Consider the following 288,358-nt stretch of genomic DNA (forward strand, 5'->3'; position numbering starts at 1 on the left):
CTATCGTATCCTGTCTCCAAAGGTTATCTAGAAGAAATAGCTCTTTAGCGAATAAGATCGGCTTTGTAAATCTTGTATTGTATCTTTCTTTATATGTGTCTGTATTTCGGTGTACTATTCTATGCTTGTGTGTCTAATTATGTTTGAATTTGTATTTACCAGTGTTATGTAATAGAAATCATTTAACATTTTAACGCTAATGTAGCAACCATAATGAATTAAAACATATATGTTACACAAAATAGCTTTTGAAATAACAAGATAAGTTTCGGTACAAAAATTAACGGTCAAAAATTATAATTGCAGATTATTATTTGTATAATTTATTGAACATTTAATAATTTAAGTAATCAAGTGTTTTCGATAAAACATTAAGAGGCTGTGGATTTAATACATTTTAATAATATTAAATAAATTAACCTTATGAGGGTAGTTTGCAACTGGCGGTACATTGAGTACTAATATAGATGGTTATTGTTAAATATATAACTTGTCTGGCGATCGTATGCCAAAAATAAAAGAAGAAAAAGAAGAAGATATAACTTGTGGCATTAAAGAGTAGATTTAGAGATTGTGGGTAGTATTTATAAAAGTACAGATAGCGTAAAAGGATATTTTTTTTCTTATTAATTAAATACACGAGTATTATAAAAACATTCTGCATTAAACTACTTAATGTGTGGATTAATTTTTTAGTTTTGTAATCTTTGATTACTGAAAAACTTGTGCAAGTAAATAGAAATTACTTAAAGTGGAGTAAAAATAATAAATTAATAATACACATAGCTTAATACCAGTTTTATTATTTAATTTAAAACGTTAAACGCCGCCTTGATTTTTTAGTTTTTCTGTTTGGGCGATGGGGAGCACCGTGTAGTCGACACACAATTTTTCCGTTGATGTCGCGGGGGTACCACATGACCCCGGGCCAGAGTCAACTTAAAAAATATGTCTTAGAAAAATATGTCATATAGTGTAAAGAAAAATAAGTAAGAATGGGTAGTACAATGAAAACTTATCATAATTTTTTTTGTAAATAGGGACTTTTAAACTGACCCCATGGGCTGAACAAGTGAGGTGACAAACTGGTGTCCCCCATGGCGTTCAACGTGTTAATAAAGAATTACAATAGATTTAAATTTAGTTACCGTTTTTATTTTCATAAATTGCGAAACAGAAATGACGAAGAGAAGAAAAAAAGAGATGACACAGCACGATATCTGTAAATCTATTCTTTATTATCATAATAATTATTACAAACTGCGATAATCCCTACATAAGGTACTAAACAATTAGAAAAACAATATGTATATTGAGAAACGTGTATTTTTAAGATAATATGTATTAAAAGTAACATGTCGATTCTTGTTCATAAATATTAAATTATAATAATTACTAAGCGGCCATTTTTGAAATGACGTCACCTATATAACAATGTTTATACAATGAAAAGTAACAGTGTAACATAATTTCGTGACGATACGTATTTTTATTAGAAACTAGCGGAACCCACAGACGTGGTCCTAACTTGCGAACTGTCGAACGAGTTTAAATAATCAATACATTTTCTAAATTTTTTTTGTAACAAATTTAATTTTTTTTTGTTTTTTGTTTGCAATAACCTTCTACAAGGTATTATAGAAAAATTAAAAAAAATGGTTACAGTTGGTTTAGCCGTTTCAAGTTTTGGAAATTTACTACATACACTAGCCGTGCCACGCGGTTTCACACGCGTTAACTTGAAGAAAAAAAATAGCCATAAGGTTAATATAAATAAGGTTTTAACTATAGAAATAAGGTTTTAACCTTCCTCGGTAAATAGAATATCCAACACAAAAATAATTTTTCGATTCGAATCAGTACTTTCTGAGATTATCGTGTTTATAGCTTTATAATGTTAAGTATAGAATTATAGATATTACTAATAAAAGTTATATAATATATAATGTACATAATTATATAAAACGAAAATTGAACCTGAAAACAAGTAGAAAATTCCGGTAAAAAGGTAATTAAGTGGTAACTTGATTTTAGTTTATTTGTTTATACAATAATTAGCTTGTATTCTAAATTGATTATTGTTTCAAGAATGATTTTAACTGCAATATGTAGAAATATTGTATTCTTGTTAGGACTGCTTGTATGATGTGCCAATTTTATACATTTACAGAACCACTCTAGTATTGAAGCGTACATTTTAAGAAAATAAATACGTATTGATTAATTCATTATTCTAAAAATAAAAGAAAACAGTTGAATTGGGATGTTGAAAACTTGACTATTTTTAGTAATTAGAAGTTATTATAGACATTAAAAAATGTGACTGTTGAAATTTGTATTTGAAAATGATTTTTTTATGTAGATTGGTAGAAACGCTAGATAATATAAATAAAACAGTCAGTGTACATATAAAATAGTATATTTCTATTAGCTACTAGCTGACCCGGCAAATGTAGTTCATATTTTTTCTTGCATAAGTATATCTATTGATTTCTTTTATACAAAACATGTCCGAACAATAAGTAATAGAAATAAAAATCTAGTATCATGCAATGGTTTGTAAGTTATCCGTACATGCATTTGAACAATTCATTTTAATTTGTAAGTATAGATAATTTCTCTCCTTTATAACTAAATATGAATATTAATCTGATTTCAAAACTCCAATTTTTTCTTTTTAACATATGCTATTGTTCTGATAACATTATTATTGTTTCATAATTGTATTTTAAAACTTTGTATTTTATCTATTTAAATGAGTATTTTTTACAGTTTTAAATTATGTTATGTATTTTTTTTTAATTTGGTTAAAAAGCGCAGATTTTAAAGGATGAGTGTGGTTTAAATACAAGCAAACAAGAGTTAGCAATTGTTAAAGACTCCTACAACTTGATCTCTCTATTTTTTAGTTTGTTATAAATTTTATTTTATATTATAATATTTTTGTTTTAAATCACAGTAACTAGAGGCAGCTAAGTATAGTGTTTTATTATATAAATTATTGAAAAGTTATCTGTTATCAACGTTCGAAATGTCAAAGTAATTTGTAAGTGTACATAATTAAGTAATAAGAAGAAATTGTTACAAAGGTTTGTTTTATTTTAACCCTATATAAATTGCGTCAGTCACGTGTACTAAATCAATGTTCAATTAACAAGTGTTTGTAAAACTATAGCAAAATACACGACAGAAATAAAATGTACGAGTAAAGGTGAAAAAAATATTTAATTTAGAAAAATATTGCATAGCTTTTTTTTACAACTAAGTTGTCAAACAAGCGCTCGCCTGATGGTAAGCGATTACCGTAGCTTATAGACGTCTGCAACACCAGAAGCATCGAAAGCGCGTTGCCGACCTTATCCCCCATTCCCCCCAGGAGCTCTGGTCACCTTACCAACAGGAACACAACACTGCTTGAAAACAGTATTATTTAGCTGTGGTCTTCTGTAAGGTCGAGATCACGGTCGAGACCTCAGTCGGGCGGCTTCATATTTTGAGCAGGAAATTGCTTGCTGTGCCCTACCTCGGTTAAACCACTTCCTCCACTCCAGCCTAACCACTCCCCACGACTAATTAAAGTAGTACATAAGAACGCCTATCTGAAGGACTTATTTCAACTGGTCATTAACTTAAACCGTTTTTTAAGTCTCGACACTTAATAGTTAAGGCAGTAAGACACCATGGTAAAGATAATCTGTAGGTACCTAATAAATAGACTTATAAATATGACATGCAGACTGACTCCCCAGGGGTTCTGGTAATTTATTATTATACTCTTTGGGCTCCGGCCATCTTAACCACCACAAAAATACTTATTCTGTAAGGTTCCTTCCTTGGGTTGCTCCAGATAGGATTTATCCTGCTGGACCATATCTTAAAAAAAAATTGAAAAAATAAACCTTCCTAGACTATATAATTAGTAATTTATTGCATAAAAACCAACAAAAACAAGTCACTGAGTACCAACTCGATGACGACTCTTGGCAACACTATTTTTTTCGTACTTAGGTATTTTTGTTTATTATATGCCTTTGCGTACAGGGCACGGGAATGGATTTGAGGCGTGACGGTCAAAAGGTTAAATGTGACCACATGAAAAATATCGGCTATCGATTAAATTAAAATCATTAAAATCGGCACACCCAGTAAAAAGTGCGAAAATGCGGATTTTCGAGAGTTTCCTTCGATTTATCTGAGATCCCATCATCAGATACTGGTTTCAAGTACATTTCTTAGTCATTTTCATTTCATAGTACCAAACTCAAACAGGGATATCTCCTTTCCAACAAAAAAAGAATTATCTAAATCGGTTCATAAACGACGGAGTTATCCCCGAACATACATAAATATATCGATAAATATATTTAGGTCGAGTTGAGGAACCTCCTCCTTTTTTTGAAGTCTGTTAAAAATAAATCTGCAGTCAAAATTAATTGAAAATAATAAATAGATCATTTAATGTTTTAATTCTTACGTTTAATTTATCCTTAAATTTCAGTTTAATAATTTTACTTAGCACAAGACGCGGTGGGACAATCATAAAGACAGGTCAGTCGATCCTGGTTGTTATCATAGAAACCTGATAACGACCTATCCCACCCCTGCCTGTAAAATAATGATATTTGTAATTTAAAAAAATACTAATCGATATATTTTCAATAGCTCAATTCAACTACGTTATCCTTTAAAAATTGCTTACCTTAAATTATTTAATTAAAAATGAATAAAGTCGTTGAAAAAAAAAGTTATAGTTGTTTAAACTATTTATATTTATATAACAATTAAGGAAAGTGGAGCTGTTCCAAACTGTACTTGAGCAATTATAAATGTAACTTGAGCAGTTTTTTAACACTGAGCAATTTAAAATATTGTATATGTTGCAGTCAGAACTCTTAACCAGTCAAAAGTACTATTGACTAGCGAAATCAGTCAAAAGTACTTTTGACTGGACAAGTTGGTCAAAAGTGGTTTTGACTAAAAATTATTGGTTATTAGTACTTTTGACTGCAAATTCGTGGTTAAAAATACTTTTGACTGACGCTCTCCGTCAAAAGTATTTTTAACTGCAAAAAAGCGTCAGTCAAAAGCACTATTAACTCATTAGATGTGAATAAATTTAGTCAAATGATCCTGATAAACCATAATAAATTTATGCCCGCGATCTTCTTGCGACTGCATGTCAATCAGATCGACTTGGCAGCGGCTGTTCATTTCAGTGTGCAGGATCGGTTTCTTAACCTTTTTTTTTACGTGCGGAAAATCCATCATGGAGCGCGCATCCAGCGCGGGGGCGCCAGAGGGTTATGTCAGATTCCTACTGACTAAAAACCACCACGTGTTAGCAGTCATCCGCCTGGATGGGGCGAGATGGGGTCGCGCTAGCATTCGCCATCTCGCCTCAGCGGTAGGCCCGGACAGAGCCTCCGGGCCCCGGCATAATGGTGGGGTGGCCTCGCTCACAACAAGGCCACTCCTCAGACGTATGAGGTCGTGTCGTCCGGCCGGCCGAAGTCCCCCGACTATCGGCCGCCGACCCCACTATTACGGAGGGGGGAGGAGGTGGGAAAACCGCCTTCTCCTTGCCCCCGTACGTCTGCGCCGAAGTGGGCCAGCAGAGGCGTCTTCCTCTCTGGCCCACTCCGCGGTCTCCTTCTGCGTCAATCGGTTTCTAAACCTGACCCATCCTTTTCTTGCTTTTCTTTCTTTGGCATACTTCGCACATCGATAAATATATATTAATCATTTCTTTTGTAATATTAGCGTACTTTTTTGCCGTTTCATTCTTAAGTCTATCGCGACCACCATGCCCTATAGAAATATGAGCAGCATCAATAATGTCGTAGATTTCCTCAGCCGGCAAAAATATTTGACAGGTTCTGTGTTTGTAACTCATTTTTTTATACCACAAACTTCAATGTTTTAAAGCGTTGTAGTCTACTGTACTGTAATGGTGTTTCCTTTTCATTAAATTTCGCGCCTTCCACATCCATTGCAAACTTTTTAAATTTTTCTTTTGTCATCACATTGAAATGACTATCTTTCATATCTTCCATCGCTAAAATTCTTTGCAAAAAGCCTTCTTTCTTTTCGTAGTCAATCATTTTTGTTCTAATATCAGCACGTTCCTCACTAATAATGAGTAATATAAAAGTTTATATGTGCGTTTGTCGTTATTTTTATCGACCACCTTAACGTTTTAAGAGTTTTGACTGATACAACCAGTCAAAACCACTTTTGACGGAATCATTTAGTCAAAAGTACTTTTATCCAGCTCCATTGGGCAAAAGTACTTTTAACTGTTATTTTAGTCAAAAATAATATTGACTAAAGCAAACGATCAAAAGTACTTCTGACTGATTTTGGTAGTCAATAGTGCTTTTGACTGGTTAAGAGTTTTAACTGCAACATATACATCAAAAGATATAGGAGTTTGAAAGTATTGTTAAATGATATTTTTTCAAAGACTAATGAATTTTAACTAAATAATTTAAGGTGAGCAATTTTAAAGGATAACGTAGTTGAATTGAGCTGTTGAAAATATATCGATATAATTTTTTTTATTACATGTAGGTATCATTATTTTGCAGGTTGGTGTGGAGTAGGTCTGATAACGATCGTTACTTGTAGTTAAGCTCGGACTAAGTGATTCTTAGTCCGAGACGTTAAGATTATACAGACACAGAACGTCAAGTACAAAAAAAGCGTAAGAGGTAGAACAGTATTTTTTAATATATATTTCACATCACGTTAACTCATATCGTCTATATAGTATATGTAAGTAAAAAAGATAAGACAATTAGCCAAATTCGCAAACTTTTACGTCGACTCCGTGGCGCAACGGTAGCGCGTCTGACTCCAGATCAGAAGGTTGCGTGTTCAAATCACGTCGGGGTCAAACACAATAACTTTTTTTCTTTACAGTATATTATTTTTACTCCTAATGAACTTAAATGTAACCGTAACAATTAAAGCGATTAAAAAAATAACTTTATTTTAACACGCGTATATTTATATAAGACTAGCTTCTGTGCGCGACTTCGTCCGCATGGAACAGAGGCGCCCGCAATACTTGATCATTATTTTGCTGCGATGTTATTTAAAAACTGCGGTATCTCCTGTGATACTCATTGAAATCGAATTATGTAAAAGGCTATTTAGTTTCAAATTAAATACTTGTGTTTAATAACGTATTTATTTAGATACTAGCGACCCGCTCCGGCTTCGCACGGGTATAAAACATAATTATAGCCTATGACATTCACTGAAAAAATGATTAAAATCGATCCAGTAGTTTTGATTTATTCATTACTGCCCGTGGCCCGCACGCGTTAACTTAGAGTAAAAGCCGGCCGGAACCGCCGCAAACGCTGCGTACCGCGATTTTTAAATCTGTAATATCTTCGAAAATATTCATTTAAATCATATGCTGTAAAGGGCCATATAGATCTATATTAAATAAAAAATATATTTAATGTATTTAATTGGATAAGGATTAATGCTGTATTGGTTAAAATCGCTTCGAAAATTAGCCATTATTTGTCGTAAAAAGTAAATGACAAAAAATGTTATTGTGGGATATCCATAAGAGATAGGTATATACCATCGCGGAGTTTTCTGTAGACCTTTTTAATGTGTACAATACTTAGTACATTATTTTGATAAATCTCGTAGGGTTCAGCCTGCGTTTGCAATTTAAGCGAAAAAAAAATTATTATTTACGACATAACATTAGAAAACTCAAAAATAACAGTATTTCTCCACTATTTAATGGATGTTATTATACATATAAACGTTCCTCTTGAATCAATCTATCTATTAAAAAGATCCGCATCAAAATCCGTTGCGAAGTTTTAAAGATTTAAGCGTACATACATGTGCAGGGACAGAGAAAGCGACTTTGTTTTATACTATGTAGTGAAGAATTAATATCATCATGTTGATAAAAACATCTTCGTAAATAATGCATTATTTTGGAACAAACTTGGTTTTTTTTTTTTTTTTTGACAAGTCATATACATCCACGGGCTTATAAACCTATGTCCTTTTTTATTCGAAATACATGCAATTTTTATTTTTATTTTTTTTTGTATTTCAAGGTAGGTTCAAGGAACAAACTTGGTTAGCATAAAAAAGGTCATAGTGAGCCAACCTTAAAAGATAGATATATGCTGTCGTGGGCTTTTTTTTAGAACTTTTAAAGAGGATCAATTCTGTCATACATGATTTTTGCGAAACTTTAACTGTTTTCACAGCGCACGCAGCGGAAGCTCTTAAAAGGAAAAAAGAAGCCCCGATTTTAAAACATTATCCATATTGGTGCTCCGCTCCTTTTGGTTTTAGCGTGATGATATTATATAACCTATAACCTTCCTCAATAAATGGGCTATCTAACACTGAAAGAATTTTTCAAATCGGACCAGTAGTTTCTGAGATTAGCGCGTTCAAACAAACAAACTCTTCAGCTTTATAATATTAGTATAGATTAAGGACCGGTTTCACCGCGCAAATGAGTTACGATTTGACTTTAACAGCAAGAGGTAGAATAGGCTATTAAGACCTGTTTAGAGATTAGATTAGATTTAGAGTTTTAGAGTCACATTTACGAATAGAAATGCCTCATAAATATATCAGTTCGACGATAAAAAATAATTATATATCAAAAAGCTTTATCTGTTTGATACCGACATTCTTCAAATAGCGTTATCCATAACATAATTAAAACAGGGGATGTTAATTATATAATAATACTACTAAATAGTTTTATTATATTTTTATTTTATAAGTTTGACAATTATAACATTATTTGGGCGTTTTGCCATTTCGTACAATCATTCAGTAATCTCCTCGTACTTTTTAAATAAAACTTGTCAATGTTTACTCCTTTTTGTTTATAAATTATCAATAATTATTTCAAATGAAAAAAAAATGTACGAAATAATCAGTTTTTCTATAATTTCATAACTAAACAAATACCTACATATCTTAGAAGCCCGATCGAGATTATTCACTCGTCTTAAAATCGAAAATATATTTAATTCAGTAACGACACGAAAACAACTTTATATAATAATAATTTTACAACTATCATACAAGTTATTTGTACAGATATATTTCGATTAACGAGCAAAAGATACACTAAAGCCTTGTTCCTAAATTAAAAAAAAAAAACTGTCCGTTTTGATCTCTAACAGTTAAATTTCCATGACGTGTTTTAAATTTAACGGTTAGTAAGCAAAAACGAGTCGTTTTCTGGATATAGGAACCGGGCATAAAAGGCAATGATGGCAAGTCGATGAGATAAGACAATGGGATTTATATTGGTGTTATCTTTTTACAACCTTTAGCGATGATTTGAAGTTATATTTAAAATTACTAGCTATAAGTTATATTTTAAGTTTAAATCACACAAAAATGTTAGGTACTTTATTGCACAGACACAATAATAATTATATACATATGAAAAAAAATCATATGGTTAATATCCAGTTAACTGGAGACAACCATCTGCAAATTTAAATATTAAACAAACATTTTTCAGATGCTTCAACTGAGCTTCGGTACTAATTAAATTATTTCAAACCAAGTCAAATTTAATGTAAATGTTATAAAAATAATTTGAAGTTTATTCTTATTGAAAATAGCCTATTTCAAACGAGTTACAACTAAGTATCGGTAAAGTCATAAAGTTAAAGGCACTAATTTGTAAAGGTATGTGGCACCTCTTGCAGCTTTTGCTAAGCTTGCTTTGCTGCGCAGTTTAATCAGCGCTCAAGATCCGTGCCGATAACTATACTTTCAAATTTCATTGTGAAAAAAAAAACGATTGGAAAGCTATGGAAATTATCTCCCGGAGTATAAGATTTTGTATATCGTTCAATTGTTCAATCCAAAAAAAAAACGTTGGTAAGGATTCTGATATAATTGTAACGTCTTTCTAGTCCCCTACGACCAGACTAATGAATTATGGCAGAAATACAAATTGCATATTTGCTTTAAAAAAAAAGTTATGTTTAATTTGTCAAAAGTAACAAATGTTACATGTAACTTAATAATTTGATAGGACAGGTACCTTTAATGTTATAATATTTAACATTTACATAAAATTATTATTTCTATTTTGATTTTTATATCGAATAATCGTTACTTACCCATATAATAAGTAGGAAGTAAATAAATAATCGTTTTTTTTTTGATATTTTAACATTCTGTAATTTAAACAATATAAATAATATATACAATTAATGTAATATATGAAAATAAATGTAGCAATAATATATTTATACAAATAACAAAAAGAAAATTAAAAACGAATAAAGCAATAAATTTTATTTGAAAACACGTGACAAAGTATTCGATCTTACAATTATCACACATTACTTGTAAGCGATGAACTTTGTGCGTTAAAATATCTTTTACGAACAAAAACTTCATGTTAATTTTTTAGCTGCAAACGAAATTTAAAAAAAAAAATATAACAGCGGCGTGAGACACACGTTAATTACAAAAATATTATAAATACATTTAATTATAATAATTTCACATTTACAACCGTATTTTCGAGAGCATCTTATTAAACAAATAATAATCAAAGATCACTTCTTTAATGAATTTTATTCATATCCCGTGTACGACGAAAAGGGAGAAATATTGCATATTTTGTAACTATATTAAATATTTGACAGCTATTCATTAATCTGTGCAACAACTATCTTAACGACGCAGGCAACTCGAAAATTTTAAATCTTAACTTTATATCAAAATACAATATTAGGTTCCAAAAAAACTTTTCAAGTGACATTCGACTCAGTTTTATATTTCATCTAATTATAAAACGGCGATATTTAAAAAAAAAATCAAGACTTAATTAATAAATTAATACTAACAGTCTAAACTAACCCTTTGAAAAATATTTACTACGAGTACGCACGCACGTGTACGTCAGAAGCCCTCTCGGCTTATCACAGATCCAACGTTATTATCTTGAAATTTATAAAATCAACTATTTGGTAATCGTGAGAGATCTACAAAATTGTATATTCGTCTCGGTAACAGGGACATGTGTGTGCGATTTTCTGTCAAATATTTCTTTACAAAACCGCGTTGAATGAAAAATATCGAATAAAATATATGAATATAATATATAATTTATATATATATTTTTTGCCACAAATCGACGCAGCCACGGAAACCTAACGAGAGTAAAACTATTTTCTTATCGATGAGATTACACGTAGAACTCGAGACGACGGTTTCGTTAACTAACATCATTTTTTACATACAAATGTTTGAAATCATGTCAAATAACTATAACTATAATTTCAAATAGTTTATAGTGCCGCATAATTTCCGTAGCTGCGTCAAAATCGACAGGCGAATACGAGTCAGCTCATCATTCCAAACTTAGTCGATTATTACAACGAACATTCACCGAATCCGATCACTTTTGCTTCTCGCTATGACACGCACGCGCACGTCCGCGGGTCCGACGTCACGGGCGGGGACGTAGCGGAGTCCGAGGCGAGCGCAGCCGGCGCGCTCACATGTTCTGCCAGGCGGTGGTGACCAGCATGTTGGTGTCGAGGCCGCGCGCGATGCGCTCGTGGATGCCGTGGCTGAGCCACAGCGCGCGCAGCTGCTCGTAGCGCGCGGGGCACAGGCGCAGCGGGTTGCCGCGCCGCAGGCCCTGGAGGGGGGAGGGGGGTTGAACATAGCGATAACGTACTGTGTTGTTTACGTGATTGTCAACTGTAGGGTTTTGTTACAATTAACAATGTTTCCGATACCATAGCGTAGCAGCGCCGGCGGTAGAGCAGTGTACCTGGTCGGTCTCGCCGTAGGTGTCGAGGTAGGGCGCGGGCAGCATGGCCCCGCGCGCGGGCGCCGCCAGCAGCAGCAGCTCGCACTCGCGCACGCGCAGGAAGGCGCCGGCGGTAGAGCAGTGTACCTGGTCGGTCTCGCCGTAGGTGTCGAGGTAGGGCGCGGGCAGCATGGCCCCGCGCGCGGGCGCCGCCAGCAGCAGCAGCTCGCACTCGCGCACGCGCAGGAAGGCGCCGGCGGTAGAGCAGTGTACCTGGTCGGTCTCGCCGTAGGTGTCGAGGTAGGGCGCGGGCAGCATGGCCCCGCGCGCGGGCGCCGCCAGCAGCAGCAGCTCGCACTCGCGCACGCGCAGGAAGGCGCCGGCGGTAGAGCAGTGTACCTGGTCGGTCTCGCCGTAGGTGTCGAGGTAGGGCGCGGGCAGCATGGCCCCGCGCGCGGGCGCCGCCAGCAGCAGCAGCTCGCACTCGCGCACGCGCAGGAAGGCGCCGGCGGTAGAGCAGTGTACCTGGTCGGTCTCGCCGTAGGTGTCGAGGTAGGGCGCGGGCAGCATGGCCCCGCGCGCGGGCGCCGCCAGCAGCAGCAGCTCGCACTCGCGCACGCGCAGGAAGGCGCCGGCGGTAGAGCAGTGTACCTGGTCGGTCTCGCCGTAGGTGTCGAGGTAGGGCGCGGGCAGCATGGCCCCGCGCGCGGGCGCCGCCAGCAGCAGCAGCTCGCACTCGCGCACGCGCAGGAAGGCGCCGGCGGTAGAGCAGTGTACCTGGTCGGTCTCGCCGTAGGTGTCGAGGTAGGGCGCGGGCAGCATGGCCCCGCGCGCGGGCGCCGCCAGCAGCAGCAGCTCGCACTCGCGCACGCGCAGGAAGGCGCCGGCGGTAGAGCAGTGTACCTGGTCGGTCTCGCCGTAGGTGTCGAGGTAGGGCGCGGGCAGCATGGCCCCGCGCGCGGGCGCCGCCAGCAGCAGCAGCTCGCACTCGCGCACGCGCAGGAAGGCGCCGGCGGTAGAGCAGTGTACCTGGTCGGTCTCGCCGTAGGTGTCGAGGTAGGGCGCGGGCAGCATGGCCCCGCGCGCGGGCGCCGCCAGCAGCAGCAGCTCGCACTCGCGCACGCGCAGGAAGGCGCCGGCGGTAGAGCAGTGTACCTGGTCGGTCTCGCCGTAGGTGTCGAGGTAGGGCGCGGGCAGCATGGCCCCGCGCGCGGGCGCCGCCAGCAGCAGCAGCTCGCACTCGCGCACGCGCAGGAAGGCGCCGGCGGTAGAGCAGTGTACCTGGTCGGTCTCGCCGTAGGTGTCGAGGTAGGGCGCGGGCAGCATGGCCCCGCGCGCGGGCGCCGCCAGCAGCAGCAGCTCGCACTCGCGCACGCGCAGGAAGGCGCCGGCGGTAGAGCAGTGTACCTGGTCGGTCTCGCCGTAGGTGTCGAGGTAGGGCGCGGGCAGCATGGCCCCGCGCGCGGGCGCCGCCAGCAGCAGCAGCTCGCACTCGCGCACGCGCAGGAAGGCGCCGGCGGTAGAGCAGTGTACCTGGTCGGTCTCGCCGTAGGTGTCGAGGTAGGGCGCGGGCAGCATGGCCCCGCGCGCGGGCGCCGCCAGCAGCAGCAGCTCGCACTCGCGCACGCGCAGGAAGGCGCCGGCGGTAGAGCAGTGTACCTGGTCGGTCTCGCCGTAGGTGTCGAGGTAGGGCGCGGGCAGCATGGCCCCGCGCGCGGGCGCCGCCAGCAGCAGCAGCTCGCACTCGCGCACGCGCAGGAAGGCGCCGGCGGTAGAGCAGTGTACCTGGTCGGTCTCGCCGTAGGTGTCGAGGTAGGGCGCGGGCAGCATGGCCCCGCGCGCGGGCGCCGCCAGCAGCAGCAGCTCGCACTCGCGCACGCGCAGGAAGGCGCCGGCGGTAGAGCAGTGTACCTGGTCGGTCTCGCCGTAGGTGTCGAGGTAGGGCGCGGGCAGCATGGCCCCGCGCGCGGGCGCCGCCAGCAGCAGCAGCTCGCACTCGCGCACGCGCAGGAAGGCGCCGGCGGTAGAGCAGTGTACCTGGTCGGTCTCGCCGTAGGTGTCGAGGTAGGGCGCGGGCAGCATGGCCCCGCGCGCGGGCGCCGCCAGCAGCAGCAGCTCGCACTCGCGCACGCGCAGGAAGGCGCCGGCGGTAGAGCAGTGTACCTGGTCGGTCTCGCCGTAGGTGTCGAGGTAGGGCGCGGGCAGCATGGCCCCGCGCGCGGGCGCCGCCAGCAGCAGCAGCTCGCACTCGCGCACGCGCAGGAAGGCGCCGGCGGTAGAGCAGTGTACCTGGTCGGTCTCGCCGTAGGTGTCGAGGTAGGGCGCGGGCAGCATGGCCCCGCGCGCGGGCGCCGCCAGCAGCAGCAGCTCGCACTCGCGCACGCGCAGGAAGGCGCCGGCGGTAGAGCAGTGTACCTGGTCGGTCTCGCCGTAGGTGTCGAGGTAGGGCGCGGGCAGCATGGCCCCGCGCGCGGGCGCCGCCAGCAGCAGCAGCTCGCACTCGCGCACGCGCAGGAAGGCGCCGGCGCCGGCTCCGCAGCTCAGCGCGTGCGCCACCACGGCGCCCACCAGCTCCTTGCCGCCGCTGCGGCCGCTCTGTCGAGTCGAGTTTCGCGCCATTTTTAAAGGTATTCCGAAGTCAAACGAAGGAAACATCAATGAATTGATACTCGACTAAATGTTTGAATCGAGATCTGTTTTCGAGAACCCATATAAGTAATATTGATGTCTACTAGTACGTTAATTGTAAATTATAAGTTTTCCTAAATTACTTTAAGAATCAGCGAAATATTATTGGCACAAAAAACAGTAGCGCATTTAACGTCTAAATAAATACCTTATTTAAATCCTAAGGAATATCCTCTTTCCAACAAAAAAAGAATGATCAAATCGGTACATCCAGTAGAAAGTTATGCGGTATAATACAACGTAGGTCGACGAAAAAAGCGTCAAGTAAAAACGCATTATTAGGTATAACTCGAAAAGTAGTTGTTATCGATTAAAAGAAAATTTGTCAAAATCGCTCCACCCAATCAAAAGTTCTGAAGTAAGAAAAAAAATAAAATACAGTCGAATTGAGAACCTCCTCCTTTTTTGGAAGTCGGTTAAAACAAAAATGTGATCTAAATCTTGATCCTTGTGGAACCTCAATTTAGCCCACTACAAAATAACGTCTTACCCCCGTTTTATAATGAAGTACATAGTCACCGGTAATAAGCGACGAGGAGAAGAACTTTAGTTGGAGCACCTTTCTTACATAATTTATACAACAATTATTTATGAGCGACACTGTCAAATGCTTTTGTTAAGTCATAGAATTATCAAGAGTAAGATAAATATGTTTGAGAAGTTACATTTTGCTCATAGTACCATTCCTAGTTATAAAGTATTTATAAAAAATAATAATAATTTAATAGCACAGAATTTTGTTAACAATATTAATGATCAATTTTACATAAATATATCTATAAAACGTAACTATAGCAGAAAAGTGTCCAGTAAAAAGTATTGTTAGCACGTCATAGTTACCTTGCGTATCTCAATCTGGCAGCAGTAACTCTGCGAGCACAGTATCTGCCCGCAGACGAGGCACATGGTCGGGTTCTTACTATCTTCTCTTTCAGAATTTGGGCATGAAAACTCAGAAACGACATTCATTAACTCTGAAAAGTCGTCTGGTAATGTAATAAGTCGCGGAGGTTCACTGGGCTCTAAGACTACTTTGGGAGTTAGTTCGCCGTTAAACCAGTCGCTCGAAAGTTCCGACCAAGCGAGGGCTTTCTTTCTAGCCAACGGGTTGTCAATGAGATCTTTAAACGTACTAGGCAGGTCTAGATATCCGCACATCGTATCCCAAGTGTCTCCTGCGACGGCCGTCAGTTCAGTGGGCGGCTGAATATCACTCAAGAAGTGGTAGAACAGACAGCAGCACCTTAAAAAGTTATGGCACTGTCCCTTTATACTTTCCCAGACTTCATTCGCACTTAAATTTTCCGTTTCGAGTTTTCCTCTTCGAAGTTCCTTCATAAACGGTAATAGGTTCTCAAAATCTGGTTTCATAGTCTGTTCGGCGCCGTCCATTGATTCACTGGTGCAGGACGTGACGTCAATGGCTATCATTGCTCTGGTTAGAGTCGCTCTAAAAGCTTCTAATGTTATTTGTCTCGCTAAGTGGGTCGGTCGAGCAGGACCTGCGGTTTTGCAAAATAAGGACGGAGCGGCTAGGACTAGGGCGACTAGAGTTCCGAACACTTCATGTGTCAGGGGTGAGGTTTTTTCCAGGGTAGCTAATGTGCTCAGAGCGTGATGAGAGATGTGTCTGGGTGAGGGCCAAGTACTAGGTACGATGGCAGCGAGACGTATGAGCGCTTGTAACGCATCTCGATGTCTAGAAGGCAAATCGCCGAGCAGTGGTCGATGTTCAGCTTGAAGTACTGCGTTGGTACTCATGATTGTGTACGAGGTCGCACGGTACAAAGCCGCCACGGACACCATGCCACCTGACTCTGACAGTCCACAAATTCCTGGGAGCATCTAAAGACCAAAAACAAAAAATAATAATTTGTTAGATTAAAGATAACTTCAAATAAGTTGTGCAAAAGAGTCATTGTAAATTGGAAAAAGATATAAATTAGCAATATTTGTAATTTTGTAAAAAAAATTCTAGGAATTTTTAAGTTCATTTTGGTAAAGTACGGACGCGGAGCACGGAGAATTTCGTACATTGACCCCTCGTCTTTTGTCTTTGTCGCTCGCTTATAAACATATTTTCGTTGCGCTCATACAGGTGTAGTGACAGCCGTATTCACAGATTGTCAACCTTTTTACTTTTTTTTCCAAATTTAAGTCACAAGATTCATCGTTTTTCATTTTTAATTTTATTCAAAAGTTAACATTACTTATATTAAATGCGAAAGTGTGTTTATTTGTGTCATTTGTCACACAGCAACAGATCTAAGATTTTTTTGCATATACAAAGTATAGCCACCAAATTGTACACATAGTAATTATATATACTGAATGATTAAACAAAAAAATATTTTATTCTGTGACTAGACCGATCCACGGACAGACAGCGTAGATTTAGTGTAGTGTGCAAAAAACGAGTTCTAAGACATCCCAAATTCTAAACTCTACCGATTTTTTAAAGCTTCGTACTTTATATAAAAATTTTGAGAACCACTGGCAGTAGGCAAAAAGGTCATTGTACGAAATTCTTCGTGCTCCGCGTCCGTACTATAGTAGTCGTTCGTTTAGTTAGTCAAATAGATATTAGGTCAAAACTTATATCGAGCTTAACTAAACCACTGTTTTGGTTAAATTTTACCAATTTATAAAACACTATTATTTATTATATAACTGTACCGTATTTGAAGTTGAGAGTCGTCCAGCAGCTAATATCTTTTGTAGAGTTATATTTTAATGGAATCTACCCAGCTTTTGCTTAATTGCACCGATTTTATAAATTTATAACTATTTAAAACCAATCAAATTTTAGATAATCAATGTTTTTAAATAGCTAGAACTTTTTTTGTCTGAATTTCGATTTATTTCAAACTTTCAGGAAAGTTGCTTTATTCTGTCCCCCAAGAAGCCCTGAAAATTTGAACTAGGGAATCGAGCTCGTATTTGAGTAATACATTTTTTATATTGTCAAAATTGCATTGGAGCAGCGTGGCGGATGAAGCTCGGACGAGGATCCTACTCGGAGCAAGAGGCCTTGCCAGCAGTGGGGGCGAGGCCCAGCAGCCCACCTTGGCGAAGTCCTCGAGCAGCGCCTGCGTGTCGCGGTGCAGCGGCGGCGGCGGCGCGCCGAAGTGCGCCAGCAGCTCGGGCGGCAGCAGCGTCTCGGCGTGCGTGGACACGTACACCTCCGCCTCGTCCGCCGACTCGTCCTCCGACGACGACGCGGCGCCCACGCTGCGCGCGCGCGCGCGGCAGTGCATGTCCTCGCAGTACTCCGAGCACACGTGCACGGGCTCCGAGCACACCTGCGCGCAAACCTCTATCACACCACTGCGACACCCCCTACCACCCTTGGCGATATGTACTGACGTTTCGACTATAAAAATCACGTGTTTTTTTTTTTTTTTGGTATACAGTATATTGAAATTTTCAGAATATTATCCTTAAATACCACCTGTATTAATCTGATGGAATTTTGGCAAACTAAGCATCGTGATACAAATTTCCAGAAAGAAATCAAGGTTGCAGGTTTGTTGATTGTTTGGTTTAGAAATCGCGCGTTAAACGAAAAATAAACACACGTGATATCTCATTACAGCTTCGAGTCCCCCGTGATTAATGGATGACCCCAAACATAATTTATAAAACCATTCTCCTATTCTCTTTAACGAATCATATATCACATTTTAATTTTATACATATTAAATTTAAGTTCAAATTATACACACACAATCTGACATAACGAATCGAGTCGACCAGTCCATCTAGTCACACTATATGCCCATTCACTTGTGATCTAATTTGATTGTCCGTACCTGGTGTTTCAGCTTCAGTATGAGGTCGACGGCGTCACTGAAGACGGTCTCGCTGAGAGGCGGTGGAGGACGCGAGGGTAACGCCGGCGCCGGTATCAATGGCAGCGCCGTGTTACACAGTCGTTCGCACAGCGGGCACAAATACTCTTTCTTTTCTACGTCGAACGCGGCCGGCTGCCGGATGCGGTAGGGTCTGCCGACGAGAGATATAAATCATTTTTATAAGTGTCATGCGACGATTGAAAATGATAGGCATGAAGACCATTTTTTCTTTTGGGTTACTTGAATTTATTGACATATGGTACAGCTGGAAATGTTTTGCTTATAATTTTTTAGCGGCCTAACTGGGAACGTAATTTAACCTTACAGAAGATCACAAGTAAATAAAGTAGTTCCTGTGGTATGGCAATTAAAGCTCCAGGGGACGATAACGCGCTAGTATTAATTAGCGCTAATTGCTCATGGCCTTAAAGGAGCCCAAAGGCTCTAATATCTGCAGTTTGCTGTCACCTTCTCAGTACAAATCAAATTTGTTTCTTAGCTCGGGTACTACCTCAGAGGGGCCTACCTCAGCTTCTCCCGGTCGAGCACGCCGTCCACGTACTTGCGCCAGCAGCGCGCGTGCAGCGCGTGGCCGCAGCACGACACGTGCGGCTGCGCGCCCAGGCCGGCGGGCGGCCAGGCGCAGCGCCACGGCTCACCGCCGGCGCCGCACCGGCTCAGCACGCTGGAGTGCTGCGCGAACGCTACCAGCACCAGCGGTTCCGACGTCGCCTCCACGCGCGCCTGAGGAGAGATTACAGTGCTGTAGATCGACACGAGCGAGGGCGAGGAATCTTTCGAGAGACAGAACTAGAGGTATGGTATGGTATGGTTAATACGGGCTGGTTTCCGCAACTCGACGACTTTACGCCTATTTTGGGTGTGTGAGAGTAATCCGAATCACTCTTGCCACCCAAGATCCTCCAGAAACTTTAGAAGTCTTTTTGGTTCCTTGAAGATCTCCGGAAGTGTCTTCAGGGTGCCAAGATGTTGTGCCCGGTAAGCCGTTACACCTGGACAGTAAAGAAGTACATGCGTAGCCGTTTCTTCTGCTGCAAGCTCTGCACAGGGGACTATCGGTAATGCCCATATTAAATAGGCGTTTGTTATACGGACCGTGTCCAGTCAGTACCGCTGTTATTTGTCTCAGTTGGCGTCTGTCCAGATTTATTAGAATTCTTGCCAATTTGACATCAATTTCTGGCAGCGCCAACTTGGCTTGCCTACAGTCCGCAACTTCGGACCATAGTGTGATGTGTTTGCGTTTCATGCGTTGTCGAATTTGGCCTTTGAGCCAGGAAGAAGGTAACGATATGATCGGTTCGGCCCCTATAGCCGTCATACTTGACCCCCTTCTTGCTAGCTCATCTGCCCTGTCGTTACCGCGTGTGTTGTTGTGAACTTTGATCCATTGCAGTGTGATATCATTATTTTCACCTACTTGCATCAGGGTGTTATGGCATTCATAGATTTGTGGCGACATCTATCGCGCGAAATACGAACGACTACAAACTACGTAATTAGTGAAAACTGACGTATGCTACATCGCACTATCAGAAATTTCAAAGTGATAAAGTATATATACAAGATCCCGACAACAACCGTCGGGCCGGTAGCCCACCAGACACAACACCCGTCTGGTTGGAGGATCCTCCCTTTTCTTCACACTCCCAAAGATTATAGCTGAGGTGGTTGAGTTACTATCTAGTGCCTGTAATACTGACATGCTGTATGATAATATACGGATATGGGAATCCTTTACGTTCCTTCTCCCGATTGTTCTGGCTGCCTCAAGTATACCCAAGTACTCTGCTTGAAACACTGTGTTATAGGTACCAATGGGTAGTGATATAATAATATTTAGGTCTTCGGAGAAGATACCGCTTCCTGACCCTGTTTTCGTTTTAGAGTCATCCGTGAAGATACTCAGGTCTCGCCCATTTGAGGCTACACGTGAATCTTCCAGCTGTATTTTGTATTTTTTATCAAAAATATATTTGATCTGTATTCCGTCATTTGGTGCTTCCATGAACGGAATGTCTTTGGCTATGTCTTCCAGAATCTTTATGTGTGGTATGCCTGTTGAACACAGTAGTTTGTGAGTCTTTAGTCTTACTGCAGTAATTGTAGCTTCTTGTTGGATAAATAGGTGAAGTGGCAGAATGTTTAGCATGGCCTCCATTGCTGTTGTTGGTGTGATTCTCATGCTGCCCGTGATTGCCATGCACATCAACCTCTGCCAGCTTTGTAGCTTGGATTGCGTTGTGGTGAGGAGTATTCTGTGCCACCACACCACAGCTCCATAGCTGATCATGGGTCTAATGACCGCAGTGTAGAGCCATAGGGTCAGTTTGGGTGTAAGTCCACAACTCTTGCCAATCATCTTGCGGCATTGCCAGAAGATGATGCTGGCTTTGTTTAATTTATTTTCTATGTGTTTGGACCAGCTTAGCTTAGATGCTGGCTTTGTTTAATTTATTTTCTATGTGTTTGGACCAGCTTAGCTTATTATCTAGTATTACACCTAAATACTTTACCTCTGTGGTTAGATTCAGGGTTGAGTTAAGGTGTTTAGGTAGAGTGTAATTTCCCAAGTCTCGTTTGTTCGTGAACATCACTAATTCTGTTTTGTTCGGGTTCATGGATAGGTTATGCTCCTCGCACCATCTTTCTACTAATAGCAGGGCTGTCTGAGTTAGTTCACAGAGTGTACCTGTGAAATTGCCCGCCACGAGTATAACCAGGTCGTCTGCATAGCCTATTGTACAATATCTGTTGTCGTTTAGCAAGGATATTAGATCGTTAACTACAAGGTTCCATAGCAAGGGTGATAACACCCCTCCTTCGGGACATCCTTTAGCAACGATAGCGCCTTGTTTGTTGTCATTGTCTACTCTTACGATCCTGTTTGCCAGCATGTTTCTGATCCAAGTAATTATAGTTGGGTTTTATTTTGTGGCAGTTTAGTGCTGTAACTATGGTGTTGAAATTTGTTTTATCAAAGGCCCCTTCGATGTCAATAAAGGTGCCTAGACAAGATTCCTTGATTATAAGTGCTTCTTCGATCTTGCCTACTACAGTATGTAAGGCTGATTCTGTAGATTTACCTGCACTATAGGCATGTTGATTCTTATGTAGGGGTACTTTTGGTAGGACGTTATCTCTCGACGACTGATTGGCCTATAGGACTTTGCGTCTGAGTAGTCTGCTTTACCGGGTTTAGGTATAAAGATAACCTTTACTTCCCTCCATTATTTCGGCACATAGCCAAAAGCCAGGCAGGCTTGAAAGATTGTGTTAAGTGTGTGATTTAATCTTATGTCTCCCCATTTGAGAAAAGCAGGGTATACACCATCTGGTCCTGGCGTTTTGAATGGCTGGAAGCTCCTGATTGCCCACGCTATTCTCTTTGGTTGTATTACCTCACTTGAGCACTTCCAGGCGCTGTCTGATGTGGTGAGGTTTGTATCTTGCCAGCTAGTTGTGGTAACCATAGTGCAGTCAGGGAAGTGTAGGTATTGCCTGTTTTCTTTAGCGACGCCAGTTCTCGTTGTGGTTCCCCAGTAAGGATTTTGCGGATTCTACTGGCCTGCACAAACGACTCGATCGCTTCGCAGAACTTTCGCCATGCTCGAGTTTTCCAATATCTGATTCGCTTCTTGTACAAGGCCTTTACATTTCTGTAGTGATCTCAATCCTGGTTGTTATATGTGTTCATAGCTCTATTGTTAACCTAACCTTAGCTCTGAGGCGTTTTAGCTCTGGGCCCCACCATGATTTTTTGTCGGTTGGGTTATCCGGAGGGTAGATTAGTGGGCATGTTGCTTCATAGCATTTTGTTAACAAAGATGTTAGTTTCTCCACTAAGAACTAGAGGTATCTCCGAGATCTATTCGTGTTAAACGTCAGTAGATCTCCGTTCCTCGTCCTTCGTTAGCCGTCGGACGCATCACTTGTTGTATCATCGGACGCATCACTGTTTTATACTAGAGGACCTAATGGGTTTAGGGACTAATTATAGCCTACGTTTCCAATGTAACACAGTTTTTCTTACGAAACAAGTATCTTTCTACTACCTTTTCCCCTCTGACTACAACGATAACATCAAAACTCCAACAAATCTTCTTTTAAAATTCGTTGAACGACCTAAAACCTAATATTTTTAAATGACATTCATTTTCATTCCATTTAAAGTACCAACGAAATATTTGTCACTAATAGATGATAGACAAGTGGATATGATAAAACAATTGACTATGGCTTTCAAAAGTTCCTACAATTTTTTTAGGATCACAAATTGAATGATACAATAAAAAAGTTTATATGTGTAGCAATTTGAAAGGCGTCTAATGTTTATTCTTATTACAGTGAACACCGCATGCAATTTTGACATGTTCAGCTTAAACTAATCACAGAAAATTACAAACTATTTAACCAATCCATGAATAATATTCTTGGCCGTAGCCATTGAAAATATCAAAGTTTGGGCATAAACCATTATAGGATGACAGAATTCTATACAGAACGGAGTGATGTCCACTATTAGTACGAAAATGTGGTAACTGAAAAGTATACATATTTGACAGACGAAAAACCAGAACGTGGGATCTTGAAATAAAATTTATTTAAAAAGTTTGGACAGATCATTAAACCATGTATAATTTTGTATAAGGTCAAAATATCCGACGGTGACGAATTCGTCCTGCCTGTGTTAACATACGAAGCCTACACGTGGACACTGACGAAGGGACTGGTCCACATGTTTAAAGTCGCTCAACGTGCGATGGAACGGACTATGCTTGGGGTTTCTCTCAAAGATAGGATTAGAAATGAGACTATCCGCGAAAGAACGAAAGTAACCGACATAGTCCACAGAATTAGCAAGTTGAAGTTGCAGTGGTCTGGTCACTTGTGTCGCAGGACCGATAGCCGTTGAAGCAGACTTGTCCCTGAGTGGAGACCGCGTTTCGGCAAACGCATTATGGGACGTCCTCTGGCTCGATGGACCGACGATCTACGTAAGATTGCCGATGTAGGCTAGATAAGGATTGCAGGAAAAACGGGATGTCTGGCGCGAACTTGGGGAGGCCTACGTCTAGCAGTGGACTGCAATAGGTTAAACTGACTGACTTACCGCTGCATGAAGCCTTTTATTGGCCGACATAAGTGCTCAGTCACATATACAGGATGCTTCTTGTCCGCATAACCAAGATGCTCAGCGTGCAATTTTTCACTTTCGTGTCACCGGTTAAATTGCTTAACAGCAGCGAGAACTTCATCCCTAACGCGAGGGCTCACAAGTTTTGCCACAATCGCACGGGGTCTCTTTGATGCCTGGTTGATTTTAGGCACCTTATGGATATTCATGATCTCGCTGTTTTATCCAAAGATCTCGATATAATATTTACCAATTGCTTGATGACTGTCAGCAAGTTCTGATTCTTGTTCTCCGGAACAAACTGAATTCAACATTGCAAGCTCTGGACTGTTGTTCCATTGTATTGAACTGGCTGTTAATGGAATCAAGTTTTTAAGTTATCATTCATTTGTGACTTTTTGCCTCGTACTGATTACATATAGTACTGACATTAGACTTGAGCTCTTCGATTACAACGTTGATAGCTTTGTTTTTCAGAGTTATCCAGTTGTTCCTGAGACAGAATTATAGCTGTTGCTTTCTTTAATCTTTTGTCAAATTAGGATTTGAAATCTTCCATTGCTGCATATTCAGTCGGAGGAGATGAACTTGCTTGCGAGTTTACAGATATATGGTCCCCACGTTTTTCAATTCCCTTGCATTCTGGAAATTACCAGTTCGATCTCGCTTGTTTCGACTCTTTATGGAAATTCTCAGCCGTTATTCCTAGGCATTGACAGTGATAATTGCCGATACATAGGGAGCACACCTTAGTATCCTGACTTCCATTTATTCCTTTTATGCAAAAAGAAAGCTATTTTCATGTAGAATCTGGCGGTTTTACTACTTGTAAGCGACGCAATATTATTTATGATCATGTACAATATAATCTGTAATGTGTTACAAATATGTATGTTGGTAATATTATAAATAATAGTGTTAGGTATATTGTAAGGTATATTGTAGTCGTCCAGTAACCGTCGCTGCGATCGGCACGTTTAAATTAAGTCATTTGTAAAAGATTCCATCTATCCTCAATAAATATATCTTCATCCACGAGTGTTTTCTATCCGTCCAAGATCGACCTCCTATACTAGTAAAATAAAATAATAACAACACCGTACTATTTAAATGCTGTGGTTCTATTCTCATAAAATTTGAGGATTACCCGACCGACAAATTATTTTGCTACTACCTAACATATATTTTACTCCTGCAGAAAAGTAATAGCAATACTTACGACTGCATAATAGTGCTAACTTAGTATTAAGAGTTTACTTTCTATATATTATTATTTCTATTTATTTTGTTAGTCGAGAAATAAGACACCTCCAATATGTCCGCATCAAATTCCAACTTAAAATGTAAAGTTTAAGTGTTCAAATCTAGAGTTAAGTTTATTGGTCTGAAAATTAGTTGATACTCTATAAAAAACTGACGTCTTCCTGGCACATAATGCAGACCCTGGGCGGCTCACTGACACCACCGCCCCAGACGCCCAACGCGGCGCCGCGATACAAAGGTAGTAAATCTTGTTTCTTTTCTTCTTCCGTCGCCTGTAAAAGATTTTATTTACACTTTTTGTCAATTAAAATAGTAATGCAGTGTAATGTACTGGACATAGCCTTTTTTGTTATGATGAAAATGGTTAGCATGGCAGCTAAAATAATTCGCACAGCTGTTAAATTGACTACACTACTATTTTTTCTAAGTTGAAAGTATAAAATAGATACTAAACACTACTTTTAAGAAGTCACTCTGTAAAATTTTATGGAATCACCTCAGTCGTAGTCTCTTGGAACAGTGTAGCATTGTTGGATATGAAGTTGTTCATTTGAGCCTTCATTTGTGCCATCACTTTCGCGCGTCTTTCTGCCGCTAGCTTTGCACGACGAGCTTTCTCAGCATCTGAGTAAAAATATATAAAATCAATATTAAATATAGGTATCATCTATCCATCATAAAAAATGTGGAATCATAAACGAGAATCTTTTATTTTGTAGCTGATTGTTTCTTATTCTTTCGCACTAAAATTATTGTGAATGAACTTCATTACAGCCTATACAGTCCACTGCTGGACATAGGCCTCCACAAGTTTACGCCAAAAATAACGTGAACTCATGTGTGTTGCCCATAGTCACCACGCTAGGCAGGCGGGTTGGTGACCGCAGAGCTGGCTTTGTCGCACCGAAGACGCTGCTGCCCGTCTTCGGCCTGTGTATTTCAAAGCTAGCAGTTGGAAGGTTACCCCGCCACCGGTCGGCTTTTTAAGTTCCAATGTAGTAGTGGAACTGTGTTATCCCTTAGTCGCCTCTTACGACATCCACGGGAAGAGCGGGGGTGGTTATATTCTTTAGTACCGTAGCCACACAGTACAATTGTGAATGAACTTAATGTGTTCATAAGTTAAGACGATCGCTTAACAGCTTTTTTACCCAAAAATTTCACCAGTGTTTTTGTAAAACCATTTTAACTAAAAACTCGGACTTTATTGGTTGATTGTATATCAGGTATATATAATAATTAAGCCAGTAATAGTTAGAGGTTTAAACATACCAGCTGTATTGTCCACTGGTGGTTTCACGTCCTCGTCTGTCTCCATATTTTCTATGTCTCCAAAGCCTTCGTCGTTCTGTCCGAGTAGCAGACTGTAATAAGAATAATATTTTGGGGTGTGTTTATTCCCAGTTGTTCCACAGTCGTTTAACACTGGGTTTGGTTATGAGAATACCAATATGCTATATATATTTATCAGTAGTACACGAAAAGACACAATAAAAAAAATAGAAAAAAATACTGCAGTTCGGCTAAGCACGAATAGTATACATGTATTATATACCTAACCGACAATGTTTGACGACCATAACGACTGGATACAGGAAAAAATCCTAGCGGGTATTTAATGTGCCGGGCACATATCGTATGCCGCACTGACCGCATGCGCTGCAGTAGCCAGCCCGCCAGCAAGGTGGCACCTGAAGGAGCTGATACACAACGAGCGGGCACGTGCCGCGCGCCGTACTGACCGCATGCGCTGCAGCAGCCAGCGCGCCAGCAGGGGGGCACCTGGAGGAGCTGACACACAACGAGCGGGCGCCTGTCGCGCGCCGTACTGACCGCATGCGCTGCAGCAGCCAGCGCGCCAGCAGGGGGGCACCTGGAGGAGCTGACACACAACGAGCGGGCGCCTGTCGCGCGCCGTACTGACCGCATGCGCTGCAGCAGCCAGCGCGCCAGCAGGGGGGCACCTGGAGGAGCTGACACACAACGAGCGGGCGCCTGTCGCGCGCCGTACTGACCGCATGCGCTGCAGCAGCCAGCGCGCCAGCAGGGGGGCACCTGGAGGAGCTGACACACAACGAGCGGGCGCCTGTCGCGCGCCGTACTGACCGCATGCGCTGCAGCAGCCAGCGCGCCAGCAGGGGGGCACCTGGAGGAGCTGACACACAACGAGCGGGCGCCTGTCGCGCGCCGTACTGACCGCATGCGCTGCAGCAGCCAGCGCGCCAGCAGGGGGGCACCTGGAGGAGCTGACACACAACGAGCGGGCGCCTGTCGCGCGCCGTACTGACCGCATGCGCTGCAGCAGCCAGCGCGCCAGCAGGGGGGCACCTGGAGGAGCTGACACACAACGAGCGGGCGCCTGTCGCGCGCCGTACTGACCGCATGCGCTGCAGCAGCCAGCGCGCCAGCAGGGGGGCACCTGGAGGAGCTGACACACAACGAGCGGGCGCCTGTCGCGCGCCGTACTGACCGCATGCGCTGCAGCAGCCAGCGCGCCAGCAGGGGGGCACCTGGAGGAGCTGACACACAACGAGCGGGCGCCTGTCGCGCGCCGTACTGACCGCATGCGCTGCAGCAGCCAGCGCGCCAGCAGGGGGGCACCTGGAGGAGCTGACACACAACGAGCGGGCACGTGCCGCGCGCCGTACTGACCGCATGCGCTGCAGCAGCCAGCGCGCCAGCAGGGGGGCACCTGGAGGAGCTGACACACAACGAGCGGGCGCCTGTCGCGCGCCGTACTGACCGCATGCGCTGCAGCAGCCAGCGCGCCAGCAGGGGGGCACCTGGAGGAGCTGACACACAACGAGCGGGCGCCTGTCGCGCGCCGTACTGACCGCATGCGCTGCAGCAGCCAGCGCGCCAGCAGGGGGGCACCTGGAGGAGCTGACACACAACGAGCGGGCGCCTGTCGCGCGCCGTACTGACCGCATGCGCTGCAGCAGCCAGCGCGCCAGCAGGGGGGCACCTGGAGGAGCTGACACACAACGAGCGGGCACGTGCCGCGCGCCGTACTGACCGCATGCGCTGCAGCAGCCAGCGCGCCAGCAGGGGGGCACCTGGAGGAGCTGACACACAACGAGCGGGCGCCTGTCGCGCGCCGTACTGACCGCATGCGCTGCAGCAGCCAGCGCGCCAGCAGGGGGGCACCTGGAGGAGCTGACACACAACGAGCGGGCGCCTGTCGCGCGCCGTACTGACCGCATGCGCTGCAGCAGCCAGCGCGCCAGCAGGGGGGCACCTGGAGGAGCTGACACACAACGAGCGGGCGCCTGTCGCGCGCCGTACTGACCGCATGCGCTGCAGCAGCCAGCGCGCCAGCAGGGGGGCACCTGGAGGAGCTGACACACAACGAGCGGGCGCCTGTCGCGCGCCGTACTGACCGCATGCGCTGCAGCAGCCAGCGCGCCAGCAGGGGGGCACCTGGAGGAGCTGACACACAACGAGCGGGCGCCTGTCGCGCGCCGTACTGACCGCATGCGCTGCAGCAGCCAGCGCGCCAGCAGGGGGGCACCTGGAGGAGCTGACACACAACGAGCGGGCGCCTGTCGCGCGCCGTACTGACCGCATGCGCTGCAGCAGCCAGCGCGCCAGCAGGGGGGCACCTGGAGGAGCTGACACACAACGAGCGGGCGCCTGTCGCGCGCCGTACTGACCGCATGCGCTGCAGCAGCCAGCGCGCCAGCAGGGGGGCACCTGGAGGAGCTGACACACAACGAGCGGGCGCCTGTCGCGCGCCGTACTGACCGCATGCGCTGCAGCAGCCAGCGCGCCAGCAGGGGGGCACCTGGAGGAGCTGACACACAACGAGCGGGCGCCTGTCGCGCGCCGTACTGACCGCATGCGCTGCAGCAGCCAGCGCGCCAGCAGGGGGGCACCTGGAGGAGCTGACACACAACGAGCGGGCGCCTGTCGCGCGCCGTACTGACCGCATGCGCTGCAGCAGCCAGCGCGCCAGCAGGGGGGCACCTGGAGGAGCTGACACACAACGAGCGGGCGCCTGTCGCGCGCCGTACTGACCGCATGCGCTGCAGCAGCCAGCGCGCCAGCAGGGGGGCACCTGGAGGAGCTGACACACAACGAGCGGGCACGTGCCGCGCGCCGTACTGACCGCATGCGCTGCAGCAGCCAGCGCGCCAGCAGGGGGGCACCTGGAGGAGCTGACACACAACGAGCGGGCGCCTGTCGCGCGCCGTACTGACCGCATGCGCTGCAGCAGCCAGCGCGCCAGCAGGGGGGCACCTGGAGGAGCTGACACACAACGAGCGGGCGCCTGTCGCGCGCCGTACTGACCGCATGCGCTGCAGCAGCCAGCGCGCCAGCAGGGGGGCACCTGGAGGAGCTGACACACAACGAGCGGGCGCCTGTCGCGCGCCGTACTGACCGCATGCGCTGCAGCAGCCAGCGCGCCAGCAGGGGGGCACCTGGAGGAGCTGACACACAACGAGCGGGCGCCTGTCGCGCGCCGTACTGACCGCATGCGCTGCAGCAGCCAGCGCGCCAGCAGGGGGGCACCTGGAGGAGCTGACACACAACGAGCGGGCGCCTGTCGCGCGCCGTACTGACCGCATGCGCTGCAGCAGCCAGCGCGCCAGCAGGGGGGCACCTGGAGGAGCTGACACACAACGAGCGGGCGCCTGTCGCGCGCCGTACTGACCGCATGCGCTGCAGCAGCCAGCGCGCCAGCAGGGGGGCACCTGGAGGAGCTGACACACAACGAGCGGGCGCCTGTCGCGCGCCGTACTGACCGCATGCGCTGCAGCAGCCAGCGCGCCAGCAGGGGGGCACCTGGAGGAGCTGACACACAACGAGCGGGCGCCTGTCGCGCGCCGTACTGACCGCATGCGCTGCAGCAGCCAGCGCGCCAGCAGGGGGGCACCTGGAGGAGCTGACACACAACGAGCGGGCGCCTGTCGCGCGCCGTACTGACCGCATGCGCTGCAGCAGCCAGCGCGCCAGCAGGGGGGCACCTGGAGGAGCTGACACACAACGAGCGGGCGCCTGTCGCGCGCCGTACTGACCGCATGCGCTGCAGCAGCCAGCGCGCCAGCAGGGGGGCACCTGGAGGAGCTGACACACAACGAGCGGGCGCCTGTCGCGCGCCGTACTGACCGCATGCGCTGCAGCAGCCAGCGCGCCAGCAGGGGGGCACCTGGAGGAGCTGACACACAACGAGCGGGCGCCTGTCGCGCGCCGTACTGACCGCATGCGCTGCAGCAGCCAGCGCGCCAGCAGGGGGGCACCTGGAGGAGCTGACACACAACGAGCGGGCGCCTGTCGCGCGCCGTACTGACCGCATGCGCTGCAGCAGCCAGCGCGCCAGCAGGGGGGCACCTGGAGGAGCTGACACACAACGAGCGGGCGCCTGTCGCGCGCCGTACTGACCGCATGCGCTGCAGCAGCCAGCGCGCCAGCAGGGGGGCACCTGGAGGAGCTGACACACAACGAGCGGGCGCCTGTCGCGCGCCGTACTGACCGCATGCGCTGCAGCAGCCAGCGCGCCAGCAGGGGGGCACCTGGAGGAGCTGACACACAACGAGCGGGCGCCTGTCGCGCGCCGTACTGACCGCATGCGCTGCAGCAGCCAGCGCGCCAGCAGGGGGGCACCTGGAGGAGCTGACACACAACGAGCGGGCGCCTGTCGCGCGCCGTACTGACCGCATGCGCTGCAGCAGCCAGCGCGCCAGCAGGGGGGCACCTGGAGGAGCTGACACACAACGAGCGGGCGCCTGTCGCGCGCCGTACTGACCGCATGCGCTGCAGCAGCCAGCGCGCCAGCAGGGGGGCACCTGGAGGAGCTGACACACAACGAGCGGGCGCCTGTCGCGCGCCGTACTGACCGCATGCGCTGCAGCAGCCAGCGCGCCAGCAGGGGGGCACCTGGAGGAGCTGACACACAACGAGCGGGCGCCTGTCGCGCGCCGTACTGACCGCATGCGCTGCAGCAGCCAGCGCGCCAGCAGGGGGGCACCTGGAGGAGCTGACACACAACGAGCGGGCGCCTGTCGCGCGCCGTACTGACCGCATGCGCTGCAGCAGCCAGCGCGCCAGCGCGCGGTGCGCGTCCACGCGCGGGCAGACGGCGAGGCGCCGCAGCAGCGCCAGCAGCCCGCTCCGCGCCGCGCTCTCGGCGAACGCCAGGAACTCGTAGTGGCCGCTCTCCTCGTCGCGCAGCGCGTAGCCGATCAAGTGAAGCGCCTGATGGCGACGTAAAACTATTATTCAATATACGGCAGCGTCGTAGCGTGGGTAGAGAGAGTCTGGGGGGCCCGGGCGGCATACAAATAGAGTTGGCGTCAGGTGCCAAGACTTTTTTACAACTTTCAATCACGCCCGTTTTGCTACGTGCCCACCAGTATTGCGACTCGCGAGTATGAAAAAGAGTGCACGCAAGTGAATTCGAGAGCTGTCGACTACTACCACTAAGAACTTTAACACATTCGCTGACACAGTGTCTTCGCACATATGCAGGCCGTCTTATAGCCTCGGCAATCAATTGCTAACACATTGTAAACTCAGTATCGAATGGGTTAAGGCGGCAACACGCTAGGCGTATCATGAGAGCTTTCACAGCAGTTGAAAACCGGGGCGGATTATTCATACAACCTACCAGTGTAGAATCTTCATGCTACGAGCTGTAGGGTTTTAAGAGATCCGTAAAAATCTACTAATTTAATATTCAGTGAAAAAAAGTCGTTCAATTCGTTTCCTATTAGATTATCAGGATAAATCACCTTATGCACTTGCGGCTCAGAGAAGGACCTCGCGCGCAAGTCTAGCGCCCTCTCCAGCACGCACCGCAGCACGTGCAGCGCGGCGTCACACTGCAGCAGGTTGGCGAGCAGTCTGAAGGGGGGAGCCAGCTTCGGGAGGGGGGGAGGAGGGCAGCACTCCGGCAAACCTGTTGAAGACAAACTTACAAATATATCTATACTTTTTTTTCATATCGCTTGGTAAACAAGTGTACTATGCGTCTAATAGTAAGCAGAAATATTAGCCAATAGATGCCTGCAGTTGGGAGTATCGCAGGCGCGTCACCAACCCTACTTTATATACAACTATAATACTTCTTTAGTCGGATGGCTCTATATTTCGTGCAAGATGTTTCCTGCTGTGCCCTACTGCAGTTATATTAGATTTTTAGTCCCATATATTATAGCAAAAGCTTTTTTGAGATGATACAGATATTTGTCCACGCCAGTTTGAGTGTTTAACATTTATTATTATTATATAAAATTTGATAAAACAAACAATGACTACAATTTCATGCGACAGTTCTCAAGATATAAAAACGCCTATCAGGTAGGCTATATAATTTTTACCAGCAGCTTTCCGCCTGTTTCTTTGTTCCTCCTCACTCCTAGACAGCTCCTCTCTGGTGTAGTGGTAGAAGAAAGTGTCGTACTCGTCGTACAAGTGCGGCTTCAATTTGTACACGCCGCGATTGTTACCACCCGTCGGCTTCACGAAGTCTGCCACTTCGTGGATCACCGCTTCGAGTCCTGTCTCGTGCAACTGATCCTCGGGAAGGGAGCTGAAAGAAATGTTTATATGTGTTTGTTGATTATCTGTGGCTTTTGTGAATTAAATACTTGGAATAAAATTTATGCGCATGTAACCCATAGATCAAGTAAAAAAAGGTAGATAACGCACCTAGAACAGAAAACTGAAGCCACTTTTTTAAAGATGTGTGAGTGAGTGAAGTGTTGACACCTTTTTAAAAAGTCCCTAAAATTTATATTAAACAATTAATTTAATATAGGTAAAATGGGTATGTGAAAATAAAAACCTGTTTATAGTTTTAAATAAATTTACTAAAAATAAAACAAAAAAACGGTAGAATAATAAAAAAATATATTTGTAAGATAATCGTATGAATGGACACTTCCTATCCCCTCTGTTTATCTCTTTTCAGTTTGCAGTCGGTTTTTTTTTTTAACTATTTTTCTTAAACCTAGAATCCTTTATGTTGTATAAGTTTTTTTAAATTTTTGTCGCTTAGAACTCAGAGTCATCGTCATTGTTTGCATTTTACTAATATGATATAGTCTTATGTTCAAATATTTTTCAATCACTAATCGTATTAAATTGACTTTATGCGCATGGCCAGCATAATCGTGGTCATTTTCTCAGTCTTACAGCCGCTACCCATTCACCTCTTATTAAAATATTCGTTGGAAACCTAAAACCATGAAATTTGATAATAAAATATGGGTACCTAGTTTACTCAAAAATTGTAAAAAGTTAAAACATAAAACAAACGAGTAAATAATTCATAAATATATTTTGATTTTTTTATTTTCAATTTATGTAACATAAAATAACACGAGAAAAAAAACAATAACTATGTCTACTTTTTACTTAATTATTTTTCTGATTGCGTACAATTTACTTACCCACATTTTGGGGTATTGAAAAAAAGAACTACTGGCAACACTCTCGTGGTACGTCATTTCGTGACATTGAAATTATAAGTTCCGAATAACCTCAATATTATTTTGGAATAACAATAAATTTAAAGTTTTATATGAACTTACGTGTGAAACGATATTCTTTCAGATTTTTTGTTTACTTTGGTATTGTTTTTGCACCATTTAATCTCACAAGACGGCATTTTATAAGCAAAGTTACTGTATGAAGCCTCGTGACATACTAACGAAAATGAGCGTAGTTTGCTGCATATGTGTGCGTGAGCGCGTGTATTTACTTGAAGGAGCCGAGTTTTGTGGCTTCACTAACAACAAAGGCCGCGCATTATCTACTTTTTTTTACTATATCTATGATGTAACCTAAATAATTTTTGGCACAATCTTGTACACTTAACTGGATATAATTGTGTTTGTTACGAATAAATATAAAACAATGAATACCGGTTGAGTTCCGAGTGAGGCATAGGTTTGACACATAGCATCTGTATGATTTCTTTCTTGGTTCTGTCCTCGTCGGTCACCTCGCCTACTCCGGGCACGTATCGGGAACCCACAACTGTTAAGGAGATATTATTTCATTAATTTACTAATTTATATTAAAATAATTATGAAAGGAGTTTAACAATCTATAAATAATATGTAATTTGAATTATAATACATAGGGCGTTCGACTTATAACCATGTTCCTTCAAACGTAGGGTTTCTGTAGGTGTAATAGATTATGTTCGACGTGAAACAAAATTCCTAGCCCTTTTTTAAATTTTACTTCGTCAGAAAATACAAGTTATTAGATTTAATTCCACATTTATATCATCTATCTATGTCCATATATATATCTATACTAGCTGACTCCACAACGTTGTTTTGCCATGTATTTTATGTACCCTTCTTAATCCCCCCCCTTATAACTTAGGGGTATGAAAAATAAATGTTAGCCGATTCTCAGACCTACCCAATATGCACACAAAATTTTATAAAATGGGTCCAAACATTTCGGAAGAGTATTTTAACTAACATTATGACACGAGAATTTTATGTATAAGATATATTTTTATTTCATATTCATATACATATATCATTTTAAATAGAATCGATGCCTGTTCCCCAGCTAATATGAAGTCTAAAATTATATGCCTACTTGTTATGAGCAGACTCAGGAACTCTTCGACCATGCTGATGGTATGTCTTAGGGTATCATCCTCTATGGTCTTCTTCTCGAAATCAGCCGCTGCCCATTCGAGAAGGTTGAACTTGTTTAGAACGTGTATTATGAACTCATTACTTTCGATTAGTGATGCACCGATCTGAAACGAAAATAAGAACAGATAGAGACATAATAGACAAATATTTGTTTTCGGAGGACTTTTTATAGATACACTATAAAATCGTAATCCATATCCTCCTAAGCATGTATGTAAATCCGCATCTTTGACATTTTCCTTCTTTATTAAGTATTCAGAATATGCGGTAACAATATTTTTTATTTAATTTAATTTAAATTAAAACAAGAATCATTAAAATGGGTATACCCAGTGAAAAAACATGCGGTATAATACAACGTAGATCGACGAAAAAATAGTCAAGTTAAAATAGTCAACACATTATTAGATATAACTCAAAAAGTTTGAGGTATCATACATTAAAAAAAAATACAATCGAATTAAGAGCCTCCTCCATTTTCAGAAGTCGGTTAAAAAGTAGTGACCTGCAGCATGACGACGTCGCGGTCGAACATCTCGGCGCGGCACTTGACGTTGTGGTAGAAGTACAGCTGGTTGAGCAGCGCGAACCCGTTGCGGCGCCACATGCCCGCGTGCACCTGCGCGATCATGGCCATCGTGCGCAGCACCGGCTCTGGGGGACGCTCTCAGGGTTACGGGCCGTGTCATGTATAGGATTGACTTTATTTACATGTGGGTGTCGTAAGAGGCGACTAAGGGATAACAAGGTTCCATTACCACCTTGGAACTTAAGAAGCCGACCGATGGCGGGATAACCACCCAACTGCTGGCTTTAAAATACACAGACCAAAGACGGGCAGCAGCGTTTTCGGTGCGACAAAGCCAGCCCTGCGGTCACCAACCCGCCAGCCCAGCGTGGTGACTATGGGCAAAACACATAGAACACACCAGGAGATATCCTGCTCAAAATCTGGGGAAGTACCTCAACGTTAAACAAGATAACAGCCAAAAAATTGTAATCTCGTGCAGTACCGTATTCCTGTGGTGAGTAAGGTGGCTAGAGCTCCTGGATAGGGTTGCCGAAGCAACCCCTGGATCAGCAACGCGTTTGCGATTGTTCTTGTGCTTTAAGCGTTTACGAGCTACGGTAACCGCTCACTACCTCACTTATTTCCCACACTGGAATTATAAAACAAAGTAAATACCGATGAGTTCCTCTGGCGAGGGTCTGGGCGCGTCGGGGCGGTCAAACTCCCGGCTGTGGTAGGACAGGCCGTGCCGGTGCAGCTGCAGGTGCAGGCCGGCCAGGAACCGGGACAGAGGCCGGTGCACCGACACCGGCTCGCGGGACACGTCGTACGGGATCACCGACGCGCTCTGGCCGCCCAGCTCTGTGGACGTGGGTTGAATACACTGTGTGAGGCAAACGAATTGGAATATCGATGTAGACTAGTACAGGTCTCCGTGGTCCATTTAATTGAGTGATGGAGTAGTTCAGAGAGTTACATTGTGTTAGTAGTGTGATCTATTAATGCAACACAAATTCGATAATTCACACACAACTAGAATACGGCAGCGTAGCTGTGTAAGCGAGCGCTGTAAGTTTAGGCAAAATGGAATCGGCGAGCTGACATGTCGCGAGCACGCACTGCACACTTGTCTCATTAGTCGCGTGCGATGCGTGTCATAGCCGAACATGCAGCTAGTGTCACGCCTACCCACACGCACACGCGTGCACGCGGCACGTGTCACGTTCACACACACACCTGCATGCGGCTCATGTCACCCTCACACACGCGCTCGCGGCTCGTGCCACGCCCACACACTAACGCTCGCGGCTCGTGCCACGCCCACACACTAACGCTCGCGGCTCGTGCCACGCCCACACACACGCGCTCGCGGCTCGTGCCACGCCCACACACTAACGCTCGCGGCTCGTGCCACGCCCACACACACGTGCTCGGGCTCGTGCCACGCCCACACACGCGCTCGGGCTCGTGCCACGCCCACACACTAACGCTCGTAGCTCGTGCCACGCCCACACACACGCGCTCGGGCTAGTGCCACGCCCACACACGCGCTCGGGCTAGTGCCACGCCCACACACTAACGCTCGCGGCTCGTGCCACGCCCACACACACGCGCTCGGGCTAGTGCCACGCCCACACACTAACGCTCGCGGCTCGTGCCACGCCCACACACACACTCACCCCTCAGCTCGTGCGCGCGCGCGGCGCACGTGTCCGCGTGCCGGCGCAGCGCCATGCGGTAGGCGGTGGCGGCGAGGGAGCGCTCTGCGCTGCACCACTCAAGGGCCAGAGTGATGCTGTGAGCCAGCTTCACGTGTAGGTTGAAAGCGGACTCCCACTCGGGTTCGTACTCCATGTGCTGCCCGACCTGGGGGGGGGGGATTTTACATTCGAGCTTTAAGTGTTACAGAAGGGAAACTTTTACTTTCGAGCTTTAAGAGCGGTGTGTAATCGATGGTGGTATGAAGATATTGATAGCTACATATGATGATACCGAGAAGTTTTGAAACTGTATCAAACAAATGGGAGCCGTTTTGGATATCGATAGCATGACAGTGACATCCATACTGCATCTATGAGATCCATTCTTCTGCCTACTTTAAAATCATATTGAATATAAATTTAATGTTAGATCGACTTTCATTGGGTTTTGGTTTACCACATTAAACTATCCTCACATGTCATCTCTCACTCAACAATAAAAATTCTCAATATTTATTATATTACAGTGCTAGAAAGAATATGATGTCGCATGAATCTAACCGTCTAATAATAATAATAATAATATACAGCACCACTCACTTGTCTCACAACGGAATCCATGCCCTGCATCATCACTAGCAAATTGAGCATCAGTGACAAACCGTGCAGGAAGCCCTTTCGAAGATCATCGTCAAAAGTTGTCGGCACAGACCCCAAGAGGTACTTAACATCATAAAGTACGAACTGAGCACGTTTGAAACCCGTCGAAACGTGGTTTCTGTCGAATTCGAGACGACCCTGCGGAGTGAATTCAGAAAAATTTAACATTTTTAAAAACATTCTGACACAGAATATGGTTTAGTAGCTTTTGTAACATGTTTTGAAGGAATATGATATAATATATTTATCTGTTTATTTATTCATTATTGCACACAATAATTAACATGTAGATGAAATAACAGAAAACCATAGTAATAAACAAGAGGTGGACTTATCGCATAAGCGCGATCTCTTCCAGGCGACTATAGGTATAGGATAGACACAAATTTACTGTAAAACTAGGTCGGCAAACAATGGTAAGCGATTACCGTAGCTTATAGACGTCTGCAACTCCAGAAGCATCGCAAACGCGTTGCCGACCCTACCTAGGAGCTCTAGCTAATATATTCACAGAACACAATACTTGAGAGCACTATTTAGCTGTGATCTTCTGCAAGGTTAAGGTACTTCACCAGTCGGACTGCTCTAGATTTTGTACAGGATATTTCCTTCAGTACGTCAATAATTAGTTAGACTTGTTCGGGTACAGCTAGGTGGGGGGGGGGGGTACCTCGGCATTGCAGCGGCGCGTGCACTCGCTCACGAAGGTGTTCATGACCACGAAGAGCGCGTCGTGCTGCGCGATGAGGTGGTGCGCCAGCGTGGGCGTGGTGTACAGCTGCACCGACAGCGAGGAGATCGAGAACGAGTGGTCGTGGTCGTCTCGGATGAAGTCCTTGAGGATCGAACCTGCGGAAGGGCATCGGTTACTTGTGGCATTTTACTTTCATAAAAAAAAACAAGAGATTGTGTGTTACACTAAGGAGACAAGAATGATTTATATAATATTACTAGCTGCCCGGACAAACTACGTTCTATCAATAGTTAATAGTAAAAACTAAATAAATGTAACATTTTCCGAGTGTTGACATTATTTTTTTTTTTAGTATTAAAACCTTCCATGGACCGTAAAAAACATACAAAAAAATATATTAGCAGACTTAGTCAAGCCATTCTGGAGTTATGCGCTCAGCAAGATTCATTTTTATTTATATATAACGAAGATAGATAACTACAAAATAAGAAAGATTCTCTATTCGATCGTTTTTGTTCAGTAGCTGTACCGATTTTGATGATCCTTTTTTTAATCAAAAGCTGGAACTTATCATGTGGTCTCAATTAAGTACGATCAAACGGACGAATGCTTTGAGTTATTAGCGATATTAGGGATAATAATGCATAATTGACTTTTTTTATAGACTGTCTACGTTTGTATTATTTATCTTGTATTGAAGTCGGTTTTTTTTTACTTTGGCAGCAATCACAATTATCAGCTCGACAATTCTAACGATTGAGTTTCGTATCAGACAGTGGGACTGACCATAGTTCTTGGTGAAGAGGACGGCCATGGCGCGCTTGGTGGAGTAGTCCATGAGCGTGGTGGCGATGAGTAGGCGGTGCCAGGCCGCGCGCGCCGCCTTCCACATGCGGCAGTCGTTCTGCATGACGCCGGCCGCCACGCCCGGCGGGCCCGCCCCCTCCGCCAGCGCCACCTGGCTCACGACCAGGCGCAGGCTCTGCTCCTGGCTCACGAAGTTCTGCAGCCTGAGGCACGACTGCTCTTACTATGTGGCCGGACTTCGTACTTACACCGTAGGGCTCACAGAGACCGAGAGGATTCTTCTCTGCAGAATCGGTGCTAGCTTCACATTTTAATTATAACTAATTAATTGAAATCGACTAATAATGACCAGGACAGTTTTCTGTTCAAAAACATAGTTAAAAAAAAAACCAAATTGGATCTCGCGAATGATCTGTAGCGAAAAGTGGGCCTAGCGAAAGTTTTGCGCTAATCATCTGTTTAAACATTTATCGAAGCACAAAATGAGTAGATTAAACAAGGGAGCCATCAGGTGTCACTCACCACGTGAGCAGCTTCATCGCGAAGATCTGGTGCGCCACGACGTGCGCGTGCATCACGAGCACCTTCAGCGCGGGCCCGTGCCGGGACGTGAACCTTTCGAACATGGACCGCCGGCTGAACAAACGGGCTCACACGACACGACACGTGGCACACAGTGCGTGTCACGTCGCGAGACACGCGAGGCGTGCCATGTGTCACGTGTCATGTGCGTCATTTAAACGTGACCGTGACAGAAAAGCGGTCATAATTCTTACGATATCACCTTAAATAGTATGTGTTGTCACGATCACGAGCGGTTAATAGTAAAAAATGTATTTTAATCACATACTAAGACAATTTAAAATTATAGTAATTTAAGCAATATCTCTTAAATAATTAGAATGACATTTATACAACATTCTGGCATTAAGAAAACTATTATCTATTCTTTAGCGACATTGTTCACTTTTTTTACTATACTCTTGAAGATTTTATGCCAATTTTCAAATATTAATTATCTGTGGTATATTGGTGGCCCCCACTCTCCTCTCCCCAGTCAAAGACAAAGCAAATAATCTTACATCTCGATGTCCGTCTTGAGCTTATCGCACAGTTGGAAGGAGTTACACTTGACGAGCGCGCGCCCCTCGCGGTCGATGAGACTGACCAGCTCCACCGAGTCGCGGTGGCTGCATTTCATTACGCGGTTCAGGGTCGTTATCACCTATTAAAAAGTAAGTATAATATAAACTTCTGAAAAGAATTAAATTGAGGTGGGGCACAGCAGGAAATATCCCGCTCAAATTCTGGAGCAGCCCGACCGAGGAAGTACCTCGACCTTACAACGGCTAAATAATAATGCTCTCAAGTAGAATTGTATTCCTGTGGTGAGAAAAGTGGCCAGCGCTCCTAGAAAGGGTCGAGGGAGGATCTGCAACGAACTTCTCATGCTTCTAGTGTTGCAGGCGTCTATAGGCTACGGTAATTACCGTACGGCAATTGGCGTCAAATGGGCCGAACGGTTGTTTGCCGACTTAGTCGCTTTTTTTTTATGTCACTAGGTCGGCAAACAAGCGTACGGCTCACCTGATGGTAAGCGATTACCGTAGCTTATAGACACCTGCAACACCAGAAGCATCGCAAGCGCGTTGCCGACCCAATCCCCAATCCCCCTAAGAGCTCTGGTCACCTTACTCACCAACAGGAACACAATACTGCTTGAAAACAGTATTATTTTGCTGTGATCTTCTGTAAGGTCGAGGTACTACCCCAGTCGGGCTGCTACATATTTTGAGCAGGAAATTCCTGCTGTGCCCTACCTCAGTGATAAGTCGTTTAATAAATAAATAAAAAACACACGGTCATCTTTTTTAAATGTTGCAGCAGCATTAAGTCCCTGTGTTTAGATAACAGCCAACTAAAGCAATGTATGGTAAACTATTACAGTACACAAATTGGCTACTTATTATAATTCAAATTATTTCTAATAATATTTTTTTGGGAAGTATTGTCAATACTTATTGATGTGATTTTTTTGATATAATATTAAAAATTGTTTAGAATATCCTATGTGAATTTTGTAGTTTCCGTAGTGTAGCGGTTATCCTATGTGAATTATAACGTGTATACAGTACTTTACCTGTTCGAAAGTATGAGTTTCATCGTTGTACAGAACAGTACAGTAACAATCCGGTTGATCTAGAATTTGCAGTAAATCTTTTTCAGTATCTTTTAATCTGTAAGAATATAAATAAATTATATTAATACATTTATAGATTTAACAAAATAATTTATGTCTAGTTCTTAGTGGACAAAAAAACACGAGTGTCCTTTAGACCACACGACTGAAGTAAACCTTACGAAACGTAACTCTCTCTCTTTCTATCTTTACTAACTTATATATCTCTCTCAACTTCGGTTCGCCTCACCCCATCACACTTTTCGTAACGCTCTCGTCACGCATTCACCAGCATGCGTAAATAAATTTTACTTCAAAAAGCACCGTCCAATAAGGAAAATGGATTATATAAGCGAGAGAGCGTCATCGGATGTCTAGCAAGGCGGGTATAATAAATAGTCTTGAGTTGGACACTCCGCGCCACAGTGAGATAATGTGACCAATAAATGCGCATTATAGAGGTAACTAAAAAAACACTCGTCAGACTCGACTGTCGACAAGACTCGTCAGTCGATCAAATTTAAATGAGATCACATGACAAGCACCACCTTTCGATTAAAAAAAGAATCATCGAAATCGGTCCACTCAGTAAGAAGTTATGAGGTAAGACACAAAAAAAAATACAGTTGAATGGATTCTCAATTTGACTGTTTTTTTTTTAAATGTTAATCCTTAAGCTTGTTACTGAGTGTACTGATTTTGATGATTCTTTAATATTTGAAAGCTGGCGCTTGTCGTGTGGTCCTATTTAAATTTGAGTAATATCGGACAAGTAGTTTTTGAATTATCGCAAAAAATGTATTGTACTCTACTTGACTATGCAAATTGATGTAGTTTTCTTTAATCAAACAATTATTTCATGCACATCTTTTTTATTATTTATCACGCTCACCACAGCAATCTGTCGTGGACATTTGGCTGTTTCTACGTCTGAGCTATGTCTGGTCATTATTTTCATTTAAGCAGGAGAACTTATCCACGAACCACTCAGTAATCTTTGTTAAAAAAAAAATGCCGCCACACACGTCTAAACTAATAATTAACAAACTTACATCAAGTCACTGGGCAGTCCGGGCGCGTGGTCGAGCGTGAGTAGACGGAAGCAGTAGGACAAACACACGGATGCTACGATCTTCATTCGCTCCAGCACTTCCGGACTGATGCTGGCTTGAGCCTGCTCCTCGTTCTCCGGAGCCTGGTAAATGTACACTTTGTAAAATGATGATTTCAGTGATTTTAAAGACTATTTGAACTAAGGCATTATTTTGAAATTGTCATAAATACTCATTAAAACTATCAATATTAGGGGGGAATTGGTAACAGGGAAGACCCTCAACAAATAAAAAAAAAAGTTGAACCAACAGTCCGCCTCGAGCGTTGCAAGAGTGTTGCTGACCCTATCTCCAACCCTCCCCAGGTGCTCTGGCTCCGCAGGTGCTCATTTCATTTCATTTCATTACCTACTATGAGTAGCGATCACTATCAAGTGTACATTATAACAACCGGTACCGACAGTTTAACGTGCTCTCCGAGGCACGGTGGGGAGACCCACAAGGACTAAGAACCAGACCAGAAATAAATATTTGTATAAATATCCACTCTGAGAGGGAATCGCACCCGCGAACGTCGGTGTTTAGGCACCGTCGACACGGTTCACGCATCATTACACCAGAGCAGTTGACGGTTCTAGCATAGAAGTACACTATTACTCACCGCGTGTAGTTCACAGAAGGGGTCCTTCTTCCACGCCTCCGTGTCCCCGCAGTCACAGCAGCCCCCTCCCCCGGACTGGCCCATCTTGTACTTGTGGTGCCTGTGAGCTGACACCTTGAAACACTCCACGCATAGGACGCACGTATTATCCATGCCTGAAAGAGAAATTATTAACTTTTACAATTGTAACAAAATGAGCTGCAGATCGTTATGTGCCTGTGGATAATTTGGTAAAGCTTTAGATTAGGTAAAACCGAATTTCGGGACCGTGGGGGGATGGGGGGGGAGAGGGTGGGGAACGCTACCCCTGGTACCACTGTCACACCTCGGAACCCCATGGTTATGGAGATATCCATGGTTAAAGTTTTGAGGTTAGAAGAAGAATTTCGAAAGTTAGAGGAACGCTTGGCTCCGGCGCTGCGGGAAGTGCAGCCCTTCCGCCCTTGCGTGCGAAAGCTGTAACGTTATACGTACATTATTTATGGTAGTAATTAAAATATGTTTAAATTTAATATTTTAATACGTGAAATGATTTTTCTTTAAAAAAAAAAAATTAGTTTATTATAATTAAATGAAATGAAAATCTACAGTAATTTATGATACACTATTTTATCATAAATTATTTATTTTTTTTTTCTACAAACAAGTTATATAAATTCATCAACCGGCATTTAAATATTCGCGCGGGCAACATTTTATCTTTTTTTCAAAAATTCAAATGAATCTTTTGTCTCGGCTTATAAAAACGGCAGTACTGGTCGCCGCCGCGTCATTCATTTTTGGAAATTTGTCTCAAGAAATAGTTAACGCACATCGTGGCTAATATATATTTAAGCATCGTAACCATATTTTATAAAATTGTGTGATCCTTGCTTAGCGTTGTCTCGATTTAACAAATATTATAGTGTCAGTGTTTATCGCCCCCAAACTGGGTAAGTGGTATATTTATATAGCAGGCAATTTATGTAGTTGATGCAAGTAATCATGCCTATTGTAAAATGTAATATTAGTATTCAGTAGCATAAATCTCATTTGAATTATTTTCTTACATTTCATCATCTTTCAAGTCTACCCTCATTTTTAATATTTTTTATTATAATTGTATATTGAAATATAAGTCAACCTACTTTTAAAAAAATAATTATCTCCGCTTCTGGCTTTATGATTCCACGGCACTACTGCTACAATTTAGGTGCTTTCTTTTGTAACGCAGTGCCGTGGATGTTTGCAAATTGTGCTGGAACGCTTATTTTTATATTTTGATGGCGCGTTCCAGGGTTCGACGATTGGGTCACCGATTTCGACGTTTGGCTCACCAATTACGACGTTCAAACCAATTTCTACGTTTCCACCTAACCCCGACGACGAGAGTGCACTCCGCCGGGTCTTGAACTACCCGTTCCTGCCGCCCCCGGTCGCAAGCGGAATCCTGCCACGCGACTCCCGGGAATATCACCTGCACGGCGAACCAGGAGAGTACCTGAGCCGAACTGCATTTGGAGCTTGTGTGAATTGGGTGCTCGACCCCGCCCATATACGTACATTTTTTATTTTCTACCTCACCGGGTTAATTAATTTAATAAATTTTTTTAGTTCATGGTACCCTGGTTTTATTTACATCTCTAATAGACCAGGGGAACCGTGACAAAGCACGCTCACTCATGCTCCGTTCCGCAGCGGAGGCTGGTCGCCGAAGGCGACCAGCCTCAGCCGCTCCTCTACGCATTCGTTCGCGCGCTTTCGCACGGCGGGCGAGGGCTGCCCTCCCTCCGCGCCTCCGCGGCACAAAAAAAACACTCTAGGGGTAGGACAGACCAAGACCACGTGGACAGTGGGGTGCTACGATTCGGTTTTGGGTATTTTTCGAATTTCTAAACCTATATTCTAGCACGCAATGTTACTAATTTTATTAGAATATTATGTCTGACGCGTTATTTTGTTTAAAAGTGTCGATTTGTCAGTCGTTAAGCGTCAGTTCGTATCATTTGTTGATCTTGCAATCGAGATAGTTTTTACGTAAATTTGTTCGAAAATAAAATGTGAAAGTTGGTGAATGGAGCATATGAGTGCACTTCCCGCTGCACCGGAGTTAAGGTGGAGTCAGACACGGAGCTCTAAGGTATTGTAATATCTCTGAATCACGTAAAGTTAACCCCAAAACTTCAAACACGATATCTTCGAAACCACGGGGTTTACGCGAAACGCACACTACGGGGGGCTAAAAAACCCACCCTCCCCACCACCCTTTACCCTCCCACCCCCATTTCACCCCATAAATTGAAGGCCACTTAACTAACAAATGACCAATTCTTCTTCTAACCTCAAAACTTTAACCATCGATATCTCCATAACCATGGGGTTCCGAGGTGTGATAGTGGTACCAGGGGTAGTGTTCCCCACCCTCCCCTCCCCCATCCCCCCACGGTCCCGAAATTCGGTTTTACCTAATCTAGATCTTAGCCGATAAATTTTGTTGAGTTGGAAGAGAACTTTAATTTGAAGAACTTGAAAGTGGAAGGTTGAGATTTAATCCGTCAAATAATGAGCATTATGAGCTGTTTTTGACAGAAAACAGACAAGAAAATTTAATGTCCTCGTTGTCGCACAATAAGACAAACATTTAGACTGGGATCAAAATTTGCTCTTAATGGAATCGGTGGTATTAGTGTTTTCGTTACTACGCACCACTAATATACAATAATAATATAACTAAAAATAAATAACGCCTCACACTCAACGGCCCCCACTACAATTTACTCCAGTCGTAGTCGAGAGTCCAGAAACAAACAATACACGGGCACAAACTTCCCATCACAGCAAACATCTGTATGGCCTATACAAATTTACCACTTTCCCCAAACCCTAAACTAAATAAATATAACAGTGACGTCACTCACCACACTCCCTACAACTGTACGCCGGCTCGCCCTGTTTGAACACACGGCCACATAACGTTGACCGTCGGGGCGGCGGCGGTTGAGAACTGTCTTCTACTCCCCAGACAAACTGCTCCAGAGGCTGTATTAGTAGCTTGAACGCCATCTCCTCATCGAAAGACCAATCTGGAAAGACATGTATTTATTAGCAAGTGTGTAATTAAAAAAATTAGCATTTTTTAAAATTGGGACACAGTTTTCCAAACTTTTAAATGGCTGTCCCTTTTTGCGACATGTATGAACGTCTATATAAATAATAGTTTCCTGCTTAATAATTTGCCTATACATTTTTTTTGACGTGACAACGTCTAATAAATCGGTGAACGCCGGCAACATGCACGAAAAATGGTGACTAATTTTAGCGTTACGCTCATCGTCCCATTACGTTAAGTGGTTGTCAATTCGATTGGCCTATACGTCTGAGGAGATGTTTTGTTATGACGTTGTCACGTTAAACTATCGTCCGTAAACCAATTTTACAGAAAACTATTTTTTTCTGAAATATTTACATGTCAGTCACTTGTGGACTAATTACCTTGACTCTTTCTAATTTTCTTTTCACGTTAAATTTTAGTGGAATCTAGACTTACCTAAACAAGTCCTATTGGGTTGTGGCGAATATATCCTGGGCACGATAAGCCGCCAGTGGTCCTGAAAGTGTGACGGAGCGAGGACCCCGGCAGCCATCTTCGCTCTCCAAAGTTCCACGACGGCGTCGGCGAGCGCCGGCATCGTGAATCTGTCAATGCTATAGTTCAAAACGAACATTAAAATTGTTATTATTATATACTTTATTGCACTAAAAAAAGAATATACAGAAAATTACATCTATAGTTGATAGCAAATGTGGACTTATCCCTAGAAGAGATCCCTTCCAATCAACCAATGGTCATGAGAAAGTGTCATATAGCGGGGGAGACAATGCAAGTAATAACAGCGTAGAAAAAATAGCTAAATACATAGATACATACATATGTAGACATATATACATATATACTAGCCTCCAAAAAAATCGACCCACCCGTTAATTTTTGCCAGCTATGTTGTTATCTTAAGTATGCGACGATATAGTTGAATGGTTTTGCTTGTTCCTTATAAATTAAAATATTAGTACCCACTTGACATTAGCTTTAGAGGGATTAAAGTGTTTAAGTGGGTAGTTGTAACATTTTGAAAGCACTGATAAGAAAATGTTCATTTGGGCATAAGGTGCATTGTTAGTTTAGTTTATTTCGAACTTTTAACGTGTAGACATCTCGGTTTTGTGTATCGTATTGATTAAGCCTGTTAAAATTTGTTGGAGTAAGCATTTCTTAACATCAAACCATAAAATATGGATACTATTGAAGCGGAAGCTGCTCAAGCCACAGCTCTCATTCGTGAGAGGTTAAGTCAGAGAAATGTGGCAAGAGGATTAAACGTGAGTCGATCAGTAGTGTGTAGGGCATATAAACGATTCTTAGAGACTGGGGGGTATTGCCGGAGACCAGGATCTGGAAGAGAACGTTTCATAAACCCAAACTAAAACTCACTGCATCTCACCGGCAAGCGAGGTTAGAATTTGCTAGGCAGAACCTTAATTGGACATTAGACCATATATCTTGTAGGGTCTGATGGACGTCGTAACGTTATGCGAAGGCCATGGGAACGTTATGCTCATTGTCGCATTCGAGAAACAGTCCGATTTAGTAGAGGCTCTACAATGTTCTGGGGAGGCATATCTTTGACGGCACGTACTGCGTAGTGTTGCCCAAATTCAGTCTTGGTCTTGCAGTCTTGGTCTTGTTCTTGCGTTTTTGCAAGACCAAGACCAAGAACAAGACCGCGTATTTTTAGCAAGACCAAGACCAAGACTGACCGTGCAAGACTTGAGCAAGAACAAGACATAGCCTGCAAGACTCTTGCGTCTTGCAGCTAGGACTTAGCGCTATTTCACTGAGTAGTTAGGTGTAACAGTTCGGTGTATAGGTAGGTACGCTTAGGAATTCTATGAGACGCAAAAAACTGTATCAAAGAATATGAAAAACTGGACCTATGCGCATTACGACTAATACCATAAACATAGCGAATAAAAAAATATCTATTAAAATCAAACTGAGTGCATGCATAGTTATGTTTTAACCATCGGCACTTTGATAATGCGGCATCAAAGGTTTTGTACTTACTTCTCAAAGAAATTTGCCGCTTTTCGGAAGTACATGGTTATGATACACGCGCCGGCGGCTTCTTTTGAAATCTAAAACAATCGTTGCCGCCACGCCGAAATCATAACATTTGACACTATTTGATTGCCGCCATAGGGCGTAGGTATACTCATGCAAAATAATTTCGAATTTTAAGAGTACCTACAGGTGTTCCAAAGAATAAATAAGTTTCAGAGTGCTTAGAATGAAAATGAATACATTATACTGATCACGCAAGTAGTATTATGATTAGGATAAAATGGTAAGGATAGGTAGTAGATGTCATATTAATTCATTCTAGTAAGTATATATTATAATATTGATTACTTATATGGTTTTAAACTAATTACTTAGGTACTATTATTGTACATTTAGTCATTATATTTCTTAAGTTTTTACAAGAAAGAATAGCAAAAAGTGTTCAAATATCACCCGTTTAATAAATATTGTAGCCACTTTTAAATATACTTGAAACGTGTAAAAAAAATCTACAAAACTAATAAAATAATATAAAAAGCGTAGGTACTTACCTACTAATAAAATAAAAAGCCTGCGATAAGAGTTTTGTATTACTTACCAGCCCGAATATCTCTGAGAGAGATGATGAGAGTAAGTATTTACTAGCTGTGCCCGCGACTTCGTCCACGAGGAATAGTAACTTTGGAGGTATAGTGACGTTCAGGACTTATTTATTTATTTTAAAACTTCTGTCATCAAACATACAAACGAACTCTTCAGCTTTATAATATTAGTATAGATGTACGCCAAAACATTCACTTATATGTAAAGAATAGTGATTGGCACTAATTCTTTACATATATTTTATTCACGCGTCGCGTCTGTACAAGTAGGTAATATTTAGTGTGTGTTTGTACGCCGCACGCGGCATTGTTTGATTTGCGGCGGCATCCTTTTCATAGAGCCGGCACGTGGCGAGGCGGCGCGGTAGAAAGCAAGGAAACGTACTATAAATAAAGGAATTATTTTAATTCCAGTCATTTCCAATTGAGCTGTGCTTCGAGTCTAACTTAATAATTGTTTTTACTAATTCTCGTTGTTTTCTAAAAACGTATCACGTGTACAATTTAATATGAGTGACGAAGATTCAAATTATTCTAGTCCGAGTAACGAGAGTTTGAGTCACAGATCTAAAAGACCCAAAAGCAAATTTGAGGAGTTTTTCGAAATAATTCATGCATCCCAAACTGCCTTCTGTAAATTGTGCCAACATAAAAAGATTGAAATAAAAATGAAAAACAGAAACACTTCAGGCTTAAGGAAACATCTAATATCTTTCCACAAAAAGGAATCAGAAATATTTCTTCCTGTTAAACCAAAATTAAGTGGAGATATCACAAGCTTTTTAGTAACCGCTGGAAGAAGTGGACAGGTAAGAATATTTTTTTAACAGTTAAAAGAATTTTAACTCTGCGTAGCTATTCATGCGATACTTTCAAAAACGCCATTAACTTACGTAAGTATTTTTGAGTTAGTGGTGTTTTCATCTAGGGGTGCGACATATTAAGTATGTAATTATCGTCTTAAATATTTTTTATAAACACCCATATTTTCATTTAATCGGCCAGTAACAACTAAGTACTTTATTTTGGTAAATTACAGTACAGTGCAACCTTAATATAATAAATATCAATTTAACGATTTTCTCGATTTAACAACAACAAACCTCCTCCTCTTATACGCTCAAACCTAGTATGTTTTAAATAATAACACAAGATTTATTGTTTTGTTTCAGTCGGAAAACAGCAGTGACAACATCACGACAGCTACAGTTGATTGGGTGGTGAAAAAATATCTTCCCTTCTCATTTTTCGATGACGAAGCTACACAAGTATATTTTCGATGTATTTGCCCTAATATGGTGTTTTCTAAAAGGTCTACACTTAGAAGGAAAGTCAAAGAGCGATTTGAAGAGCTCCAATTGAATCTCAAGGAACGACTTCAACAATTATCATCTAAAATGTCTTTTACCATTGATGGGTGGACGTCAATTGCTGGTAGGAGTTACTACGGGGTTACGGGGATTTGGTTTAAAAGTGAGAGCGGGCATTGACATATTGTGCAGTTCTGTCACCGAATTAAATGATTTTCAAATCACAGCTAATGAATGGCAGGTACTCGAAAAATTACATAAATTTCTAATAAACTTTAAACTTTTAAGTACAAAACTTGGTGGAGACAAATATGTTACATTACCGCTAGTCATTGTATCATTCAATCTCTTGCTAGATAAAATTGAATCCATGGTAAAACAGTTAGATGAGAAACCTAATCGATCTGAAGTGGATGAAAGGCTCATTCTAGCTTTCCAAGCAGCTCGAGACAAAATGCTTAAACATTACAAGAAGAGCAACTGGATTTATTGTACTTCTTTAATTTTAGACCCAAGGCATAAGGCTCAGACTTTTGACCTGACAATGTGGGGGAAGCAACTTAAAACAGAAAGTCTGCGCAAGTTCAATGAACTTTATGAAGAATATAAAAGTCTACACTCACTGAACAAATCTCTGGAATTACCAGAAAAAGAAAATAAAGTATGTGATGAAGATGAAGACGTAATAGACTTTGATAAACTCTATGAATGTCCCTCGACGTCATCTGGATCTTGTCTTCAAAGCTTAGTGATAGACGAGTTGGAGGAGTACCTGAGAAAACCAAGAACTGCCAGCTCGGAAGACATTTTAGATTGGTGGAGGACGCATGAGACAGAGTATCCGATTTTATCGAAAATGGCCCGTGATTTTCTCTCAATACCTGCACCTTCAGTACCTGCTGAGAGGTTATTTTCTAAAGCATCATTAGTAATTAGAAAACATAGAAATAGGTTAAGTGATGAGTCAGCCAGATGGTTACTTTGTATTAATTCTTGGTCAAAAAAAATGATATAAAGTATCATAACCTAATGATAAAGCTGTTGATTTGTGTTGTATTTTATTTTTTATTCAAATAAATGATAAATCGTAAAACTCTTTTATTAAATTTCTTATAAGTTGAGGGTTCAATCTCTTTCTAGACAGATAAGTATTGTTCTTTAAAATACAGTCAAGTTATTGTAATTAATTTGTTTTTTTACATGTTTTAGCAAATGTAAGCTTATAAATCATTATAATCATTATTTATCATCATTAAGAAACAGTTACTTCCATGGAAAACGACATATAGGTCAGTTGATTTTTCGAATTTCTTATCAAATCTTCAGTTATTTATTAATCTGCTTGATCTTTACTATGGCTATGTTAATTCAAGCTCACAATGTTCCAATTCTAATACGTTTTTCTAAGATTTAAAGTAAACTTTAATAAATAGTAATAGACTAATAGGTAATTGCAAGACTTGCAAGACTCTTGCTGCAAGACCAAGACCAAGACCAAGACTGGGAGCGCAAGACCAAGACCAAGACCAAGACCAGGTGTATTGGCGCAAGACCAAGACCAAGACTGGCTAAGTCTCGTCTTGTTCTTGCATTTGGGCAACACTAGTACTGCGCAGGTTTTCTTTCGTAATCGTACTGTTAATGCTGAAAATTACATATCAGATATTCTAGAACCTCATGTTATGCCTTTTGGACCTCCTCCTCCCTCCTTGGACACGTTGGAGACAATTTCCAACTTATGCACGATAACGCAAGACCTCACGTCGTTAGAATTGTGTCTGAATACCTTCGGGAGGTTGGAATTCCAATTATAGCATGGCCAGCGAATAGTCCGGACTTAAACCCAATAGAGCAGCTCTGAGACCAGCTCAAACAAAAAGTTACAGCCCGAAATCCAGTTCCAGACACATTAGATCAACTGGAAGCCGCTTTAACGGAAGAATGGGAGCGGACCTCACAAGATGACATCAAAAACCTTATTCAATCACTTAATAGGCGTATGCGGGCAGTGATATTGACTTGAGAAATAACGTGCTCCTTTAATTTACGTTTGAAGGAAACAAGGGAAGGACTATTTTGGACGCTTTCTGGGAGTTTGTTCCACAGTAAAGAGTACCGCAAATGTATTTAGTTTGAATTTGGTATTGCACTTTGTTACATCCAGCTTTGTTATAATGCCAGGGCGCCTGGAACGATTAAGAGAGGGTAGGAAGTGAAAAAGGATCGAAGATAAGAAGGAGAGTTTGGATCACGTAGGATGTTAAAGAGAGTAGATAGGATATGCATATCACGGCAAAGGCTGATTGTTTTTCATTTCATCTGTTAGAACTTTTTTTTAACTAACTTTTATATGTTTGGGGATTTTTAAAATAAGTTGAGTATAAATGGAAAAATAGAATCGGTTTATATAACTATATATTTCTTATTTGAACTGTCTGCAACTCGTGACCCTAGCTGCCTTTACCGCGTCACCGGTGATGGTGCTGTGTACTGAGATACAGTCGAAAACTAAAGTTAGAGTTCAAAATGGACGTTCGTCCTGAAGGTGTCTCCTAGTGATATCGCATCCTACTTACGAACGTTAGAGTATTATATTCTTAAAATTTTAAAAGTCCATGAAAACAATACACTATCATAAGTTTCGCCTTTCTATCCGCGAATATCGACGCAAATATTCGAGTAACGAGCGAGTTAAATCGCGATGTCTCGGTTTAAGAACAAAACACGTAAAACAATCAGACGCGATAATTTCCGAGTGCGGTCACCAACACACTGTTCGCCCAGATTGGCATCAGGCCGACCCGTTCAACCATCAATTGAGATCTATGATCTAATTATATAAAAAATTACACGAGGAAGTGTTATGAGCACTAGATATTGATGACGTCATTTGTCGCACAAATGACATACCACTCATTATCATATACTCGATTCGATATCAACGCGGTTGTGATTTATTGCTCGTCGAGAGACAGGTGGAGTAATTTGAATGAAACAATTATTTAATATCGCTAGTAATTAATAAATAATTAAAATTTGTAACAAATAATAACACACACGCGAATCTAGATAAGTGTGACATGAACGATAACGAGTAATTTCTTTAATCTACGCTTCAGCCTGTAATATCCTACTGCTGCACAATCACCCAAACCACGAAAAACATCTATATGGCCAATACAAATGTTTTGAGTAATATTTGATAACGCGTATTCACTTGACTCTTTTTTCGTCTACCTACGTTGTATTACTTATCAATGTACATTATTGAAGTCGTTTTTTTTTTTTTTTCATTTGCGAGCAAATACAATTATACCTATATAAATAGACACACAATAAATCGATCGAATCATTTTGGTGGTGTGCGACGAAAACACCGTAACACGTCATGTTTAAAAATTACAATAAAAAGAAAATATCATTCGCGACCTTCGTAACAGTAAGTCAAGGTAAGGAATAACATCTTCGAAAACGCTAATGCATCAAAATATTTTTAACTTCAGTCACAAAGAAAATACACTGTCCTCATATCTTTGATGATGATTCAGCCTGTAGCATCCCACTGCTGGGCATAGGACTATTTCTCCATATAGAAGAAAGATCGGAGCTTAATCCAGCAAGCTCCGATTCCAGTTGGTGGATATATTCCCATTTATGAGTAACGATCGCTATCAGATGTCTATGATAACAACCGGGACGGACAGCTCACGACAGACATATGTTCAACACTTTTCATTTATTTCGGAACCGACCACCTGCAGGTTTTTTAATAATATATTTCAACAGCCTACATACAGGAACAGAGCCTCGTATATTATATAAACGAAGATTTAAATTAAACTCTAAAGTTATAGTCATAAAGTCGATGTTCTAAAGTTTTAAAACCTCGTAATTACCTCTATTTTTATCGCACGGTCACTGACTCGCGCAAGCAACAAGCAACAAAAGACGGATTTACGTTCTTATGATAACATAGATAAGGTTTACAATCGTTTCAAAGTGCGACGTTTGTGTTTCAAGAGATAGGAGGAATTAATTCTTTGAACTTTCAATAAAAAAATATCGTTTTGAAGGACATTTTTAAGCATAATATCAGTCATTGATTTTTAATTAAGTTATGACTGTCGAGATATAAGAAAAAAAAGTACTGATTTTTTTTTTCATATACAGGGTTACAGGAAAAGTCGACCTAGATCCGTTAAGGGCGTGTAGTACACACCATTTCTGAATGATTTCACTATGGAACCCCCCATCCTAAACTTAACCGTTTTCGAGATATACGAGTTTTAATTTTTTTTAAGAAAATGCCCAATTTTTCGGCTATTGAATTGAATATTTTGAATTTTTTTGACTCTTATGATTATTTTTTTGGTTTTTTACATGAAGAATGAGATGCTTAATGACCTCAATGACTAAAATTGCACCTAAGTTAACTAAATAGGTCGTTGTAGACGATCGAATCTTAAGAAAATAAGTACAAATTATAAAAAAATATTTTTCTTTTCTGGATATCTCAAAAAATTATTACAGCACTTGCTCTGCAGATGTGCTTAAAAACATCTACATTTTATCAGCTATCCAACGAGGTATAACACTCTAGGGTATTTATTAACCTCAAAGGTGAAACTTAGTTTCTAAGGCTACATGGCAGTCAGAATAAATAGCGCTAATTTAATCTAATTAATTTGACTTAAGTTCAGCATCATCATCATTACAGATCGTCGGTGATTGTAGTAAGCTAAATGAAACAATAAATCAGTTCAAAATAACATTTATTAACCTAATGTTTTTGAAGTTCATGTTCTACGTGTCCACCTCTATTTCGCACACATTTTCTCATTCTTTCACGTAGTCTACTTTTCACTACACCAGTGGTTAATGTTCTTCTTATGTCGTTAGCAGCATTAATTATCCTTTCTTTGAGAACTTCCACTAACGATATGGGGTTGGGCTCACTGTAAACGAGGCTCTTCATGTGCCCCCATACATAAAAATCCATGGGGGTCAGGTCGGGACATCTGGCTGGCCAGGGTACAGGCCCACCTCGTCCAATCCATTTGTTAGGATAGTTAGTGTCCAACCATTCCCTAACGCTTTTTCTGAAATGAGCAGGGCAGCCATCATGTTGAAACCACATGTCCCGCAGTAATTGTAATGGGAGATCATCTAGTAGGTAACCTAAGTCACCTCTTAAGAAATTTTCATAAGTTTCACCATTTAGATCTTGTTTTTGCACATTATTTTTCTCACTCTCACCTGCATAAATCTTAAGTTGTCTCGCTCACACGCACTGGATTAACTTGAAGGACAATAGCCGAGGGACCCGTTAGACCTACTACCTGAACCTTTTCAACTATGTTTTTTTCTATGAGTTTAAATACAACCCTAGGTTGTTATACCTCGTTGGATAGCTGATAAAATGTAGATGTTTTTAAGCACATCTGCAGAGCAAGTGCTATAATAATTTTTTGAGATATTCAGAAAAGAAAAATATTTTTTTATAATTTGTACTTATTTTCTTAAGATTCGATCGTCTACAACGACCTATTTAGTTAACTTAGGTGCAATTTTAGTCATTGAGGTCATTAAGCATCTCATTCTTCATGTAAAAAACCAAAAAAATAATCATAAGAGTCAAAAAAATTCAAAATATTCAATTCAATAGCCGAAAAATTGGGCATTTTCATAAAAAAAATTAAAACTCGTATATCTCGAAAACGGTTAAGTTTAGGATGGGGGGTTCCATAGTGAAATCATTCAGAAATGGTGTGTACTACACGCCCTTAACGGATCTAGGTCGACTTTTCCTGTAACCCTGTATATGTGTATTTTTTTATATCAATGGCCTTAAATCGTTTTAAGGAGTTAACTACGATAAAAAGAACTATTTATGTTTTGCTGATTATTTGAGAAATCTATATTACGATTCGTGACCTTCACATTAACTCTAATTCAATCATTAATATAATTTTATTATTAACTAGTTGGCCTGGCGAACTTCGTACCGCCTTTTTTATTTATTTTTTGTGAATATAATAATTATTTATATCGAAATAAAATATAGCCTATCTTTCAAGTTGAATCAAACTGCACACGGTGTGCAAATTTGATTAAAATAGGTTAAGTAGTTTAGGAGTCCATCGCAGATAAACAACGTGACGCGTAATTTATAAATATATTAAGATAAGATATAATAATCAAGTAACATAAATAAACATTGCAATAACGATTCAAAATACTCTCAGAGACTACTTAAGGAAAAAGGGAATTTTGATTTAATTAAAATAATAAGGGGCTATATCCAAATTGTAACGTATACATAATAATTAAAAAAAAAAAAAATTAACACTCTTTTCATCTTTCTTCCATTTCATGAAAACAAATATTTAAGAATAACGCCAATTAGCTGACCTAAAACTTTTTTTTTAGATCTCTACAACTCGGTCGAACGCACTATAAAAGATTTGAATAGCAGTAGAAATCATCAGATTAAAACAGAAAAAGGCCGATATTAAATTTGTTATTTAAATTGCAGCTTTAATCGTTCAAGTCGAAATTAAAATTTACATTTCAAGCGAAAAATTTCCAATTATTAAAACAGGAGGCAGTTACAAAAGCTAATAAAATAAAATTTAGACGACGCGTTAGCGCAATGGATACAGCACTGGCTTATCGCTGTTGCGTTGGCGGTTGCGGGTTCGATCACCGCATAGGGCATACATTAGTATTGGCTATTAAGTTTTGCCGTGGTCTGGGCGTTTATGTTAGGCGGCGAACAATATTTGTAAAAATACAAATATCTATCTTGAACGGAATTCGAACCGGCGCCATTACAACGATTATACCTCTGACCGATTGTCAAGAATAAGAATACATTAAAATTGTAAAGCATATAATCTACACAGGAAACTGGCGTCGTCCCATTATAGAGAGTACCAACTTGGGTCAATTCACACTGAACGTGCTCCAGTGCACTAACCGCAACTACTCTTTTAAGACAATGAAATATATAAAGAGTCATCAGACTACGCGAATAAACGCGACGTTTTACTTTAAGATTGATCGCGAAACTTGCCCTATGACGCTGCCTTTAATACACCCAAACACATAAACAAGTCTAACCTATCTAATTAATAATAGTCAAAATTAAAGATATAATGGAAGAAAAAGTATTATTACTTTTTTATTACAAAGGTGATAAAAGGGTAGTAAGCGGATCTTCTGTTAGGTAAGGTTTTGTACTCCAATCGGGTAGCTCAAAATTTTGAGCGCGATATTTCCTGCTGTGCCCGATCTTAATAAAATGTCAGTTCTGTTCAGTCTTCGGCCTGTGTATTTGAAAGCCAGCAGTTGGATGGTCCCGCCATCGGTCGGCTTTATAAGTTCCAAGGTGGTAGTGGAACTGTGATGTGTGTGTGAAGTGACAACCCTTAGTCGGTCGTTTTTTTGCTATTTATAAAATCCTTTGCTAACAGAATAAGCAACACAAAACAAAGTCGCAGATATAAGTTAAATTATAAAATTCTATAACGACGTTCACCGCACCGAAACGCGTTCGTTGTGAAGATATTTTTAAACCTTATAAATGATACTGAAAAGCGTTGAACGCGACCTTGTTGGAAATAAAAAAGCCTACTCCGAAAAGTGTAATTTTTTTGCAATCATTTTAATAATGTTTTATAATAAGTAGGTATGCGTTTTTAATAATAAAACGTCCGATTCAATATCTGCAGTGTTGATGAAACAGTCGAAACGGTCGAAACACTTTATGTGGAGTTTCGTCAACCTGGAGTTCATATGAAAATGGAGAACAGCTATTTTTTAGATTTTTACATATTTTGTTTGTATCTGCCTCGACGGCATGAGTTATATTGTTTTAGTCATTTTTATTTATCTTTTGTATAAACATATTTCAAAGTGTATAAAAAATGAAATGTAGAAATAATATGAGTAAAACGTGAAGTAATAAAGACTTATCAGCTGGCTAACGCTTACTGGTGCAACAGCTACGTTACACGCTACTTACTTACTGCGTAAATATTTCTAACAAAAACAAACTTATCTTTTACATTATCAAATAACATAAAAAAATAAATAAATTGTAAACAAAGTACATTTCTAAGCAAGCTGACGTCATCACGGCAGAAATTAGTCATTTTTTTTCCAATATTACAAATTTTCTCCATTTTTAGACAAATAAATAAATCAAAAATTATTTTATTTGTGTAAACAATAAAAACACTCACGAAACGAAACATTTTAAAATTAATTAAAGTTAAAATGAAGCTACCATCAATTCAGAAGATAGAAACTGCAGAGAAGAATTATCATAAAGAAACTCCGCAGTTACTTTTTAATTTATAATTAAACGATAGTTTTTTTTTAGCAGAATGTAGAACAAGCGCATTGAGCCTACTTCATCTCAACTAATAAATTTGAACTTTTTGATTTATATATATGAAAAAAAATATATTAGATTAATAGTTTGATAGTAATATATATATATATATATATATATATATATATATCAGTAACTTCTATCTGTCAGATAGTTATACGTCAGATAACTTTATCAGAAACAAGTAAAACTGTCCCTTTAAGCGTATGGATAACCAACACTCGTGTAATGGGATTACAATTGAAGTTAATATTGAAAGCGTGCCTCGCGTTATTCTTATATGGTCTCATTTTAACGTAGGTACATAATGTCGATACTACTTTTATTTTCTCTTCTAACAAAACCTTTACATGTTATGCACAAAAAAATTTTTTGTAGGTACGCGTATTGCATGGGTAATTTTGGAACGATCCCTATTATATATAAAAATCGCTGAAATGTATATACTCGCATAACTTCCGTACGACTACATAAAATTGGATATATTTTTTAGGTGTTCGTTATAATCAGAACAGCGGCTTTATATATATATATAAAAAAAAAAAAAAAAACGATACATTCACAGAAGAAAAATGGCGGTGCGAAATTCGCCGGAACAAGTAATATACGAGTACCTATGTGTAAAAATCTCTGGTCACCACAGTGTTTATTCTCCACTCTCCTCTCCTCAGAACTCCTCCGGAACGGCTCGACCGATTTTTATGTTTTTTTAACTAGTTTAATAAAAAAAAAAGTTCTACCTTTCTTTACGATCATCTTTTCGTTGAGCCTCACATTTATTGATCACCAAATCATCATCATCATATTTTTTACAACACAAGTTCAGTAACGCTTTTAATAACATTATCAAATCATTTTAAAACTAAACTTTCAATCATAAACGAATTCACCATTTTCAAAACTAAATAAAATAATAAACTAAAAAAATAATTGTGCAATCCTGCATATTAATAATAGTACATCACATAAATACACTATAATAAAAAAAAAAAATTAAAAAAAACGGAAGTTCGAAACATGTGTCCACACACAAGATCTTACAGAATATAAAACAATTTGGAACTGTCTGCTGTGTACACAGCGCTCATGAGGCATGTGTAATATTTATTTCTATTAATATATGTCGATATCAATAACAATTGAACAGGAAAATATGAAAACAGATAAGATAGACAAGGTCGGTGAAATAAAATATATTAGCTTGATGCTCGTGATTGCGGGGTGATTGGAAGTTAAACCATCAGTCGTCTTAAGGCAGACATGACAATTTATTGTTGCGGCACTTGTTCCGCAATATTTTTTACAACCATAGATATTTTTGTGGTTTTAAAGTCACTCAAGATACAGATTACATATAATTAACTAGCTGACCCCGCAAACGTTTCTTTGCCATATATATTATTAACCCGCTAAATCCCCCCCCCCTTATAACTTAGGGGTATGAAAAATAGATGTTGGCCGATTCTCAGACCTACCAGATATGCCCACAAAATTTTATTAAAATCGATCGAGCCGTTTCGGAGGAGTTCAATGTTTAACACCATGACACGAGAATTTTATATATTAGATTTTATAGGCAACTTTAGGTAGAAACCGACTGGTACACAGTTATTTTTAGGAAATGTTTAGAGTCAATACAAGCGAGAAGAAAATGAAACTACGTGTTATTAAGCATGGCTTCCTTCCGTTTAGAGCCATATTAGAGATACATGGCGGCATACCACGATAGAAATTATACGTGAAAAAAAATAAGCTGTCGTAAGTACAGCTCATTTTTTTTCACGATGAGGTAGGGCACAGCAGGAATTTCCTGCTCAAAATATGGAGCAGCCCGACTGGGGTAGTACCTCGACCTTACAGAAGATCACAGCAAAATAATAGTGTTTTCAAGCAGTATTGTGTTCCTGTTGGTGAGTAAGGTGACCAGAGCTCCTGGGGGGATTGGGGATTGGGTCGGCAACGCGCTTGCGATGCTTCTGGTGTTGCAGGTGTCTATAAGCTACGGTAATCGCTTACCATCAGGTGAGCCGTACGCTTGTTTGCCGACCTAGTGACATAAAAAAAAAAAAAAAAAAAAAAAAAACTTTAAAATTAACAAATAAAAAAAATTGTTGACAAGACATGGGAAATTTGGCTATAAATAATCGACTTAACTATAAAACTTGGTAACTCGGTCATTGACACGACACTAATGTACACACGACGATAATTTTATAAATAATATTTCATATTTTTTATTTTATTTTTTTACTAAAGCGTTAGAGCAAGTAAGTTGTATATTTAGGTTATAATATTGATTCTGATGTTTCAGTTAAAAGGAGGGACGCCAGTTGAGCAGAAGTTTACGATAAGGTACTTTAACACCTGAACTCAAAGTAGATAATATTTCTTTTTGACGGATGTTTTTTGTGGGTATAGTTTAGAAATGATATGTAGCATATGAGGTTTAATTGAATATCTTGTACACACCCTGGGTTTGCCTATACATCGGTCACAGTAACAACTGTTGGGCTTGCGCGGTCGCTGGTTCGATCCTTGCACATAGCAAATATTTCAGTAAGCCATACAGGTGTTACGCGTTCTGGATGTTTGTGCTTGTTTATTACGCAAAAATAATCCTAATAAGCGGAATAAATCCTAGTAAGCGGTCATTGAACACGAGGCCTTTATCTTTATGTAGGTATGTAAAACAAATCGCCGAAATGTTTGAACGCATAGCTTCCAAACGACTGACTGCTCCTAATTTGATAATTCTTTTTTATGTTCGCTATTGTCAAGATAAGATTTCTATATAGGTATAAAGATTTACATAACATTGATATGTTCACGAAAATAAAATTCGGCGGGAAAAGTTAGCCGGGACAAATTGTTTATTTTTTAAATACCATGCACGATTTAACCAATGTACAGTCAATTGGGCGACTGATGGACTCCGAATCATTGTGTTTGCTTGCAAACGAAAACCGACTTCAATTACATCGTCAAGTAATATAAAATAGTCAAGTAAATATCCTTTATTAAGGATAACTCAAAAAGTACTTGTCAGATTTCAATAAAGTAAATGAAACTACATGACAAGCACCACCTTTTGATTAAAAAATGAATAATCCAAATCGGTCCATCCAGTAAAAAGTTCTGAGGTAACCCATAAAAAAACACAGTCGAATCCTACTTTTTTGAAGTCGGTTCACAAATAACTTTCATAATATAAACATATTTACCGAGCTGCCGGTATCATGTCCGCGGCGTCATCCTCCATGGACTCTTCGCCGACCGCGAGGTCCACCTGCATCGGCGGCGGTGTACCCATCTCCGCTTAACTCTCACGCCTTGTATCTGAAACAATAATAAAATATTTAGGGCCTGTTCCACCGGTTGTGGATAGTTTTTTCTACTACTACTACTACTACTACAAAACGTACAAAATTTGGAGCTCAAAGTTGGGAGTACAAAGTACCTCAACCTTAAAGAAGATCACATTTACAGCTAAATAATAAATAGTATTGTGTTCCTGTGGTGAGTATGGTAGCCAAAGCTCCGTCAGGTTGGAGAAAAGATCGACATCGCGTTGACAATGTTCCTTGTGTTATCGGGCCATAAACGGACTGTGAAAAATCGGCAATCATAATATATGAAACAGTCGCCAAGAGTCTGTTTCTGCGGTTGTGGTTAACGCTATATGAACGACGGTATCCAACATATAATTTTTTTGACATATCATTCTTGCAATATATATCTAAAAATTAATCTTAAAATTGTAGTATATTAAGTGAGGAAAAACAGGTCTTGATAGCGTCCTGCTATTGAAATCTATTCGTAACCTATGTATAGAATAAGTCTCTTAATCCGAAATCGGTGATACAGGCCCTTACGCTTCAGCCTGTAATATCCCACTACTGGGCATAGGCCTCTTTCCCCATGTAGGAGAAGGATCAGAGCTTAATCCACCACGCTGTTCCAATGTGGGTTGGCGGATATATTCCCTACTACGAGTAACAATCGCTATCAGGTGTACATGATAACAACCGGGACCGACGGCTTAACGTGCTCTCCGAGGCACGGTGGGGAGACCCACAAGGACTGCACAAACACCTAGACCACGGCAAACACCTGTATGGCCAATACAAATGTTTGTCATGTGCGGGGATCGAACCCACAACCGCCAGCGCAACAGGTACAATCCATGGCTGTAACCGTTGCGCCAACGCGTGTCATACAGGCCCTTAGTAAATTAAATTCACATCTGATATATCATTTCTTTTTGTCACGATATTACATTTAAATCGAATGTAAATTCTGCAGAGACACCGTCAGGAACTCCACAGTTACTCTTTTAAACATAATCAATAAATTACGAGGCTTCCCTAACTTTTCAATAAACGTGAAAGTACAGACATATGAATCAGCGATGTAGTTACCCTTCATATACCAAAACAAGAAGAACAAGGAAACCTTCAATAAAATACCGAACATTATCAATTCAACATTTCCACAAACCGACACAATACGATTCGACTCGAAACGATTCATTGTAGACAGCTGTAAATTATTACTGGAGACAAAATATTAATAAAGATGGAATAAATAATATAATCGATTCATATCACGTGTACGGCTTGATTTGATTTTCTATTTTATCTTGTCTTACTACTAGTAGAAACTTTCTAGTCCTTGAAAAATCTTTATTAGTTTATATTTATAGCTAGGTACTATTATTAAAATGAAAAGTTTGTTGGTTTGTTTAAACACGCTAATCTCAGGAGCTACATGTACGAAATGTCACAAAAGCGAGGCTGGTCGGTAGATATACAAACCTACAACGTACAACAAAATTTACAACAATTCAAAAACAAATCGCTGAAATGTATGTACTTGCATACGTACTGAACGACTGCATACTATTTTTTTTTTTTTGTGTTCGCTATTGCCAGGAGAAGGTTTATATAAAAGAAATAAAAAGAAATAAAAAAATAAAATAAAAGTGTGCTTTAGACCACCGAAGTTAAACTTCTTTAGCTCCATCTAACTTACGACTTCCTATTCCGTGCGCCTCGCCCGATCAAACTTTTCGTAACGCTCTCGTCAAGTATTCACTAGCTAACTCCCCAAGTTACGCGTGCGTAAATAAGTTTTACTTAAAAAAATGATATAATCATAAAAAAAAAATATAGCGGTACGAAGATCGCCGGGTCAATTTATGAACTATAAAAATAAATATAAAAAAAATTAAAAAGGGAAAAACACAAAATAAATCCTTTAGCATTGACTTTGTACGTATGTGAGACAATGGTCACTTGAGGAAACACTTTAAGTAATATTCGTTCCGATGGCTATTAATGTCGGAAAATGAGGAAATCCTTGACCTTCGCGCTAGGAACTACATTTTACAATAAGCCTACTTTCTACCAATCGCGTCATTTTGCTCGCAGCGTCCGCGGATATTGAGAGTGCACTAAAAGTATTGTTTTTGTTTTTAAAATGTCGGCGTCGGTGTCCCTTAGACGGGTCATAATGACAGAATTTATTGAATAATTGTGTTTGCAGGCAAACGAAAAAAAACCGACTTCAATTATATCGACAAGTAATACAACGTAGGTAGACGAAAAAATAGTCAAGTAAATACGTATTATCAAACATTTACTCCAAAAGTTGTAATCAGATCTCGATGAAATTTAAATGTGGACCACATGATAAACATCGGCTTTCGATTAAATTAAAAATCATTAAAATCGGTACACCCAGTAAAAAGTTATGCGGATTTTCGAGAGTTTCCCTCGATTTCTCTGGGATCCCATCATAAGATCCTGGTTTCCTTATCATGGTACCAAACTAGGCATATCTCCTTTCCAACAAAAACGAATTATCAAAATCGGTTCATAAACGACGGAGTTATCCCCGAACATACATTAAAAAAAAAAAAAAAAGATATATATATATATATACCGTATAGTATAGTATATATATATATATATATATATACGGTCGAATTGAGTAACCCCCCTTTTTTTGAAGTCGGCTAAAAATATAAAAATTCAGAATGTTTGTGGTAAACGGACGAAAACTATAAAATTAAACAGCTCGGCTATTTTACACCTACTATTTTTACTTTTATTTTTTTTATATTTATAACATAGGTCCTCATGGTCGTCTCTTCCTACAGTAAGCTATGTAATGTTTGTGCTATAGGTAACTGTCGACTGATATAGATACATTTTTTTTTTATAAATAAATATAAATAATACTTAGAAATGAATAAATACATTTATAATTAATGTCATTAACGACACCGTGCATGATCGATTGACCATTGACATATACTTATTATAGATGAGGTACAACTAATAATAAAAACCGTTCACATAGAATTATAGACCATTGCAGACCAGTATATGGCATCAAACAGTAGCAGCTTTAAGAATTAATGTTTCTTTTTCGGAATCAGAATCCTTTTTTTTCTCAAAAAAAAAAAGTACCTCCACGTCCTTACAGCCCGGTCGGTCGAAAACTGAAGAGCCGGAGTGACGCTAGTCAGTGGGGAAATATTTCAACTGACGCGAAAAACTGATCAGTTTAACTGACGCCAAAAACTGATCAGTTAAACTGACGCGAAAAACTGATCGTCAATGGCCAGCTTTACGTTCGCGTCACCGCGCGTTAGACGCTTTTTGGATGGGTGAAATCTGGTGCGTTCGCGCCACCGACATGCTTCTGTCTGTATCCGTAGCTATACAGCTGACGTATTGTGCAACATTATACACATAATTTAAATTCAAACATTATGAAACTTCAAATGTTAATACTAAATGTTCTAAGTTTTCACTTCTATCGGTAGTCTCTATAGCTGCCTTTTTTTTAATTAAAATTTAATTGGCAGTGTTAAACTGCACGAAATTTTACTGCTATTGTTTTATTTATATTAAATATTTTACATTTTATAAACTATCTGTGTATGGAATGAATTAAAACTTAAATTGAAGTACTTTATTTTCGATGATTCTATATAAATAGAAATAGACTCAAGGCTGGACTAATTCGGCTTATCTATATAAAAATCTCGTATCTCGATGTTTGTCCGGGCCAATCTCCGGAACTACCGCACTGATTTTAATTAAGTTTCGCACAGATATGTATCTTTGTCCATTTGTTTTAAATGTTATTATACAATGCACTCCTTGACCTTTTACCATAAAGCATTAAATAAATAAATATGTACCAAATATTTTATGTCTGATGTTTTTGTAATTGTAAATAATAATAATTGTTAAAAAATATGTTAAAATATGACTATTGAAATTTTTCTCTATGCACTAAAACTATCCTACTAATAATCTCCAATATCGAGAAAGAGGCCTATGCCCAGCAGATGGATGTTACAAGCTGAATCGATACTAATTTTTTAATAATCAAATACATATTATAAAAACACTAGCTGACCCCGCAAACGTTGTTTTGCCATATATTTTATTAACCTTCCCCCCCCCATAGCTTAGGGGTATGAAAAATAGATGTTGTTCGATTCTCAGACCTACCCGATATGCACACAAAATTTCATGAAAATCGGTCAAGTTGTTTCGGAGGAGTTTAACTACAAACACCGCGACACGAGAATTTTATATATTAGATAACAGGTCACTGTCTGTTCATGGAAGAGATATGAGAAAAAATATTATTGGAACCTTTATGAACGCAAATACCACCTGAAACGATGATTCTTAGAATTTTTGTCTGTTTGTCTGCTTGTCTGTGTGTTTGTGCACGATAATCTTAGATACGGTTTATTGAAATTTAGATGTGGTTTTCACTAATATATTGTGGCAAACTTCACTTAACATTTAGTGTTTGTTTCATGTCAATCGGTTCTTAAATAATAAAGTTGTGCCAATTTAAAGAATCACGTTGAACGTGTAAAACCCAAAAAGGCGGACGAAGTCGCAGGCCCGGCTAGTAAAAATATGTTCACAATCCTTCACAAATACTTACTTTTTTCCTACCGGATTATTCAAAACGTTATATCTCTCAAACAGCTTGGCAACCCTACTTCGTGTGCTTTCAACACAGTGACGTACGAACTATTATTATATACACAAACATTTGTAATATTATTAAATTGTAAAGAGACTTAAGAATTTCATCTTCACTATACCACGTGAAGGGACCACATTCGTAATACGAAAATCTTACGGTTACGTTATTACAACGGATATGACTAATTTTATATTAAAAAACTGCTTTTATTTTAAGAGTAACCGCGGAGTTTCTTGCCGATTCTACTCTACAGAATCTACATTCTGAATCTGTGGTAGCTTTACTTTAACTAAAATTAATTAACTACGCATAATATTATTTTATGAAACAACGATTCAAAGGTGATTTTGAAGCCTACTTCATCATCAGTCTATTACAGTCCACAGCTGAACGTAAGCCCCCCCCCCCCCCCCCCAGGGTACGCCACAAGACCCGATCTCCCGCTTTAGCCATCCAGTCACTACCAGCTACATACTACGCTTCAAGTCGTTCGTGAAGCCTATTGAAATAAAGTAATTTTTAATTTTAACACATTACCAACTATGGCAAAGCCAAAAGGAAGGTTGTATTTTTAGCGGTCTATTTATGTACCTATGTATGTTCATCTGTTCCCTCATATCTCCCAAACTACTAGTCATATTTAGACAAATGAGGTATCATTAGAAGCGTCTTAATTGTCCGCTAATTATAGGCTATACGATGCCATATTATATTGAACGTTTTAACTGAGGTAGGGCACAGCGGGAATTCCCTGCTCAAAATATGGAGCAGCCCGACTGGGGAAGTACCTCAACCTTACAGAAGATCACAGCTAAATAATACTGTTTTCAAACAGTATTGTGTTCCTGTTGGTTAGTAAGGTGACCAGAGCTCGATGCGATGCTTCTGGTGTTGCAGGCGTCTATAAGTTACGGTAACCGCTTACCATCCGGTGAGCCGTATGCTTGTTTATCGACCTAGTGATATGAAAAAAAAAAATTGTACGTGTCGCCCCCTAAACACGAGACATAAAGTGATGTAATATTTTTTTTTTGTAGTAGTCGAGAATTGGTTTCTAACTTTTTCCTAGTTGACCATTTTCGGTTTTATCAACAGCTTTCGTGTGACCTATATTTAACAGAACGCATCACATACAATATATGTGATTGTGTGATCTTATATTCTACTAATATGATAAATGTGAAACTGTGAGGATGGACGGATATCTGTTAATCTTTCAAAAAAATTTTTTTTAACTGATTTCAATGAAACCGGGTAATTAAACTGAGGTAGGGCACAGCAGGAAATTTCCTGCTCAAAATATGGAGCAGCCCGACGGGGGAAGTACTTCGACCTTACAGAAGATCACAGCTAAGTAATACTGTTTTCAAGCAGTGTTGTGTTCCTGTTGGTGAGTAAGATGACCAGAGCTCCTGGAGGGAATTGGGGATAGGCTCGGCAACGCGCTTAGGATGCTCCTGGTGTTCCAAACGTCTATGAGCTATGATAATCGCTTACCATCAGGTGAGCCGTACGCTTGTTTGCCGGCCTAGTTATATATATAAAAAAAACTTAGTTCCAAATCAAGAGTGACATACCTATAGGTCATTTCAACTTTTTATTCGGACATTCCCACGAGATCAGTAATTACGAGGGTGAAACCACAAGACATAGTATATGTATAGAATACGTATTTACAACACTATGTAAGTAAATATTCATTTTTATTAATTTATGTATGGCAATATTTCTTTTGTTACCTTTTTACTATTTTTTTTAAATTAGTAAGTTTCGAGCGAATGTGAACCGAATACAGTAGGTCAAGTGTCGTCGTCTCGTTATCATGTAAAGAACTAGCCGAGCGACAGAAAGAGTGTTCCGGGACAAAGCAATGTAATTATAAAATTAAAATCGACCAGCCCGGCGAAACCGACGAACTTTGTACTGCCATTTTTATTTACTAGCTGTGCGAACGACTTCATCCGCGTGGAATAAAAAAAAATGTTTGATATTTTCACAGCTCCAAGGGAGAGGAGACCGAGTATTTGATATGAATTTCAGCTTGATACCTCAAAGCGTTCTTGAGAAAAATGGTCTTGACAGGCGGACAACAAAATGATCCTATAAAGGGTTATAGGAGCTATATAGGGGGTTTTTTCCTTTTGAGGTACAGAACCTTAAAAAATACAATTTATGTGATAAACAGTGCAGCAAAACCAATTAACAGTTTAACAGAGCACTGTGTAACTAATATACACCGACTAAGAGTTAATTTATTTGAAAACTTGATTGATATAATATGTTTTTCTCATGTTACTTTAATTGACTGAATGTTGTAATAATTTTTTATTTCTCAAATAAACTAAAATAAAGTTTTTTTTTGACATTACAGTACGATTTTTAGTTTTTTTTTTTTCTTGTTTTATATTGTTCATATAACAATCTGTTTTGGGGACATTCAGCAATATTTATGTCAATATAAATTCCGAGCAGTTCAAATAAGTAATCAGTAAAAATTAAGTAAATATTCAGACCTTCTCATCAAGATTACCGGTAGGCGGTACGTGGCATGTAGACTCAATAATTTATAATTGTTGTGTTTACATATAAGTATGTCATATCATAGTTTATATTTGTGTATATTTATTAATAGCACATGTATTGTATTGTATTGTAGTGGGCTCGGTTTTCCGCATTTAGACGCAAAAGTGGTCCATTATGCGTGAAAAGTGGGCCGACTAGTTCAGCCAGCCCAGCTCCTTCCAGAAGCTCAGAAGCCTCCTGGGGCGTTGACAGGCTTCTCGGAGCGAAAATTAATAGCACATATTTTTATTATTAAAAATAAACCCAATTTGTTTAACGTTATTTATTATTGATTTCTTTTTTCCTTCTGAATATGTGCGCACTTCTAATCCCTGCTACTTTATCATGTCCCTCCCTGCTAAATTGCTCTTTAGCGAAGAGATTGCCTTTATACTTCTTGTTCTTTTTCTATATGTGTCTATATTTCGGTGTACATTAAGAATAAATAAACAAATAAATTGTTCCTATGCTTGCTACAACAGCTTCTAACAACATTTCTTTCCATCAATACACATTATCACATAACTTATACTGGGCTTTAAAATTAAATAATAATAATAATAATGACAGTAACAAAGTAAATGTAACTCACTAATGAGCTTGAATTGATTAAGAGTACTGGGTTTATGTAACATGCATAAAGAAATTTATAGTTTTATGCAATGTTATGTAACTAGAAATAGATTGTGGGCTATTATTTTCATTACTTTTGTTTAATTTTGTTACATGGACAGACACAATTGAATTGAAAAGAGAAAGATATTAAATTAAGCCCATTTAAGATAAAAAAAAAACTATCCCGTTCAGTTTTATACATTAAAAATTCATTGTTTACAGAGTGTATAGTTTAAGGATAACAACCGCTCTGGTGTAGTCGCTTTAAACACCGACTGTTCATAGGTTCGATTCCCACTTGGGATGGATACTTGTATTTGTACAATTTTTTTTTAGATGTCTATCCTTGTGGGTCTCTCCACCGTGCTTCGGAGAGCTTGTTATAACATTGGTCCCGCTTGTTATCATAAATACCTGATAGTGATTGTTACTCATAGCAACACGCAGTGCAACAGCGTGGTAGATAAAGCTCCAATCTCCTACATGGAAAAAGAGGCCTATTCCCAGCAGTGGGATGTTACATGCTGAATCGCTACAGAGTTATTTTCATGTGATGTGAGTCAACTTAAGAGTTAAATTAAATCTATATGATTATAAATAGAAAAAATAGACTAATGTTTGAAAATAATTTTAATATGTTTAAGTGACTTTTGTTTAATTATCTTGTAATTTATATGGTTGTTTTGTTTACTGTAATTTTACAAAAGAAAACATATATTATACTGCATTTTTAAAGTCCACATCGTAAATAATGAACCGATCTTTTACTAAAACTTTGAAATAAATGTCATTGGAGTTTACCCTCACGAAACAAAATATGACAAACGGTTTAACAGAAATGTGGAAAGTAAATAATGTGAAACAATGAAACAGGATGAGACACGCGTTGACACAACGGTTACAGCCATGGATTGTACCTGCTGCGCTGGCGGTTGTGGGTTCGATCCCCGCACATGACAAACATTTGTATTGGCCATACATGTGTTTGCCGTGGTCTGGGTGTTTGTGCAGTCATTGTGGGTCTCCCCACCGTGCCTCGGAGAGCACGTTAAGCCGTCGGTCCCGGTTGTTATCATGTACACCTGATAGCGATCGTTACTCGTAGTAGGAAATATATCCGCCAACCCGCATTGGAGCAGCTTGGTGGATTAAGCTCTGATCCTTCTCCTACATGGCGAAAGAGGCCTATGCCCAGTAGTGGGATATTACAGGCTGAAGCGTAGTGAAACAGTAGTGACATTACAAGATATAGCGATAATGGTAAAACCAGTATTTACTGTATTTACTTGAAGCAAATATCATATTTTGATTTTCGTGTTTGTTATTTAAATTAATTATTATACAATTTATGTAATAGAACATTTCAATTTTTAATTATCAACTTACTTGTTTCTAATGAATAAACTTCAGTCGCGTGTGTAGTAAGTGTTTCAGAGCTGACAGAGACACTTTTTGTTGATTGATTCATTGTTTTAACACTTTTTTGTTAAGTTTAACAAAGAAATGTGTATTAATCTAAAAATACAAACAACATTTTTTCACTTCAAATGAACAAAAATAATATTATTTCTATATGAAACCACATATTTTTTAAATGCTTATCTTCCGCATTTCCCTCTTTAATTAATGCTAGAAGCGTCTTATCAGACAAGAAACTTATTTCGCTTGCACATTGTAATCTGTTTTTAGATAAACACATTTGAAAAACATTAAACCAGATTTATATTGATAGAAAATGGAGAATAATAATAATTTTTATATAACTCTATAATTTTATTATATCGGTGAACATGTTATGACATAGCCGTAACAAAATTTTACAACTAAAATATAAAATAATTAGACACGTCAATATACAACAAATTGTTGTTTTACTTCGACAATTTAACTAAATTACGTTATAATTATAATAAATATACTGGCTCTGAATCATTCGCCTGGTCCCGTATTTATCTTAAAGTAGTATTCCAATCGCTTGTATATTAATATCTCGAAAATTATTTTACCCTTAGGTTACCGTAATGTAATAATAAATTTGCGTGTGAAAATTAATAAATCAGTCCTCTGACTCATTGAGGAGCAACAGTGGCGAATTTTAACATCAGCAAAATTACGACGGAATTAAACAAAACGCAACAAAAGAAAATCTCTTCCTTACCTTCGATCGAAATTGTTAAATCATCCAACTCGATTTCTTTGTTCGGCACGAACTTTTCTGCTAAAGACACTTCGATAAATATTCCTTTGAACACAAAAACGTTTTTATTATCACAATTTACGGATTGCATGAACATCACAATTTTTCATATTACTAAATTTCTCTATCATTGGCACAAATCCACTGAAATTTTGACATTTCATTACAGCGTGAAATTACCAAATATATCGTGCGGAAATGCTATAGTTATCTGTTACGTAGTGAGATTCATATTTTTTTTATCTCTCATACGTAATTAGGTAGATTTAAGTGACGATAATCGTTAATGGTAGATACAACTGATACAAAATAATAATTTATATTCAAAATCCTCACAATATTTTTTAAATAATCACTACAAATATGCGTAAATATACGACATTGTAAGAAGTTGTCAAATATAAAATTAGTGATCTGTGAATGAGAGAAATATAGTCAAAGACTAACTAATATACAGCCACTTAAAATAATATTGTAATACCCTATTTTATAATAAATAAAAATAAAGGATAAATATTATTTTCTCATATGAAATTCCTTGACATTAAAGTTTAAATTAAGTTGTCTCGTTATTGTCATCCTGTTAACGCCATTGATAGAGCGTTAACCATTGATCTATATTTTTTTTAAAAACCCTTTTTTTTATAGATCAATGGTTAACGCACTATAAAACTAAAGAATATTGTACAAAAAATAAACAAGATTACATAATCATACATTATAAACTTTTGTTCTAGTTTTTTGCACTATTACAATTAGTGATTCAGTTTATATGTATTTCGTACAAACTACTTAATTTTAATTTATTATTTTTACATGAAATTTTGCTAAATTATTATTCCAATGTCACTGTTATAAAAAAAAAAAATTGCTACGGTTAATTGGGTCTAGTATTGCAATTTTTATAGTGGTGCTTGCATAGTTGCTCTTTATATGTAGTCCTGGGGCGTAGCTAACGTCGTATCAGCCGTATTAATGATACAGGGCCCCCTATCTAAAGGCGCCTCTTGTGTAAGCAAAAATTAGTATAATGTCACTTAATATCGTGCTTCCTGGGAAAAAACATTTGAAAAAAACTGTCATCCGTGTCTATAGAGTTTTCACTTCAGAAATGACAAAAGTCAAAAAAGCAATCCCTTTTTTCCGAGTTACTGAACTGAAGCGTACGCCTAAAAGTTGATAACATCCTGCGTCGTTTATTGCGGAATTCAGTTAATCATTATGAACAATTAATAATTATATTTTTTTATAACAATGAGCAGACGAAGCCATGTGATGTTTAACGGCTACCGTCGTCCATGGTCTTTAGAGAAAAGATGTATACACTCGACGCTTGAAACCACACAAGGTCATTCCACAGTTTGCATGTACGCGGAAAGAACGCGCGCGAAGCTCGCACATTGGTTGTAAACCACGCATCCAAGCGGTGTGGATACCATATCACCGGATATATACCAGGATCACTGGTCTTCTTGACGTCAAGGGAATGCAGAACACGACGAACGGTACTTTGCTCAAAGCGCACATGACGTATCGCGTGCTCGCACTGTGGAATGCTTGATGGTGCTTTTCCCTCATCGTCAAGAGTTTAATTCGACGCAAAAAGAGTGCAAAGAATTTTGACTTTTTCTTTCAGTTCTTTTGTGCCAGAGAGCCTTCAGGTTCGCGCAATGATGCAAGTGAAGACTGAAAGATACCTTCAACAGCTTTGGCAAGAAACCAAAAGGCACGGGTTATATTTGGAAAGGCCCAATAGTCTTTCGCCAATTCTGCTAAAGTGTTTTAACTATGACCTAGCGATTTGCTTCCTTTAAGACCTGGAGGCAGCGCTGAATCTCTCTTCAGGTTATGCGCTTGTAAATCCCCCGCATCTATTATTATACTTACAGTCTGAAGCGAAGGATCCACCGCATCTATTGCTGCAGCTCAAGCGTGATAACTCTCCAGCTTGGAGCTACAAGCTCTTCAAATTAGCTTAAAATTCGAAATTTGAAAAAATTCATTCCATTAAGAAATTCATGGAATTATTGCTGATAAAATTCAATAGCCTTGCATTCAGTTTTTCAGAGGTAATAAAGCTTGCTTTCTATTCTTGGCCCTTTCAGTTACAACCGCAACAGCTAAAGAAGTTTTCAAAACTAAAACTGATAAAAATTACCTAAGGACTTCGATGAAACAGGAACTTGTCACTATTAATACTAAGGAAGACTTGTCACTATTGCCTATTCTAGGAGAAAGTAATAACTTATAATCAATAAATATATATTTTAATTTAATGCAAGCATTTTTGTTTCTTTAGTGAGAAATCTTTACCCTTCATTTGGGGCCCCCAACTAATTTTGATACAGGGCCCCTCCAAGGTATGCTACGCCACTGGTCATGGTTATGGTTTCAGCTCCTTATCTAAAGATCACATTATCCCTCAGTAATCGCATCTTGATCCAGTTCTATTTAATTAGTATATTAACGAAATTGTTATATTTGTTCTAAAAACTGCATTATGTTTATTTATATGCCGATGATTTGAAGTTTATGTAATATGTGTTAGTACATAAAGCTGCTAGTCCCAGTTGTTATCATAAACTGCTGATAGCAATCGTTATTCATATTTCATAGTAGGAAATATATCGACCGACCCGCAGTGAAGCAGCGTGATGTATTAAGCTCCGATCTATCTCCTACTCGGAGAGGCCTATACCCAGTAGCGAGATGCTACAGGCTAATCGTTATCTTATCATATCTTTATCGATTAGAAGTTTACCGAATGATTGAATTTTGTTGCAAGAAGTTATCGATAAAGTAACAAACTGATATAATTCTAATAGGATAAATCCCAATACTCACAAATGCTTGCATATTAAATTTTGCTCGATAAAAGAACTTATTCTTATTTCAATATAGTAAAGGTCAGATGGAAATACGGTCAAAGAGGTTGGGAGCGTGGAGGATTAAGGTGTCATATTTCGGGAGCTGGTTGCGGCGATTCGGCCCTGCCTGCGTGTGGGTTGAAAGGAGACACGGTGCGATGTCGTTCCACTTGGCACAGGTATTGACTGGGCATGGCTGCTTCGGCCGCTACCTGTGCCGAGTGCTGCAGCGGGAGCCAACGTCGGAGTGTCATCACTGCGACCTCGGCGCCGAGGACACGGCGGAGACACGCGCGCGGACTGTCCAGCGTGGAGTGAAGAGCGTGCCGCCTTATCGGCAGTTGTTGGGCTGGATCTCTCGCTGTCGGCTTTAATTAGGGCTATGGTCGACAGTGCGGAAAAATGGATAGCAGTTTCCTCCTTCTACAATTCCATTATGCTGCAGAAGGAAGCGGCAGAACGGGAGCGAGAACAAGATCCAAACTCGCTCCTGATTCGTCGCGGAAGGTGCGGTCGGCGACGCCGGGCCTACTTGGCGAATCTGCCGCCGTAACGCCGGACCAGTGGGCGATAGATCGGGGTGTGTATCGTCCCCATTGCACGGTCCTGAGGAGGGAGGCGACCTTTGTGTTCGAGGGAGCCTCTCAGGAGTTACGAATCGCGTCGAGCTTGAAAGGCAACCACTAGCGGTATCGCGGAAGTGCAACTGCGTCCCTGTGATTCCGCCCAGGCGTGTCGAAGGAACACCCCAGAGGTTTTAGTCCGTGCGACTCGGACATACCCTCCAGCTCCCCCGGGCTGTAGGCATCCGTTAGGGATTTCCTCTCGGTAAAAAAAAGGTGTCATATTTGAACGAAAGTTAATAAATAGTGCCTACAGAAGATATCTGGTAGTATGAATCTGATACTATATAAAGTATTCCCTACAACATACATATGAATCAGCCATTAGAAAATAATTAAAGTTGTTCAACAAGCCATCGGCCTTTTATTACGTGGGGAAAAACCTCATGGATAATGATGGATCTCCAGCGCGGGGGCACCGGAGAGGTTATCATAGATAATACACTAATATATGGAGGTTATGTCAGACTTTTACTGACTAGAAACCACCATGTATAGTTAGCGTTATACGTTCACTGTACACACTAATACTTTTCTAATTCACCCATTTTGTCCATTAGAAAATAAGTAAGATCTGTGAGTCCTGAGAGTGGGTCTGTGGGTCCTGGGTCTTGTTCTAGTAAAAAATGAAAATAATGACAAATAAAAAAAAGGTATTATTTTTTAATTAACAACAATTTTCTATTATTAATACATTGACAACTAAAAACTTATTTAATATTCTGTTGGTGTTGCTATGCTTAAAACTATTTAAGCGTAGAAAAACCCAAAGGTGGGAACTTTTGCAATATTGGCGCCATCGCTGATGGATAAAACGCCATGAATTTGAATCTTTCTCCCATTTTTTTTGGATCAACAAGCATTTCGTACGCTGCTTTAATTTTTTCTTTTTCTTCATCTGTATTAACATTATCTAGTAGAACCTGAAAAAATTATTTTGTAATTATCTATTTCATATTCGTTGTGGTTCTCCTCAGCGTGCCTCGGAGAAGTTGCTATCATAAATACCTCATAGCGATCGTTACTTATAATAGGGAATATTGTTATTTTCCTCAATGTTATTCTGAATGTGCAAAAAAAATGATTAAATAAATAAATAAAACACATTTCTTGAGTAAGAGATGGCTGTAAGGTGGGCTCCATGGCATCCCGAGCTCCTCACCTTACAAAGTACTATGCTATATTAGTATATAGCATCTACTTACAAACTACATGGCGATGAAACTTACTAAAATGTACAAAACTCTTACTTGTAGTCGAACAGCTGCTTGCATCCGTTCTAAGAATTCAGTTTGTTTCACTGGTCCTACAACCACAGCGTAGTTCTCCTCCCCCGGCGTCATAGACGCAGATATCCTCAACTGACTGAAATCTACATCAGCTGTTAGATCTGCTTCACCAGGATTCTCAAGTGGATCCACAACTTTGTGTTTGTGGAAAGCCTGTAAAAACAACATTTTTATCAAGTAACTAGCTGACCCGGCGAACTTCGTATCACCTAACACAAACTTTATCGTATGGTATTAAAGTTCAAATTGACTTTTAAGTATTATCACAAATCTTTTGTATGGGAGTATAGAAAAGTGTTGTTTTTAGACTTTTTCAGGAAATTAATTTTTTTTTTTTTAGAATTTTTCTCTCCGTAAGAACCATCCTCGTACTTCAAGGAACATTTTAAAAAAAGAATTAGCGAAATCGGTCCAACCGTTCTCGAGTTTTGCGCTTAGCAACACATTTTGCGATTCATTTTTATATATAAGATGTGTTTTAAATAAATAAACAAATATATTCAAAGTACACACACGGTATTCTGTTCCTAGCTACATGAACTTTTATTTGATAAATATATACATACGACTATAAATAATGCACTTATACACAACTGCATGCTGTGTGGCTACGGCATTAAAGAATATAGCCACTCCCTCTTTTCCTGTGGGTGTCATAAAAGGCGACTAAGGGATAACACAGTTCCACTACCACTTTGGAATTTAAAAAGCCGACCGATGGCGGCATAACCATCCAACTGCTGGCTTTGAAATACACAGGCCGAAGACGAGCAGCAGCGTGGTGCGACAACGCCAGCCCTGCGGTCACCAACTCGCCTGCCCAGTGACTATAGGTAAAACACAGGAGTTCATGCCATTTTTGGCACGAACTTATGGCCTAGTATGGCGTATGTCCAGCACTGAACTGCGATAGGCTGAAATGATGATGATGATAATGACACAACTGCATATTACACCCAGACTCAGTTGAAAATCGAACTCAACCCGTGGAAAAAAAATCAGGGCCACAACAAATTGCGCCAACGGGCTAGTCAAAATACACTTAAAGCTCCTGAAGAGGGTCATGGTTATGGGCGGTAACGGGCTTGCGGTACTTCTGGTGTTGCAGGCGTCCATAATGTACGATAGTCTCAAATATAATCTAAATTGGAAAGGTCTATCAAATTTCGAGAGCATCTTTAATAATATTTTATGTAACTTTAGTCTCCCTCATAAAAATTTCTTTTAAATGTGACAATTTTTACACACATGGTCAGATTAGAAGGAATAATGCGTCCCTGAAGTAACGAAAGAGTTCCTAATTATAAAAAAAAAAAAAATTCTACGACCATAGCTTTTTGATGTCTAGCGTTAGCTTTGGGAGTGGACTGCAATAAGCTGAACTGACTGACTGACTATAGATTTTTGAGGTAAATATTTTATTACATAAAACAGGAAAACCTGTTAGTTCGAGTAACTACTAGTTAATTATATTTAAATACTAACAAATTATCAACTTGTTTATACATTCAGATGCTAGTTAATGTATTACTGACTCGACGCAAGGGGTATATTTTCATTTCGAGAAGGAGTCCGATATGAGGGTTTGGTTGAGCTAGGCGGCGTTTAGCAGGCTTCGTCAAGTCTTCACTTCGAAGGTTCCTCAATGCTTGAAGACAAAAGTCTTCGAGCAATGCGTCCTGCTTGTGTTAACAGACGGAGCCGAGCCGTAGATACTGACGAAGGAATTGGTCCACAAGTTTAAAGTCGCTCAACGTGCAATGGAACGGGCTATGCTTGGGGTCTCTCTAAAAGATAGAATTAGAAATGAGACTATCCGCGGGAGAACGAAAGTAACTGACATAGCCCGGAGAATTAGCAAGTTGAAGTTGCAATGGGCTGGTCTGTGTCGCAAGGCCGATGGCTGTTGGAGCAGACGGGTCTGAAGACTGGACCTGGAGTGAAGACCGCGTCTTGGCAAACGCAGTGTGGGACGTCCTCCGGCCCGTTGGACTGACGATCTACGTAAGATTACCGGTATGGTCTAGATGAGGATTGCGGAAAACCAGGATGTCTGGCGCGAACTTGGGGAGGCCTATGTCCAGCAGTGGACTGCAATATTCTGACTGATGACTGATGATGACTTTCAATCTGTTTATCATATAACAGACTTAAAATAAATAAACAAACAAATATTATTATGTAATAACTACCCTAAATGTGTCTCCTTTATCTCCATTGTGACCATAATCAGCAATCAACGCCAGGCCTCCGTGTTGGTCAACTCTATTAGCAAGTTGTCTCGCGATACCCAGAGCTCTAGGACTTATTTCGAGTTCCATTCTATCACCAGCATCTAACGGTGGTCTAACCAGAACTTTGACAGATTGTGTTTCATTTGCAGCTATTCTGTACTGCAATTTTCCATTCTCATCAAGGTCTATTAGTATTTCTCGCCAGCCTTTTTCTGTTTTCTGCAAATGGTTACTTATAATTTAATTTTAACGAAATATAAATATGGACAAGTTAAACATATAATATAACAATAACCAAGTAACACGTTATAACAAATGTAAATATATACATACATAAAATGATTTGCTATAAATTATAAAGTAAATTAAGAAAATTGCATAGAGACTTGGAAAAGTAACAGAAAATTTATGTTTGATAGTTTTGGAGGATAGGAAAATGTCTGTCGGGAACTAGTAGTTGATGAAAAAGGCTTTTTTATATTTTGTGAAGATCGAACAATACTCAAACAAAATATAATACCTTTTACTCACTTCAAACTTATGGACAGGTAGAACATCGAAAAATTCGTGAGCTATGTACCAAGAGAAGTTTTTGGGCACTTTCTTCAGATCATTGTACCAGTACACTTTGATACCACTTGCTGTTTCACCCTGGAAATCAAAATAAAAAGTTCAACATGTATGTGTAACTGGCCCTTAATAAAATAAACTATAGCTATATTATAAGCATGACACCTACCTCATGGTTATAAGGTAGTTCTAAACCGGTTTCTTTATGTGTAGCACATAGCCTATTAGCTTGTAATAACTGCATCGTTGAAGAAATTTCAACAAGATGTAGGCTGAGGTCGCTTGCTTTGTACCCGTAGCGATTCAGTACCTTAATTTTTTTATAAAATACACAATTTTTTAAGTTGTTTTTAAAATAAAATACAATGAAATATGTAATCCTGCTCTCAAGTAACATTGAGGTCATTGTGTTGTAAGGTGGTCAGAGCTCCTGGGGCGGTCGGGGGTAGGGTTGGCTTGAGATCCTTCTGGTATTGCAAGCGTTCAGAGGCTACAGTTACTGCTTATCAACAGGAGTGCCATTTGCTTATTTACCATCTTAATAGTAGTAGTTTAAAAAAAAATAAGAAATATGCATAAAAAATGTATATTATATGTAATTAAAAAGCTTTAGATGACTTCCGCCAAATACATATTGAATTCTGTGTTATATTATTGTATTTTGAAAAAAATCTATCTTGTTTCAATTCACGGTGAATTACATGCATCACCTCAAAAGATATCATTTAACTGAAGATAATGTAATCAAAATCAAAATTTTCTTCACTTAAGTAGGCTTGAAGCCTAGAAGCTTTTAAGCTATTTTGAAATATAACTATAGTATCTTTTAATTTAATATACATTGTTAATGTGAAGCAACGACCAGTTCAATAAGTAGGTTCTCCTCGAAAGAACTAGCAAGAAACTCGAAAATTACTCTTTTAAAATAAATGGATAAGCGGTTTAATGCAATATTCGTTGGTGAATTTAATAAACAAATGTTACCCTCAAAATGTCTATTAACAATGTCGCTTTGCCCGGTCCTAGTTCAACAATTTGCAGTGGTTTCCCAGAACACATTTTCTGTGTTTCTGCATAGAACCAAACTGCTAATATCTCACCAAACAACTGACTGATTTCAGGCGAAGTTATAAAATCCCCCGTTTCGCCTATTACGTCTTTTTTCATATAATATCCTTCTGTAGGATTCGTTATAACTATGTTCATATATTCCGCGACTGTCAATGGCCCATTTAAACGCAATTTTTCTTTAATGATATCCATTATACTCGGAGCATCGGCTAAGTTGGGCATTTTTAAGCTACTGGGGTCCGGCCGTTTTACAACCTTATAACTTTTCTGTCGCTTACACATATTATGTATGAATAACGGCTTAGTTAGAGCGCGAAATAAGTTTCGAGAGTTCATTTTGATTCGATAAATATATTCAGCTTTTAACTTTATTCGAATTTATTTTTAGAAAGTAATCTTAAAAATCTTGTTAACCAATTGTTAACAAAATCCAAAGAGTATACACAATCCTACAAGTCAAACTTGACAATCAGCTGTTAGCTTCACAGAGTACCATGGAGCATAGAGAAAAGGAGAACGATCGCTATAGAAAATAGTGTCCCGAAAATATCGACGAAATAGCGTAGCGCTGCGATCGCTAAGTTGCCTCAATAAAAGCGCGGGCTGTTGTGCGCTAATTTGAACTGATCTATCAAGTCTATCAACGTTTAGTTCGATCATTTTATTAGACATTCGAAGGTGCATAAATTCCTAACAAGCTAAAAAACTGTTTCTGAGCTACAACAATTCAAAAAGTTGTAAAAGTTGTTATCGTAATAATATACACACGTTTCTACGCTTTTACAGATGTTGTTTCGAATTTACACTAGCGTATAAATTAAGAGACTGGGTTTCATTTTACATGATATTCTTTTAGTTTTAACTTATGTGTATTTTAAGTATAAGTTACAATGACCGATAGAAAAAAAATTCAACGTATATAACAACTCCAGTGATGTGTATATACGTGGCGAACTCATGCGAAAATTTCGCATAAATTGAAAAGAAAAATCAGAATACAGTGATTAAACTTCGATAATTCGCAAGAAGGACGTGCCTTTCGGATCAGATAGTACTAAATAATAATTATAGAGAAGACTGTCTTATTTATAAGTCTGTGAGGTGTTTGCATATTTTTAACCATGGGCATTAATTTAATTCACAATAAAGATTCATTCAGAAGTAGACGATATTGGATTAAGTTACGTAATAATAATCTATTTCAATGCAATAAAGCTGCGATAGGAAGCTTAGTATAAAACTTCACAGTTAATAGAGAGTTAATATAACACTTATATTTTTTTTATAACCTTTACTTTTTGTTCACATTTATTGTACATGTACTTTAACTAAAATATTTACGATGTTTACCTATTAATAAGATTCGAATATGAAATTACCTGTAATATAATAAAAAAAGGTTCTGAATAGAAAAATATTTGCCAGATAGTGAAGTGTGAAGCGGAATGAAAACATATCAGAAACTTATCCGTTTCATATCGATATAGATTCAATAAGTTACAGATACTGAGACTTTATCAGTAAGATGTGAAATTGTTTTTATAAGATCAATATTTTAACATCCCACGTTGCGCCAACGCCTTGGCCTGTATAGTATTCTATAGCTTTTTTTGTATAAAAAGTACATTATTGTCTCTCATTAATTATGAACAATATTATGCATATTTTGATATGGTTTTATTAATTTTTTTTTTTCAATAAAAATCATAAAAACACCACAATTACTGTTTTTAATGATGCTTACAATATGTTTCTTCACATAATTTATAATTATAAATACAACATTTCTCAAAGTAAATTAAGAGTCAATAAATAGTACTAAAATTATCGGAAATATATTATCCATATTATTAGACTATCTGTAAATTATTTAATTAACAAGGAGACAATATAAACGTGACCTTTGCATTGTGACTTCTATAAAGGTTTACTGGCGAAGTGGTGAATTAGTATCAATATTGAGTGATAGTTAGTAGAAATGAAAGATCAAAATTTGCTATATTTAACGACATAGTAGTAAAATAAATAAAAAACAATTAAAATATCATATTTTTTTATTTCATAAAATTGCTTTATAAATGTATTTACATTATTTATAAGTTCATTTGCATACACTTAGATAATTAAAAAAAAAAATCTGCTACCTAAAAAACATATCTATTGACTTACAAGGTGATTTGGAATTTTTCAAAGGTAATGTAGATACTCTCTTTCTTTTCACACTACTACTAAAAGATGTACTTGATGCTTGTTTTTACTTCAGGTGTCACAGTTCTAGATGGAGCCTCGATTTAGGTGAATCTTTAAGTTTATTTTCAATTTTCACCTAATGTGTAATAGTATGAGATTTTTATTTATATTAAAAGAAATTAAAGAAAATATATCGTACCTATAGTGTATGTCAGTTCCTTCACATAAGATAGTGGCTTGCAGAGTTTCCATATACATTTTTATATCTTCTATAGATGATATAGTATCATCAATAACAATTTCTGGTCATTGAGAGAAAGAAACCTGTTGTATCAGAAATGATTATGTGAGCAAAACTTAATAAATTATAATAAAATGCTCTTTATGCATTATGAATATATAAAATTATTCAAAAAAGCATGAGAAAATTATTTACCTTCACTGAAAGATTATTGGCAATAGTAAAATTCATATCTTCTTTTCGGGTGCGAATATTGATATGACTAAATATCAACTCTTCATCACAAGCAAAATAACACCATCCTTGGATCAGTATTGAGTGAAAATGAGCATGGATCTCTTCTAGTGTAACACATGATGGTGGAGACATGTTCGAGATAATGACCTAATGTTGAAATTTATGTACAAAAAAAAATATATTAAAATCTCGCAAATCTATAACAATATGATAAACATAATAATATCTAATTCTTTTACATTATTAGCTGTTACAATCTCTGGTGATTCCATATGACGGGGTCTTGCTGGTTGAGAATCTTCTTTTAAATTGTTACCTTGAATGATTTTTAACGAAGGTTGTGTATAATCCAGGTTTTCGATTGGTCAGTTATTAATGTCATTTTGCACTATTGGAACTTGCTGTAACAAAAAAAAAGCAACTTTAAAGTAAAGTAAACAGATTTGATATTTCTTATATTTCAATATCATCTAAAAATAGTAAATTTTGGCATTGAAATCTCTTCAGAAATGTCCTTTTTCAAATCCTGAGGGTTTATTGGAATGACATTGTCATTCAAAAGAGTCAACCTTTCGCGAGGGATGATAATTTCAGCTCGATTAATAATCAATCGATCACCTTTCTTAATATCTTCTTCGGAAAGTGCTTCTCACAGATAAACTGATTTGGAGTCAATTGTTGTGATAAAGCTTTTACCCATTATCCCTCAATACGTTATTCTGAAAGTGAATGAATAAATTTTGAGAATGTAATTACTTGCAAATCTTGTAATTAACCTTAATTTCAAAAATTTCTTAAAAGTTCAATAAAGATTAATTTATTTAAAAAAAACCATGATTAACTAAGCAAATAATAATTTTACATATTCAGTATTCCAATGTACAGCTATGAATCAATAACGTATGAAAATATTATTACCTTTGGTAGTTTGGTACTTTGAATAAAGATGATTGACGCAAATTGTTTTTCAGTAATTCATTCTATTTTAGCGATCAGATGCTAAACCTCTTTTACATCCACGCACAATACAATATTTCACCATTTTTTAATGTTTCTTTGGTCAAAAATTAAAAAATTACGGAGCACGATTATTTTCTCACCAATGCCGCGAAGAAAATTTGTAAACATTGTTTACAAAATACATTATTCAACTAACTTCATTTACTTGTACTCATAAGCACATGTCATAAACAGCTAACTTCACAGAGGCAACTTACCGTCGGCAGCGCAGACTGGTGGCTGATACAAGTTTTTGGGACAGGCGGGCTATGCTTTAGTACGTAGCGATCGTTCTCCTGTTCTCTATGCTCCATGCAGAGTACGTTAGCTTAGGACTCCTGAACATTTAAAAACACGAAAAATCGGTAAAACTTCTTTGTGAAGACCGATAATAACGATTTTAATTATAAGTAGTGTTACTATTTCAAATAAGAAACCTATTTTAAAATGAATTACGCCGTAATACATGTAGAATAAATCAGAAGACTTCTTTTAATAAATTCATATTTTATTTTTCTATCAATAACAGTGACATTTCGGTACAAGGCTTAAAATACAGAGCCAGAGAGATACTGTAAAAGTGTGCAAATATTAAGTTTACATTAGCAAAAGATGGTAGCTCCATACTCCAGGAAACGGTGTTAAGTTCGTCTATAATTTTATTGTATTCTGCTTGAAAAAATGAAAATCTAGGTTCAAAGTTATGTTTATCTAGACCATTAGGAGACATAAGTCAACTAGCATATGTCCAAGTAGTAAGATTCGACGTCGCAGGTTTCAGTTTGCTATTTATTTATTTATTTGTACAAAAATCCACAGCTACATTTTATGTTTCTTAAACCAATACAGAACATCCAAACAAAAGCCAATTTCGGATTTTACATTATTTAAATTATACTGTTAAGATAGACAAAGTTGAGTTGAGGTAGTAAAACACAGTTACAATAAAAACGAGAAATATATAAAATGTAAAATATCTATGGTCAATAATGTGTGGACGCGTATGTGTAATTTTGTGAGCGTGTATGACTGTGTATTTCTATGTAAGTGGGTGTGGGTATGTATGTATAAGTGACTGTGCAGATTATTCATACGTGCTAGCAAGTTCCTCTATTACAGCCCTTTTAAAGGAACTTCTAGATGTGGAAAACAGTTCAATCTCAGAAAATAATTTGTTATACTGTCGTGGCAGTCGACATCTTATTGAATTCCTGCTATAGTTTGAGCCACAAAGGGGAACATGAAAGAGATTCGTGTGCCTGGTACGTCTGACATGACGTGGAGTATAAGACGTTGAGTCTGGTGTTAACTGAATGCAATTAATAGAATTAGAACATAATTATGTCATGTAATAACATCATATCCGCTATGTTATGGTGATATTCCGAGGTGATAATTTTATAATGAGCACACGAGATATTATATTTCGAATCCCTATGTCCAGTGCGAATTTACGCTGAATTTTTTCCAAAACCTGAACATATGTTACATATTGGGGATTCCATACGGAAGAATAATATTCCAGGACCTTTCGAACATAGCAAAATAAAATAATTTTATTATATTTTCGTTATTGAATTCTCTCAAGACCCACATCAAAAATCCCAGGGCTTTATAGCTTTTATCTCGTATGCGGTCTATGTGTGCAGAGAAAGTCATTTTTTGATCCAACGTGACGCCCAGGTTAACAACAGAAGAAACCTTCGTAATTGTAGCAGCTTCAAATTTGTAGGTACCACAATAGTTGGTTCTATTGCGTGAAAAAGTAATGTGAGTACATTTACTTACATTTATAGTATTACGGTCTTCGATTGACTGTACTCCCTTGTAAAATTTGACGTCATTGGCATATAAAATGAATTTAGAGTTCTGGATACAATTGCCTAAATCAAATATGTTGTGGCGACATCTATCGCGCGAAATACGAACGACTACATAACTAGGTAATGAGAGAAAACTGACGTATGCTACATCGCGCTATCAGAGTTTTCAAAGTGATTAAGTATATATACAAGATCCCGACAACAACCGTCGGGGCGCAGTAGCCCGCCAGACACAACACCCGTCTGGTGGAGGATCCTCCCTTTTCTTCACACTTCTAAACTGGTGACCCCGAGCATGAACATCAGCGCAACCTTCATCGTCATCATCACTTCCTCAAGCTTTCGAGCAGCGAATAGCATGCAGCATCTACGGCTTCAGCCAGCCAGCATCTACGGCTACTACGGGTATCCTGACCACCAGCATGCAGCGGACGCGCATTCCTGGTCATCACCCACAGCCTTCTCAGCGACTTTGGCACAGCACACTGCACTTCGGCCGGTCAGCAAGCGGAGACGCACTTCTCTCCTGGTCGACGCAGCAGCAGCCACTACGCAGTACTGCACCACTCCGACTCACTGGAGCATATGCAGCATCACCGCAGACAGTTCCGACTCACCGTGAACTATGGCGGCATCTGGTTCCGACTCACTGGAACACTCCACTGGCCCGGCAAGCATCACAAGATGAATGGACGACTCAACCTGCTATCGACCTCCGGTCTCGGAGGGGAGTGATGTGGCGACATCTATCACGCGAAATACGAACGACTACATAACTACGTAATGAGAGAAAACTGACGTATGCTACATCGCGCTATCAGAGTTTTCAAAGTGATTAAGTATATATACAAGATCCCGACAACAACCGTCGGGGCGCAGTAGCCCGCCAGACACAACACCCGTCTAGTCGGAGGATCCTCCCTTTTCGATGGCGGAGGTGATTCTTCACACCATGTTCCTCCGCACTCCTAAAATGTATATAGAGTACAACAAAGGCCCAAGCAACGACTGCCAACGAAACTGCTTGAGATCGATTGGTAATATAAGATTTGAACTACCGATGCAAGTCTCCACAAATACCCCTAAGAAAAGCTTCTGAAGAATTACGACATAATCAACGCGATCACGTTATCACTAGATTCACTGCAACACAGACTGCTCCTATTAAAGTCACCAAGAACGATGATGTTTTCTTTCAAGTTTTTCATTGATGATGAAATCTAATTTTTAAGTTCATTGTTAAAAATTATAAAAAGGTTTAGATTATTTTTTTATGTGGAATGTGATCAATAACATCTACAGAACTCCCCGCTTGAACGAACGCAGTTAAGAGTCTAAAATTTTATATATTATTGAAGAATTGGATAAAACACGTCAAGCGAGGCTGTATTTGTAGTATTTTTTTGCCTATTCTGTAATAGGGCGAATAAAAAAAAACTAGTATTCGGTCATGTCAATGTCAGCAAATTTAATGTCAAATTTTAAAAACAATGTCTGCTTGCGTTAGCTGTGGTTAACACATGTGCTTTAGTCATCTTGGTGTTTTTTTCTAATTGTTTACAGTGTAAATAGTAGATTTTTGTGGGAATAGTGGTTAAACTAACTTTTTTTACTGTAGGTAAGTGTTTAGTTGTAATTGTATCGTTCTTTAGAGCATATTTTAAATTTTAAAATGGACCTCGATCGTCCTCCTGACCCGCCAGATACGGGTGGTACTACTGACTCTGAAAATACTTCTGAATCCTCTTCCTCTCAGCAAAATTTAAGAAAACGCCCCGCTATTGAACATTCCAGCAATGCCTCTTACAAAAAAACTATTGTTCATCCATCCACAGCTAGTCCGTCAATACAATCACTTTACACCCATCCATCCTTTTCCGAAGGCCCTAAAAGTTACTCTGATGACGACAAAGGTCCTTTCATTGTCCATGTTGCCCGTGAAACCCCAGACCCAGCCTCAGGAACTACTGTTCGCGCTTTGAAATTCGGCCAATTTTTACACACTCATAAAATTGGCTCAGTTGCAAAAGACGGCGTAAAAAATGTAGGCAGAAACAAAATTTCTGTTGAGTTTGTTTCAGCTCAAGCTGCAAATGATTTTTTAAAAAACCCTATATTAGCAATGTGTAAGTTCAATGCTACTGTACCGACTTACAATATAACTCGAATGGGTCTTGTAAAGGGTATTCCGGTTGACTGGTCAATGGAAGAATTAGTGGAGTCATTAGAGCTCCCATCTGGCTGCGGTTCAATCATGAAAGCTCGAAGGCTGAATCGCAAAAATATTCAGGAAGGCTCAGTCACTTGGGTTCCAACCCAGTCAGTGGTTTTAACTTTTAGAGGTCAAATCCTCCCAAGTAGAGTTTTTTCGTTCCACACATCCTTACCAGTAGAAACGTATAATTTACCTACCATTCAGTGCCTCAATTGCTGCCGTTTTGGCCACATTAAGACACAATGCAGGTCAAAGCCAAGGTGCTACAAGTGTTCACAATCGCACACAGGTGAGTCATGCGACGTTTCTAAAGAACATGCAACCTGCCTACATTGTTCTGGTAGGCATTTTACAACCGAGAAGGACTGTCCTGAATACCTCCGTCAAATTAAAATTAAAACTGATATGTCCACGGATAACATATCCTATATAGAAGCATCCTCTCGCTATCCCCCTGTTCGTCGATCATATGCAGAGATGACAAAGGAAATGTTCACTCCCCCCGTATATACTCCCACCTCCTCAACACAACCTCCCTCTTCACTTAATAAGTCCTATCGTAAAACGGTAACGCATTATCCTCGTCCTGTACCCGCCCTAGGCAAAGGATATGATAAACAAGCCCACCAATCTATTGTGGGTGACATCCCTTCCTCTCTCCCTAATGGTTGTGCAGTAAACAACCCTCATAGACCCTTATCCCCTTATAGTAGCAACCTATTAGAAAACCTTGTCCAAATGATCCTCAGTATTATTACTACATGTAATGATATGTCCTTACCGCCCAACGTTGCCGCATCACTTTCTCAACTCTTCTCTATTCTCAAAAATGGCCCCACTCAGCTTCCTTCAGTGGAACTGTAAGAGCATCCGCCCAAAAAAACACGAAATCCTATCTTTAATCAATCTGCATAATCCTGCCATTATTGCCATCTCTGAAACATGGTTGGTCCCAGGTTCTCGTTTTCGAGTTCCGGGGTACTTTTGTTTGAGAGATGACAGAAGTGATGGGTATGCAGGTAGTGCCATCCTTATTCGGCACAAAATCCCCTTTTCCCAAATCTCCATATCCTCTTCCAGCCAGCATATCAATGCTGTTGCTGTTAGATCCTGTGACATTTCCTTTTTATCTCTGTATATTCCTCATCCTAGTCCTTCCCTTATCCCTGAACTCCGTTCTATCTTTTCCTCTCTTCCTAGCCCCGTTCTTGTCATGGGAGATTTCAACTCCCATCACACCTCCTGGGGATCCCACCTTACTGATGGTTTTGCTCTCTTGTTGTTGGACATCTTTGACGAATTCAACTTTTGCATTCTCAATGATGGTTCACCAACTCGAAGAGTTTATCCTAATCAGAACCCCAAATCTGCTGTAGACCTTTCCTTAGCCTCCCCTCCCCTAGCTTCTATGTTGTCCTGGAAAGTCCTCCCATCCACTTTTGGCAGTGATCACTTTCCCATTATCCTTGCAATGCACTTACGACCTTCCCTGCCTCCTATTCCTATGCCCATTCTTAAATTTAAATTGAATATTGCTGATTTCTCCCATTATGCTGAATCTGTTGATAGCATGATTGACATCCTCCCTGATTCTCAAGATGATGGAAATATTTTGATTTGTTATGATCTTTTTCTTAAAGCTATTTTAAATTCCGCTAATATCCACTTACCTAAAAAGCACCTCTCAAAAACACGTTTGCTTTCCACCCCCTGGTGGGATGAGGATTGCAAGCGTTTGGCTGAACTAAGATTGGAAGCAGAAAAGGCATACTCTCAGAGCATGTGCCCTGAAAACTTTATCAGGTATCAAAAATTGGATGCCAAGTTTAAACGCTTGGTTTCCAAAAAGAAAAAATTTGGTTGGATACGTTTCTGTGAATCCCTTACTCCTCGCTCTCCTCCCCGTCTAGTTTGGAACCAACTTAAAAAATTTCGCCGATCCCTTGCCTCGGACACCCTATCCTCTAATGATCCTTCCGTATGGCTTAATGATTTTGCAGACAAACTCGCCCCTCCGTTTGTCCCTTGTGAGGACAGCATCTTTACTTCAATGCCAGCATCTATCTCGGATGAAATGGATGCCCCCTTTTCTTTTTCTGAGCTTCAGTGTGCTCTGAATGGATTGAAAGACTCAACACCTGGGGAAGATGGCATTCCATACTCTTTTATCCAAAATTTAAATGATAAAGCAAAACATTGTTATCTTAACATAGTTAACACCTTGTTTATGACAGGAATCGTCCCGCAATCATGGAAGTCTCAAATTATTATCCCTATATTGAAACAAGGTAAAAATCCCCTAGACAGTAATTCTTATCGTCCTATTGCTTTATCGTCTACTCTGGCAAAAGTTACTGAGCACCTTTTGAAAAATCGCCTGGAATGGATAGTGGAAAGTAGAAACATTCTGTCTCCCTCCCAATTTGGCTTCCGGAAGGGTTTCAGCACAACTGACAGTTTAAGCTTACTCACAACAGACATTCGATTAGCTTTTGCTAAGGGAGAATATCTTGTAGGCATTTTTCTGGACATAGCGTCTGCATACGATAGTGTCCTTCTTCCGATACTCAGGCAGAAAATGCACCAGCTGAGTATTCCGCCAAGAATGGTTCATTTTATATGTAGTATGCTATCTTGCAGAACAATATCTGTGAGACATCCACTATTCGTGCTTCCTCCCAGATTTATCTGGAAGGGTCTCCCTCAAGGCTCTGTCCTCAGTCCCTTGCTCTATAGTATTTATACACATGATCTCGATATGTCTGTTGATAGCTTTTGTAACATTCTGCAGTATGCAGACGACATAGTTTTGTATTATAGTTCAGATTCAGTAGAAAATTTATCTTTCCGCCTCAACTCTGCTTTACATTATCTAGGTCAGTGGCTGTGTGATAACGGTTTATCACTATCAATAAACAAATGCCAAGCTGTCACCTTTACCAGAAAAAGAGTAGCCCCTGTCTTTGATTTGTTTTATGAGGGTGAGCGCATCAACCTGGTGGACAAGGCAAAATTTCTTGGTATAATACTCGACAACAAATTGAACGGATTTTCCCACATAGAATATATTTCCAAAAAGTGTGAAAAATCACTTAATGTATTAAGAGCAGTATCAGGTGTATGGTGGGGTGCACATCCCTACTGCTTAAAATTAATTTATCATGCCCTTGTACGTAGCCATATGGATTATTGTCTGTTTGTTTTAGACCCTATTAGTAAGTTGCTATCACAAAAGTTAGATAAAATCCAATACAAAAGCCTACGGATTATTCTAGGTGCCATGAAATCGTCGCCCACTAATGCCCTACAGGTTGAGTGTGTTGACCCTCCTTTGCAAATCAGAAGACAATTTCTAAGCGATCGTTTTGTCATAAAATCATTACAGCTGTCTTCCCATCCTCTTTGGCCTAAACTTAACAAGCTCTCCCAACTCTGCAACCCAAACCGGCCACGTTCCTACATTTTAATCAGCTACACCAAATTTTCAAACCTCCCAAATCCTTTCTCAACCTCTTGTATCAATCCCTTATTCTCTACTTCCTTCAAAGCCCTTACCTACAATGTTCCTATCGTCACAGATTTGGGTCTAAAGAAAGGAGATCCTGATATAAAGTTTAAATTTCAAGAAATTCTTCATCAAAATTGGTTAAATCATCATCATATATATACCGATGCATCAAAACTTTCCCCGTCCAGCTGTGTTGGTGCTGCCTGCTGGATCCCTAAATTTAAAATCATCCTCCAATTTAAATGTCCCCCTGAAACATCTGTGTTTACCGGTGAAGCTGTTGCTATACTGGAAGCCATTCTCTTTGCCCTCTCCCATGACTTAGGACCGACCGTAATCTTTACTGACTCACTAAGTTGTCTCTTAGCCATTAAGGAAAATCCCTTTCGTAGCAAATTAAAAGTTTCTATTGTTTTTAAGATTAGAGAGGCTTTGCTCTCTTGCAGTCAAAAGGGTCTGCATATTCTACTTGTCTGGATTCCAGGCCATTCTGGCATTGCAGGCAACGAGACAGCGGACTCATGTGCTAAAGCTGCAATCCAAACTGGTATCCTTGACCATTACAAAAACTCCTGCCAAGACCTCCGTTCCCTAGCCAATATCCATATGGACAAGTCCTGGAATTTATCTTGGAGTTCATCAAAATTGGTAAAGGGTAAATTTTACTCAAACATACAACCAGACATCCCAAGACGCCCTTGGTTTTTTCTTCATAGACATGCTAGTCGCTGGGTCACATCCAGCATATGTCGCTTGCGTCTTGGTCATGCGTGTACACCTGTTCATCTTGCCAAAATCAGAGTTCGTGACCACTCATTGTGTGAATGTGGCCTTGACGAAGGCACGGTTTCCCACATCCTTTTTTCCTGTCCCAAACTCCTCCGTCCTATATATGACATCCTTCCCTATGATATTCCCCGCCCTATAAATGTTCAATGTTTGTTGATGTTAGTGTTTAGTCCCTACTGTACATTTTTGTGTAAATATTTTGAAATAAATAAAATTAAGTTGTAAATAAACCATGTGTCTGTCCTAGTGTAATTAGTTTGTAATAGTTTAGTTACTAACAGTGGTTGTCTTAGTCTAACATTAAATGTTTGTGTTGTTTTAGGTTAAGGTGTAACAATGAAAGTCTTACTATTTTGCCTGTTTTCAAAATTAAATTGAGACTGTTATCTCAACTGCACCGATCAATCAATCTCCTACGTGTGTTCTCCACTCTACGTGACATTGGCGGAATCAACCGTGCTTCTCTGGCACAACTGAAAGCCATTAAACCAATCAATCAATCAATCAATTAAAAACAATGTGCTCTCATGTGTTTGTCAATGAGATAAAATAAAAACTAAAAATAGTAAATCTAAAAATTGAGCATTAAGAGTGTTAATTTGTAACTGTCTGTTTTTCATTTATAAAAAGGTGTTTCAAATATACTTTTAATAAGTACACGTGTTAAGACTTGTAAATTTTTCTTTTGTATTAACTTTTAATTCACAAAATGACTGAAATAGATAATGTGAACTCTGATGGTAATTCAAAATATAAAGATGGAGTTAATCGAAACGCCCGTTTGATAGTGAGAAACGTATCATTTAAGGCAACAGAAGAAAATCTTAAAGAGCATTTTTCACAATACGGCACCGTCGAAGAGGTTAAATTATTGAAGAAACCGGATGGGAGACTTGTTGGGTGCGCTTTTGTACACTACACACATGTTCCGATGGCCAATAAAGCGTTGAATGCGACAAATAAAAAACCTTTTCTTGGTAATTTTTTTAAATTTTTTTACTCAAATATCTTCATTAATTTAACTAAAACTAGCTGGTGGGGGCCTGAACTGGAAAGACTCAGGAAAAAGGTAAGGCGACTCCTAAACAGAGCAATGAATACATGCGCCGATCTGGACTGGGACAAGTACAAGAAGGCCAAGTCCAGATACAAGAAACGTTTAAGGTATAGAAGTACCGACTCGTGGCGCAAATTCTGCAGCAGCGTGGAAACCTGCGAACAGGCCAAAAGGGTAAGGAAGGTTCTCGTTAACCAATCTAGCCAGATTAGGGGCTCCCTGAGAAAGCCAGACAACACCTTCACGAGCACGCTGGAAGAAGCTGAGACCATTCTGGTGCAAACGCATTTTCCAGGCTGCCGCATCATGCGGTCGGTCGATTGGCTCGAAGAGGATGTGACCCCAACAGAGGAGCAATGGGAGTATGCACTCAAGGTAGTAAGTCCACCAAAAGTTAGATGGGCTATCAACAGCTTTGACTCCTTCAAATCCCCAGGGTTGGACGGGGTCTTCCCAGCACTTCTACAGTGGGGAAGCAACCAACTGACCCATAGGCTTACCGCTGTCTTGGTAGCGTGCTTAGCTCACAGGTACGTGCCAAAGCAGTGGAGGGAGGTAAAGGTAATCTTCATCCCCAAACCGGGAAAAAGTGACTACTCCGAACCCAAATCCTACAGACCTATCAGCCTAACATCGTTTTTGCTGAAGACCCTCGAAAGGCTGTGTGAACGGGATCTGAGAGAAAACGCCCTGGCTACAGTAAGCCTACACTCACACCAACATGCGTACAGCCAAGGAAAATCAACAGAGTCAGCTCTACATGCAGTGGTCAGCAAAATAGAAGAGGCCATTGAAAACAAGGCAATGTGTCTCGGCACCTTCATCGACATAGAAGGTGCGTTTGACATGACCAACTTCACCAGCATCTCGTCGGCACTGGTTAAGCACGGTGTGCACCCGGTAATGGTTGACTGGATAGGTAACATGCTCAGTAAAAGAGTCATCAGACTTACATCATCTGGGACACAACATGCACTGGTGGTTAAAGGATGTCCACAAGGAGGGGTGCTCTCCCCACTACTGTGGAACGTGGTGGTGAATGACCTTATAACCAGACTGAACCAGCACAACTACTTCACGATCGGGTATGCTGACGATATTGCCATTCTAATTAGCGGCAGAGTCAGCAGTACCGTGTGTAATGTTACACAACAGGCGCTATGGATTGTGGAGAGATGGTGCATAGACAACGAACTTACCGTCAATCCCAGAAAGACGGAACAGGTAATGTTCACTAATAAACGACTATTGGGGAACTACAATCCCCCTAGACTGTTCGGAACGGAGCTGCAGTTCAGCTCGGAGGTGAAGTATCTAGGAATCATTCTAGATAGCAAACTGAACTGGAGCAGCCATCTCAACAGCAAGATTGTCAAGGCCACAATAGCCTTCTGGCAGTGCCGCAGAATGATAGGTAAAAGATGGGGTTTATCCCCAAAAATCACTCTGTGGCTGTACCAGTCCGTCATCAGGCCAATTATCAGCTATGGCGCAGTGGTTTGGTGGCCGAGAACCAAACTAATCACCGGCGAAGCAAAGCTACAATGACTTCAAAGGCTAGCTTGCATGGCGACTACGGGCTGCATGAGGACCACCCCGACTGCGGCCCTGGAAACCCTACTGAACTTGCCGCCGCTGCATCTGTTTATCCAACAGGAGGCGGGAGCGGCCGCGGAAAGACTCAGGAAGCTAAACCTATGGAGAAACGTAAAAGTAACACATACAGGTATACTTGGTGAACTGGCGAACAGGGAACCGCTCATCGAAGCGGTCACCGACAGAATACCCAAACAGTACGTATTCGACAAAAAATACAGAATACAATTACATGAAGACCCAGGGGAAGGCATCAACCCCAAGGTGTTGAGAATCTTCACAGACGGGTCAAAAACATCAACAGGTACAGGTTCTGGGGTTTACTCAGAAGACCTGAATATCAAATTGTCATCGCCATTGGGAATCCACAACACCGTCTTTCAGGCGGAATGTATGGGAATCGTAATGGCTGCAACAGCGATCACGGCTAGAGAGGTACAGGGTTTTCCAATCCGTATTCTTTCCGATAGCAGATCGGTCCTGCAAGCCCTACAGAGCGACACTATGACATCGGGGCTAATATACGAGTGCCATCGAGCTCTGACGAAGGTAAGTGAAACAAACACCATTATCCTCCAATGGATAAAGGGCCACAGTGGATCGCGAGGCAACGACGCGGCTGACCGACTAGCGAGGAATGGATCGGAGATGAGGGTCCACGGACCCGAACCCATTCTACTTCTGCCTTTCGGATGGCTGCGCAGCCAGCTGCGACACAACACCAAGGTAATGCACTAAGAATATTGGACAAACCTAACCACCTGCAGGCAGACCAAGGAAGCTCTTCCGACGATCAACCCAGGATTGTCCCGCAAACTTCGCGGCTATGGGAGAGCCCAGCTCCGACTACTGGTCGGGGCTTTTACCGGACATGCCTTGCTCAACAAACACTTACACAACTTAGGTGTTACAGACAGCCCCCTATGCAGAGCGTGCATGGAGGCAGAAGAAACGGCCACACACATCCTGCTGGAATGCGGTAGTGTGGCGAACTACAGGGCGATACACCTCGGGACACCGAGGTCGCTCCGGGAAGTCGTCGGCAACGCAAGGGGTCTGCTAGGCTTCTTCAAGGAGCTAGGCTGGCATGAATGAAGCCCCCAGCCTACCACGCAAAATAGGCGCACTAAGACGTCGATTTGCGGAGAATAGCCCGTGGAAAATCAATCAATCAACTAAAACTAGCCAAAGATTATCATGCCCTAAAATATACTATGCAATGGATTCACTAACTGATAAAACTTTTATACTGATTTTAATGTGTATATATATATGTATATCTTGTTTTTGCAGCTGAGGATAGTTGCTTTTGAATTTTTAACATTTTCAATGTTGAAATGACATTTATAAATAAAAATATTGTTGTTTTTACTGAAATAATTATTTTAGGTCGACCCATATACGTAGCCTGGGCGGTACCACAACACAAGTATAATGAAGAAACACAAAATAATGGTTCTAAGAAAAGATTCAAAAATTATTCTGAAGATTCGAAACCAGAAATAAAAGGTAAATATAATTTTACTGAAGTTGCAATGTGTTGTATATCACTTTTTTAATACATTACTATAAATGCATCTCACTCAACACTCCTCAAAATCAAAACACAAAACAAATGCTTTTACAAATATGGTCAATATCAACTTTTGTCTTTAGTCATCTACTATTGCATTAACCTGTTGTCAAACTACGTTAGTAAATGCAAAAAGTTTGTCAGTGTGTACTTGTTTCTTTTTGTGCGACAGAAACTTGTAGTCAATTAATATTATTAGCTTATATCTAAGTATGTACAAAGCAATTTACTGAGCATTTCGGCAAGGAGGTGTGGCGACATCTATCGCTCAACATACTAACTACGTAATTATATTATACGACATATATTAACTTTTATTATTTAATTTATAAAATATAATTTTATATATGTATATTGGTAGTAATGTACAATCCTGGCGAGAAATTTATGGGGTTGGGGGGAAAGGAGGGGGTGAGGGGTGGGATTTAGTGTGGGTTTTTCATCTCCCCGGACAACTATTTTCGTGTAAACCCCTCTGTTACAGAGATATCGTGGTTGAAGTTTTGAGGTTGAAATTAACCTACCACCTTTAAGGTTAGAGTAACGCTTGGCTCCAGCGCTGCGGGAAGTGCAACCCTCGCCCGCCGTGCGAAAGCACGCTCACTCATGCTCTGTTCCGCGCCTCCGGCTTAAAAAAAAAACATTCTAGGGGTAGGGCAAACCAAGACCACGTGGACAGTGGGGTGCTCCGATTCGGTTTTGGGTATTTTTCGAATTTCTAAACCTATATTCTAGCACGCAATGTTACTAATTTTATTAGAATATTATGTCTGACGCGTTATTTTGTTTAAAAGTGTCTATTTGTCAGTCGTTAAAGGTCAGTTCGTATCGTATTTTGATCATGCAGTAAAGATCGTTTTTACGTAAAGTTCGAAAATAACACGTGATAGTCGCCGTACGGAGCATGAGTACACTTACCGCAGCACCGGAATTAAGGTAGAGGCAAAAATAACAAAAATTTAACCTCCCATAAATTAGTCACCTGTGATGTACATCCTAGCCTTTTAATTATTGCTAAAAAAATCTTTGCTGGACAAATGATTTATTGGCTGTTTTTTTTTGCTAACCAAATAAGAGTAATTTTGAAGTTACGGTTATTTTTTATTTTTTTTGTAACGAAATTATGTCGATAAACGGTGTAATTTTGAAGTTAAATAAGTTAGTTTTTTTAACGAAATTATGTCGCGCCGGCATAATTTTATGACAACGGCAACACGTGGGCAACACTGTGATACGGGTGCCTTAGTTTAAGTGTCTTGTTGTGTTGTGTTTATCTATGATGGGTGCCGCGCCGAAGCTAAGCGTTATTCTAGTTTCAAAATTTTAACCATTGATATTTTTAATAATTGTTATTGTGTTATTCATTTACATACAGTTATTTATATAAACATAATGAATTTGTGTTTAAATCGTTTTAAAGGAAATGGTAAGTGACGCGTTATTTTGGTTAAAAGTGTCTATTTGTAAATCGTTAAACGTCAGTTCATATCGATTGTTGATCTTGCAATCGAGATCGTTTTTACGTAAATTTGTTCGAAAATAAAGTGTGAAAGTTGGTGAACGGAGCATATGAGTGCACTTCTTGCAGCATCGGAGTTAAGGTGGAGTCAGACGCGGATCTCTAAGGTATTGTATTATCTCTGAATCACGTAAAGTTAACCTCAAAACTTCAAACACGACATCTTCTTAACCACGGGGTTGGTCATTCGTTAGTTAATTAGTTAAGTGGCCTCGAATTTATGGGGTGAAATGGGGGTGGGGGGGTAAAGGGTGGTGAGGAGGGTGGGTTTTTTAGGCCCCCGTAGTGTGCGTTTCGCGTAAACCCCGTGGTTTCGAAGATATCGTGTTTGAAGTTTTGGGGTTAACTTTACGTGATTCAGGGATATTACAATACCTTAAAGCTCCGCGTCTGACTCCACCTTACCTCCGGTGCTGCGGAAAGTGCAATCATATGCTCCGTTCACCAACTTTCACACTTTATTTTCGAACAAATTTACGTAAAAACGATCTCGATTGCAAGATCAACAAACGATACGAACTGACGTTTAACGACTAACAGAGCATATGAGTGCACTTCCCGCAGCACCGGAGTTAAGGTGGAGTCAGACGCGGAGCTCTAAGGTATTGTAATATCTCTGAATCACGTAAAGTTAACTTCAAAACTTTAAACACGATATCTTCGAAACCACGGGGTTTACGCGAAAAGCACACTACGGGGAGTAATAAACCCACCCTCCCCACCACCCTTTACCCCCTCACCCCCTCACCCCCATTTCACCCCATAAATTTGAGGCCGTTTAAGTGAAGTATGACCGAATTTGAAGCTGCCCGACTAGGGAAGTACATCAACCTTACAGAAGATCACAGCTAAGTAATACTGCTTTCAAGCAGTGCTGTGTTCCTGTTGGTGAGTAATGTGACCAGAGCTTGAGAGGATTTAGGGGTAGGGTCAGCAACGCGCTTGTAATGCTTCTACTGTTTACAGGCGGTTATTGGTTACGGTAATCGCTTACCATTCGGTAAGCAATATGCTTGTTCGCCGACTTAGTTGTGTAAAAAACAATTATAACAAGTAAATATATTCTATATTTGCTTTTACAGAGGAAGACGCAGAAGATGAACCAGTGTCAAAAGAAGAGAAGGATAATGCAAGGGTTAATCGTAGAGCACGTCTAATAGTCCGCAACATATCTTTCAAAGCAACCGAGGAATCTTTAAAAGATCATTTTGCACCATATGGTGTAATCCAAGAAGTAAAGTTACTCAAGAAACCAGATGGTAAACTCGTTGGATGTGCTTTTGTACATTATAAGAATGTGCCAATGGCTAAAGAGGCCATTTTGAATACCAATTTAAAACCATTCTTAGGTAAGTAACTTCCTAAATCATCCACCATAGTACTTACTATAATATTATCCAGTTTACATATACACAAATTTTTTTTTCTCGTGATTTTACTGTAATCTGTCTCCTTTCTAAGGATATTCTGTAGTGTGGCGGACTGTGCTTCTAATATCATATGTGCTTCAAATATTTGTTGCTATAATTATGTTATTACATTTTTATTACGCATACCAATTAGTTATTTAAAATAATTAAACAATTGTCTAAAGAAAAAAATAGGAAAATCTATTTTTATATTAAATATATTTTTCAAATATAATTTTCAAATACAAAGTTTAGTTCATATATGCTTATATGCTTCAGCCTGCAATATTCCACTACTGGGCATAGGCCTCTTTCCCCATGTAGCAGAAGGATCAGAGCTTAATCCACCACGCTGCTCCATGGCAGGTTGGCGGATATATTCCCTACTATGAGTAACGATCGCTATCAGGTAATGATAACAACCGGGACCGACGGCTTAACGTGCTCTCCGAGGTGTGGTAGGGAGACCCACAAGGGCTGCACAAACACCCAGACCATGGCAAACACCTGTATGGCCAATACAAATGTTTGTCATGTGCGGGGATCGAACCCGCAACCGCCAGTGCAACCGGCACAATCCATGGCTGTGACCGTTGCGCCAACGCGGCGTCACTTCAGCGGCGTTAGTTCATATACAAATATTAAATTGAATAACATAGGAAATCCTGTAAACATTGTTTTAGTTTAGTAGATTCGAACCATTGCCAGTTAACAGTAGGTAGCTACTGTGACCATTGTATTAACTTATGTCTAAATTGTTACAAAGTACTCTTTACATTCATTTTTAAACAAAAAGAAAGACTATAATTGCTGTAATTCTTTTTGTTATACTAGATTATCTATTTTTACAGTTAATAATATTAAATTTATATTTAAGGTAGACCGATATCGGTGGATTGGGCGGTACCTAAAGACAAATACATGCAACATGTTATCAACAAGCAAATAGAAATGGAGGAAAATATCAAGAGGGAAGATTCGGACAGTGACAATGATGACAGTCCAATGAATGTTTCTACCGATGATGTGAAGCAAGAGATTAAAAGTAAGTAAATAACGGAACTTTCTCATCTCAGAGTGACAGCTCTAAAAACATAGGTGGTTGGGGGTACGACTCCTGCTCATGGTAAATATTTGTATTAATACAAATATTTCTTTCTTGGAGACCCTCCACCGTGCCTCAGAAAGCACGCTAAGGGGCTACACTACCTCAGCTCGAATTCAGATTTCACTCGTACTAAATACACATGAGAGAGCTTGGTTGTTCATCGCGCGAATTATATGTATTTTCTCCCCACAAACATTATCAATAGTTATTTTTTAAAAAACACAACATATAAAATGTTCTTCATACTTATTTCAATTACCATGCTTAATCTCAAGTCCATAACTTCTATATTTACTGAGATATTAAGGTTTTAATACAAAAAAATAGAGGTAACTTTGCGATTTTCTTGTATCGAGAAAATTTTATGGAATCGTGTTTTCGAAACATATGAAAGATAGTTTATGTCTTGAACTTTACCATATATGTATAAATTTTAAACTTAAATATTCAGTAGTTTGGAAGATATGGTCATCCTGCCGAGTGGAAAATAAGGAATTTGAGGTAGCATACACTCTTAAGATGTCGGCCTTGGTGATCGTTCTAGTCATATCATATTGATCATGAAATACTTAACATGAGCAGCTGTAAATAAGTAATTAGAATTTGATTTCCATTTGTCAAATATTGAAAAATGTGAGTTAAATGAAGTTGGTTAGAAATTGTACCAATATAACATTAAAAGTGGCTACAAGAAAGAGATAAAGTAATTGGGACAAGCCATTTATCCATTCAATAATTTTGATGATTCCTTCTAGTTAATTTTTTAAGTGAACAAGGGGGTAGATTTATCTGCTTAGTGGTAATTGATAAATCGTACTGTATTGGTTATTTTAGGTGAATCAGACGATGATGAACATGAAAGTGAAAAAGATGGTGATGATGATGACGATGACCAAGAATCAGATTCAGAAAAAGATGAAAAGTCAGAAAGTGAAGATGATGGAAATGAAAGTGAAGAGGAATCTGAGGGCGATGAAGACGATGAAGACGGTGATGACGATGATAAGTCTGTTACGAGCTCTCAGCCTGATATTCAGCGGTATTAACATTGTTCTATAAGCACTTGTAGTTCTTATTCTGAAAGCGTTTTTATTATTTTTAAAATACAAATTGTTTTAAATATTTTTTAATGTTATTGTAGAGAGATAGATGTGTAGAGATAGTGCAAGATCTGTTACTCGTTAGTAAAATGTTTATAGATTGATTTTGCTCAGTTCATTAAAACTTAATAACTTACTCACTTCAGCCTATCGCAGTCCACTGCGGGACATAGGCTTCCACAAGTTCGCGCCAAAAATGACGTGAGCTCATGTGTTTTGTCCATAGTCACCACGCTGAGCAGGTGGGTTGGTGATAGCAGGGCTGACTTTGTCGCACCGAAGATGCTGCTACCCATCTTCGGCCTGTGTATCTCAAAGCCAGCAGTTGCATGGTTATCCCGCAATCGGTCAGTTTTATAAGTTCCAAGGTGGTAGTGGAACTGTTTTATCCCTTAGTCGCCTCTTACGATACCCACGTGAAGAGAGAGGCTGGCTATATTCTTTATTGCAGTAGCCACACAGCAGCAAAACTTAATCACTATAATCAATCATTTTCTTTTCTAGGAGAAGATTAAACGATGCAGAAGACGGTTGTACAGTTTTTCTAACAAACATACCGTTCAGTGTTGATAATGATCAGCTGAAAACCTTTGCAGAGAAGACGGGCCCCGTGAAGTATGCGCTCATCTGTGTTGACAAACTCACTGAACACTCGAGGGGCTCTGGATTTGTTAAATTTACTGTAAGCTGCTTTTGATTAACTATACTTACCATTTTTGTCTAATGTAGAAATAGTAAATAATTAGTTTTATCTTTCAAATATTCTATACAACCTTTTAAGTTATTAAGGTGTTTCTTAAGACTATCTATCTGATGGTACACGATTACTACTAATGTACGACTCTAAAATGCTCTAGTCGCTACTATCACATTATTTTTTTTTTTAAATATCTTATAACATTCACACACAACTGCCTGCTCCTATGGTAAGCAACTTAATGCTTGTGTTACAGGTAACAGCCGACAGTTATAACTATTTATTTTTTTTGTTGATAAATATACAGAGACGATTATGATAAATATACGCCGCGTTAGCGCAACGATTACAGCCATGAATTGTACCTATTGCGCTGGCGATTGCGGGTTCGATCCTCGCGCACGGCATACATTTATATTGGCCATACAGATGATTGCCGTGGTCTGTGTGTTTGTGCTTGAGTATAGTGTTTTCAGACCCCCCGATACAGGAGTAAATCCTAGTGCGGTCATTGAGTGTAAGGTGTTATTACTATTTTTAAGTTGTTTTTCAAAAAATTTGTAGAACAAAGAAGACGCGGATCGCTTCCTATCGCTGGAACCATCAGAATTGAAGTTGGAAGGTCAAACGATGCAAGTGCGGCCTGCTCTTAAGCGGGACAACCTCACCAGCGGGAACAAGAAGCAACCCAAGGACAACCGCAATTTGTATCTGGTTAAAGAAGGAGGTTGGTAAAAAGAACAAAACTTGGATCTATCCCCTACTTAGCTGTACCCTACCAAAACTCAATCCCATGTTTTACATATACATTCTAAATGTAGTAAAAATTGACAAAACTTATAATGTGTCCAGTTTGTTGGGTGTACAAACCAATGCGGTCCATTTTTGTATATTGTTCAGGGATAGAAGAATGCGGTGTTTTCTGGGAGCCCAGGGAGTCTAAAATATCTGTTGACAAGAAATCGGCAACAAAAGTCAATGAATATCAGATTTAAACAAGTGAAGCATGTTAGCATAATCACTAATAGTGACACAATGACCAATTTCACATAAAAAAAACGTAGACAGAAGTACGGACGCAAATGGTGTATGTAAAAAAAGTAATTTCGCAAGTAAAATTCAAAAAAAGAAAGTTATTGTCATGACGAAGTGCTGGTGCAACGCTCGAAGCTCTGGTTTGTGGCTGTTGCGCTGGCGGTAGCGGGTTCGATCCCCACACATCGGAAATACCATATATATGTTTTTCGTGTTCTGGGCGTTTGTGCTTGTGTATTGTGTGTTTCCAAACCTCCCAACACAGAATAAAATCCTAGTGAGGTCCTGACTCTTGAGTGTGAGACGTTTATTATCTATTTATTACATTGTGAGTGTGCGGTAACTTGCACACATTCACGTCTCAGTAACTTGGTAAATGTGTCCCAGTGATCGTGGCGGGCACTAAGGCGGCGGTGGGCGTGTCCGCGTCCGATATGGCGAAGAGACTTGCACTCGAGCGGAGCAAGACGCAGATGTTAAAGAACTTGAACAGGTAACTTCACTATTTTTTTTTTTTTTCAGATCAACGAGCAGAAGTTGAGTCTCAACAGCCCAATTCTATATTTTTGCTTGGTATCCTGAACGTTTTTAGAAGTAATTTTGTAACAATGTATGTATTTTTAAGTGATATCAAAACAACTACCAATGATGGAAATCTACTATGTTGAAAATATGTAAGTCTTCTTAAGATTGGTATTAATACCATCCCTTAAATTCTGTAGGTGTTATATTAGGTCGGGGAAAATGTTTCTTCGTATTTTATATTGAAATTCAAGGTAAGATTTTTACAAAATTTATTTGCATTAATTATAATATATATGTACCATTTTGTTCAACAACTTGCTGTCATCTCCTAGATAGTGACAGGATGACGTTTCTGTAAAAAATTTGGGACTTAAAAAACCGCGACAACTAGTTTTGACAGGCCTCTCGATATTAACTTTACACTACCTAAAAAATTCTGAAGAGACCGAAACAGATGAAAATCTGAGGGTTCAAGATCGGGGCTATATGGAGGATGCGTTAAGACTTCCCAGTCAAACACTTTCAATTTCTGTTGAGTGGCTAAAGATGTAAGTGGTCCGGCGTTGTCGTGATGAAAGGCTAAGCCTTTTCTGTACGAGAATCGAATCACACGAATTGGGGCGTAGGACTCGCAGGTGGCAGATTTTCGTCAACTAAAAAATTAAGTTTTCGAGAAGAAGCTCCAAAGGTGGTTCACATGGTAAAACTCTGATACTATGACGAGGAACGAGATATATTTCATCATAGCGGATAAATAATATTCAGAGATGTCTCGGTGGTTAATAGGTTTAACACCGACAGTGACCACCGGCTATTGCGGGGCACTCTGAATATATGCCTCCAAAAAGAGCGAGCCCGCTTGATGAAATCTATTCTCCGACTTACGCTGCCCTAAACACTATGGGGTTTCGAGCAGTTCCAACTGGAACTCGAAAATAGATTCGATTCGCTGGAAACCACTAGCAACGTGGACAAGATGATCGACAACGTGGGAAAGACGGTGTGTACACAATGACACTGGGTAGCAGACACTTTCGGCCGACGAAGTTAACGAAGCAGTCCAAACTTTTTTCCGAAGCCTTAGATCTGATGCGGCGGTGGCGCAAGTTGCCCGCTGCTCACGCAGCTTCGCGAATACAGAAGTCTCTTTCCAAGACAATACGGAAACGTGTACGCCGTGACCTCCGCTGCTGAAATATGAGATTTCTTATTACTCTAATTGATAAGAATAGGAGATCCAATGTTTTCCAAAGACCATTGGGCAGAAGCCTTCTTGTTAAGCTAAAACAGCAGACGGCAGAAGGAGATGGCAGATGGCAGAAACAGACTCAGATCCCAGAGGAGGTCGAGAAATTAATTTATGGAGAGCTATACTCGTCGAGCGCAAACAAGCCTGAGACTTGGGATACCATTGTTTCGCCATTTTTCGGAAGACATCCCGGATATCGAAGTAGATGAGATTAATGCAGCGCTGGGGAAGCTTAAAAACAGGATGGCCCCGGGGATGACGGAGTTACGACTAAGCTCCTTAAAGGGCGACCTGTCCTAAAGCCTCGGCGAGACTCTTTAACGCCATCATCTACCGGGGTACCACGCACCGGCGTGATTTAGGAATATGATGGTGTTGTTTTTTACAAGATTCGACGAATTCCAACCATCGGAGCACGCTGGATTTCGAAATGGCTACAGCGCCGTAAGACAGAAGAATAATCGTCGAGACCTGGGCTGTCCTGAATTCTCTGCAGAGATGTCATATCGTCTGGCGATATATTGAGGTACTGAGATGTATGTACGACGCGGCGACAATGTCCGTTCGTATCAACTTCAAGTTCCTTTCCTTCCTTCTTGAAGTAACGTAGGTAGACGCTGACTAGGGGACTAGTCCACAAGTTTAAAGTCGCTCAACGTGCAATGGAACGGGCTATGCTTAGGGTCTCTTTCAAATATAGGATCAGAAATGAAACTATCAGCAAGATAACGAAAGTAACCGACATAGCCCAGAGTATTAGCAAATTGAAGTGGCAGTGGGCTGTCCACCTGATTCGCAGGACCGATGGTCGCTGGAGCAGACGTATCCTGGAGTGAAGACCGCATGTTGGCAAACGTATTGTGGAACGCCCTCCGGCCCGCTGAACCGACGATCGCCGTAAGATTGCTGATGGTGGATGGGTGAAGATTGCGGAAAACCAGGATATCTGGCGTAAACTTGGGAAGACCTATGTCCAGCAGTAGACTGCGATAGGTTGAAGTGTGACCAAATCATCATATTCAAAATATTTCTATGTTTATCTGTTTTAAGACATTAATCGTCTGCCTCGAGTGATGATTGCCCGCTGTTTGTCGTGGTCTGAACATTTAGGTATTTCTAGATTCGCGTTACAGGGTTAGCATCCAACTGAGAGCTATTTTGTTTGAAGTTATATACTTATGATGCTTTAAGGCCCTAACCATACTCAGAACAGCCTCATGATACACCATCTCCACTCGCCAGGTTCGTGTCCCGCTACCGGCTGGTGGTGTCCAACCTGCCGCCCTCCTGCGACGACGCGCGCCTGCGCCGCGAGTGCGCCCGCGCCGCGCCCCGCGCCGCCATCACGGAGGCGCGCGTCATGCGCGACCTGCGCGCGCCGCTGCAGCGCGACGGGAAGCACCCGTGAGTGACGTGTGCATTGTATACACATTGCGTGTACATTATATACACATTGCATGTACATTATATACACATTACATGTACATTATATACACATTACATGTACATTATATACACATTGCATGTACTTTATATACCCATTGCATGTACATTATACACCCATTGCATGTAAATTATATACACATTACATGTACATTATATACACATTGCATGTACATTATATAAACATTGCATGTACATTATATACCCATTGCATGTAAATTATATACACATTACATGTACATTATATACACATTGCATGTACATTATATACACATTGCATTACATTATATACCCATTGCATGTAAATTAAATACACATTACAGATACATTATATACACATTACAGATACATTATATATACATTGCATGTAAATTATACAGGGTGTCCCAGGAAAGACTGTCAAGCGGAAGTCCAGAGCTAGAACATCCCTTGGGGATTCCAAATCACCCCTATGTATATGATCCGATTTTTTATAGTTTAGGAGATATGATTTTTTTTCTAATTTTTCAATGTTTTTCGACCTTAGCGCTATTTTTGATCATAACTTCGTAAATAATTGAGATAAATGCCTGATTTTTTTTAATAATTTAGCTAAACCTTGGGTCCTAACTAATACATACACAAATAAACCCTAAAAGTAAAATCATGCGCTTAAACATAATAGAAGTACTTAAAAAAAGAAAAGTGCAAAAAAAAACATAACTTCGAAGATTAAAAAAAAATAATAGCAACAAAATAATTTATTTAAAAGAATCTTAAAAACTTCCTTAGTTTATCTAGTTTCTACCATAAAAAATTTAGTAAGTTAACTTTATGGCATCATCCCCAAATTTTGGTTTAAATACGACAAGTCTGATATTTGAAAACTTAAGTTTAAAAAATTGTAATATATTCGGTCGTGTTTACTGGGAGTATGGCTTTGAAAACAGATAAAAAACACTTCCTATCTGAATCTTTTGTATTCTAAGCAATAGTTAATCGGTATGATAGCCGCGCCAGTTGTTCGAAAAGTGACAAATATTCAAAAATGTTTAGAATTCCTAATGTGTGGGTAACACAAAAATAAAATCGTACATATTAAAAATAGCATGGTGTCGTCTCCTGTCAAAGATTTTCATTGTAATATGAAACTCTTTGACAGGAAACTTTTTTAATAGTTACGGGTCTCTGTAAAGAACTCACTATAGACGGCGCCACGGTTCGCTTAAACCGAAAATAAAAATCATCATATCAAAAATTTCGCTCTAGCGGGTACATCGTTCCATAGCTTAATTGGCTAGAGCGCCGACACGGTCAGTCGGAGACGCGGGTTCGAACCCCGTTGGAGCGGTCAATTTTTGATATGATATTCAAAAATGTTTAGAATTCCTAATGTGTGGGTAACAAAAAAATAAAATCGTACATATTATGAGGATTATCGACAGCCCAGGAATGGTAATTGTGAATGTAAAATATTGTATGTGTAAAATGTTGTGTGAAAATCCCAGTTCGCTTAAAATGTGATTCGTCAGTCCATAAAATTGTTTTAAAAAAGTTTTCATTGACTGCTTGACGCCGCAACATTTCTTGGCAAAATCTAACCCGTCTGGGGTAATCTTCCGATTTCAATTGTTGGACTCTTTGAATGTGATATGGGTGATAGCCCTCACTCTGAAGTATGCAGTATGTTACAGATTTTGTTATGGAGTGCGGAGTTCAATGGTTCTGACGCTTACACTGGGCTCTCTTTCTATTTCTTCAATAACTTCTTCTACCAATTCTGAGTCTCTTATTAGTGGCAGATGCCCTGTGATTGTTCCCGGTACTCTGCCTTCTCGATAAGCATCGCGAACTTGCAAGATAGTCCGATGATTAGGCCATCTTTCAGATGCACGACCACCTCTTCGTTCTACTTGTTCCTGAAACAACCCCGCAGCTTCCGCAGCATTCCCTCTTGCGTACCCGTAAAAGTAGTGCATTTGTTCATAGTTCTCACTTGTAAAATGGGCATTACAACGTCTTGTCATGATGAAGTAAACACCAGTTTTCACTTGCAACCAATAGATAAGTTTGCACTCAAAGTCCTTAGGGAAAGCCAGTTTTTAATAGTTTTTAATATCGAAAACTGAAATATTAAACGTTGAGTGTTATCAGTTTTAGTCTACGTGTGTTTAATATCTTAATAATATAGTTAAGTTGTGGTATTTGTGCAACTGACAACTTTCTATGTTTGCTGTCCGAGGCTTATGAACTGTTTAGAAACTTGTTAGTTTATTTTTAATTGCTGTTCTCTTGTGTGGCTGTTTTTATATGAATTAAAACAAAAAGACTTAAGAAAGAAGAAGAAGAGAAGAACTGCATTGCATTTTTTTTGTTTTGTGACATTATTGAGCAGTAAGTCGTTTATTCTTTGAACAAAGGTTTTGTTATATACCCGCTACTCTCAGTTATCGAAATGGATTGCAAATATTGCTCAGAAGTTTTAAAGGTGGATGACTGTATTAAATGTGCTTCTTGTAATAGAACATCTCACTTCCAATGTGTGGGATTACTTGAAGCAGACTTTAAGAGAATGTTACCGATGAATAAGGCTAAATGGAAGTGCCCTCTTTGTAAATCATCTAATAAGGGTGGCAATAGCCCGCATGTTTTCTCTAATGATACGCAATCATTGTTATTACGGTTTGATGAAAAATTCAACAGTCTCAACTCGTCGATTGAATCCTTTAAAGCTTACGTTGCAAACGAATTTAAAAGTATAATTGAGACAGTTAGCCAGTGGTCGGAGAAATTTGCAAGTATGGAATCATCCATCAATTCTGTTTTCAAAAGAATTGGTGACTTTGATTTGGAAATTTCTAAAATAGGCCACCTGGAATCTGAAGTAAATGAATTGAAAGTGACCTTACAGGATATAAAGGAAAGCCAAAGTAGAAGTGAGCAATGGGTTCGTCGCTCAAACATTCAAATTAACGGTGTTCCCCAAAAAAATGGTGAAAATCTTATTCAATTAATAAAAACGTTGGCCGAAAAAGCTAACTACACATTATCCACAGATACCGATATAGACTTCATAACTCGAATCGCCACAAAAAATAATACTAGTGACGGTAGACCCAAACCCATAATTTTGAAAATGCATTCTCGTTATAAGAAAGACGATTTTTTAACATCTCTTCGCAAATTAAATAATTTGAAGGCCTGTGATATAGGGTTTACTGGAAGACAAGATAAAATATATTTTAATGATCATCTGTCTACTGATAATAGGGCACTTTTTAATGAAGCAAAGCGTTTAGCAAAGGAAAAGGGCTACAATTATTGCTGGGTTCGCAATTGTACCATAATGGTTCGACGCAAGGATGATTCTCCAGTTATTCATATTACATCTAAGGACTGTTTAAAAAAACTATCATAAGTGTTAAGTTCGTTTGTTATCTGTTTTGTTTTTATTGTTATTGTAATCATAATATATACTTCATACTATGTTTGTTATCAGAATTTGGAGAATATATTCTTTTTCTTGTTGAACTCACTGCTGAATTTATAGTTGATGGGTACGTATTGTTGAATTCATTTGTGTGGATGCTGCTGGCTGCTTTCTCTTGGGGTTTATTGTTGCATTTATTAAAATTCATAATGAAGGGTCATATAGTTTTGTCAAGGGTTGAAATTGTATCATGCTGTAAAGTTGATGTAGAATATTTGAAATTGGATATTGTTATTTTTTCTCAAAATCTATTTATGTATATATTACAAAAAAAAATTAGAAGTTGTGTGTTTTTGTTAAAATTTGCAGTAGTTTTAAGCTTTGAAATTGTTACCAATTGCTTTCAATTGAAAATTAATATTTTTTCTCAACATTTGTTGGCACGGATGTTGGAAACAGAGTTGACATGCTGGCTATTTCTGTTTAGAGTTGTAGTGGTTTCTAGCTTTGAAATTGTTATTGAGTATTTACTATTGAAAATTATTACTTCTTCTCAGTATTTGTTATCATGGATGTTAAAAATAGAAATAAAGTACCATGTATTTTTGTTGAGGGTAGCAGTGGTATCTAGGTTTGGAATTTTTATTAAGTATACACAATTGAAAATTAATACTTCTTCTCAGCATTTGTTATCATGGATGTTAAAAATAGAAATAAAGTACCATGTATTTTTGTTGAGGGTAGCAGTGGTATCTAGGTTTGGAATTTTTATTAAGTATATACAATTGAAAATTAATACTTCTTCTCAGCATTTGTTATCATGGATGTTAAAAATAGAAATAAAGTACCATGTATTTTTGTTGAGGGTAGCAGTGGTATCTAGGTTTGGAATTTTTATTAAGTATACACAATTGAAAATTAATACTTCTTCTCAGCATTTGTTATCATGGATGTTAAAAATAGAAATAAAGTACCATGTATTTTTGTTGAGGGTAGCAGTGGTATCTAGGTTTGGAATTTTTATTAAGTATATACAATTGAAAATTAATACTTCTTCTCAGCATTTGTTATCATGGATGTTAAAAATAGAAATAAAGTACCATGTATTTTTGTTAACAGTTGCAGTAGCTTTAAGATTTAAAATTGTTATTAAGTATTTACAATTGAAAATTATTACTTCTTCTCAACATTTGTTATCATGGATGTTAAAAATAGAAATAAAGTACTATATAATTTTGTTAAATGTTGCAGTCGTTTCTAGGTTTAGAATTGTTATTAAGTATTCACAATTGAAAACTATTACTTCTTTTCAGCATTTGTTTTCATGGATGATAAAAACAGAAACAAAGTACCATGTATTTTTGTTAACGGTTACAGTAGTTTCAAGATTTAAAATTGTTATTAAGTATTTACAATTAAAGATTATTACTTTTTCCCAACATTTGTTGTCATGGATGTTGGGAGTCGGGAGGGGGTGCCATGTATTTTTGTTAAGGGTTGCAGTGGTTTCTAGCTTTGAGATTATTATTAAGTATTTACAATTAAAAATTATTATGCTTTACCAGCATTTGTCATCGCAGATGTGGAGAATAAAAATGGAGTGCCATGTATTTTTCTTGGTGATTGCAGAGGATTCTTGTGTTGGAATTGATTGTATGTGCTTACAATTGAATTCTATTACTCTTTCTCAGCATGTGTTGTCACATTTATTGAAAATACCTGAGAGCTACCATGTATCTCTCCCAGGGGTTGCAGTGGGTTCATGCTTTGGGGTGAAAAATGTATACTTACTGTTGAATTTTATTACTTATTCTTGGGATACGTTGTTGCAAATATCTAAAACACAAATTGGTTGCCACATATATTTTTTTAGAGTGATAGTGGTTTCTTGTTTTAAAGTTAATGTTAAATGTTTATTATTAAGTCTATTATCATCATTATGCTATTGAGTGTCTTTTATCAGAATGTTCGTGGATTGCGAACTAAAACTAAAGATTTTTACTCTAATGTGTTAAATAATAACTATGATATTATTTGCTTGACTGAAACGTGGCTTTTACCCGGGTTCTTTAATGAGGAATTATTTGATACCAGGTATGAAGTCTATCGAACGGACCGTGACTATCAGCGCTTTAATTTAAGCTTGGGGGGTGGTACTCTTATAGCGGTTCGTCGCGAAATTATTGTAGACATGCGTAGCATTCCTCAGGCTCCCGACGTTAGTGATGCAGATGTTACAATGATTAATGTAGAACTCAAAATGTTGACTAATGCACAGCACAGGTCTATCATTGTATTGTGCTGTTATTTTCCTCATAATTGTAGACAATCAGATTCTCAATTAAAACTATTTGAATACATCTCGGATTTACGTTTAGATTTTCCTCTTCATAATATTGTCGTGATGGGTGATTTTAATATTCCAAATGCCACATGGTCAATACAAAACAACTGTAGTAGTCTTGCATTACAAAATATTTCGCAGAGCGTGCTTACTTACCAACTGTCTTCATTTATAAGCTTTACCAACTTGCAACAATATAATTGTGTTTTTAATGTCAATGATAGATTGTTGGATCTTGTTCTTTCTGACTTGAAGTGCCTTGTATCTAGGACTCTGCCTTTGTCGGAGCCAGAGGATATTCATCATCCCTCGCTTAGTATAGTGATAAATATTTATTCCATGGAGAGGAATCTTAGCCTTAATCGCCACTTAGTCCGTAAATATAATAAAGCAGATTATAGCATTGTGAATAAATAATCCAAAGAAATCCAATAAATTGTCCAAAGCTTTTCGAAAAAATTGTATATGACATGATATACCCGGTGTTAAGACCCTTGTTAATGAGTAGCCAGCATGGGTTTATCAATAAGCGATCGACTGAATCTAATCTTTGTGAGTTTTTAGATATTGTACTTAATGCAATGGACTCAGGACACCAAGTTGATGTCATATACACTGATTACGCAAAGGCTTTTGATAAAATCTCACATAGTCTTCTAATAAAAAAACTCGAACATATCGGAATTCATGGGAATTTATTTAGGTGGCTGACATCCTATCTGCGTGATCGGTCACAGGCTGTGGCGATTAAGGGTTACACCTCTTCGTTTGTTCCAATTACTTCTGGAGTACCACAGGGCTCACATTTAGGACCTCTACTATTTAATGTATTTGTTAATGACATTGATAAGTGCTTTTTGAATTCAAATGTAATATTATATGCGGATGATACAAAAAAAATTAAAATTATAAAGAATAAAAAAGATTGTGATGAATTGCAGGATGATTTAAATAGACTTGAACAATACTGTAGATTTAATAGCTTGTATTTGAATTTGGAAAAATGTTGTACAATTACATTTTCGAGAAAAAGAGAACATATTTTGTATAATTACTCAATCTCTAATGCCAGTCTAAAAAGAGTTACGGAGGTAAGAGATCTTGGAGTTCAGTTGGATAGCAAGCTCATTTCTGACCAGCATATAGATAAGATAACAACAAAGTCGTATAGAATGTTGGGCTTTATATTTAGGCAAGGGATGGTTTTTAAAAATGCTCAGACCTTAATTCTCCTGTATAATGCATATGTTAGATCAAATTCGGAATACGCATCTACCGTTTGGAATCCTCAATATAAGAAATACATAGACATAATTGAAGGACTACAAAATAAATTCGTTAAAAGGTTGGAAGTCAAATTTGGATCGGATTGTTTTTCTAAGTTTACTTCCCTTGAAAATCGTAGAGAACACAGAGATCAGCTTTTTCTCTACAAATTGATTAATGGTTTGGTAGACTCTCAGTACCTACTTAGTAGGGTATCGTTTAGGTGCCCCAGTTATTGCACAAGATCCCGAGCAACTTTCTCCCCCTCTGTCACTCGGACAAGGTATTGTGGCAACTCATTTCTCGCAAGGTCATGTAAAGTCTATGACGACCGGTATAATGACATTGACGGTATGACGACTTGTTCAGCAGTGGATTCAATGAATACAAATACTTTTAGAAAGGGAAAAAGAAAACTAATCGAAATAAGAATTAATGCTTAAAACAGTGTGGTAGTGTTCGATTTGTATAATGTATATTTGTCTTTGTTTTTTTAATTTTGTATATACGTCCTAAGTACAACTATATTTTATTGCATTGTGTAGTATCTATAATTATATTTATTGTATTGTCTAATTTATTTGTTCATAGTTTTAAGTGGAAACTTTGTTGGCTTGATAATTTTTTTTTAATGTCTCATTAACGAATTATATTCTTTGTGCTGTTTGTTTCCCAATAAAGGAAAAAAAAATTACATGTACATTATATACACATATCATGTACATTATATACACATTGCATGTACATTATATACACATTGCATGTACATTATATACACATTGCATGTACATTATATACACATTGCATGTACATTATATACACATTGCATGTACATTATATACACATTACATGTACATTATATACACATTATATGTAAATTATATACACATTACATGTACATTATATACTGTACATACACATCAAGGCCACCCCTCAGACGTGGGGTCGTGTCATCGGGCCGGCTGAAGTCCCCCGACTATCGACCGGCGACCCCACTATTACGAGGGGAGAGGAGGTGGGCAAATCGTGTCCTCCTTGCCCCCGTACGTCTGCGCGGGAGTGGGTCAGCGAAGACGTCATTCTCCCTGGCCCGCTCCGCGGCCTCCTTCTGCGTTATTACCTCTTCGCAGAAGGAGACCGCCGCCTGCGACGATATCTCATTGTCGAGCATGGCAATTATATGTACAATTCCTGGAAGAGATCGCTCTGCTTTTTTTATATAAGTTGGTAAACAAGCGTAGGCTCACCTGATGGTAAGCGATTACCTTAACTCATAGACGTCTGCAACACCGGAAGCATCGCAAGCGTGTTGCCGATCCTATCCCCTAAGCGTTTTACTATCTATATAAACTTTATTTGCTTGTTATTATCGGTGTACAATAAAAAACATTTCATTCATTCAGTTCTAAGGGGTACGGCTTCGTGATGTTCATGAGGCATGAAGACGCGCTGGCGTGTCTGAGGAAACTAAACAATAACCCGGATATCTTCGACAAGAACAATGTAAGCAATTTTTGTTTAGACGAGGTAGTCATAGTCACAATTTAATTTTAAATTTTATTTTGAAATGAGAAGATAAAATTACATATTTTGCGTGTTAATCAAAATTATTTTGTTTATTTTAAATTTCAGAGGCCGATTGTATCTTTCTCAATAGAAGATCGAACAGCCTTAAATGCAAGGAAGAAGAGATTGGAAAAATCTGTAGCGAACAATCCCTTAGCAAAAAAGGGTCAGCAGGAAAATGAAAACAAAGATATGCGCAAGTTCAGAAAACGGAAACACAACGCACCAGACGAGAGCTACATGAAAAAGAGAAAGTTTGATAATAACAATGAACAAAAACAAGAATTTGGAAAAATAAAGAAAAGAAAATTTGAAAATAAGAACCAAGAAAAACAAGAATCTGGAAAATTCGTCAAGAGATCTAAAGAAACTGAAGAATATTTAGGATTGACTGCTAGAGAAGGGAGTCAGCATCAAATGAGAAGTAACTATAAATTAAAAACTCAAGCTAACATTCACAGACAAACTATCAAACTTGAAAAGAAAAAAAATAAGAGAACGATGAGGTTAAAAATGGCGGCTCGAGAGAGAATAAAACAACCGAAACAGAAAATAAACAAAAACAAAACAGGAAAAAGAAATAAGAAAAGGAAATTCGACGACCAAATATTTTAATGTACATTTTTTAGGAAAGTAATAAATTAATATCCCCCACATCGTCTTTTGTTTTATATCCACGAATAATAATATCATTCACATAATAATGGTCATTTAACCTTTTGAACGCCATAGTCACCTATACTTGACAAGGGCTTGTTAGTCCTGTGCGCCAACGACGTCTATAGGCGACAAAAAACCTGGACCACAAAAATATTAAATAAAATTATTAAAAAAAATATTTCTAGTATTTTAATTCAACGTTTCTGAAAATAGAATATCCCTGCAACATTTGAGTATAAAAAACAAGTCTTTTAGAACTACACGTACTGAGAAACATTGAAATAAAACATGCATTCTTATTCCACGTATATAAATGATATGTCCAGAACGCCGAAGTCGTCTATAGTTGACCGCTAGGGATGTGACGCAAGAGGTATAAATAAATAATAAATAAATATTTATAATATACACACATCGTCATCTGTTCCTAAAGTAAGAAACTTAATGCTTGTGTTATAGATAACAGCCGACTGGTATAGCTACATATTTCTTTTTTCATAATCTTACATATAAATAAGGTCATTTATTTATTTATTTATTGGATAATCCAACAGTTGATACATAGCTTATTTTAGTTAAAGTATAATATAACAATTACTAGAACCAAAAAAGGATTACACAGTTTATTTAAATATATTATTTAACAAATTAGAAGACATCTCGTATTATGATCGTTTATATAAAATTAAATTATGAATCTAATTGAGTATTTGTGTGTGTTTGTATGCGTGTGTGTGTGTGTGTGTATGTGTGTGTGCGTGCGTGTGTTTTAATTAATTACATCTTTTATATATATGTCATACATACATATAATAAGAGTCGGGGTGGGAATCGAACCCACAGTCCCCGGAGCAGAAAGCAGGGTCACTACAGACTGCGCCAACGGGCTAGTCAAAATAGTATAGATGTTTTTTAAGCTATTCAAAATTGAACTCAAACGTGTTATATTTTCTATAAATAATTTGATATTTGAATAAAACAAACTGTAAAAAACATAAAACTATCAGCTAACACACAAAGAGCAATCAAATGGCCATAATAAATCTGATATCGCAAATCTGGCGCATCCCTAGCGTTTCACCTTTAATAACGATTGCCTAATTTATTTATTGTAACTAAAATCATCTCTTTCTTTGTAGATTGAATTAAAAGTAAAAAACCGTTTTAAAAAACAAACTTATTTAAATGCGTTAAAAAAAAGAAAAAAAAAAAGAAATATTTCTTTAAATAATAATAATAATAATAATAATAATAATAATTTTATTTAATTAAGACTTACAGTCCACTTGTTAGTAACATTAGTAACTTACAACTACGTTAGTACACTTAAATTAAAAATTAAAATTAACAATTTACCAATTCACTTGCTTAACCTTTCTTGCCTCACCACTACGCCAACAAAGTGCTGAAGCATAGGCTCAGCAAGCTTAGCACTGAACATTTTCAGAATTTTGTTAGAACTGAGCCGCATTCTGTTTAATAGAGAGGCGGTCCGTTTCCTCAAGATTGCGAAAAAGGAGTCAGTATTCGCTTCAGTAAACATTGCAGACGCACTACAGAAGCGTCTCAGTCCCAACAAAATCCTAAAACCATTGTTATATTGCACTCTAAGTGCGTCCAGCGATTTTTTACTATACCTGGTCCACAGGGCACACGTATAAAAAGTTTGACAATATGCTTTAAACAATGTTATTTTAGCATCGTTGCTGCAGCGAGCAAACCTGTGGGCCAGCATATTACATCTGGCGGCAAGTGCCCTTCGTTCACGTTCTATGTCAGCATGGTCCCTGAGATCCTCGGAAATGTAATGACCTAGATATTTAAAAAGTTTTACCCGTCTTAGTTGAACATCGTTTAGTTTTAACACTGACTCGTAGTCAATTACCGCTCCGCGGACCACAAAAACCATGTACTCACTTTTATTAACATTGTACGTCAGGCCATGTTTAACCGCGTATTCTTCACAAATTTTTAATAGCGTCCTAATAGAGCCAGCCGACGGACCCAGCAGCACCATGTCATCTGCGTAACTAAGATTATTTAGGCAAATTCCATCAATCCAGCATCCGACACGTCTGCTGCTGAGTCCCACAATTAGCTCATTTACATACAAATTGAAAAGCTTAGGTGAGGTTATACCCCCCTGCCTCACCCCGCAATCCAACCGATAAGTATCTGATAAAGTTTCGCCCCACTTCACATAGTTTTCTTGGTTTAAATACCAAAATTTTAGCAACGAAATCAGTTCGGATTGTATACCTGCCTCGCGGAGTTTCCTCCATAATATGTCGTACGCTACTAGATCGAAGGCTTTCGAAAGGTCTAAAAAACAGGCATACACCGGTGTCTTTCTGCTTGTGTAGTATTGGGCAGTCTGCTTTAAACACAAAATGGCACTTTCCGTTGAAAGATTGGGCACAAACCCAAACTGCGCGTCGTGTATATTTAAATATCGATCCAAATTTTGGTCTATCAGACTGTCCAACACCTTAGCAAGTACTGTAGCTAGAGATATTGGCCTGTAATTATTTTTATCAGAAATATCTCCGGTCTTATTCTTAACTAAGGGGACCACCACTGTTTTCATCATATCAGCTGGTAAGTAAGAATGTGTTATACATAATGAAAAGAACATTGCTAGCACACTATAAAGATGGTTCCCCGCATGCTTAAGATGCTCGATGCTGAGCCCGTCATGACCCGGAGACCTACCTCTGTTCATTTTCTTAATAACAGCTTCTACCTGCTTAGCAGAAAAACTCATAGGTATACTCGTAACGGTCTCAGCATCGATCACCCGTGACGGAGGTCCCAGAGGCGAAGTCACTTTAAAATGATTTTTAAACAAGTTGGCAATCCCCCTTGGCTCACTACAGCCCCCTATGCTCGTGGGGCGACCTATTTTTACATTTAACTTGTTCGTTTCTCTCCAGAATTTAGCAAAGTCATGTGACGACCTGCGTGAAGCGATTATGTCCATTTTAACTTGATCTTCATGTTGTTGGCACCATCTTAGTCTACTTTTAAAAACCTTACGACTCTCACGCATGTCGTCCCAAACTCCGCCATACCCTGGTTTGTTATGGAGCAACCAAGTTCGAAATTTAAGACGCGCATCTTCATATGCTGTACGCACATGTTTATTCCACCCAGTAACCCGTTTCTTATTAAAATTCTGGTCCTTGTACGTTAATTCAGCAGCACCGCTAAGAATATTGACTACCCGGCTATACAAATCATCTAGTGTGCGCCTATGAGTGACATCATGACACATCCCACCCGCACACGAAGTTAATGAGACCGGAAAATCGATATGCCTTAGCTGCTCATGGCATATGTCATGATATCGCCCAGTCTGCGCCTCAGACCTAGATTGCCACCGGATTTTATTGCATTTATAGTTTTCAGTGTTTAATTTTGAAACTACTTTGTCTAAAATTATCTCTATTATTAGCGGGAAATGGTCAGACCAGTGTACATCACTATCAACTCTCACATTTGAAATAGTTTTCCACGCTGTTTGCGTTACAATACAATGGTCTAACCATCTCATGCTACCATCAATGTCGCTAATAAATGTAATAGTGTTTGACATGATTCCTAATTTTTCCGTATCAGCACATACCCATTTTTTATCTGAACAATATTCCCGTAACTCCAACCAAAATGGTTGGCCAGGGTGCGCGTTATAATCACCTAACATGTATACAGCTTCCACATCATTATTTTCTACAATAGCATCGATTTCGCCTAAACAGTTTACAAACTCGACACTATTATCAGGAGCATCCGTGGGCATGTATACCGAAAACACAATAATCGACAATTTAAAACTTTTACTATCTATCTCTATGTATCTACTTATAAAGTCATTACATAATATATGAAAGCTTGTCGTGAGATTTGAGTACTCATCCTTAGTTTGAAAATGTAATAGATAAAATCAAATCACATCAAGTTATTTAATTTACTTGTTTATCTGGACAAGTAAATCTCGCGACAAGCCTTTATATCATATAAATTACAAAAATGTATTAATAAAAAGTTATTTTTGTATTTATAGTTATCGCTGGACACGTTTCTCAGTCTGTTAATAACATTCAATACATTATTGTTGTTGCAAGGTTGTTAGCCGGTTAATTTAGAACAATCTACTAGTTAAACTTACAAATTTAAAATCGATTATTTTAAACATTTTTGAATATCATATCAAAAATTGACCGCTCCAGCGGGGTTCGAACCCGCGTCTCTGACTGACCGTATCGCTTAAACCGAAAATAAAATCATCATATCAAAAATTTCTATCTAGCGGGTACATAGTTCCATAGCTTAATTGGCTAGAGCGCCGACACGGTCAGTCGGAGACGCGGGTTCGAACCCCGCTGGAGCGGTCAATTTTTGATATGATATTCAAAAATGTTTAGAATTTCTAATGTGTGGGTAACACAAAAATAAAATCGTTCATATCGATTATTTTACGAAAATAGTTTAATTTGTATTTATTATTACACAGCGTAGGACAGTTTATTCAAACTGTATCGATTTTCTTATGTAAAGAATATTTATACCCGTCATAATTTCTAAACGAGAAGTCCGACCTGGATCGTTTAAATAGACAAGGATTAATATCATGATACCAACATTGATTTTAGCCGTATTTGAACTTAATTATTTAAACAAAAACTGTTATTGCGGCTGAACAAATATAGTTTAGTCAGCCATATTAGATTTAGACTGACGTCACATTATTCTTAGCAAGCCCTTTCATTTGATACCCATATTGTAGAAGTGCATTAAAAATACCTAGTCCGCCGTCTTGCATATGCCGCCATGTTGGATTTAGAATGACTACACAAAGTTAACCATGCATTATCATCCAAATTGAACTTGTATACAAAATTTCAGCTCAATTGGTTGATCTGCTTTAAATTGAGTTGCAAGATTTCACCCGAACAAACTTACTTAAATACACTGCAAGTTACATAAAAGCTTAAAATTATTTTAATTATTCAGTTCAGGCTATTGCAGTCCGCTGCTGGACATAGGCCTCCCAAAATTTGCGCCAGACATCCTGTTTTTCCGCAATTCTAATGCAGCCAGCCTACACCGGCAATGTTAAGTTAGACGTCCTACACTGCCTTTGCCAACACTCGTTCTTCACTCCAGGACAAGTCTGTCATTTACACCAGAGCGGTTGTTGTAGTAATAAACAATGAAATAAAATAAAACAATGGCTCCATCGAAAAGATTTTATTACGTACAAATTGTTTTTAAGACAATTTTTACAAGAATTTAACCTTATGCTAAATATTCAGTCGATACGCGACAGTGCATAAAATTTGTAACACACCGATCACACTTATATTTTATTATAAAATTACAGAAAAATATCTATAAACTAGAGTTTATATTGATAGTTTTAAATCTAGATTATAAAAGATTAATTTACTTCATAAAAATCTAAATAACCCTGCGTGACATTTGTCACGTTAACATAGATTTAAAATAGTTACTAGATTGTCTAAAGAGTGTTATGTTCAGAGATATGGTGGAGGGGTATTTTAATCCACCATAAAATTTGGTACATTTAGTTACCTATGTAGGCACTTAGCGACTTGTTTGTTAACAATTTGTAACATCAAAAGTGAATTATTGCATTTTTCAAGTATTTAAGTATAAGTTTTATAAAAAATGATACAAAACGTAGAGATATTTTTCTACAATAACTACAACTAACAACAAAGATGCGCAATAATATGTATAACACGAAGTTAAAATTTTATTTAGAGCGGAACATACTATAGTTGAATAAATAAACTTATATTTGTAGCCTGACGTACGAAATTTGAACCTTATTTAAGAAATATGTAAAATATTTTTACCCCAAACGGGCAAACAAGCGTAAAGTCCGTCTGAAGTGGTTAGGAGTTATTCAAGTATTGCGTAAGCACCAAAAAGGGGTTTTGGAGGGGTTTCTTTGTTTTGCTAAGATGGAGATGGTGGTTACGTCAGCAATACTTATTTATTGAAGTGATAGCTCCTTATGGGAGAGTGAATCGATTCGTTACGTAACGCGTTCTGGCACCAGTCTGTCTGGCTTCTTCTTTCTCTCACGCAGACGGCAGCGGTTAGGTAGGCTCCTCCTCTCTCACTCCAACCCACAGCACTAGCCGTATTTCGGAGTGACGGTTCCCCCCTCTCTACTCAAGTGTTTAGTGTGCGATAAACATAATACTGTTGACAGTGAGCATTTAGTTTAAGTTATCACTTCTGTCGAGCGTCGCGAGACGCATACTGATTTTATTACTTATGTAAAACATCTGCTCTTTGTGAATAACAATAAAGAAACCTGAATAAATTTAAACCCGCCCAGGTGACTATGGGTAAAACACATGAGTTCGCGCCATTGTTGGCGCGAATTTGTGGAGGCCTATGTCCAGCAGTGGACTGCAACAGGCTGACGTGAGTGAGTGAGAGTGATTGAATAAAGTTAAATATGTATAGACCAATGTTCACGTAAGCATAATGGGGAGGAGGGGTTGCTGACAAGGGGGAGAAGAGGGTTAAAAATTACTAAAATTCTGCTAACGTAATACTTGAATGATCCCTTACCATAGCTTATAGACATCATAGATGGACATTAGAATTAAAATCATGTATATTGTACTTTAAATTTGATACTTTATTCAAAAAATTAAACTTATTAAGTAGTGTAGTAGTGTAGTGTGTATTTAAGTAAAATAGTATTCATCCATTTTAGTCATTATAATTAATGGCTATTACCGTTACCTTGATTTGTAAATATTAGGTACAATGCAAGTACACAATATACATAACATAAGGCAAATTCATAAGATTGTTATGATCGAGATTGCAATCTTAATAGAATTTTGAAGACCGTAGAAATAGTAGGTGTAAAAAATATAATTTAATTTATGGTAAAATTTTTGTTCAATAATAAAACTCATTCGTCTTTCTTTTTCTTTAGATCTACCTAATAAATTTCAAGTATTTCATATATTTCCCGCGTCTTTTCAGATTCTTTCGTATGTCAAACTATAGTAAGATTAAATAGATTTATTTAGGAAAGACAACTTCACATATGGTTTATGTGATAAAGTTAGAAGCCTAACGACAGACAAAACGCTTTGTATTCGTCGTTTCTTATATTACTACTATTGGTGCTCAGTAACACTTCGACCCTGTCGCTTTTTTTACTGCCGTTGTCGGTATACAGTCCGTAAAGTTAAGGTCCTATATTCCTAGTCCAAGGGTTCCTATATTCAGAAAACGATCCGTTATACTCACGAGCATTTAATTTTCGAATATCGTTAGTAAAATGAATTAAAAAAATGAGCAGTTTCTCAATTCGACTGTACTGACTGTACTGCCTGTTTTTTTAATGTGTGTCACCTCATAACTTTTGACTAGGTGTACCGGTTTCGACGATTCTTATTTAATCAAAATCTGGTTTTTGTCGCTTAGCCCAATTTAAATTTGATCTCTAATAATGCGTATTTGTACTGTGTGGCTACGGTACTAAAGAATATAGCCACCCCCTCTCTTCCCGTGGGTGTTGTAAGAGGCGACTAAGGGATAACACAGTTTCGCTACCACCTTGGAACTTAAAAAGCCGACCGGTGGCGGGATAACCATCCAACTGCTGGCTTTGAAATACACAGGCCGAAGACGGGCAGCAGCGTCTTCGATGCGACAAACCAGCCCTGCGGTCACCAACCCGCCTGCCCAGCGTGGTGACTATGGGCAAAACACATGAGTTCACGTTATTTTTGGCGTAAACTTGTAGAGGCCTATGTCCAGCAGTGGACTGTATAGGCTGTAATGATGAATGCGTATTTAATTCTTAGTTTCTGAATCGCCGACACAGGAGTTAATTCTAGTGGGGGAAGTGTTAGGCGTTTATTTATCTATATATCACGACGTCACGTGCAGCAGCGGGCGGGGCGGGCGCGCTCAGTGCGCGTGCGCACGTCGCGGGGCGGCGCGCGCGGGCGCCAGCGCGTGCGCCTGCAGGTGCGCGCGCACGAGCGCCACGTACTCGTCGCGGTGCTTCATGAAGTGCTGCACGTGGGGAGAGCGGTCCCAGCACTGCCACGTGCACTGCGAGAAAGTCACATGTTGGAGTTGAATACAAAGAACTTTCGCTTCAGCCTGTAACATCCCACTGCTGGACGTACGCCTCTCTTTCAACATGTAGAAAACGGATCAAACCTCAATCCACCACGCTGCTCCAATACAGGTTGGCGGATATATTCCCTACTATGAGTGACGATCGCTATCAGGTTTACATGATAACGACCGAGACCGACGACTTAACGTGCTCTCCGAGGCACGGTGGGCAGATCCACAAGGACTAACAACTAGACCGGAGATAAATATTTGTATAAACACAAATATTCGTAGTGTCGTGTCACGTGTCGTTACCTTGACGCCCATCTTGCACCAGCTGTCGTACACGGCCCGGTTGCTCCGCTCCGCGCCCACGGGGTCGCTGGCCGACAGCAGGAACAGCGCGGGCGCGCGGCACGTGTTCGTGTAGAACAGCTGCGAGGAGCGGATGTAGTGCGCTGTGGCCGCCTCGTGGAATGTCTTCAGGTGGTATCTGAAGGGGGGGGGGGGGGGTTAGGCAACCTTTGTTGAAAGTGGGAATAACTGAGACATAATGGTCCAGATGTTTAGTCATGACAATATTAAACTAATTCAATTATACTTATAACTTGTGTATTGTTTTTTTGCTTTTTATAACTTTTTCGGCACACAAGCGCACGGCTCACCGGGTGGAAAGCGATTACCGTAACTTATAGACGTCTGCAACACCAGAAGCATCGCAAGCGCGTTGCTGATCCTATCCCCAATTACCCCCAGAAGCTCATAAAACAGATGACGTACAATGAAACTTTACACGTCTGGGTCAATTAGACCGGAAATATAATTAAATTACAGTCTTATATTGTGGTAAGAATATGATGAAACTAAACTGCCCCTTTATGTGAGAGAACACAGCCACATTTAACAGCTAGTATGTGTCGTACTGTGTGGCTACGGTACTAAAGAATATAGCGACCCCGCTCTTCCCGTGGGTGACAAGTGACCATAAGAGGCGACAAAGGATAACACAGTTCCGCTACCACCTTGGAACTTAAAAAGCCGACCGATGGCGGGATAACTATCCAACTGCTGGCTTTGAAATACACAGGCCAGAGACGGGCAGCAGCGTCTTCGGTGCGACAAAGCCAGCCCTGCGGTCACCAACCCGCCTGCCCAGCGTGGTGACTATGGGCTAGTCCAGTCGTTTCAGAGATTAGCCGCAACAAACAGACAGACAGACAAAAATTGTAAAAAAATATTTTGGTATATGTACCGTGTATATATATATCCATTATCCATATGCATTTAGTAAATAGCTGTTATTTTAATATTACAAACAGACACTCCAATTTTATTTTTTTGTAGAGATTAGTCATTAATTTTTAAGTAAAATATCATTTTGCTTAAAAGCTGTAGGAATTTTTAGGGAAGATTTGTTTGATGACGCAATAAATGTGACTTTGTTATTTAGATATAGACGGTTGTCGATTTGATGGTGAGATAGTAGTAATTTATGGACACTGTTTTACATTATGATAACGATGATTAATTTATTACATAAGTGATAAAATGAGATTATGTGGCTAAATATTTTATATATTTTTATACGTTTTATTCACTGTTCCACGTCCAACGTAATATGACAAATAGTTAAATATTTAACTTACACTTTCGCGTGTTCTTAACTTAATGATTGTTAAGTAACTTTGTTAAATAAAAATTATTTCAATTTTTTTTTTAAAGAGAAGTTCTACAATCAGGGAAGTATTTAGGGGAGGGCAACCGGGGCTACAGCCTCAGGGCTTCCACAAAAGAGGGACACAATAGACTTTGAACAAAAATTTGGGCTAGTAAACACTATTAAATAAGTATCCTTTCATATATATTTTTTTTCGCATTTTACCTTTTAGCTAGAGCTAGCGGGCTTCCACCCCTTTGTTGCCCCTAGGCCTTCAGACCTCTAAATCCGGCCCTGTATACAATCTATTCTCATCCTTACTAAATATACAAAAAAAAAAACATTAAAATCTATCAAGACCTTTCGTAGTAGTGCGATCACAAACAGTGAGTGACACGAGATATTTACATATTAGATTAATTTAAATTTATCATCGTAACACAATAAAACTTGAAACACGTGTAGTTCGTACTTTTGAACGCGATAATCAATATTGACAAGCCAAATATGTACATTGAAATTTTTGATAACATTTTGTTAATGAAATTACCTACTGATGTAATAATGTGTTATTTTTTATGAGATAAGAAGTTTTATAACAACAATGAAGTAACAATTAAATTCCATTTAAAAAGTAGGTTAACATTAGAATAAATCTTCCAAACCATCTATCTACTCTTGCAGTATGTTATACAAAGAATCATTAAGTTAAACCACATATGAGTAACGAGTAGTAATTCTATGTGATTTTAAATATCCAATACGTAAAACTGACGAAGCGTTAGCGAAGCAGTCACGGCGCTGGCGGTCGCGGGTTCGAACCATGCACATGGTGTACATTTGTATTGACCATCTAGATGTTTACTGTGGTAGTGGCGTGTGTGCTTGTTTATTGTGCGTTTCGGATCTCCGACTAGCTAGGAAATCCTAGGGGGTAATTGAGTGTGAAGCGTTTAAAATAACTAAAATGTAAATCTTGTGTTTACATTAGTTCTTTTTTTCTCATAAATATTTTGTAATTGTATGTAGTAGGTATATGTGCTGTTAAGAATTTTATAATATTTAATTACGTTGATTTTTTTATCCTTACAAGTTTATAATTGTGTTTATTTATTTGGAGAACGGTACAGAAACAATTACAGAATAACAGCGTAGCATAAAACAGAAAAAAATAGATACAAATTGTCCCCTCTATGTCTCACTAAGAACATAGGGATAAGATTTACAGCAAGGACAGTAATGATGATTAGTTATTACTATTAATAGTCTAGAGCTATTTGCTCGCAAATGAAAAAAAAAAACCGAATTCAATTAACATCGATAAGTAATAAAACGTGAAGTCAGTTGCGTATTATCTACACTAACATTATAAAGAGGTAAAGTTTATAACTTTGTTTGTATGTAGGGGATAATCTTCGCAAATACTGATCCGATCATGAAAATTCTTTCACTAACAGAAAGCTACACTATTCAGGAGTGACATAGGCTAAATTCAGTAAATAAGAAAAAGATTAAAATATAATATCAAAATGGTAAATAAACTAGCGCCATCTATCGCTATTAGAAAACAATTTATTTGTCTTTCGACGTTATTAATTTAGTCTTATTTTAGTCTATCGACGACGTTTTCTCAATTTTTGATATTTGGCGTTGGAGCAACATATTGTTTATTTAAGTGCTATAAAATTTGTTCTTTAAAGTGTTATTTGGTTCTGTAATTTAAAATAATAAATACACGGGAGCAACATATTATTTAAGTAATAGATATAACTCAAAAACTTGTCAAAACATCTCGATCAAATTTAACAACATGACAAGCGCAAACTTTCGAATAAAAATAGAATAATCGAAATCGATCCAAACAGTACAATGAAAAAATACAATGAAATTGAAAACATTTTTAAGTCGGTTAAAAAATTCTCATTAACAAGTATCTTCTTACTAACTTTTTACTATACTTCTACCCTCTACTACATACTCGCATACATTGCAAATCGCGATTTATAAACAGTATTTTGTGAATCAGAGCGATAAGGACACGTGTTACACGAATGACGCGTGCCGCGTCAATGTTCACAATACAAAGTCGTATATTTATAAAACATGACATGTCTGATACTTATAAGCATCGAAGTCCATTTGTCGGTTTATGCTATTCCCTATACATATAATAAAAATACGGATAACGGATCGTTGTCCGTACGTGGAAGATATATAAGAAAAAATATTATTGGCACCTTTATCAACGCAAATAGCACCCAAAACAATGATTGTTAGAATTTTGTCCGTTTGTGTGTTTGTGCACGCTAATTTCAGAAACGGGTTATCCGATTGAGATGTGGTTTTCAATAATATATTGTGGTTAATATATTATTATATATTGTGGCAAGCTTCACTTAACATTTAGTGTTTGTTTCATGTCAAACGGTTCTAAATAAAAAAAAGTTATGCCAATTTAAAGAATCACGTTGAACATGTAACCTCACTATTCCACCCGGACGAAGTCGCGAGCACAGCTATATAACTCCTTAGTTAGAATAACACACACTAAAACAACCTTCCTCATCTCAAGTAGTGTTGTGGTCCTGTGGCGAGTGAGGTGACCAAAGCCTCAATAAATAAATAAATAAAAAAGAAAATAATGATACACAGAACCAAATTATGATGAAGACTCAAAAATTGTCGCAATATAAATAGCGGCAGTGGGAATTTATAATTAAAAAAAGCTCCCGCTCGACAGCGTCGGGGGTAGGTTGGGCAACGCGCTTGCGATGCTTCTGGTGTTGCTGGCGTCTACGCTTCAGCCTGTAATATCCCACTACTGGGCATAGGCATCTTTGCCCATGTAGGAGAAGAATCAGAGCTTAATCCACCACGCTGCTCCAATGCGGGTTGGCGGATATATTCCCTACTATGAGTAACGATCGCTATCAGGTGTACATGATAACGACTGGCGTCTAAGACTACGGTAACTTACAACTAGCTAGATTATACAAATGTTTGCTAACCTAGCCGAAAGTAGATAAAATAGTAATATTCAATTATGTAAACCCATCAGTAAATGAGTAATAATAAGGTAAGAAACAAACAAACATTTTTATTTCACAATTTACTTGTAGATAAGCATAAAACATTGCGATCGTTATTAACTTTAATTAAGGTATTAATCGAGTTAGAGTTCGTCCACGGAGCCATCACGGCGTCACTTCGTGATATCACGTTAGGACAGCGTGATATTTAGGAACTACCGACGGTGTGTGTATATTAAACACTAGCTTCTGCCTGCGACTTCGTCCGCGTGGAATAGGAACAATTCTGTCATACATGATTTTTGCAAAACTTTTACTGTTTACGCAGGGCACGCAGCGGAAGCTCTTAAAAGAAAAAAAATCCGATTTTGAAACATTCTTCATTGGTGCTCCGCTCCTATTGGTATTAGCGTTATGATATTTATGATGCCTAAGCCTTCCTCGATAATTGGGCTATCTAACACTGAAAGAGTTTTCAATCGGTATAGATATATTTATAGATGAGCGACACCGGATGACAACATATTGTCCTTATGCATTACATGTTACCAAAAAAAAAGAGTGTACTTTAGACCACACGACTGAAGTAAAACTTAACGAAAAGTAACTCTCTCTTTCTATCATAAGTAACTTATATCTGCCTTTCAACTTCCGTTTGCCGCGCCCGAACACACTAGATATAAATTATTTATCTATTTAGAAGTAAGTTCACTTACTCCATATATGCCTTGAGGGTCTTCTGCATGATCTTGTTCTTCGGAAAGACGGCGGCTGGTACTCCGATGGTTATCTCAGTTATATCCGCAGCAGAGTCCCATATCTGAGCCGATATGCGGTCTATCACTGGCTGGTATCTGAAGTTTGATTTCAATATTATCAAAATACTAGCTTTTACCCGCGGCTTCGCTCGCATTGAATTTTTTTTAAATAAAAAGTATTTATTTATTTATTTATTTATTACTTCTTGCATACATAAAATCAAACACTTTAACGTAGTAAAAAAAAGAAAAAAAAACAACAGAACAGAAATAAAATTAAACAAAAAGTAGTCACAATGACAGCATGCAAAGGCGGTCTTATTGCTTTAAGCAATCTCGTCCAGACAACCTCAGGTAGAAGGAGATTATAAGTAACAAAGTGCTGGATTGTGCAAAAGTAGATAAACATAAATAGAATTAGCAATACAAGTATCCTATGTTACTTATAATACCTCCAAGAATATGAGTACAAAGTTTCATGATGATCGGTTAAGTAATTTCTGCGTGAAAGCGTAACAAACTTACATTCACTTTTACAATATAATACAGGGTCATGGGTTAAGTCGACCTAAATCCTTTAAGAAGTTGTAGTTTCCATCATTCCTGAACGATTTGGGTATGAAACCCCATACCCTAAACTTACCCTTCTCAAGTTATTAGTTATTGTCCTTTGATTTTTTTTTTTATAAAAATTACCTTTTCTGTCTATTGTCCCCTTATTTTTGTGTTTTGTGCCTCTAATTTATTAATTTTTGCTATTTTTGTGTAGTAGATTAGTTGTTTTATTAATATAAACACTAAAACTGCAAGTAACTTTACCAACTGAGCCGTAGACGTAGTCGTAGACGAGTCATTGTTAAAAAAAAGAAATAATTTCGTTTAAAGTATTTTTTTCTTTATTAGATATTTTAAAAAAAAGTCTACGACAGTTATGCTGCAGATGTTCTTCAAAATATCTACGGTTCTTAAGCTTTCCAACAAGGTATAATAAGATAGGGTTTTATTAGAGTTCCTTAACAAAAACTTTGATGAAACGAATGAAATGGTGTCTTAGGGGCGACTAAGGGTTAACACAGTTCCATTACCGCCTTGGAACTTATAAAGCCGACCGATTGTGGGATAACCGTCCAATCACTGCTGGCTTTGAAATACACAGGCCGTAGAGGGGCAGCAGTAGCTTGGATGCGACAAAGTCAGTCCTGCGGTCACCAACCCAGCGTGGTGACTATGGGCAACACAGTTCACGCCATTTTCAATTGATTCTGTCAATCAACTTACCGTTCCCTATTGTCCATGACATGGGCGCACACCTCGCCCCAGATGTAGCCACCGACTGAGAACCCGTGTACAACGGTTGGTTGATCGTTCTCATTTGCAGCCATGAACTTTATTAGATCGGCCGCTACCAGCTGGAGAAGGTAAAAATAATTTATTATATATTATACATTGTTGTAAGACATTAAATATCTTGCTTAGAAACTGGAGCAGCCCGACGGGGAGAATGTGTAGATAATTATTTAGAAAAAAAATGACGAATCAATGTCTTGAAGTCTACTTACGATACGATTCAGCCTGTATAACAGCCCCCTACTGGGCATAGGTATCTTTGTCCTTGAATCAAGAAAACAGTTATGTTCGAAAGCCCACCTGCGAGCCCTTGAGGGGCCAGATGAGTTGCCAGGGCGTGCAGGATACTGAGATGACGTCGAAACCCTGCTCGAGATACAGGTTTGCATACTTCATCACGTGCTTTTGCCTGGCTAGCAGCCAGTTGATCATAACACATGTCGGCCGGTTCAGCTGTTTGTCCAATCTAGGAATAACATTTTTTTTATATTTAAAATTATCATTCACAGGCTCTTTGCCCATGCCTTTTGTTAACATCAGGCATTACACTTATTTATAGAGATTAGTTGTCGCCTAGCGGTCGAAATTGGACCATAATTAAAAATTTAAATTATAAAAAACCAATAAATAATTAAAATAAAGAACCTTATTAAAAAAAAATCAATTTCACTACAGACTGACAATCAACAAAATAGTATAATATGCGTGTGTGTCAAATACATATTAATGTGTGTAGTGTTTTTTTTTTTATTTAATATATTTTTATGCATAATTTAAAAAAAATATATTAGCATTCTGCACTTCTTCTCTATACAAACTATACGTGTACGAAATTTTATACTTCTCCGTCTGCGCAATTTTCGTAAAAAGGGGTACAAAGTTTTTGCTTCACGTATTAATATATTTATTATATATAGATATTGATTCAGTCTGTATTTTTTTATATATAATTTGTAGGAAAACAAACAGCACACAACAATACAATTTATTCACAAGACAATAAGAACGATTAAGCCAGCAAAGTTTCCACTTATAGCTATAAACAACTATTACACAATACAATGAAATATAATTGTACATATACGAGTATATCTCACTCTTCCTCCAGGCAGAAGGGTCAGAGCGCTTTTAACAAGAAGCGGTCTTGTGTCATCTCTGTCTTCGTCATCATCATCATCATCATCATCATCATCATTACAGCCTATACAGTCCACTGCTGGACATAGGCCTCCACAAGTTTACGCCAAAAACAACGTGAACTCATGTGTTTTGCCCATAGTCACCACGCTGGGCAGGCGGGTTGGTGACCGCAGTACTGGCTTTGTCGCACCGAAGACGCTGCTGCCCGTCTTCGGCCTGTGTATTTCAAAGCCAGCAGTTGGATGGTTATCCCGCCACCGGTCGGCTTCTTAAGTCTGTCTTCGTAATAATTTTCAAATTTATAGATCTAGTAATTTTTGCGAGATATCAAATTATTTTTATTACAAAGGTGACAAAGGGGTCGTTATCGTAACCTATACACGCCTTCAACACCAGGAGAATCACAAGCGCATTGCTGAGCCCCCGACGTCCCCAGGAGATCACTCCTCACCTCACTCACCACAGGAACACAACACTATCTAAGAGCAGTAATATTTAGCAGTGATTTTCTATAAGGTTGGTACTTCCACAGTTTGGCTACAATAAATTATGAACAAGATATTTTCTGCTGCTTACTTTAATAAAACTGTTCCGCTTTAAAGGTCAAATTGAACATTGTTTTCGTGATTGTACACATTTTTATTTTTATTTTTTGGACAATAAATTGCGCCAGCCCTTTTCGACGTGTTCCAAGTAATTATAGGGCCGTTCGAGTTCTAGATATTTACATTGGACGGCTAAAGACATCCTTGGACTGCCCTAATAGCATTGTAAATGCAATGCTCAATGCTCAATTGAAGTCTAATCAATGTTTAATCAACTCGTTGCTTTGTAAATGCAAGCAGACGTACTCATGCACATATGTACAAAACTTATAAAACATTTACACTTAACGTGTTTTGTTCTCTATAAACTAAGGGTTCGTGACTATCGAGTTATTCCATTGATTTAGTGATGAAGTAATAACCTCCATTTTTAACCGATTTCAAAATAAATAAATATCTGTAACATACAAACAAGGTTGTCTGTTTTTAATATAAATTGAAATGTGACCACATGATAAACATCGGCTGTCGATTAAATTAAAAATCATCAAACAAATCACACAGGTACACCCAGTAAAAAGTTGTTCGTTTCGAGGGTTTCCCTCGATTTCTCTGGGATTCCAACATCAGATTCTGGTTTCCTTATCATGGTACCACACTTGGAATATCTCCTTTCCAACAAAAAACGAATTATCAAAATTAGTTCATAAAGGACGAAGTTATCTCCGAACATACATAAAAAGATATATGTATAATATAAGGTCGAATTGAGTAACCTCCTCCTTTTTTAAGCTCGGTTAAAAAGGGGTAGCAGCGATGAAATATGCTAATTTGACGATCCTAAAAATTTTATTACTAACTGTTTTTTTTAATAAATCTCAAGGTGGTAAGTATAGTTAGAAAATCTTTAATATCTCCTAAAGAAAATCCACCATGGATACCCTCCGGCGCGGGGACACCAGAGGGTTATGTCAGACCCCTACTGACTAAAAAAACCACCACGTGTGAGAAGTTGTCCGCCTGGGTGGGGCGAGATGGGGTCGCGCTAGCATTCGCCACCTCACCCCGGCATCTCCTAAAGTTGCTGACCTAGCTCTATGGTAGGTGGTATTTCGATTGTCATTAATCAACTTCAAAAAAAGGAGGTGGTTCAAGTTTTTTGTTAGTGAGTAAACAGTAAACATAATTATTTTGAACTTATTTCGTGTGACGTTGCAGACGCCATGGTCATGGTTGACAAAAGGGTAGTTAATGATATGATTAAATAGGATAGGTCTGTTTCAGTTAAAGTAGCACCCGTGACGGAAAGAAAAAGCAATAAGTTAGCGTGGTATGGGCATGTAATGAGGAGGGATGAACGCTATGTTGGTAAAAGAATGTTAGGTATAGTTGTCAAAGGACGAAGAGCGATCGGCAGACCAAAAAAGCGATAGATGGATTGTGTGAATGAGGATATGAGAAAGAAAGGAGTAAGCGCTGAAGTGACGAATAATAGAGAGGAATGGAAGAGGAAAACATGTTGTGCCGACCGACGATGATGATGATGATGTTTCAGTTCAATTAATGAAATACAATTTTTAACTTCACATAGCGGCAAATAAAAATATCCCACAAAGTGGAATTACATGGTATAAACAAAAATATGTTATACATTTATATGAATTGGACACTGTTATATAGCTTTATGGCGAAATAGGCTATTACGAGGAAATTACATAGTTATTGGACCACAACAAAACGCTGTTGATAAATAAACATTGTTTAATATATAAGATAGTTAAGGTTAGTGGAAATTGATTATATATTTTCCGATGATAAGGACTTACATTATTCAATTACTTTTTTACAATACTACAAATATAAAATACTGTATTTTACAAACAGAAACAATAAATTTAACATAGAAATGTTGAAGAAAGCAAAAAAACGAATGTGCTTAAGTAAGTTAAGTTGTAAGTGAATATAGAAAGAGAACTCCAGATAACTTTGCGTATTTACTTGACAAATTTTTCTTCGACCTACATTGTATTTATACCGCATAACATTTCACTAAGTATACCGATTTTAATGATTCTTATTTTATTCATAATCTGATACTTGTCTTGTATTCTAAATTGAATTTTATTGACATCTGATCACTACTTTTTGAGTAATCTTTGATAACGCATATTGACGACTATTTTTTCGGCTACTTACGTTGTATTATTGTACGATGTAACTGAAGTCGTTTTTTTTTCTTTCGCGAGCAAACACAATTAATAAAAATCAATTATTTCATGCAGAGTGAATTGTACATATACACATTTATATGAATACAGGCTGAACGCAGAACGTTTAACTAGGCAAATAATTAGAACAATAGAATTGTTGTAAGTGGAACATTTATACATATGTATATGACATCGATCGCATCGGGGGATTTAGGCGAGTTTTGTAACGGGTCACGTTTACACAATACACGAACATTTAAATAAATAAAGCTTTTACTAAATGTCGATATTGAAGAAACGTAAAACCGATATACAAGGAATGTGGTGCGCTTTAGACGCTCAATTTTAGGTAGCGCTGTAACCCGGAAGGGCGCAAAATTTCGAAATAAGTAAATATGAAAAAAATTGTAGTAAAAAAATATTAAAAAAATTAACGATATTATATTGTTCTTTCTCTTTTTTTCTTATGATTATCAAGAACATATAATTAATAATGATATTCTTTATTGCACACCATTAAAAGATACGCACAAAAGTAGTACGATTAGAGGAAGATGTACAAAGTCGATCTTATCACTAAAAAAGCGTTTTCTTTCAGACAACCTTTGGGTATATATAGGACAGGGCATAGAAAAGCGATTTGGAAGTCTACAAATAATGAAAAATATATCACTGTGCAATATATGCGTTTTATATATTTTTTATTTTTATTTTATTTTATTTTATTTCTTACATCTAATATTACAGGCATAACCCAATTCATTAGACATAGTAAACGAGACAAAAAGCAAAAGGAATAAAAAAAAAAAATTAAACTACAATTAAAAAGAATTGGCTGACTTGAGCATAACACTAAAAACAAAACAATGTAACATTAATAACTATAAAACATTAAATTCATTTCTCATAACATATTATGTACAAAGTATAATTCTCGAACACCCAGTGTTATCTTAGTTTTTTTTACTTATTGCAGCGTTAGCAATATAAATAATTAATAAAAATAAAAATGACATTTTTTACGTATGTAAAGTCACGGCTTACAGTTAGTTTACAAGTTTATGTTGTTAGTATTTTATCCGAGCAAGTATAATTGATTGCCCACAAACGTAGATACAACCTATTTCAATTTCAATAAAGTGAGAAGTCAAGAACGCATAATTAAGGATAACATAAAACTTCTAATCATTACTACATTGAGTAAAAAGTTATGAGGTAACACATAAAAAATACAGTCGAATTGAAAACCTCGTCTTTTTTTGAAATCGGTTAAAAATACAAAAAAAAAATTTACATCTTACTTCATAGTCTTCGGATCTGTCTTGAGTTTGATTTTGTCATTGGTGATGTACTGTATGTTCTTGGTGATGTCCTGCGTGTGAGCGCCGCGGTCCCAGGTCAACGCCACCGGAGCACACGTTAAGAGAGGTCGTATGGGCAACTGTAAGGAAAAAATATTAATACTCATACACAGGGAAGAGATAGGTGGCTATATTCTTTATTGCCGTAACCACACAGTATATGGGTGTCGTAAGAGGCGACTGAGGGTTAATACAGTTCTACTACCACCTTGGAACTTAAAAAGCCGACCGATGGCGGGATACCATTAAACTGCTGGCTTTGAAATACACAGGCCGAAGACGGGCAGCAGCGTCTTAGGTGCCACAAAGCCAGCCCCGCGGTCACCAACCCACCTGCCCAGCGTGGTGACTATGGGCAACACACATGATTTCACGCCATTTTTGGCGCGAACTTGTGGAGGCCTATGTCCTGCAGTGGATCGCGATAGGCTGAAGTGAGTGAGAGACATACACAAGTTCTCAAAACAGTTTTTTTTTTAAGAGTAATTGCGGAGATGCTTAAAGATTCATCCTCGCGGAGTCTACATTCCATGGTATTATCACTTCGCAATCAGCCTGTAAGATTTAACTGCTGAACATAGGCCACTTTCTCAATGTAGGAGGAGAATTGGAGCTTAATCCATCACGCTGCTCCACTATTTCTTATCTGTTCGTATATCCTTTTCCTAATATGTATATACACGTAAAAGTGTACCAAGCATTTCTTACTGTACCGATATCTATACAAATAAATAAAATTAGACTGTCTGTTTGTAATATTAAAATAACCGCTTTTTACTAAATGCATATGGATGTATAAACGGTACACCAAACGGTCTACCAAAATAACATTGATTGTATGTCTGTCTGTCTGTTTGTTCCGGCTAATCTCTGAAACGGCTGGGCCGATCTCTACGGAACTTTCACTGGCAGATAATGAGATAACTGGTGTAATAAGGAGTAACACAGGCTACTTTTATTTTAGAAATTTATTTATTTTATAACTCTGCGAAGTGGACAGTGACTTCTTTTTAAATTCCACGCGGACGAAGTCGCGGGCACAGCTAGTATATTATATATAATAGCATGCGCCAATTTATGTTTTGATTTAGAGATTTATTGTTATGACGCAAATTATTCATAAGTAGCAAATTCCAATCGCGTATCGAAGCTGACACACATTTTTTTTATTCATTATGCTATATGTTCCGACATCCTATCAATGTTATAAATGTGAATGTAAGTTTGTTTGTTACGCTTTCACGCAAAAACTCCTTAACCGATCATCATTAAACTTTGTACACATATTCTTGGAGGTATTAGAAGTAACATAGTATACTTTTTAATAAAAATAATTCAGTGCGAGCGTTGCCGCGGGTAAAAGCTAGTTTACTATAAATTTATGACAATTTGTGTTTATTTAGAGATCGCTTTTTAACGATAAGACCGCCCTTTGTACCTTACGATACTTTACAATGTTTCTTGAATTTTATTATTTGTTTTTATACACTTATCATTTGTTTTTCATTGTTTGATACAAGGTTAATTAATTTTTATGATAGACATATTATAGCTATTTATCAATAAAAATGTAATCATCTGTTTTATCACATACAATTAAGGTATTGTCACGTAGACGGACGTGACAGTTTTGTTAAAATGTAGAATGATAGATGTATAGTGACATAAGCTTCATCGATTAGTAATTTTAAGTTTACGATTTTATTTTTGTGCTACCCACACATTAGGAATTCTAAACATTTTTGAATATCATATCAAAAATTGGCCGCTCCAGCGGGGATCGAACCCGCGTCTCCGACTGACCGTGTCGGCGCTCCAGCCAATTAAGCTATGGAACGATGTACCCGCTAGATCGAAATTTTTGATATGATGATTTTTATATTCGGTTTAAGCGATTTTAAACTTTAATAGATTTAGCAAGATTTTTATTTTTTCATGACTTAGAATTAAAAATAATATATTACTCTTAATTTTCCAACTCTCTACGATCAACCCCTATTTTCTATTAAGTAAATCCCCGCATACTTATAGTAGTTTATTGGCAAAACAACGTTTGCCGGGTCAGCTAGTATACATATAAAAATTATGTTTGAATGCGGTAATAATCAGAGAATAAATATATAGATAACGATGCACAAAGGTGTGTATCGATATAAGAGCGAACTCTTCCAGCCAAATTTTGGTCTTAGGGCAGGTCGTAACTGCAAGGAAATGTTTTTTTTCTTTTATTAATATTAGGGACTTTTGTCCTACATGGACACGCCAGACTCATTGTAACTTTTACAAAATAATCGCAACATACACAAAAAACTTAAACAAAAATACCTAAATCACTAAAATCTAGTTACATAAATCAACAAGGGATAATTTATAAAAATCAAAAATTATTCTAACAGATTCTGATAAGGGATCCGCTAGAATACTTTGCACCGCCCCAACATCGACCGAACAAAGTTTTAAGGGAAATGTAAAAAGCGACGATGAATAGCATTTTTTAACCGACTTCCAAAAAAGGAGGTTCTCAATTCAACTGGATTTTTTTTATGTATGTTACATCAGAACTTTTGACCGTGTGGGCCGATTTCGACAAACTTTTTTTTAATCGAAAGGTGGTGTGTGTCAATTGGTCCCATTTAAATTTATTTGAGATCTAACGACTACTTTTCGAGTTATATCTAATAATGCGTTTTTACTTGACGCTTTTTTCGTCGACCTACGGGCTACGTTGTATTATACCGCATAACTTTCTACTGGATGTACCGATTTTGATAATTCTTTTTTCGTTGGAAAGGAGATATCCCTAGTTTAGTTACATGATAAGGAAACTAGGATCTGATGATGAGATTCCAGAGAAATCGAGGGAAACTCTTGAAAATGCGCAATAACTTTTTACTGGGTGTACCGATTTTGATAATTCTTTTTTTGTTGGAAAGAAGATATCCCTAGTTTAGTACCATGATAAGGAAACCAGGATCTGATGATGGGATCTCAGAGAAATCGAGGGAAACTCTTGAAAATCCGCAATACCTTTTTACTGGGTGTACCGGTTTTAATAATTTTTAATTTAATAGAAAGCTGATGTTTGTCGTGTGGTCACATATAAATTTTATTGAGATCTGATAACTACTTTTTGAGTAATATTTGATACCGCGTAGTTACTTGACTATTTTTTCGTCGATCTACGACTTCCTACGACAATTTGATTTCACAGCAAGAAACGCATTTTTATTATAAGAAATAACGCTACAATGTACACGTGCAACAAATGAATCGACCAGTCTGATTGTTAGAATTGTTTTCCTTTTGATCATATAAATAAACAAATGCGTGTATAACCACGCGTTCGGACTTTTAAAAAAATGAATCTTTAGTCAAACGGCAAAAACCCGGACAAAAAATAACCAATGATCAATATATAAAGTTTAAAAACCTAAAAAAACGAGAGTCTGTTTGTAATATTAAAATAACCGCTTTTTGCTACATGTATGTAGACACGATACATATACCAAAATAACATTTTTTACAATTTTTTTTCTGTTTGTTCCGACTAATCTCTGAAACGACTGGACCGATTTTGACGGAATTTTCACTGGTAGATAGCTGATATAATAAGGAGTAACTTAGGCTACTTTTATTTTAATTTTTTTTTACCACTGCGAACTGAACAATAATTTTTTGGTAAATTTCACGCAGACGAAGTCGCGGACACAGCTAGTAATTTATAAAGTCGAACAGTATTGTTATTCATTACAAAATGTACAACAAAAACGGTAACATTCTTAGAACTAGACTGTATAATAGATGTTTGATCGCAAACTAAAACAAAAAAACCGACTTCAATTACAAAAATATCACACACTTCTAATTAGATGAGGAGTATTTATAAAAACAGTCTATATTTATATAAAGAATCTTTGTTAAATGAGTTAGAAACTATTTAGAACTTCGTCCTTTTAAAGTCGCTTAAAATGTGTCTGAACGAAGATCGTCGGGTCAATAAGGAACAAAAAAGTTCTCACAAGAAGCAGAAGTAACCTTTATCCCCACTCCAAACACCAATCATACGATTGAGTCACACCACATATAAATGTGCTATTAAAAGTGCAAATAGACAAAATGACGTATCTACTGTCACATTATTACTAAAAACAATCTTATTCCGATCACAACTAGTTCGAAATTACAGTAATAGCGTCTTAGCCAATATGAAATAATTTTATGCCATTACAAAATAATTTGTCTCGTTGCTATTTGATAACTTTGTATTGAATATCAATCTTTCATTTACCTAACAACTGTTGCTGACATAAATCACTCATTCAAATAAATAACAGTTTGTTTTTGCGCCAACCCAGTCGGGCAGTGGTGGATTACGTTCTGGTCCTATGCCCAGCAGTGGGATTTTAGTGGCTGAATCGTATAAAAGTTTATTATTAGACTTCCGTTTGTTGATAGGTCATCCATACTTTAAAAATGTGAAGCCAGTTGGAAAAAAGGGGATAAGTCACATTAATAATTGTGTTTGCTCGCAAACGAAAAAAAAACCGACTTCAATTACATCGACAAGTAATACAACGTAGATCGACGAAAAAATAGCCAAGCAACTACGCGTTATTATCGGTACACCCAGTAAAAAGTTATTACGGATTTTCGAGAGTTTCCCTCGATTTCTCTGGGATCCCATCATCAGATCCTGGTTTTCTTATCACGGTACCAAACTAAGGATATCCCCTTTCTAACAAAAACAGAATTATCAAAATCGGTACATCCAGTAGAAAGCTATGCGGTATAATACAACGTAGGTCGACGAAAAAAGCGTCAAGCAAAAACGCATTATTAGATATAACTCGAAAAGTAGTTGTTAGATCTCAAATAAATTTAAATGGGACCAATTGGCACACACCACCTTTCGATTAAAACAAAATTTGTCGAAATCGGTCTACCCAGTCAAAAGTTCTGATGTAACATACCTACATATAAAAAAAAAAATACAGTCGAATTGAGAACCTCCTCCTTTTTTGGAAGTCGGTTAAAAAAAAATAACAGTTTTTTTGTTGTTGTTTGATTGATTGTTATAGCTTTTCATATTTAAATTTATATTTATTCAGGTGCTTACAACGTTTATTGTTTATATTAATTATTATGTGATTGTTATAGCTCTTGACGAGTATTATCTCGTGGCGTAGTACGTGGAAAAAAACTGACAAAAAGCTTTTTTCCCCTTATAACGTCGTGAAAACACAAGAGTAAAAAAATAGATAATTATTACAATAATATGACACATAAATAATAATGGTGATTTATTTTCAGGTCAAAGATATTTATTCTCATAAGAATTAACAATTCACTTATATGAGAAATACATTAGAAAGAATACATTTTTAAATATCTACAAGTTTACAATAATTCTAGCCGAGCGTGTCGGTAATAAACAAAGTTCATTATACAATATCGTCACAAAAACCAAAAAGTGGGTAGAAACGCATTACATCAATGGTAAGACCGGTCACTATGCATTAAAAAAAAAAAGCAACAGAAGCAGCAAGCGACGAAACACAAACAATTACATAGATCTTCAAGTGTTAAACTAGATGCGGCCAGGCGAAATATATATTTACTCGTATGTGTGTGATTTTAAAATTATATAATTAAGGTTTTTATTTATTAATTACTTTGTTTTTTATTGAGATTTTGTAACCTATTTCCTAGTTATTTTAACGTTATTACTTTGATTTAAAGTGAGGGTCTTTTAAACATATACATATGTAAATAATTGTTGTTGTTTTAAAATTTATCCCCAATAGGGAAAGGCAAAGGACTATAATCCATACAGCCTAGTCTGAATTTGTAAGTTTCGTTCTGATATATCAAAAGGCCGGAGCCAAGTCTGAAGTAACATATGTAAATAATATTAAATTGACGTTTTTTTTTTTTATAATTTTTTTTTTTTTTTTGCAGACTAAGAATTTTATTTTGATATTTTGTAGGTATATTTATTTTTTTTTATGTATAAATTTGTAGTTTTTTTTTTTATTGTTTTGCAACCTATTTCTTAATTATTATTATTTATTTATTTATTTCATTTACGTTATTACTTCCACTCATTATTTTAGATGATAATTTTTGTTTGTAATTGTGATAATTGTTTTTATTATATTTTTTGATTTTGTAAATAATTTTTTAGCAATTTTTTAAACTTCAGGATGCTTTTAGCTTCTTTAATAACTGTGGGTATTTTATTATATATTTGTACACTTTCATATGTAATGTTCCTTTTCCCGTAATTTGTTCTCGGTGGGCGTAGAACTAGGTCATTAGAACTTCTCAACATTTTTGTTTGTATATTTTTCTTTTTAGTAAAAGTTAAAGTGCTACGTACATCTTTATTTATAATTTTTCTTATAAGTATGCAAGAATAGTATTTGTATGATTGTTCAATGTTAAGTATTTTCGTATCTTTATATATTTTAGTTGAAGGTGTTAGGAAATCGTAATGAAATAGTAATTTAACCAGTTTGTTTTGAGCGACTTGAAGAGTGTTAAGATTAGTTTTAGCTGCTGATCCCCAGATCTCTATCAAATAGTCTATGTGCGGCTTTGCCAAAGAGTTATAAATAAAGTGGCGTGCTTTTTGTGGTAGACAGTGAACAATTCCGCGTAGTGCTCCAGTAAGTGATGTTAACTTTGATTTTACTTTTTCCAATTGTAATTTCCAAGTCAGTTGATTATCCAAAATTAGCCCTAGATACTTTTCACTAGTAACTCTTTTTATTTCAAAATCATCAATTTTCAAAGGTGCGAAATTAGGTATTATTTTATTTTTTGCTGTAAAAATAACATAGTTTGTTTTCGATAGGTTTATTGTTAATAGGTTAGACTGAAACCACGTTTTTAATATATTAAGATCACCTTGCGCGTCTTGAATGATTGGTTCAATTTCGCCACCGAAATAAAACAGGCTTGTATCATCCGCATATAGTGATAGATCACCTTTGAGTCTCAATCTACTTAGGGAGTTAATATAAATTAGAAAGAGCAACGGGCCCAAAACTGACCCTTGTGGCACACCGCACGTTATTATTTTTGGGCTACTTTTATATTTTGAAATTTGGACTACCTGGTAGCGATTAGAGAGATATGATTTAAGCAGTTCAAAAGCTTTACCTTTTATGCCGATATCGCCTATCTTATTTAAGAGAATTTTGTGGGAAACTGTATCAAACGCTTTCTTTAAATCAATAAAAATACCAATGACGATTTTTTTTTCATCTATATTATTTTTTAATTTTGTAACTAGATCTACAGTTGCTGACAGTGTGTTAGATTTGGGCCTGAATCCATATTGTTTATGATAAAGAAAATCAATAGAGTTTAGATATGTTTCAAGACGATTATAAATTACCTTCTCAAAAATTTTGGACACTACGGGAAGTATTGATATAGGTCGGTAATTACTGGGGTCAGTTTTATTTCCAGATTTATAAATTGGTGTAACTTTGGCGATTTTAAGATTAGCAGGAAATGTGCCTTGTTCTAGACAGTTATTTAAGCATCGAGTCAGCTCTGGGGCAATTAGGTTTTTTAAACATTTTATCGATTTAGTACTGATGTTATCAATGCCTGAAGTAGTATTAGAATCCAAGTTATTAATGATTTTAATTATTTCACCTACCGTGGCCGGTTTCATATTTGTTAGTATATTGTCACCCGCATCGACTTCAGTAATAGTGACAATCTTATCATCATGGTCCTGAAGAGCTATTTTCTGTGCTAGTTCCTCTCCGATGGTCGAAAAGAATAAGTTGAAATGTTCACATATCTCTTTAGTTTCAGTTATTAAAGTATTTCCTATGAGTAATTTTGGTGCTGCCAAAGATTGCTTAACTTTGTTATTAGATAGATCATTTATAAGTTTCCACATCTTGGATGGTTTATTTTTATAGTCTGTAAATTTCTTGTAAAAATACTCTTTTTTCATTTTTTTAATTTCATTAGCAACTAAATTTCTTTGTTTTATAAAATTATTTTCAGTGATTTTATCCTTAGGATTGTGTTTATGTTGATGCCAGAGTTTGTTTTTATAGTTAATTTCTTTGATTATCCCTTTATTAATCCATTCTTGCCTTGGTGGGTTTATAATTTTGACTTTTTTTATTTTACAATCCTCAATAGTTTTTATTAGTTTGTCTTCAAGTTTTTTATATTCATTGTTTTTGATGTTTTTTAAGCTTAATATTTTAATTGTTTCGTACAGTTTATTATAATCGAGTGCTTCATATTCAATTCTTCGCTTAGGTTTTATTTGTTGCTTCTTTATCTCAAAATACATTTGCTTGTGGTCCGACAATGATGATTCAATAATTGCCAAGTGAAAACTATTTTCTTTGAGGTCTGTAGATATATGATCAAGAAGAGTTTTGCTTTTTGAGGTTTCACGTGTGCAGTACTCAGGGCAAATTTTATTGATTACTGCATACCCATTTTCCAGTAGTGTATCTGTGTACGCTTCAACAGTGCTATCAGGGTTTAGTAGATCCAGGTTAAAGTCACCAAATAACACGGCCCTTCTTCTTTGATTCAGTTGTAATGCAAAAGTTTCTAAAAAGTTTTTAACGTTAGTTCTGCCAGGTTTATATATTGCACCAATATCGATATTTTGTTGATGAATTTATATTTATACGTGCATTTTTTTGGTTTTAACATTAAAATTTAATTTTAAAATGGCTCTTCTGAAAACTTTAATTACAGTGACTTAACCTCTTTTCCCCTCTGACGCTTCAAATATTTGAGTTTAGATAATTGTGTTTGTTCGTAAATGAAAAAAATATGAATTCAATTAACGGCGAAAAATAATACAATGTAGGTTGTAGAAATAATAATCGATGAGACGCATTAATAGGATTTACTCAAAAAGTACTGTGGTAAGGTGTTGGTGGTGTTAGGTGTCTCAAACAAATTTAAATAGAAACAATCGTCAAGGACTAGTTTCGAACAAAAATAAAAAAAAAATTATCAAAATCTGTAAATCTAGTAAAAAAAATATGAGGAAACAAAAACAAAAAAAAAAAACGGCGTAAGGAGGTCTACATAAAATAAATAAATAAAATCTAAATTATGGAGGATAATTGAGTCAATAAAAAATAAAAATTTAGTAACTAAATTTTATTACTTATTTATTTTTTTATTTTTGAAATAGACATTAATTATTATAAAAAATAAACAAGTTTAGACATATTTAATCAAAATTTTCAATCACAGTACATAATAATCGAACTGTGGTAAATAAAATATGACATGACATTTGGGATCTAATTTTATACTATAGCAAGAAATTTCGAGAAAACATTTTCGATCTCGCTCTCATTTAGTGCGTGCACCGCGCGATAAGGAATTTCGTCCCAAAAATACAATCAAATTAAGAAACTCCTCCTTTTTTGAAGTCGGTTAAAATACCTACAAAGTACATTTAACGAATCGCATGCGGAACATTAATAACTATCCGCTTTGTTTCAAGTTCAAGTTCGCCACGTGCGCACGCGCCGGTCGTGTGAACACACGAGCACTTTGTTGCCAATTGTATAACAAAACGCACACATACGAACATTACACAACATCTCTACTACGCAGTATGCAATTTCATGCAATATATGCATTGCGATATGACACTAATTGCTTAAATATTTTTTTATATAAATTATTGATTGAAAGATGTAGCAAAAAGTTTTTACGGGTACCAGTCGACAAACTTTCCACCGAGATACAGCCAGCTGACATTAATTTTTGTTCATTATAGCATATAAACTAACACCAGGTAAATTTTTCGTTGAGAGGAAATCATTGAAAATATAATTATTTTTTCATGTTCAAGCAGCCAGCTGACATATAAGCCATCATGTTATGGTAAGCTGACTTTCTTTTTCCTTCAAGATATTACGCTTCATTCAGCCTGTAATATCCCACTGCTGGACCCCCCCTCTTTCCCCATGTAGGCTGTTCCAATGCGGGTTAGCAGCTATATTCGCTACTGTGAGTAACGATCGCTATATACATGATAACAATCGGGACCGAAGGCTTAACGTGCTCTCCGAGGCACGGTTCGTCACGGTCGTTTACATAAACTCTATTCCTATTTCCATTGTAGCCAATATCACAGCACATCCATTTTTCCCCCTCGATCGAGGCATAAAATTGTCTTTCTTGTATCTAGCGAGAAAACAGACTATAATATAAATCTAGGATTTTTTGAGTTAATTTGCTTCGTAGTGACTCGAGTCACAAACTCAATATCCCACTCTGTAAAAGTGTATATATTGGCTGCACCGGTTATATCCAACAAATTCTCGTTTTTTGTTTCGGGAATTCCAATTATTTCAAATATTTGAACGTCGAGTATATTGTTCTTTATTATTGAGGCACAACTCTTTTCGTGACCGAAAAATCTGATTTAACCGAATTTAATAATTTTATTTTGGCTTGTAGGATTCTTTTTAATGACCCTGTTATAATTGTCACTAAAAATTGCAAGGTGTTATGTCAAGTCGATGTCTCGGTCTTAATTTTTTTTTTTTTTTTTTTTTTTGGAACGTATTGAATACCTAATTTATTTCTGATTTGATTAAAGACCGCATTTCATCAATGGTAATCTTAGCCGGTGTCGAGTTGGGCACTTGTACTATTTTTGCAGTTTTAACAGTTGCAAACTTGCAATAGACATCACCTTCAAGGACGACAAAGAGTAACGTCGTTGACACTATTGCGGAAAAGTGCATCATCCAATTCTCACTCCGACCTCGAAGGTAGCACACAAGCAGCATGAAACATTGGCGACATGATGAACAGATTAACGGATCATATGCATCCGATGTGGTTTCTTTACAACACGTAAATTCCATAATTGTTAATCAATAAATTACTAAATATTATTTGAAAAGGAAAAAGACTCGAATCATTTCTAAGATTGAACTCGGATTGGATCAACAGCACGCTTGTTGAATCTGTCGCTATCACCGTTCGGCCAAACAAAGCGTAATCTGCTGTGGCAAAAATACGAATAAAAACAAAGGTTATTCACATCACACACAATAGCACTAAACTTATGTGTCTATAAAAAATAATGGTTAATATAGCAACTATCTTAAATCAGAACTTGTATTTATTATAAGATACCAATTTAAAGATATTTTTTTAATTGATAAAATACCCACTTTGAACTACTTTTACGTATTAATAAATCAAGCAATAACGAAAGAGTATCCAAAGCTGTTTTTCTTGCACAGCGAACTAAGTTTAAATTACAAAATTGTTAAATGGTTCTGATAATAAACAAAAAAATAATATTGTTTCAAGTACGTAGACTTATTTGTCTTATTGAGATTAGATTTTTTTTAAACGCTTTCACACTCAACGGCCTCCAGTAGGATTATCACCTGTGTCGGGGGTCAGGAAACATACACAATAACGTCCAGACTACGGCAACACATCTGTATGGTCAATACAAAGTTTGCCATGTGCGGGGATCGAACCCGCAACCGCCAGCGCAACAGCCACAAACCAGTGCTGTGATCGTTGCGCCAACGCGTCGTCAAATATTTAAACCTATACATACTATAAATGCAAAAGTTTGTGAGACTGATGGGAGGTAGTTTGCTACTTTTTCACACAAAATTGAAAAATTGAAAAATTCTTTCACTGTTGGGAAGCTACACTATCCGCGGTCGACATAGGCTATATTTTCAAAACAAATTAGGGAAAAAAAATTATATCGAAATTTTTGTTAAATACCCGTGCGAAACTGGGGCGTGATGCTAGTAGCATATAAAGATACCATTCACTCTCTCACCGACGTTACATTTAAGAAACAGCAGAAGCTTCAATCCCGTATTGACGTAATTCGTTGCTAGGCAACCCGGTGATATAAACAAATAGTACAGTACATATTCAAAATCGATCAATATCAAAAATCACTTTAATCAAGTAGGATACAAAACACAGTTAAAAGTGAAGCTACCACCGATTCGGAATGTAGATACTGCAAAGAAGAATCGGCAAGAAACTCCGCCGTTACTCTTTTAATACAACTGTTTCATTTATTTTTAAATGAAATACACATGTATAAGGTATTTCCTTAATAATATTCCTGAGTTTAATAAAAAATCATCGAAAACCTTTTTATTAATCAACCAATCGATTAGAATATGAAATTTTTTATTTCACGTTTTTGTCGTGTTTGAATTTTTTTTTAGTAAAAATTTTCACGGGCTCCAAATCACTAATGCCTTTTGTTAACATCGTGCATTACGCTTATCCTACAGGCGATTAATTACATAAGAATGCAGATCGACAGTCCTGTTAGTAAAGCTAGGACGTCGTCCGATGCAGACGGTATTTGTCTAAAATGCTTACATTAATAAATAAACAATAAATCCCTACTAATATTATAAATGTGAATGTAAGTTTGTTACGCTTACACGAAACTACTCAACCGATCATGTTGAAACAATATTCTTGGAGGTATTAGAAGTAACATAGGATACTTTTTACTAAAAAAAAAATCAATGCGTGCGAAGCCGCGGGTAAAAACTAGTAAACAATAAATAAACGCTTCACACTCGACGCCCCTCGAAGATTTCTCCTGTGTCGGGGGTCCGGAAACACACACAATACACAAGAACAAACGCCCAGACCACGACAAACATCTATATGGTCAATAGAAATGTCAGTCGTGACTCATGAGCGGGGATCGAACCCGCGACCGCCAGCGCAACAGCCATCGATGTGACCGCTGCGCCAACGCGCCGTCAAACATTAAAACAACTATCATCTCTGTACTACGGTCGTCAGTTATCTTTAACTCTGTCTAGTCGATATAACCTAGTTAAATAGTTGTGAAACCTTACCGCTATCGTAACGTATCTATTCTTATTAAACGCACTCCTATACGTAATCTTTTATATTATCTATATAAATAAATAGTTTCTGCCTGCGACTTCGTCCGCATGGAACAGGAATAATTCTGTTATACATGATTTTTGCAAAACTTTTACTGTTTACGCAGGGCACGCAGGAGAAGCTCTCAAAAGGGAAAAAACCGATTTTGAAACATTCTTCATTGGTGCTCCGCTCCTATTGGTCTCAGCGTTATGATATGTAGCCTGTACCCTAAAGCCTTCTTCGATAAATGTGCTATCTAAGATTGAAAGAATTGTTTTAAATCGCACCAGTAGTTGCAGAGATTAGCGCGTTCCAACAAAACAAACAAACAAACAAACTCTTCAACTTTATAATAATAGTATAGATAGTGTTCGCTCGCAAACGAAAACCGACTTCAAATTTACATCGACAATTAATACAACGTAGGTAGTCGAAAAAATAATCAATGAAATACGCATTATTGGGGACAACTAAAAAGGCCAGCGACAAGCCAGCCATCGATTAAAAAAGAATAATCAAAATCGGTGCACCAAGTAAAAATTTATGAGGTAAAATATATAAAATCAAAAAATACAGTCAAATTGAAAACCTTTTTTTTTAAGTCGGTTAAATGTTCATTGTTAAAATACTTAATATACGACAACGAAATTGCGGGCATTAGTAGTATAAGTCACGGATATTGGGTACTAGTTCACGTGGGAGTGTAAAGGTTTGTTTGTATTACTTTTATCTTAGATAGCATCGATCCATTTCCAACAATTATATGTTCATTTGAGTCCTATTGAGGAAGGTTAAGGACGAAAACGGGAGAGGAATGTAGTATAGGACAGGGGCGGTTTTTCCTATAGTGTAGGGGGGTGCACCAGGAGCGCCGGTATTAAGGAAGCTCCGAGAATCACAAGCAAGTGCGTAAAATATCCAACATCATATTACCGTTAATATTTATGAAGTGACAGAATATCGATAATTCACAGAGATTTTACAAATTTAAGCCGCACGTTTTCTTCGGCTGTTCTTTGTATAGTACCTCCATGGTCCGTTGCACCTGGCTTTCACAGTGTAGGTTGTTAATTTTTTCCAGTCACTAACATTATAATTTATGTGAAAACGGGTTGCCATGTTCGTTGTTGATTATTTTGAAAAACATGCCGTTTTTATTTTGGTAACTACAAATTCTTTTAAGTAAAACGCACTTTACGCACGCTTGACTTGGGGAGTAAGCTGGTGAATGCTTGACGAGAGCGTTACGAAAAGTGTGATCGGGCGAGGCGAACGAAAGCTGAGCGGGAGATATAAGTTAGTAAAGATAGAAAGAGACGTTTTGTAAGTTTTACTTCAGTCGTGTGGTCTAAAGCACACTCGTTTTTAGGGTTCCGTACCTCAAAAGGAAAAAACGGAACCCGTATAGGATCACTTTGTTGTCCGTCTGTCTGTCAAGACCCTTTTTCTCGACGTGGAGGTATCAAGCTAAAATTCATATCAAATACTAAGTCTACTATCCCTTGGAGCTATGAAAAAAAAATCAAACTTCTAAACAAACGCAATCAAAGATACAGCCGTTTATGCTGCATCAATCATCTGCAATCAAAGCCTACAGGGTACTTTTCGTGAATCCAGAATCTTGAAATTTGGTACGAAGCAACGTCTTATAGTATAGATAAAGGAAAATTGCGAAAAGCATAAAATTTTAGTTACATCATATAATAAAAATATTTTAAATTATTTTGTTTGTATGGAACCTCGGTGCGCAAGTCCGACTCGCACTTGGCCAGTTTTTTTTTTTAAATAGAAAACATAATCACTAGAAATGTTCAAATAGTAAATATAATTTTACTTTTTTTAAATATTGTTATATTTTAATAGTATTGTTAGATTATTTATACTCTGTTTTGATGCATAAATTTAAGTTTAATAATTATACAGTATAGATAATAATAAAAATAAATCTACTATTGATTAGAACAAACCGAAGAAAACAGTTTTTTATTTAATAATTTTAAACTGCTTTTCAACTCCAGAAATAAATTTAATTAATAAAATAAGTATTTTATTGGCATTAGTTAAAATTATATTAGCACAAGTAATTACAAGTATGAATTGTAAATATGTATAATGCTTAATAAACTATTGTTAGTTATTTAAAATAAAATGACTAATTAGTATTGTGTGAATTTAACGATAATTACATTTATCGATGGTCAGAAACCTTTTGTTTGACATTAAACTAATTAACAAAGCTTAAGATCATTGAGATAACTTTTTAATATAGATTAAGCTTAAGAACCAAAAACCAAACAAAGTATATTTAAGATCTCACATTTCCATTCCTCAGTCCTGTCTTCCCGCAGGAAATTGTAACAGCAGTCAATGTCTTGAATAGACCCATTTCGACTTTTTAAATCTGTAAAAATGGACAAAAATAAATTTAATATGTTATAATTAGTAACTTGGTTTTACAATTGAAATGAAATGAAAATATTTATTTTTTCATAAGATATACACTTATGAACGTCAAATTTATACTCTCAAAAAGTTAACAAAATCAAAAAGTCAAGCAAACCATGCAACAGTAAATTTAAAAATTGCTACATCTTAACATTAGGTACATTACAAACATAGGTAATGTACAAATATATTTTTACTAGCTGACCCCGCAAACGTTGTTTTGCCATATATGCTGTTAATCCCCTCCACCCCCCCCCCCCCCTCACTATAATTTAAAGGGTTATGAAAAATAGATGTTGTTCGATTCTCAGACCTACCTAATATGCACACAAAATTTCATGATAATCGGTTCAGCCGTTTCGGAGAAGTTTAACTACAAACACCGCGACACGAGAATTTTATATATTAGATTATATGTTTTGTATTTACAACGCATTACCCAGGAAGATTGTTTCTGTAGGAAAATTTAGTTGAGATAACAATTTAGAGATAGGAATGTCCTTTGCACTTTATTTATACACATAAAAACTTTGCATTGTACATCATTTACTTAATTATGAGCGTTTAAATTATTATTTCTGATGTTATCAAGGCCATTATTGTTTCTGCCTATATTGAGGACCCATTTTACCAGATGCCATTAACCCTATTTGACATATGATCGTATTCAATATATATGTGTATGAAGTATTTTTTTTTTCACTATCTAATTCTAGTTTATTTCCAGATATTTCTATTTGCAAATGTGAATCTAAAAGTCGTAATTTATCAGTTGAGTAAAAACAGGTACTAAAATGGCCTATTCCACCTCCCGTGTAGCTTATGTGCAAGATAATCTTTATCCACACCTGGTGAACCAAGGTCAAAATTATGTGGAACTAAAAATTAATGGTATCTCAATCAAGCAAAACTGCATTAGGATGCGCTTTTTAATCCGCGAGCAGGTTTAATTAACATAACAATGGGGACAATTAACTTTACTCTACATCCCACACATCTTTATTTTTATAGGCCTACTTTTTAATAAAATTCATAAACGATATTTATATTAGTTACATGGAATAGTGGACTTAATAATTTAGTTTTTTATCGTAAAAAAATATTAATATTTAATAGGTTTTTTTTAGATTTTTTTACCTGTCAAAGTTGTCATAATCATTTATTAATAATCAATTATTATAGTTTAAAAGTCTCTGATAATGTTAGATATAATATTATTACATTCATTGTATGAAGATGTTAATTTTAATTGCTACATCATCATAATGATAAAGTTATTTTAATTTTAAATTAATGTCTAAATAATTAATTTATAATAAAATATTATAGTACATCAACCCTTAGTACCTGGGTAACCGAGCTTAGCTTAGCTTAGCTCGGTATTTTTAGTAAATCGTGTTTTTTGGAAATATAAAAAATAATAATGATAAAATATGAATAATATTTTTCTATTTTACCGACATAATAATAAAAAATAAGAATTGGCTATTTAAATAAAAAATAACGAGTGCAATTAGAAAAAAAAATCTATCTGGAAAATTGTAGGATTTGAACCTTGGTCTTTTCGGTCGATCACGACCAGCCGATTTCCCACCTGAACTATTACAACTTTATTGATGTGTGAAATTTATCTTCATATTCTAACAATATTGTAGCCATTTTTTCACTGTCTAAAAACTGGAATAAAACGATATTTTCTAAAAATGAATCCGAAATTCCCTCCATACTAAATTTCATGAAATTCGTTGGAGACGTTTCCGAGATTCTGATTATATATCAGTTTAATAGTATTAGATAGATAAAGAGCATAATAGTTTCTTGTTAGCATCCAACTTAAGAAAACTAAGCAGACTGAGTAATAAATGGAACAAAGAATAATCGAAACACATTTTTTTTAAGTACAAAAATAATGAACGAAGGAGAAGAAACTTTCGAAAATTAACATTAAAAAATATGAAATTTTGAAAAAAAAAATTTTTGATTAAAAAAAGACTACTTTTAGATGTTATAAACAGGTGGGCTACAACAAATGGACATTTGATTTTTTTTTATTTATTATTTGAGGATTATAAAAACAAAATAATAATAAAGAAAGTTTCATAAAATGAAATTTAGTTAAAGATGATAAAATTGTATTAAAATCGTAAGGCAAAGGCAGAAAGGCATAAATAATAATTAATCGAATTTAATATTTAACAATCATTACAAGTAAGAGTATGTGTTATTAATTTAAGGTTATGTGTATTAGGTACACTATAATAATATATATTATATACTTTTGCACAAGAATACACGTAAGCTTATGCCACAAGCCACAGTAATTTTCTCATTGATGCCAAACTTGCGACACAAATAGCCATGGATATGCATTTGGCCTTGTTTCTATCATCTGTACACGTTATTAATCTATTTTACCGGGCTCCGTAATTAATGTTATTGATATATTTATAATATATCTATTACAATAACAAAAAACAAATTCAGTTAAAATACGATGCTAAAAGTTTCAACTTATGAACTTACCCTCTGTTTTTTTTGATAATGATGTTAAGTATTCGTTAGAATACTCAAAAACGAAATTTCTCCGAAAGCGTTTTCGCTTACGTTTTAGTTAATATTATTTTTGTTTTAAATTGTCGTTTCTTTATGCTATTTTAATGATAATCGTATTCTTTAATTTTTACCACATGATTTAATAGAAAATTTAGTATAACATAACTTGTTTTCTTTTATTTATTTATCTAACACAAACTAAGTACCTAAATTTCTACAGCTACTACAACGAAAGTAACAGCCACTACCTTCAACATGTGGCATGAAACTAAATTGAATGGATTTCACCGATTTCAAATTTCAATTGAGTTTAGTTCACGGCTTTTGTTCATTTCATAAATTGAAGTAGGGATGTTCGGCTTAAATTTTATTGTAAAGTGTAAACATAGGATTTATTATATTTAGAATCGAATCGAAAAATAAAATATGTTTGCCATATAATTTATTACTTTCTATTTATAATTCACATAATAACTTTCGTTATCTTATGCTACTAAACGAGCAGTGCTTATACAGTAGCAATTCTTGTATATATATAAATATATAGAATCTGAATTAATTATTTTTTTATTTTTGATTTTTTATATTTATTTAAATTTTTTATTATTTTTTATATTTATTTAAATTTTTTTTTATATTGTAATTCGTATTTAAATATGATTTCCAAAAAACATTTACTAAAAATACCGAGCTAAGTTCGGTCACCCAGGTACTACAAGATTAACGGAGTTAAGTTTGCTGAGATAACTGTGTACCTCAGTACAATAACAAGCACAAATAAAAAGTATCAGAACCATATGAAGCAAGGGGTAGGAAAACAAATATGATAAGATGAAATTGTATGAAACAAGGCTGAGAAAGGACGCTGTTGTACAGCGCTCTTAGGTGTTTATTAAAGACTAGCGGACAACAGCTACCAAATTTGTTAGCTTACATACCGATAGCAGCGCCACCTAACGGGTCCAATTGAAATAAAAACTAACATATCTTCCAAGTTAGACAAAAATACAGATGCTTACAAAATTTGATAAAAATTGGTTCAGTAGTTTCGGAGTTACATACTGATAGCAGCACCACCTACAAGGTCTGATTGAGATAAAAACTACCTTATCTCCCAAGTTGGACAAAATTATAGATGCGTACAAAATTTGATAAAAATTGGTTCAGTAGTTTCGGAGTTACACACCAATAGCAGCGCCACCTATCGGGTCCAATTAAGATAAAAACTACCCTATCTCCCAAGTTGGACAAATACTTAAAAAAATTGATAAAAATTGGTGTAGTAGTTTCGGAGTTACATACATATTAAATTTTCATTGTTAACGCTCACCCCCGTAATCTTTATTGGGCATGAGTTATCCTAAAATCCGCTCATCGATCATTTCTACATCACATATAGGAGATTCGTACCAAATTTGAAGTCGATAGTTTAAAAACGGGAATTTTTCATTGTTCCCCGCAACAATATAATAAGTAATGTGTAATAGCTAGTTAATACCATTTTTACTCTATGTAAATTAAATTAAAATGCGGTCTATGAATAACATTAATTTAATCATTAATAACTTACGTAAAATGCGCCCTAATATATTATTTAACATGATCTTTATTAATAAAGTTCTTTATTATAAAACGTTTATATGGAAAAAAGAAAAGGGCTGTTTTTAGGGTTTTCCTGGCAATTCTTCGAATTTTTCTCACCTTTTAAACCTTCCCTAGACCTCCACGAACATTTCAAGACCAAGATAAGATAAATCCGTCAGCCGTTCTTGAGTTTTAGCGAGACTAACGAACAGCAATTGATTTTTATATATATAGATATGGGTGTAAAATTGTAAAAGTATACCAACTAGCATTTACTGTCCCGATATGAATAGCAATCGTCATTTTTTGTTTTGATTTTAGAATACTGTTGTTTTAATTAAGTGTAATTACATTAATTAAATAATACTTTTAAAATTTTAAATTACACGATAATACTTTTTAAGAAAAAAAAAACTTTAGTCTTGTGTTAGAGCTGATACTCACACTTTTTTATATTGGCCCTAATAGTATGAATACTATTTATAGTACTTTAGAGATTATCGTGATCATTTAAAAATTTATTCTAGGGGAAAACATTTAATTATATTAAAAAGCAGCATTTTACTAATGTAGTGAAAATGTACTTATGTGATGTGTGAATTTAGCATAAGCTTGTATCTCAATAATAGTTGTGTTTGCTGGCAAACGAATAAAACCGTAGACGAAAAAATAGTCAAGTAAATACGCATTATCAAAGATCACTTCAAAAACTGCAATCAGATCTCGATAAAATTTAAATGTGATCACATGATAAACATTGGCTTTCAATTAAATTAAAAATCATCAAAATCGGTACACCCAGTAAAAAGTTATGTGGATTTTCAAGGTTTTCTCTCTTTCCCTCGATTTTTCTGGGATTCCATCATCAGGTCCTGGTTTCCTCATCATGGTACCGTACTTGAGATATCTCCTTTACCACACTGGGACCTATGTATTTAAAAGTGTAGTAACTTTATTTTATTACATGTGAAATGTAAAAGTTATGTTTTTCGTACGTTCGTTTTTACAAATCGATAATCAGTATCGATTTTCGTAAAGTTGAGTGCATCACTAACTCACATAATGCCATGGAGTGAACTGAACGTGAATGAATGGATAAAAGTCAAAATAACATGCTTAATAACGTCACTTGTGCGGTCCCAGTCACTTGTATATGTCATGTGTCAAGTATATCGCACGTGCTATTCGAGAAATGTGTTTATTTATTGCTTGATATATTTTATTTTGTGGTAATAATTGTTTTTTAATTGGTTATTTATTAGTATCGGTGAATACTATTATAATTGGTTCCGGTAAGTAAAACAAATTTACTTCTTTGCATTTTGTTTATCTTAAATAAGGCTCTCGATCTTCTCAAAATATTGTACGTTAATTTAATCTTGAAATATTTATTGTTTCAGGTTAAGGGTCTAATTTGTGTCTTTTTTACCGTTGCCTGTAACACTGATGACTTCAATTGTGCTCACTGAAACAGCGAAGAGCCACATAACCAATAAGCTCTAAAGGCAACATCAGTAAAAAAAATAACGTGTAGATTAAATATACTTCTGAAACAGCAATAATTACAATGAACGAGAATGATGGGAAGGAGTTTGCGGAACTAGGTGTTAAACAATGGCTTATCAAACAACTGTTTAGCCTCGGTACATATTTTAGTACAAAAGCTTTCAATCTTAGGATCTGTTTCAAAAGTTGCCGTTAAGACTATTTGACAGATGATAGTCCAACAGATAAATATTTATCATTTGTTTTCACAATTGTGAATCTAAAAATTAAAATTTTAAGTTTCTTATGGTCTGTTATACCATCTGTTGATAAAATCTATTCATAACTTATTTGCTGGATATACTTTGTCCAAGACCGGTGAACCTCACCTTTGTTTTAGTTTGAATTTATTATTGTATTAAAAATAGTTATGTGTCTAAAAAACCTGTACTTTATATCAATCTTTTAGGTATCCGAAGTCCAACGCCCATTCAAAAAGGTTGTATATCAAAAATCCTCGAAGGTTACGACTGTATCGGAGCAGCCAAGACTGGTTCTGGAAAAACGTTTGCCTTTGCTCTTCCAATCCTCCAAAGTTTGGCTGAGGATCCTTATGGAATCTTTGCTCTGGTTCTTACACCTACACACGAATTGGCCTATCAGGTACCTACTACAAGCTTCATAGTTATAGTTTCAAGACACGTCACCAATGTACGGTGCTTTATTTATATTTTAGTTACCTTACGGCTTTGACCTCTTGTTAGTTCTTAAAAAATGTTGATTTTTTTACCTTCAATAAGTGTATATTGCAAAATAAATGTTCTCATTTAATTTTAATTGTAACAAACAATTGTATAATTTAAACAGTACACAATTATATACAAACAAATAAGTATTAAAATACTATTAAATAACGATAATACATAATTTTTTTGCTATGTAAAGTAAAATGCTGATTACTGCAAAAACACTGAAGTAAGATTTGAACTTAATAATTGTCTTTGCTCATTAGCAAAAAAAAACTAACCAATAACATCGACAAGTAATATAGTTATAATAGAACATGACAAAAAAAAAAAAAAATAGTCATGTGATGCGTATTATTATGGATAACTCATAATGTACTTGTCGTGATAAAATTGTAATTTAAATGGAACCACATAACAAAAAAGAGGTTTTGGATTAAAAAAAATCATCAAAATCGGTTCACCCAGTAAAAAGTTCTGAAGTAACAAACATAAAAATACGCTCAAATTGAGAACCTTCTCCTTTTTTAAGTTGGTAAAAAAAATACAGTCAAATTAAGAACATCCATTCTATGAAGTCAGGTAATTATAATATACAAAAGTTTTCTAATGTTTATGCGAATTTCACTAGTTATAATGAAAAAACTTTTTCGGATTTTATCACGGTTTATTATGTTTTTATACGTGCCCGACGTTTTGGATAATTTACAGCAACCATGGTCGCGGAATGACTCCGTTCTCCAAAAAAGTTGTTTTATAATAATATACCTGTGTTTGCTCGCAAACGAAAAAAACTGACTTCAGTTACATCGAAATGTAATACGAAAAAAAAAAAATTACTAACGCACTAGACGTCACTACGATTTTCGAGGGTTTCCCTCAATTTCTCTGGAATTTCATCATCAGATTCCGGTTTCCTTATCATGGTCCATCCTTGGGATATCTCCTTTCCAACAAAAAAAAAAAAAAAAGAATTATCAAAATCGGTTCATGAACAACAAAGTTATAATATATATACAAATTGATCTCCTTTTTTGGAGGTCGGTTAATAAATAACATTAGTTATTACTTTATGTAACTTCTGTTTGCTTACAGATAGCCGATCAGTTTCTGATATTAGGAAAGCCGTTAAATCTAAGAGTATGTATCGTGACAGGGGGCTCTGATCAGCTCGAAGAGTCCTTGAAACTGGCAAAGAGGCCACACATAGTAGTGGCGATGCCCGGCAGACTAGCAGACCATATAACTGGCTGCGATACATTCAGTTTGAAGAAGATAAAGTTCCTAGTTTTGGATGAAGCCGACAGGTTTGTTTTTAATTTTTGTCAAGTAAAGTGAAGAAAAAAGAAATAAAGTTTTCGTTATTTTTTTGTTGTCAAAATTAGAAATTAGGAGGTTATTTTTCAATAGCAGGCCTTGAACAAATTTTTTTTTCAAATTTTTAAATTTTTAATATGGCCATATTAAAAAACAAGATTAATTATGAATAGTGAAGCCTTAGGTGAACTTGTAAAAAAATGTTATTAGATTAGTTTTTAAAATTACATCCTGAAATATGAAATAAAATTTTAGAAGCCAAACCAACTTAATTTTATTTTCATTTTTTTTTTATAAATAGAATGATTTACAAAATACTTAAAAAGTAACTAAAATGGTATAAATGACTTTTGTTACAGGCTATTTAGTGAATCATTCCAAGAAGACCTTGAGACGATTTTCAAAGCATTGCCGCAGAAGAGACAGAACTTACTGTTTTCAGCAACAATCACTGATGATGTGAAAGAATCTAAAATTTTGCCACTCAACCAAGGTGTAAGTAATAAAATAAGATTAAATAAGCTATGTTGGCGCAACGTTCACAGCTATGGATTGTGGCTGTCGCGCTGGCGGTTGCGGGTTCGATCCCCGCAGGTGACAAAAATTTGTATTGGTCATACAGGTGTTTGCCGTGGTCTGGGTGTTTGTGCAGTCCTTGTGGGTCTCCCCACCGTGCCTCGGAGAGCAGTCGGTCCCGGTTGTTATCGTGTACACCTGATAGCGAAGGTTACATAGTAGGGAATATATCCACCAACCCGCATTGGAACAGCGTGGTGGATTAAGCTCTGATCCTTCTCCTACATGGTCACCACTTCTTCTTCTTCTTCTTCTTCTTCTTCTTCTTCGTGCCCCCTATACCTGGGTAAGCCTGAGAATCCCCCCCTGATGCGCTCACGGGACAACTCTGATGTAGAGCGCCGGAATGCATTTCCCGCGAGTCGGTTGTTAGCCGCGACGAACAGCAGTGCCACGAGTGTGAAACTGCTGCCCGCCCCGTTGCCCAGGGTGCACCACGAGGAGGTCACCGACAAGCACCCCTACACCTGCAACACCTGCAACACCCGCAACTCCCGCAACACCTCCAACACCCACACCACCCGCAACTCCCGCACCACCTGCAACTCCCGCACCACCTGCAACTCCCGCACCACCTGCACCACCCGCACCACCTACACCACCCGCACCACCTGCACCACCCGCACCACCTACACCACCTGCACCACCGACAACACCGGCGACACCCGCACCACCCGCACTACCTGCACCACCTCCAACACCCCCAACTTCCCTAAAACCCGCCACACCCGCCACACCTTCTGAAAAATAAACCCACTAATATTACATTATATAGCCTAACACACATTATATAGCCTAATATTCGTTGGTAAATGGACTATATTACACAAAATGAATTTTTCTATTTGAACCAGTAGTTCCTACGAGCGTTCAAAGAAGCGAAATTTCTTCTTCTTCATCTTAAAGTGCCATCTTCTTACGAAGTTCGGCGATCATTTTGGCAACTTGTATCCTTGATATCCGCAGCCCTGAATAACGAACGGGTGCTTTTCCCAAACCATTGGCGTAGATTTTTTAGCCAAGATGTTCTTCTACGACCCACACTGCGCTTGCCCTGGATCTTGCCCTGGATAATAAGTCGAAACAGCTGGTACTTAGAGTTTCTCATGATGTGGCCGAAGTATTCAAGCTTTCTCAACCGCGTACACAACTTCCGCTTTCTTCTTCACACGACTTAGCACAGTTACGTTCTTTATTTTATCTCTCCAGGATATCCTTAACATTCTCCTGTATACCCACATTTCGAAAGCTTCAACCTTCTTACAGGTCGATTCAGTGAGGGTCCATGCTTCAACACCATACAAGAGATTGGAGAAAACGTAACAGCGTGCTAATCGTACTCGTAGCTCGATGTTCAGCTTCTTATTGCATAGAAGTGGTTTAAGCCCAAAGAAAGCATTACGGGTTTGTTCTATGCGGCACCTTATTTCCAGACCGTGGCTCCCCGTGTCGCGACGTTTTATCTACATTATTGTTCTCATGATGCTTTCCAGACTTCTACCGCGACAAAAGGATATTGTCTGGATAATAAATTTCAGAAATCGAGTGTTCACACTCACCTAAGTTCATGATCCGGTATCTTCTCCAGTCTGTTCCGTTACCAATGACTCGAGATGTCTAGTCATGTCAATGAGATCTGCTTCGCATCCTGTAAGTTTAAGAATACCAATGACGCTGCTGTATGCAACGCCATTGGCACATGAGGTCAGACCTCTGACCACCGGGGTGGTCAGAGTCACCTCGTTTCTCTTTGGGTTTCTGTAAACAATAGATTCATGGTATAGTTCGAGATATGGCTGGCACCTTCATGCCACACGGTTATATTTAGTCCTAACAACCTTTGTCCCTTGTAGAGGGAATTCCTTGTGTCCATAGTGAAACCATCTCAAGCTAGTGATCCTTGTCCCTCTAAGGGAATTCATTAATCCTTGCCTCAATACAAGAGGTCCTTGTCCCTCAAAGGGAATTCATTAAACCTTGCCCCAATACAAGGGGTCCTTGTCCCTCAAAGGGAATTCATTAAACCTTGCCCCAATACAAGGGGTCCTTGTCCCTCAAAGGGAATTCATTAGGTCCTACATTCTCTGGTGCGTCAAGCACCACAACCTGCAACAACCGAGGTGCCATTCTCAGTGTGTCAAGGAAGACACCCTTCAGTATAGTTAGTCAAGGAAGACATTCTTCAGTATAGTTTGTCAAGGAAGACATCCTTCAGTATAGTTTGTCTAGGAAGACATCATTCATTATGTACCTACATTTATTAACAACCAGAAGTCATATATGTCATATATCGAACTATAATCAAACGGTTAACATTTAGAGGATAGATTCTTATATACTTAGAAACTCAAGCTTAAATACTTCGGTAGAAACCCAAATACTTAACGACTTATATACTTAGATACTTAGGTACTTAGGTACTTAGCTTTCAGTGAAGGTGACTCGTTGGACTTCTCTGGCTTTAGTTTAAATAACAATTTATTGTTATAAAGGTAAAACACTCTACTTTAAACACTATTTACTTTCATTTATAAATCCGCGTCCACCTTCGCCGATCACCCGCATGTGAAAAGAAAGAAATATGTCATACTCACAGACAGGTCGGTAAATTGGCGGGCTGTCAAAATATAGTGATGTTACATGTCATAGCTGGGTTGTCTATGGAATATCGCGAATCGACGCGACACTCCCGACGGCGAAAATTAAAGTAAGTTTACTAGGTTGCGTGTCCACTCTCGGATCTTTTCTATGGCTCTCGTGGCGGCGACACGCATCGGTCTCGGTCTCTCATTTGTCTCAAATTCACATTCTACTTCTTGTTGATCTTTCTTTTCTTGTGACTCTACACTGTCTTTATTACCTCGTTGTTCTATTAATTGGTTTCTTACATCGTCATTTTCTAAAGTTACACCATCAGTATTCTGAGATATTTCCGTTTCCTCATCAAGTTCAAATTCACTTTGTGACGTTTCAGTTTCCTTTGATTTCTTTGTTATACCCGTTTTATTTTGTTCAATAACTTTGGTTTCTTCAATAGGAAATTCGCTCCCGAAGCCAACAGGACTACACTGTGATGTACGACCAGCAACATTCTCGACCGAGTCTAACGGTAGAGAATCGTTTTCTTCAATCTCCAACGGGTACAGTTGTGAGATTGATCTTGTATATTCTTTGTTGTCAGCTCTAACTTTAGCTATTCTACAATGTTTGTCCTTTCCTTCTACAAGAGATACTATTTTGCCCACTTTCCAATCTTCTCGATTCTTTGTGTTTCCTTTAATCTGCACTATCTGTCCCACTTTAGGCTCTAAACGTGATGTGATTCGTGATTCTTTGGTAGAATTGTTGTACCTTTCTCGAAGACTGGGTAGGTATCGGTTTAAGAATATTTCTTTGAACTCTTCTAAAATTTTTTGACCTCTCTTCCAACCTCTTACTAGATCAACCTTTGTTGTTGTGCCTTCCAAGCTAGTTTCTTTATAAGTCATTTCCGTGGTAATACATTTTCCCATTGTTAGGAAATCAGCTGGTTTCAAGATATGTATCATTTCTGAGTCGACACAAGTAAGCGGTCTAGTATTCAAAATAGCTTCGATCTCTTTAATTATGGTATTAATTTGACTATCGTTGAGTAGATGCTTCTGCAACGTCCTTTTCAAACAATGTTTTACGAGCGCTACTAATCTTTCATAGTAGCCGCCGAACCATGGTGCTAATTGAGGTATAAATCTCCATTTAATATTGTTTTCGATACAATATGTGTTTGTTAATATTTCTGAGATAAGCTTAAACTGTGTTGCATTGTCTGATGTGATCATTGTTGGGACTCCTTTTGTTGAAATGAATCTCCTTAAAGCAAGAAGTCCCTCTTCGGCTGATAGGTCTTTAACTATTTCTAAATGTACTGCTCTTACAGCCAAACAGGTAAATAAACATATCCATCTCTTCTCAGTACCATTTGTATTTTTGACGAAAATATGTCCAAGATAATCTATTCCAGTGAAGGTGAACGGTGAGCTATAATTCACTCTCTCTGGAGGAAGTGCAGGAGTCGGTGGAAGTTTGAACGGTCCACCTCCATGCTTAACGCAACTAGAGCAATGTCGAATTATTTTCATCACTTGTGCTTTACCCTGAGGAATCCAGTACAATTTTCGAATAATACTTAGTGTGTGGTTCGCTCCAACATGATAGTTGTCTTTATGTGTCTTTATAATTAAATCGTTTGTGAACTTACAGTTTTTTGGTATCAATATCGGGTATTTTGTGTCGTATGACCAATCTGTGTTTTCTAGCCGACCCTTGCATCTTAATATACCTTCTTCATCCTTAAATAATTTTAGATTCTTACTAAGATTTGTAACCTTTCCTTTTACTTCTTCCGGGTAACTTTCTGCTTGTAACTTTTTGATTTTTAACAATATACTTTGGTCTTCCTCTGGGTCTTTTGATTTGGTTTTATCTGTCTCTTCAGTCTTTTCATAGTCTTGTGGTTCTTTTACCTCTTCAGTATTTGCAACTTCAATTTCATCTGTCTCAGACAGACCCTCTCGGGCCAACAAGAGATGATTAGGTTGGCTGGGCCACGTCTTTGACGTTTGCGATATGAAGTCTGGACCTTTTAGCCAATACTCTACGTCAGATTTTGTTTTGTTAGGTCGAGTTGCCACGTCTGCAGGGTTTAATTCCGTTGGTACATATCTTAAGGTAAGATGTTTATTTTGTTTGATCTCTTCAATCCTTCTTGCAACGAACGGTGGGAGTAATTTATTAGAGTTATGCCAATCTATAACAATCTGGCTGTCGGTCCATAGAAAAAGTTTATTTATATTTATTTGTAATGTTCTTACAGTATATCTTAGGAGTCGACTTCCTATCAAAACTCCTAACAGTTCTAATCTCGGTATTTTTAAATTATCTTGATCCTTGATAGGCGCTACTCTCGATTTGCCTATTAGAAATGCTCTTCCATTTTTTGTAACTATATAAACGACCGCAGCATAGGCTTTGGTTGATGCGTCAGTAAAGCAGTGTAGTTCAAGATCTGTATTTGTTTTTTCTATACCAACAAACCTCTGTGACTCAATAGACATAATCAAGTTAAGTTGTCGTAGTGCTTCTGACCATGCGAGAGCTAAGTCTTCTGGAATTCTATCGTCCCATTTTAGTTTCCTTTTACAAAGTTCTTGAAAAATTAGTTTCGCAGATACGACAAGAGGTGATACGAATCCACAAGGATCGTAGACTCGAGCAAGAGTGCTTAACACATCTCTTTTCGTTGGTGTATTTTCTTTGACAATAGTATTCTCTTTATATTTCAATTTTAGGGTATCGTTTTTCAAATTCCAATTCAATCCGAGTACTTTTGTTTCAGCCTTTCCCCTCATTGCTTTATGATATGGAACTTGCTTTATGAAACGCTCATTGTTCGACGTCCATTCCCTTATATCCATCGATAACTCTTCAAATGTCTTATTTATGTGGTTATACAGTTCCATAGCCTCTCGTTCTGTCTGTACTCCTGTAATTAAATTGTCCACATAGCATTTATCGGCAATCTCTTTAAGCAAAGCGCTATTCTTTTGAGATAAATGATATCGTATCGTAGCTGTAAGTAAGAATGGACTAGAAATGATCCCGAATGGAACTCTAGTAAATCTAAAATGAGAGATGTTAGTTTCCGTAACTTCTTTATGAATGTCTTTGATCCACAGGAATCTTGTGACTTCCCGGTCTTCCTCTTGAAGTCCTACTTGTAAAAATGCTCGTTCTACATCGGCAGTGATTCCTATTTTATAGGTTCTAAATATCAATATTAACGCTGTTAGATCTTCTAATAAAGATGGTCCTTTGTAAAGACATTCATTGAGGCTTCTTTGGTCCTTGATTTTGGCTGAGGCATCATATACTAATCTGCCTCTCTTTCCTTCTTGTTTAACTATGTGATGGGGAAGGTAATGCATTGGTGGTGTCGTTTGTACGTATGGGTTTCCTGGTTTTTCAACCTCTTCTATCACACCTGCCTCTAGTTGTTCATTTAGTATTGTATTATATTCTTCAACTGTTTCTCTAGATATTCTTTTCAAAAGACCTTTTAATCGACCAAACGACAATCCATAATTGGTAGGTAGATCTGGTGGGTATTTTGTCCAAATCCACTTGACTTGGTATCTCCCGTTCTCATATTTTACGGTTTTGTTGAAGTGATCAACAGCTTCTTCCTCCGTCGTGGTCTTTGGTGAGTCAGTTATACCGATTCCTTCTAAAGTCCAGAGAAGTTTCATATCCGTGTTCCTCAGTGGGAGATCAGGTTCGGTGAGGTATGGATATCCTGCTCCATGGCACTGACAGAAGGTAACAACCGATAAGTCATCTGTTGGTTCGAGATCAGTTTTTCCAGTTAATATCCATCCTAGTTGTGAATTGACCAGAAACAGATTTTCCCTTATTTGTTTCTTTTCGCTAAACATGAAGCTAAAATAATAGTCATTGCCTATTAGAATATCAACTCGGCCATCCAGTGAGCCATCATCGGCTAACATGATGTTTTCGCAGTGACTAATAGTCTCTTTAGGGTAAGGTACATCTCGTGTTATTGTGGGTACTACATTAGCATATAGTACTCTCTCCTTGTTTGTTCGAGTTGTCATATGGAATTTTACTAGTGGACTGTCATATTCTTGTGGCCGTTCGGCTCCAAATGTGAACACAGCAAGACGATGTTCTTCCTGTACAGGTAAATTAAGTAATGTAGCAATCCTCTGTGTCACGTAGGTTCTTTGACTACCAGAATCCATGAGTAGACGACATTTGACGTGTTCAAATGTATCCTTTTCTTTTCTTACATGTACAACAGCAGTTTGTAATATAGTAACCGGAACTTCTGATGTCAACATAGTATTAGTCTTTATGTATTTAGTATCCGTTGGATTAATTGGGAATTTCTTAGGACATAGAGCTTGATTGTGTTTTCCATGTGTTCCACAGTGAAAACACCTATTCCTTTTCTTACATGTTTTAGATTGATGTCCTCGTTTAAAACAAATGAAACAGCGATCATGCAGTTTAGCCTTTCGTTCCGCTATTGTCTTAACTATTCTACATTCACCATTAAAATGAGAGTTTCCGCAGAAAATACATGTCATTATATTCTTCTTACGATCTGGTTCTACGGATTTAGAATAATTCTGGTTTTCGTTCTTTCTCTTGGTTGGGAACTTATTATTGTTAGATCTATATTTATTTTCTTTCTCCTTTGGTCTTGGCCTACACCTTAAGCTTGAAGTGCTCGATTCGTGTAATGCTTCCACTGTGTAGTGAGGCATTTCCTTGGTATTTTCTAGAGTAATTCTACTGGCATCTTCCTTAGCCGACACAATAATTTCTAATTGCTTTCTTATTTCTTCAGTTGTGTCAGTCTTCAATGCCCTTTTCATTTCATAGATTATTTCTCGTGGAAATTTTTCTATAATTATAAATCGAAGATGGTTATGATTTGTGTTTTCTCCGAGGGAGTTTAGAACTCGTACATGGCGTTCCACTTCATTAAGTGTTCTGCGACAGTCTGCTGGAGTGTTATCTGCTGTTTTAATTTTATACAATGCCGCGTAGTGAGCATCGATTATCTGGCTTTCCTTTCCGTATCGTTCTCTAAGAATAGTTATAGCAATCGGGTAATTCTTGTTAGTCGTTTCTAGGCCTTCGATCGTTCTGAGAGCGTCACCTTTAAGAGAAGATTTCAGATATAGAAGTTTGTCGACGTCCGGTATGTCTCGACAATCAATATTCGAATGAAAGTGGTCCCAAAATTGTTGCCATCGTAGTATGTCACCACTAAATTCAGGTAGACTCAACTTGGGTAGCTTGCTTATTCGCACCCCATCTCCAACCCTTTCAGGTTTAGTCACAGTATTTTGTAATTTCAAAGTTAGCTCCGTGAGGATTTCTTCAGATTGTAGTTGAATAGTACTGAATTTGGAAATATCATCAGCTGATGGTTCAGTAACCAGACGAAAATAGCTATTTAGCTCAGTAGAAAATCTAGTGTGTAACGTTTCTAATTTTTTGCATGCAACTTCTGCATTTCCTCTATCTTGGTCAACCAGATCCTCGGTCAAAAATCCCACACATTGGGCAGTCACTCTTTCCATGAGAGTTATTATATCCTGGAGGCGTGACAGAAATACAGCCTCCATTTTGACTGCTGAAATTACAGTAATAATCTTTATTCTTATAATTGATAAAAATGAGATACTTTGTAGGCTTACCTACAATTTGTAAATTAGATAAAATTACTGCAAAATGAAATTGTAATTTTCAATTTATTTATTCAATTTCATTCATTGTATTGATTTGTTTGTCTCTAAGTAGTGATATAAGTATCTACACCTATTTACTATAATATGTACCAAGATCCCTGGCACATCGCACACTTTGAAAACTTATTTACAAATACAACCTTATTTTCAATATTTATATCCATGACAATAACTAAAAATGTATTATTTATTTTATTCATCTATTTAGTCTGAAAGATTTGATTACCTTTTAATTTTACCTTTTTTTTTTTTTGAAGTATCAAAGTTTAAATTATAATTTTATATTTTATTTTGCCAATTTTATCACCAAAATTCAGAGCTTATTTAGTTTTATTTGTTATGACTGATAGAAACACAAGCAGAGATTGATACTTAATATGCAGAACAATGATAACATAGTTTCATTAAATCTTTCACTGAAGTAACCATAATGTACATATAACCATGTACACTACGTTAAGTATTATAGGGCTACAGACCCTGGCTCTCTTATGATAAGTTATCCTAGGACATCTATTTCAACCTGAATAGTCACACATATCTACATGTGATTACCTAGTTTGATAACAATTTAGTTTCTTAAGTTCTACAATCTTCACTGCTTAGTGTAACTCAAATTTTGAAAAAGTTATGTTAATAAAAATAACCAGACTTAAGATTCTTATTGGATATCAAACAGCAAGTTAACTACATACCTACTTATTACTCATAAGTGACTTAAGTAAGTACCTAAGTAAATACCTAGGTACCTACTTTAATTTTTTCTAGAAAGTTAGTTGAAACAAATATTCGTAGATTCGATATTTTCTCTAACCACGAGACAAAACACAATGTTTCTTTTGTTTCGATCCAGGTAGGTAGCGAATTAAAAAGTTTTTAAATTGAAAATATTTCTCATTCTGCGTAAATTCAATGGCGTTGTTATGCCGCCATGTTCGTGTCGCCGGAATGGATTTCAAGATCGAACTCACTTTACTTCACATAAACGTGATGATTATAGAACTCCAACACCAGGTTGTAATGTAGTTTGTTACAAAAACCTTTACCGGTTTCTTTCATGACGCCGCGCCTACAATCGCACGGACTATTTCGCAGCACCTAGTTTATCTTGCAAAACTACGAAAACTTCTTTAAAACATTAAAACTTACCGTAATTATTAATCACTTTCACTAAGCTGGTCTTTTATTTCGACCTCGCTAATTAAGTATAAGTATTTTACAAGTTTGCAAGTTAAAAGTAAAACTTTTTACAACAGAACAACGATTCAACGAATTTCAAAGTGAAAAAGAATGTTGCCACAGTCAAAACTTATCTTACGCAATTTTTATCTAGAGTGTACGAAGGGAACTTTTCTTTCGCCTCCAAATTACTCAATTTTTTCTATTGTTTATTTAAAATCGTAAATAATTAAATAGTTAACACACAAAGTAAATAAACAGTATTTACCTCATAAAGCCTGTTTTTAATTTATCTTAATCATCCTAATATAAATACGTCACGTAATTTTCTCCCGAACATTTCGGAGTTCGTCACGTGCTGGCAACACTAAACTCGTCAATCACAATTCTAATTAAACTTTGACTTGATAATCTTGTAGTTTTCTCAGAGTTTAACTACTTAAAATTCACTTTCTTATTTTCCAAAACATTACAATAAATAAATCATTAATTACTAGTGTTTTCGTAATTAAATGAAATAATGTGACTTCATTCTACTTTGACCGGAAACGAAACGCCGCCATCGCCGCCTACGAGCCATTTCCTTTTACCATTTAGGTTTTTATTATTATTTTAATATGTACAGGTTCTATTTTATTACACACATAAACAAGTTATTTAAATCAAACACAATTTTTGAAAATGTATAGCCTTTCGTAAATCCTGGAAATTCTTGCTTTCTTTAAAGAAAACATTGTTAGCAAACAAGTACAAAGTACACTCTCAGCGCCATCTCTGCGCGTAAACGCGCAACTTTCACAACCCTTATTTTCATTTCATCATTTTTCATTTTATTTTATTTTTTACCGACATTTCCTTTTATTATTCATTATGTTTTGTTCATATATGTCATGATAAGTCAATAAAGTCAATAGTCATTCTTGTTTTTTTTTTTTTTAGATGAGGAACTGAACAGACTTTTGAAGATACCGTATCCCAGCACCTCCACCATATTTTGTCGCGACGTTTTATCTACATTATTGTTCTCATGATGCTTTCCAGACTTCTACCGCGACAAAAGGATATTGTCTGGATAATAAATTTCAGAAATCGAGTGTTCACACTCACCTAAGTTCATGATCCGGTATCTTCTCCAGTCTGTTCCGTTACCAATGACTCGAGATGTCTAGTCATGTCAATGAGATCTGCTTCGCATCCTGTAAGTTTAAGAATACCAATGACGCTGCTGTATGCAACGCCATTGGCACATGAGGTCAGACCTCTGACCACCGGGGTGGTCAGAGTCACCTCGTTTCTCTTTGGGTTTCTGTAAACAATAGATTCATGGTATAGTTCGAGATATGGCTGGCACCTTCATGCCACACGGTTATATTTAGTCCTAACAACCTTTGTCCCTTGTAGAGGGAATTCCTTGTGTCCATAGTGAAACCATCTCAAGCTAGTGATCCTTGTCCCTCTAAGGAAATTCATTAATCCTTGCCTCAATACAAGAGGTCCTTGTCCCTCAAAGGGAATTCATTAAACCTTGCCCCAATACAAGGGGTCCTTGTCCCTCAAAGGGAATTCATTAAACCTTGCCCCAATACAAGGGGTCCTTGTCCCTCAAAGGGAATTCATTAGGTCCTACATTCTCTGGTGCGTCAAGCACCACAACCTGCAACAACCGAGGTGCCATTCTCAGTGTGTCAAGGAAGACACCCTTCAGTATAGTTAGTCAAGGAAGACATTCTTCAGTATAGTTTGTCAAGGAAGACATCCTTCAGTATAGTTTGTCTAGGAAGACATCATTCATTATGTTCCTACATTTATTAACAACCAGAAGTCATATATGTCATATATCGAACTATAATCAAACGGTTAACATTTAGAGGATAGATTCTTATATACTTAGAAACTCAAGCTTAAATACTTCGGTAGAAACCCAAATACTTAACGACTTATATACTTAGATACTTAGGTACTTAGGTACTTAGGTACTTAGCTTTCAGTGAAGGTGACTCGTTGGACTTCTCTGGCTTTAGTTTAAATAACAATTTATTGTTATAAAGGTAAAACACTCTACTTTAAACACTATTTACTTTCATTTATAAATCCGCGTCCACCTTCGCCGATCACCCGCATGTGAAAAGAAAGAAATATGTCATACTCACAGACAGGTCGGTAAATTGGCGGGCTGTCAAAATATAGTGATGTTACATGTCATAGCTGGGTTGTCTATGGAATATCGCGAATCGACGCGACACCCCGTATCGTCGACCCAGCATCCTAAATATTTGTATTTGCTGACTTTTTCTAGTGGTTCTCCATTACAAAACAGAGTGGGGTTAGCAGGTGGTATTTTACAAACTGTCATATACTTTGTCTTCTTCACGTTGATACTGAGGTCGTAAGCTGAACTGACAGATTCAACACTATCTACAAGGTTCTGAAGTTCTTCCATTGTAGATGCAAGTAACACGGTGGTCATCGGCATAACGAATATTGTTAATAATCTGACCATTCACCGTGACACCTACATCCACCTGATCCAATGCTTCTCTAAAAATCTAGCGAAATCTAGCGAAATTTCAGCTATATGTAATTATTATATATTATTTTATCACTTACAGAAACTCACAACATGGTCTGAGAACGACCCACAACTGACAGTGAACACTCTAGACCAGAGGTACGTGGTTTGTCCGGCGTACGCTCGAGACGTTTACATGGTCCAGACTCTGAGGAAGTACAGAGAGACCAAGCCAAGTTCACATATTATTGTGTTCACTGATACTAAAAAGTAAGTATGCTGTGACTATGGTATGGTATGGTATGGTAAGCTATAAATGTAGTCCTCCCCACCTCATGAGCTTCGTCTGCCTCACTTTCCACAGGAACACCACTACTTGCGAGTAGTGTTATTTAGCTGTGATCTGTAAGGTTGAGGTACTTGCCCAGTTGGGCTGCTCGACTGCTCCACATTTTGAGCAGGATATACCTAACAGTATAACCCTACTGTGGCCTACCTCAATGGTCAATTAAGTTTATGTATACTCATAAGTTGTAGTTATTAAGCTACGGAACAGTGAGAAATGTCATGTTGATAATGTGTAGGGCCCGACTGATAAAATACCTCAATCTTACAGAAAATTACAGCTAAATAATACTGGTCTCCAGTAGTTTTGTTTCCTGATAGCTAGAGCTTCTGTTCTTGCTGATTGATTGACATGCTGGTATTATGTCTCTGTTGTATATAATTGTTTAGTTGCATTTTTGTACATAGGTAGGTGAAGGTTTTAGTAGATTTTTTCGTTTTCATTAAATTATTACTTCTCGAGCTGTTTTCTGTTGTTCAGAAAGTGTTTCATATAGGAAGCTATATGAAATACTTTCTGATAACAATGGCCAACTCATGGAAGAAATCTCATTCATAAATAAGTCCACCTATACTTTAAACCTTATAATCATATTTGTGTATGTATTTTTATTCTTTATATATTTGTGCCCTGCGGTCACCAACACACCTGCCCAGCTTGGTGACTATGAGCAACACACATGAGTTCACGCCGTTTTTGCGCGAACTTGTGGAGACCTATGTCCAAGAATGGGGTGCGATAGGGTGAAATGATGATGAGTTATTATGTATTTTTAAGTGCAAATCAAAGAACTGTACTTAAAACAATATATACCTGTGTGTAGTGTACAAAATCAAACTTAATTTTAGTTCTGATATTTCTTAATAGATGGCGCTATCAGTATATTACGTCGTGTTTACAATATTATCCATGTATTGTCTTATAAAATTTCGCGGAATGTAAAATTTGCCTACTCGTGAAATATACCGTTGGTGCACAATGTTTTATATTTACAAAACTTTTTGCATCCCTCGTTTTGACTTGATAAGACTTCAGTTAGTCAGTTCAGCCGGCAATCTTACGTAGATCTTCGGTCCAACGGGCGGGAAGACGTCCCACACATAAGCCTTAATAGCTTATAATTCAGCCTTTTCGGCAACATGATGTTTATAATTGTTTTTAATATAATTTATTTTGTTCATAGGGAATGTCAAGTACTATCAATGATGTTGAATGAGATCGGAATGGATAACGTGTGTCTGCACGGCTTTATGCGACAGAAGGAACGCGTGTCTGCGCTGACCCAGTTCAGAAGTAATTTGAAGTGCACATTAATTGCTACTAACGTAGCGGCGAGGGGCTTGGACATACCTACCGTGGACTTGGTGGTAAACCATAAACTGCCGCTGGAGCCTAAGGAGTATATACACAGGTATATATATATATTTAAGTAGTTTTTTTTAAAGATTTCTTTTATCTGTCTGTACCGGGTCACAATTTTATTTTTTGTCACAATTTAAAAAAGTTTTTGATATAAGAAGCTTTGGGCAAATTAAAGCTCTTATATACATACCATTTTCTTTCTATAATGTATTTCAAAACTGAAGCAATGGGGTGTCCCATTTTATTAGTAGCTAATAGTAAAAGACCGGTAACATCTACTGTTGTGGATATCCATGAGCGACGGTAGCTATTTACTTTCATTTGGTATCATCGGTCTCTGTTTGCCCCCCTTATTATAACCTTTTCCTCCTTTTTTAAATTAATAAATATCTTATAATATACACACACGTTCGTCTGTTCCTAAGGTAAGCAACTTTATGCTTGTGTTATAGGTAACAGCCGACGTAAATATTACACTTACACTCAGGCGGGAAACGAACTCACAACACACGGGGCAGAAAGCAGGTTCACTACAAACTACGCCAATAAACTAGTCAAGAGAAATCCAAACTTTCTCTATAAAATAGCAGTATGTTTCATTTTCGCTCTTGCAGGGTCGGTAGGACCGCAAGGGCGGGTCGCAACGGTATGGCGATATCAATTATAACGCCCTACGATATACTGAGGCTCGGTGAGATAGAAGATCAGATAAAAACTAAGCTCAGCGAGTATAAAATTGATGGTGAGAGCAGGATTATTTTTTAATTTTTTATATATATTAGTTATTTATATTCATTTTTAAACCGGCGAGCTTAATCAAGTTTTGGAGAAAATATTAATGTCTTGTTCATACATTTGAATAGTTTTGTTTGCTCGCTAATGAAAGCAAACCGACTTCGGCTCGGTTTTTCTCTCGTCCAACACTAGGGTCGGTTCGGTTAGGATAACGCTTAGTTCAGTCTCAGTTCAGCCTATTGCAGTCCACTGCTGGACATAGGCCTCCCCAAGTTCGCGCCAGACATCCCGGTTTTCCACAATACTCATCCAGCCTACACAGGCAATCTTACGTAGCCGGGAATAGTGGGGCTGCCGGGAACTGAGGGCCGAAACTTTTGACGCGAACTCATAGGGGTTTTTGCCCATAGTCACCACGCTGAGTAGGCGGGTTGGTGAACGCAGGGCTGACTTTGTCGGACCGAAGACGCTGCTGCCCGTCCTCGGTCTGTGTATTTAAAAATCCAGCTAAGCCATCCTACGGCTATCCCGCCATCGATCGGCTTCGCTAGTTCCATGGTGGTATTGGATCTTTGCTATCCCTTAGTCGCCTCTTACGACACCCACGGGATGAGAGGGTGGCTATATTCTTTACTGCCGTAACCACACAGCAAGGATAAGTAATATTTCAAAAAGCCGATGACATATATAAAGGCGATGTTATTTATTTAGGCGATATTTTTATTTATTAACGATAATTATATAAAACTGGGTAAGTGGCTAAGTTTGTAACGTACTGTTATACGACTTTCTATTTGAGCCTTTTTAAAAAAGGAATAAAAGGAAATATGAACTTGATTTAGAAAAAGGGTCACTTTATTATTTTGAAACAGTGGAAATAGAAAAGGCAAGTGGTCTGACCCGATGTTGACTGGAGACTGAGCCCTGAAGACTCGAGATTAATAAGCTTCAATTCAAAGTGCTTACGAGGCACCAGTGTAAGGGTTATTACATACATAACACGTATATAACAGCCCCCCGGTTAAGAGGGAAACTTACGGAAAATGTAAGTTTCCGGTAGTAATTATTCAGTACGTAAACGCGGAATAGTTGAAACTGGTCTAAGTTCAATATCAGGATTATCGTTATCTGTAATATTCTCTGTTATAGGATTAACCACGAGCTTTTTAGAACACTTGCCCCTTTTACAAAAATAGCTTAAAACTAAGGAGATACATACAATTAAAGATAATATACTAATAATAGGAAAACTTACATGATTATTAAAGTTGCTAGGTTTTTCAACAACTTTCAAGTTATCAATTATTTCATCGGATACAATTTTAAAAGTTTTTAAATTATCTAGACTAACACTTTTAATTTTAGGAGTTGGTATATCAATATTTATTTTCTTAAGCCGATTAAAACTACAACAACTATCATTAATTATATTAAAGTCTGAGGATATAGAGGGAACATTAATTTTTGGATATGTTTTTGCAACTAATTTTAGATTCTTAAAGAAGGCTGTACATTGAGAAGGAATATTAAGGATACCTGTACCGGATATTACAAATTCAAATATATTGTGATCACATTCTATAGATAGTTTTGATAGTTGATAATATATGATAGTTGTTTGGACAAATACCCATTTATTATTGTTTAATCTGTGCCAAATATCTACATCTCCAAAGATAAAATTATAAGGGCAATTTTCAGGAATTGATGACAAGGCTTGGGTGATAATTTCTACTTCACAGGAGGGATTATTAAGTACAGCGTAGACATCTGTGATTTCACAAAGGTAAGTTTCGGTAAGTATCTTTTTACAAGTATGTAGATTACTAAGGTAAGTATATGATAATCTATCTATACTAAGAGCCAGGAACTGTTCTGAAGGAAGAATCATAGCAAACGAGTTCAACTTGTCGCTGTCGTGTGGGGTTGGTAAAGGTATGTTTTTATATACATTAAATTGCTGTAGGTCTACTAAAGGAAGCTTAACTATAAACATTATTCTATTATTTAGGTAATAACATGTTAAATCGGCTATATTAATAAAAGTATGTATATTGCTTATATCTAAACTTACAGGAAAATCTCTATACTTAGGAATTAACTTAAGATTATTAACAATATCATTATACAATTGATTCGGTGTCAGAATTGATGGGTGTAGAATATTGCTTTTTACAAATAAAATGGAATTTAGTAAATCTTCGACTCTAAAGGACAACGTAAATAAACTTGATTGTAATGCATTTAGAATACCATTAAACATATTTTCTACAGTAACAGTATTAAATTTATGGGTTACATTAATGATTGACATTTTTAATTGGTCAACGACGTCATTTAACTTTGCTTGGTTCAGGTTAATTTCATGCAAAGAGTTATTAACATTACTGATCGCGGATTGAGAAACTGTAATTATCTTTGTTAATGAATCAGTAATCTTTTTGTCATTGCTATACAGAGCTTGAATAGCTTTATCGTAATTTTCAGCATCATCTTCATTTAATGTGCCAAATATGTGTTTAAAGACTACTCCTATACCGGAAAACCATGCGGATCTTTTTGTTATACTATTAGAAATTATATGAGAAATTGACATAAAATCGCGTTGAATGTCGTTGTAAAGAGCTTCTAAGGGTTGTAACATATTATGACATCGTAGTATACTTATTTCGTCATTTTCCCTGCAGTAAAATCTAATTGTGTTAAACACTTCATGAATATTGTCAAGATGGTGTTGAATTGGGATTATTTCTGAAGGAATAACAATGTGGAATTGGTCATTAATGATTCTTAATGTGCCCACAGGATCAAATAAAATACCTGGGCTTCTGTCGATGTTTGTTATATACTTATTTTGAGCTTCTGCAAAGGCGATATTGTTACAAGTTGTAGAGATTCTGAAAAATAGCGAAAACAGAAAATGATATTGTATGTTTTGTAAATTTATGACTAATAAGGATTAAAAGGAGAAAATATAAACTAATTACAATTTAACTACTAATTTTAATTTAATCTACGTCATGTGCAGGTTTTATTTCATCATAATGATGTTTGACATGACGTCGGTTAATTAGGAGGGAAAGAGTGTTGTTGCCGTGGATTTTGACAATTTTGTAAGGACCTTTCCAAAGTGGTGAAAGGGCTTTACGTAGTCTCACGTGGTTTTTTAAATAAACGTAATCGCCTACTTTGTATTGGATTGGGCGAGAGTGTTTATCATAATAAGTTTTTGATCTTTCTTTGGAAGCGTTAATGTTCTGAAGCGCCTTTTCACGAGATACTTTTAAACGATGGTGTAGCATTTTTGTATATTCGGGGTATGTAACGTCGGGACGAGAATCGAATATTGAATCTGGAATAAATGGTTTATGACCGAAGAGAAGTTCGTAAGGAGTGAATTTAGTAGTTGTGTGGACACTGCTGTTATATGTCAACATTGCGGTATATACATATTTATGCCAATTAGTTTGGTTTTCATTTACGTAAGATTTAAGATATTCTTTTAGGGTCGAGTGACTCCTTTCTAGAGCACCTTGGGTCTGCGGGTGATAAGGTGAGGACCATATTTGCTTAATTTTTAGGAATTCGCAAGTGCGCTTAAACAGTTCGGCGGTGAAATTAGTTCCTTGATCGGTCAGAATAGTTTTTGGAATTCCAAATAGGGAAATGAAGTGAACTAAACATTCGCAGGTCTCTTCAGCCGTGGCGTTAGTGATAGGGTATGCTGTAGAAAATTTTGTCAAATCGTCCTGGAGGGTTAGTATAAATTTAAGTTTTGTTAGCCCAGCCTCAGGTAAAGGACCAACTAAGTCAAGGCTTATTCTTTCAAAAGGACGTGTAGAGGTTGTTGTTATCTGCATTGGAGCTTGATTTATCTTCCGTAAGGCTTTATTTGATTGACATAGCTTACAACTTTTCACATAATTCTCAATGTCTGCACGCATATTTTTCCAATAGTAACGTTCTTTAATTCTGTTGTACATTCTGTTGGAGCCTAAATGCCCAGCGATTGGGATATCGTGATTTTCTTTCAGGATTTTTGCGATCTCGGTTGGAACTGGATATATAATGGTATTGTGATGTATATTTACTGTAATATTCGTATGATTGAATAGGTACATTAACATACCGTATATTTTTACAAAAGAATGTTGCTCAAATGAGTTTTTAAAATCAGATATAGCTATTTCATTAATATCACCGGTCAAAACAATATCATCTCTAGTGGACTTAAGTGCTTTAAATATGTCTGGATACGTGCAGTCATCGAAATAGTAGACTTTAGTAAAAAGAAGATAAAATATTTTTCCTTTAATTTCTATTTTCTTAAACGAATGAAGTTCTCTTTCGGAGTTAAGTATGTCAGAGGAGTCTTCCACTGTAGAAAGGATATCTTGTAGATAAGGGTTTGAGTCGTCAAAGTCTATTGATGTTGGGACTAGAATAACTTTGGAATTGCTTTTGAGAAGGCTTTCGTTATGTTCATTTATAATCGTGTTAAATGTTTCGTCTTTATTCGAAAATGCTTTTAGGAATGCGTTATAGTCATCGTTGAGAATAAGTGGGGATTTAGGATTCGCTTCGTCTGTAGATTGTGATTGGTTAGGTGACTTTTCTTGGATTGCTGGTTTAGATGAAGAAGGCATAGGATGTTGTAAATTTAATGAGGGTAAGTTATTTTCATTTTCTAAGTCGTGAATATTAGAAAATAGATCGTCATCGTCAAGGAGGTCTATGGGAGGTAAGTTGCTGTTCTCTCCATCAGAGTTAGTAGGGAGTTCAATATTTAAGTCTTCTAAAGTGAGGGGACTGAACGGGAGAGAGGGGTTAACATCCATTGAGGATCTTAGATCAGCATCGTTAGGAGTTGGAATTTCGTTTTGGCTTGATTTATTTTCGGGATTAGACTTTTCAATGAGAGGATGGACTGGGAATCGGGATAAAGCGTCGGCGTTGCTGTTAATTTTACCTTTTTTATATTCGATGTTGTAGTCAAATTCCTCCAGTTTTAACCGCCATCTGACTAATTTAGAGCTGGGGTCTTTGCAATTAAATAGCCACTTTAAGGGCCTGTGGTCGGTTAAGATGTTAAATTTATTGCCGTACAAATATGGCCTAAACGTTTTAGTGCCCCAGATGATTGCTAAGCACTCTTTCTCAGTGACACTATAATTGCATTCGGCTTTGTTGAGTGTTCTCGATGCATAAGCAATGGGACGGTCTTTTCCTATTGGGCCCTGTGATAAAATAGCTGAAATAGCGTGATTTGAGGCATCGCATGTAAGGTTGAATGGTTGAGTGAAGTCTGGATAAGCTAAAATGGGAGCGGTGGTAAGACAATTTTTTAATTTTTCAAAAGCTAATTGTTGTTCATTTTGCCAGATAAATTCGATGTCTTTTCGTAGTAAATTTGTAAGCGGTTTAGCAATTTTTGATAGGTTTGGGATGAAACGGCGATAATACGAAACTAATCCCATAAAAGATCGAATATCATTTCGGCATTTGGGTCTGGGAAAATTTTGGACTGCTTTGGTCTTTTCGGGATTTGGTTTTACACCCTCGTCAGTAATGATATGGCCTAGATAAGATACTTCCTTCCGGAAAAATTCGCATTTTTCCGGCTGGAGTTTAAGGTTAAAGTGACGGAGTCTATCGAAAACGTTAGTGAGGGCTTTAGTGTGAGTTTCAAGATCAAAAGAATAGATGACTATGTCGTCTAGATACACAAAGCATTGAATACCCGACAGTCCGGATAAAGCGGTGTTCATTAATCTTTGAAAAGTAGAGGGGGCGTTTTTAAGCCCGAACGGCATTCGAGTAAATTCGAAGTGTCCTTGAGGAACGGTGAAGGCAGTTTTTGGAGCGTCGGCTTCAGCTAGTTTTATTTGATGAAAGCCGGATGATAGATCTAAGGTACTAAAATATTTGCACTTACCCAACTGGTCTAGAATTTCGGAAATATTGGGAATCGGGTAAGAGTCACCAATTGTAATATCATTTAAACGACGGTAGTCGATAACTACACGCCATTTACGTTGACCAGAGGCATCCATTTTTTTTGGAACTATCCAAATTGGAGACGACCATGGTGATGTTGATGGTTTGATGATTCCGTCGTTAAGCATTTTATTAATCTGGGATTCGACTTCTGGTTTGTGTACAGCAGGAAATCGGTATGATTTTGTGTTGATGGGTATCGAGGAAGTGGTAGGAATTTCGTGTGTTATAGCGTTAGTACATGTTAGTTTATCATCAGGAAGGTGAAAAATGTCAGAGAAATTGGCACAGAGATCGAACAGACAATCTCGTTCTTCATTATTAAGGTGTGATATTCTTAGGAGATCTAGTACTTTGTCAGTTCGATTAGTTGCGTTGATTTCGGTGTTATCCGAATGGGACGTGTGAAATATTTGGTGAGTGTTTTGTGTTTCCATAGGTGTGAGTTTTAATTTTAAATCTGAGTTAAGAGTAATGGGGGATTCAGAGATATTTACAACAGAAATATTGATTCTTGAATTAGGTTTAACTTTCACAATGGAATTAGCGATAAGGATAGATTCAACAGGGTTTTGGTCTAGTACAAGTCCTTCTTTTATTTCTGGATTGGACACAGAACATTCTATAATGGTTTCAGTACGGGGTATAATTACATAAATCGGTTCGGTAAATTTTAGATTAATCTCAACTGTTCCTATTGTAAGTATTTCGTTTTTGTAATCGATTTTGGATTTATTTTTAGATAAAAGGTCATTTCCCACGATACCATCGTAAGGAAAATCTAAATCGGGAATAATATGGAAATCATGACTCAGTGAGTTAAATTGTATTGGTATACGACCTAATGATTTCATAGGATTGTTTATCGAATTTATTCCAGTGAAAGTGACAATGTCCTTCTCTACTACAGGTGAATTTTCTACCGACGATTTTTTTATAAGGCTTATGGATGCGCCACTGTCGACGAGTAGCATTAATAGTTTAGTGGATATGGATGTTTGGACTTCGATATAAGGTAGAGATTTTCTTAGTACATTTGATGAAATATTGTGAATTTTTATATCGTTATTTGTCTTACAGTTAGATTCTATAGAATTTCTAGGCTGGGTAGACGTAGAAGACGTATTAAGAGTTTTGAGAGAAGTATGATCTTTGGATATGGTAGATGCAAGTGATTTAGTATTTATAGGATTTCTTACAGGATTTGGCTTGGAATGGTGTATAGATACAGAGGATACAGTGGGACACAATCTGTCGGTTTGGGGCTGGTTACCCTGTCGGTTAGATTGGTCGGATACAGTGGAACACAATCTGTCAGTTTGGGGCTGGTTACCCTGTCGGTTAGATTGGTTGGATACAGTGGATACAGCGGATACAGTGGATACAGTGGATGCAGTGGATACAGCGGATACAGCGGATGCAGTGGTGTCGTTTGGATTTAGAAGCAATGGTCGGAACTTCGGGCTCGGGAGACACCGTCGAGAGCCCTTCATTCGTTTAAAGATGCGTCCCCTTCATCAACGCCATAGTCTTCGGGTGAGGAGATCGCGTGAATCGGTTGGTTTCGAAAAGGAGCCGAAGGAACCGATGGTAAGTTGGGTTGATGATTATTGTTTTTGAATCTGGAATTATTATATTCACGTTTTCGGCACGATTCAATTGAGTGGCCCGGAGATTTGCAATATCGACATACTATTGGATTAACAGCCCTGGGTGGAAATGTTGTCATATTGTTATTATTATACGACCTACTTTGTGTAACATGCGTTTTAGATTGAGGTTGACGGAAACGATGATGATTAGAGTTACTGCTGGGAAAATTCGTGTTCTTCCCTAAAGAAGCTAGATATATTTTCTCTTCGGATACCGCAAAGTTAATTGCGTCGTTTAGTGTATCGGGATCGCGACACCTGACCACCGTAGACAGTCGCGGATTAAGGCCAATGACAAAAGTATGTAAAGCTAGGTCCTGCATTGCAGCGACGCGGCCAGCCAGTTCGCCTTTTCTTCGTGTTGGTATTGATATGTTTATTTCGGTTAGTAATTTAGATAGACAGGTTTCAACTTTAAGAGCAAACTGGTTGACTGTTTCGCCATTTAGCTGACGACATCCTTGAAGATCGGAGAGCAGTGCAGCATAGTGCTTTTTATTGCCGAATTGCGCCTTTAAGAAGTCCTCTAACTGTTGCCAACTATCGAACTCTTTAATAGAGCATGCTATTTCCGCACGCCCTTCTAATTGACTTATAATGTATTTTAATAAAATGTCCTGCTGGTTCGGTGATGACAATTTAATTGCATTGCTGCAGTTATTTAAAAATGAGTTTAGTTTTTCGCGGTTACCATCAAATCTATTTATAAACTTAATTAAAATATTTATGTCGACTTCTTGCATTAAACTTTGTTCGTCTTTAGGCATTATGACTTATGAAATCGGATACGTGTTAGTCTAAACAAAGAGATAAGAATGTCTCGACGTTAATACGGAGATAGCAAGCTTGCACTGGTCTCTGATTACAATGTGGGAGTTAATTATAATATTATTAAAATTATTTATTTTAGCACGTCACTTTTAATATATTTTATATATTGTTCACTTTATGCACTGAAGTAAATTGTTCAAAGACTTACAGGATCACGGCGAATATGTTGTAGACCATCTTCAGATGTGGTATGTATGATAGTCTCGATCGGAAGTAGCAGGTAGTGATGTAGCAGGAACCAGGAGGTATATTTTCTTCTAGCAGGAACCAAGAGGTATATTTTCTTCTAGCAGGATACAGAGTTCTTATGGTGAGCTTACACAAAAGTTGGTTTTGTTATATAGAGCTCACGTAACAAGGTTGATTTGCGATATAGAATTCACGACACAGGGTTCTTTATGACTTTAAGTTCACGACACAGGGTTTAGTTCTTGATATACAGAGAGAAAGTTCACAATATTCACTTCACTATATAGATACTTTGAGACGTACCGGGGATCCTATATTTTCTGATCCCTTTACGCTGCCACCAATGTTATACGACTTTCTATTTGAGCCTTTTTAAAAAAGGAATAAAAGGAAATATGAACTTGATTTAGAAAAAGGGTCACTTTATTATTTTGAAACAGTGGAAATAGAAAAGGCAAGTGGTCTGACCCGATGTTGACTGGAGACTGAGCCCTGAAGACTCGAGATTAATAAGCTTCAATTCAAAGTGCTTACGAGGCACCAGTGTAAGGGTTATTACATACATAACACGTATATAACAGTACCCAATGTTAAATTGTAGCTATTTTGAAATTATTAAATGAAGTGGTTTTTTTTTGTTACATAATTTTTTTTCGTTCGTTAAATGTGTGTAAGGTTAATTACCTTTGTTAATTAATCACGTGAGGATCGGAGGGTAGGGGGGTCGAAAAAACATCACCAAATATCACAAGCAGGGTGGGGTTACATTGAAATATCACGTGTATTTATTTTTCTCTTAACGCGCGATTTCTAAATTAAAAAAAGAACCAATAACCTTGATGCCTGTCTAAAAATTTGTATCACAATGCTTAATTTTTCAAAATTTAATCAAATTATATTTGTATTTAATGACAATATTCTAAAAATTATGATTTAACTGGCGGAAAAAAATACACCAGATTTCTGGGGTAGTTTAAAACCTCATCAATATCACCAAGGGGGTAGGAGGGGTAAAAAAAGTTATTAAAAGTATCACGTATTAATGGGTTGGTTAATTAATTGGTGGGGTGTGATTAATGGCGAAATGAAATGGCGAAAAAAAAAAGTATTTTATTGGTTACAAATAAATAGGAATTTACACTTTTACAATTAAGATGGTACAAAGAAATGTATTTCAAACTAGCTGACCCGGCGAACTTCGTATCGCCTAACACGAACTTTATCGTATGGTATTAAAGTTCAAATTGACTTTTAAGTATTATCACAAACCTTTTGTATGGGAGCATAGAAAAGTGTTATTTTTAGACTTTTTCAGAAAATTTAAATTTTTTTTTTAGAATTTTTCTCTCCGTAAGAACCATCCTCGTACTTCAAGGAATATTTTAAAAAAAGAATTAGCGAAATCGGTCCAACCGTTCTCGAGTTTTGGGCTTAGCAACACATTCAGAGACTCATTTTTATATTATAGATTAAAGTTCCCAAGTTGTTATTTGAAGTTTGAACTAGTTAGGTAATTGTGTGTCAGAATAATAGGAATTTATTTATTAATTAAGAAGGAATTTAAATTATTTAATTTATTTAAGTGATAACCATTGTCTGGCTTCCCTTTCTATCGCACATACGGCAGGCAGGCAGCGGTAGGCAGGCTTCTCCTTTCTCACTCTAACCCTTAGCGATAGCCGTCTTTTCTCAAGTTAAACAATTTCAATTTTAAACAGTTCAATTTAATAGATTATTTTAAGTTATCACTTCTGTCGGGCGTTCCAAGACGCACGCGTTTTTTAACCGACTTCCAAAAAAGGAGGAGGTTCTCAATTCGACTGTATTTTTTTTTTTGTGTATGTTACATCAGAACTTTTGACCGTGTGGACCGATTGCGACAATTTTTTTTAATCGAAAGGTGGTGTGTGCCAATTGGTCCCATTTAAATTTATTTGAGATCTAACAAACAACAACATTGTATGTATTTTAGATGCCTGATGATGGTCCAATAAAGGATCGAAACGTCGCATGAATTTGCAATTAGTGGTTTGATTGGCACCTTATGTCCACTTTCCTGCGAACCGTCAAAGAATATTTAATTTTTTTGTTTCGTGTGTGTGCAGAGGACGAGGCGGTGCGTGTTTTCACGACGGTGAGCGTGGCGCGGCGCGAGCAGGAAGCGCAGTTGGACGACGAGCAGTTCGAGCGGCGCGCGCGCAACTACCGCCACAAGCGCTGGCTCCTGGCCGGCCTCGACCCCGCGCGCATGGAGCAGGGGTCGGTGTGCCCACTTAGCTTCACTCTCAGCTCCTAGGCGCTTCTCTGATACCCCACTGCTGGGCCTGGGTTGATAGGCCTCCGCACGAGGTGGAAAACAAACAACTGTTATTGTTTAGTAGACAACAATGCTCGGTACGACTTTCCGAGAAGGAAGCGGAAATTACTACTTCCTTTTATGTCAAATAATTATTATATACTAGCTGACCTGGCGAACTTCGTATCACCTTATTTTTTTCTGAAATATAATAATAACATAATATATCAAAATAAAATATAGCCTATCTTTTAAGTTGGATCGAACTGCACATGGTGTGCGAATTTTATTATAATCGGTTAAGTGGTTTAGGAGTCCATTGAGGACACACATTGTGACACGAGATTTATATATATTAAGATATGTCGGTTGATTCTTTCTTATTGTGTCAATTCCTGTTGCTTACAAATTATAATAAAATGTTAGTTCATTATTTCTCCATTATTATTTACTTATTAGATACATAACAGTTATTAATAAACATTTTGAGGTGTAAACACTCTATAGTACTATATCTACGCAGTCTCATCTCAGTGTGTTTCCCACCTCGTGCTTTGTTAGCTTCATTAAGGTAGGGTACAGCAGGATATATCCTTCTCAAAATCTGGTGCAGTCCAACTGTGGAAGTACCTGAATCGTACATCACAGCTGAATAAAATTTCTCTAAAGCAGTGTAGTAGGGGGCTAGAGTTCTGGGGAGATTCAAGGGTAGGGTCGGCAATGTGCTTTCGATGTTTCTGGTGCAGGCGGCCATAAACTACGATAACCGCTTGCCATCAGATGGACGTTCGCTTGTATGCCGCCCCAGTGGTTAATATATGATATAAAAATGTATTCTTTCAAGACTTGGTCCTACGATCTAACGATTTGTTTTATTCACGAAACATAAATCGGATTTGGAGTATGGGATCCAGGACTTTTTTTCTTACCATAAGTGTTGGGCATCAAAATGTTGCTAAATAGAATGTCATTGTCTTAGATTTTTAGACATCAAAATAAATCCCCACAAATTGTAGACAAACTTATTTTTATGCCGAAAAATGGTTTTTGAAGTCTCTAAATGATTTAAATTTTCATGAATTAATGTTTCTACCGTACTGATTCTTCCGAGTGATGTATCGCGTATTGGCATATTTTGATAATTAGGAACGAAAATACTGAATACCTTAACTCTAATGTTAACTATAATACATTTTTTTCCTTCAGATTGGAAGAAATGCGTAGGAAACGAGCTAAGGCAGCTAAGAAAGTGAAATTGGCGAAAATTAAAGCAATTCAAGAACAACTAAAAATTGCGGAAACTGGTAAAGTTACTGACCGTCTCGAACCGCACGCTGACATCGACGCGACCATTAAGGATAGTATCAAAAAAGTGAATAAGTCCCTTATGAAAAAAGACGATAGGTTCAAAGACGTCATAGGTAAAGTTAGTAAAATCAAAAGAAAATCGGAAAACATGAAAACGAAGCAAAACCAGGTGAAAGACAAATCAAATAAGAAGAAAAAGAAAATTTAATTAATGTTGAAAATAAAATTGTTATGTTTGAAATGTTTTTTTTTTCTGCTTATTAAACCTTTTACGTATTTGAAGTTAATACCTTATAATTTACTTGTAAATATCTCACTGCTGAATAGATATATAGATAGAAGGGGGCTAAACCCACTCAATTCGGCTTTACGACGGTTTCATCATACAAGTAAAAGCGAAATTAAAGATCAGTGCCAGTAAGCTGATCATTCAAATTCACTTTATTAAATTAGATAATATGGTGGCAACGGATTGGGAAAAACACGGCTAGGCTTTAGATTAAGAACCGCATTTTGAAGTTAGATAGGTTAGGGTTATTTTTTTTTTGTAGCGAAATTATGTTGATGAACGGTCTAATTTGGAAGTTAGAGAGGTTAGGGTTATTTTTTTTTTTTGTAACCAAGTTATGTCGAGTAAACAGTCTTATTTGGTAGTTAGATAGGTTAGGGTTATTTTTTTTTTTTTGTAATGAAATTATGCCGATAAACGGTCAAATTTTGAGCTTAGATAATTTGACGGCTCTTAATCTTAAGCCTTATCAAAAGCATTAACATTTTACTTTGGACAATTGAAGCGTTTAATACCTTCGGCTTAGTTTAAATAGTTTCTTCAACAAAGTATAAATGCATGTAAAGGTGGTTTTAATGAGCTAATGAGATTATTGAAACTAAATATTAAGAACACCACAGACCTCTATGGTATTTCTTGAAATTATCGATACAGTTGATATCATAGCACCCAATTAGCAATTATATTTACCGATTGTAGTATGAGTGGTGAGTTTTCTCATATCTTATGAAGCACGGTAAAGCTAAACCTTTTTTAAGACCGGATGTCATGTATGACATATTATAAATGTATGTGTTTTTTATAATCCTTCTCTCTCTATTGACTACTTTTCTCATCTTGAAAGCCTTTTAGAACAATTTACTCCTCAGTACAGTCACACTATTTTAATGGGAGATTTTAACACATGCTTGTTGAAAAATGATTACAAATCTTTAAAACTTAATACTATTATTTCTAGGTCTAATTTAAATATCCTTCCACTTGCTGCCACACACTCTTCTCCAAATTCTACTCCCTCTCTTCTAGACTTAATTATAGTTTCTTCCACTGACCATGTAGAAAATCATGGACAGTGTAATGCTTGTGCATTTTCTTATCATGATCTTCTTTTCCTTTCGTACAAAATAAAACCTCCGAAGGCTAAGTCAAGGATCCTTCTGCTTCGTAACTTTGGTGGTATGGAGCTTAACAGCTTGCGTGAAGATGCAAACAGGATCGATTGGTCTGTGATTCAATCTGTTGATACAATCGATCAACGAGTTGCTATTTTTAATTCACTTATGACTGATTTGTACAACATGCATGCTCCAGTTCGTCCAGTTCGAATAAAGCATTTGCCAGCACCCTGGCTTACCGAAGACATTAAATCTCTACAACATAAAAAGAATAAAGCGAAGGCTAAATATAGGGCTAACGCCAATATAAGAAATTGCGAGAATTATAAAAAAATAAGGAATCGCTGCAATACAATTTGTAGGGATAAGCAACGACGCTACATTCACGAACGCTTAAATGAAGAGTCTGATACTTCTAAAATTTGGAAGTTCCTACAGAAACTTGGAGTTGGAAAAACACACCAAAGTATTGATCTAAATAAATTAAATTTAGACCAGCTTAATCGGCACTTTTTATCTCCTGCTACCATAGATGATTTAACTAAATCAAATACTTTAAATCAACTTTCAGCCTTACCCACTCCAAATTTTCCTGCTTTTGTCAATTCACTGTAAGTGACGTTAAGAAAAACGTTTTAAACATCAGCTCTGATGCCGTCGGTTCTGACAGTATTAGCCGTAGAATGATTCTTCCCATTATTGACATTATAGCTCCAATAATTACGTCTATTTTTAACTTTTCTATCCAGTCCTCTAAATTTCCTGCCGTGTGGAAAAATGTTCAAATTATCCCTTTACCTAAAAAATCAAATCCCTGTGCTTATTCCGATTTTCGACCAATTTCTATTCTTCCATTTCTGTCAAAAGTCTTTGAACGTCTTATTTATCAACAAATGACTCCTTTCCTTTCTAGACACAACCTTCTTAATCCTTTTCAGTCTGGTTTCCGCCGTGGTCATAGTACGGCTACTGCTTTAATTAAAATAACGGACGACATCAGAGCTGGTATGGACAATCAACTTGTCACGGTGTTAACATTACTAGACTTCAGTAATGCTTTTAATACTGTTGATTTTGACATACTACTTGCCGTACATCGTTCTCTGAACATGTCTGCTGAGGTGACTGACTGGTTCCAATCTTACTTGTGTGGTCGTCAGCAACGCATACATGTTGAGGGATACTCCTCTAATTATTATACAATTAATGCTGGCGTGCCGCAAGGTGGCGTGTTGTCCCCTGTATTATTTTCTCTTTTTATTTCTTCTGTCACTAAGCACATTAACTCTCTCTACCATTTGTATGCGGATGACCTCCAAATCTACTCGCAAACTTCTCTTAGTGATCTGCCTAAATGTATTAATTTACTGAATCAGGATCTTATGAATATTGTTGGATATACAATAAAAACATTGTTTATCTGTGCTCATCCACTCTAATTTATGTTTTTGTATATGGTATCATTTTTTTTCCTCTTGTCCTCGATGGCGACTAAAGATGTGTTAATTGCTCTGCTGTGTATTTTTGTTTTTGTAAAGTCCGCGTGTACAGAATAAAGTATAGAGAAGCAAGAATACAAACGCCTATCATTAACCCAAACCCAATAGGTTATGGGCCCAGACACAAAAGCAAAAAAGAAGAATAATAAAACCAGATAATTAACGATTCTTTTTATAAGGAATTCATCTTGGTTTTAATAGCGTGCTTGCAAGTGAAAAGAGGCACGATAGAAGATAAAGTTGCAACGAAATTTTGCAATACAGAAGAAATATAGATACGAAAAGGAATATTTAGACAGAAAATAACAGTAAAGAAAAATGGAACGGGCAATTATATTAAACGAACAAAACTGGACAACATGGCGGTTCCAGATATCCATTGTTTTAAAGTCGCGAGGTTTATTCAACATGGTCACCGCGAAGTGTACCAAAGAAGAAAGCGAAATAGATCAGAAAGCTCAAGAGTTAATTGTAACGAGAGTGGAAGAGAATATTCTTACACTGCTGACAAGTTGTGCAACAGCCTATGACATGTGGGAGAAATTGACTACTATCTACGAAGCGAAATCCAAGGTAGGAATCCATTTATTACAACAAAAATTTTACAATCTAAAATATGAAGGACCTATGGCTAAATTTATGGCACAGATAGAAGAGTTATTGCATCAATTAAAAGCACATGGCGAAGAGATATCAGAAAATATGACTATTACTAAGATATTATTATGTCTACCACAAGAATATAAACATTTCATCTCAGCGTGGGAAAGTGTTCAGAGTTCGGAGCAAACTATAAAGAATTTAACAGCGCCACTATTGGTTGAAGAAGAGAGACTGCAAATTAATGGTAACATAGGACAGACTACAGAAGCATTTGTGGTAAATAAATGTAATAACAGATACAGAAGAGATTTAACGAAGAAAAAGTTTCTTTCGAATAATATGAATAGCAATGGTATTAAGTGTTATCACTGCGGTAAATATGGACATTTCAAGAATCAGTGTAACTCACGGCTGTGTAATTATTGTGGTAAGATAGGACATCTGTATAATGACTGTAAATTTCGATTAAATAAAGGTAAAGAATGTAATAAGAGTAATAACAGTGTCTCAAAAGCATATATTGTAAATTTAAATTTTGATGATAATTGTTGGATACTAGATACAGGTGCAAGCGAACATATGTGTAAAAATATGCAGTTGTTTACAGAATATAGAGAGCTTCAGTGTAATAAATATGTAACAGTAGGAAACGGAAACAAGTTAAAAGTAGAAGGTAAAGGTAAAATTAAATTTTTTGCATTTAATGGTAACAGTTTTGAAGAGTCAGTCTTACTTGAAGTGCTCTATGTTCCAGACCTAACAGTAAATTTATTTTCTGTTGTTTGTGCTATGGATAAAGGTTATGTTATGAAATCAACAAAAATTGGTTGTCATTTTGTTAAGGACGGTGAGGTTACTTGTACAGCTACTCGGGTTGATAACTTATTCATTATGAATTTTAAATTTAATAACTCTGTAGCATTGGCATCTTTGACAGAATGGCATGAACGTTTTGCTCATCAAAATTATAATTTGGTAAAAGAAACATTAAATAGTTATAATATTAAATATGATGGAAATATAGAACAATGTATACCGTGTATAGAAGGAAAGCAGCATAGATTAACATTTAGTAAAAGTGATTATAGAGCAAGTTCTGTAGGTGAATTAATTCATATGGATTTATGTGGTCCTATGGAGAAAGAATCGTTAGGAGGTTCTAAATATTTTTTACTTTTTAAAGATGATTATAGTTCTTATAGATTTGTATATTTTCTAAAAAATAAATCTGAAACAGCTGACTTGATAGAAGATTTCATATTAACTTTCAGTAATGAATCTAGGTCTACAATCAAAAGGTTTCGATCTGATAATGGTACTGAGTTTATAAATACTAAATTCAAAAATTTATGTAAAAATAGGGGGATCATTCATGAAACTACAGTACCCTACACACCAGAACAGAATGGCAGAGCTGAACGAGAGATGAGGACTATTGTCGAAGCAGCGAGAACAATGTTACAGGCAAAGAGTCTTGGAAAGGAATTTTGGGCTGAGGCGGTAAGTACTGCAACTTACGTAATAAATAGGACTGGTAAGACAAAAGAAGCTGGCAAAACACCATTTGAATTATTTTACAACAAACAGAAGTATGATATTACTTTATTAAAAACATTTGGAACAGAAGTGTATGTACATATACCAACTCAAAATCGATTAAAGTGGGATAGTAAAAGCATGAAAGGAATATTTGTTGGATATGGGATTAATACGAAAGGATATAGGATATGGCTAATAAACAACAAGGTTATAGGTACTTACAGGGATGTAATATTTATAACACAGAAGAAAAATGAACAAAATACACTGAAAAGGACAGAAGAAATTGAAAAAGAAGACAGAACTGAAAAGAAATACTATATTCAAAATATTACAGAACCCAGAAACACAGAAGAGTGTTTTCAAGAAGACGGAAACCACGAATATGACACAGGAAGGGAGACAAATATTCAAGAATGTAGTACAGAAGTAAGGGATCAACATAGCAGCCATGAAACAGAAGAAAGTTGTAACAGCGGACAATCACACATAGATAAATCATGTGATACAGAAGAATACTTAAGTCAGAGTGATCAAGAAGAATGCCTTGATATAGAGGATCAGTCACATATAGGTACAGATGATGATAACAGTGATGATGAGGAAATAACAGAAGACAGGACAAAGACAACTAGGTCACGTATTATAAAAAAACCAAGTCATTTAAAAGATTACTATACAGGATTTACAGCAGTAAATAACAGTGAGTTAAGTTATGAAGAGGCGATTAATGGTGAATATTCGGAGAAATGGAAAGAAGCTATACAGACAGAATTACAGGCATTACAAAAGAATGAAACATGGATAGAAACATATTTACCAGACGATAAGAAAGCAATAGAAACAAAATGGGCTTTTAAAATAAAAAAGGAAAATGGACAAAATAAGTATAAAGCCAGACTTGTAGTGAGAGGATTTCAACAACAAGACAGATTAGATCATAGTGAAATTTATGCTCCAGTGGCAAAATTACCAACACTAAGAATTTTATTGGCTATCGCTTGTAAATACAATTTAAATATATCACAGATGGATGTCAAGAGCGCTTTTCTTAATGGAGAGATAGAAGAAGAGGTTTATTTAAAATTGCCAAAGGGTATCGAAGTGGCGGACAACAATAAAGTATTAAAATTGCAAAAAAGTCTATATGGACTAAAGAAGTCTCCAAAGAATTGGAATGACAGATTTAATAATTTTATGATTAAACAGGGTTTTGAAAGAAGTAAGGCAGATTATTGTCTTTATTATAAAAAGAATTTAAAGTTTTACTTATTGTTATATGTAGATGATCTTATAATTTTATGTGAGAAGAAAGAAGATATGGAAAGACTAAAATTTATATTACAGAAAGAATTTGAAATGACAAACTTGGGAAATAATAACAAATTTAAATACCTAGGTATTAATATAACAAAATCAGATAATAAAATTACATTAGATCAAAAACAGTATTTAAAAGATATTTTAAAGTTATATAAAATGGAGAATTGTAATACAGTTGCTACACCAATAGAAAAAGGATTAGAATTACCGAGAAAACTATGTGAAAATAAAGAGTTAGAAAAGAAGTGTAGAGAACTTGTAGGAAGATTAATGTACGCTATGTTAGGAACAAGACCTGATATATGTTTTGCTTTAAGCTATTTGAGTAGATTTCAAGTTTATGCAAGTTTAGAGTTATGGAAAGCATTAAAACGTATATTACGCTACATAAAGGGGACATTAGAGTATAAATTAAATTATGAAGCTGGTCAAGATACTCCATTATTAGGATATACAGATGCAGACTGGGCTGGAGACAAAATTTGTAGAAAATCTACTTCGGGCTATGTGATGAAGGTTTATGGGTGTACTGTATCATGGTGTAGTTCAAAACAACAATGTATAGCATTATCTTCGACAGAATCTGAATACATAGCGTTAGGTAGAGGCATTGCAGAAGGATGTTGGGTTAGAAATTTATTAAAAGAAATAGGATTAAAATGTAATAGTTTTATTATTTTTGTAGATAATCAATCAGCTATATATGTATCAAAAAATCCAGAACAACATAGAAAACTTAAACACATAGATTTAAAGTATCATTTTGTAAGGGATAAGGTTATAAAACAAATAGTATTATTGAGATATATATGTACTAATAGACAGATTGCAGATATGTTTACTAAGTGTTTAAATAGAGAAAAGTTTAAGAAGTTTTGTATTGATCTAAATTTGTTAATAGAATAAGTTTTATTTTAGTTTGTAAAGTTAATAAAAGAATAATTTTTGTATGTATTTTTAAATAGAAGTATAGAATAGAAATAGAGTCGATGAGCATATCTGTTTTTATTGAGGAAGGGTGTTGGATATACAATAAAAACATTGTTTATCTGTGCTCATCCACTCTAATTTATGTTTTTGTATATGGTATCATTTTTTTTCCTCTTGTCCTCGATGGCGACTAAAGATGTGTTAATTGCTCTGCTGTGTATTTTTGTTTTTGTAAAGTCCGCGTGTACAGAATAAAGTATAGAGAAGCAAGAATACAAACGCCTATCATTAACCCAAACCCAATAAATATACAAAATTGGAGTAAATCATTTGGTTTAAAAATCAATCCTTTAAAGACGCAAGTTATTGTCATTGGTAGCCAGAAATTAATATCACGCATTATCTGGTCACAGGTCCCGTCAGTGATTGTTGACGAAATACGTATACCGATAGGCGATCAAGTGAAAAATCTTGGTATTATTTTTGACAAACACCTATCTTGGATACACCAAATAAACTTTATAAGCAAAAAACTGTTTGCAGCAATTGGGTCTCTGAGAAGGTTAAGCAACTTTCTTCCCATTCCCACTAAAGTTATGCTTGCACAGACTCTCCTTTTACCGATTCTTGACTATGCTGATACTAGTTTTGTTAATTTAAATGAGGAACAATTAAATAAACTGGAGCGCTTACAAAATCTCTGTATTCGGTTCATATTTGGTTTACGTAAATATGACCATGTTTCAGAATTTCGCAAACAGCTCAAGTGGCTACCTATCCGACTTCGCAGGAATACTCACATTCTGTCTCTCCTTTACTCAATCCTATTTAATCCTCTAACACCTTCCTATCTAAAAAATCGTTTCGAATTTCTTAGTGATACTCACGAAAGATCTCTCCGCTCTGATAATAACCTCATCCTAAAGATTCCATATCATTCTTCAACCTTTTACTCTAAATCTTTCACTGTTGAAGCCTGTCGTCTCTGGAATTCGTTGCCGCTAACTATAAGACGAGCTCAAACATTGGAATCATTCAAGAGGCTAACTAAGGCAATGTACTTGTCATCGTAATATTATTTTATTTTTATTTTTTACTTATTTATTCGTTTATCAATTTTTTTTTTTTTCTGTGTATGTATTCTTCTTTGTTATCAAATTATTATGTGTTTTGTAGGTATTTGTGTACGTGTATATGTGTGTATTTGTAGGTATATGTATGTATATGTGTATGTATGAATATATATAATATATACTTATGTTTACGTGTATATGTGTGTATTTGTGTAGGTGTATTTGTAGGTATATGTATGTATATGTGTATGTATGACTATAGTTCGCGTCATGTAAAAAGAACGCTGGCCTTGAAGCTGCGCAGAAGCGATTTATCGGTCTATTTGGTGGTACGGGGTAGGGGGACGGGAGTGTTTACACGTGTCGCATGCTTGCCGGTGTGCTATTGGTTGACAGCGGTTGACAGTTCGACGTCGACTCAAATTATTATCGCGCACAAAAGTTTTAAATTACAAAATTCTCCATTTACTATTTATTTCACTAAAAAACAATTATCAATTTATTATTTTAAACACATAACAACTATTAAGATACGAATATTGAGAGTACAGATAATTATTATTTTTGAATACGACATTTCAATAACTAAAAAATTTGTTATTGCTTTTGTTTAAAAAAAAATTGCGATTTTGTAAAGTGATAATTATTATACTTATTTAGTCCGAATTATTCGCACTTGTATTTCTAGTATTTTTTAATGTACCTACCAATAACCATTATACGAAGCCGCGAGTGAAAGCCTAATTAAAAAATAAAACAGTAGTACTTGTGCGCGAGTATACCCATGCGCAAACGCACCCCCTCCAGTTTCTTTCAGCGTTCTTTTTACATGACGCGAACTATACATATAATATATACTTATGTTTATGACTGATAGAACTTATTTTGCGCCCATATCCCCAATAACAATCAATTCTAGTCCTCTGCCCAAAGGTTGCCTGGAAGAAATCGCTGCTTTAGCGATAAGGCCGCCTGTTGCAACTAATGCAAATTTATTATTTATTTTTTTACCTAATTAAACTTATTTTACTTTTGTGTTGGTGTGCTAAAGTGTATATATATATAAATAAAAATAAATTCTATATGTTTTATACTATTCTTATGTTTTATATATTTCTATTAAATGTAACTATGACAAACGTTGCTATAGTAAACTATATGAAGAAGTAATTCTATGTCAATTTTTTAAATCATTTCACAAGAAATATACATTTACATAAACGATCCGGTTTTACTAGAGGACGCTTAACAACTGATCCTGGTGTAAAGCTTTTTACTTTGATAGACAATGAAGGAGACACAAGACGCTTTAGGTGTGTTCTGTGATTTATCCGATGCATTCGACTGTGTCCACCATAATACATTAATCAGAAAACTCAATTACTATGGTATTAAAAATACCGCGCTTAATTTTCCGAGTTCTTATCTTAGTAAAAGAAGTCAAAGTTGAAGTAAGCGGTATTACGTTGTCTGGGTGTCTTGTAAAGATGGGAGAACCCACAGGGTTCAATTCTGGGTCCGTCCTTTTTTTTAATATACCTAAACGACCTACGACGATATTTGGCGGAGGAAAATTATGAGATTCTATTGATTGTTAATATTTCGTGTGGTTATGGCAGTAAAACTTATAGCCATGTATATGTGGGTGTTGTAAGAGGCGACTAAGGGATAACACATTTCAGAATTAGTAAATTAAATAAAAAACAAAGTTTATCGGATAAATATTAATTTATTTATACAATGTATAATTAAAAATGAATACAAATGTCCATAGAGAAGCGAATCGTTGATGGCATATGGTTTGGCACAAATAAGCTGCGAAGCTTTCATACTTATGATTATTATAAGGCTTTGATTTACATCTCTGTCTAAACGTCTACGTGGGAATGAGAAGGCACTAAAAGTGGAAACTATTTTATTATACCCTCAGACTACCATCTTTTTGTTTGTAAATTGAATTGTTAATTTGAATAATTTATTACAATATAATTGAGCATACAGGTGAAGTTTCATTAAGTAATCGAAAATAATGTGACCGGGTACAGCAAGTTCTAGAATTCTGATATAAAATTCACTGTAAACATCTTGATACAGCGTCTAGATGGAATTAACAATGTTACAAAATAAACAAAGCCTTTATTTCTTTTCTAAGACATGTACCAAAAATACGGTACAAATATCCAGGTACTAGAATATTCATCCAAGTTCACTGAATACAAAAAGTCGGTAGTTTGTGGTTTTACTAAATGCATAGTGTTTTAAAATCGTAAGTGTAAGTGACAATTAGAGGTATTATTTGAGAATTGTTAAATTTTTGTAATTCGATACATTACAATATTACATCATTAATAATAATAATAAAAAAAAATTATATTAAATCGAAATTACGATAATTCGTTTCAGTGTCCTTTATGATATTTATAACATCGATAAATAAATAATACTAACAAATTATTTACTTAACAATTAATACAAAGGAATATAATGAATATTTAAATATTTATAATCACAGATATACACAGAAACGATCACATTGAACAAACAAAAATAAATGAAATTAATTTATTATTAAATGTTTTCATATTTATTTCTTTTACAATAATTAATGTTATATATTTCAGGTGCCAAATTGTGTTTTTTATAAATTTTACTTGCAAGCCTAAATTGCCAAAAAATATAATAGCACCTAATTTTTTAAGTAATGGATAACATTTTTAAGTTTGTCTCTATTATACAAAATAAAAAAAATAATAAGACATTTTGAAAATTAAAAAAAAAAACGAAGTTTAGTCTCAATGTCAAATTCAGTCAAAAATAAATATTGATTGAAACTCAAAACCCACCCATTTTTTCATATAAAACGTTATTAGAAATAAACGAAATTAATTTCAACGTCAGACATTTATGATAAAATAGCATAGTCTAGCAAAGCTTGATATAATCAATTATATGAATAGGGCTCTGTTTCACTAGCTATGATTGAGTTATCTGACTGATAAAAGTTTACGAAATAATTTTTTCTCACTATCAAACAAGAGATGTTTCTTTTCATACGTCACATTATTCTGTTTAAAGTACGGACGCGGAGCACGAAGAATTTCGTACACTGACCCCGCATCTTTTGTCTTTGTCGCTCGCGTATAAACATATTGCCGTTGCGCTCACACAGGTTAGTGACAGCCGTATTCACAGATTGTCAACCTTTTTACTTTTATTTTTTTACCAAATTTAAGTCACAAGATTATATTAAATGCGAATGTGTGTTTATTGGTGTCATTTTTCACACAGCAACAGATCTAAGATTTTTTTGCATATACAAAGTATAGCCACCAAATTTTACACATAGTAATATATACTAAATGATTAAACAAAAAAATATTTTATTCTGTGACTAGACCGATCCACGGACAGACAGCGTAGATTTAGTGTAGTGTGCAAAAAACGAGTTCTAAGACATCCCAAATTCTAAACTCTACCGATTTTTTAAAGCTTCGTACTTTATATAAAAATTTTGAGAACCACTGGCAGTAGGCAAAAAGGTCATTGTACGAAATTCTTCATGCTCCGAGTCCGTACTATAGCAATCAATGTATCCTAAATCTTTAGTTTGTTGTTTCAGGTGAAATAGACCCTAAGGATATGTTTCTTGCTGTCAAAGCCTATCAGAAACTTATGTGAAAGATAGACGTCACAAACAATCAGCGAAACAGGCCCTAATATTAATATAATTTTACTTTACATAGTAATATAATGTTTCTTTTAATTTCAATTTTTCATATAATTAACTTATTTTTATATACAATACAATTGAACTAAAAACATATAAATAATTTTGGTAACAGAAACAGTTCAATTTGTTGTCAAACAAGAACAATTTAAACATAATTCAGTAATTGGAAATGGAAAGTTTATTCCTCAAATAACTTAAGAATAAAGTCTGTATCTAGTGATATTGTTAGGTATGTTTCAGACGCGGATTTGTCTTATTCGTTATCAAATTTTAGTTTAATCTAGGTTATGAATATTGTATAGTCATCAAACAGTGCGTTTGAGTTTAGCAGACAAAGTCGCAGGCGTAAGTAGATCGTGTTAGAAGATAGATGTTTGGCTTTAGAATTTCGTATTAGACACAATACATTATTAATAATTACATTTTCTCCTCTATCATAGTTGAAAATCTATTGATTGAAGTTTTAATCGAAATGACGGTAGTTGCATATTTTACACAACTTTAAGCGCTAGCAAAATTTTTAATTAACACATAGATATAATTAAAAATGTTACATTTTAGTTTTATTTTCGGCAAAAAACATTAAGTAGATATTATATATTTGAAATATTGAACTAGCGTCCATTACAATAAGGTTAGAATCTGACATATTTCTTTAGGCTACATTCATTTTCAAAATAAAACATTAACAAGAAATACAGATATATTATAATCAGTCGTTTTATTATTTTATCGATGGATTGAATTATTCGTTTTTCTTTTTTTTTTCATATTTGTCTGGCAACATAAATATAAAATTATATATTTTATTCAGACATTTGCAGTAACGAATTTATCGTTGCGTCCTTGTTCCCGCGGTTCGCTTCTAGAACAGATTTGATGACTTCCTTGTCGATGCTCGGGAACATCTCTTCGATCTAGAAAAAAATTCGGAATAAGTTTTTTTTTATCAAAGTTTATGCCAAGAAGATCAAAACTATTTTTTAGCATTAACCTAGCCTTTTCTACAATTCAATAATGTATTACGCAAAACAACCCTCTACTTTTAACCCCCTAGCTTAAATTCTTAACTTTAACATTAGGTAAATGCTGCTGTGTGGTTACGGCATTAAAAATATAGCCACACCCTCTCTTCCCGTGGGTGTCGTAAGAAGCGACTAAGGGATAACACAGTTCCACTATCACCTTGAAACTTATAAAGCCGACCGATGGCGGGATAACCATCCAACTGCTGGCTTTGAAATACACAGGCTGAAGACGGGCAGCAACGTCTTCTGTGCGACAAAGCCAGCCCTGCGGTCACCAACCCGCCTGTTCAGCGTGGTGACTATAGGGAACACACGTGAGTTCACGTCATTTTTGCGTGAACTTGGAGAGGCCTATGTCCTGCAGTGGACTGCGATAGGCAGAAGTGATGATGATGAAATGCATATCTTGCTTTTTTTTTTTGAAAGAGTAACTGTCGATCTTTCGATTCTTCTCTGCAGAATAATGTGATTAATTTATTGAAAAGTATCACAATTTTACCTTGTAAAATAATTATTCAAAAACGCTCATGAAGCCTATTTAAAAAAAGCTTTTTTAATTTTGATTTTGCACCAATATCACCTAAAAATTCAGTCTAATGAGCATACCTGTTGCAACTGCTCTGCAGTTATGGGTTGCTGTTGTGGCTGTTGCTGTTGCTGTTGTTGTTGTTGTTGTTGCGGGTGTGGGTAGTTCGGGTACTGCGGGTAGACGGGCATTGCCGCGTACCCTAGCCCACCTGTGCTGGGTACCACTAGTACTGGTGGGAACGTCGCCACGGCTGCTGGACCCACCTGTTAGATTTAAGTTACTTTAGCAGATCAAGAATTCTAGAACCACTTTTTTTTTATTAATTTAACTTCATGTTAAATAAAATTATAATATTGCACTCCAAAAATCGCGGGGATTTGTCCGGAGTGTTGTTTGAATACAGTTTTTTAAGCATTAACAATGTGGTGGGTAGTTCTACAAGTACTTTTCTGGGAATCTTGACGTAAGAATGTTAGTAAATTCATAACTCATTCGCTCAACTCTAATAGTTTGTAGCCTCAAAAATATCGTATTTTAACAACGTCTTGTGGTATTTTTAGTAAAATAATTTTAAATAAATCAAATCAAGGTTTAAGCTTACATGGTTATCTTTTACGTAATTTTAAATATGACTAACTGTGCCCCGCGGTTTCAAATGCGACACTGATTCACATTTGAGAAAAAAAATTGGCTATAGCCTTCCTTGGTTAATAGGCTATCCAACACAACAAGAATTTTTCAATTCGATCCAGCAGATCCTGAGATTAGCGCGCTTGAACAAACAAATAAACTTTTCAGTTTTTTAATATTAGTATAGATTTATCGCGAAGTTTCCGAGATCCAGACTAATGGTCCTTCGACTGAAAGAGTCCCCCTTAATCATTTAAATACCTTTCCAAATATTTTTTTACATGTATCAATTTTGATTTGTTTTTTAATGATTAACCATACAGAGTCAGAAATCCGCCAACCAGCATTGGATCAGCTTGGTGGATTAACCAATCAGAGCCAGAACTCCTCCAACCCGCATTGGAGCCGCGTTGTAAATTTAAGCTTTGATCCTTCTCCTAAGTGGGGAAAGACGTCTAGGCCCAGCATTGGGATATTACAGACTAAAGTGTATACAGAGTATTATTTTTATAATTATAGTGTTATCATACTTTCTTCATAAATGTTTTGTACTAATGTTGGAGAATGTAATACTATTTTGGCCGCAACAGAATCTAATTCGGAAAATAAACTGTATAAATTTTTTGATATGTTCCTATCAATAGTGTCTTAAGACATTATCGTATAATTGTATTAACATATATGTCTTATATCTCCTAGATAGCGATCGTTACTCATAGTAGGGAATATATCCGCCAACCCACATTGGAGCAGGGTGCTGGATTAAGCTCTGATCCTTCTCCTACATGGAGAAAGAGGCCTATGCCTCTGAGGCTATATATCTTACTAGCTTTAACCCACGGCTTTGCTCGCATTGGTTTTTTTTTTGTAATATGAAGTATCCTATGTTACTTCTAATACCTTTAAGAATATGTGTACAAAGTTTCATGATGATAGGTTAAGTCGTTTTCTCGCGAAAGCGTAACAAACAAACTTACATTCACATTTATAATATTAGTAGGGATAGCAGAGGAACATAATCGCTGTAGCGGCAAAGTTCTTTAATAATTTAAAAAAAGGTTTAATCATCAAATCGATGTGTTTTTATTTAAATCAGTAACATTACCAATGAGCTAAAGATTAATTTTGAAAGATAATATTTGATCTAATAGGAAGTTAATAGGTTTTAGACAATCCATTCCAACTCTACGTAAAATGGAATGCAGAACTGTAAAACGGGATGCAGAACTCATAAAGCTGGTTATATAGACGATTAGTCTAAGTTCTATGACTATAATAAAATTGCATCGTAAATAAATAAAAATAAGTCATAAATCTTTATCAATAAAATCTATATAAGAATTTTTATTTAAGTTTTTCCACGTTATCGCCTTAGATTTAATCTTTACGATGTGAATGGTCTTTGTTTTTAGATATTTTTCTACATCAAAGGTTGAATGAACTTATGTTTACATAGTTTTAAATTACTAGAACTAGTCACGATACAGATTCTTGTCTCATTTCATTTGCAATTATATGTTTCGTCTTTCATGACCTTTCTTAAGGGAATAGTAATGTTTTGGGATAAAATGTATTAAGTGACCAAGGTCATGCGCTTATTTTTATTACAATGCATTTAGTACTAGATCACAGCTAAATAATACTGTTTTCAAGCAGTGTGTTCCTGTTGGTAAGGTGACCAGAGCTCCTGGCGGGATTGAGGATAGGGTCGGCAACGCGCTTGCTATACTCCTGGAGTTGTCAATAAGCTACGGTAATCGCTTACCATCAGGTGAGCCGTACGCTTGTTTGATGACCTAGATATATATATAAAAGTAGTTTCTGTATGATACGCAACCAAGATAAAAAAAATGAAAAAGAATAGTATTGGTCGTCAAAGCCTTTTGGTCAGTATCTTAATATAGAAGTGAAGTTTGATCAACAGCAGGATATTTCGCTGGCAATACTTATTACATCATTAATAACTGAGTGCCTAGTGCGAGTTTTGTTTAATCCGTCTCGCAATAACGGGCGTAAATTTTAACTTCATTTTGTATGGGAAATTCGGGATTTCAACTTAGTTCTCGCGTTTGCCGCTAGATGACTCTGTATCGATTATATCGTATAGAGTATCCTTTATCGTCTAAGCTGCACTGTTTAAATTCCCATGCAAAATAATCTTCACGTATAAACGCGTTTCTGTCATGTTTCTGTGAATAAAACTCGCACTAGGCACACTGTTATATCATCGTATAATTTTGTTGGTGGTTCATATAATAAATAATACTCACAGAATAGCTGAGAACGAGGTTGATCATGCCCTCCATACCGTCGCCCTGCTTACCGTTCAGCGGGTACCAATCCTCGTGGGTCTCCCCCTGGACATTTTATATTTATTGATAGGTATACAAACTACAGATTACAGAACACAAAGTTCCTTGTAAAAATGTGATGAAACAGTAAGAAATAAATGTGTTACATTAATTCAGCAATGGTCTACACTAACAGCCAGAAAATGAAACACAATATACAAACTTAAAATAAAAAACCTATCGAAACTAAAACAATATACAGTAATGCCCCGGACTTACGCGATAGGTGGGACTGAGCGCTATCCGCGTAAGTCGAATTCGCGTAAGTCGGGGTACAGTTTTGCGGGGTACTTTTCGTAATTGATCTGACTATCGATTCCCAAAAAATACAAAATCGTCACTTATGTACCTACGCGCCGATTCCGCACTACACGTCTGTGCCTGTTGTAAACTGATCGAATAATAATGCGGGTGGGGGGAGTCAAACAAAAAACGAATAGACGAGAAAATTAAATCGCGTAACTCCGAATTCGCGTAAGTCGAGGTACCTAGCGTAAGTCGGGGTATTACTGTACTAAGAAAAAAAGACTTAGATAACAAAACGGTAGAATTAATTATAGGCAGAACCATCGAAATCACTTAAGCTGAACTTCTGAATCGATAGGCAGCCAACATCGAAATCGCTTAAGCCGAACAAAACTTCTGAATCATAATTCAGACATAAATTAGTGTTTTCAAAAGAAAAAAAAAAATCTTACAAACAAATTGATCTCGCTTTCATTTTATGTATTCTTAAACTGATGCATAACTAAGCTTTTAAGAACGTTAATAATTTTCCAATCTAGGACAAATCCATCTTGTTCAACCACAAAGTTCAGGTAACTTTCAATCATCAATCATTACAGCCTGTACAGTCCACTGCTGGACATAGACCTCCCAGAAGTTTACGCCAAAAATAACGTGAACTCATGTGTTTTGCCCATAGTCACCACGCTGGGCAGGCGGGTTGGTGACCGCAGGGCTGGCTTTGTCGCACCGAAGACGCACGCTGCTGCTCGTCTTCGGCTTGTGTATTTAAAAGCCAGCAGTTGGATGGTTATCCCGCCACCGGTCGGCTTTTTAAGTTCCAAGGTGGTAGCGGAACTGTGTTATCCCTTAGTCGCCTCTTACGACACCCACGGGAAGAGAGGGGGTGGCTATATTCTTTAGTACCATAGCCACACAGATAACTTTAGGTAACTTTAGTATGTATCATAAGATTGAATGAATTACTTTCACAATCACAGAAGACCACAGTCAGACAACACTGCTTTCAAATAGTGGCTGTGTTATGTTAGTAAAGTACGTAGTAAGGTGGCCAAAGTTACTGGACAGGGTCGAGGGTAGGGTCAGCAACGCGCTGGCCATGTTCCTACTGTTGCAGGTGACTATAGTCTCCGTGTTCGCTTACCATCAGGGGCATCAGGTTAATCGTAACATTTGCTACCCTAGTGATATATGATTATGCTTAATTGCAAACGAAAATAAAATAACGACTTCAATTTACATTAAGTAATAAAACGCGGGTAGTCGAGAAAAATATTCAATCAAATACGCGTTAGTAGGGGTTTTACTGGTCAGATATCGATCAAATTTGAATGGGACGACTCTACAAGCACCAGCTTTCGATTCAGCTTCTGATTAAAATCGATACACCCAGTAAAAAGTTACGTTCCAAGTATCGCATTTAAAAATACAGTCGAATTGATAACATCACTTTTTGAAGTGGATTAATAAAATAACTTACGTTTAGAACCGCCTGTGGTATAGTTATGTGCGTCCAAGCGATGAGTTCGTCCATAGTAAACGAACATTCGTCGAAAATCTCCAGGTAGATTGAGTTGACGCCAGGGGGCAGGAGACTGTAATAGATATTTTTATAAGAGAATTTTTTTTAAAAATACCTAATAATAATATACAATAAATATTTACAACATTCACACACGGTCATCTGTTGTTTAAGTAACTTAATGCTTAATTGTTATAGGTAGCAGCCGACTGGTATAGCTACATATTGGTTTTTTTTTCTCGATGAAAATACGTATATATATATATATATATATATATATATATATATATATATATTACACCCAGACTAGGGGTAGGAATCGAACCTACAACCCCCGGAGCAGAAAGCAGGGTCACTACAAACTGCGCCAACGGCTAGCCCGTCAATAAGATTCTAAAATTACTCCATTTAGTCAAACACTGAATATTATGTATATAAAAAAAATTAAAAGTAAATCGCCATGTCGCCTATACTGAATCTCCATAATTATAAGCGCATAAGTTCCGAATGAAACTGCACTAAATTGTTAATTTATGCTTTCATTTTAGAGTTTTATTATTTTAATTATTTTTAAATGTCTGTATGATAATTCATATATATACACGTGAAGCAAAAGCTTTGTAAACCTTTCTACGAAAATTGTGCGGACGGAGGACTATGAAATTTCGCAAACCTATAGTTTATACAGAGAAATAGTGCAGAATGCTATTTTCTCTAAATTATTCATAAAAAATACATTAAATTAATAAAATAAAAATACAAAAGCCTTACAGACACTACCACGTATTTGACACACACACGCATATATAATCTTTTGTTTAATATTCGAACTTATAATTTAAATTATACTTATAGCCGCTAACGTTACTTTACATTTCCTCCCTTTTTTCTTCTTAATGTGAATTTTACTAATACTCTGCACGCCTACAAACGTCTGCTCTTGTACGCCCTAAGGTTTACTGGTAGAGAATGCTTTCAGCATTAAGCCCGCCTTTTGTACAATTTTTTAATGTATTGTGCAATAAAGTATTAATAAATAAATAAATAAATATATTTCATCCATTACACTCTACAATATGAAAAACAGTATATTACAACATCGAATATCTTAATGCGATACTTATAAAAATAAACAAGGATAAATCCGCACAGAACATCTAGTCTTAGCAAAGAATAAAGCCTTAAATCATTACATAGTATAAAACAAAGTCACTTCCATCTATCTGTATGCTTAAATCTTTAAAATTACGCAACTGATTTTGATACGGTTTCCTTTAGTACATAGAGTTATTCCAGAGGAAGGGTGTATAATACATGCATAATATAGTAGAGGAACACTGATAGTTTTTGCATCCGTGCGAAGCCGGGGCCGATCGCTAGTTACGTATAATAGGCATACACCAAGAAACCTCGTTAACATTTTTGTACTAGAGTAATATAAATTTAGAAAAAAATTATGAAAAATATTTATAACACTCGTGCATTTCGTTTTATAAAATATTTTAAGCTCGTTTAAAGACTTCTGCGTTGCCTTGTTATTATGTTAAGTATGTTTAGGTATTTCAAAATATTGTCGCAATTTTTATGTTTTATGAAAGTATAGAATGAAATTTTTTCTTCGACATGCAGTTTTAAGTTATATTTTATACTAGCTGTGCCCGCGACTTCGCCCGCGTGGTATTTAAAAAAAATATCGCTCAGTTCACAGTTACAAAATAAATAAATTTCTAAAATAAAAGTAGCCTAAGTTACTCCTTATTACATCAGCTATCTGCCAGCGAGTCCCGTGAAAATCGGTCCAGCCGTTTCAGAGATTAGCCGGAACAAACAGACAGACAGAAATTGTAAAAATGTTATTTTGATATATATATGTACCGTGTATACATCCATATGCATTTAGTAAAAAGCGGTTATTTTAATATTACAAACAGACATTCCAATTTTATTTATTTGTATATTTATACTATATATGCGATGCAATTCGGTTCGCGTGGACAGGTATCCAAACTGTACGTATAACATGGATAATAAATGTGTTTACTAGCAAACAAAAAGAAAATACAATCGAATTATAAGCTCCCCTTTTTGAATCAGACTTAAAAAAGGGACCTCCCCTTTAATAAGTCTGATTATTAGGTTATCCTATAATTAAGTGTATCCGAATAAACATGTATATCATGGTAGATACAGTATAAAAGTTAATTATTGGTTTTGGGCATATTAAATTGTAGACCTTTTGCCAACTTCATAAGAAAAATCGAAGAGAACGAGTGCATCTTTGTAAGTTTTTACAAGCTTTGTCTTGAAAATGACGAGGACTAAAAAATAATTATCTAATTTGATGAAATCGTTCAGAAGCCTGTACAGACATTTCAGTGATTTATATATAGTAGTATCTTCTTATATACAGTAGTATATAAGCATAGTGTAATCATAGCATTACTATTATTTATGCTTATCGGGGCTGGGTTTTCTTAATTTCAAATTTTGTTACAAACATTTAAATATTAAAACATTATTTAAATGGCAACATTTCGGGTAAAAAGATAAATATATACGCTATAAACTTACCAGTGTATAACCTTGTTCCAACGCGGCGTCTTCCCCCCGCTGGGATCGGTTTGAGTTTCGTATATGCAATGACCGACTCGCAGACGAACGTACGGATCCATACGTGTCAGACCTGCACAAAACAATTACTTAAGATCCGTCCATGAAATATGTCCCCTATTCATCCCTTGTCACGCTAAATCACATTATCAGTGACTCCCTAACAAATGTTACACCATCAAAAGCTAAAAGCCCTCAAATGGTCTTCCATCATAAATGATTTATCGGTTAAAAATAGTACAGATCAATATTTTGATGTTGAAGTAAAAATTCTTGACGCACGCTTGACCTGGGGACCTCTCACCTATCTTGCTCCGTTCGGCTCGCCCGATCGCACTTTTCGTAACGCTCTCGTCACGTATTTACCAGCTTCCAAAGTCAAGGGTGCAGAAGTATTACTTAAAAAAAAACAGTGATGCACTACAAAGGTTTAAGGTTGTGTCTTTTAATTAATAAGCCAACGGTTTCAAATGTAACTCGTTGATTTTGCTTACTATGAATAGGTTTCAAAAAAAAAAAGAACTATCAAGTCCTCTAGTAGTTATTTGAGAGTGAGGAACAGGTTGTTAAGTCCCTCATCCCCCATCGAAAAGGGGGGATACTCCGACCAGACGGGTGTTGTGTCTGGTGGGCTAACGCCCCGACGGTTATTGTCGGGTTCTTGTATATATACTGAATCACTCTGATAACTTTGATAGCGCGATGTAGGATATGACAGTTTTCTTTAGTTTCTTTATGTGTCGCGAGATAGATGTCGCTACAGTTAGAACAGTAAGCCGTATTAGCAGTGATGTATTAAAACGTAATTGGCTTCTTTTAATTAATGACGTAACTTTAGCTATATTTTTTATACAGATTACGGATAGTGAGTTAAAAGAAAGTGAACAAGAACAGTATTAACTGAACCCCTAGTGCTTCATAATCCGCTACAGAATACGTTTAACTTGTTACGATTAATTTTAACAACTCGCTCCGTTGTAGTCGTGCGTTCATCGTGTGGGCGTTCACACACCGGCAATTACGGGTTTGATTCCCGCTCGTGATAAATATTAGTATTTGTACAAGTATTTCTTTCTGGTCTAATTGTCTGTCGTTGTGGATGTCCCCACCGTGCCTCAGAAAACACGTCAGGCTGACGGTGCCCGTTATTATCATAGATATCGTTATTCATAGTAGGGGCTCCGACCTTTTCACACGGAGAAAGTGAAACGTTATAGACTGAATTATTTCGTTTAATTAATTTTCACAAGTTGATCAAATTTGGCTTTTTTTAAATACCTAAGTCCTAAACTATTTCAGTTTAAACAGTAAGGTGGGAAAGATATAAAATACAACATTATTCAAATCGAGGTCTGTTTTGAGGACTTCTTGTATACGGCACATTTTTACACAAAATAAAAAGTTTATAGATTTCTCTTGTTACTATTTTTTTTTTTCATAAAATGGTAACTAAAAAAAAATCTTACCATAATTTTTGACGAGTTTGGCTTGTGCGATTGTAACACTGAGTCTAGCTGTCAGCGGTGGGCTTGCTGGTGGCATCTACAAACAATTTAAATATGTCGTATTTAACCTAAATAAAAAATATATATCTTCGCCAAACCATAACAACCTAATTGACAATAATAATAATTGTATTGAAATAAAGCTAATACATAGGTATTTGTATTTCACTTATCACTATTTCATAAATACAAATTATTAGTTATTTTGAATCATTATTGCCGTCATAAAAACTACATACAAAGGCAAAGCATTTTATTTATGTTTCATTAAAGAATCCATCACATTTACATTTAGAACAGTAAAGTCTGACAAATATTGCATTCCGAGTTTTGTGCTTGATTTAATAATAAATGTTGAGTGCTAATGCACAACCGGTTAGAGTGAGACGTGTGCGAGGCGCGTAAACAAATATTTTTTTGTTGTTTACGACTGCATCGACCGATTCCCCGTAATACTGCATTATCGCTGCTTTGTATTATATAAACAATCCGTAATGATCCTTATTGACAATGGCTAAGGATACAATTTTGCATGAAGACGATTATACAATTCATTTGACGGAGGACGATGCTAACGTTATATGCATAGAAAAAACTTACGATGAACAAACATATTTGGAGCAAGATATGGAAATGATTGATACGAATAGAAAACGTATGTTACATGAGGTGGACGAAAATATAGAAGAGTGGCAAGAAGTTACTAAACATGCTAAGAAAAAGGTGAGGGTTTTCGATAACAATTTAGAAGAAAATCTTATTCAAATCGGAATTACGAGTAATAAAGTCTTACCTAAACAATTTGCATTAGCAAAAATATTGCGAGAGAACCAAATCGTGAATGTCAGTAAGGTTAAATACATAAATCCGTATAAAATTCGAATAACATTTGATACAGAATTTAGTGCTGAAAAATTTTTAGCATGTCAAGTATTTAAAGATTTAGGATGGCGATGTCAAAAATCATGGGAAGTAGGAATATCATATGGAATTATTAAAAATATAGACAAAGAACTGTCAGAAGAAGAATTAATTCATAGTTTACTTTGTGATATTGAAGTTTTAGCCGTACAACGTTTGAATCGTCGAGCAGACGATGGTTGGGTACCTAGTGAAACCATTAAACTAACGTTTAAAGGGCCGAATATACCGAAGTATGTATATCTTCTAGATCTGAGAATTAAAGTAGAACAATATATATTTCCAGTCACTCAGTGTTCTCGTTGCTGGAGGTTTGGACATACAGCAAAAATGTGTCCATCCAACAAAATAATTTGCCCTAAGTGTACAAGAAATCATCCAAATTGTGAGAATAATAATTTTATATGCATTAATTGTAAGGGTAATCATATGCCCTTGGATAAAATTTGTCCTATATTTAAAAAAGAGAAAAGGATTCGAGAAATAATGACAGAATTCAACTGTTCATATTTGAAAGCTATTAGTATGTATGTCCCCCAGTCCCCAATTTTGCCAACCACCAACGTAGCTTGCAGTGAATCAAAACCTACGACAAAGCATGTTTACGCTCCAACAAGCACAGTACCAGTAATTTATCCTGAAATTGAATCTGTTGATCAGGAAATCCCTCAAACTTCTGGGACACAAAACACAATGAACAAGAAGAAAAAGAAGAAAAAACGTATTAAATGTGCTGAAAATGTATATGCAGACATAGAAGTAGCCTCTGATTCTGATAATAGTGTTAAAAGTGATTACTGTATTAATAATGATAGTGAGGAGAATGTAACGAAGGAAAATATAAATTTGCACCGTGAATTGATTGATAAACTTAAAAGTGTAATATTTGAAAAGAATATAAGTATGTCGACTAAATTTAAAAATATGATTCAAATAATAATTGAGTGGATCACTTTGGCTATTGTAAACATCTTTTCAGACTTTCCGTTGATTAAAACCTTTTTTAATTATATACAAAGTAATGGATAGTATTGTTAAAAAATTAATTAGCTTGAACATTATTCAGTGGAATTGTAGAAGTCTAAAACCAAAATTAAAGCTTTTTGAAGACCTGCTAATTCGAGAAAAGGTTCATATTGCTGCTGTAAGTGAAACCTGGTTCGAACCTGATGCCTTTGTCAAAATTAATAACTACAATATCTTTAGAAAGGATAGAAATAATTCTTATGGGGGTGTTGCAATTTTTACACATAAATCTGTCCAAGCTCACATACATAATGTAGAAGTCAGTAATAGTGATATTGAAATAATAGGTGTTAAAATATTTAATTGTGCACAAATTGAAACTATTTACTCTGTTTATTGTCCTAGTGACATTCGGACAACACAGAGAGATTGGGAATATTTGTTTTCTTTAGTTAACATGAAATCAATATTGATGGGTGATTTTAATGGACACCATTCAAGCTGGTCTGTTAAAACGGATACGAGAGGTACGCAAATTCATGATTCATTACTTGAAACTAGTCTTGTCCTTCTCAATGACGGTAGCCCTACTCGACTTCAACTAAATGAAAATATTTTACGCAAGTCATCACCCGACTTAACTTTAATAACATCAGATATTTCTATGGATTTTTCTTGGTTAGTTTCGAATGAATCACTGGGCAGTGATCATCTTATTATTAAATTAAATACTACAATACATTGTGAGTTAAATCATTTAAAGAAACGTAATTTCAAACGCGCTGACTGGGTTGGTTATCGAACATATTTAGAATCTCTTTTTATTGGATTTAATTTTACTCATGATATCCAAAAAGATTACGATTTATTTATTGGCTATGTGAACGAGGCTGCAGACATATATATTCCCTACATTAAAGTTTGTCTTACCCCACACAGTAAATTCATTCCAAAACCCTACTGGACTCCAGAGCTTTCAAAAGCCGTAGCTATTCGTCGGTTGGCATTAAAAAATTTTCGTCGTAACCCTACTCCACGTAATTTAGATATTCTAAACGATAAAATAAAACATTCCTTGAAGCTTATTAGAATAGCCCAATGTGCGGCATGGAGAAAATTTTGTTCATCTTTACACGGATTGTCAACAACTTCGGAAGTGTGGAACCGTATGAAGTGGATTAAAGGATATAAAATTCAAAGATCCATGATCAGTGAAGAGAATGTTAATAAATTATTACATAGTTTATGTCCTGATTTTACTTGCCGAAATTCACCAAACTTTACTTCATTTAATTACGATTTGGAACGTGAAATTTCGTTACATGAATTAGAAGCATGTATTAAACCTAATGATACTGCACCAGGGTACGACAATATTTCATTTTCTATGATTAAATACTTGCCAGTAATAGCTAAAACTATACTACTTGATCTTTATAATAGAATTTTTGTATCAAATGTTATACCCTATCAGTGGCGTGATATTTCAATTGTTCCTATTCCTAAGCAAGGTTCAGATACTTTTCGGCCAATTTCTCTAATTTCGTGTTTATGTAAAATTCTTCATTCAATTATTAATAAAAGGTTAGAATGGTTTGTTGAAAGAAACGGCCTTTTCTCTCCAGACACGGTAGGATTTAGAAAATCGCGGTCTGCAGTTGATAGCCTTAGTGTACTTGTGTCTAGAATTCAAAACGGTTTTTGTAATAATTATGTAACTGTTGGCTGCTTCATGGATATTGACAATGCCTATAATAATATTGATATTTATTCATTGCTGCGCATTTTAGATAATTTGGGTGTAGGCACAAAGTTTTGTCGTTATTTATGGAGCTTTTTGTCTAAAAGATTCCTTAAAATAAGAACTAACAATGTAACGATTTCTCGTAAGACTAGCCAGGGTATAGCCCAAGGAGATCCATTATCTCCATTGCTTTTCAATATTGCAACAAGCAATATATGTGAAGTAATGAATAACTATGTTCATATCTCTCAATACGCTGACGATTTTGTTTTATATGTTACTAGTCAAAGTGTTGGTGAGGCTGAGAGAGAACTTCAAGCGGCAGTTGATGAATTTGTCGTTATGGTAGGTAATTTAGGGTTGAACATTTCGTCGTCAAAAAGTAAAGTTTGTGTGTTTAAAAAGGGACTTAATAGATATCCAGTAAACATTATCGTCAACGGTTCCACACTGTCCGTAGTACATCATGCAAAGTATTTGGGAGTATGGTTAGATAGATCGCTAAGGTGGGGCAAACATATTAATGATTTATGTAACAAGATTTCGAATTTTCTTAACATTTTTAAAGTTTTGGCTGGCTATGGATGGGGTGTTCATCCAAAACATTTAAGACGCTTATATTTGTCTGTTATAAGAAGCCGAATAGATTATGCCTGTTTTGTTTATAACGATAGCAGTGTAGCTCATTTGATTAAATTAGATAGGATGCAAAACAGAGCTTTGCGACTAATTGGTGGGTACATTAGGAGTACACCGTCTCACGTAATGGAATCAGATTTGTGTATACAACCTCTTTGTTTCAGAAGATTTTATTTAGCGGGTAAATTTTTATTGAAAGCGATGTCTATGACCAATAGCTCACTCATACAAATATTAGACAAATTTATAACTTCAAATTTAGTTACTTCGTGGAAAAGAAAGCGTAAGCCGTTGTTAATAGAGGTCTACGATATTTTAAAAAATGTTGAAGTCAATAAAAGTAAATCTTTGGATTTCTTCTCACTTGATACGTGGCCGAACAATATTCAAATAGCAAATTTAATTAAAATAGATATAATGAATATTAATAAACCTAAAAGAAACTATAGTACATCATATTTAAATAACCACTGTAAGAACTTTATTAACGAACAGTATAACGGATTTTACAAAATTTTCACTGACGGTTCTAAGGATGGCCTACACATAGATGCAGCATTTTTTGATGCCGAATCTTCAGATTCAATTTATTTTAAAATTAGTAGTAATATTTCTATCATGCACGCTGAGCTATTGGCTCTTTCTGAAGCTTTATCATACGTATCCTCCATTGATTACGACAAATTCGTTATTTTCTCAGACTCTAAGTGCGCTCTTCAACATGTAGCTCGATGTACATCTAACGCTAGAAGTACTCCCGTAGCATACAGAATTTTAAAACAAATATGTAGTTTGAGAGAACAGTCTAAAACAGTTTTTTTGCAGTGGATTCCATCTCATATTGACCTATTAGGTAACGATATGGCGGATACTCTAGCAAAGTATGGCGCTTGCGATGGTATAGAAATGATTGTTAGGCCTATCTTTTCCGAGTGTTTACACATAGTTAAAAATAAATGCAATGATTTGTGGAGAGAATATTTTGATAAAAGGTCGAAAGACAAAGGCATCTGGTACCGGACCATACAACCTCACCCACCCAATGTACCTTGGATAGACACAGTGTTATTGAACAGAAAAGACGTTGTCACCGCTTTACGGTTGCGGTCTGGACATATTCCATTCAATAAATTTGGCCATTTGATGGGTATAACTCCACACCCTAATTGTTTAGTTTGTGGAGTAGTAGAGGATGCCTATCATATATTAATGGAATGTGTTAAGAACGAAACCAGAAGACGCCAAATTTTCCCATATAAACTGTTTTATACGAATGTTGGAGAATGTAATAGTATATTGACAAAACCAGAATCTATTTCGGCAAAGAAATTGTATAAATTGGTCGATGAAGTTCAATCAATCATGTAATTGTATTAACATAAATGTATAATAACAGAGCGACATAGTCGCAGTAGCGGCAAAGCTCTTTAATAAAGAAAAAAAAAAAAAATAATAATAATAAATGTACTTCAGCATTTATTGATCATTGTCTCATAACATCATGAAAAAGGTAAAAAAAAAACATTTATTTTGAATCAAATAAAATATATTAAAAAAAAAAACTAAAATTACACTTAAAATAGTCTACCATTAATAAAACTAAATTCTATATTTATTTTAAGGCATAGATTTAAAAAAAATGTTGGTTTTTTTTAAGGATGTGTGTTTACCACAGAAGGTCGTGGAAAATAGTAATGGTAGTAGTGAGGCTATTGAAGTAACAGGAATAAAATGATAGACAGAAATATGGATGATAAATAATATATAAATAGTCTATAACTATTATTTCTTTTTTTGTTAACTAATAATGGTTAGTATGAAATACTGTACCGTAGCACCACAAAGCTGTTGTTGCAGAGCGAGGGCAGCTTGGTAATCGGTATCCAGGGTGTCTGTTGCTCCATCAGTCCTCAGGAACCCAGCTGGCAGAGGTCCTAAGAGAACCTATACAAACGAATTGATGATCATCATTTTATATAGAGTAATTCCCCGAAATAGTAAGACTTGCAGACATTAACTGTTTAATAAATATAGATTGTTATGTTTCTGGTGACACCTCACTGGTTTACGATTTTTTTTTTAAATTTGAATGTGTGAATACAATCCTCAGCCAGCCTCAGCTAAAAAGCAGGGTAACTTCAAACTCTATAGGACTAGTCAAAAATTTTTCGTCAGCGCATATGCTAATAACAAAAAAAGAAAGTGCGTAGATACAAAGTACACAATTCAGAAGTGTAACTTCTTCTAATTGAAAAAAATAATAATTAAAAACTATTTGAAAACTAAGGTGAAGCAGGACATGAGGTGGGTGACGCCTGTACCGGACGAAGTAGGCGGTATCATAATTTAAAAACGTTGCACATTAAAACGTTGCAAATTAAAATGTTGCACATTAAAACGTTGCATATCTTCGTGACGTTTCATCCGTAAAACTTTTACCCTCATACGCCAAAGAAGTTTCACTTTAAAAGTACAGACAATAAAAGACCTATTCCACTTCAACTACTACTGGTACGAAATTATTTCTTAATTTACAACTAGTAGACTCAGTATACTCAATATAGCACTCGGTTTTGTCCGGTACTGTCTATCTCGTGTATCTATATAACTTAGGGCCAGATTGTATTTTAATATTTGTTCTTACAAACAAATTTACAACTACGACGTAGTTAGTTATAGACGTTATAGTACTAATTATTTTCCAACGGAGCCAAATTTGAGTGTAACCAAGGGCCCCAACATAAGATGGCTCTGAATGTGTTAGTTAAATATATTTCTACGTCTTTAAAACATTAGACGCAAAAATCAATGAAATCGTAGAATGATCGAGAATTTTTTTTTTTGTCACGTCGAAAACAAAGTTAATAACCGGTTCAAAAAAACCAGACACCTGAATAAACCGTTCGTACCGAGATAAGGAAGAAAAACGCAATAATATGAATCATTAACAACACGGTTATTTGTTTATTACGAACCCTTCGTCGACGTTCTTCGTTCCTGTCGCTGGGAACTGTTGAAGTCATGATTTTAATAAAAGCCACTAAAATATCACTGGTAAATGAAAGTTTTTAGTAGATTAGTATAAAAGCACCGTTCTCTAAAATATCGACTACTTCGCACAAAAGACGATAATGATTATAAAACTGTCATTTGTACAAATTCTGTTTTGTGTCATATGTCAAAGTGATTGCTAGTGTTAAATTTATTTTAATTCTTTTATATGAACATTTAATACAAATAATGAGAACACCACAGAGCTTGTAATACCGTAAAAAATCGGTAACGTTAATTTGTCTCGGTAAACAACGATATTTATGGACAAAGAGCAACACGGAGGGGAGTAGCCATGGCGTTTTTTAACGATACAAAACTGGCTGTCATTTTTTGCGGGAGTAAATCACTGACACGCACACTTCATCTAATTCCCACACAAAAATAATAGTCTGTCACTACGAAACTCACCCATACTAAATTAAAAACACACTTACATTTTTCACATACCTAAAGATACATTCTGTGTCATTACAGTATATTGACATGCCGCAAATACACTGACAAGTTGCTTACAGTCGTGGTTGTAACAACTGTCGATACGCATTATCGATAAATTCAAGTACTCGGTTAGGGAAAAATTAGGTTTTTAAAGTGATACAAAGATAAGGTGTTATTATAAAGATGGACTTTATTTATTATGTACTACAATGATTATCATGTCAAAAATAAACTAAATGTTTATATAATTTTAAAAACCAGTGACCGTTGTATCTATTACTGGTTGTTAAAATGGATTAGTTTTCTATAAATATGACGAATCCATTTTTGTGGGTTATCTTTTTTCATTAAGAAAGAATGCTTGTGCCGGTATATTTTTCATTATTAATCTTGCCAGTTCCACACTTGAAAATCAGAGGTATTGAAATGATTTGAGCAAATGATACTATTTCTTGTGGACATCCAGGTTAGTTTGCTATTACAAAAAAAAAAAAAAAAACCATGTATGCATTAAAATTTCGATCTTTAGGAAACCTGCAAAAATTAATATAAAACATTATCGTCGAAGTTAATACTAAGTAATTCTATTAAAATGTGTTAATAATCGTAAGTATTGTATTTTATTATAAAACTATGTATATTAAAATTAAGCTCACTATATTATATTATAAATAAATCAGAATCTTAAATATGTCTCTCTCCTCCTTTGCCTTTGCCGTTTTTATCGATAACTATCTACAAACAAAGCAGCAACAACACTATCGCTAGGCGACAGCAACTTCTCGGAAATAGACTCGGATCAGTCGCTCGATGGATATATGCGGATATTGTATGAGGACGAGCGGCCTGTCTTGGTAAACAAATCCGAAACATATTTGTAATTTTTAAGTTTGAAAAAGGTTTAAAAGAAGTATACAATAATAATGTAATTAAAAAATACTTATATATGAAAGGTAACGACGTATTTTAGTAAATTTGACGTGGCAGATCTTTTTGCAGCAAAAAACAGAACAATTCGGCATTTTTTGAAAAACGTTGATTCAATCGCGCAACTAGATTTAATCTAGTGATCAGTGTGGCGACTAGTTTTATTATACGCGTAAGACCATTTGAACTTATACCTTGCCAGAGGGAAACGCCTGTGCAAGGCTACTCCCCTCCGTGTTGCTCTATGTTTATGGATAACAATGTCCTTTAAATAACGTTATTATTATTTAACGTGATATTGGAGGCATTATACCGGTATATTTTTTACCAGAATTAACTCATTTAACGTTATATATCTGTAATGGTTTAATTTTTTTGGTTGGTTTAATTCGTTAATACTTGATACCTATAAAGTTCTCGTACAATGTATCACTTCAGCCTGTAATATCCCACTACTGGGCCTCTTTCCCCATGTAGGAGAAGGATCCAGAGCTTAATCCACCATGCTGCTTCAATACGGGTTGGCGGATATATTTCCTACAATGAGTAACGATCACTATCAGGTGTACATGATAACAACCGGGACCGACGGCTTAACGTGCTCTCCGAGGCACGGTGGGGAGACCCACAAGGACTGCGCAAACACCCAGACCACGCCAAGCACCTGTATGGCCAATACAAATGTTTGTCATGTGAGGGGATCGAACCCGCAATCGCCAGCGCAACCGACACAATCCATGGCTGTGACCGTTGCGCCAACGCGGCGGCGTACAATGTATGAAAGAGACAAATTCAATTTCTAATTTAAGACCGTTTATTACTGAATGCGCCTTGCTTCTTTAGTGTACATATTTGTGTTCTATTTTGTAAAACAATGATATAATTTGTTATGAAATAAACTTTTGTTCATTGTTTATAATTATTATACTTATTATTATTTATTGTATTGAAACTATCTCTTTGAATAAATTTTTATATCACCAAGTAAATTCAAATATTATAATAATTGAGGAAAAATTACAAGTATATAATAAGGATTTTTTTCTAATTAGGGGTCTTTCCGTCAATTTCTGTTAATATAGCTACAATCTTTACGTACAATAGTTTGATGTATATGAACTGTTTTAGAGGCAGTCAAATGTCAAAATATTCTTATCTTCATATTTTGTGTCAAAGTTTTGAGTAATTTCAAACTGTTTTGTTAATTTTTTAATAACAATATATTTATAATACTGTTCGTATTTATTATTATGTGTCTTACGTTTTAAGCTTAACATTTTCTGTCCGTGGAGTGTTTATACTAATTGCTTCGGTTTATAGAATAACATATGTTTTGTTGATTTTCGTATCGATTGTTACTATTTACAACTATGGATATCATCAAAACGCCTAAGGTAAGATTACATTCTATTTTCAAACTTATTATATGATGATTTATTGTATGATGATTTTATCTTGGGATGGAAAAGCCCTAAAACACAAGGCTCAATATATCCAAGATTTTTTAAATATTTTTTTCTTCCATAAAAAACAACCAACGTATTATATTTGCAATATATCATTTTATTCAACAATTATAATCACACTAACACATTGTGGATTTTTTCTATCATTATATAGCTTAATTGTCCTAATATAATAGAATTGCATACTTGCAATATGATAGGTTTTATTTTAAAACAAAAGAATAACTTATAGTTAAATATAAAATAATAAAAACTTATTGTTAAAAGAGTTGTCTGTCATGACATTTGCCGATAACAAAAATCAATTGATAAAATTATTCTTCATTATACTGATGTAACTTTTTATATTTTACAATAATCTGTATAACTTCATTTTCCAGTTTTATCTGTATAATTAAAAACAAGTCCTGATTTTTTCAAGACATGCATATTATGTAGAGTCTGTGTAAAAAGTAGCCAATGTTCTATATTCTTGGTCTCTAGTTATATTTTATTTATTTATTTTTAATGTACACCGAAATGTAGACACATATAAAGAAAGATACAATACAAGATGTACAAAGGTGATCTTATCGCTAAATAGTGATTTCTTCCAGATAACCTTTGGGTACTGGACACGATACAGTAGCATCGGTTAGAAGTGTGCACAAATTAATCCAGTTATATGTAGGTATTTATTTTTGTTCAAAAGAGTACTATAACTATAATTATTCATATAAATTTGCATTTATAGCTGAGGTTTAATCTAATGATTCACTGTTTTTCTGTACTATCATTGTTTGTGCTATTATGATTAGACTATCACTAATAGATATTGTGATATCACATTTGTGATAAATACAAAGGATAGAATTATTTTAATGATACTTTAATTTTATTGTAACATAACTGCATGTATTAGATGTAGGTATATAAATGAATAAATAATTATTAAATGTCTATAAAAATACACACGCAATTGTCTCTTCCTACGATAAGCAACTTAATGCTTGTGTTATAGGTAATAGTCGGCTAATATAGCTACATTAAAAAAAAAATTATACATTAAAAATATATGAACACACAACTGGCTTGAGAGAAAAGAACAGATGCTTGAGAAGTTAAAAAAGAAAAAGATATATGTTTCTATTTTATATTAAAAATAAACCATAGATTAACAAGTTTACAAAGCTTTACACAACAGTTTAATTTTTTTTATTGCAATATTACCACAGGGTTTTTATTTGATGTGGCTAAATAGTAGGTTACAGCTGGTACACTATAATAAAAAGAAATACAATAAACCATGAAATAAATTTAATAATCATAAAGTTTTTTTGTAGAGTTACTGCAGAGTTTCTTGCCAATTAATCTCTGCAGAATCTACATTCCCAATTGGTGGTAGTTTCACTTTGAACTTTAATTTATTAAATAAAAAATAATAATTTTAATTTGTAAAAATGATGATTCAAAATTGCTTTTGAAGCCAACTTGAATAAAATAATTTTTAATTTTTATTTGACCCACATTGTTTATCAACATCGTCTTTGTATTCCCAATCTCTGTTTGACATAGACCTTGATCTTAATCTCACTTTGTATATGTCAAAAATACTTAATATACAGTTCTAGCCAATGTTTGAACACAAGCACATTAAAACACAAATTTTTAAAATTATTATTAGGAAAAACTTAAGCATAAAGCTATTATAATCTTGTTAAAGAAATATATATATGCTAGTGACCCGCAACGTCTTTGCACAGCAGCAATGTTGATACTAAATATAAAATAAATATTTGTAATGTAACTGCAAAAAATATGTTTATTAACATCACATTAGAAACCTCTAAAACTATCAGTGTTCCTCATCTATGTTATGCATGTATTATACATATAAACCTTCCTCTGGAATCACTCTATTTACTAAAGAAAACCGCATCAAAATCCGTTGCATACTTTTAAAGATCTAATCATATAGACAGCGGGAAGTGACTGTTTTATACTATGTAATGATATATATAGAATCCCCCATTTGAAGGAACGCAGTTAGGAGTCGAACACCTTATGTACATGTTTTCTTAAATATTTTAATGAACTTGTATTATAAAAATTCTTTGCACATTTTACATTATTAATAGTTGTTCTAAGCACAGGAGATAAATCCATACTTGTCATCCATATCTATCTAAGGAGAACACATAATGTTTGATGAACCGAAATTATAATAGTAGCGGTTTTTTCTTACAAACACAATAAGGACTGGCAATGATCATTTAAGGATGATAGGATTTGCATTAAACAGAAGCTATCAAAAGACGTTAATTAAAAAAAAAATTACCATAATGTTAAAGTTATGTTTAAGATAAGTTAGTAAAAATTTGATAAAAAAATAACGGAAATCTCAAAATAGTACCATCCCTCTCTTGTGCCTCGAATATTTCGCCGACCTGTTTTCGCGCGCATGCTCAGTGATCTGACCTCTGACATTCGAAAGTGGGGTTTATACGATGAACATAAGGTATAAAATTACGAATGTTATGAGTTGAATATTTCTAGGATGCGACGGAGGGCGCAATAATTGTCAATTTTTTACTAGTCCGGTAGTCCCTCGCGCGGCGTCTAGGTACTAAGACGACGTTTCTGCGCGGGAAATTCGACTTTGACGTAATCTCGTAACGTTCCGATTGTATACATTTGTTTTAAAAATAAATTTCGTTATCTTATTGTTGAATTTTTAAATTAAATTGTTGATCATTATATTTATTAGTTCACATAACCCGAGGTCGGGTCATTAGTTTATTTATAACTGTTATTATTCACTCGTTTAACTTATTAATTATTTTATAGTTCCATTTTTAAATAATTAATATAACAAATAATAACGTTATTTTTCAAGTGATGAAAATCAAAAATAAAGTTGTGATGCTTTTGATTTTTGTTTAATTAGTTGAATGCTTTTGTGATATATATTTATTTACTGTTAATTTAAAAATGGCATTCAGTTCAATAACTTCGTCATCGATGTTCGGTGAGCTAGGCAAGCTGGCGAGTTGGTTCAAGGGTGACTGTGTTTCATCCGAAGAGTTTAGTGGACTCGCTGTTACTGAAAAGGTAATGTAAACGTATTCTTTTTTATTTTGGTGAACAATTTAATGTATATGACTGGTTTTTTTTTTTAGTGTCAATGCTTAGTGTATTCTTTAAAAAAATTACAATATTAAAAGCGCATAAGGTAGATAATTATCGACTACGCATTCAGCTTGTAACATTCCAATGCTGGACATAGGCCCCTTTCTCCATGTAGAAAAAGGTTCCGAGCTTAATCCACCACGCTACTCCACTGCGGGTTGGCGGATATGTTCCCTACTAAGAGTTACGATCGCTATCAGGTATTTATGATAACAAACAGGATTGACGGCACACACCTACGAGGACAGACATTCAAACCGGAAAGAAAGATTTGTGAAAATACAAATATCCACCCCGAGCGGGAATCGAACCCGCAAACAGTCTGTGTTTTAGGGGGGTTGTCAATTATATACAAAATTATGGACTAATAAAAGTCTTATGTATATATTGCTTTCAAATATTATAAAGTAACAGCGTATTAGATTTAGATAGTTTTGTACAGTAAGCTCCAATGCTTGTCCCACGTGGATAGGTGCAAATATTATTTAACGTAAATGGCGATTCAAACGTGCTTTTGAAGCATATTTGACTAATATTACGTTTGATTTGACACAATTTATTTTCTAATTAATTTATTAAGTTTTTTGATAACAAATACAATATAGCAAACTTTATACCTATAGGCTGATCCGGATAACGTTGTTTTGCCGCTAAACGCTATTAAAAATAAAAAGTAATTGTATTTTTCGGTTTATTAAAATCCTTTTTGGAATTAGTCTGTCTTATTTCTTAACCGACCTTAAAAAAGGAGGAGGTTACTCAATTCGACCGTATATATATATATATTTTTATGTATGTTTGGGGGTAACTCCGTCGTTTATGAACCGATTTTCATAATTCTTTTTTTTTGTTAGAATGGAGATATCCCAATGGTCAGGGAATCATGCTAAGGGAACCTGGATCTGATGATGGAATCCAGGAGAAATCGAGGGGAATCCTCGAAAATCTTAGTGACGACTACGTTGTATTACTTGTCGATGTAATCGAAGTCGGTTTTTTTCGTTTGCGAGCAAACACAATTATTATATTACATTATATTTTATCTGTTTAAATATAACAATAAATTTGCACTAACATAATTTTGTAATTTATCAGTGAGAGGGTAATGATAGTGAAAGTAGAACAAATTTTACTATCAAAAGGTAAATAAACGCGTTTAGTTAAACTACATAATCATAATAGTAAAACAAAGTCTCTTCCCGCTGTCTGTGTGCTTAGATTTTTAAAACTACGCAAGGGATTTTGATGCTGTTTTCTTTAGTAAATAGAGTGATTCTAGACGAAGGTTTATATGTATAAATACATGCATAATGTAGTAGAAGAACACTGATAGTTTTTGCAACCGTGCAAAGCCGTGGCGGGTCGCTAGTTTAATTATAAATGGAAAAAAAGGATACATATTTACAGGACTTCTACATGGTTTGCTTAATGTGATCGGTAGACAAAAAATCTTAAAATAATAAGAACCTCAACCTGGATTCTTGCCTTTTATTCCTCTCATTAAATCCCTTACAATTCGATTTAACTAAACCGCTCACGTACAGAACTACGGACATCGGTCGGCTACAATTTCATTATAATAAGTATATGTACATATTATATACGATTATTTCGTTTGAAACTCATCTCTATGTATCTTTATGTATATGTAAATTGCGTATTAATTTCTAAGCATGTTTGAATAACAATAAGACCCTTAATAGGTATCCCACATCTTATTTCAGCCGAAACAGCGGCTTAGTGTATAGAATTACAAAATTAAATTACATGATTTCGTTGTTATAGTTGTCGTACAGGACGTTGTAAGCTTTGTTGTATTAGATTTTTTATACAATCAGGTCGGTAAAGATCCAGCACACCTGATGGTAAGCGATTACCGTAGCTTATAAACGCCTTCAACACCTGAAGCATCGCATGCGCGTCGCCGACCCTAGTATCTACTTCACTTATCCACCCTAGGAGCTCTGGTTACCTTACCCACCACAGGAACACAAGATTGATTGAAAGCGCTATTATTTAGCTGTGATCATAGATTTAGTGTATTATATAATAGGTTATTAATAAACGCCTAACAGATTCCTTATGCTAGTTATGAAGGTTGAAGCTTCATCCATTAAGCACTGTGTTGTCATAGCTTTTAACTTATTTTTTTATAGAATGTGTAACACATCACATGTGTTCACATCGCTTCAGCCTGTAATATCCCACTACTGGGCATAGGCCTCTTTCCCCATGTAGGAGAAGGATCAGAGCTTAATCCACCACGCTGCTCCAATGAGGGTTGGCGGATATATTCCCTACTATGAGTAACGATCGCTATCAGGTGTACATGATAACAACCGGGACCGACGGCTTAACGTGCTCTCCGAGGCACGGTGGGGGTACAAATTGTAACGTAGTAAAATTGTGGTGCATAGCGACATCTAGTTATAGCCGCGGTATTACTATTGATCCTGGTATTGAGGTTTATCTAGCGAAGCTTGCGGGCTCACTAGATGGCGTGCTTGGAGAGTTGCTATGTATTTGCACGGTTTTGTTTTTACATTGTTTCATATTTAAATATTTATTTAATTGCTTAGGATTTTTGTCTAAATTGTTTTTATAAATAATAATAAAAAAAAAAATATTTATATAGATGTCTTTCGGTTTACTGTATTGGATAAATTTTTAATTTTGAGTGGCAACACTGCCAGATTAAAGGACTTTCGCTTCGACCATGATTGGGAACGGCGAGGGAAAGATTTCACGTTTTCGTGTTTTGTTGGCCAGGTTCGCCTGCATATTGAAAATTATGTCTCTGAAGTAGAGAATAATAATTTTATTTATCTCAACAATAATGGTGAGTTAATTTCGATATTTTGGTGGCAACTTTTTCCGTCAATGTGTCGGGTGGCAAATGGCGCCCACGGATTAATTTAAATCGTAATGTTTATATACAAACAAAGATATTGAAGTGAAACAATAAAACCCATGGTTTATTTTGAATTTTTTTTTTTTTGTTGTAATTACAGTTTAATATCATTTTTTTGTTGCGAGTATAATTTTTTTTTAATGTTATCTTGTTTGATGAGTATATCACCCGTAGATTTTGAAAATACTGTAATTTAGTAGTATTTTGAGTTTTGACAATTGTCAGTGTGTAAAGAAAAAATTTTTAAAAGTAAATAATTTTTTTTTTTTTTTTTTGCATTTTGTTGGTATCAAATCATATTTGCAATTATTCATTCTTGTTTGCACTGAATATTGTGCCTTGGCATTTTGTTTATTTTTTCTTTTGGGAGGTTTTGACTTTTAAAGTTTTCCGTGAAGACGTTCTTTTGACAATTGTTAAGATTCAGTAGTTTCTTAGACATGGTTACATTTGTATTTATTTATTTGATTAGATTAGTTACTTTTATTTGATTTAGAGGTTGGGGTTATACCATACCACACTTCAAGTTGTTTGGATAATTCTGATAATTTAGATTATGTATTTTCTTTATTTTATTCTGGGTTCATATAGAGTTATATGAACATTTCAACTGACCAATGTTAAATTGTATTTGGTATTTCATAGTAAGTTGATTGTTTTTGTTTAGAGTTATTATAATTTATACCTAGTTTAGGTTATATACATATTTTTTTTGTTGAGTTGTGTATATGAAGGCTGTGCCACATTGATTATTTTGACACATAAGGCTGTATCACACCTTACAATTTTGTATGTTATTTAGTATTATTTCTTCTTTCTTCTGTATACTTTAGAAATATTATTTTGTAATGGAAGCATAGTTGTTGAGATATTATTTAGAGTAGGCTAAGTTTAAACATTTCTTTTTTTTGTTTTTTTTTAATAGTATGCTTAAATTCCGTATAAGTAATTTTGATTTTTGTTGAAGCTTTTGTAACCTTTTTTTTTTTAGTAACGATAATACCACCGGGATCCATTTCTAATATCTTGGCTGTACCGATTTTTATAAATCAAAATGGAACAAACTTTTGTGCAATTTCACTCTCTTTTGAAAGACGAATTAATTTATGAGGTGTCCATTCGTTCTGAAACGCCAGCACCTACTGTGCTTGGTTTAAAGAAACAATTAAAACATTTAATAACAGAGATTCCTTCTGAATCAATTTTGGAAACAGACATTGATGCTGAAACCGAGTTGGAGGTTGTTTCTCAAAAACTTCAGGATTTAAAAGATTTAATTAAGAAATTTGAGGAAAATAAAGAGCGACATATTCTTTGTAGGGCTAAAGCTTTAGCGTCACATTTATATTTTAGAAATTTAAGAATACATTCTTCCGAGCTCACCCTAAAGGGTAAGAAGAGTGAGATAAGTTCAAAATTGGATATTCTAATTTCAAGATTGGAACCTAACAATGATTGGGCTCAGGAAAGCGAATCTTTGACTTCAGACAGCTCCACAGTAGAATGCACTGGGGACAAAAATGTCGCCAAGTGGAAGTTAACTTACAATGGACAGGGAGACCCACGTAGCTTCATCGAACGTGTGGAAGAATATAAGAAGTCGTATGGAGTTTCAGATTCGAAGCTGTTCATTTCTGCCTTTCATCTTTTTACAGGTAAAGCTTTATTGTGGTTCAGAGGAAATAAATCATTAGTCTCAAATTGGTTAGAATTAAAAAAGTTATTTTTGGAAGAATTTGACGCAGTCGATTATGATCATAGGTTAATTGGAGAAATCAGAGCTCGTACGCAAGGCCCCGATGAACCAGTGTGTATTTATTTTTCCGTAATGTTCTGTATGTTTGCGAGATTAGCGACTCAACTTTCTGAAAAACAAAAATTAGACATTCTTTTACATAACATTCGTCCATGTTATTCCGAGCAACTGGCCCTAGTAACCATAGATTCAGTAGCGGTTTTGAAAGAAAAGTGTCGTAAACTAGAGGCTGCCAAACAACGTTCTGCTTTATTTTCGGAGCCCAGTAGTAATAAAGCGCTTCTAAGTTCTGAGTTTGCTTACAAACCGAATTCAAAACAGGTGAACACAGTTTCGGCGACAGCGGTTAGGGTTAATAGGAGTGAAAATAATAATTTTTTACAGTCAAATAAAAAACTTTGTTATAAATGTGGTAAGGGAAACCACAACTTTAAATTTTGTAGGGTTGTTCCGAGGTCTCTAAGGTGTTTTTCGTGTGGATTGCAGAACTACACAGTTAAAACATGTCCAGTGTGTAGTAAGAAGCCTTTGGTCAGACCACCACTTTCAAATAAAAATCCAAAAAACTAATATACCAGGACTGTGCAGAGACACAATTACATAGTGTTGTCAATTATAATAAAACAACTTGCATACCTGACACAGTTCTGTTTTCAATTAATGAAAAGGATGTTAGACCACATTTACAGACTTCAGTAGACAACTTAGAGATTACAGGATTACTAGATTCCGGTGCTTGCGCGTCAATTTTGGGTAACCAGGCGCACAAGGTTTTTTTGAAAATGGGTTACAAATTACATGTGGATAATGACACCACATTTTCTGTAGCAAATGGGGACCAACTCCATTGCTTGGGTTACATGTTTATTCCGATTACTTACAATTCTATGACTCACATTATTAAATTTTTTGTAATTCCATCTATTGTGGTAGATGTTATTTTTGGTTGTGACTTTTGGAAAACGTTTCAGTTAGCGCCAGGAATTTTTGATAATTTGGAATTGAGTAAGGCACCTTCAAGATTTTATAATTTAAATGTTATTGATAATGAACCAGTTCATACCATAAAATCTTTTGAATCATTAACAAACCAGCAAAAAGAATTAGCGAATTCAGTAGTAAATAAATTTTTGGATATTTCATCACAAAGGATAGGATTAGGTAGAACTAACTTGATTGAACATATTATTGATACCGGTGATGCTTTACCTATTAAGATTAAACAATATCCACTTTCTCCGGAAAAGAAAGAGGCGTTATGTAAAGAACTAGATAGAATGCTGGAATTGGATGTAGTCACTCCTAGTGAGAGTCCTTGGAATAACCCAGTGATCTTGGTTAAAAAGGCAAATGGAGACTGGAGATTTTGCTTGGATTGCCGTAAGTTAAACTCAGTAACCAAGGGGGATTCATATTCGATTCCGTACATTCCGCAAATTCTGGATAGCCTAAAAGAAGCTAAATTTTTGTCATCAATTGATTTAAGTTCTAGTTTTTGGCAAATTCCGTTAAGTGAAGATTCTCAAGAGAAAACTAGTTTCACAGTTCCGGGTAGGGGTTTGTTTAAATTTAAAGTTATGCCTTTTGGCTTATGCGGTGCTCCAGCACGACAACAGAGATTAATGGACCGGTTATTTAATCAAAATTTTTGTAACGATATAACGAATGGGAGAGTTTTTTGTTATATAGACGACATTGTGATTTGCTCTTCAGATTTTGAAACGCATTTAATTTTGTTAAATAGAGTTTTGGATAAATTAGAAATGGCTAAATTGTCAATAAATTTTGAAAAATGTAGTTTTTTTCGGAAATCATTACGTTATTTAGGGTACATGGTAGATGAATTCGGGTTACGGACTGATCCAGAGAAGGTTGCTGCGGTCATGAATTTTCCGACACCAAAATCCGCACAGGATGTAAAAATATTTTTAGGTACATGTTCCTGGTATAGACGTTTTATTAGAAACTTTTCGACTATAGCAGCCCCACTCAATAGATTAACTAGTAAAGGCAAGAACGCACCAAAATTTGAGTGGAGTGAACAAGCAGAGGTGGCATTTAATACTTTGAAAAATGCACTAGTAACGGCACCTGTGCTTGCGGTTCCGAATTTCGACAAGCCATTTAAGGTACATTGCGATGCTTCAGCTTATGGAGTTGGCGGTATGTTGACACAAGAGGTAGATGGACATGATCATCCCATCGCATATGTCAGTAGGAGTTTAAATAAAAATGAAAGGAATTACAGTGCGACAGAACGCGAAGCTCTTGCTGTCATTTTTGCAGTGGAGAAATTTCAGGCTTATTTTGGTTCAAAAACAATTACGATTATTACGGATCATGCATCGCTTAAGTGGTTTTTGAATTTGGAAAATCCCTCTGGGAGATTGGCCAGATGGGGTTGCAGATTGTCACAGTATAATTTTATTATTGAGCATAGAAGGGGTAGTGATAACGTAGTTCCGGATACCTTGTCGAGACTCATAAAGGTTGATGTGGTTAAAGTTGGACGAAGTAGTTCGGGACAACAGACTATCGTTGATGACTGGTATGACAAAATATTCAATGGTTGTAAAAATAATCCAGCCAATTTTCCAAATTTTTGCATTTTGAATAATAAATTGTTCCGTTTCAGTAAATGTAAATACCAGCTTTTGAGTGAGTTCGATTGGAAAGAGGTAGTCCATAAGAGCGACATTAATAGGATTTTGAAAGAAAACCATGCAGACCCAACTGCTGGTCATTTCGGCGTGTTCAAAACTCATCGTAGAATATCACTTCGATACTTTTGGCGCGGTATGTATAAGGATGTGGTTGATTATGTTAAAAATTGTGATGTTTGTGCTGCTTATAAGCATACAACAACAGCCACTCCTGGTTTATTAGGAAAACCAAAAGTCTGTAGTAGACCGTTTCAGGTTATTTCTGCTGATCTGGTAGGACCTTTGCCCAGATCTAGATCAGGTTTTACGTTTCTTTTTGTAGTAACTTGTTGCTTCTCAAAATATACAATGTTGTTTCCGTTAAGGCGTGCCACAGGTGCCGCTGTTGTAAAGGCGCTTGAGAATTTTGTTTTTCTGAACCATAGTGTTCCGGAAACGGTGATTGTGGACAATGGATCGCAATTCACGGGTTCCGAATTCCGTAATCTCACAAAGCGTTACAATATTCCGAATTTGCATTACACACCATTGTATACACCACAAGTAAATCTTGTAGAGAGGTATAACAAGACTGTTATGACTGCAGTAGCTGCTTTTGTGAAAGACAACCACAGGTCCTGGGATGAAAACTTGTATAAAGTCCAGTTTGCCATTAACAGCGCGGTAAACGAGTCCACTGGTTTCTCCCCGTTTTTTCTTGTCCATGGAAGAGAACCGGTACTAAATGGTTCCTTTTATAAAGACTCGGATAAGGATTACGAGGTAGGAATGCCAAGGGAGGAATATGCTGGAAATTTTGGAATTTTACAGGACATATTTCGTCAAGTCAGAGAGAATTTGTTCCAGGCTCATGCAGAGAATGCAACGCATTATAATTTACGGCGCAGACCAGCACGTTATGCGGTAGGCGATATTGTGTGGAAAAGGACTTATACACAAAGCGATGCTGAGAAATTTTTTACAGCCAAGTTGGCTCCTAAATATGAAAAGTGCAGGGTAGTAAAAGTTTTGTCACCTCTAGTGTATGAGTTGGTTAGAGTTGCTGACAACCATCCTATAGGTACTTGGCATATTAAGGATTTTAAGAGGTAAATATTTAGCATTTCATTTTTGTGGTCTTTACTGTTTGGATATTTAAGTTTCGACTATATTCAATTAGTTTTTTTTGAGTGTGTAGTGATGTACTGAGTTAGCAGTTACATTACCATGGTTTGAATAGGGATTGATGAAGTTGATGTAAGTAAGGTTAGGATGCTTGAGATTTGAGTGTTCGTGGAAGACTAGCAAAAGGGAGTAAATAACTTGTGATGCTGATATTTATTGTCTTAAGATTTTGGCTGATTGATACATTGTATTTTTTTTATTTTTTTTGGATTTTTCCGTGTATTTTCCGTTTTGTTTAGTTCCTGGGTTATTGAATTTTATTTCAAGATTCTGATTTCAGGTCTTTGTTATGTTCAGTTCCAGGAAAACTACTATTTCTTATTTAGAACCAATTCTAATAAATAGTAGAAACTTTTGCATTTTCTTGTGATTAGTCGCTAGGAAGGGCGCACTACTACACATGATTCGATTTCAAGCATTGTCTTTTGACAATTGTATTCCGGCGGTTGGCAGCAAGGAGTGAGTCACCGTGGAGATAGCTTCATTGCATTTAACAATGAGCTGGGAGGTGATGTCAAGGTGCTCTCACTTAAGCACATTTTAATACACCGCAATATTATTGTTTTTTTTCATACATTTTTTTTTAAGTGTTCCGGATAGTTTAGTTGGAATTTCTTTAGTTCAGGTCTGAAACGCTGAGGGCAGCGTGGTTCACCCGGTGAACCTTTTCGTAAGGGGGGGGGTATTGTAACGTAGTAAAATTGTGGTGCATAGCGACATCTAGTTATAGCCGCGGTATTACTATTGATCCTGGTATTGAGGTTTATCTAGCGAAGCTTGCGGGCTCACTAGATGGCGTGCTTGGAGAGTTGCTATGTATTTGCACGGTTTTGTTTTTACATTGTTTCATATTTAAATATTTATTTAATTGCTTAGGATTTTTGTCTAAATTGTTTTTATAAATAATAATAAAAAAAAAATATTTATATAGATGTCTTTCGGTTTACTGTATTGGATAAATTTTTAATTTTGAGTGGCAACACTGCCAGATTAAAGGACTTTCGCTTCGACCATGATTGGGAACGGCGAGGGAAAGATTTCACGTTTTCGTGTTTTGTTGGCCAGGTTCGCCTGCATATTGAAAATTATGTCTCTGAAGTAGAGAATAATAATTTTATTTATCTCAACAATAATGGTGAGTTAATTTCGATATTTTGGTGGCAACTTTTTCCGTCAATGTGTCGGGTGGCAAAATGTTTGTCATGTGCGGGGAATGAACCCGCAACCGCCAGCGCAACAGGTAAAATCCATGGCTGTGACTTCTGCGTCAACGCGGTGTCATGTGTTCACATATTTCCATTATTTATATTATAAAGTAGTCGTTCAAGTTTTGTATGATAAATTTATATGAAAAAGACAGCTTGAATAGAATTTTCGTAGTACAAAAAAAAAACGAATTTGTTGAAGTCCCAAAATTAAACCCTTAGGGATGATTATCAAATATATCTAAAAACCAAAATGGGGTTCGTTAATAAGCGTCTTGGGACGTTGATTGCGAAAATTTATAACAAAATGTCTATTTACTTATATACTAAACTAGCTGTGCCCGCGGCTTCGTCCGCGTTGAATTTAACAAAAAAGTTATTTTTTTCAAATTTCTGAAATAAGAGTAACCTAAGTTACTTCTTATTACATCATGTATCTGCCATCGAAAGTCCTTTTAAAATCGGTCCAGCCGTTTCAGAGATTAGTCGGAACAAACAGACACAGACAGACAGAAAAATTGTAAAAATGTTAATTTTGGTATATTTACCGTGTACATATCCATACGCATTAAGTAAAAATCGGTCATTTTAATATTACAAACAGACACTCCAATTTTATTTATTTGTATAGATGTACCATCGCCGTATAAAGAATTACATAACCAATGTCTAACTATGCAAAACAAAAATATATGTCCTATACAGAGATAAAAAATATTTACGAATTAAAAAGAAAATTTTTACATCAGAAAATACCTTTCTCAAAATATGGACAAACCGTACACGGAAAGTATCTCAAACTTATAAAAAACTGCAGCCAAATAATACTAGCTGAAGTAGCGTATTATCTTATTGTGAGTAAGGTAACCCGTTGTGTTAAAATTAAGAGGTAGGGTCAGCATCGCTGTTGTGGTGCACGTGGCGTTATTAAAGTTAATAACGTACCGTAACCGCTTACAACCAAGTGGACGTAAGTTGGTCTCCACCGTAAAAAAAAAAATAAAGCTGTGGAAGCTTAAATAATAGTTACTATATAAATAAATAAATAAATATAACACGTTGAACGCCAGACCAAAAACCATGTTTAGTCCAGTGGGCCGCGACGGACACCATGTGACTGCCACTATATTGGGTCCAAGAGGCCGTGTCGGACACCATGTGTCCGCATGCCCTCGATCACTTCAGAAGCCTCTAGGGAGCCGACAGACAGTGTTTCGACTGTTTTTACTAAAGCAAGTGACCCGCGCGGCCTCACAGTGCAATAAGGCCACATAGCACAAAAAAAAAAATCGAAAACACTTTGAATTTATAGGCTTTTTAACAAATTGTTTCCAAAAATGTTATAGCTGGTGTCTGCCACTTGAGATCTTGGAAAATAATGGGTAAATAACTGTTTCCGTCAGTCGCCCATTATTTTTGAGGTTTTCGCTGACAATATTTGCAGAAAAACACCTTAACACGTTGAACGCCAGACCAAAAACCATGTTTAGTCCAGTGGGCCGCGACGGACACCATGTGACTGCCATTATATTGGGTCCAAGAGGCCGTGTCGGACACCATGTGTCCGCATGCCCTCGATCACTTCAGAAGCCTCTAGGGAGCCGACAGACAGTGTTTCGACTGTTTTTACTAAGGCAAGTGACCCGCGCGGCCTCACAGTGCAATAAGGCCACATAGCACAAAAAAAAAAATCGAAAACACTTTGAATTTATAGGCTTTTTAACAAATTGTTTCCAAAAATGTTATAGCTGGTGTCTGCCACTTGAGATCTTGGAAAATAATGGGTAAATAACTGTTTCCGTCAGTCGCCCATTGTTTTTGAGGTTTTCGCTGACAATATTTGCAGAAAAACACCTTAACAATTTTTTGACGATTCTCGATTTATTGGTGTGGCCCCAGGCGAAAGTATGCTGTCGGACATATGGTGTCCGTCATGGCGTTCAACGTGTTAACAATTTTTTGACGATTCTCGATTTATTGGTGTGGCCCCAGGTGAAAGTATGCTGTCGGACATATGGTGTCCGTCATGGCGTTCAACGTGATAAATATACACAATACACACACGGTCGTCTGTTCCTAAAGTAAGCAACTTAATGCTTGTGTTATAGGTAACAGCCGACTGGTATAGCTACATTTTTTTTTGATAAACATATTTATAAATAATACATATATAAATATATACATTACACCCAGACTCAGGGTGGGAATCGTACCCACAACCCCCGGAGCAGAAAGCAGAGTCACTAAAAACTGCGCCAACGGGCTAGTCAAATAGTATATAAGTATATATAACATAAATATAAAATCCCTGATTCTCACTCACTAAATTAATTTTAATTGTTTGTGTGCATAATGAATAAAGAATAATGGTGCATTTAAAAATAACATAAAGTGCAACATACTGGAAAATGTTTCCATTGTGCAAACGAGAGAGACCTTCCCTTACAATGTCTACCAGTTGTTTGCAAACTGGAGTGTATGCTAACACGATAAAATAACGAACGCTAATAATAAATGCTTCATACTTAACAGCCCCAGTAGGAAATTAATTAGGCCTTAAGAATTTAAAAATATGATTCTATATAACAAACGTAAAAACACACATTTGAAAATTTAGCCCAATGTCGCTGTTAGGTCCTGGTAAAAGGAGAGAGCTTGAGCTATTTTTTGGTCTGTTTAGTTGCCTCCCCCCCTCAGGTGAGATTTAGTGAGATTTGCCTATACCCCCCCCTACGAGAGATTGACGTGAATATAATAGAGATTGATGGGAAATAATGAACTGTTCAAGTATACTACAGTTAATTTATTTAAATGAAATAAAAGCAAAAACTAAATGATTTTAATAGCCATGAGATTTATTTTAGCGGGAAAAATGAAGAATTATTTTTTTTTTTTTTTGTAATATCGGTAATATTTTCTTTTTTTTGAAGTTGATGTGAGATTTTCGATTTAAATTAGATTTGGTGAGATTTCATTGGACTTTGGACCCCTCCCCCCATTCTGAGCTTACGTAATTAATGGATGTCCTCTTGCCAAATATGTCACGTTACATTAGATTCGTTGTATTTTGATAAAATTTTTTTGTCTTTATTTGTTAATATTTTGTATTCCATTCTATTTCGCTTTTCTACAAACTTTGGCCTAGACAAAGAACCCATCTGAAAGGATACTCAGATCTTTAAGCAAATGCACAGTAAGAACACCGAAAATTAAAGCGGCTTTTCTAAACTGTAAGGAGCTACAAGATATCATATAAATATGGATCGAACGTCATAAAATTACTTCATTCCGTAATCCCCGGGGTGAAATAAAAGGTCGCGTACCGCGGAAGAGGATTATATCCGTTTTGGCGTGTTCGTTAGTTTCAGTAGGTCAGTCATAAAAAAAATATTAACTGCTAACACTGTCACTGGACTGGCTGTCCTATTTTATGGTATTACCGATGTCACATTTTATAGCACGCTCGTTAACGATCAATAATTCCAATATTTTTTGTTAATATGGCTTTTTATTCTACTACATGTTATGGTTAGGTTTTTTAGCGGCATAAAAGGGTACGGTTACGTAGCTACTGTTCAATCGTTTTTGCACTGTGAATTTATTTGTTATAACTTTTTTTTTGGAACAAAGTTCCTTGTTGGGCGTTGCGGAGGGGTACCCTAGCCAGCAAAAAACGCCCGTAACGTTAAAAAAAAAGCGTAAGATTTTTATGTATAGTCTATGTATTATGGCTATACAGTGTCTAATGTATAGACTACGTGAATTAATTATTATTGCAGTTTGCAATTATTATTTTTATATCATTCGATAAATATTATATATATTGTAAACTTTTCAGTCATCTTCGGTATGTTCCGTTTACGAGAATATGCCAATTTATGTAAAATCTAATCTGTTCTATTTTCGGTTTGCAATATCGCTGTAAAAGATTCGATAACGTTCAACCAAAATTAGCGAGGATATGCGCGGTTATTGATACAATATCCGGTCTATTAATATTAACGATTGGTTTGAATAGAAATATACCTTTGCAAAATTATGTGTAAGTTATTTACACGTGATTACAAGTCATGTGCGCCTATGGTATAGGAGTGTTGCATATTATTCCATATTTTTAACCGACTTCCAAAAAAGGAGGAGGTTCTCAATTCGACTGTATTTTTTTTTTTTTTTTTTTATGTATGTTACATCAGAACTTTTGACCGGGTAGACCGATTTCGACAAATTTTATTTTAATCGAAAGGTGGTGTGTGCCAATTGGTCCCATTTAAATTTATTTGAGATCTAACAACTATTTTTCGAGTTATATCTAATAATGCGTTTTTACTTGACGCTTTTTTCGTTGACCTACGTTGTATTATACCGCATAACTTTTTACTGGATGTACCGATTTTAATAATTCTTTTTTTTGTTGGAAAGGGGATATCCCTAGTTTGGTGCCATGATAAGGAAACCAGGATCTGATGATGGGATCTTAGAGAAATCGAGGGAAACTCTTGAAAATCCGCAATAACTTTTTACTGGGTATACCGATTTTGATAATTCTTTTTTTGTTGGAAAGAAGATATCCCTAGTTTAGTACCATGATAAGAAAACCAGGATCTGATGATGGGATCTTAGAGAAATCGAGGGAAACTCTTGAAAATCCGCAATAACTTTTTACTGGGTATACCGATTTTGATAATTCTTTTTTTTGTTGGAAAGAAGATATCCCTAGTTTAGTACCATGATAAGGAAACCAGGATCTAATGATGGGATCCCAGAGAAATCGAGGGAACTTCTTGAAAATCCGCAATAACTTTTTACTGGGTGTACCGATTTTAATAATTTTTAATTTAATCGAAAGCTGATGTTTGTCATGTTGTCACATATAAATTTTATTGAGATCTGATAACTACTTTTTGAGTAATCTTTGATAACGCGTAGTTACTTGACTATTTTTACGTCGATCTACGTTGTATTACTCGTCGATGTAATTGAAGTCGGTTTTTTTTTCTTTACTTAAACTAATTGCTTTGTTTTCAAAACTTTAAGTGAGATCTTTTTTAATTGTCTTATGTTAGTCTGCACGTCTCACTTAAAAGTCTTAGGAAATACTTAAATGTCTAGAATAAGCCTATCTTGAACGACGATAACGTCCATGTAAACTTTATCCTATTAATATTATTAACAAAAATGTTAATGTATCCGCCAACCCACAATGGAGTAGCGTGGTTGATAAGCCAATAAGCTTAGATCTTTCTCTTTCATGGAATAATGCCTATGTACAACAATGAATTTTAATCTTGGTTTATTCTCTGGCACTAAAATAATTGTATCGAATAAAAGCAGTAGTTTAAGCATTATATATATATATATATATATATATATATATGCTGTGTGGTTACGGAATTAAAGAATATAGCCACCCCCTCTCTTCCCGTAGGTGTCGTAAGAGGCGATTAAGGGATAACACAGTTCCACTATCACCTTGAAACTTATAAAACTGACCGATAGCGGGATAACCATTTAACTGCTGGCTTTGAAATACACATGCCGAACACGGGCAGCAGCGTCTTCGGTGCGACAAAGCCAGCGAGGTCCCCAACCCGCCTGCCCAGCGTGGTGACTATGGGCAAAACACATGAGTTCACGGCATTTTTGGCGTGAACTCATGTGTTTGGCGTGAACTCGTGGAGGCCTATGTCCAGTAGTGGACTGCGAAAGGCTGATGTGATGATGTGATGGGTTTAAAACGGAACTAAAACTATAGTAGTTTTAGACTATAGAGCTTAGAACTGGTATGAATTAGGTATGTGTGGTTTAATTTAACGCCTCTCGCTACTGTCTATTTTGTACAAAAGAAATTACATTGTACGCGCATGAATAAAAAAAAAAAAAAACGCTGAATATATTTCAATAGTCTTCTAATCCTGCGGTCACCAACCCGCCTGCCCAGCGTGGTGACTATGGGCAAAATACACTAGTTGACGCTATTTTTTGGCGTGAACATGTGCAGGCCTACGTTCAGTAGTGGACTGCTATTGGCTGAAGTGTGAGCCTTCTAATTTTTATTTATTTTGTTTCTATCCTGAAATACGTAAATAAAATGACAAAATTCTGTCTTTGTGCCCGCGTTACGGAAAAAATGCTAGGAAAAAGAATTCAATTAAGTCTTTCCTTAGAAACTTGACTCTAATCTGAAAATAATATTGCGATATCTTTGTTTAATATAAAATTGTTAAGATTTTTTTTGGAAATAGCGATTGTTTATTTATTTATTTATTTAATTATTTAATTGTGTTTCAAGTTCTACAGATCTGTTAAAATTTTAAATTACTCATAACATTGATTCCAACAATATGTAGTAAGTACATTTTTAGATCCGATCTGTTCGAAGTGAAACTTCTCCAGAATCGTGATTTGAAACTTAATGCAACGAAAATAAGTCGCAATAAAGAAACAAACACATAATTGTACAGGAGAGACTGAAATAGAATACATTACTGCTTAAACACGTAAGCGACGCGTTTCGCATGGTGCTTATGTCCTTTTTCACGACCCCGTGATAATCTGAGATAAAACAAATCGCCTATAGCTCACCTTCGTAAGACTTCAGAAGTTACTGAGTTTTTTCTCTGTACAAAATAACTTTATCAAGAAAAAAATCCCGTAGAATATTCGTTCCAATGATTTTATAGGTTGTCGTGAAAATGGCGTAAATTCTTTTATGCGAATATGCTCTTATTCATAGGCTCTGGAAAAAGGAATTTTGTTCTATATGTTTTAGCGGCAGTAAAACATTATCCTTTACAATGTATACCTTACATTGAGGACCTATTTTACCAGTTGCTGATAAAGTTTATCTCCCATTTAACTTGATGAAAAATATATAATTTATTTATGTAGAAAAAACCTATAGATCTTGTTTCATCTCACCAAAAAACTGTAATTTCTGCATTGACTAGTGCCAACAAAATTCTGACTGGTAAAGTTGAGTTTGCGACACTTGTAGACACTTGTAGACACCGTTTTGCATCAGATTGCTTTGTCAGCAGATGAAAAATATTCAGAAAATCATATTTTCTTGTAGTAACACCCAAATAAAATCTTTGAATTTAAGACAAATCAGTAAAATCTTTTTAGTTTCCCCTTTTTGATTTTTAATTTTTAATTTTTTAATTTTAATTGATTATATAATTTGACGTATTATAGTTTGGATATTCGATAATCTTTTTGATAATCTTTTCTCTTTCATTTTGACATAATATTTTACTGTTCTGACGTGGTAATTAGCTAGATACATTTATACCTACTAATATGTGTTGGTAATTTTTTAATCCCACCAAAAACATTTTCATGTAAAATGTTGCCAAGACGAGATCATATGGCTCGCACTGTCAAAAAGTTATCAGATCTCATGTAGAGCCAAGCTTCTAACTCTACACGCCCTAACTCTACAAACCCTAACTTTACAAACTCTACACCTTAGTCAAAATATGTGGCCTGGCCGTTTCGCTACCGTCACGTAAGGTGAAAAATTTATTCACTGTTTATTACTTTTCTGTTATACAACAACGGCCAAGCCACATATTTTGACTAAGGTGTAGAGTTTGTAAAGTTAGGGTTTGTAGAGTTAGGGCGTGTAGAGTTAGAAGCTTGGCTCTACATGAGATCTGATAACTTTTTGACAGTGCGAGCCATATGATCTCGTCTTGGCAACATTTTACATGAAAATGTTTTTGGTGGGATTTCACTTCTTTTTGTAAGTTGCTTATGACAATATTATAGCTGCATTTTACCTCCGACACATTTTATACCATAAATATCATCCAATCTTCACCATATTCGGTTTAAGCACGCTGTTTTTGATTTTATGTTGAACTGATATGCAAACGGTGACCTCCGCCAAAACTTAAATACCAAAATTACAAAATGTAAATTTTCGACATAAACTAATTAACCGATTTTTATTTTTTATGTATTTTATTATTATTATTAATAACAAGGAGTCCCTATATCAATTTTTTTAACTTTTGCATCAAAATTTGCGGAAGTCTCATACAAACTTCTATCTCCTAGTTTAAGGGGTTGGGGGGTAAAAGTACCAAGTTTTAGAATTTTTTTGTTGTTTGTGTACTAATACTAGCTTACATACCAAACTTCAGCTTTCTGGGACTTCAGGAAGTACTCTATGAATTTTGATGATCATCAGTGAGTGACGAAATCGGGGTTTTTTAGATATCAATAAAATCTAAAGTATAAGAGCTATGCAATTGAAACTTTATATGTTTAATAAGTCCGCTATTGACATCATATCCTCAGAACTTTGTTTATCTGGTATAATCCAAACCCAAGTTATGAGGGTTCAAAAAAACGACGAAGCGCTTCGAGAAAAGATAGGTAGTGCTTTTCGGTTTTTTTTTTTTTTTTTTTGGCTCGTCTTGGCGGGGGCACTACCGTGCCCCCAGATTGTGTTTGACTCCAACGTGTTGTGTTGTTTTTTTCATTTTTAATTTTTGTTTTTTATGTTTAATCTTTTTTCTTTTTTATTCGATCATCTTAAATTTGTATGCTTTTGACATTGTATATTATCAGGTATTATTTCTAAATGGTTACTTGATTAGCACATAAACTTACATATTAACGATATTGTAATTTTGAATTTTTATTAATGATTGCTTATTGACAAATTTACTCATTCATCATTACAGCCTATACAGTCCACTGCTGGACATAGGCCTCCACAAGTTTACGCCAAAAATAACGTGAACTCATGTGTTTTGCCCATAGTCACCACGCTGGGCAGGCGGGTTGGTGACCGCAGTTCTGGCTTTATCGCACCGAAGACGCTGCTGACAGCGCGGGGGCGCCAGAGGGTTATGTCAGACTCCTACTGACTAAAAACCACCACGTGCTAGCAGTCATCCGCCTGGGTGGGGCGAGAGGGGTCGCGCTAGCATTCGCCACCTCGCCTCAGCGGTAGGCCCGGACAAAGCTTCCGGGCCCCGGCATGATGGTGGGGTGGCCTCACTCACAACAAGGCCACCCCTCAGACGTATGGGGTCGTGTCGTCCGGCCGGCCGAAGTCCCCCGACTATCGGCCGCCGACCCCACTGTTACGAGGGGGGGAGGAGGTGGGCAAACCGCCTTCTCCTTGCCCCCGTACGTCTGCGCCGGAGTGGGCCAGCAGAGGCGTCTTCCTCTCTGGCCCGCTCCGCGGTCTCCTTCTGCGTCATTACCTCTTCGCAGAAGGAGACCACCGCCTGCCACGATCTCTCGCTGTCAAGCATGGCCTTTACGACACTCGGCAGCGAGAGATCCCGTCCGAGAACCGCTGAAAGCGTGCGCCGCTGCGGTTCCCAAGTGGCGCACACCTCCAGCGTGTGGAGCGCCGTATCTTCTGGTGGTAGCGGAACTGTGTTATCTCTTAGTCGCCTCTTACGACACCCACGGGAAGAGAGGGGGTGGCTATATTCTTTAGTACCGTAGCCACACAGTACACAGTACAGTAATTTACTCATTAACTAATTGTATTACTTGACGTGATAATGCATGTTGTGGTAACCTATAATTAAAAGAGCACTGACATCTTATTGTAAGCTCATGTATAACAAACTATTATTAATGTTCTTTTGTTGGTTATCCTTTAATAAATAAATAAATAAATAAATAAATGAATTAATCCGCAAATTGACTCGACTTACAACGTACACAAGTGACGATGTCTATAAATAAACCAAATAAACATGTATAGCTCGTGTTTAATCTAGTGGACGGGAACCGACAGATATTGAAGGTAATCGATTTACACGCTCCACTGGGCAGGGTAAATGTCTTGAGATGTGCCTGAATAGACCATAATACTGTGTCTAATTATAAGTGACATGGCGTAATTGTGGGCGTTTCGACACATGAACACATCGAAGACACGTCGGCTCTTTGTGTGACGTTTGTGTTTCCTGAAACCGATGTCTAATTAATATCGACAAAGGAGTGTAGTCGTGGACGTTTTGACACGTGAGCACATTGAAGACACGTAGACTCAATGTGTCACGCTTGCAACTTAGTACTTGAAGTCGAACCGTTATATTACGATCTTCGTATTTGGTGAGATTTAATAAGGTGATGAAAAAACTTTTTGAGTATAAGAATACCTACGTTCTGGTTCAATTATGTTTATCGATTGGTTTCGTGAAATTCGGTATTTACTTTGATTAGGTTTTTCAGTTGAGTACCTATTTCTTCATTATATAACTAAAACTAAAAAAACTAAAATAGAATAATATTTAATATTTGATGCTGCGATGGTAGCGCAGTCTACCGGATCCAATGTAAAACATTCCAAAATTAACAACTACTTATAAATGAAAAATTTGTTAAATAAACATTTTCCAGTGGACCAAATTTTGAATCTAAACCATCCTCGAATCCCCTTGAACTCGCACAAAAAATTTCATCAAAATCCGTCCAGCCGTCTAGGAGTTCAGTGACATACACACGCACACAAGAAATATATATATATATATATATATATATATATATATATATATATATATATATATATATAAAGATTTATATTGACCGTCCCTACAGATTTCGAAATAATGTTCTCAATTGTTAACATTGCGAGTCCTTTAAATGAAGGATTCATTTCTTTTAAGTAACCTTTCGTCGACCCAAGCACGTATTATGGTATTAATAACAAATTTTCAGCTATTAGGTCAACTTAATGTCGAATTAGAGAATTTTGAGAATTTTTACATAAATTATACAAACAGTATTCGTATTAGTATATATGTTTATGTCTATTTATTTTTTATTAAGTGTGTCTTCTGATACAATAGAGCAGCCTAGGGTTAAAGCAGTTATCGGCGTGGGTATTGAGAGCTGACCACACCATAATCATGTTGTCGTACAGTAATTGTGTTTATTATCAAACGAAAAAAATCGACTTCAATTAAATGGACTAGTAATACAATGTAAGTAGACAAAAAATAATTAACAAACGCACTAGATACTACGATTCTCAATCAACAAAATCGGTTAATAAACGAGGAAGTTATCCGCGAACACACATTTATATCGAATCTAATAATCGAATAAAAATAATATAATCGGTCGAATTGACAAACCTCTTACTTTTTTGAAGTCGATTATTGATTGGTCAGTTGCACTTTGCGTCAAAATTTTCACTCGTAGCAACCACATTCGAATAAAAATAAGAATCATCAAAAATGATCATCATCATCATTACAGCCTAAACAGTCCACTGCTGGACATAGGCCTCCACAAGTTTACGCCAAAAATAACGTGAACTCATGTGTTTTGCCCATAGTCACCACGCTGGGCAGGCGGGTTGGTGACCGCAGTACTGGCTTTGTCGCACCGAAGACGCTGCTGCCCGTCTTCGGCCTGTGTATTTCAAAGCCAGCAGTTGGATGGTTATCCCGCCACCGGTCGGCTTCTTAAGTTCCAAGGTGGTTGTGGAACCTTGTTATCCCTTAGTCGCCTCTTACGACACCCACGGGAAGAGAGGGGGTGGCTAAATTCTTTAGTGCCGTAGCCAAAAATGATACTACCAGTAAAAAGTTATGACGGAATACAAAAAATTCATTCGAATTGATAACGTTTTCGCTTTTTTGTAATCCGGTTAAACATAAGTCGGTATCGTATAGTAGTCGACGGTACTAAGCACTCATAAAGCCCTATACGTTTCTTCGAGTCCGAGGTTCTTACGGTCTTATTTAAATCGGGGAAACATGAAAGCTTAGTTTTCTTTGAAATGAATGTGTACAACGTTTCTTTGTATTTGTAATGGACCATTTAGAATTGAACACGTATTTGGTTTTTGTGTTTTTTATATTTAAATATAATATGTTTTTTATGATCAAGAATATTACACAAGCAAAGGGCTATCCATAAATTACGTCAAACGTTAGGGTGTCGACGATGTGTGACATTGTGTGACAAAGGGTGGGGAGGGGTACAAAATTTTGTGACATCGTATATCATAATATATCTAACTAGCTGGACCCTGGGGTTTTCACCCGCGTTGATTTGAGGAAAAAAATAGCCTCCCTTCTTAAAGCATACCTAACCTTCATTTATAAATAATTTCAATTTTTTAGTTGTGCATGCCGGTAGAGCATTGTGATAGCGTATTAATATATATATGATTGTTAGTATTAAAACATGATATTTGATCTTCATACCTATTGGTTAATTAAGTTTAAATTTATGTCGCCGTATTAGTTTATAATTTTTTTTCACACCTATTCTTAACTCGACGCCATATTGGCGCAACGATTACAGCTATGGATTGTACCTGTTGCGCTGGCGGTTGCGGGTTCGATCCCCGCACATGACAAACATTTGTATTGGCCATACAGGTGTTTGCCGTGGTCTGGGTGTTTGTGCAGTCCTTGTGGGTCTCCCCACCGTGCCTCGGAGAGCACGTTAAGCCGTTGGTCCCGGGTGTTATCATGTACACCTGATAGCGGTCGTTACTCATAGTAGGAATATATCCGCCGGGCTGCTCCAATGCGGGTTGCATTGGAGCAGCGTGGTGGATTATGCTCTGATCCTTCTTCTACATGTGGAAAGAGGCCAATGGCCAGTAGTGGGATATTACAGGCTTAAGCGTTATGTTTAACTGATGCTGATTTAATTGCAAAAATAATTTAAATGGAAACAAAAGTAATGTCGAAACTGAATCAATTAATGTCTGGGCGTAAAATTGTACAAAAGATGTCGTCACACTAGGTAGGAAAGAGGCCTTATAAATGTAACCAGCTGTGTCAAGGACGGGGGAGGGGTAAAAAATCGTGAAATTTCTGTGACGTAATTTATAGAGGGCCCACAATTAGTAATTTTAAATATGTTAGTGTTCGAAGAGATTTTGTCAAATGACGCTACGAAAGTTCTTTTGAAGCCTATTTGAATAAAGTTGTTTTTGATTTTTGATTATGAGATTTGCTTATCTATATACTTACGAGTATACTGAATACTCAATATACTCGTAAGAATATAGATAAGCTGAAAATATTTTAAAAATTTATTTTAAAGACGTTCTGTAAATAAATATATCTTATTAATACTTGTTCAGAAATTGTATTCATATATCATTGTATCAGATATAACTTGATATAATTTGAAACATGAAATTTACGTAAGCGAAATACGAAGAATACGGCAATGCGAACTCTCGAAAAATTAGTTTTAAATTTCTCTGTCTCATTAGTTTTATGTTTTGAATTCTGTGAATTTTACAAGAAATACGTAATAAGGACGAGAGAAAGACTCCGAAAATAATTAGGATAGATTTTGACACAATTTGTGTGGAACTTACGTCAAAATTCTATTACTGGTAAACAAATTGAGAAATAGAATATTGAAACTGGATATATGTTAGTATGTGGCGACATCTATCGCGTCACATACGAACTGACGTGTCCTACATCCCGACAACAATCGTTTCGGGGCAGTAGCCCATCAGACACAACTTCCGTCTGGTCGGAGGATCCTCCCTTTGCGATGGTGGGTGAGGAACTTAACTCCCCACTAAAGTACATACTCAGTTTTGAAATAATGCTCATCTTTTGACAGCAAGATATCGTAATCGGTTTTATTAGATAATAAAATAAATTAAAATTGTTGGGAAATAACAATTGTAATTTCTTTTGTTATGTTGTTGAAATAACAATTTCACAACAATTTTAATTTCTTTTATTATCGCCTAGTAGGATATCAAAAATCTGGGGTCGGAATTTTTTTTTTCGCAAAACCAATATTTATATTTTGTCGAGGGCCGAAATCGAAGGCGCTAGCTCAAAAGTCTGTTTCTATGAACTCTGTACCAAATTATCATCAAAATTATTACTTCTTTTTTTATTCTCTTTCTTCTCTGTTTTTATTTTTCTCTTTCTATTATTACTAGGGATAAAATCCGTGACCGCCAACGCTAGTCAATCGTGACCATGGCGTCTGCAACGTCAAGTAAATTTCGGTAGTTTAATAACGAGATTCGTATAAATGTATTTATTTATCGATATATCTTGTATATATCGCAGAGAATTGCTTCAAACACATGTATGTCATACAAAATAATAATAAATTCAAAAGGCAGTGTTGTTTGAAACGTCCCGCATTGTGAGGAGGTCCCTCAGCCTGGAGCCTTATTTGCCTGCGGTCTGGGCCCAACCTGCCATCGGAGGACTGCTGTTTTTATATTTTTAAATATTTTTGTTTTGTTCTCTTAATAAATATATTTTAAAATGTGACAATAGAGAAATATATTGAATAAATGATATAATAATAAAAATCATCTAATATAAAAAAAAATTATTTGGACAACAAGAAATATAAAATAATGCAGATGAGGAATTAAAGAGTTATTATGTCTATAAAAATACATATCTATTAATGTTAATGTATAAATGTACAACAGCCAGCTGGGCCACTACCACTACGCCAACTTTAAAATCTAATTTTATTGTTTGTTGAATGGATTTATTTGTAAAGTTTTATTTCAACTCGGATTTAAAAGCGAATTCATTCGCATCTGACCTTTGATACGATGTTGTTCGCTTTACGAGTACTTCGCATTTAATTTCATTAGCGAACAGCAGCGAGCGGTTTTGTTTACGTCGAGGATAATCCCCACTAGGTAAAGACTGAAATGTCACTTAAACTAGACGAGCTCTATGGTTGCACCTGCGTCAATAATGGGAGTAATCAGTTTGATTTGTATGTGGTTACAGTGGCGTGGCATGGGGGGTGCCGAAGTGACCATGACCTCGGGCGGCAAACGAAAGGGGGCGGAAAATCAGCACGATTTTTTTAATTTACAAAAAAAAAAATCCAAATCGCGTCCGCAATGCAACACACATTACTGTAGAATTGATTACCTCTTCCTTCTTTGAAGTCGGTTAATGAACTTAATTGTGTGATTAAGTTAGTAACAGAATGGTATCCAAGAGATAGTAAAAGAAATAGAGGAAGACAAGCGAAAAGATGGGAAGATGACTTCAAGAAAATAGCTGGTCCGTTATGGTCACGCTTAGCAAAAGATAGGAATACGTGGAAATCTTTAGAGAAGGCCTTTGTCGACAGACAAGCTGTTCCACACAAACACCCAGTTGCCGATCATTCAAATACAAGTTAAATTTAATTAAATCAATGTGTTTTTTAGAAAGTAGGCATATATTATTATGTATTAGTGTTAAGAAAAAAAGCAGCAATAAAGGCTATTTTATTTTATTTTATTTTATTTTATTTATTTTATTTATTAATGAACTTAATGAAAATTGTACTTGATATGTGTTTGTTAAATTAATTTGGTAAAAAAAAATGGTAGGGGCGGCAAATTTTTGGTGGGACCCGGGCGGTAAAAAGCCACGCCACGCAACTGTGTTGTTAGGCTTTTTAGTTCACCTTTCAGTTTCGTGTTGATTTTGTCAATATGTGTATCACATTTTTGGAATTAACTTCTTAAGAAACGATATAACGCGCGCGATATGAAAAAATATTGGGATTGAAATCTGAAAGTAGGGAATGTGAAGAAAGCAAATGCGTAAAAGTGACGCTGAGAGTAAAGTTTTACAGAGCTTTTAGTTGTAATGAAAGATGAAGGTATAATAGTATAATACCAGTATTTAATGTACCGATACGAACGCTTCAGCCTGTAATATCCAACTGTTGGGCATTGGCCTCTTTCCCCATGTAGGAGAAGGATCAGAGCTTAATCCACCACGCTATATGAACAGCAAGCATAAATTTATGTTTTGATTTAGAGTTTTGTTTTTTTAATTGATTATTTTAATGTCATTCATAAAGAGTCAACAAGAGTCGAGTATAGGAGCTGAACATTTTTTTTTATGTTTAGCTTAGCTTATAAGATACGTAAATATAAATTTAGTTAATTAAAGCAGTACATATCATTATGTAATGATGGCACTTAGTAGAAGATCCTTAGTTGAGATTAAAAATAGTCAGTCTAAGATTTTTTTAGGCAACCCATCTTTAATATCTAATACTATTAAACGAGCAATTCTTATATATACATATATATATATATATATATATATATATATATATATATTATAATCTGAATCTCGGAATCGGCTCCAACGATTTTCATGAAATTTAGTATGCAGGGGATTTCGGGGACGATAAATCGATATAGCTACAATAATTATCGTTAGAATACGAAGCTAAATTTCGCAATTGTCAATAAATTTGTAATAGCTCAAATGGGAAATCGGCCGGTCGTGATCGACAGAGAAGACCACGGTTCAAATCCTCATGTCTCCAGATCGATTTTTTTCCTTTTTTTTTCTAATTGCACTCATGTTTTTTTATTTAAATAACCAGTTCATATTTTTTATTATTATGTCGGTAAAATAGGAATCATCATTCCACTGCTGGACATAGGACTCCACAAGTTCGCGCCAAAAATGCGTGAACTCATGTGTGTTGCCCATAGTCACTACGCTGGGCAGGCGGGTTGGTGACCGCAGCGCTGGCTTTGTCGCACCTTAGACGCTGCTGCCCGTCTTCGGTCTGTGTGTTTCAAAGCCAGCGGTTAGATGGTTATCCCGTCATCAGTCGGCTTCTTAAGCTCCAAGGTGATAGTGGAACCTTGTTATCCCTTAGTCGCCTCTTACGGCACCCACGGGAAGAGAGGGGGTGGCCATATTCTTTGGTGCCGTAGCCACACAGCACAATATAGAAATAGTATAAAAATAGAAAAATAGGAAAGCGTTATTCATATTTTATCAATATGTAATTCGTATTTAAAATATGATTTACAAAAAAAACACGATTTACTAAAAATACCGAGTTAAGCTCGGTCACCAAGGTACTATTATCTAATATACTAAATTTATTATAAAGTATGTTTAATTCTATTATCAGCTCAGTGAAGATCGACTTAGGTTCGGATCCTAGACTATATTTATTTCGAGAAAAGAAGAAGGGGTCACAAAATCCTTCCGCCTAAATATTAGCTGTACTTGATGTTTCTCACTGCTGTCAATATTTACACATTTGTATTAAAAGCGTTCGAGGGTCTCTACACGAAGTCCATTTTCGGTTTTCGAATATCTTGTACAAATATTTGCGGCCGCGTTTAACTGTTTATGTTACTTGAATATTTCATCGAATGTCTCAAAATGTTTTAATATGCGAGCCCGGTGGTAGGTGGGCTTCCGAGGATTGATACTTTAATCATTGCTCGAGAAGAAAATTTTGATACTTTAAGGAACTGTACATAAATTCTTAGATTTAATAAAATTTTATGTTCGAGAAATCGAGACGAAGAAGTTATTGACTTTAATAGTATTTTTAAGGCAACAGTAAAATTACTTCATCAAGATAAATTGCTTTTTGAAGATATAATTTTATTTTGTTTATTCGTAATATATTATACTATAAGAAGTTTTAAATACGAAGACGTCTATGTTTTTGCTATCGATCGCAAATTGTCTAAATACCATGTTTTATAGCAATCGACTTACAAGAGTATGACTTGCAACTTCACTTTGTTATTGGTTTCTGTTTGAAAGTATCAAACATCTATTAGTTCATTCTATGTTTTAAATATATATATATTGAATTATTAAGTTGAAAGTTGTTTTTAAATTTTTAAATAGTAAAATACGGGCTGCATTTCTCTAAAAGATATTGCTTCAGCCTGTAATATCCCACTGCTAGGCATTCCCCTCATTTTGGCCTCTCCCCATTTTGGAGAAGGATCAGAGCTTAATTCACCACGCTGCTCCAATGTGTGTTGGCGGATATATTCCCAACTATGAGTAACGATCGCTATCAGGTATATATGATAATAACCGGGACCGACGGTTTAACTTGCTCTCAGAGGCACCATAGGGAGACCCACAAGGACAGACATTCAAACCGTAAGGAAATAGTTGTACAAATACAACTATCCATTGCAAGCGGCAATTGTACCTGTCACCAAAACGCCGATGTTAAGGCGCGTACATGGCACACGAACAGACCAGAGCCGTTGCAGAAAAAAAAACTATTATAATGTGTCTTGTCGCTGGCGCAACGGTCACAGCACTGGTTACATACTGGTCATACAGATGTTTGCCGTGGTTTGGGTGTTTGTGCAGTCATTCTGAGTCTCCCCACCGTGCCTCGGCTAAGGTGCTCGGTTAAGCTGTTGGTCCCGGTCGTCATCATATACACCCAATAGCGATTGTTAGTCATAATAGGGAATATATCCGCCGACTCGCAGTTGAGCAGTGTGGCAGATTTGCCTGCAGATCCAAGACCCTCCAATTAAAGCGGCTGAAGGCTCCCGCAGGGGTTTGGTCGGTATTGCACCCCCAAGTGTTGCAGCCGGCATACGCTCTAGGACTGCCTACCCGGGCGTCCTGGATATCACCCGTAAATGAGTTCCCCTACGATACCAAATAAAAGTGTGGCAGATTTAGCTCCGATCCTTCCGCTACACGTATAAAGTAACCTATAACCTAACCCAGCAGTGAGATATTAAAGGCTGAATTGAATATTTTTTGTAACAAAATTATATGATTTAAATCAAAATAGAATACTATTAAAAATATTAGTTTAATTAGGTTACATATTATATGTATCCGAGAACAATATGTGATTAAAAACATAAATTAATAAAACGTTTATATTTCAAGAAAATAAATATAGTCGAATACAACAGTGATTACAGGGTATATAAAACTTTTCTCCTAAATTATATTTCACAGTCAATAACGATACTGTTTAAGTTGCCTTGCTTTATTAATTTAAAATATAACTAAAACATTATTGAAATTTTGCAAGAGCCACTTAAGGACTGAAGTGTTTCATTCAATATGAATAATTAACCCAAGATCAGACAAATATATTGTCAGAACTTGTTCTCATAAAACAAATTATTTAAATCAAACTATTCTAAAAACGCAACAATTTCTGTATATTTCCAAGTACTTAGAATATAAAATGAAGACTTGGAATATCAATAGACACTGTACCGATAAAATGTGTACCTACTCGGTAATTGGGCGAGTCAATTCGCTACTAACTAAACTATAGCTTTGAATGGAATGAAATGGAATCCGCATGTAAATATATGTAGTAAGAACCAGTGCTGCAAACATTTTGATTTTTTTAAATCCTTTTTTTAGTTCCTATTGGCGGGATTTGAGAGTCCAGCCAGTGCCAGGACTGCAAATCAGTCGGACAGATGTCCGATGTCTCACTGTTCTGTTGATTCGAAATTTAGAATATAATTTTTACCAAAAAATAGATTGCTATACAATCTCGTCTGCATAGTAGACTAAGAATTTAAAAGTACAATATATTGTATATTGTATCATTTTATATAATTTGTTTTTTTTTTTTAATTGTACACCTAAGTTATACACCTACACACTATACTTTCTTGCACATACCTACCAAGGTTGGGTGGTAGAAAATGCATTAGCGTTAAGCCCGCCTTTTGTACACACTTGTATTGTATTTATTGTACAATAAAGAATTTCAGAAATAGGGCTCCGTCAAGCATTCGTGGCATAGCTCTAAAATGCGAAAGACTCCTGCAGCCGAACTGGCTCCACACGTATCGACTCGTCGTTCCTGTGGGCCTAGCCAGTGAGGTCGAGAGGGTGGCGCAGAGCTCAGGCAACTCTGCGTTTTCCTGAAGAGTGTCCTAGGCAACACAGTGTCTGTCTGACTCGTGTCGTCTAAATCGTCTGTAATAGACGGACTAAGGCCAATGATGATGATAAAAGAATTTCAATAATAAAATAATAATTAAATAAAAATAAAAGAGATTATTTGTCTTAAATATACATCAAAGATCAATTAAAATCGTTCGCACAGCTCCACATCTATCAAATAATCTTGTTAATCTGGACGTAAAGCTTCAATAATCCGACCAGGATGGTAAATTTTATCTATCTCGGTCCGTCTAACTCGGTTAAGAGGTCAGCAATAATTCTTCGAGCTCTCGTAATTTTTAAGTCCGCCTGAACAATGCGAAGCTGCGCTGCTATTTCTTACACAACCCAACTTCGTAATAGATCGATATATCGTGCTCTGAAATTGTAAAACTTGGGTGCACAAGTTGTTATACTTATATCTCTGTCCAGATATATCCAGAGGATTTATAACTTAAAATTTAGTGTTTTAGCATAATTGGCTTGAAATTGTTGCTGCTTTCTAAAATTATGTTGTTTTAGAACAGCTGTGACATTTTGATTGTTGTCGCATTTTAAAAATTTAATTTGATCGATTTTTAAGTTTTTGTATAATTCTACTATTTCCAATTTTGAGCAACTAATTATATATTAAATATATATTATGGTAAATTGGATGTGATGATCTTACTAATGCCGATATTTTAACTAAGATTTATGGGACATAAAAGTCAGTGTATTGACGAGGTTCAAGGTACCGAGATCGAAGGAAGATAGATGACCCTATGTCAACAACTACACGCTTACCATAGACTATAGAAATTGCGTTCGAAAATTAGTATATTATTTTGTAACCGACTTCCAAAAAATGAGGAGGTTCTCAATTCGATTGTATTTATTTATTTATTTTTTTATTTTATGTATGTTACTTTAGAACTTTTGACTGGGTGGAGCGATTTCGACAAATTTTCTTTTAATCGAAAGGTGGTGTGTGTCATGTGGTCCCATTTAAATTTATTTGAGATATACCAACTAGTTTTCGAGTTATATCTAATAATGCGTTTTTACTTGACGCTTTTTTCGTCGACCTACGTTGTATTATACCGCATAACTTTCTACTGGATGTACCGATTTTGATAATTCTTTTTTTGTTGGAAAGGGGATATCCCTAGTTTGATACCATGATAAGGAAACCAGGATCTGATGATAGGATCCCAGAGAAATCGAAGGAAACTCTCGAAAATCCGCAATAACTTTTTACTGGGTGTACCGATTTTGACAATTTTTAATTTTATCGAAAGCTGATGTTTATCATGTGGTCACATATAAATTTTATCGAGATCTGATAACTACTTTTTGAGTAATCTTTGATAACGCGTAGTTACTATTACTATTTTTTCGTCGATCTACGTTGTATTACTCGTCGATGTAATTGAAATCGGTTTTTTTTCGGTTGCCAGCAAACACAATTATTTTTAACTAAATAAAGTCAATAAATATCGATAAATATATAAATCCATATTTGTATCAACACATCAACAATCATTGCTATCGATGATTGCTGGTTGATGATGACATTATATGGCGGGATACGGGTTCGATTCCCGCCTGAGTCTGGGTGTAATATTTGTATTTATATATTTGTATATGTATAATTTCTATGTACGTTAAAAAAATATTATAACAGTTGGCTGTAAGCATTAAGTTGCTTATCATAGGAACAGACGACCGCGTGTGTGTATGTTATAAGATATATATTTATATTGAAAGTTTTTTTAGTTTGTAGGTAGCGTAATAATTTGATTACATAACGGTAAAATTAAATATTTGTAACAAAAAATTCGCGTATTAAACATCACAAACAAAATTAAACTGGGCTATAACAGGATTACGCTCAGGAATATAATATGATAAATTGATGATAACTTTATATGCAATATATATGACGGCGTCTTCAATATTTGATAACAAGGGGTGTAACGGACATGACGTCATCCATGAGTTTGCCATCGAATGATATAAAAAGCCAACAAACTTACACAACGTTAATTACATCACACACGTTTTACAAATGATCGAATTGAATGTAATATTTTAATAAGAATAATTGTAAAAGTTCGCGCCAAAAAGGCAGTGAACTCACGTGTTTTGTCCATAGTCACCACGCTGGGCAGGCGGGTTGGTGACCGCAGGGCCTGTGGAGGCCTATGTCCAGCAGTAGACTGCGATAGGCTTTAGTGATGATGATGTGATGAATTGTAAAAGGACTCTGAAATAAAGTATTATTTAGTAATGTCGGCTCTCAATTTTAAATATATTTTCGTGATAAAATTATACCCTAATGTCGCGTATTAATAAGTTTCTCGAGATACCAAGATGAGGGTCGTATCGCCCAACTTTGAACAATAAACTTTTGGCAGACTTTGTCCCTCTAGCCACCGGAGATACTTAATAATTCAACGGGTAAAATGAGATTCGTTCTTACTTTAAATGTATTATCATCAATTATACCTTTTTTAACTTTAGATTAGGAAAAATTTGTATAAGGAATTTTTGTCGTCTTATTTTACTAGCCGATGGTTGCTTTCTCGAGCGTTGTTTCTTTTACTCAATTAGGGAAGCTGAAAATATATTTTTTTACCGTATAATCTTGTGATCATTTTTAAATGAATTCATTTTCCTGTTTTGTTTGTTGGCTATTCTTTTCCCACCTGATTCATCAAGTGTTTTTGCTCCGTTTCGTGTGTGGCTACGTTACCACCTTGGAACTTATTAAGCCGACCGATGGCGGGGTAACCATCAAACTGCTGGCTTTGAAATACACAGACTGAAGACGGGCAGCAGCGTCTTCGGTGTGACAAAGCCAGCTCTTCGATCGCCTGCCCAGCATGGTGACTATGGGCAACACACATGAGTTTACGCCATTTTTGGCGCAAACTTGTGAAATCCTATCTCCGGCATTCGACTGCGATAGGCTAAAGTGAAGTGATAACGTCAATATTTTATTTATAACTAGCTGTAAACTGTGGCGTTGCTACGCTTTTTGGCTCATGCACAATACTTTGCTAAAGATCATGACATGATTAAATGCCTAGTTTACGATTCTATAAAGTACATACAGACAAACATTAATTTTAACATACATAGATTTCATGTTACATTAATTTTCTTATTATTTAATTTCATCAAATTACTCCGACAAATCTTTGTTTTTAGTTTATGCTTTCCATGATTAAAAGGGAACCTGAAAACTGAATGTCTAATAGGTACAAGAGCTTCACTGTTACCTTTGAAAGGCTTCATAGGTGAAACTCCCTTTTGTAAATTTTAATATTTAGTTCGTACACAACTTTTCAAACTACCCTTCATTATGAATTCTCTGGGTACATCAAAGGTCGGATGGAATCCTTTTCGGGATATACCGCCTTTGTACATTTCAATTTATTTTTTAATTTATGTTTGTTTAATTTTGAATACGACGAAAAAGCAATAACGAATCGCTGTGAGAAATATGATACGAAAATTTTAATAATTGTTTTTACTGTTTTGATGTTTTGAATGATTTCACGTGAAGTTTCTTAATTGAATTGTTTTACTCGTTTGATTATTTTGTTTAAAATAATATTTCCTTTTGAGTTCGTAAATATAAAATTTAGAAATTTTGTAACGTCTTAGCAGAAAAAATATTAAGTCGTTCGTGATTTTTGTATTGCTCAAAGAGAATACGGATGCGTACAGCTAATGTGTTATAGTGTCAGACTTTAACCGTAGTTTTAAAACTTACTAATAAAGTAATGAATTTAATTTTCTGTTGAAGATCATTTCACGGTCTTCAGACGAGTAGTTTGCCTTCCTTTTTAGAAAAAAATCTCACAATTACTCCACATAAATTGTATATCATTTTATAGATAATTTGCTTGCTCTACCGGCATCAACTAACAAAAAAAAAAAATTATTATTGCTTTTGTTTCTGTAAATTAATTAATTATAAAAAATATACATATGACGGTTTTAATTCTGTAACAACGTCAACATGATTGACGGTCGGTAAATTTTTTGTTCAATTTTAAATCAACTTACGTATAAATACTTTTTGTAATTTCGTAAAGTGACAATTATTATTCTTATTTAGTGCGAAATATTCACACGGGTATAGCTAGTTCTATTTAAAGTTGAATCGAATTTAGCATTGAGTTTAATGATAGAATAATATGAACGTTATTCTGACTTTTATTAAATGAAAGTAAATTGCATTCTCATTTCCGACATTAGATCCGACGATCCAATAAATAGATTTCTTATTAAGATTGTGGAGTTTTATTGTTTTGCAAACATAGTAAAAAAGTTAGGATATTAATCGCAAACAGTAAATTTGCTCAAGTCACGCTCCCCGATTTATTACTCGGAAGCTTGGCGAAGCTCGATCGATTAATATAACCTGAAAACTATTGCTCTAATAACTGAATATAGAAAGTTTCACTGCATATCTCAGATTACTTTGTCTAGAAGTTGATTTGTTAGTCAAAAGACTGGTTGAAACGTGTTGCTTAGAACCGACCTTGTGGAAATAAATTTTGGTCTATTAACTTCGAACTTACTTAATTAGTGATTAAATTTATCTCCGTAATGACGTAGAAGAATACGATTTTGGGTAATGCGGAGATATGTTAAAACGCTAATATTTAACTATTAATAATACTTGAATTGTCTTGTGCTCAAATTTTCTTTTTATATTTTCGAGTTCTTTGCTCTAGAGGTACAATGTAATGCCAGTTGTTTCGTGCTTAATAAGATCAAATGGCCTGAAATTGAAACAAGTAACTGAAATGTTCAATTATTACGACGGCAGAATTTGGCATCGATTCAAGGTCGCTCATCCACGGTCAGTTCGTAAGTTACAATTCGGAATACTTCCTATAAATCAATATTAATTGCTCTTCGCTGTTAAGGGAAACATTACGAGTACCGGAAGTAATTTAGATATTTTACTTTTTTAAATGTTCGTATTGGCCAGCCAGATGAGGTTATTAACGAGAAGAAAAATTGACCGAAACAATTTGAATGTTCAGGAATATGAACAACGAATAATTTTTTAGTATAAAACACAAGAATTATCGAAAACAATGTTAGAAATGTTTAGAATCATCGGGAATCGTCCACTAAGACGTATCTAATTTAATACAGAAAAAAAATATGGTTACAATGCCGAATTTTGAACCGTTTAAGTCTAAGATAATACGATCACACGTATTCGCGCTCATTCTTCGTGCTTTAAAAATCAATAAATCTCAAGAACTGTCGTGAAAGTCGAAAGTGTATGACGTTTTAAAAATGATATGATAAAATATTTCTTCTAACTCATAACCTACCATAAACATTTTTTTTAAGATTTTCTGACAGAGCTTCTTGTCTAACTACCGAATCTAAAGTCCAAATTAGTGCTAGCTTTACTTTTAACTGTAATTACGTTTTTTTTTTGTTCAAAGGGGAAAATACACAAAGGTATTATTTAATCAGAAATGTTACAATAACAATTTCAACGTTCCTAATAATATTATTTATTTTGCTTACGTTAATTGGAATTTAATTAAGATTTACAAATTATACCGTGAAAATAATAATTATGATAATTAGGAACAATTCAAAATTGTAATATGAAATTTCTAATTACCGTCGTATATTTATTGCGGAGGGTTGAAGGCTACATATAAAACGTTAAGTTGTGACCTACATACGTCAACGAATTCGAAAAGTATTTAAAATTAAAGCAGGCGGTGTTCGTAAGTATCAGGACAAAATTTATGTAAAAGAAAAAAAAATGGCGGTAGGAAATAAAAACACTAGTAGGTAGTTAGTTTTTTTGAAGTGAAACTTATTTAAAATTGTTGTGAAGTGAAAGTCGATGAAACGAAAATGCGTCACATTAAAAAAACAAACACTTAAATGTATATGAGAGTGAGATAGAATACATTACACAGTATTTTTTACTAGCTGCGCACTGCGGTTTCACACCCGTTAATTAAAAATAAATCTTACGGTTTTAGTATCACATTTTTTTCAGTTCGGTCGCCCAGCCAAATGTCAAGTAAGGAACTTCGTTCCAATAGCCTATAGCTTTCCTCGATAGGCTATCTAACATCGAAAGAATTTTTTAAATTGGACCCATAGTTCCTGAGATTGGCGCGTTCAAACGAACAAACTCTTCAGCTTTATAATATTATTATAGAATCTCGCTAAAAAAATCTCTCGTAGACTACTTTTCAGAAGTTTCACTTCTGCCGTGTGTAAATTGCTCACAGATACCATTTTGTTTTTATTCGGTGTCAGGACGATCTTAATGGATTTTTTTTTAGAAAATGTTTTAGAACTGTTGTTTGTTATTGTTTTACAATGGCATGTTGGCAATATTTTAATTTAGTTTCTTATAATTATGCTCTATAAAATTTTCAACGCAGAACAGTGTCATACATTTTACATGTCATTGGTTTATCTTTGATATAGTTATCAATTTGCCGTGTGGTATCCGCCGCGTAGAATGGCACCCCCCCCCCTTCCCGTGGGGGTCGTAAAAGGCAACCGAGGGATAAACCTGGATTAAAATCATCAGGGTCCTGGAGAAGGAAAACTTCATTTGATACCCGGAATGGGGTCTCCGTCAGGCATTCGTGGCATAGCTCTAAAATGCGAAAGACTCCTGCAGCCGATTGGTTTATCTTTGATATAGTTATTAATTTGCCGTGTGGTATCCGCCACGTAGAATGGCACCCCCCCCCCCTTCCCGTGGGGGTCGTAAAAGGTGACCGAGGGATAAACCTGGCTTAAAATCATCAGGGTCCTGGAGAAGGAAAACTTCATTTGATACCCGGAATGGGGTCTCCGTCAGGCATTCGTGGCATAGTTCTAAAATGCGAAAGACTCCTGCAGCCGAACTGGCTCCACACGTATCGACTCGTTGTTCCTGTGGTCCTAGCCAGTGAGGTCGAGAGGGTGGCGCAGAGCTTAGGTAACTCTGCGTATTCCTGAATTGTGTCCTAAGCGAAAATGTCTGTCTGTGGAGAGGACATTTTTCTAAATCGTCTGCAACAGACGGAATAAACTGTTTTCTCAAATTTTGGCATAAACTCCGTAAGAAAATTGTCAAAACGCTACTAATCAAAATGAAAGATAAATTATAATTTAATAATATTATTTCTGACTTCAAGTATTATTAACGCAGGCACCCAAACGCGGGCTGTCCCTAACAATTGTTTTCACTACTGTATACAAAAACCCTAACATAACAAGTACTGACTCTAATGGTACATTTATATTGTTACAGGTATGTTCGAGTCTGGAAGGTCAGACCTACAATTAGAAGATATACAAGAGTGCCTCTTTGTAAAACACTGGAAAATTACGTCGAATTTTTAAAGTTTCCAGTTCAAAATAGTACTATTTTTTATATTTACAAAAAATAGATTCCTCAACGTAAAAGTTTATTTTATGACACTGGTGTCTGACTGTGATTTCAAAATGTCTGTGTTTTTTAAGTGCATTTAAATATTTACGCGATACTATAAGAAAATCAAGCGATTTTAAAATTTTTGTTTGTTTGTCTGTCTAACTGTCTGTCTGCCTGTTTGTCTGTCCTTCTGTTTGTCCGGGCCCCTACCCTAGGAACGCAACCCTAGGAACGGCTGAACTGAATTTATGCGACTTTCACTAGAAGATAGAGGAATTTGTAAATCAACATAAAGGCTATTTTTATCCGGGAATTCCCGCGAAATCAGGATTTACGTATATACGATTTGTATATGGATAATTTTACGATAACGTATTATTATCTGTATACAAATGAAACTCCAAAATGGTTTAATTAATTTGGCACATTTTGTTTTTTTTTACATTTTGTAGAAGGTTCTTACGGAAAATTAAGAGATTTTAATATACAATAGAAAACATATATGAAAACGTAACAAATATATCAAATTCGATAAATATTCTAAAGAAAAAGTTAAGTCTTGAAACAGATTCAGTCTCCGAAAGTTCGTCAAAATATTCTTTATTGGGATTTAAATAAATTAATATTTAATAAACACTTCACAATCGACGGCCCTCAGTAGCATTTTTTCCTCGGGTAAATACACACAATACACAAGCACAAACGCCCAGACACAGATATTTATATGACCATCTATATTAAGACGAAATTCCGTCACGTGTATGGAAAAATTTCAGTCACATATTTCTATTTCTAGATATCTTATATGTAAATTTATATCGCTCGATTTAGGCCTCCTCAAGTTCACGCCAATCATCCCGGCTGTACGCAATCTTTTTAATCAAATATCATACATATTTTATACATAACTTACTTTAAGATATAAAAATTTCCCAAGGATTTTCCTGTAAATATTAAACAGTCCTCGACCCTTAAAACTCCTATTTTGCAAAGAATTTTTGTTTCGTTTGTGCGTATCGATTATAAATCTATTTCAATTGTGTAGTTGCTTAATTTTTCTTTTAAAAACATTGAAAGATATTCGTCGTTTTTTTTTTTAAATTTATCTTTCAGACGGTTATTATTATATAATTTTCGCTGAGGCCAGCCTGTCGCTGGAGGGATCCTGTTGCCTACAGATCCGGGACCCTCCAATTAAAGCGGCTGAAGGCTCTCGCAGGGGTTTTGGTCAGTAGTGCACCCCCAAGTGCTGAAGCTGACGGTCTAGGAATGCCTACCCGGGCATCCTGGATATCACCCATAAATGGGTTCCCCTGCGATAACAAAAAAGACGGTTGATTTTGCTTGTGATATATAACTACCCACATCTTGCAAAGTAGGCAGTTAAAGACGTTAGTAATTCAGTAGCTTAAATGTTACCACACGTGCTGGTACTTCTTGTTTCGTTAAATAATATTCAATTGTTAAAAAACGACTTTTTGTTATTCGTATTATGTTAATAATCTGGAAATTTGGTTTTGTAACAACCAACAGTTGTTTAAGTCGAACATTAATTTTCGGATAAAACCAAATACAATTAGCACATCTTTATAACACTTTTAAATTTTGTATAAAAAAAGAAAATAAGAAATTAATTAGCAACATCCAAGGGAGATGTTGAGAAAAGCTTTCCATTAGCGGCCTTTGTTATACCGTTCCGTATTAATTACAAGAGGTAGCATTGTCTGACGTGATACAAAATGATTTAGGTAATTTTCCATAAGGAAATCACGAGTTAGTCCCGGATGTAATATTGAGTGAATTTATGTGAATATTGGCGTTAACAGAAAGTCTATATATCTTTTCGGAGAACAAACTACCCTCAGTAACAACTTGTGTAAAATTTGTTATCTTGATGAATTTAGCACTATGATGTTAAATGATGATAACAAAGTTTACATGTGATTTTTCAAATAATTATCAAAATCGGTTAATAAACGACGAAATTATTCATGAAAACATAAATATATATATATGTATGGTCGAATAGAGAAACCTCCTTTTTTGAAGTGGGTTAAAAATATCCTCATTATAACTGTCAAAGTCCAAAAATAATACCTTAAAATTTTTAAAGTACAACAACAGGGAAAGGCTGATTAATTTGGTACTGAAAAGTTTTATCTTAATTTTTTTATATAATCCATAATTTTAAAATTGCTACCCACGTTTATTTGTTGTTAATTTAATAAACTATACACTGTGTAAGTTATAAAAAACTAAAAGTAATTAACTTTAAACATAATAGAGAATTAGACAAAGCTTAAAGTGTAAAGAGGTATCGAAACATTTATTGATTAGTTTGATGACTTACAACCGTGCCAGTGAAATAAATAGGTTAGATTACTCCGGTGTCACGTACGGCATTGAAGACTCGAAGGTAAGACTTGAAACATAATCTTATTGACAATTAGGTTTGACATCTTGAATAATTCAACAACAATGATGATGTTCTGAATTCTGAATTATATTTTGGAAATCGCTCTCAATATATCCAATAATTATGTTTGCTCATAAATGAAAAATAACTCGACTTAGATTTAAATCGCCAAGTAATACGACTTAGAAAGACGAAAAATAATAAATCAATGAAATACGCATTATGAGGGTTAACTTAAAAACTACTGCCAGCTATCGATTAATAAAGGGAATCATTAAATCGATACACCTAGTAAACAAAATGCAGTAGAATTGAGAACCTCGTCCTTTTCTGTAAGTCGGTGCACTTCTGGCAATTTTAGGTCAACATTTAATTCTATATAATCCTATCTAATATTTCTAGTGCTCCGGTCTGCTACGGTCTCCCCACCGTGCCTCGAAGAGCACGTTAAGCCGTCGGTCCCGGTTGTTATCATGTACACCTGATAGCGATCGTTACTCATAGTAGGGAATATATCCGCCAACCGCATTGGAGCAGCGTGGTGGATTAAACTCTCATCCTTCTCCTTCATGGGGAAAGAGGCCTATGCCCAGTAGTGGGATATTACAGGCTGAAGCGATTTTAATTCTATACTCGTATCATGTACGCATCACACGTCTGACGCACACGCTTGCCGGTTTCCGCGTCCATCGAAATTTATTACATTGGCAGCGTGTACTTTACTTTGGCGCTCCTAAAAATTTGACACCGAATTTACTGCGCCCTAGTACATTGAAATTAGTTCCACATTAACTTTCTATCGACGGCGTTTTGATATTTTTATAAAGCTTTTTTAGGTTTTTGCTTCTATTAAAATATATTTCAATACACTTATATGTACAGGTCAATGAGATTTGATTATTATAATGGTCCCAGTTTGGTCGCCATGTTTATTTATTTTTAGTAAGTAATATTTATTTTTAAAAATCAATAAAATAAACATTACACACACTACCATATATTTGACACACACGCGTCAATCAAATTGAGAATAGGTTATTATAGAGTATAGACTAATATTGTTTGTCTTTACTGAATGTCAAACATACATACATACATACATATAATCACGCCTCTTTCCTGTAGGGGTAGGCAGAGACCACTTCTTTCCACTTGATACGATTCTGACATACTTCTTTCGCTTCGTCCACTTTCATTATTCCCTTCATACATGCTTTTCGGTTTAGGGTACTCTTGACCTGGCCTTTTTTCAAGACGTCCCTTATTTGGTTTCAGAACGTCCGCCTAGGTCTACCCCCTTCCAACTCTTCCATCCACACTTCAATGTCAAAAAATTTATTTACGACTTTGAGCGCGAAGTTATTTTTTTCAGTAAAGATAATGACACAATATTTAATTGCGATTAAAATTGAATGAAGCTGGTGAAATTTAGTAATTAATTAGTTACAGCACTAGTGTTTAGAAAACAAAGGCTTAGAACGTATTGTTTTTGAGACGTTTCGTAATAATTAGAAATTGCATGCTACTATAAAGTAGGGGCGAAAATAATACCATATCCAATATATTCTATCATATTATTTAACGCGCCAAAAATGTAGGTATGTTTTAAAACATTTTATGTTATTAATAATTATTTTATTGTTTCTTAGTTTCGGGTATTTGTCAAATGTCCAAACGGGCTTCTTATTTTGTGACGACTATAGTAATAATAAATAAATATAACGTGCACACACGATCTTCTGTTCATATGGTAAGCAACTTAATGCTTGTGTTATACGTAATAGCCGACTATAGATGCATACTTTTGTTTTATTCCTACTCCGGTGTTGAACTGTGTTAACTGCTTTTTTTAAACACTGATTTAAAATGTTGTATCTGAGTAATGATTGTGCAATTTTTACTTTTAGAAAGCTAATGCCATGCCATGTATAATAACTTAGAATTAAAAAAAAAGTAGGGTAATTAGGACGATGTGTTAAGAAATTTGAACATTATTGTAAAAATGACGAAAAAAAAAACCGATTTTCATCAAATTCTTCTTTATTCTAAATTTATAGCATTAATTTTCTAGGATATTTTTATTTAATGAGCATAGCCCCTAATATTAGCAAGCATTATAAAATTTACTCCATCGTGATAAGACATTTAATTTAAAAGTTACACCGATTTATTTAAATAGGGCTATAGCAGCTGCAATTAAATTTTTTAAAATATTCATTAAAAATCAAATGTAATTTTTTTTTGAATTTTTTTTTCATTTATGAAACAGGGTGTAGTTTCCTTGATTTTGATATGTGCACTTTATGAAGACTTACCTTGTATATTGTTTCTGGATAAATATTTATTTTTATATTATTTCTTTTACCATGTTTTGTTTGAATATGGTTATGTACTGTTTATTCTTTTGCCTTGTGTTGTGTTTGTGGTAGATTTTTTTTTTAATATCCATTATTTTTCTAATAAATATTTAATAATTGAAACATCTGCTGCTCTTGATATTCAGTTGTTTGGATATCTGGTTGTTTATTAAGTTAAAAAGAGATTAGAAAATTTTTATTGAACATATAATCACTCATTCACTTCAGCCTATCGCAGTCCACTGCTGGACATAGGCCTACACAAGTTCGCGCCAAAAATGGCATGAACTCATGTGTGTTGCCCATATTCACCACGCTGGGCGGACGGGTTCCCGACTAGTAAAAAGGTCAGGCTCAACCAGATCATGTACCCGAGTAGAAATTTTATTTATTAACTTCTAATAATTAACTACGAATTAACTACTTCCTACTACTTACGATTGCTCCGCTGTGTAGTAAAGGACTCCCTGCTAGACTGTCCTGATAACTGTATATATATATACTAAGTGCGCTTAAAAACATTGATAGCGCAATTCAGGTTCAGTTTGCGTAATTTATTTCAGGCTATCCTGATCTGGATCGGACCGGGTCCTGATCCAGTATGCCTTACCATACGTGACTATATTTTACATCAGGCTATCCTGATCTGGACCAGTCCGGGTCCTGATCCAGTATGCCTTACCATACTTGATTATATTTTAAAACAGCCTATCTTTATCTGGACCGGACTGGGTCCTGATCTAGTATGCCTTACCATACTTGATTATATTTTATATCAGGCTATCCTAGTCTGGACCAGACCTGGTCCTGATAGAGCTTGCCGGATTTGGCATGCCTCATTCTATCCTGGTCCGGTACAGATATACCGCGGTGTTACCCGTCTTCGGCCTGTGTATTTCAAGCCAGCAGCTCGATGGTTATCCCGTCATCGGTCGGCTTTTTAAGTTCCAAGGTGGTAGTGTAACTGTGTTATCCCTTAATCGTCTCTTACGACACCCACGGGAAGAGAGGAGGTGACTATATTCTTTATTGCCGTAAAGACACAGCTTATTGAACATATAATAAGATGTCAAAATTAAAGTTTTTTTTTACTTTGATTTAAAGATCCTTTTATAGTACTCATTAAAACATAAAATATAGGTGTTTCCAATTTCTCTTTTGTACTCTAGCATATGTTAAAAACTTTTGTCTAAAATTATGTAACATTTACGGTTTATTTCACTTGGAGTTACTGCAGGTAAACTTTTAATTGGACTGTGTTTGAAAGTCGCTTTTATATGTAAGTACTCGCGATGTTTAACTGCGTCGTAAAAATTTTGAATTTAAGATACAGTGCTAACATGTTCTGACTTGTGAGATTTGTTTTTGTTTACCCTTGAATTTTCATAAACATAATGCTTTAGGATATGTGTACTTTACAAAATTTTACACGAAATTGTACTTTACACAGAATTAGACTTTGTATCCTTAACGATAGCGACCAATATGGTTTGTCTTTTTTCATCGTAATCTCACGATGAAGCAATACGCGCTAGCTTGGCATAAGTAAAAGTCATGACATTAAATTATATCAAAGAATGATTACACGTCTTAGGTACTCAGTTTTTTAAACCACTAGGGTTTCGAATTGTTAGGGTGGCAAAAAATACAGTCCGCTCGATGGTAACTGGTTATCGTAGCCTATGGAAGTTTCCAAGTTACAACACCACGAACATCGTAAGCGCATTGTCGATCCTCCTAATATACCCTCGATATCACTAATTTGATTGAAATAAACTTTAACGAAGCAGAACCAAAAAGAAGAGAAAAAAATCAGATTAAATTTATCTTTCTATTTTAATCTTTTTCTACGTAATAATTGATTCGTAAATTTTACTAATGAATAGGTACCTTATCTGTCTATTTTTTACATGTGTAAAGATAGATTGCTATCTAACAATTGATTTCTAAATATAGAAATAATAGGTAAAGCTGATTGAATCACGTAATCTCAATATCACAATAATAGAGCAAATCTCTTTGTGTTGTGAAATAATCTGGAAAAAGGTTAAAGTAGAGTAAACGAATAACAAAACAACAATTTTGCGTAATCTTTTTACTATCCAAACCTTTTAAGTTTGGTGGGGTTGATCCTTTTATATGTAAATTTATACCTACGTTTAGTTATGATATGATATGATGATGATGATAGTTATAATAGCTCAACAATTGTTTCTTAACTGAGGTAGGGCAGAGCAGGAATTTCCTGCTCAAAATATGGAGCAGCCCGACTGGGGTAGTACCTCGACCTCACAGATCACAGATAAATAATACTGCTTCCAAGCAGTATTGTGTTCCTGTTGGTGAGTAAGGTGATCAGAGCTCCTGGGGGGAATAGGAGATAAGGTCGGCAACGCGCTTGCGATGCTTCTGGTATTGCATACGTCAATAAGCTAAGCTTATCGTTTACCATCAGGTGAGCAGTACGCTTTTTTGCCGATTTAGTTATGTAAAAAAAAGTTTATTTAGCTTAGCATTTAAAAATATGTGTTTTATTTGTAAAATGAATGTGCATAATTATGTATGAAATGTTTACCCAGTAATTCTTTATGTTCTGCTGGATATGGGATGATGCTCATATCTCCTCACGCTAAGACTTTTTTGCCCCATTTTGCGAACGTATTTTATGCACAACCTCTTCAAAAAGTCCGACTTAGCCCATATTCTACAAATGTGTTATAATGTAGAGCTCCTGGGGGGGGGGGGGGTCGGGTCGGCAACGCGCTTGCCATCAGATGAAAAGTATTATAATACGTAAAACAAAAACTTTGTGCCTCTTTTTTTGCGAAAATTGCGTGGACGGAAGAATGACGCTCACTTATTAGTTTATATAGAGAAGAAGTGCAGAATGCTAATATATTATTTAAATTAAGCGTAAAAAATACATAAAGAATGCAAATCAATAAAAAGTACATTACACACACTACCATGTATTTGAGACACACACGCATATATACTCTTTTGTTTATTATTATAGAAGTATAGTCTTTGACAACAGAACCTTAATAATGTTCAAACTTATATTTAATATTATTTATGTTCGAATTTCGACCACTTGGCGAATGCTAGTCATACTAGAAGTATAACGAATGTCATTACTAAAAGTCCAACTATCACAAAAAAATAGAATTAACCAATTTGATTCAGTGTTTTGGGTGTCATGTGTGTAGGTATTTTTTCATTTATAATAATTATAATAAAAATACTCTTTATTGTACACCAAAAACGAGATAATACAAATAACAAAGAAAAAAAGATTTTAACCATATGCTTAATTATCATTAGGTATAAAGGTGGCCTTATCGCTAAGAAACGATCTCGTCCAGACAACCTTAGGGCAAAAGAAATGGTCTAGTGTCAAGCATAGATGTACAAGTTACAATAAATTGATAATAAATATTTATTCAACAACCGCTCTGGTGTAGTGGTGAGTGTAGGCGTATCATCGACGGTTTGCGGGATCGATTCCCGCCTGGGATGGATATTTGTATCTGTTCAAATATTTCTTTCCGGTTTGGATGTCTATCCTTTTGGGTCTCCTCACGGGGCCTCGGAGAGCACGTTAAGCCGTCGGTCCCGGTTGCTATCATAAATACCTGATAGCGATCGTTACTTATAGTAAGGAACATTTTCGCTGACCTGTAGTAAAGCAGTGTGGTGAATTAAGCTCTAATCCTTTTCTTACATGGAGAGGCCTATGCCCAGCAGTGGGATGTTACAGACTGGAGTATAATCGCGTAAACCTAGTTATTCATATCATGAAAAGTGACGTCAAATAAAATCTCATCAAAGCTCTACAATTATCTGAAAAACTACGTCAATTGGAAGTTGAAAGCACATACGTTTGTAATTAACGCAACCTAAATATTACTCACCTATTATATATTCTAAAGTAAACCTTATTGTCATAGCATTATGTTAGATTTTCGCCTGGCGTGTCAATCTGTGTTAGCTCGCGGAAACATCGAGCGGATGTTTCAAGTGAATAACAGCCTTTTTTCAATTACCCTCAGGTATCATACGGTGAGGTGACTTTACGTATTGTAATTGCTTGCTTGTTTTTGTGGGAACGAAGATATTTGATATTTCAGTTGAGTTGACATGGAATACTTAATAGCTTATGAGGAAAACTTATTTGTGTATATTTGTATGTGTTTGATAAATTTTGTTATTGTATATACAAGTTATTTGCAAAATTCATTCTTTTAAGTGATATATTAAAAAAGAAAACACTGATATAACATAAGTTTATTTAAATTGAAATAATTTTGTTTGCTCGCAAACGAAAAAAATACCGATATCAAATACATCGACAAGTAATACAACGTAAGTTCATGAAAAAATAGTCGAGTAAACACGCGCTATCAAAGATTACTCAAAAAGTAGTCATCAGATGTCGATCAAATTTAAATGAGACCACATGACACGCAACCCATTTCGATTAAAATAAATAATCGAAATCGGTCCACCCAGTTAAAAGTTCTGAGGTAACATATCTACATAAAAAACAATCTTCAACTTTTTTGTAAGTCGGTTAATAAATAAGAGATTTTTTTAGAATAGCTCAGGTGTTGGTGATGGTAAATTATTAGGGATAATCCTAATGATACTTATTTCTACAGAGACGCTCAATGCTATATATTCTTATTTGTACAGAGACGCTCGCACTACAAGTAATTAATAAATTTATTTGACCATTTACATTAGTAATATTATATAGATGATAAAGAATTGTAGACTTGCTGACGCTGTATTTCATTCAAGATATTACTAATTTTATATTAAAGAAACAGATAAGTGTATTTTTTTTTTCAAAAAAAAAAAAGAAATAAGTGATAGGCTGATAGGCTTCAAACGCACCTACGAATTATCATCGTACAAATTAACATTTTAATTATTTTAAAAGCGAACCTATCACCGATTCGGAATGTAGATACTGCAGAAATTCCGCATTTACTCTTTAAACAACAATAAACTGTGTTCGCCAGGGTAACCGACATTGCTCGAAGGATCGCACTGTTGAAATGGTAATGGGCAGGCCACATAGCTCGAAGAACAGATGGCCGATGGGGCGGAAAGGTTCTCGAGTGGCGAACGCGTACCGGGTGCCGCGGCGTTGGCAGGCCCCCACGAGGTGGACCTACGATCTGGTCGGTGTCGCGGAAGCCGCTGGATGCGTGCTGCGCAGGACGGATCGTCGTGGAAAGCATTAGGGGAGGCTTATGTTCAGCAGTGGGCGTCCGTGAGCTGATATGATGAAACTTTGTTCTTTACTAGTTTCTAAAAGCGAATAATGTCTTTCTAAAATAATGTTTGATAGTTTCATCAGCTCGGATTGCAACGTAAATACTAAATGAGATCGGGGAGATGCAACTTTAGATAAACTTTAGATCCGATTCCATGGAGCGGTGGCTTTCAATAGATTTCATTTGGAAACCTTAATTTTTTTATCTAACTTACTGGAATGAGTCTTATCTATTACAATGATTCCCTGCATATAAAATTGATTTTAATTCCTAATTGGTGATTTAAACGTATTTGAAAATATGTAATATTAGCTCAGTGCCCGCGACTTCGCCCGCGTGGGTTTTAACAAAAAAGTTATTGTGCTGTTCGCAAAGTTATAAAATGAATAAATTCTAAAATAAAAGTAGCCTAAGCTACTCTCTATTACATCAACTATCTGCTAGCGGAAGTTTCGTCAAAATCGGTCCGGCCGTTTCAGAGATTAGCCAGAACAAACAGACAGAATTAAATCTAAACCTTACAAAACACGAGGGGTCAAAAAGTTGCTACAAAACATAACGTGATCAATGGACGACCCCAGAGATCTATCTCCGATTTAGATTATTGTTAAAGCCGACGAAAAATAATTCTACGTAGTAAATATTAATGTGCGTAATAAATTTAATATTCGTGTTCAAGAAATAATCCATTCGAGCGGTGAATTATTAATTTTAGCTTATTGTTATCTATTCGTATAATATTGCGAGAAATGCTTCAATGAAGAATTCCTGTACAAGTTTTATTTTTGTCCAAAATGGATAAATAATTATTAATCTAAGCGTATGTAGTTTTGTAAGTTTTAGAAGATGGTATCGTCAGATTTTTTAACTCGGGCAAAGCAGGATATGTCTTGCTCAAAATATAAAGCAGCCTGACTGGGGTAGCCCGACCTTACAAAAGATCACAGCTAAATAATACAGTTTTCAGCAACCTCCTGTTTACAGTCGGCAACGCGCTTGCAATGTTTTAGTGTTGTAAACGTCTATAAGCTTCGGTAATCACTTACCATCAGGTGAGCCGTACGCTTGTTTGCTAACTTGAAATAAGTTCTATAGAAAATAATTAAAAAAAGATTGACGGAAACCTCCATACTTAACGAACAAATAAAATATTTAGAAATGCGTTTTTTAACTTCACACATGGGATATTGTCACATACATAAAATAATACAACAATTATAAAAAAGATAAATTTGTCTACATTAAAATTATTCGTTGGCGCAATTTGTCGTGGCTGTACTTTCTGCTCCGTGGATTGTGGTTTGGATTCTTATCTGTGTCTCGATGTACTATTTGTATTTATTTATAAATTGTATTATTTCCATGTATATTTATCATATAGTCCGGTCAATTTAGACATTCGAAGTTACCTAAATTCCCACCAAGCTGAAAATCGGTAAGATTGTTTGAAATATCATTAAAAACAAAATTAGAGAGTTCCCCATCTTTCGCCCTGTAAGGAAATTTTTTTATTCAAGGTCAAAGGTAAAAAAAAATGAGTTTTTCGCGATTTTCAGCAAAACGGTAAGTTTTATTATAAAAATATTTCAAACAAAAATTGTAGATCATAAAATTATCTACAAAAAATTAATTAATACTTTTTTTTCTACGAGCCACCGTTTTTGAGATATAATGATTCAAAAAGTTGTAAAAGTTGTAATCGTCATAATATGCATGAGTACGCCACGTATAGTTGAGCCACATATACAAGGTGGTCGTGACAATACGACAATAATTAATACTGAGTATAGCTAGTAACATTCTCAATTAGCCTGCAAAAATTAAATTAACTAATATCTCATAGTTTAGTCACAAAACACTTTTCTTTTTTTATAACTAAAACATCACCCCATATCTGTTATTAAGCTGTCATCATGGCCGACACAAGTTACGTATTTAAAACAATTTAAATAAAAGTTGTAAATAATGTAATTTCACTAATCGTGCTACAATTTAACGCAAAATAAACCTTATACCGTTGTTCATAAGACACTAGAATTAATATGTGGAGAGCTAATAATTGATTTGCGCTTTCTTTCTGAAATATTTCGACCGATTTCTTTCGTATTTCGCACATCGTAATTCGTAATCGTAAGTAGGTCAGTGTGTCGCCGACTGCCGTTAGCCTGTGACGTGTTAAGCTATTTGATACCTCAGCGCTCGCGCAACATTCGATCTAGTGACGCCATTGTTTATAAGTACTCAAGTATATTTTTTTGTTATTGTGAGATATTAGACGCTTGAATTAAGTGAGATTAAGTGAAGACACATTATTTAGGATATTTATTAGGTAAACTGTGCGAAATTAGACGCTTATTTTGTGTGCAAATAGTAATATTTTTAATAAAAATGCCTCGCTATAATTATACGGCTTCAGAGTACACCGATATGATATTAATTTATGGAGAATGTGACACAAACGCTGCTTTAGCGATTCGTACATATCAAGAGAGGTATGGGCATACCCGTGTTTGTCCAACAAATGGTCGAACTATTGTCAAAGCTATCCAGAGGCTTCGGGAGAATCAACCCTTAATCCCACACTCAGATTGTGCTCCTCCGCAAGTCAGAGTGAACTTGGATGAACGGATTCTAAATCATTTTACTTTAAATCCAACTACGAGCTTACGTAGAGTAGCTCGCCATTTTCGTGTGCCCCACTCAAGTGTGCACAAAATTTTGAAACTCGACAAACGTAAGCCTTTTAAATACAAAAAAGTACAGGCATTGTTAACAAGAGATATGTCTACCAGAGAAGAATTCTGTAACTCAATGTTACGAAAAAATGAAGAAATCCCCGACTTCCTCTTCAACGTAATGTGGACGGATGAAAGTACTTTTACCAAGAACGGTTTATGGAACCGTCACAACTTAAGGCACTGGAGCACTGAAAATCCGCAACTGACAAGAGACAGCTCGCATCAGTACAGATTTGCCATCAATGTGTGGGCTGGTATACACAGAAATATAATAATTGGGCCCATTTTTATTGATGGTAATTTAAATGCGGAGAAATTTTTATTATTACTCAATGAAACAGTTTCAGAGTACATGGAAGAGCTTTCTCTCGATGTATATCGACAGACGTGGTACCAATTGGATGGTGCACCTGCACACTCGGTGACTTCTGCGAGAGCACGTTTAACCGAGATGTTTGGAGAGCGATGGATCGGCCGTTATGGCCCCACGAGGTGGCCACCGAGGTCACCAGACCTCACACCACTCGATTTTTTTTTATGGGGTTACGTTAAAAATGATGTTTACGCCACGGATGTAACTGATGTGGACGACTTAAAAAATCGTATAATACGATCTTTTGATAAATTAAAAAGTATGGCAGTTAATGGTGACCTGTTATCAAAAGTGAGAAATAATATTTTACGTAGATACATTTCGTGTGTTCGAGTTCATGGTGGACATATTGAGAATTTTAAAATTTAATATCTTTTAATGTATTTTGTATGTGTTAATTATTCTGACAATCAAAAACAAATAATTGAATAATAATAGTGTCAAAGTATTGCGATGTATTGTGTTACAGCGGCGAGAGGCTACCTGCCCGCCCGCCTTTAGTCAGAGGTCAGTGAATCTAAATTACAAATGGCGTACTATGTATTTTAATAATTTGCGATATTAAGTTTGTTCGAAAATTTCATTTTTTCAAAAACGGTTCAAAATATTTTCTGATAGTTTTATGATATTTCTATATACCAATACGACCTGTGTTTTCATTTATTGTCGTATGGTCGTGTACACCTTGTATAGCCACATCTCTATAGTTGTAATATATGTTAAAATATTTTTCTATCGGTTATTAGTATAAGTTTTTGAGTAAGTTATAACTATAAGAATATTAGGTAAAATGAAGCCCAGTCCCTTAATTTATACGCCATTGAAACCTTGAGAAAACATCTGTCCCCTGTTCAAACAACCTCAGTTGCTGCTCATCAACATCTTTTTAGGGTATATTACCAGGTTCAAGGTTGTGTTACACAAGCATTAAGTTACGTACCGTAGGAACAGATGACCGTGTGTGTATGTTATAAGATATTAATACTAAATACAAAAATTTCTTTTTCGATTGTGATTTTAACGTAAAAAGAAGTTGTATATGTTTTATGAATAACACTATTTCTTAAAAGGAAAAATTGACGAACATACTATTATACTATACTTTGACATTACAAAGACTGTTTAAAATTATTTATTTTTATAGAATACAACTACAAATAAATATTCACGTGTCTTTCTACACCTATATACAAGTAGATATGTAATGTAGGTTTACGAGTATATTTATCGTATGAAACAATAAAGCGAACCCAATCTCTGCTAAACCGTAACAAATCGTCGTGAACTCTACCGAATATTCCCTTGGACGTTTATTTGGTGAACATTTTTTCATGAAATATTTCGAAAATGTATGGCTTCACGTGAAACTACTGTTCCAGATGGGTGAAGCCTTTTGGACAATTCTTTTATTGAAAAAAAAAAAAAAAAAAAAAAAAAAAAAAAAAAAAAAAAAAAAAAAAAAAAAACTAGCTGTGCACTGCGGATTCACACGCGTTATTGGGGATATAAAACACAAAAACAATTTGTCGAATCAGTAGCTCCTGAGATTACTTAAACAAACAAACAAACTTTTCAGCTTTATAATATTAGTTTATATACTCATATTTACTGTTTGTGTAAGAGCTATATGACTAGACCACGCTTACATTTGTGACGACTACTATTTTACTCTCTACCCGTGAGTGTCATAAAAGGCGACTAAGGGATAACACAGTTCCACTATCTTGAAACTTAAAAAGCCGACTAATGGCGGAATACATTCAACTGCTAGCTTTGAAATACACAGGCCGAAGACGGGCAGCAGCGTCTTCAGTGCAACAAAGCCCGCCCTGCGGTCAACAACCGGCCTGCGCAGCGTGGTGCCTATGGGCAACACACATGAGTTCACGCTATTTTCGGTGCGAACTTGAGGAGGCCTATGTCCAGTGGACTACGATAGGCTGAAGTAATGATGAGTGACTATTTTACTTAATCGTGTGGAGGGTAATTTTTGTTTACTTCCGTTGGTTCGTTACTGCAAATATTGAAAGTTCATCATATTACGTTCATACTTCTATGATCAAAGTGTACTAAGATCGTAATATGATGGTTAGTATAGTAATTCTACTAAGTACTACGGTTTTCCACGAGTCGTAAGGTGATCTATTATAGTTTATAACTTGTAACTACTCGTACAAACACATTGAAAAGAGGTGATTTGGCTAGTTTAGTTAAAAAAGATTGTTTTAAATTTGTTAAGTAAAATCGAAGTTTGACGCTTTCAAACGACGAAACTAAAACGTAGTGGTTATATCCTCTTTGGACGGAACCTTATCTATATGTATTTTGAACTGTTACATAATCCCGTTGTAATAATTTGTTTTCAATGAAATTTAGGTAATGTTTAACGTTTTATTGTATTGTTTTTAGGAAATAATACTTCTTTTAAGCTATTTGCTATTTTTCACTTTACATCAGTTATTTATTTTTCGTATTTAAAAAAAGTAAAATAGCTACTGATGTCTTATTCCATTATATTTTAAGAGAAACGATTGAATACTTTTTGCTGATAACATTTTTTAATGACATTTAAATTTAACATTTGGCAGTTTGTTTGATTTAACATAATAAATATGGAGCGGCTTAAATTTAAACCTAAACAAAATCAGTGTTTCTGTAATCAAACAGTGAAAAAACAGTTAGTTGCGGTTGCTGGGTCCTCAGATGATATAGCAGCGGTGTCAGCTTTGCCTGATAGTTGGGTTCCAAGAAACTCAGGTCCAACTCTCAAAAAATTTCTCATAGAACAAGAAAAAAATCACGAACATATTCTAAATGATATTGCAAAAGAAGCCCAGTCTGTTAATAATGATATCGATGAAAAAGTTCGAAACATAGCAGAGGTTATGTTCGGTGATACCAGACAAAACATTGCAGATATCGAATTAGTTATAGAAAAGTGTCGTTCCAAAAATAAACCATTATTAACACAAGATCGTAAAAACGCACTGGAACAAATTTCAAAATTTTCCAAACAACAAACAGATGAGCTTATTACATTCAGACACGAAGCTCTTGGTCTAGAGAGGCTACGCGCAGATGGATTAAGAGAAATTTTTAAATGTTACTTCCAACGTCTGATAGCTGTTGGCTACAAACCACCTAGAGATTTATTGCATGATTTTGATGAACAAATTTATGAAATAAATAATCAGTTAATAAGCAACTCCAGAGCATATATTGAGTTAGAAGCACAGCTTCGATTACAATTAGATGAACGTGTTGTACGTGCACGATCTAAACTTAATGAATTGTGTCTCAGTGCGCACGTTACTGTTGTCAGACGTGGTAGTTCATTGCCATGGGTCAAATGCCTTAACTTTTCTCAAAAAGAATTTGATTGTAACATTGACAAAACTCAAACATTAAAAGATGATTCATGTTTGAGTAACACAGACTTAGAAAATATAAAAAACAATATTTTAGAAATAGTAGAAACATATGACACCGCTTGTTGTAAAGTATTTAAAGAAATATCGGAGTACTTAGATAATTTGATAAATAATATTAACGTTAAGATATTGGCAGCCCGCAAGAGCAATGTTGAAGATTTGAATTTAGATATGATGATAAATGACGCCATAGACTTTATTACAAAATGTACTAGGTATAATGATTTTGCCAGCAGTACAGACAGTATAGTTTACACCCATGTGACAGATTTGCAAAAGCAATTCTCGTCATTTATAAAACATGTGTATGAAATATACTTAATTTTAAAAGACTTGAGTCATATTTGGGACGAGCATGTAAGCCGCTCATCTTTAGTACAAAAGTTTACGAGTATTGGCTTGGAAGATATGCAGACAAATCAAGATGCATTAGAACTGTCAAATGAAATCAACTTTAATATAGGCTTAGAACAAATGCGATGTGCTCCTGATCTTGATAAACTTCAACAACAGTTTGATGTTATTACTAATTATTTAATTAAAAAAAATGAGACCTATTGCCAACAAACAGAAGTTGAAAACGCTAAACTCGAAGATTTTATGAAATTGCCTTTCATTATGTCTCAGATTTTGCAATCTGAATTTTATTGCTTATTGGAAAAACACCCTAAAACAACAACACAGGTAATAGAAAACTTGAATACACCAACAGATCCTCTACAGTCCGCACAAGAGCTTTTGTCATTGCGGATACCATTAGTTCAAACGATTTTACAAACCCAACTTCAAGAACAGGAGACTATTGAAAACAGAAACAGTTTCCTAGAATCATTTGAAAATATTTTTCTTACAATTCCTGAGGTTCTAAATTGCCATGCAAGAGAATGGGTAAATAATAAATGTTCACTAGTTAATATGCGATCCTCTCTAAAACTCATGTCTCACAGTGTAAGACCAGAACGAATAAAAGCGGGTCGCGAAGCACGTTTGACTGAACTACGGTTTCATGAATCGCGCCTTAATTCTCATTTAGACGCCGTATATAATGAAATTGATAGACTCCCTATAGAAGCTTCGGAATTTTCAGCAATCGATTCTCCACAATTGTACCCATTTTGTAAATGGATAAACGAGATAAAAACAAACATTGAAACAATTATGGCAAATGAATCGAATGATGCTGAATTTAAAAGATTTAAAATGGCAAGTTATGCACTTCGTTTGTTGAAACACAGGCGGCTATTCGAAGAATCGCTAGATTCAGCGATAATTGATTACAAACGTTCGCTTGAAAGTGAAGTACAAAAAATAAGGATTTCAAATGTAAGATTTATGTCACGGCTTAAACTTTTCTTCGAAGGTGGGATATATGCGGCAGCTGAAGCGATGAGATCGTGTAATGCTCTCGTGAAAGCTGGGGACGCTTTAGAATCATGTTTGAATCGCACAATGAACGCTTTGCACCAACGCCGCGTTCAATTGCTAGCATTAGCAGATCAACAGATGTTGCCGCTACAGCGCATTGTCGAAGAGATTTATAAATACGGTGCTAAGACGGTACCCGATAAAAAGAAATTGCCTCAAAGTAAGAGTAAATAACCATTTCCTAACAATATTTTATATATACTTTGTTAGTACATGTTAGTATACATTAAAAATCTGTTCGACTTTTCTTTTTTGTTTTTGTTATAGCCTATATACCTAAGATGGTATAAAGATTTTTAGTACCAGGTGTGCCGGAGAGTTTTATGTTCACAAACGTAAAATATTTTATTATTTTTACTGACAGTTGTATTTTCCATGCATATTTATTGTTCATACATATATACGTATATTTAAAATGAGAACTCTAATGGGCAATAAAATCTGTATTACTTACAATTTTCTTTATAGTTAATAATGCTCTATCTGAGTTATATTGTGTCAATAAAATTTATTTTATTTTATTTTTTCGTTATACAAATAAACTTCGTATTGATAAATTTTTTAAAATAAAAAATACAATCCAATTCCACGCATACATTTACATTAGGTTAAATACGGTTATGATTTTAAAATACACATTACACACACATTGAAATAGCGAATGTTAAATGAGAACCTCATTTTCTTTGGAATAAAGAAATCGTACTCTTTTGAATGTCTTTATTTTGTACAATTTATATTAAACTAGCTTCTCAACGCTCAGTTTGCCTACATTTATTTTCTTACATAAAAATATACCTAATGTCACTCAAGGAGAACTGAACTAGAGACGAACTTCGCTCATCTGCTTAATGTATGAAAATTATTTTATATTTATTTTAGTACCTATATGAGAAATCGCGAAAGGGTTGACTGAAAATTCTTGGCCAGACTGTTTGATTCAAAATTGAAAATTTTATTTCTAGTTAAAAACGCATCTACGAGTTTTAAGAATAAATTTAATACTTATCGATAGTATGAAGCCTATAGAAAAAGCAAACGTTGGGTTGTCCATTATTTATCTGGCATAACCGCATACATATATTGTTCCACTTACTTTTACCTACATGTTTAATAAATAAATCTTAGCGCTGTTTCATTGCGAATACCATGACATAGGCATGTTGCCTGCTATAAATCTAGTTTGCATGGCTGTTGCCGGATATGATATAGCCTAGACATAATTATTTCAGCCAAACCTTTCGCGATTTATCTTTAACATACTAAAGTAGACTATGTAGACTAATTTTTATCCATTAAGCAGATGGGTGAAGGTCATTCCTACCTTAGACAAATTAATTCATTGCGAACAAACACAAAAGCCAATTTTTTCCTATTTACAATATTAGTATAGATCATTTTTTTTACGATTTCTTGATATCTATCTCGTAACATCAAAATTAAAGTTTAATCGTCAATTCAAATCCGAATAATTTGCTCTCGTCAAATAATTTTTCAGTGAAAGTTTCTGTCGTAATTATGCTTCTGGGGATGAAAAGTTTTTTCGAGAAAACGTTTCTCTTTTAAATTGTACTTATTTCATTTCAATTTTCATTGAAAGTATATTTTTTTATGAAAAAGTTTTTCTTACCATAACCTGAAAGTCATGTTTACAAATAGGTATACTTGTTATGAAACTACCCATCTTGATATTAGAAAATTATTTAATATTATTTATTATTAGTTAATATTAGAAACATTAACGATTTACAAGCTTTTGGTTTTTATGTAATCATGTGTTTGTGAATTCGAAACTATATTTTTTTTTTCGCTATTTAATTATTTATGTATGTAACAACTATATTACTAGAATTATTTAAGAAAAATTTTACGAGAACTTTTAAACATAAGTGAAGTTCTTCCAAGAACATGAACTTTAATTTGAACAATAGTTTTGTTTCTACATACTTTTAGAATCTAAAATTAACGTAAAGCAAAACCAAGCCGATACAAGGTGAAACGATGGACACTTAACCCTATTAAGTAGTAAGACGAAGATGTCCGTTTAACCGAATGTCGGTCACAGGCCTATATTTTTGGAACAGTTGAAACAGTTTGGCGTCGATGTTAGTCATAAAAATATTAGCTGCCTGGCAAATTTCGTACCGCCATTTTTTCGTGGTAAAATTATACATTTTTCTTTAAATCTTATTTTATAAAACCTCCTGAAAATTATCTTGACGATAACGAACACAAAAAAAAAAAATATGGAAGTGGGTCCAGTCTTTTGGAATTTACGCCTGTAATTTTTTTATACATCTATAAATCTATAAAAAAGAATGTACACGCGCAATCTACACAAATAAATAAAATTGGAGTGTTTGTTTGTAATATTAAAATAACCGCTTTTCACTAAATGCATGTGGGTGTATACACGGTACATACACCAAAATAGTATTTTTTACAATTTTTGTCTGTCTGTCTGTTTGTTCCGACTAATCTCTGAAACGGCTGGACCAATTATGACGGGACTTTCACTGCCAGATAACTGATGTAGTAAGGAGTATCTTAGGCTACTTTTATTTTAGTTTTTTTTTTTTTAAAACAATGCGAACTGACCAATAACTTTTTTGTTAAATTCCCCGCGAACGAAGTCGCGGGCACAGCTAAATAAACGCTTACGAGACACTTTTCGAACAGCAACGTCTCAACACATATTTTATTTAAGTATATGTTTTCCTCGGCTTATCTTCTTTAGAAACGAAGTACTAAATCTTCAGATGTTTATTTATTTATTTTACAACTCCGAGAACTAAACAATAACTTTTTTGTTAAATTCCACGCGGATGAAGTCGCGGGAACAGCTAGTATATAATTAATTCTAAGTCAAAGTTACTTTGCGTAAGGAAACCTTAATAAAGAGATTTTTCTTCGAAAGAACGTTTTTCTTGGGTATAATAACCGCGAATAGCGTCCTCGTCCGCGTTATCAACGTGCGTGGAATTACAATGAGATAAATGAGACCAAGTGAGACGTTGGAGGCTTAATTTTACGCAATGTGATCGATATTCTCATATTGCGAGCGATATTTTGGTGTTTTTAATGATAATTAGTACTAATAATATATTAGGTCTCATACGGTAATGTAATATTGAATGATGTTATTTTTTTATACAAATAGGTCGGCAAATAAGCTTATGGCTCACTTAAGCGATTACCGTAGCTCATATACTTCTGCAGCACTAGAAGCAATTGCGTTGCCGACCCTACCCCCAATTCCACCCAGGAGCTTTGGTCACCTTACTCACCACACGAACACGACACTGCTTGAAAACAGTATTATTTAGCTGTGATCGTCTGTAAGTCGAATACTTCCGTAGTAGGAGCTGCTCCAGATTTTGAGCAGGATATTGCTTACTGTGCCTTAGCTCAGTTAAACGCATTTTATTAAACGCATTCCACGAGATTTCTATAAATGATAATGTCATTTCATATCTATCCAAAGTTATAGAAAATTGTGCATAGTGGAAACATTTAATAAATATCTAGCTAGCGTATTTTTTTTTGTGAATATGAAAGGTGTTCTTTTCGACCAGTCCTTTTTAGGGTTCCGAACCTAAAGGGTAAATATGTGACCCTATTACTAAGACTTCGCTGTCTGTATATCGATAAATATAATAAAATAAATATAATAAATATAATATAATACGTTAAATAAATATAATATAATACGTTATTTTTGGCGTAAACTTGTGGAGGCCTATGTCCAGCAGTGGACTGTATAGGCTGTAATGATGATATCGATAAATGGTAACAGGTATGCACTTGAAATATTCACAAAATACTTAATTGTATAATATGTACTTTAATAATAAATAATAAAAATAAAAAAAATAAAAATATTTAGACAAATTTTTTTGTCTAAATATTTTACCTACTCAATGCTACGGAACCATTAGTGCGCGAGTCCGACACGCACTTGGCATTTATTTAAATTTTACTTTGTCTTGTCATAGAAGATACTCAGGCAACGTTTTTCTGCATAACCGTTCAAAACTATTTTTCTAAGCCCTAAAAACGTCGATAAAGTTTTCATTAGGTTAATAGCTCTCAGGTTAAAAGATTTTTTTAAAAAGAAATGCGTAATTGTTACCGATTCTTCTCAGTATATTTTTTTTTATTATTTTTTTTTTCGGTAAATTGGCGGTAGTTTCACATTAAACAAAAATATTTTTTTCAAGATTTCATCTTTATAATTTCAAATGACGTTTAAATGACGTTTCAAAAGTGTTTTAAAGTCCAATTGGATAAAGAGACTTTTGAATTTAATTTTGATTTTTTGCTTAAATCGTGCCATAATATCAAGGTTAATTACGCGAATCTGACGTAAAATGGAGAAGACATGAACGAGATTAATGCGATGCGGTTGAGATATCAGTCACTCTTAATTAAAGTTTGCAAATGAGCGAAACAGACAGACTACCGTTACTTAATCTTAATCTAGAACAATACAAATGTTCAAAGTTTTAAACTACGTTCTTGGTAAAGTACATTTATGTCAGCGTTAGTAAATTATACGTTGAAAGATCTCTGTATGAGGATGAAGGGCTGTGATTAATATAACTTTACTCTTAGGTTTTTACTGCTACGTTATGGAAATGACGGCGCTTATCGTGTTCACTTTGACACGACCTTGATATTAACAGCCTAAGAGATAAGCGGTAGCGATTTATAAGCTAACATTAAAAATTTGTTAAAAGAAGCTGACGATTTGTTTTTTTTTTTTCAATTACAATCATGTTGATACAATGAATTCTTAGCTTAATAAAGAAAATACAAAATGAAAACTCGATTAATGAAGGAAGTGTGCCCAAAAAATCCATCTATCACTTCAGCCTATCGCAGTCCACTGCTGGACATAGGCTTCCACAAATTCGCGCAGAAAATGGTGTGAACTCATGTGAATCCATATATTATCGTCATCATCATAGTCATCATTTCAGCCTATTACAGTCCACTGCTGGACATAGGCCTCCACAAGTTCGCGCCAAAAATGGAGTGAACCGGTGTGTTTTGCCAATACACACCACGCTGGGCAGGCGGGTTGGTGACCGCAGGGCTGGCTTTGTGGCACCGAAGACGTTGCTGCCCGTCTTCAGCCTGTGTATTTCAAAGCCAGCAGTTGGATGGTTATCCCGCCATCGGTCGGCTTTTTAAGTTCCAAGGCGGTAGTGGAACTGTGTTATCCCTTAGTCGCCTTTTACGACACCCACGGGAAAATAGGGGGTGGCTATATTCTTAATACCGTAACCACACAGCAATCCATCTATATAATTATTTAATTATTTACGTAAATTTGCCGGTGGAATCTGGATGAAATTGCGGAAAACCGCAAAATTGGGAAGAAGTATGTTTAATTAAAGTGGACTTCATGGGCTATAAAATGTATGTTTTAAGAGAAATTAATACAAAGAACGGGTGATAAAAATTATGATATTTGTTTGTTGAGCTTAATGGAAGTTTTCCTATGAAACAGTTTATATTTGACACCGATTTTATAATTAAAACAGTACTCTGCAACGTTATAGTATCTATACAAATAAATAAAGTTGAAGTGTCTGTTTGTAATATAAAATAACAGATTTTTACTAAATACATATGGATATACACACGGTACTTATACCAAAATAACATTTTATATAATTTTTATTTGTCTGTCTGTCTACCTGTTTGTTTGTTCTGGCTAATCTCTGAAACGGCTGGACCAAATTGACGGGACTCACTGGCCGATAGCATAATAAGGAGTAACTTAGGATACTTTTATTTAAGAAATTTATTTATTTTATAACTCTGCGAACTAAACAATGACTTTTTTGTTAAATTCCACGCGGACGAAGTTGCGGGCACAGCTAGTTTTAGAATAAAATGATTAATGTAAATATGAGATAAAATCCGAAAAGCAATTGTAGTATCAGAGTCAACAATGTCAACACCAGTTAAAACAATATTTTAAATACTTAAAATTAAAGTATTTTAAATTTGCTGTACATTAAACTCAAAATAAAATAAGTGCGTTAAAAATGTATACCAAATGCAGAATCATTATAGTTTCATCACAATCTATAAATCGCTTAAATTTCACTCTTTAACGCCTACTTTCAAACAATGAAAAAGATTTGTCTGTGACAGTGAAAAAGAACACGCTTTACAGTTGAGAATTAAGTTAAAAAAAGAATGACTTTAGAGTCGACGTAATGTATTATTTTAAAACGTCTTCGATTCTACTTTATTTGAAATCGAAACTCAGTTTTTAGACGTACTTATACAGATACATATATAAATCACCGATCATCGCCGATAGCGGGGACTGTCCACTACTCAGGCATTTGTGTGATATTAAGGTCACTTTTAGTTATTAAGTTCTAACATTTGTTATTAAGCTTTCATCTTTTATTTTTCCTAACAATTATGGATCTCTATGTTGTCTGAGTAATAAACATTTTTATTTTTATTTATTTTATTTTATTTATAAAACTGTCTTAGTAACAAATTAAAAATATTTAATTAAAATAAGTTTAATATATTTAAAAATTCATACCCGAGAGGCACTAGAAAATGCCTTTGAAGAGCTTGTTGCCTCCCGTCCAGCAGAGTTTTTCAAGAAAGGCATCAATAAGTTACCACCACGTTGGCTAAAATGCATTGATTCCATGGGTAAATTACTTCGAATAATAAAAATAAAAAAATAGAAAAAAAGTGCGTTACCTTATTTCATCAAAAAACGGCAATTTCATAGGTAAGGTAGGTAACCTATTATATGAAGTAACATTGTGAATTTCTTTGATCGATGTGGCGCAAATTGGAATTGATGACTACTTTGGAAGTATGCAAACGAGACGCTCTTTGTATGATCAATCACATCATTTATCAATTCATGGTACTGAAGTTGAACTTACGTGTGAAATCACGTTACTAACTGGGATCATTATTATTTGCTTTTTCTTCTTTAAATCGTTTAGATAGTTGATGATGATGATGATGATGAAATCATGTCTGTTTGCTGGGGTTTTAAAAATTGGGATTTCATGGGGAAGTTAAAATAAAACGACTCGATGCTACTGTGAGTAGTCCTGGAAGTATATTGAAATATTAAATCTATCTTAACCGTCACAAATATGTTTGATCATATGACGTCTCATAAATATAATAATGGCAATTCTATTGTGAAGTGAAGTCGAGCCTGATGCTTCAAAGACCTCTTTTATTTCGAAATTTTAAACTAATCCTTTTCTTACCTCGATCTAAAAAGTAAAACATAAATAATTCATCCTCTCTATATAGCACTGAATATTTAATGTTGAAATATAGACGTAATGAATTCGCAAAACAAATATAATATAAGCAAGGGGTCCGTAAAAGAGCTATGTAATAAAATTCGGACGGGCTTACAGGAATAAAATCGCAAGGAATAAATTTGTTGCTCTGAAGAAAAACGTAGGATTTTTCGATCGAGCTAAAATTTCACTAGATTTGGGTGATTGAGAAGTTAGTGTTTATGTTACGACTTTTGTGTGTATGTATATATGTGTAGTTTTAGTTTTGATATTCTCATATGTTTAGTTAATGTTATTAAATTTATATTCATAGTTAACATCAACGATAGCTTTGATGTAAAACGTGTATAATTTGTACGAAACCAAATTGCTAGAAAAACTGCTTAAAGACGAAATAATTTTTATTGAAAAATGTTTACAATTTTGCGCAGGACCTAGTTTAGGTATTTGGGAATTGTATAGGAGCAGTTTTAAAAAGTGATCGGAACTGGTCAATGACTTTGTGAATTTTGAAATGATGAAAATGTGCTATTTATACATTTTTAAAGGAAAACAAACCTGGCATAGTTTGTTTTGTTTTATTAGCGCAATACTCAAGACTGATTTAAATAAACAAGCATTACACACAAAACATTTTATACATAAATACTTATCTTGTACATCAGAAAAACATCTGAAGAATTAGTACTTCGTTTCTAAAGAAGAAAATAAAGCGAGGAAAAACATATACTTAAATAAAATATGTGTTGAGACGTTGCTGTTTGAAAAGTGCCTCGTAAGCGTTTATTTAGCTGTGCCCGCGACTTCGTTCGCGTGGAATTTAACAAAAAAGTTATTGTTCAGTTCGCATTGTTATAAAAAAATCTAAAATAAAAGTAGCCTAAGTTACTCTTTATTACATCAGCTATCTGCCAGTGAAAGTCCCGTCAAAATCGGTCCAGCCGTTCCAGGGGTTAGCCGAAACAAAGAGACAGACAGACAAAATTGTAAAAAATACTAATTTGATATATGTACCGTGGATACATCCATATGATTGTAGTGAAAAGCAGTTATTTTAATATTGCAAACCGACACTCCAATTTTATTTATTTGTATTGATGAATTCTGTCACTTTTCCTTAAGCTTAAAAGAGCTGTCTCTTCAACAAAGAACCTTTCTGTAGAAGTACTCGTAATTATTTCATATTGACGTTAATCTTTAATGAATAGACTCAACAAAAGGCTTTAATTCTCTCATTATTTCTGGATTATAAACAAGGTGTATAAAATAATTACAACTTTGAAAGTTAATAAGGAATTAAATTCTCATTTTCGACCTTTGTTCGTGTGTTATGGGGAATGTTCTATATTTAATTACGCGTTAGCTTTAGGGTATGTTAAGGGTTGAATGTGCTTATATTATTTTTAATAAAAAAGTATCTTAATAAAGTTATAATGTTCTCATTTATTAATCCCTTTTATAATTAACAATTCTACTTAAGTATTAGAATTTGAAATTGTCCAGAAAATAGTCTACGTTGATAATGATAATAATAATTCATAATAATTTTATTGGACATAGTAAAACAAAGAATATAGCCACCCCCTCTCTTCCCGTGGGTGTCGTAAGAGGTGATTCAGGGATAACACAGTTCCACTATCACCTTGGAACTTATAAAGCCGATCGATGACGGGATAACCATCCAACTGCTGGCTTTGAAATACACATGCTGAAGACGGGCAGCAGCGTCTTCGGTGCGACAAAGCCAGCCCTGCGGTCACCAACCCGCCTTCTCAGCGTGGTTATTATGAGCAACACACATGAGTTCACGCCATTATTGGCACGAACTTGTGGAGGCCTATGTCCAGCAGTGAACTGCGATAGGCTGAATTGATAATGATGATGACGATGATGAGTATTAAATTAGCTTATATACCAAACATTAATTTTAAATACATAGATTGCAATGGGTGGTCTTATCACTAAATAGTGATGATCTCTTCCAGACTACCCAACAGAGATAAGCTTGCAACATAACGGGCTTGTGCATCGGTGATAATATTAAATCAAACTACATAGCTACAAGTCATAATTTGATCTTGAGTTCCATGCCCAGCAAGCACTATTGCGTTGTCTACACAACTACTCGTATAAAGTGATAATTTTTTTAGCAATATATAGTATAATCGATATTTAATACAATATCTAGAAGGAAATTGTAAGACTTATGGATTGACCGTAATCAACCCACAACCTTTAACTCTTGAGTTAACTTACTATGGGAACTATTATTTAACAGCTTTTTCTTTTAAAAACAGACAAGAAGGCTTTGGGTAATAGGAAATGGTTTTGATAATCTTGTCCTAAAATGCAATTTTTGTTCCAGCTCGAGAATGTTCAGATGCTGGACAAGTACAATCTTCGGAATCCGTCGAAAGGCACGCTATACTTCGCGACGACTCACCTGATTTTCGTCGATCATGAAATGCGAAAAGAAACATGGGTACGTAAAGATAACAGCTTTACTGGGAAATGTTGGTCGATCAAATTACATTTAGCAAATTTTTCATACCAAAAAATGAGTAAAACAATATAAGTACGGTTGAGAAACGATGTGCTTAAGACAGTTTTATTTATTTCATCATTACAGCCTATACAGTCCACTGCTGGACATAGGCCTCCACAAGTTCACGCCAAAAATAACGTGAACTCATGTGTTTTGCCCATAGTCACCACGCTGGGCAGGCGGGTTGGTGACCGCAGTACGGGCTTTGTCGCACCGAAGACGCTGCTGCCCGTCTTCGGCCTGTGTATTTCAAAGCCAGCATTTGGATGGTTATCCCGCCATCGGTCGGCTTCTTAAGTTCCAAGGTGGTTGTGGAACCTTGTTATCCCTTAGTCGCCTCTTACGACACCCACGGGAAGAGAGAGGGTGGCTAAATTCTTTAGTGCCGTAGCCACACAGCACAATTTATTTATTTATTTAATTGAAAATAAATACATATTAAATTTCCTATTAAAAATGGATTAGCCCGACTGGGGTAGTAACTCGACCTTACAGAAGATCACAGCTAAATAATACTGCTTTCAAGCAGAGTTGTGTTCTTGGTGAGTAACGTGACCAGAGCTCCTGGGGGGAATAGGAGGTAAGGTCGGCAACGCGCTTGCGATGCTTCCGGCGTTGCATACGTCAATAAGCTAAGCTTATACTTTACTATCAGGTGAGCAGTACGCTTTTTTGCCGATTTAGTTATGTAAAAAAAGTTTAATTAGCATGGCATTTAAAAATATGTGTTGTATTTGTAAAATGAGTGTGCATATGTATGAAATGTATAATATATGGGATGATGTTCATATCTCCTTACGCTAAGACTTTTTTGCCCCATTTTGCGAACGTATTTTATGTACAACCTCTTAAAAAAGTCCGTCTGAGCCCATATTTTATAAATGTGTTATGATGTAGTAGTACGTAAATGTTATGTTATGTAGTATTGATTATAAGTAAAACAATGTTTATGTAACGAGTGTTTGATTGCAACTTTATCATACATATATTGATCTGGTCGCAAGTGTTACATGAAATCGTAATAAAAAGAAGAACACTGGCAAGACGTCATACAAAGTAAATATTTTAATAAAGCGTAGGTTAATTAACCATACAAATAACAAATCCAGAATCATTCGTTTAAAAAAATTGTTGTTTTGTACTAGATCTGTCTCACGCTCTAATAATAATGATTCGTTTATCTTCTATTCGTCTGTTCCCTTTTTAGATTCTCCTAATGCATATATCGTCAGTCGAACGGTTACCGATAACAACAACAGGTTCCCCATTGCTGGTTCGCACCAAAACATTTCACTCGGTGTTCTTCGTGATACCGCGCGAGAGAGACTGCCATGAGATGCACCAGACGCTTTTAAGACTGAGTCAACCGGGTAAGTAAAATGTAAAAAAAAATATTATCGAATTCCAATGTCAAATTCCAATTAAAGATTATTCCAATTAAATATTCTTATACATTAATACAATGTTATATACATCTTATCATACAATTTTTATTTTTAGTATTATTTTTTAAAATTCCGACAAAAGTTATGGAATACCAATATCGAAGAGATTTTCATCTCCGTGTAAATAAGTCCTAACATAACATAATATATGTAGTATGATTTTGATTTTGTTAACATGAA

At 36.5% G+C, this 288,358-nt stretch overlaps 8 protein-coding genes, 5 long non-coding RNA genes and 1 other non-coding gene across 14 annotated transcripts in view; 5 read left to right on the forward strand and 9 right to left on the reverse strand.

Annotated features, from left to right (window-relative positions):
* Positions 1-6,823: 6,823 nt before the first annotated feature.
* Positions 6,824-6,895, forward strand: Trnaw-cca. The gene has a single exon. It is a non-coding gene; the product is annotated as a tRNA-Trp (tRNA).
* Positions 6,896-10,300: 3,405 nt separating this feature from the next.
* LOC123662963 (E3 ubiquitin-protein ligase UBR1) lies at positions 10,301-61,383 on the reverse strand. The gene is made up of 28 exons (XM_045597727.1): positions 61,280-61,383; positions 46,177-46,325; positions 45,548-45,712; positions 42,651-42,805; positions 41,990-42,132; positions 40,899-40,995; positions 39,841-39,983; positions 39,281-39,394; positions 38,738-38,961; positions 37,928-38,106; positions 37,198-37,395; positions 36,577-36,763; positions 35,573-35,758; positions 34,892-35,040; positions 34,325-34,490; positions 33,628-33,742; positions 32,080-32,291; positions 31,492-31,658; positions 30,780-30,955; positions 26,033-26,124; positions 25,257-25,384; positions 24,916-25,032; positions 18,866-19,083; positions 18,298-18,490; positions 17,551-17,787; positions 15,326-16,330; positions 14,213-14,392; positions 10,301-11,683 (listed from the first exon to the last, which is right to left on the reverse strand). Exons 1-28 carry the CDS (start codon positions 61,366-61,368, stop codon positions 11,537-11,539), a joined length of 5,331 nt encoding a protein of 1,776 aa, XP_045453683.1. The 5' UTR covers positions 61,369-61,383; the 3' UTR covers positions 10,301-11,536.
* Positions 61,384-75,603: 14,220 nt separating this feature from the next.
* On the reverse strand, positions 75,604-80,579 carry LOC123662855 (protein arginine methyltransferase NDUFAF7 homolog, mitochondrial). The gene is made up of 6 exons (XM_045597644.1): positions 80,025-80,579; positions 79,210-79,350; positions 79,002-79,121; positions 78,429-78,689; positions 76,198-76,389; positions 75,604-75,870 (listed from the first exon to the last, which is right to left on the reverse strand). Exons 1-6 carry the CDS (start codon positions 80,445-80,447, stop codon positions 75,694-75,696), a joined length of 1,314 nt encoding a protein of 437 aa, XP_045453600.1. The 5' UTR covers positions 80,448-80,579; the 3' UTR covers positions 75,604-75,693.
* Positions 80,580-82,180: 1,601 nt separating this feature from the next.
* On the reverse strand, positions 82,181-82,988 carry LOC123662856. Its single transcript, XR_006744552.1, has 3 exons — positions 82,738-82,988; positions 82,501-82,625; positions 82,181-82,437 (listed from the first exon to the last, which is right to left on the reverse strand). It is a non-coding gene; the product is annotated as an uncharacterized LOC123662856 (long non-coding RNA).
* Positions 82,989-83,106: 118 nt separating this feature from the next.
* LOC123662857 lies at positions 83,107-84,066 on the reverse strand. The gene is made up of 3 exons (XR_006744553.1): positions 83,997-84,066; positions 83,398-83,498; positions 83,107-83,180 (listed from the first exon to the last, which is right to left on the reverse strand). It is a non-coding gene; the product is annotated as an uncharacterized LOC123662857 (long non-coding RNA).
* An 8,557-nt stretch (positions 84,067-92,623) lies between these two features.
* LOC123662843 (RNA-binding protein 28-like) lies at positions 92,624-115,844 on the forward strand. Its single transcript, XM_045597636.1, has 11 exons — positions 92,624-93,090; positions 96,156-96,275; positions 98,956-99,207; positions 100,145-100,312; positions 101,210-101,414; positions 101,980-102,157; positions 102,737-102,899; positions 103,595-103,700; positions 106,224-106,385; positions 114,847-114,946; positions 115,076-115,844. Exons 1-11 carry the CDS (start codon positions 92,823-92,825, stop codon positions 115,622-115,624), a joined length of 2,271 nt encoding a protein of 756 aa, XP_045453592.1. The 5' UTR covers positions 92,624-92,822; the 3' UTR covers positions 115,625-115,844.
* Positions 115,845-116,903: 1,059 nt separating this feature from the next.
* On the reverse strand, positions 116,904-119,468 carry LOC123662757. Its single transcript, XM_045597556.1, has 2 exons — positions 117,391-119,468; positions 116,904-117,300 (listed from the first exon to the last, which is right to left on the reverse strand). Exons 1-2 carry the CDS (start codon positions 119,466-119,468, stop codon positions 117,030-117,032), a joined length of 2,349 nt encoding a protein of 782 aa, XP_045453512.1. The 3' UTR covers positions 116,904-117,029.
* Positions 119,469-123,461: 3,993 nt separating this feature from the next.
* LOC123662842 lies at positions 123,462-154,087 on the reverse strand. The gene is made up of 8 exons (XM_045597635.1): positions 153,745-154,087; positions 151,094-151,177; positions 135,787-135,926; positions 130,891-131,056; positions 130,522-130,652; positions 129,202-129,339; positions 124,115-124,292; positions 123,462-123,790 (listed from the first exon to the last, which is right to left on the reverse strand). Exons 2-8 carry the CDS (start codon positions 151,160-151,162, stop codon positions 123,644-123,646), a joined length of 969 nt encoding a protein of 322 aa, XP_045453591.1. The 5' UTR covers positions 151,163-151,177; positions 153,745-154,087; the 3' UTR covers positions 123,462-123,643.
* Positions 154,088-156,925: 2,838 nt separating this feature from the next.
* On the forward strand, positions 156,926-186,441 carry LOC123662584 (probable ATP-dependent RNA helicase Dbp45A). The gene is made up of 9 exons (XM_045597408.1): positions 156,926-157,001; positions 157,313-157,506; positions 158,685-158,896; positions 159,266-159,401; positions 171,589-171,758; positions 173,018-173,245; positions 173,811-173,938; positions 184,706-184,859; positions 186,103-186,441. The coding sequence occupies exons 1-9, from the start codon at positions 156,926-156,928 to the stop codon at positions 186,410-186,412; spliced, it is 1,608 nt and encodes a 535-aa protein (XP_045453364.1). The 3' UTR covers positions 186,413-186,441.
* LOC123662585 lies at positions 160,930-161,575 on the reverse strand. Its single transcript, XR_006744512.1, has 2 exons — positions 161,508-161,575; positions 160,930-161,458 (listed from the first exon to the last, which is right to left on the reverse strand). It is a non-coding gene; the product is annotated as an uncharacterized LOC123662585 (long non-coding RNA).
* On the reverse strand, positions 169,841-170,620 carry LOC123662586. The gene is made up of 2 exons (XR_006744513.1): positions 170,553-170,620; positions 169,841-170,503 (listed from the first exon to the last, which is right to left on the reverse strand). It is a non-coding gene; the product is annotated as an uncharacterized LOC123662586 (long non-coding RNA).
* Positions 186,442-199,105: 12,664 nt separating the features above from the next.
* Positions 199,106-220,707, reverse strand: LOC123662982 (toll-interacting protein-like). The gene is made up of 9 exons (XM_045597747.1): positions 220,696-220,707; positions 215,972-216,139; positions 214,827-214,940; positions 208,688-208,763; positions 207,183-207,294; positions 204,570-204,684; positions 202,763-202,849; positions 199,940-200,125; positions 199,106-199,222 (listed from the first exon to the last, which is right to left on the reverse strand). Exons 2-9 carry the CDS (start codon positions 216,017-216,019, stop codon positions 199,112-199,114), a joined length of 849 nt encoding a protein of 282 aa, XP_045453703.1. The 5' UTR covers positions 216,020-216,139; positions 220,696-220,707; the 3' UTR covers positions 199,106-199,111.
* On the forward strand, positions 209,442-210,765 carry LOC123663007. Its single transcript, XR_006744596.1, has 2 exons — positions 209,442-209,595; positions 209,658-210,765. It is a non-coding gene; the product is annotated as an uncharacterized LOC123663007 (long non-coding RNA).
* Positions 220,708-287,940: 67,233 nt separating the features above from the next.
* Positions 287,941-288,358, forward strand: part of LOC123662758 (myotubularin-related protein 6) — a 14,267-nt gene continuing 13,849 nt past the window's right edge. Inside the window, exon 1 of the mRNA XM_045597557.1 lies at positions 287,941-288,103. Within this exon, the coding sequence (XP_045453513.1) occupies positions 287,950-288,103 (154 nt within the window). The 5' untranslated portion in view covers positions 287,941-287,949. The remainder of the gene's footprint in view (positions 288,104-288,358) is intronic.

Source organism: Melitaea cinxia, chromosome 19 (genome assembly GCF_905220565.1).
Source record: "Melitaea cinxia chromosome 19, ilMelCinx1.1, whole genome shotgun sequence".
Lineage (NCBI taxonomy): Eukaryota > Metazoa > Arthropoda > Insecta > Lepidoptera > Nymphalidae > Melitaea > Melitaea cinxia.

Coding starts and splice junctions, on each gene's coding strand:
- LOC123662843 (XM_045597636.1), top strand. CDS start 92,823: ATGACTGAAATAGATAATGTGAACTCTGATGGTAATTCAAAATATAAA. Junction 93,091..96,155: donor AAATAAAAAACCTTTTCTTG/GTAATTTTTTTA, acceptor TAATTATTTTAG/GTCGACCCATATACGTAGCC. Junction 96,276..98,955: donor TTCGAAACCAGAAATAAAAG/GTAAATATAATT, acceptor AAGACGCAGAAG/ATGAACCAGTGTCAAAAGAA.
- LOC123662757 (XM_045597556.1), bottom strand. CDS start 119,468: ATGCCCACGGATGCTCCTGATAATAGTGTCGAGTTTGTAAACTGTTTA. Junction 117,301..117,390: donor TGTAATATGCTGGCCCACAG/GTTTGCTCGCTG, acceptor GACCAGGTATAG/TAAAAAATCGCTGGACGCAC.
- LOC123662842 (XM_045597635.1), bottom strand. CDS start 151,162: ATGGGTCTATTCAAGACATTGACTGCTGTTACAATTTCCTGCGGGAAG. Junction 135,927..151,093: donor CAGGACTGAGGAATGGAAAT/GTGAGATCTTAA, acceptor TTTTCCTTACAG/TTGCCCATACGACCTCTCTT. Junction 124,293..129,201: donor ACCCTCAAGGCATATATGGA/GTAAGTGAACTT, acceptor CCCCCCCTTCAG/ATACCACCTGAAGACATTCC.
- LOC123662982 (XM_045597747.1), bottom strand. CDS start 216,019: ATGACTTCAACAGTTCCCAGCGACAGGAACGAAGAACGTCGACGAAGG. Junction 214,941..215,971: donor ACGAAGAACGTCGACGAAGG/GTTCGTAATAAA, acceptor TCGTTTGTATAG/GTTCTCTTAGGACCTCTGCC. Junction 207,295..208,687: donor CAAACTCGTCAAAAATTATG/GTAAGATTTTTT, acceptor TGTTTTGTGCAG/GTCTGACACGTATGGATCCG.
- LOC123662963 (XM_045597727.1), bottom strand. CDS start 61,368: ATGGGTACACCGCCGCCGATGCAGGTGGACCTCGCGGTCGGCGAAGAG. Junction 40,996..41,989: donor GGACTGCCCAGTGACTTGAT/GTAAGTTTGTTA, acceptor ATATTCTTACAG/ATTAAAAGATACTGAAAAAG. Junction 32,292..33,627: donor CCTCACTCGGAACTCAACCG/GTATTCATTGTT, acceptor CATTTCTTTCAG/CTCCCTTCCCGAGGATCAGT.
- LOC123662584 (XM_045597408.1), top strand. CDS start 156,926: ATGAACGAGAATGATGGGAAGGAGTTTGCGGAACTAGGTGTTAAACAA. Junction 173,246..173,810: donor CCTAAGGAGTATATACACAG/GTATATATATAT, acceptor TCGCTCTTGCAG/GGTCGGTAGGACCGCAAGGG. Junction 173,939..184,705: donor CAGCGAGTATAAAATTGATG/GTGAGAGCAGGA, acceptor GTGTGTGTGCAG/AGGACGAGGCGGTGCGTGTT.
- LOC123662855 (XM_045597644.1), bottom strand. CDS start 80,447: ATGAACTCTCGAAACTTATTTCGCGCTCTAACTAAGCCGTTATTCATA. Junction 78,690..79,001: donor TACCTGTCCATAAGTTTGAA/GTGAGTAAAAGG, acceptor AACCATTTGCAG/AAAACAGAAAAAGGCTGGCG. Junction 75,871..76,197: donor AAGCAGCTGTTCGACTACAA/GTAAGAGTTTTG, acceptor TAATTTTTTCAG/GTTCTACTAGATAATGTTAA.